Below are 225,044 nucleotides of genomic sequence, written 5' to 3'. Positions count from 1 at the left end.
GGGCCGGCACTGGGACTGATGACATAACCATTAAAGTCAAATAAAACTAAAGGGCTTTCAGCAACCCGTGCCCGGAAGTTTTCATTTATGCTTTATATTTATTCATTTTGAATGGGACCAAGTATACTATTATCATACTATGTCAGTGTATATATGTCGTGCAAAAGATCTGATTTTGATCATAAAGTTTGTGCATTTCTAAAGTTAACGACACAGACATGGCATGCTGGTTAAACCAAGGTTTTATCTTATATTCAAGGTTCAGGGTCATTTTTTGGTCATTATACAACACAGGGCTGACAAAATACAAATGTTAACAATTCCGTATATCAATAAATAACCCAACATGAGTGTGACTGTGAATATATATGTGCAGATTTGATTGACATTTTAATGATATAATGATATACAATATGCTTTTTAATGAGAACATACTGTATTTACTCTGGCACTGTCTGAACCGGTTACACAAAACATTTTTGATAGGAAGCGTAGACTAGTAAGTTTATGAGCTTCACATTGCTAGTTAAGAAAACAACCCAGTTAGACATTAACACTATGAAGCACATCATTTTAGTTGTTGTTAAGACCGTGCTGCTTCTGTCTCATAGCCACCCAGCTACATAAAGCGCATGAGTATGAGGGATCTCAGCAGTCTAAATTCCTACAAACCAACAATAGGTTGTAAACCAAGTTTACACTTCAGACCTTCAACTAGGTTCAGGATCGTAATACTTTATTGATACTGTAGTATATTTGAACATACAGGGACATTTAGCCTGGTGGTTGCGTGTTTTATTACAGACAGAAAGGATGAAACACCATGTTAAACCCATACAGATTCTTGGAAAGATACAATTACACAATTTGTAAATAGCTGATCAGTAATTTTTTTTTCTGCAGCATCTACTCACCCTGTTTTTTGTTTCCTGTGCAATTTAGTACAATATTCTCCTGTTCTTGTTGAAGCATTTATGAAGCACTTACAGTGCCTATAAAACATATTCACCCCCTTGGATGTTTTCCACTTTTATTGCTTTTATAAATGGAATCATGGTCAATATAAAATAGGTAGTAGTAATGTGAATTAGCTATAAATATATAATGTAAAATAAGTCACTGCATATTCACCCCTTTCAAATCAGTATTTAGTAGATGCAGCACTGAGTCTGTGTGGATAGGTCTCAATCAGGCTTCACTTGAGTCACATTCGCTGTTGTTAGGTAATCACCATTTCACGAATTGTGAGACTACTAGCACCAATTGGCTGGACCTCTGCTGAATTTACACAATCACTTATTTTACATTGTATATTTTTAATTAATTCACATTAATTTGTAGAAATCTGTTTGTCTGTACAAAATAATATTCAAGTGTCTGGATACCCCAGTGAGTACTGTTGGATCAACACCCAAGCACTGAATGCTGTCGAGCCCTCAAAACTCAGTGTATGAGCTTGAAGGAGACTCGTAAAGGAAGCCACCAATAATCCAACAAAAACTTTGAAGGAGCTAGAGAGTTCAGTAACTGAGACTGGAGTGAAGGTGCACCAGTCAGCCTAAGGAGGCTTAAAAAAATATGGCATTAATCAAGAAAAAACACATCAGAGCACATCTGGAGTTAGAAAACGAGCCAGATAAGACAGAGCCCAACAAATGCTGCAATGCTGTTTTGCTGTGAAGCTCCAGAAATGTTTGGTGGACAACCTTGTCTGACATTCCGTCAGCATGGGAGTGAGTTGATAATGACTTTTCATTTTTGGATGAACTTGTCCTTTAAAGGAAGAATGGATGAGGCGTAGTACAAGGAGATACTGCAATGCAAGAGAACCGGCTTCAGCCAGCTAAAAAACTGAAACTTTGTCTTTCAGAAATTTTACCTCCGCAAGAAAACAAAGTGTTCCATATCTGACATCAACAGAGTTGTAGACGTGTCTGATGGTTTATTCTTGAAATATTCACGATGAATTTGCTTCAAACAAGGCATCAATCATCACGTACTGTATATCAGTGCTCCCAACCTAAGGGTCAGGGGTCATGTGAGGTCCAGAGAGAAGTCTGAGGAGAAAAATAGATTTGTTTCACACAATAGTTTTGAACGATTCCTCTTAAGTTTTTTTTCCTAAAGTACAGGAAATTTGTTTTAATTGTCTGTTAACTGTCAATTACACAGATTTTTAGATATTTTGAGACAGTTTTTTATTAACAGTACATGAGAATACAATTAATCCTATTATAAATTGATCCCTTGATGAATTCAGTTAACTACATGGACCCTTTCTCATCTCTCCTGTATGCCACACTTTGTATTACATTTGTATTTGCACTTATCCGTTTGGTAGACACAGTCCAAGCCACCAAATATTTTAAAGCCTTAGTGCTCGAGCTTTGTTAATTTATATAATTTTTGTTTCAATCACAAAAATGACATGTTGGTTGAAATTTTTCAAAACACATGGCTCTGTGAAAACCTCTTCAACCTAAGAATTCATCATTTTTATAAGAGCTTAATGCCTGGTTTTATATTGTCAGATATGTTGTACCCAACACAAAGCAGATTTAATTTACAAGCAGCAGAACTGAGATATTTTGATACAATTTACACATTTGTGATGACAATGATTTGAGAAAAATATTTCCATCCCTGATGAAACAGCTATTAAATTGACATACATTTGCAGGCAAGGACTCCAGAGGAATACCTGAATAACATTGAATGATTGGCTCAGTAAGAAACAATATAACATCAGTGGATATTGTTTAAACCTGTGGTGGTCTTTCCAAAAGCAACACAATGTAAGACAAGGAAAAAAGACATGGCTAATTTTTTGATTTGAGTTTCTAAGGAACATTGTAGAATTCTAACAGCCCGCTCTAGTTGCACTTTTCTTTCAAAATGTGATTTGATTTATGAAAGCCTTTTGATCCAGATAGTGACAGCTGGTGAGACAGAAAAGGCAGTAACCTTTTGGATACAAGGAGGTATCACTTCATCACATTAGATGTGTTAAGTTTTGTCATATTAAGCATATCAATTATTGGATATGGGCAGGTTTTTAAGGTGAGTGCTTAATTTATTCAGTTTATCTTTTGAGTCCAGGTGGACATTTGCACCAATTTGAAGAAATTTCCTCCAGGCCACAGCTGTATCTTGTACAGAGGGATTAAAAAAAAAAAAAAAAAAAATTTTTACAGACATGCTTATCATACCAGTAAGTGGTGTAAATGGATACTCCCGCTACTGGTTTGGGATTAACATGTGCTGAACAGGGACCCGATGACCACTTATAAATCAGCAAAAGCAAAGAAGAACAGACCATGTGGATTTTGTAGTTTAGAAAACTTTAATTAAGCAACAAATTAGTCTTTCTTGGCAGCGGCCTTTCTCATGGCGGCCAGAACGTTGCTCAGCTCCTCTCTCTTTCTCTTGGCCCTGATGTGAGTTCCAATCTGGGGAAGAAACATAGCAACATTAGACTGAATCCTTTCACCACCTTGTGAACTGAGGTTTCCATCTGCAGAGTTGTGGGGTATGTGGAAAGCATATCCACTAATGGGGGACAATGCTTTATACCTGCTACAGTCTCAGACAGTGACAGTACTCACTGCATCAGTAGGGCCAGATGAATAAAACTATAGATACGAGAGTACAACTCTGTACACACAAGCTGCAAAATCAATTATGATATTATCAAAATAGCAATATGGTTAACTAAAGTATCAAAAACACAAAATTCAACTGTGGGAGAACAGTATTGTAATGAAGCACTGTTGAGCTGCAGAGATGCCCAGGTCTACAACTCTCCGGATGTGAGAATGATAAACATGTCACATCATGAGGATAGTTTTTTTTGGTGAAAATGAGGATTGTGCAGCAGGAACAATAATTCCACACAGACTTGTGTGCAAGTCTGTTTTCCACATATTTATCACAGATAACAGCCATTAAGTGGAAAATGCAACTGTGGCCATTTATAAATTTACATTCACGCTAGCATGCATTTTTAAGAGCTGAGAGAGAAATCCCAACTTACCCTCTTCTTGATAAACTTGAGGGCCCTCTTGTCCTTTGACACCTTCAGCAGCTCCATGGCTCTCCTCTCATATGGAGCAAAACCGCACACTTCACGGATCATGTCCCGCACAAACTTGCTGTGCTTGGTCAGACGCTGCAATGGAAGAACGAGATATGGTAAGACAAAAAAAAAAAAAAAAGGTATATTCTCCAAAGTTTTTATAATTAGATAATAAACCAGACAAAAAAATAAAAGACTGTACATTTACCACTATCTTGGTTTCCCCCCTACATAGCCAACACTAAAGCTCAGCCCTCAGAGCCACAACATTGATAGTTTTACCACAATGCTTTATAATTTGTTGACATTTCACCAACACTGGTGTAGAACATTTGAGTTCAACAGGAAAACATGTCTGATCTATGGATTAAGGCAAAGTTTCTTTTTTTCACATCAAGGTACACGACTGTTGGCATTGTACATTTATCAACAAATCTCATGACAAGACCAAAACAGGCAGTTTCTGCTTTTATATATCAGGCTTTGAACACAACACACTTGTTTTTTCTCATCTGTTCATGGGAGTTATCGGCAAAAATAATGAGCATCACCAAACCTGCCCTTATAAATATACTTGTGCCAAAAAGTAGTGTCACCACTCTACTAGCTTGGCAATTGAGAATCACAATTTACCTAAAATGATGAAGTGGTTTACAGCTGTGAGACTGGCTAGATGTTTTTAAAGCAGCTAGCAGGAAAAAAGAAAAAACAGTAACATTCTGGCTCAAGATGACTCAGACTGACGACCTGTGGTTGCCCTTTTATCTGCCCATCACTACAGTCAGTTAACAGCAGGTACTCACCCCGCGACGACGGCTGTGTTTGGGAGCAGTCACATTCTTGGTGACTGGGTGGCCTTTGTTAAGGCCAACGGCCATGGGGTAGCGGATTCCCATTTCTGTAAAAGAACATAAAATCATAAATTCAAGTGCAAACGACAACACTTTTAAATAAGCCACACAAGTCCTAGTCCACAAATATTTTTGGAATACATATTTTTTCTACTTTATTGAATATTGACATCAGACAGACAGTCAAAAAGGCACATCATGAGCAGGTTTTCTGACACTAAGCAGCCATTTTTGTCAACCTTTTCCATATCATCAGTGCTTGTTTATGTATCTATATTAACATCTATTCAGGACAGTATACCAACTCACTAATACTCCAATTTGATTACACAAACTTCAGGTTGACATTTGCCAATAATGATACATACACTGATGAATGTTGCCGTCTGTGTGATAATTTCCAAACAAATCTCTGTTTCTGCCCTTCCTAACAAACACTGACAGAAGACTTTCCGAGTATGAAAGGAGTTTACCAATAGGGCCATTTTCAGCTTAATAAAATACTTTTTACAGGTCAACAAGGGACCAAAACGCTTAGACAGGGCTCTGTTTAAAGAAAAAACCTGTGTACACGTGAACATGGCCTAAATGGGGACATCACATCCCCTTTCAAACTATCAGAGGCATATTCACTATTGGTGCTTCACGCTACATCTCCAGATGTTCACATCTTCTCCTGGCTCAGTGCTGTGTGGAGACTCAGCCGTCAGGCACTGGACAGCCACTGTTACAGTGTCACTGTAAATAAATGCAATAACGCACTGTACATTTGATCAATCATCTATGAACTATGACTGATGCAGCCATTTTGTTCTCACAAGAAAGTGAGTCCTGTGAGCATAACAGTAGGAAACCTTCAGCTCAACAGTAATCAGACTGCACTTTAATAAAGCACTTGGTTATCTACCATTACCAGAGTTGATTTCCCTCTGATATAAGCTTGTCTCTGAACACACCAGCGGGTTAAAGCATTTATAAACACGTGTAATCCGTATGTTGTGTTTCCGTCATAGCCACTTGCCGATAATTTGCTACCTTCAGACAGGTTGCGTGCTAAAACTGCCTCCTAACAAACTCCTAACGCGACTGAACTTGCTCGTTTCTAATTATTATACAGAATAACACGCGGTCTTTGGTTGTAAGCAACAACTCGTGTGTATTTCAGGAGGTTAGTAGTTGCTGCAGTATGTTGAATGAACACAGACAGAGACACTGGCTAGCCACCGACGCGGCTACAAATGTCTAGTTTATAATTTATCGTATCGTTACAATATTGGGCATAGATGTTAGGTGAAGTCAATAACCTTGATTCAAGTCAGTTTATTCGGTAGAAATCGATGGATGGCGGAGATAATAAGTGGATTTATTTGGATAGTTGTCAGCATCAATGTCTTACCTGCTGCTGTCTCTAATGGCGGTCAAGCCGGAAGGACTGTTTTCAGACCCGGAAGCGATATATATATTTTTGATACTTGAGCTGTGACGCCAGCTGAACAGCGCCCCTGGCGGCCTGGAGATGTTCTGCTGTTTAATTATTTGCTGAGAATCGCTTGTTCTTCCACGTTTTTACAGACAGACGCATCCTTCCAGTCATCACATAGAGAAAGTGTGTTTCATGACAACATCACTTTTCTTTTTGATATCTGTTACAGTTATTGAGTAATAGTTAGAATGAGTTATGGATATTTTACTGTATTGTTTTAATGGCCGCATGTACTCATCAAAATCTCAAATAGTAAAAATGCTGAATATAATCATGCAGTTCCTTCAAAATGCCAAACACAAATAACCAGTTGTTTCACTCACTTCTTACCTGTTCAAACTCAACTGGAAAATCTGTTTAATCACCTGTCAGACCATAAAAGAGGCCTCAGGCGACCTCTAGTGTGTCAGGGAAAAATTGGAGCAGTTTGGAAAACTAGGAGGAAGAGTGAGAGCAAGAGGACGAAGATGACAAAGAGATACAATCATTATGTCAGTGTAATACAATATGATATAATCACAGTATTATAATTCTGTATTGAACAATACTGCATCAGTCTTTATACTATGTGTACCATAAAACTGCAACCTATTTTGGGACAAAAAAACAACCCTAAATTATACAATAAAAAAGAAGAAAAGAGAAATTATTTATATTTCTACACAGTTTTATACGTCTGAATATGTAGCATAGCCTCTTGAAGCTAAATAAGTATATTTATTGTAGTGTTTAAAGTCACCACACACCAGTGTTTAAATTGATGCTGTGTAAGAGATATATTCATATGATAGGCAAGGGCAAGACACATTTTTGACAAGAGAGAACATGGTTTTGAGTGCAAGTGTTTCATTTTGCAAGACATTTGTAGAGATTTGACAAAAATGGCTAACTCTTCAGAGTTTTGCAGACTGTAATATAGCTGTAACTAATGGCTTTATTTGGATGTATTGGATTTATTATTTATGAGTTGACGTGGATTATTATTTTTAAGAAGGTGAGATTCATTTTATAAACCCCACCGGGTTTTCTGATCTCACCTGCACAATCTGCTTATTTGAGATGTTAATTATATTTGTTGTTTAGTGCAAATAAAATAAAAATAAAATAAAAAAATAAAATAAAGATGTAATCCAGATGTTCCAGATCAGACTGTTATCATAATTATCACAATCACACTGAAACAAACTTAGCCATATTGCATTGACCTAATGTTATTTTCTCAATGTAAAATGCATCTATGTTACATTGATAGAATGTGATTTTGCAAGACATATTCATATTACACAAAAACAATGTAATTTTCTGGCAGGTGTAAAAATAACTATATCATATTCATCTAATTTTATTTTTCCTTGAGTAAAATAAACCACGTTAACATTGTCCAAATGCATTTTTCCTTTAATCTGTACTGCACTAATACTATACTGTGCTGATTTTATCATTGTTTGCATTCATGTCTTTCAAATTGTTGCATACATTAACATACCTTCACAAATACGTAATCACTCAATGTGCACCAATAAGCAAACAAATTGAAATTGCTTTTGCATTTATTAATTTCATTAATTAACCCAAGAGCACAATGGCAATAAAAACAATTATATACAAGATAAGTTACATGTTATACAGTAAACACTATAAGGATATGATATTTCCACATTTCAGTATCTGCTCCCTGATATCGCTCAGCCATCCTTTGTCCTTTAAAAACAAGACCTCTCCAAGCACTGCCAGTTGTTCAACTCAAAATTCGACCAAGCATCAGACAAGTGTTTAATATGCAGAATGTGTTTACTTGTAACAACACAATAGCCATCAATTCACATCATATGTTTAGACTAAAAGCACCTGTAGACGTTAGGAGAATAAAATGGTGTATGCACAGATCAGTTTCAGTTCAGTTTCAGTTTACTTTATTAATACCCGTAGGTAGATTTGTTGTGCAGTAGCAGGAGAGGGTGTCACACAAACGTTGATGACAGGACATACAGAAGACGCGTTAACACACAGCGCGAAACAGACATGGGTACTTCCGAGGTTCACTGAGCAGGATTAAAGGCATTTTCAGATTTCTCACCCTTTTCTTTTGTTTGCTTATGCTGCCTAATTTGACACTGACTGAGTTGTCATGCAATGAACAAAACACTTTTAGACAGTGTGATTGAGATTTTTTAGTAGAGCATAATTAACATGGTAAAATCAATTGTTGACAATAAAATCATAAAGAATTATTCTGAAAAAGTTCTGAAATTTTTAACGAAAAAATGTAAATTATTTTAAAGGCTGCTAATATCAGAAAACATCAATTTACAGAGAAATTAACCAAAACATATTATATATATATATATATATATATATATATATATATAACAATATATACATGAGTGGATATTTACCAACTGTACCACCTGAACACTAACCATTTCCCTTGCATACACAGCCTTTTTCAAGATAATTAACGATATATGTGGCTTAAGCACTTTCAAACTAGCAAATTATTCTGAAGATTTTCAGAAAACTAGTAGAAGGTTCATTTCTCTTGCAAAAAGTTATCTGAGAAAATCAACACAGCTCTTTAGTCTGTATCATGAATCTGTGCAAGAAAGAAAGCACATATCCTAAATGCCAATCTATTTGTTTTAAGAGCCTCATAAAATAAAGGCCTGGCCTGGAGTTTAACCGTATGAGATGCTGGTATTTCCATTTATTTAAACCTTAAGGGGTCATCAACAAAACTGCTTCAGTGTTGAAATGTTGGAATTTTATTACAGATTATTTTTTAATCAATACATTCAGAACACAGAATTTTCATATCACAATATTTCCTGGTCAAATTACACCTGTTATTACTGTTGATTCTTTTAGTTTTTAACTGTTTATTCATGAAAAATCACTTAAAAAACATTTATTAGCAAACGTTAGGTCCTCTTTTTCTCTTCATGTTATCTTTGGAAGAAAATCATGTCATGTCATGAAATACATTAATTTTGCAGTTGTAATGTAAAGACACATATTGTATTTACCCCACAAATTTGAACTGAAGTACATAAATGTCACAGATTGTGTACAAATTTCAAAATAAAAAGTAATGGTAAATGAAAACAATGTTAGCTGTGGCTTTGATAAGTAATTAAATGTTAAGTGGTTATCAAATCAATTGAAATGCTTTTTAAAGACATCTTAAAGGCAAACTATGTAGGATTTGTCAGTTCTGTTTGTAAACACACCTGTCAACGTAAATTGTTGAGTCTCATTAGCAGGTTAAATACAGATGCTTATGGGTGATGACTTCCCGACTCGAAATGTCGGCATTTACTGTAACAACCTGGTAATGGGACTCAACAATCACCTATCTTTCTCCAGGTGAAGACACCGTCACACACTGTGCTGATCGAAAGAGTCTGCACATTGTTTTTTTAAAAAAGAAAGTCCTGCATAGTATACTGTAAATATATGATGCCGTCACTTTTTGGTACATTCCAACCATGTAAACACAATCCTGCAATTACCCGAGTAAATCATCCATCCAGCTGCTGCTTGTGACAGTATTTTCTGCTGGTTGCTCTGTGCTGTCTGCAAAGAAATTCACATCACTTGGCTCAGACACTGGCAGCAACTGTGGCTCTGATGCAAAGATATCACTGGCAAAAAGATCTGTCTGAGCTGAAGGAGCAGCAGCAGAGGACATATCTGAACCAAACAGATCATCCAGTGAGTTAGAAGTGCCTGAGGTGGATGAAAGCAACACATCTGTACCGTTTGAGATGTCACTAAGTCCAAAGAAGTCATCGGGAAAGGCAGATGGTTGGTTTGTTGTTTGATCAGACACATTAACAGTAGGCAACTGAGTGAACAGAACGTCGTTTGAGCTGAATATGTCGAAGTCAGTGCCTGAGGTTTGATCCTCAATGTGGTTTACGGAAGCTGTCTCAGGGACAATAAGCTGATCAGTCATGCTGAGCACTACATTCTCAGTCGGTATTGACTGAGAGTCAAGCAGACTAAAAGTATCAGCAGGAGCAGATGACAAAGCTGCGCTACTCAAAGAAGACGAAAATATATCAACAGGGGTGTTCACAGAAATCTCCTGAGAGTCAGACAGAGCAAAAAGGCTAGAGGAATCTTGAGGAAGTTCTTGATCGAGATCAAGAAGTCCTCCGCTGCCTCTTTCCTCTACGTCTGATGCATCGAGCAACTCATTTGGCTTCTGAGCAGATTCATCAGTATTTATCTGAATGGCCAAAGGCTCAACAGAGGCTAAGCTGACACTGTCCCCAAAAATGTCATCATTAACTGGAGCACTCAAAACTTCACCTCCACTCGACTCCTCAGACACTGAGCTCACTGACTGCACAGTAATGGGAGAATCAGTCACAGATGGGCCTGTAGCCTCACTGCTTTGCAAATTTGATTCCTGATCATCTGTCAGATTCACATCAGTTTGTTCTAGAGCTCTTAAGTCATCTTGTGTTTCACTTGGAGCATTGAGCAGGTCGGATGGCTCTGAGGGTGTGCTTACAGACTCACTTTTGTTACCATCCAGTGTGTTGGGCTCAGCAGAAAGTGACTTATCCTGTGTTTGCTCCCCGGCCTCTTGTTCCTGAAGTGGAACTTGAGACATGTCGCCTTCTTTTTGCAACTCTTTCATAACGGCCTCCTTTACCTCCTCTGTCTTTTTGTCATCAGCGTGTGCTTTCTCAGCAGATTCATCAGTATTTATCTGAATGGCCAAAGGCTCAACAGAGGCTAAACTGACACTGTCCCCAAAAATGTCATCATTAATTGGAGCACTCAAAACTTCACCTCCACTCGACTCCTCAGACACTGAGCTCACTGATTGCACAATAATGGGAGAATCAGTCACAGATGGGCCTGTAGCCTCACTGCTTTGCAAATTTGATTCCTGATCATCTGTCAGATTCACATCAGTTTGTTCTAGAGCTCTTAAGTCATCTTGTGTTTCACTTGGAGCATTGAGCAGGTCGGATGGCTCTGAGGGTGTGCTTACAGACTCACTTTTGTTACCATCCAGTGTGTTGGGTTCAGCAGAAAGTGACTTATCCTGTGTTTGCTCCCCAGCCTCTTGTTCCTGAAGTGGAACTTGAGACATGTCGCCTTCTTTTTGCAACTCTTTCGTAACGGCCTCCTTTACCTCCTCTGTCTTTTTGTCATCAGTGTGTGCTTTTGTTGTGTCCTCTACCTTCTCCGAGGATGACTGAAACAGTCTTCCTAAGAGTCCACCACCAGGTTTGACATCTGTTTTCTTGGCATCTTTTGGTTCAGTTTTGTTTGTTTTGTCATTTCCACCTGATGTGAAGAGCTTTGACAAAGGACTCTTCCCTTTGGACCAGGACCCCAGTTTGGCCTTTGTCTTTTCAGGCTGTTTTGCAGAACCCTTCAGAGAATTTGTTCTTGCAACCGGCTTCTTCTGACTACCACCGTTTTCTTGGTCACTGGATGATTCAGTCTGTTCATGATTTGTGTTACTTTCGAGGCTGGCCACCTCTCTGCTCATATGTTCTGCAGGACTGTGTGCGGTACTTGGATTTTCTGATTCATACGGGTTGACAGAGTCTTTGGGGATGACTTGGGGTATCTCAGGTAGCTCTTGTTTCACAACTCTTTCAGTTTCAGTCAAACTCTGACTATCAAGTGATTCCTCAACCTTGTCTACGCCTCCATTCAAAACTGTAATATCAGTCTGTGGGATCTCTTGACTGCTCTCCACTTTAACATCAGACTCCTGGTTCAACATATTACTCTTATCTGCATGGCATTTATTTTCAGGGATTTCAAGGTACGCCTCACTTTGACTCTGTTCTGTGCTGAACTCAGAGTTATTTTTGTCACTGACATCTTTTGGATCCTTGGATCTATTTACTTGGTTCTGTTCAGTTTGATCTGAAAACTGCATACAGTGCTGTTCATCTTTGGCTCCTGGGGTCAGTTGAGAGGATATGTCATACCGAGTAACATCAACATTTGAAGCAAACCGTACAGACTTCTTAGCTTTGTTTGGATCAGCACCCAGCCTGTTAGATGTTGGACTGTAGTTTGTTCTTGAGGTGGGTGCCACATTTTTCTGCCCTGTTTTTAGGATTGTGGCAGTGATGCTCTTTTCTTGGGAGAGCAAAGAAAAGTTACGCACTGTCGGAGAGATGTTGTCTCGGAAATGCCCTGCTTTGGTTAGATCACCCCTGGATTTTGCTTCCTCTGAGGGAAACTTTTCAGATGAGTTATTACGTGTTGTCTTAAATCGTTCCTTGACCCCTGAAGCGAAGGAGCTTGACAGTGTTTTCACTTCATCTTTCATTTCTCCACCATGTTTGATCTTTAATTGGTTGTTGTCTGAAAAGCTCATCCTATGAGTAGATGCTTTGCCAATGTCAGATATCTTATTTTTCACATATGTGCGCTCTGGATTAACCCCTGTACTCTTCTTCTCTGGCGGCCAGCTTATTTTTAGTTTGCCCTTAACATCGGCACCACTCTTACATGCTGGCTCCTTTGCAGACGACTTTGGAACAAACACACCATCAGAGGACTCTCTGGGGCCGTCAGACGTGTTTAAGTTGCTTTTTATAATTTTGGGAGAAGACATGGCATCTGGCTCATCTGTGCCTTTATCTTTCTGAAGCCACTGGTCTTTATGCTGCTTGTGTCCAAATCCTTCATCATAATTTCCTTTTCTTTTAAAAAGCTGCTGGTAGTGAGACATGCAGTAGAACTCTCCATAAAGAGATGAGTAGTTGTGTAGGCTGCAATAAAGTAACACATAAACAAGTAAACAAATATTGTATGTATTAAATAAATTGTTTCATTTGTCATTTATTGTTTTATTTGTGCTAGATCAGCTGCTGTGAATGATTTCAGTGCATTAATGATTTGGAATAATCACAACGTATCATCTCTGATCATGTTTTTGCTCAGCTATTCCAATATAAAAATTTCAGTATGATGAATTATACTATTGATTAGTATGAATATCTTTTTTATTGTATAATAGTTGATTTGACTTGTTCTATCACGCTGTGAAACATATCTCACCTGAGCTTCTTCTCACAGTGTTTACAGCAGAAACAGTTCCTGTGCAGGATAAGTTTATTGGCAACCATTTTTTCCATCGGATAGACCGGTGTCAAACAGGCAGAACACATTTCCTTGGAGGGTGACTGGAACTATGATGATAAAATAGATAAAGTTTAACATAACTAGGATTTTGTGTCAAAACATGTGCATCTGGGCATTCAGGTCATTAACAGTAGGAGGTGTAAAGAGATGACTTTTGAAATAACATTAGCTAGGAAGCTGGTAGCCTGGAGGTCAGAGCAGCAGCTACATGGTTAAGTCGAGACCAAAAACCGCACATAAAGTAAAGAAATGTGGAGACATTTCAGGTAAGAATGTGAATTCATTACAGTTACTCATTACCATGTTGAACTTCTGACTTGTCAAGTGTCAGCATTTTGCTAGCATGTTGTGATACAAACAATTTTGTTATTTTGTTAAACCAACAAGATATAATGTGTAAATTATTGTGCTTTAGAGGCACTGGTAGGTGGATTTTGTTATCTTCAGATTGATCCAGGCAACCTGCTTTATCTTGTTACCAGTCTTTGCTCTAAGGTAAGCTTGGCTAAGTGCCTGATGGCTTATATCTAATGGGCAGACAAAACTTTGATGTATAACACTAAATTTGAACACCAAGAAGTGAATAAATATATTTCCCTTTTAAGTTACTTACTGCTTTTTCCAGAATAATGTGGAAAATGTCTGTAAGTAGTTTAAAAATTCTTTGACTGTGAGCTAACCTGCTGGTTGTTGTTGCTGATGTGGTATGGTGAACATTAAGCTAACTTCAGGTTTTAAAAGTTGTGATATAATAATGAGGAACCAGTTTAAAGAATAGAAATCAGTTTTCCCAATCACATATTTTTGAACTGTTATTTATTTGACAATTTAAACAATAAGAACAGAAAGTATCAACTTTATGCTTCGCTTTAATAAAAGAACTTAACACTTTATCATTTGGTTACAGTATAAAATCTATAAGACAATTTTTTTTCAATTATAAGTCAACATTTTCATGATTTCATAAGATCAATTTTGTGACTAACAAAATCTTTTCATGAAAACATAATGTAATAAATACACAAAATAAAAGAGTGGGAAATGCACTTTGTGTCGTCTTTAGTGCTTTTCCTTTGGTTGGCTAAATGTTACAAACACTGTTCCTTCCTCTTTGCCGTTTCTCGGCACTTTATCTTCAAAAGGGCGACCAGCTCTTCGAATTAATGGGGATGTCATAACTTCATATCTGGGTGGACTCCCAACTACTTCAAACAGTGCGGCTGATTTACTGTCAGACTGTTTGGTGACAAATGTCGAAGTCACAGAAGAAACAAATACATTGCCAAAGCCGTCAGTCTCTTCATATGTTTCGCTGACAGTCTTTGTGCCGATTATTCCTGCGGGCTGCTCTGGCACACTTTTAACCTCCAGCACACTGACTTTGCGTTGTGGAAGGCTGTTACAAGACTCCTGTCCCAGATCACTATTTGCATCAAGGCAGCTTTGAGAATTGCCTTCTGTTTTTGGTTTAAATGTTGACATGGGGGACTTTGGTTGTTCTGCAGGCCTCCTGGCAGCTGAGTGAATGGAGATAAATGATGGGGAAGACTGGGAAGAGGACTGTCTGATGAGTGGCTTTGTCTGCACTTGCCTGGGCACTTCTTGTTTAGATGGACTTGAATCCGAAACTGTCTGCTTATTCACATCAGATGGCTCCCTAATAAGACCTGATTTGGCCTTGCTTGACCCAATACTTATTTTCCTGATGTTGTTGGTAGGTTGGAAGTTTTGCTCAGACTTTAAAGACTCATCAAACAGTCCTGACAACCCTGCGATGTCAGACTCAGATTTCAGATTAGAGACGGAATACAAAGCTTTTTTAATAGTCTCTTCAATGTCAAGAAGTTTTGCTAACGTCTGTTCCTTCAGATCCATTATTTCTTTGCTTGCCCTTTCAAGATCTTCAAACGCAGTCTCGACCGAGGAGATGCTTTCTAGATCATCATCCTGTGCCACTACTTCAACTTTCTTTTCCTCCGTTTTACGTTGCTTTGCATTTCTACTTGGTGTGACCATCCAAGCAGGGACATTGTCATACAATGTCTTCAAAGAGCTAACATCTGCACTGCTGGTCTCTCCCTCTATCTCTTGCACTTGAGAAAGGATTCCTTTGAGTTCCTCTCGTTTTCTCAAATTTTCAAAGATTTCCATTGCCGCCGTCACATTTCCTGCCATGATCTCCTCCTTGTGAACAGAAAGCCTTTGTCGTCTTTCATCTTCTGTCTCCTTCACTTTCTTCTCTCTTAAAACAACTTTATCCTCAGGTTTGGGTTGCTTTTCATTGCAATCATTTTGCTGTACATGGCATGCATCAACCAGACTTTTGGTCTTTGACATTTGCTGTGTGTCATCAGTGTTGTGTTGTTTCGTGGGATGGGGTTTGTGTTGTTGAGCAGTGGTTTTGTTGGTTTCTTTATGTTCACTAACATTATCATTTATTACTTTTACCTTCTTGGACAACAAAGGGGCTTTTTTGTCTCGAGTCTCACTGTCCTTTCTTTCAAAGTTCTGTAGAGCAGCCCGCAAGCTCATGTTCATTTCATGTTTACCCTCTTCTGCGTATTTCTCCATGCACATTTGTATCTCCTCAGCTGCATTGATTTTCTGTATTACATTTTTCTCCATTTCTACTTCAGTGCTGTGTGATGTCATTACTTGGCAGTCTGATTTGCCACCAGTAAATGCTGCTGTTTTCTTTGTCATCTTTTCCAGAGCCTTTGAGTTCATTGGTGGACGTTCAGTTGATTGATTTGAGTCGTGAACTGATTCATCAACACAGTTTTGGTGGTATGTTTTATGAACGGTCTGTGTTTTTTTGTTGTCTTTAATGGGACAAGCGACTTCGGGAGCAGGGGCTGGTAGAATATTTTGTTCCTCCACAACTACTGATTTTGTCCATTGTGGCTTTGGCAGTAAAGCTGGCTTCTGTGGTCTTTCACTTGTCTTTTGAGGGAGTGGAGGTGGCGTTACACTCTCAGACGTGGAGGATTTAGAGTTTCCATTTGCTACAGGGTTGGGTGTTGAATTCTGTGTTGTTATGGATGGTTGTCCTTCACAGGTTACTGAAATTGAAGGAGACAATTTTGTGTCAGATGGAGGCATAGACACCACAACACACTGCTTGTGAACAGTCTTGCTCCTCCCTGAACATGCCCTCCCTGAATTTCTGTATATCATTGCAGCCTTATAGTCTCCTTTAGATACATTTACACTAGACTTCTCAAGAGACTGCAGAGCCATTTGGACATTCCCTTTTACAATATCTTCTTTATCTAAGAGCTTCTGCTCTGTTGCTGCACTCTGCAGAGACCTAATAGCTGCCTTCACATCTCCTCTGATAACTTCTTCTGTCTCATCTTCTGTTGTCTGACCATTACACTCACAACTTACAAAAGGTGGCAGTGATTCTGGTGCACAATTACTGACTATAACTGCACTTTGTTGACAAGCCTCAAAGGAAACATGGCTTTCCTGATCTCTCTCTGCATCACTGACCTTTGGATTAGTCTTGGTTTGCTGGCATCTGGAGGAAGACGAACATGTAGATTGCATCACTGCTGAGGAGCTTTCCTCTTGTGCTGTGACATTCAGGTTGTATATTTTTCCAGGGACAATGACTTCACGCTCCACATGCATACTTTGCTGCTTTGCCATTTCAAGGGACTTTTTAGCTGCTTTCACATCTCCAGATATAATGACCTCTTTTTGTAATTGGCCTACTTCCACCTCAGGACCTTGAACTGTCAAGTCCATGTCATAGATAGTTCCAGGTTTAATGATCTCCCGCTCCACACACATGCTCTGTTGCTTAGCACGTTCTAATGACTGCAGTGTTGCCTTGATGTCTCCTGCCACAATGTCCTCTTTTTCTACCATGATTGGTGGCTGCACTGAAAGTTGTTGCTTTGCTGTAAAGACATCGCCAGGGATTATTTCTTCTTTTGGAGCACTGTCAACACTGAAAGTGCACTCAGACGAAAACACTTTTTTGGTGTTCTTTACATCCCCTGGCAAAACATCTGAAATGGTTCGCTCAACCTGCTCTTTTTGCTGAGAGAGACTTCTCTTTGCTCCCTTCACATCCCCCTGAACTATATCACTTTGCTCCTCAGCCGGAAGGCCGTGATCCACTTCATCTCCTGATGCCTCAGTGTGAAGAGTTTTCAGATAGTGCAGATCTCCTTTCTCAATGCAGCTTTTGTACAAATTCACATTTCCCTTTTCATTTTCATCCACTCTACACGATGCTGCAGTCCTCTGACTATTGGCAGTAGCTAACAGATTTCCAATCGTAGACTTCACGTCTCCCCTCTCTGTAACGTGACTCTCAGTTCTGGTTTCACTGCAGATGAGTGAATAAACCGTCATCTCAGCTTGTCCCCCTGCAGTCTCTTGCATTATGATTCCTTTTTTCAAATCCTTATCTTGAACGAGCAAGTCATCGATGATCTGGACAATGTTCTGTATTCTTTGATCGCTTTCGAGGTTGATAGTTGTGGCTGACTGGTAGACGGGAAGCTCTACTATTGTGGTATTCACTTTATCCTTCTCCACTTCTCTAAGGAGACTAACTTGGGGCTTTAGGGTTGGTTTGAGTAGCAGTTGTAACATGATGTTCTTGATGTTACCCCCAACTGACTCTTCTTTCTGGATTTGCACACCTTTGTTGCTTTCAAGCAGATATTTTGCCATATTAACATTTTTACTCTCATTTGCTTCTATTATGATGCCACTTGAGTGAACAAAATTCATTTGGTACAGATAGGACAGGGTGTCAGCAACACTGTTGGCAGTGATTTTGTCCAGTGGAGTGGTCTCAAAGAGCCAGGTAGTGCACTTCACATCAGCTTTCGGTATCTCCTCTTCAGGACCATGCACTGACGTATCTCCAGACTCCTTGATTTTGTCCAATGGCTGCGACTCAAACAGCCAAGTGCAGCGTTTGACATCTCCTTTCTGGTTATCTTCTCTGTGGACTGTTTTTAACGGGCCTTGCTCCTGAGGTTCCCCTTTCAGACTGTCAATGGTTTGATTCTCAAAGAGCCAGGTGGAGGTCCTGACATCACCTTGCTGGACATCAGTGACACTAACCATGCGCACAAACTTGTTGCCTGACTGCTCAGATTCAAATATCTGTTTATTGAGCTGCATATTACTACTTCCGAAGTCTTCCATGACCTTGACAGAGGGCTCATCTCGGCTGGTAAGGGAGTCCAAAGGTTGAGTCTCAAACTTCCATCTGGCAGATTTGACATCTCCTTTCTTGACGTCTTCTTGAGTGACAGCTCGGATCACATAAACTTCATTCTCTGCCTTGATGGCGTCAAGGGGTTTTGTCTCAAACATCCACCTCGCTCCTCTTACATCAGCACTCATGACCTCCTCTTTCTTCAAAGTTGTGACTTCGTGAAACTGGCCCTCCTTGTCCCTGATGGCATACAGTGGCAGGGACTCAAACATCATTGTGCTTGACTTAACGTCAACATTGCTCACAGGCTGTTCCACAGAGTCTGCTTTCTGTTCGAGGGGTTGGTCATGGATTTTGTCCAGAGAGGAGGTTTCAAATATAAACTTTTTGTTCTGTACATCACCACTCTTGGCATCAGTGCATCTCTGAATGTCTGCATCATTTTTGTCCTTATTGATCAGGTTCATGGGGCAGTTCTCAAACATCCAGGTAAATGTGTGTACCGACCCTTTTTCGATGTGTTCATCTTGGTTCTGCTCATCAGATGCTGTTATCGCCATTTCTGATCCTATTTCATCAAGGGACTGGGATTCAAAAAGTTCTCTGACTCGTGAAACATCTCCAGACTGAAAGTTGACCTGGCTGACACATCTCACATCGTGTTCAGAATTTGCATCTTTTCTTATCTTGTCCAAGGTTTCTGTTTCAAAGAGGTGTTTGACTGTTTGAACACCAACCTCCGATTTCACAGAATCCTGTATGGTGCTGCACAGCTTCAAATTGTACTCTTCGCCATCCTTGATGCTGTCCAGAGGCTGTGATTCAAAAAGCCAAGTAATGGACTTGACATTGGTATTGTCAATGGCCTCTTTATCATTTGCTTTATCTGCTTTGTCATACAAAATGTCCATTGGCTGTGTCTCAAATAACCATTTACAGGTCTTGACGTCGCCTTTGTGGGGCTCCTCTTCTACAGAGGAGTTGTGTTCTGTCTGGTTGAACTTGGAATGGATCCCATCGATTGTCTGGGTTTCAAAAAGCCACTTTGCCGTCTTGACATCGCCCATTTTATCCTCCTGTCTGGTGATGCCTTTGATTACCTCAACATTTCCTTTGCCCTCTGCAAGCTCATCTAAAGGCTTGGTCTCGAACATCCACTTATAGTTTTGGACCTTCCCTTTGATTAATTCCTCTCGGCTGACTGTTGTGACCTTATGGAGGTTTCCAGTGCTGTCCTTAATAGCATATAAAGGAGTTGTCTCAAACATTGCTTTATTTCCTTTTACATTTCCTGATGCAACAGCCTTTTCCTTCTCAACAATCTCCTCATCAGACTGAGCAATTTTGCTCAGAGGAATTGTTTCAAAAAGATGTTTGAATCCTTTAACGTCGCCCTTTTCGATCTCTTGTTCCTTGATTGAGATGTTCTTTTGAACACTGCAGCTCTCAAATATTTGTTTTTTGCCTTTTACTTCTCCTTGTTCGTCAGCCGAAAGGGTAACTTTCTTCAGATGCCCAACTTCATAGCTATCATTAAGGGTCTCCATGGGTTGAGTTTCAAACAGCCACAGAGAAGTCTTGACATCTCCTCCAATAATGTCTTCCTTTTCCAAAGACTTTTCTTCAGAGTCTCCTTTTAGTGCTGCCAAGGGTTGCATCTCAAAGAGCTTCCTCTTGTTGATGACATCTGCCTCTCCTGCACATTCAGCCACCGTTCCTTCAAACTTGTCCACTCCCACCACCTCTTGTATTGTGTCAATTGGCTGAGTTTCAAACATCCACCTCTTCTGGTCAACTCCTCCTCTGTGTCCCTCTTCCAGTGATATACCCCGAATTATTTTCACCCCTTCAGTTCCCTTATTAATCAGGTCCAAGGGTTGGGTTTCAAAAAGCCAGCGAGCAGTACTGATGTTGCTGCCGTTGATCTCCTCCCTGCAGATGGATTTAATCTCATGCATATTGCCACTGTTGTCCCTGATGGCACAGCAGGGTTCTGGCTGGAAGAGTTTCACAGTCTTCTGGATGTCTCCTTTCTGCTCCTGCAGCTCAGATCTCAGTTTGAGGAAGCTATGATCTTCTATAGAGTTGCAGCGCCCCAAGTCACTCAGTGTTTTTGACTCAAAAAGCAGCCGAGTCCCTCTCACGTCTCCTGGCTGGATGGGTTCTCTCAGCACTGCTTCGACCAGTTCCCCTTCTTCTCTTTTTGATTGACTTAGGGAATCTAAGGGCTGGGTCTCAAACAGCCACATCGATGTTCTCACATCTCCTGCGACGGAAGTCTGTCTTCTAGCAGACATTTGTTGGGTGCTGTCAATATGCTCAAACATAGAGGAGGTGCCTCTGACATCTCCTCCTTTCAACTCCTCCTCATACAGCAGCTTCTTGGTTGCATGAGGATCCCCAATATTGTCCAGAGTCCAGTTCTCAAAGATCCACTTCATGGACTGCACTTCCCCCTGATAAGCTGCGTCCGCTGCCTGAGTGTTTTCTGGCTGCACTGCCTTTAGTATATCATCATCCACAGCATCATCGAGACTTGCCCGTAGGTCTGGGTGGATGTGTTTAAAGAGCCTCTTCAGCTCACTTTTCTGCCGTTGCTGGTAGAACGTGGTGAAGGTTTCTTTAGGTGGAGGGAGAGGGAGGCTACCTAATTCAGAAGGCCCTTCATAGTCAAGGGGTCTAGGTGGTACAGGAGGAGGTGGTGGGGGAGGCAGGTAGTCTTCATCATGAGATTGTGAAACTGTGACTTTCCTAGCTGCTTCGGCCATCTTTAAATGAAAGAAAGATGGGAGTAATATTGTCAGGTTTCAGTAATCAAAAACAGTATTAGTCAAGGTAAGTGCAAATATTAGAATGACATGCATGTTAGCAAGTGAAGCCATACTTTACCTTTCTCTATGCTCTCTTGATGTTTTTCACAGCAAACCATCCTTTGTCACACCAGGGTTAACAAAACACTTAACAGCTGTTAGTAAGCAGACATAGTCTATACTGTAAGTGCACTAAGTTGTGTTACTACTATTACATTTGTGCCTCAATTTTCTTTACAGAAACACCTGTAAATATGAATCTGCATTAAACCAGCATTCAATTCGCAAACTGTAAATATGACACTGATATATTATCACCTGTTAAAGATGGCTAAACTAAAATAAACTAAACTAAATGGCAACATTATTATCGAATTGAAATTTGATGACCTGACAAATGTACAACTAACTTTTAGTTCTGTTTTTGTTCTCCACCAGCTCCTGAGATAAATATCTGGCTCTTTAGTTGTTCAATGCTACATTATGTTCACCACAGTGGGTATATTTTCTTTTAGAAACGGTTGCCTGTGGTTGAAAACAACACCGACTTGAATGGTGCAGTTCAATCATAATACCAACGACGGAAAAGCAAAACAATGAGCTCAAAGACACTGAAACACTCCACAGAGCCGAGGGAAACTTCAGTTGGTTGATAGCTTTCTATACGTTTGTCACAAGAGCAGCATATTTCATATAGACAGTGATAGTCATTTGATCCATTGTTATTGTATGAACAATGTAGGGATTTCAGCTCTGTTACTGTTCTGGTGCACAAGAATTCAGTGAGTGTGTATAAAAAGGCCTTTAACCCAAAAAGGATGGGAACAAACTCAGCACTTAATTACATATAAAAATAACACTGATGGTCTGTCAGTATATGACAGATAGTAGTAATTTTTTTTGTCACAGAGTCAATAATTTACAGTTCATGCTAACATTTTTACATAGTTACAAGATATTCAGGTTATTTAGAGAAATGTGTAGTTCGTCTGCTCTGAGTGTAACTCTGATCCTTTCCTGTTGATGGCACTGTCCCTAACTTAATCAAGCAATTCTTGACCTGATTATGCATAAAATATAATATGACATGAAATACATATTATAATACATCAATATGTAGTATCTGTTGGCCATGGGAAAAGCATATGGCATTGTGCTTAAAGCAGTTAAGTCGTTCTGATGGAGCTGCAACATTGACCGATTACTTGTCAGCTATTTTATTAATCATCATCTGTTTTGATAATTGATTAATTGTTTGAGTAGTTTTGTTAATGATCACTTTGGGTCCTGGCCAAACAATATATAGATATTTAAGAACGTCATCTTGGACTTTGGAAGGTGCATATCCTATATTTTTCATAATTTTCTGAAATTTTCTCGGCCAAACAACAAACTGATTAATCGAGAAAATAATTGAGTTATCGACAATGAAAATAATCATTGATATAATTTAAATGTCTTATGTCATATTGTGTTGCTTCTTAAGTACTGGGTCAAAGTTTAACTGTGTCTTTGGTCATACAAGCAAAATAAAAGTCAGTTCCACAGCAAATGTACAAACAGCACCCACACACTGCAGTAAAGCATAGGAAGATAACTATACAGTACCTTGCTGATTTTAGCTGTTGTTCGTGGAGTACTAATGAATTCCTGTTGAAAAACAGAAACACAAAGTGTGATTTAGATCAGCTTGGATCATGCGTTTTGTACATTTTTTCTGTAACAGTATATATCAGCACATGTGCTATTCATTTAAAGTATACAATGGATTTATTGTAAAATGTTGAGTCGCTCCAATTGTGACAGAGCATAGTGGTCATTCCCTATTGAAGCCCTTGACCTCGGTGTGTAGGGAGGAATGAGAGGCATGTCAGGAACTCACTGGCTGTGTCGAGCCTCCTGTGGAGTCGATAGCTGCTGCTCTTGACAGATAGAGAGCTGATCTGTCTCTCACTGAGGAGGAGGTAGATATCCTGTCTCTGGATTGTCTTGCTGGGGTGCCCCCCTTAGTCAGTGCTGGACTACGTTTGTCATCTGCAATAGAAAAGACAAAATCAATCCAATATCTTCAGTCATATCTGAAATAATTATAAATTAAATGCACAATAAGATAACAATAACTGAAGTAAAATAAAATGTTAGTTTAGATTTGTTGACATGCACTTGTAAAAGTAGGACTCAGATGTATATAAATAAGCACAGCAGAGTGTGTCCAGTGTCAGCAACAAGTTTACTGATAACACTGTGCGTGTATGTTCATAGTGTGTGTATTTTTAGTGATGTTGGAAACTGTTATCACCGTTGTAGCTTCCTGTTAACTTGTGGAAACTATTTAATCTCCACCCAGGCCTAAAGTATGGCCTCCTAACCGTGATTTCAGGTATTATTTAAATGAACCTCTATGATTCTTTTGTGCCAAAAACAAACATTGTAACAAATATATCATTTTACGAAGGCTTTGATCCCTGACAAAACAAATAGGCCCACACAGACTGCCTGCTGCCTGGGACCCTCACCAAACTGCATGCCATGGTCTGACCGTGACGCCCAAGAAGAAAAAAAAAAAACAGCAACTGCTAGCTCAGCTGGAGTGACACAGATTGTTTGCACATTGTTTGTGTGAGCTCTTTGCCATCAAACCATCAACACCTGACCAAAGGAATGTGACTGCCTGCCCTCATGAAAAACATGGAAATGTTCTCAGCTCGGCTTGGCATTAATTCACCTGAAGCTGTTTCACCCTGCAGTAATACACCTCGTTTGTCAATCAAGTAAAGAAAAGTCCTCAGTATGTATCAGCTGAAACAAGTTGAACAGTTTGAGTTATCAGCTGTAGATGTGATAAGTTCAGGAAATATTTCAACAACAACAGCACCGTGAACAATATGGCCAGAGGTCAACAGCCCAGTGTGTTGCCATCCAGCTGTAACTAATGACCAGATTCGGACACACCTCCTCTTTTCACACACTAAGCCCTCGCAGCACAAAAGGATGGACCAGCAAGCTGGCGCCTCTCACGAGCCCGGACTTAAAGCATTTTCATAGATGGGTGAGCAGACAGAATGAGGCGACCGAGCGCCATGCGCGTCCTGTTGAAGTCCTCACCCACTAAACTGAGAGGTCAACTTCCATCACTTATCAGCACCCGTACACTCACACACACTGGTATTAATAGCTGGTTTGAAAAGTGACTCAAACACATAAGGCTCCATGGATACCTGTCTCTGTGGTTCCCACACATCTAAAGTATTTCTGCTGACATCTCTTTGATCTGGGCTCATTCTCCAGGAATGAAGAGGAGCTATTAGCGGCACAGTAATGTGGGGGGCGCTTTGGGCTGCTGGCAGCTGTACAAATGGTGGTGAAATGCAATTGGTATTTGTTCTTCACCACCACCACCACCACCTTCGCCACCATCAGCTGTCGGCAATTGTGGCCACATTCACAGACTGTAATGAAAACCAGCGTGCCAAAAGGCTGCTTGTACTGGAGCACATCACGCCACTGTGTGTTACACCAATCAATTAAAGTTATATTGGATTTTCCTTTCATGCAGATATTCTGCTTCTCAGTTGTTCATCATCATTCTTTAGATGATTGATTGGAGGAAAGCTAACGATTGAGTGTCCCTGTTGTCTGACCTCCCATTCCAGACATCTCGAGGGATAAAGGGCTGAAAATTGATAGCTACTTAAGACTTAATGAAGATGCCAACAGCATAGTCACAACACTTTGTGACCTTGTTTGGCTCTGATATCACTTACAAAGAAATAGTCATAAGAGGAGAGTAATGGAAAGCCTTGAGATCATCATGGTTTCTTTTTTCTTTTTCATTTTTTTGTTTGGTCTGTAATTTAGTTTAAGTTTTTTTTTTACAAGTACTAAGTAACTAATTCATAAGTTTACTTAAAATTTTAAAAACTGTTTTCCTTAGATAAAGCTATAGCACATCCACTCCACTCCAGTCTGTTCATTCTGCTTATCATATAAATTAGTATAACATCCAACTTAATAAAGTGCTATAATATGAAACAGTCTATACATTTAGGTAGCCTTCTCACTCACTATTATACAGCAGCACTTCTATTTTTTTTTCTTTTTTTTTTTGCATTAGTTACACATTTGCGTCAATTTCTACCATTTCAATAAAGTCAATACTCACTAAAATACTATCCGGCGTCGCTCTCTGTCACTTCCTCCGAGTATCTCCCCTGTGCTGGATAACTTAAGGCCCCTGTGATGTGGTGATACAGCCTGTCTCCTCTCTCAGTGCTCCTCTCTGACTGAACTCTTTCTAGTCCTGTGGTCTCAGTGACAGCTGATTTTTATCAGAGTCCGCTGCCCCAGTGGAAGACTTTGGCTATTTTGGGAGGGTGGGCTGGCGGCGGCTGCTGCTGTTCGGCTGAGTCAATCACCTCTGTTAGTCACTGAGAGACTGGGGCACCCCTCCACCTCTCATTCCCATAGCTACATTGTCACCCACTATAACGGGCACTGGGTGGGACCTGCAGTATGTGTGGTGTGGGTGCTTGGTGTGCAACATAATTAAAAAAACATCAACGGAAGGTCCTATTTTTTTAAAATGCCACACTGATAAGGCTGCTAAAGTGACTATTTCATATAATTGTCACACATATTCTGATAAATTATGCTCTTAGAGCGTAACATGATTTTCTTGCAGTTGAACAATAATTTGTGGCTGACGTTTTAAAATGTTTGTGTCAGCTATCCTCAACATAGATGTCCTGTGTCTTACACACACAAGACACATCACAGGGTCAAAGCGTGAGCTACGATACGTTGGAGTGATATCAGTTCCAGGACACAGAGGGGCATAGCTCACAAGGCCAAAGTCTGCGTCATGGTCAGAGCCGTCAGCGACAGCCTCACTCCTTAAGCATGTGTGCCAAACACATAGTTATGTATTTACACTGCCACATCCTTGTCTTTATTTAGCTGTTTCCCTGCGATTCCCAGGGCCAAAGGACACAGAGGTCAATGCTTACCAACTCTGCCAGGATTATCATTGTGACACTTTAAATCCCAGAAACCTTGATCCTGTCGTTTTTACTCTGTGGGAACTTAAGCTAGATTGATTGGATGTACTGGGTGTGTGGGGATACTCCAGCATACATATTTCAAAGAACCGACAGGAACACAACCATTATTTGCTCAAAGATCAGGGACAGAGGTCTTCTTTTTCGAAAGGTTTTCAATAGTTCTATGAAGTGAGGACAACAGATTGTGAACTGGGGCACCAAAATACAAGTGATCTCATGCCTTTGAGGGAACCCTGGCACCGATCCTGTCTATCCTATCAGATCTCAGTGACTATAAACATGAAATTCAGCACCACTGCTCACCGTGTGAGTATCTGGACGCTCTGTCGTAAGACTCTGGCAACCCATTCGTGGCCTTTCCTCTTTCTACCTGGGCGGTTCTCTGTGGATAAACAACACAGTGTTGTTACAACTGACACAACAATATCACTGTTTGGAGCATTTCTAGTGTCACTGTACACAATATTTCCTTTTGATTGCCATGTTTGGGAAAGTGGACAACTACTGAGAGCTTAGGGGCACTATGTAGTTTTGGAGAATAAATTCATGTATATACAATATTAATGAGGTAATAATACAAACTCAAGTATAAGTTTTTTCCATAACTGAATAAACAAGCTGTTCTCAAAGGACAATTAGGTCCCAATAACACTGCCTGTAGCTGCAGAGGTGGCAGGTCCACCAAATATAAACAGTAAAGTAAAACAGTATGCAGTTGTGTTGTCCTTTAAGGTCAGTTTGTTTATTCAGTTGATTCAGTCATGAAGACAGTTTGTTTAAGCATAAATAAACAGTCAATGAAGATCTTTCTCTTCTCACTAGAATTTCTTCTCTAAATCTACATAGTGCACCTTTAAAGGAATAGTTTGACATTTTGCGAAATAAGTTTTTCAGCTTTCTTTCCAAGAGTCAGATGAGAAGATTGACACCACTCTCATGCCTGTACGATAAATATAAACTGCAGCCAACAGCTGGTGAGCTTAGCTTAGCACAAAGCCTGGAAATGGAGGGAAACAGCTAGCATGGCTCTGTCCAAACTCTCCCTGCCAGTAACCATTAAAGCATGCAACTCTCTCTTTCACAAAAATATAAATAGTTGTTTTTACATTTCATTGTATGTACAGATTATATAAATGACATTAGTGAGCTTTAAAGGTGTTGTTAGGTGGATTATGTTCCCTTTGGAGAGAGCCTGGCTGGCTATTTCCTCAGGTCTCTAGTCCTTTATGCTAAGCAAAGCTGAATACCTGCTGGCTCTAAGTTTGGTATTTACTTTACAGACACCAAATTACAATTGAGCATCACATTTCACTCTCGCCAAGAGGGTGAATAAATCAATTTCCCAAAATGTTGAACTGTTCCTTTAAATACATGTGTGTCTGCACTTGGTTTTGTCCAGAGGTAAAGCATCTGTTTGGTTGTTTATGTTCATTGTCTGCTTCTATGAACTAAACAAATTGCTACCTGATATGTTTGGGACCTGGGCTGTCGGGTGTGTAAACACTTTGTACATCTGGTCCCTTAATGCTTGAAAGCACCTGGATGAGCATTATGTTATGTCATGATGTTACTATTATGTGTAGGTGATTTGCCTTCCTTGGTTGCTTGATGACTTTGACTCTATGACTCTACGATGTAAAGAACCGAGGAATGCATCACTGAGCACAGCCAATGTAGTAAAATCTGGTAGGTGCACACACGTACTAAACTCACACACCTGATTTGTTGCGTCCTTTAAAGGAGTGCTGTGACTTCTCCAGTCCTGCAGAGGGCAGTCTCTCCCTGTCTTACAGCCAGTAGCAGCTGCTGAGTTAAGCCGAGGGCTGCTGTTGTAGCCTTGCTGCAGGTTGGCCTTGGACTCAAACAGGGCACGCAGAGCTCTGGTGCCTGTAGCCGCCCTCTGAGGGAGGAAGTCCATGGAGCGACTCCTGGACAGACTCGAGCTTCTTCCAGATTCCCAGAGAGCCACATTATCAAACTTGATTTGATTCTCCCTGCTCTCCAGCTTTCTCCGTCGACTGTCCGCAACACTTTCGGACATCTGAAAATAAAGATAGATTCCTATATAATTTGTTTTCGGAAACTTTCGTTGTTTTAAAGGTGCAATTTCTTACATGTAGGACCTTTAAAGTCTGTAAAGTTAAATAATGATGATAACAAAAAGAAAAAGATGCACTACCTGATGTTTCTGCTCCACTTTTTCAATACTCCTTAGGTCATCAGAGCTTTGGTAACTGTTTGAACAGATTTATTGACACATTTACTGACAATGACCCCCTTAAATTCAACAATCAACTGGGAATTTGTGAGCCATAAAAGTGAATGAAATTGCCCACATGCCCTTGGGTAAAACTTTTATTCCTCATTGGCTACCTGAAGAGGACTGTACTGGCAAACTTCCAATGTGTGTAAAAGTGTAAACATAAGTATGAAAACTCAAGCATGCTCAGATAACTTTATTTTAACAGTATTCATAGCTGTATGTGAGTGTGCATTGACAGTATATTGTGCAGAACTTACCGTTGCACCAGCTGAGACACAGACTTCCTCTCCCATCGGGTGGGAACTGGCATGGCCCATGACCTCTCCTGAACCCCAGAGAGACTCCTCAGGGACTGGGTCCTCCTCAGGCCAAAGGACTCCATAGCAGTCCCTCTAACAGCAGCTAAGATAATGAAACATTAAAGAAACAGTACTTTATTTTTTTTTACCTTAAAATAACAGCCTCAAAATCATGTTGATGGTACAGTGTCTTGTAATAGAGTGAGTGGTGTCTCTGTCTCAGCCACTCTGCCCCCATCACTTGTTTCTGCACTATGTAACTTCAGTGAAAGGGTAGGATCACAGCGTTACATACAATTCACCCTCAGCACTTAAAAAACAGTTTTAAATGTATGACTTATCCAACCGAGACAAGTCAGAATCCAACCTGATGTCAGGCATAAAGAATAACTTATATTCAGAAAAAGTCAATCTTCTCACTGATGGTCGCTAATGCTTATTTATGTCATAAAGAGGGAACAGTATTGAATTGAGACAGTTTCGTAACCAGTTAAAAGATCCTTGTGGTAAGTTTAATTGTGTAACTTGTCCAGTGTGAGCACACAACAGACTCACAAGCTGCTAATAATTAGTATGGAACAACAACCTTTAATGGTCTTATTCACAAACAGCATCTTGTGTGTTGATCAAATGATTTGTAACTGATACTTTATGACTCGTTAAGGCTAAATCACTTCATCACAAACATGTTTCTTTTCACTGATCGTCACATTTCAAGCGGAGAAAGAATCAATTTATTTTCTTCTCAATTCAACATTCTGATGAGAGTTAAAGCACACAGCTGAGGTTTGACTTCATGTGAGTTATTAGCTAACAGATTGTCACACTGACAGTCATATGACTCTGTTAATGTTTATGAGCTCCAACTCAGACAGCAAACCCAACTTTACACCTTAGTATGACTGTATGCTGCTGTACAATCGATCCATTATTATTTTGCTGCTAAAAGACATGCTCGAGTCTCAAAGACATTTGTTCAAATTTTTGAACAGAGCAATTTGAAAAAAATAAATATTATCCCAACTCAATAAGCTACTTAATCACACAGCACAGTAATAATACTCTAAATGCTAATAAAGTTATGCTGCTCTGTCTGCAGATTTGAAAGAATATTCGATCCCATACCTGAAGAGAAGAAGCAGCAGTCACCTGTGCATCTCTGTCTCTGTGGCTCACTTGTGTTTTAGGAGCATCTCTCACAAGACACAGCAATTTCTAGTGGCCAAAGTCCTTTGACACCTTGTGATTCGAGGCTTCCGGACATGAGATGTATGACCATAACGTCACCTGATAAAATTCTCTGTCAGACCAAGTGTTTTTATTGTTTAAAGCAGATCACAATAATAAAACCCATCTCTTGCTCCATAAATGTTTGGTATTCAAATACCAGTGACAGTGATGAGTGTGATGCATTAAAAAACACTGAGAAAGCAGAGAGCAGACCTGTGCGTACTGTGACAGCTGCTCCAGTCAGATGTCAGTGTTAAAATGCCTGGCATAGCTGCTCTGTTACTGTATCTCATGCCAAAACTCAGAGCAGCAGCATTTTATCTCCACCTCACATGCTCATCATAGCCACTGTATTACTGCAGCAGCAGTCACATTCATTCATCTCACACACCATTATTCCTCGGTGTGCTTAAACAGATGATAATGTGTCAAGTTGCTACTGCTATTCTGTACAGGATGTGTCCAGAGCAGAGAAAATGCTGACGCTGCACGTAAATCTATGTAGGGCTCATTCCTGTTGATGATTACATCGACAGTCTGCCAGTGCTCAAAGGGTGGAGTTATAATTCTACCAAACTGTTGGCACGCAAATTATATACACCAATAAACCAGAGAGGAACCGGTTTACAACTATTCTTTGACACAGGCAACATGAAGTAATCATTAACTGTCATCAAGAGTTGCTACTGTACATTTTACAGTGCACATATAACACTTAGAGTAACTCAAACTATGATAATAAGAATTCAAGAATTCTCAAGAACAGTTTTTTATGTTTCATCCCAAAATGTTGATGCACCAGCCCCGTTAACTACGCCCCAAAATAGTATTGTGTTATTTTACTTTGCAGTGGTGTACCGTGTGTTTTACTCCACTATATTTATTTGACAACTTTAATTACTATGTTACTTTGCAGATTACCCGGCAGGTAAATTATATATAGTAGTTAAACAACGTATACCAGTATCAACATTAGTGATAAACACATCAATGCATTAATAATTATAATCCGATAATATAATATATTTGACATAATTCTCAAATGGGCCATTCTGCACAAGTAATTTTACTTTTCTACGTTTATTTTGATGCAAATACTTTTGTACTTTTTCTTTGGTAAAAAAATTAAATGCATGACTTTTACTTCTAACAGTATTTCTACAGTGTGGTACTGCTATTTTTACTTTTTTATTTTTACTTCTTTCCGCTGTGACAGTTTGGTCCCGCAAAAATGGGTCCTGTTAAAAATATACTTTGGTAAAAGTGAAAGTAAGCAATAAAAATAGTATAGATATTTTTATAGTACTTAAAATATCTGATATTAAATGTAGGCTACTTAAGTATCAAAAGTACATTTCTGGCGATAATTGTAATAATTGTAGTTAAAAATAAAAAGTACAGGTAAATGTAAATTATAAATATGTGTATGTACATAAGTTATACTATGGGTCAACAATTGTCAGATCTGACATTCAACATTTTTCTAAGTCAGAGTTCAGTTTGCTTTGTTTTATCTGATACCTATAAAACCATTTAATTTAAAAATGTGATTCTTTGGCTCTGATGCAGAATGCAATATGCAAAGTAACTAGTAACTGAAGTTTGACTTGTAACTAAAGTTATCAAATGTAGTGAGTAAGAAGTAAAATAGTTACTTCCAAAATAAGTGGAAGTAAAATATAGCAGAAAATGGAAATACTTAAGTAAAGTGCAAATAAATACTTCAAATTTGTACTTAAGAACCCTTTGAGTAAATGTACTTAGTTACATACCATCACTGCTCTCACCTGAAGCAGTTGTTTTTGTGTTCAGCAGGTTATTTATAAGAAAATGAGGTAGCTAATTTAAGCTAACTAGCTACTTTCCTGGGCTAGCTTACAATGCTAGCTTTGTTGCTTTTTATGTGTTGTTCTTTTGTAATAAGGTTAAAACTGCTATAATCAATGTCTATATTAACAATAGTATTAATGACTACACGAATGTGAAACATGTCACTCATACTGACTAACCTACAGATAATTATCAGCTGATTTACCACCAATCTACATAGCTCTTTGGCATATTTTTAGCTCTGTGTTGTGGTCTTCCTGTGGGAAACCTCACTGTTTTTGGTTCACTCTTGTCTCCATCATCAGTGTTTCACAGTAGACAGCTGTTTTCAATGTTAAACAACTTTAATCTACCTGCTCAGTTTCAAGCAGCAGACTGACAAAGTTAGCGACTAGCTAGTGGACATAGCTGAGCATTCAGCAGCTAAAATGGCGGCTAGATAGACCAGGTTGTTGTCCACTTATTGCATGATTGGTGGTTCAATCTATATCTCCTCCTGCCATCTGTGTATAGGAGTGTGTGTGTGTGTGTGTGTGTGTGTGTGTGTGAATGCGCAAATTGTAAATATAATGCAGCCATTCAGCATTTAAAGAGACAGATACTTCCTTTTAGAGCAAAATACGGCAAAAAGGAGTGAAAATTAGACTGACATTTCTCACGGTGACAGAAACACAACTCCAAATGAATGTTAATGTTTCTCTGTAACTGATAATAGGCAATGTGTGTTTCTGCTGCCCCCCAGAGGCCAAAAAGGGCATTATTGCGGGTTTTGCTTTTAGTTATTTTGTTGACATGCAAGGTGTTATTGGAAGGATATAGACTGTATTTTTGTTAGTGTTTGGCTGCCGGTTTTACGTTTTGTATTCTCACAAGTCCTGTAGTCATATAAGGTTAATAATATTTCTCTCACCTGACCACATGCTTATCATGAGCACTTACCATGTCAACCTCCAGTGGAGAAAATGGTTCATTCATTCCCTCGCTGAGAGTTGATGGTTTCTCACCTCACTATCATTCAACAGCCAGGAGATGGCATCAGAGCAACACCCTCTCCAGTCCATAACAAATGTGGTTAAAGGGCATGATAAGTACTTGTTGACAGAGCATTTGTTGTTATGCATATCAGTTAGCCAGGTGAGTGCACGTGCATCTGTAATGCTTGGTACAAACACATGAATGCACGACAACTAACAGTGGAGTCAGACATCAGTGAGAGGAGGACTGTTGTGTTGTCAGCTTTTAATGCATGTGTTTTGCCAGCTGCAGTGGAAGAAGGGAGAGGCAATCAGTGAGTGACTGAACATGTAGGGGAGGGAGGGGGGAAGTCAGACAGTCTCACCCACACAGAACAGTCAGTACTGGGCTGAACAGCTGAGAACAGAGCAGGTCTCCTTCCTTCTGCTGCTGCTGCTGTGTGCTCCTGCAAAAGCCTCACATGGAGCCACATGTGACAGCCAACACCAACAGCAGAGTACACTTTGCTGGAACTCGGAGAGCACAGGAGCTCCCGCTGCAGGGCTGACAACAAGCTGCAATCATTATCAGGAGAACGGGACACACACGTCCTCTATACACACTCACTCACAATGAAACAACAGAAACGTAAAGAGAAATACATATTTACTGCATTCCTTAAAGGAAAACGCCTTTTGTGTCCACATTGCCTCAAACAGGCCGGTTTGTAAGTTTGTAAGAAAGGTCACCGCAGCTCTCTGGCTAATGTTGACAAGAGGTTCATTGTTGAAGGGGGAATGTCAAACCCAATCACACAGCTGCTTGGCTGTTACAGCGTGCACTGCTCACATGCAGTGACAGATAAGATCACTTCTGGTGAAAATCGTAGTTGTGTAACCTACTTTGCACTCTGGGCTGCAGCTTGTCTTGCTTTTGCAAAAATTGCATTGAGGTTGTTTTTTGGGAACACAATGAGCGAACTTGCCCTCATAGAATAAATACAAATATTAAAAAAGTCAAACTGATTGGAGATTAAATAAAAATGATGTTAATCACATTAGTTTAAAGTAAATACTGCACATTGCCTTTGATACTACAATAGCATAGCAGAGTTGAGCCTGACTGGTCTTAGCAATGACAAGGCTGTTAAGGCAATGCATTTGAATTATACATGCAGTTCATCTCAGTCCATGTTCATGCAGGTTACTCTCCATCATAGCATAAGTCTCTTTCATATCAATTTTTCAGCCTACATGTTGCGCAGAGAGCACTTGGGCTCCAGGATATCGTCGCCCGAGTGACTATTCTACAGAGATACGATATCACTCCTGGACCGGCCCCAGGATTAGGCAGCAGTACGCTTGGCACACGGCCAGCACCTGCCATTAGGGTGTCACAGGAAGTTCTCTGGTGTCACCCCCTGAACTGATCCCACTGCAAAGACAAAAGGATGGCAGTTGACACATCACTTAAGTCGCCACTGTTGTGAAACTTTACCCACAGTCTTTATCTGATGACATTTTCCGAGTGGAGAAAGTGAGATTGGCATCTTGTTGATAGAAGTTTGTCTCACAGTTTAGTGTAAAGGTCCCGGAAATAAATGTGCTCATCAGCTTCTTGCTAAGAAGTAGATCCAATGCAAAAAAAACAACTTTTATGCCAAAGTTTGAACAGTTTTTGTTATTTCACATGACAATTTATGTCCTTTATGCTTTCTTATCTGTGCTCTTCACATTCATTTGAAGCAGGTAGAGCCCAGTGGAGTTATCAAATATGTTATTTTACCTTGAACTATGGCCCAACGTCCCTCCAGATTTCTACTATCCATCATCTTTTTTCAGTTGCGGATCAATCAGGAAGGGGTAAAATGATAACAATTTCTCAGATTCCCTACATTTATACCCAGACACAGCAGCGTAAAATTATCCCAGCATTCAAGCTTCTAACCATTAGGTAGGTAGGTACAGTGAGAAAAAAGGAAAAAAATGTGTTTCTTTTCATCAGGGTGATGCAGTTGAATGTGCATTAACATGTTTCATGTGTTGACGTTCACATACCCTACAATGGCGGAGCGACGCTGGTACACATCCTTGTCTTACCTAGAGCTCTCTCTCCATTGCTGTTCCCAAACAACCGCTTTAAAGGTTTGTTTTTCATTGTAATGAGCTTTGTTTCCATCAAAAATATACAGTAATATGTAAAAATTCTGCAATACATTTACTAAAAACAACGTTACATTGAAGGTTACCTTTTCTGCGACCCTTTGTGCCTGAGTCACATCAGATAGATTTTCATCAGCAATGGTGGTTGCGGTTGTGGTCACCAACAGTGAAGCAAGTTTGACCATCGTTTGGTCACTTGTGTTTATTCTTGTTGCTCTGCAAGTCTTTATTCCCAAAACAGTCATATTACTTACACATCAAGGATGTGTATGTATGTTTGAATTCAACTCTCTCAATTCAGCACTCACCAGAGACTGTGGTACTCTCTCTTCTTATCCCCCTCTGACCTATGTAATTTCATTCATTTAGTATATTTACCCTCCAGCTCCAGTTGGTAGTCAGCCTTACATAATGGAAAGACTCGACAGTATAAGTCCACAGATCGGTTGCAGTCCGGTTGATAATGGAAGTCAAGATAAATCCACTTTTAATCACAAAAGTTAAAAAGTAATCTCTGAGCTCTCGTCCTGTCAGTAAATGGCTCCAGATCAGAGCAGAATCCTATGTGACTCGGGTTGTTTATTCCTCCAGAAGCTCTGGCTCTGCAAACGACTCTGTCCTCCAGAGCTAGTCGGCTCTGAGCAGCTGTAGCGGCTCAGCCCTCCACTCTGCCTTGCCATCCCCACACAACACTCGGCAAACCTCTTTTGTTTTGTTTAGACGGAGACCCCTAGCGGCAGAATACATGTTGTGCGTTTAACATTTTTTTAGGTGTTTTATTGCATCTCATTCGAACAGTTGATGGAAACAGCATATTTTTAAAAAGACATCTCAATTTTGCTCAACAGATTTTTTGCTCCCTTGAGGCTTGCTTTTTTTTTGAAAAAGTGGAAACACTTTTCCAGAATAAGTTCTGATGAAGCAAACATTTAACAATTTTCATCAAGATTAGCTGGTTCTGCTCTGAAATTAGAAGAAGAAGATTATCTCCCACAGTCCCTTGTAGATGGCCAAGACAACTGGTTTTCTGTCTTCCCTCTAACGAAACTACAATTTGCTTAGCTTAGTTTATCCGCTCCAAAGCATTTAACGGAAATGCTCTTGTGCTAACCTCAACTCAAGTTTCCCACGGTTTAAATTTTGGTTCTGCATTACATGCAACAATTTACATACAGTGGAGTCTGCGTGTGGCTGTGTGCATCGAATCGTGCCCTACAGCCTAATAATAAGTGTTTGTTTTTTTTCTCCAAACCTCAACTTTGCTTGTTACGCTTTTTGGACATGAATATTTAAAGTTAGAGAGAAATGCTTTAGCTCTGAGGCCACGCTTTCCGGGGCTTTAATGCTAAACTCTGAACACTCTTTGCAAGTCTGCATTTAAAACAAGCAAACTGTTGTCACCGCTTCAGACATAAGTAAGAAGAGTAAACCTGAAGTCAGAATAAAAGGATCATGTATGAAGTGAAGAACATCACTAAAGTAAAAATGATGACAATAATGACTCCAAAGATATTGGCAGTGTTGATCATAACGGCAGTCATGGAGCTGATGGTGATGACGATGAAGGCAATCATGATTCACCGCCTTTCCAGCCTCTAAAATAGAAACGACTGGGCTATATTTGCCCTTGCGACCATGGTGACGAATGTTAAAAATATGACATCAGAGGCTATGTAAAAAGGAGCCAACTCATGTGTACATGTGACATTTCAACCAGAGGAGCTCTGGTATCAACAATAGGAGAGAGAGAGAGAATGTGGGAGTATAGTCTCCATTTCTCAATATCATGAGGGAGTTGATCCTGTTCGGTTTTCTGCACTGAGCCAAGTTACTTCACTGCCTTTTTATTTCATTCTGTTGTCAAGGAAGTATTTCTCAGCAACACTGTCCGTGCAGCGCGAGGCTTCATTTGGCACCTTCCATTGATACCTGACTGGAAAGCAATAACACACCGTCCAAAACTACACCTGATACTTCCTGTTATGCCCAGAAAAACTGAGAGTGATCTTTAAAAGGAGAGGGAGATAGTACCCAGTGAATAGTGATAGTATCCACAGAATGGAAGGAGGAACTGGGGCATAGTTTCACATGCCTGAAGCTTTGTCAAACTCTGTCAGTATATCGCTGTATGTGGGCCATCGCTGGCACAGCTTGACTGAGAAAACAGGGCCACAAGAGCCAGTGGCAGCAACCTGAGAGGCTGCCAGAATGTAGGTTAACTATAAGTTATGTAATGTGGACTCTGGACCGCAGCGCAGTTATGGTTTACTCTCGCTGTTCTTGGTAAGAGCAGAAATTAGAATTTATCAGACACAGAGTTTGTAAACAGGTCTATAGTAATGATTTTTGGCAGTGGTGCAATATATTACTGCTTTATTGGCATTCACGTAGTAAAGAGAGCAGGTTAGGAGTCTGGGTCAGATCGACCAGACCAGGTCAGATGACTTCATTGATAAATTGGAAAAGTGAAGTAGATTGGGACAGAATGACTATGTGTTTACTGCAAGTTAAAGTAGAAATATTAATTTTCCTCCATGACTCATCTCCTTCTGTGTTCGTGCTGCATCAGTGTGGTCTGAGAAGATCCGGATCCACCTCCTGACTAATTTAAGCATACGACAGAGTCACACTGTGCGTGGTAACAGCCTGCAAAAGGAACAGGAAACTCCAACCGTATTGCACAAATTGTATTTTTGGACAGGCAGTGTGATTGTACTATAAATAGCCATGTAGCCTCATGTAGCACTTTGATCATGTGTTATTAGTAAGTCAGAGCGATATCTCAGAGAGGATACATAGAACTGGACCTGCAGAGCATCAAATATTTTAAAAAGATTATTACACTTTAAATATTAAATAAAAGACAATTCTTGCTTCTCTGCTTCACTACTACTAATTCCATCCATTCCCTCTGCACTGTCTCCCTGGTGTTTACTCCACATGCAGGTCAGTGGAATAGAAATGCACACATGCACGAGAGCGATCCCATCCAAAGTGGGTCACTCTCTCATAACACACTTGGGTGCTGAGTTCTGGACGAGCAGTCCTTACTTCGGCCACAATACTTCAGCGAACAGGTATTTAGGTGTTCTGTCTTCAGACTGAAGCACTGATATGTATCAACATTGGGTCAAAGCTCTGGAGTATTTTGGGCTTGTATGTCCTTCCGTTCATCTGTCTGTCCATCTGTTAATCTGTCGCTCTGTTTGTCTGTCTGAGCTTCATTTTCCGCCCAGTCGGGGACACAGAGTAGCCTATGATTATCTTTAAAAGCAGAGACACTGGAATGTTAATCCAGACGCTTTACTTTTTCGCACTCAGGATTTTCCCAACCGACCCTGAGTTAACAGTTTGGACAGTTCACAATGAGCACATAGGCCAACTTCAATTTCTACCCAATGCCAATAACAGGAAACTGAATAACAGGAATGCAGGGATGTTACACCCAAATCCATAATCCTGCCCATCCACATCTTCTCCGCACTGCAGGGAGGTTCCTGGAGTTTGGGAGTGTCTGACTTAAAACGCCATCACAGAGACGCACCAGTGAGTCATATTACAGTGTCGTCAGATGAATACCTGGAAGTAAGTGTCACCTTTAACAGGAATCTCATCGTCACTTTTACAAGGCGTCTGAAGACAAGTTACAGACACAAAAGACCAAACAATGGAAGGCCAAATTATGATATGAAACCATGACTGAATACTTAAAGTAATGTTGAGAATTAAATAGCAATAACTTTGTAGATCAACTAAAACAACATGAATTCAGATAGATGGTTTTCAATGTTAAAGATTTCAACCATATCTATTTAGTTTTGCTGATTTAACTTTCTACATTAAGATTATGATATAAAAAGAAAAGAAAAAAGTTTTGTGTTAAAACACTTGACACATGTCAACAATTAGGTAACAATACTACAGTGTCCACTATAAAAGTGTTAACAAAAGCTGAAAAAGATTAGCTTCACCTGTCCTACTGTACGGTTTTCCCACTATTTTGCCCACCCTCAAAATATCAGTGAGCTACTTTGTTTCATTGGATACCAAAATAATAAACTCAATCTTCTAAGCAGCATTTTACACATGAACACGTGTTTCTAACTCGTTTATGATGCTGGCTGATTGCCCTCTGATAATCACCAGGTGGACGTTATTATTAAGGTTATTTATTTACCACCATATCACTGCTTGTCACAGTGCAGTGTGAACACAACAGACAGAGATCTGTGGGCAGTAGTGACAGCTCAGAGCGTCTCCTGCCTCTGCATGTGTCACTGTCTGCGTCAAGAGAAGTCAGGGGAGCCACGGAGAGGACTTACGTGAGGCGAGATGGTTCCGCTCCCGTCCGCTTCCGGCTTCGTTGGGCAGAAGCGCTCGTGTTAGCCTGATAACTATGATGATGAAGAGCAACCATTGGCACATATTAGCTAGACATGTTGAGAATGAGGTATGAAGCTGAAAGTGGCTTTATTTTCAAGCTGGTGTGCATCAAAATTGGTTGGTTTGATCTTAAGAAGCTAACTCAACTGATTTAAGGACGAACGCCGTGATTACAGTCTCAAGCTAGGTTTAATAAGAGGGCGAATCACTAAAAAGCATTGTTACTCTTTCATGAAGTGGACTATCATGCACCTGTTAAACTGCTAATTGCTTATTTTTTACTTTTCCTACGGAATTGCTAGCCATCCTGACAGCTGTGCGCATGCGCGGTGGCTGAGTAGGCTGCACTATCTTGCTGCTGGCTGTCGTGTCTCTGGGAGCTCCCAGCCAGTCCTCTCATGTTCTCACTGGTACTACTGTGAAGCTTTACATAAACAGAGGGACACACACAGCTGGCTGGACCGCGGACAAGAGCCACAACTTCGTGTCAGTTTCAGCCTTCGTTTGTTATTATGCTGCCTTTTACTTCTTGGTGAGTAACTACCGGGAAACCACTGTATTATTACTCCCACAGGGTTTCTGTTCGTATTTACTGTGGTTCATATATTGACCTTATCGTATTTATATTTATCACTTCGAATTACGTTTATCTAGAATCACGTAGTTTATAATTCTGTGTCATGTAGGCAATAACCCGAGCGTGACTGTTAATTTTACTGTAAATGTTCAGTTTCCCGAAGCTCCAGAGAGCCTCAAAATGAGTACTAATGTTTAAACAAACTTCCCATCACAAAGATAAGGACTCCACTCAGTGTCTGAAGCAGCGGAGGAAGTTTGCTCTGGTTTAAGTGGGACTGTCAGTGTGTCCGCCGCACTGTTGTCATTGTAGCCGACATGATCACCGTGCGTCTCCGCCAGGGGTGAAGAGGTCAGCAGCCTAATGACTGTTGTTAGTCCGAACAGGAAACGACTCGTGCACTCCCTCCAGTGAAAACCTGCCGTGACATCCGTGCGACATTCCTGGAGGGATGCAAAGTGTGTTTGGACGCAGTGGGGAAGTGATTGTGAACTTATTCTGCGTCATGGCAGTTTGTTTTCCACGATGCCGTCACTATAAAAATGCCCTGCAGTCTATTCTTGTCTACTGTAGTATATTAATACAGTATACCCCCCCCCCCCTTCTTGTTTCACGTGAACGCGCACGTGGACTGTGTGCCTCTGCTGCTTTGAACCTTTAAATTATTGATGTGCTCTCAGTGGACACCCACATGTACAGTAAGCTCTGTGCACACTGTCAGCTATTAAGTGTAATAAATATGACATAACTGGGAGGAGAGCTAAAATACTACAACTGCAATGCAGCATTAATTAGTTCCTTTGAGTTTGGGAATGTTAAACACCATGCAGATGATTTCCAGCTGAGATAAATCCCTTCCTATGCAGCAGAGGGTTGTACAGTGTAAACAGTGTGATGGCACAAGGATCTGTCTCTTGTTTCACCTCTTATTTTCTGACGGATCCAGGAAGTTCCTCACTCTGAGTGCATGCACCCACACACACACACACACACAGATTGTTTCTCACTGTTTGCTTGCCACAGACAATCAGAAACCTCTTTTCTTGTGGATCCAGCACAAGTGTGGATAACTGCAGGGCAGGTTTATATCGCGTTTTCTGACTTGAAGGAATGTCACTGTTTGGCCTGTGTGCTCTGTCTTTTAGAAAGCACACATGCTGTACTGTTTTCCGTGGCTCGTGTGAGGTTGAACGTTCCCTACCCTCCTCTCTGGGATTTGAGGGGAGGTCAGTCTAAATCCTGGTCAGCTGCTTGTATTACTGTCACTTATTATTATTATTGAACCGTGATGGATCTTGAGGTCAAACAGGTCTGATTTTGTTTGGAGCCAGAAAGAAGAGTAGAGGTTTTATGTGTGTATACTCAGTTTGCAGACTTTAAAGATTTAAACCTGAGTGATCTGATGACTTTCTGTCAGTCTTACTGCCGGTAAAAAAAAAAAAAACTTAACCGAACCAGAGCTGTAACAATTAAATCGTTTAGATGATCTGCTGAAATTTAACCAGCAAAAATTATGATATTTGATTTTTTAGGTCATTGCTTGAAGAAAAAAAAATCCAAAACGCTGTGATTCCAGCTTCCCAAATGTGAATATTTAATGTTTTCTTTGACTTTCATGGTATTCATTTTTTTTCCGTGTATAACAGACTATGTTGGACTAGATTAATAACAACACAGCAACACCACTCTCGATTATTTCTCTCTTCCACTCAGTAGCTTCAAACAGCCCTGCTAAGGGTTTGTTACCCTGAAATTACTCATGTTTGGATTTCTTTTCCATGTTCACATCCAAAAATAGCAGCCACTTGAACCGATACACCCCCCGGTCCTCAGCAGGCAGCCATTGGACGGTCCGTTTCCACGTATTCTTCACAAAAAACTTGAGGAATCGTTGGAATGTTAATTACTCTGTGGGGAAAAGAAAAAAGAGCTGTTGATTTTTTTTAACTCTCTCAAGTGCTCAGCTGGTTGTGAGCAAATGTAGTGCTTCAGTTCATATCTGTACTCTTGTGAAACATCAGTTTGCTGGATAATCACTATCAAGATGTAATTAGACTAAGCAAACTTGTGCCCTGAAACCGGCTCGACCGGCAGAGCTGCAGCTTCCTACAGGAAAGACCTCTCGTTCCTCCAGATGTCATTGTCAAAAGATGTTTATGTTTGCAAGGAAACGCATCATTGTTGTTAGACAATTGTCATCTCATTATTAAATCATTACATAATGTCTCATTTCATGTTCCTGGGTTAGGAATGCTGCTGTGTGGACAAAACCACACGTTGCATGACATGTTTTCTGCCTCTTCCTGTACTGAACTGTGCATTTATCGCCCCGGTATGCTAAATATTTAAACCAAGGTCCCTCATTTCTTGTGTTCATGCAGAATGTATGTCAACCACCACAGCCAAACAATGAGAGGCATCCTGAAGAGAAAGTTTACGGAGGTAGATGACTCCTCCTCCTCCTCCTCTCCTCCGTCCTCCCTCTCCTCCCCTGCCTCCTCAGAGTGGGAGTCCGACGGGGAGAGCAGCCCCTCTGACAACCAGGACTTCACACCTCACAGCCCGTCTTCACCCACCAGTTTACCCAGTAAGCTCAAACCCACAGCCAAATGTGTCCTCCTCTCTTTCAAATAATGCAAGCCTCCTCTTTATCTGGCCGTTTTCCCATCAGTGTTTTATAGGAGTGTCTTATCAGCCTGCAGCAGCGCCGGCATGAGGACGCTAACTTTAGGGCGGTACTTGATATTACACATTGAACGACTCGCCTCTGGACTGTCTGTGTGGTTGTGTGGAAGATGATTTGCCTGGGTAATAGGATGTTGTGGAATCAATTTGAATAGCAAGGTCTCTTTAAACAAGTCCTATCAAATGGCCTTATTAAGATAACACAAAGCTGCAGAAAGGCCACGCAGTGACAAAGTATCTTCAGTTGTTGTTGCTGTTGTTGTTATACAGTCTAAAACCTAATGTGTAACAGCTTCAGGCTTGTTATTCTGAGCCCGTTACCAAGTCCCAATAGAGTCACGGTGCAAACAGTGCCCCAGTGTGGAGCTTTATAGACACACAGAGCAGCTGAGATGAGCTTAGTCAGCTGGTCTCAGTTGTTTACTGACTGTAGGAACAAGACTTCAGCCTCGGTTCTGTGTGAAGGTTGGATCATTTGGTGAAACTGTCAAACCAAACAGTAAACTGATGGATACTAAAGACTAAACCAGCAGAATGAGTCTATAGACTGTATGTTTTGGTAAACCTTCAAAGGACATTTGTCAAACCGGGTTTACTTCATTGCTCTTTGTACTGTTGTTGTGTTCACTGTTGCCATGGACCTATTACTTGGTATTTCCTGTCCACATGTACGTTAAACTCCTGACCCAAGTGACTGCAGCGAAGCACCTGTAGTGTGTCACCTAGTGGCCGCTCAGAGAGCTACAGCAGACAAAGCAGACAAAGAGTTCAGGGCCTGTATTTATTGGTATGCCAGACAAAAGGTTTAGTGTGTCCCCAACACATAGTATGTCAAATGCAGTATGACAAAAATACCAGGATGTTGTACTGCATCTGGTCACATTTTGCAGTATGCAAGCCAGCATGCTTTTCTGACCCAGAATCCTCAGTGCAGCAGAAGATATATCACAGTAACTGAGCCGCTGACAGAGCACAGACTGATGAGTCATCAGTAAAGCTAAAAATAAAAAGTATGCAATTTGGAACGAAGCATAAGAATACTATAACTTAAATTACAAAAGTACATTAGTTATATGTGATACTCGTTTCAGTCGAGTATTTGCTCAAGCCTGTTATTTGTCACCTTCATCATCTTGTCAAGTGTGCTGATGAAATTACTTTTTTTTTTAGACTCATACATAAATTTGGGCTTAGAACTGTACTGCTCTCACAGATATACCCATGTTTTCACAGTACATTGTTAAGGTCCTACTTGTTAAAGCAGAATATGGTCACTGTAAAACTGGACCTAACAGTGCCTCACTTCTTCTGATGTTCTTGTTGTGTCTTTCTTTAACACAACCAGCTTGCTCCATCCTGAAGAGGCCCAAGCTTGCAGGCACACAGAGCACTGTGCGCTTTGACCAGGTGATGGTGTTCAGTTTCCCACGCTGCCAAGGCTTCACCAGTGTGCCCAGCCATGGAGGCGCCACCCTGGGCATGACCCGGAGGCACAGCACCCTCCAAAGCTACACAGTGGCTGAGCATGCATTGGAGCGACGGCACAGGCGCAGGGAGAGGCTCAGACAGAGACTGAGACAAGAGAAGCTCGAGGCACTGAAACACAAAGTGAGTGCACTTCATTTCTACATTAGTCCGCATTGCTCGTCTACACAGCAGACGTTTTACTTTACTGTTGTGTTGATTCCAGTTGATCACCAGTGGGGCCATTGACCAGAGAGAAGCAGACCGGCTCACGGTGGATCAGATCCCAGGTGGAGACACTGAAGTCCACATCAGTGATGCTGAGCTGGAGGATGGATGTTTCCTTCAGCCGTACTCCTCAAGGCAGCGGCAGGCTCTCCTGCAGGCAGTGGGGGTGAAGCGTGTAGACCGGGAGGAGAAGAGGCAGCTTCACGCCCTGCGTCTGTCCAGAGCGGCCTGTGGATGTGACTGCCAAGGCTTTTGTGAGCCAGAGACCTGCGCATGCAGTCTGGCAGGCATCAAGTGCCAGGTAAGACACTTATACTAAAAACTATTATGTGGGAATCTTGCAGATAACATTCTGATTTATTTTGGCGGCACTCGTTTCTTAATGATTATCAATACTAGTGTCAGTACTCTATATATGAGTTCCCACAGCACTGATTTTGACTTTCTTCTATCTTTTACACACAGGTGGACCGCTTAAACTTCCCATGCGGCTGCAGTAAGGACGGCTGTGGAAACACTCAGGGGCGCATTGAGTTCAACTCCAGACGTGTGCAGACTCATTACATCCACACTGCCATGAGACTCGACCTGGAGAGGCAACTGCAAGATGAAACACTGAGCCAAGAGGACCAATCAGGACTTCCAGAGGACCTTCAAGAGTACGTGGACCAGGATGAGGCGGATGCAGTGCAGAGTGCACAAGACAAAAGCTGCCCCTTTGGGTTCACCATGGAGGAAGATGGTCTTCCTCTCACCATGCCCGCCACACCTGTCTTTCACTTCACGCCAGAGCGGCTGGTAGTGGAGGAGAACAGCTGCAGCAGCGACATGACCGAGTCCTCTTGCTCCTCCTCGGACTCTGACGCAGGAGGATGCCTTAATGCCAGTCAGAGTCTTCCTGAAGTTGATGGAGGTTTGTCACGTGCCCTCAACATCTGTGACAATGATAACTACTCAGCGTGCAGCCAGCTGCGGCACACAGGAGAACCACTGACGCAGCACAGCAACAGCACATCTACTGACAGTATGGGACCACTGACAGCCAACACATTCACAGACAATATGAGCAGGACCTCACTGACAGATTACCTCGACGAGAACGCAAACCAAGCCAGAGACTTCTTTGAGGACGACTCTCTTGAGGGATTCCCCAACACCCCTTCCCCCACTGTGGACTACTCCTCAGGCAGGTACATGGACTTGAGTCTCTCTTCGGACTCCGACCTCGAGTTCTTCGACAGCGACTACCCCTCTGGACCTCTGCACAGCTCTTTCAAACTACACAGACACCCGGACAGCTTTTTCCACCTGCAGCTGTTCAGCACTGTTAATCTGCCACAGTACGAGTCGAGCACCTACCTCCTGGAGTCTCTGATCGGCCTGACTGAATCGAGCCCAGAGAAGGGTTACGCAGTCAACGATACCCAGCTTTTATAGCTGATTAAAGACAATCTATTGACATAACAAGAAACTGTATAAGAGAATTTAATGTATAAAGCACTGCTTTTATGTATTTCTAAGATTATTTCAATGTATATAGAATGATTGGTAAAATATTTTCTTAGCTGTATATTTTTCTATTGCCTCAAAATAATTTTGCCTTTGTTTCAGAGAAACTACACTTGAGTAATTAATATATGTCTTGTTTTTTTATTTCCTGAACCTATATAATGATCTCTGACATGTTATTTAATGTCTTATACCATGGCCACAGAGAGTATTTGGATTGGTTGGAGGGCACATATTAGTTACATTGCTCTTTGCAAGATAAAACTAATGGCTGTAAAAACTGTCTAACTACAATTTCTCCTAATTTTGGAGTAGTTGTTTGAGGTCATTTTTATTTTAAAGGTCACAAATTTCCTATTTTAAAGCTGGCCATGGTATAAGCGGGATAATCCACTTTGACACATGCGGTAATGGAAAAAATAACACTCCTTCATTTTAAACCTCCGGGTTGTGTTATTTATTTTTTTTTAGAACTGCCCAGTTAATCATGGATTATCCTGTGTAGGAAAAATATGGTTAGAATATTTCTGTACTGGAGTAATGAAAATAAACATTTTTATTTATTTATTTACCAGTTTCAAATGAATTCAATGAGTGGTACTTTTCTATTCATCCCCAGTGTCACATTATAGGAGCAACAATGATAATGACATTCATCAGAGATACATTTCAGTGTTTTGTCTTGTCTTAATATCATGGTGTAATGACTGTGGTTTGTGATTCTTATAGTGCAGAGCCAAAAAGAGGACATACTAAAATGTACTTTTCCGTTGGCTTCTGTTATCATACACTAAAATGATTAAGTCATTCAGTACAGTCTCCACTATCTCACTCAGTCCAGTTGTTTGCTGCAAAGTCATTTTGACTCTTCATTGGAGGAAAAGCACACTGAGCCAGCATGCACAATACCAAGACCCCTGAACTGGTGCACTGTAAATGAAATGTAGTCATGTCAAAGTGTCTGCTGGTAAAACATTCAGATCCTGGTTGATATGAATCTTCTGCCACTACTGAACCCATCGTACAGAATATTATCACGTTTAAGGGCTTTGCATCACCATTATATCGTTACACTACATACATATCATAAAATAATATGTTTTACCATAAAGGTAATGTTACTAGTAGTGGCTCAGTAGCACAACCTCATTATCCAGGGGTGGAAGAAGATCTTTTACTTATTTACTTTTATTTAATTACAAGTAAGCACAGTAAAACATACACAATTAATATTGGCAATATGTACTTTCACAGAAGCAAAAGTACGCTTTATACTCTTTCAAAGTTAAAAGAAAGTGATGGGATGTAACTAAGTATATTTAAGTACTGTACTTAAATATGATTTTACAATACTTGTACTTATACATGTTTTGGGCAAATATTGTAATTTTCACGCCACTACATTTATTTGATAACTTTAGTTGCTAGTTACTTTTCAGATTGGGTTTCAGTAGTGCATTTTTAAAATAATGTTTTTAAAAAAACATTATTTTACATGCAAACAGATTTTAAAAAGATGGATTTCGACACCTGGAAAAATGCAGAAACTCCGATCCAATAATCTGTGGATAAGTGGTCGACCCATTGTATAAAGTATGTACATACATGAAAATATATGTTTAATTTACTTTAACTTGTACTTTTGTTACTTGAGTACATTTATCGCCAGAAAAAATACATTTGGTAATAGTCCATTCTAAGGACAAAACACCCAGGCATAAGTAGTAGAGTAATGTAGTTGATGCTGTTCAATGCAGCCAGGACTGCACAGATTTGTACATTGGGGAGACGAAATGATCTCTCCATCGATGAATGGCACAACACAGGAGGGCCAACTCCTCAGGTCAAGACTCTGCTGTCCACTGACATCTGAAGGAGAAAAATCATTCCTTTGAGGACAACAATGTAAACATCTTGGCCAGAGAAGACAGATGGCTTGAAAGAGGAGTAAAAGAATCCATCCATATCAGACTGGAACAACTGTCTTTGAACAGAGGAGGTGGCCTAAGACATCACTTATCACCCACCTACAATGCAGTACTGAGTTCCCTCCCCAGACAGTTTAACAACCATTCACTCCTGGGCTCACCTAGCCTTAGAAACCCACATGAAGGTCTGTTTGACTAAGGACCCACAAGTGGCCCTAACGACTCTGAAACTCAGAACTCACGTGTCTTTAATGAACTGTAAGGACACTCCCATACATAGTTAAAAAGCCTGCAACTCAACTGAAGAAGCCTCTTGGATGAGCGGTGAAACTTCTTCAAGACACTGAAACACGTCCAGTAGCCTACGATACAGCACCTAGATTTGTTACTAAAGTACATTTACTATCAGATACTTTAAGACTTTAATTCAAGGACTATTTGTATGGGTGACTTTTACCAAAGAAAATGTAACACAATATTTTTACTTTTACCAAAGTGTTACCTTTCAGTGTTTTTTGCACAGAATATTATGCTATTCTGTTGTTGTTATTAATTAACGTACTTAAAACCATTTGTTTGCTAATGTGGAGCAAATGTAGGTACAAACTAGGAAGTAACATAAATTAGAAACAGCCAAGTAAAGTACAAATATGTTCAAATTATTCACGAGAACAGATGAAGCAGCTCTACCAGCACTTGTATGTGCGCATGCGTGTTCGCGTTCGATACCAGCGATGATCGATTGTATTGGACTGCAAACAAGATGGCCGCGGACTGTCAACTGTGATAATTCTCACACTCTTGTTATTTTCTAATAATATTAGCTAATATTTGAAAGCTCCTGGCAGAAATGGGTTTATCACAGAGCGCAGAAGTGTCCGAAGGAGGAAGCTATGGATACCACGTGCACGGCGTAAGAGATGATTCAGCTCTTTTTGTATGTGGAACAGCGTGTACTGCAGCTTACACTGAGGTGTTACTGTGTGCTAACACACACAGCTAGCTAAGCAGTTGATGCAAACCCACCGGCGGCAAAAAAAAAAAAAGCTGATGAGGTGGCACTGTTTACCTTTTACTCAAATATGACACATGCAAGGGAAACTGTATTCGTTCATTTAAAAAATACGCTTGAATTCAAGCGTGTAACTTTTCGCAAACAAAATCTTACAACAGTCCTGAATCCACTGAGCTGTTATTGTTTTATTTGGCAGTTTAGTTTTTTAACCAAAGTCGTTTAATGCAAGATGAGTGCCTGTAACTGTTCATGTTAATGTAGAGGTGTTCAGCATGCGGACAGATGAACGATGAGAGAATATAAATAGATGACTCGCTTAACTGCAACATGTTCATTGTGTTGCAACAATTAGAATGACTGTACATTGAATTATGTCAGAGCAGAAATTATTAATCGATTATCTGATTAATCGATCGAGTGCGTTCAAGGGAAAATGCCAAAAACATTTTAGGTTCAAGATTCTCAAATGGGAAGATTTGTTTGTTGTATTTAAATGATTGTAACTGAATACTTTTAGTAGTTTTGGACCGTTGCTCAAACTAAAGAAGCATTTTTAAGTGAATAATCATTAATCTGTAATAATAACAATAACCCATAGTTGAAGCTGATTACTGTACTGATGCCACTGGTAAAAGGCTATGATTTAATGCTTCAAAAACTATACTAGTTGTTCATTCATTGTAAAGTTTTGAACATGTAACTCTATTAAAGATGAAGCTCCACAAGTAATTGAAATACTGGTGTTGTTTTTGACAGGTGCAGCCGAGTTCCCCTGCAGAAGAGGCCGGACTGCAGCCCTTCTTTGACTTTATTCTGTCTCTGGACAACAAAAGACTTGTAAGTTTATCGGTTGTCTATTATAAGTAGAGTAAGAGAGTAGAGTTGCATACTGTTTTGACTCCTTTCATTACTGTCCACCAGAACGAGGAGAATGACCTGCTCAAGGAGCTTCTGAAAGCCAACATGGAGAGAGCGGTGAAGATGGAGGTGTACAGCACGAAAACCACCAGAGTTCGTGAGCTGGAGGTGGTTCCCAGTAACATGTGGGGAGGACAGGGCCTGCTCGGTGCCAGTGTTCGCTTCTGCAGCTACCAAGGAGCCAATGAGAATGTCTGGCATGTTCTGGTGAGCTTCTTCATCAGTAACCAGGAAAACCAAAGCAGCTGACCTAACTCTGATTTGAACTTGTCATCACTCCACTATAGCTTTGCTTTTTGTTTGCTAACAATTCCATTCCTGTAGGACGTGGAAGCCAGTTCACCTGCTGCACTGGCAGGGCTTCAGCCACACAGCGACTACATTGTTGGAGCAGATCAAGTGCTGCAAGATGTAAGATGCTTTATTGTCAGCGTTTGGCTCTGATATTTTCAGCTACAAATCCTGTCTCTGAATTAAGTGCGTTTAAAGATGAGTTGTAGTTACATCCCGAGTTGTTCGTTTTCAGTCAGAAGACTTCTTCTCGCTGATTGAGGCCCATGAAGGGAAGCCCCTGAAGCTGCTGGTGTACAACACACAAACAGACGCCTGCAGGGAGGTGGTGGTCACACCAAATGGAGCGTGGGGTGGAGAGGGCAGGTACGTGACAATACAGAAAGTATTCAGGGTGAATTGCTGGAGAAAACCTGTGCATTTCACCTTTTAATATGTTAATTGTTTTGCCTTTGGGCTGTTTGGGCTATTCAAGATAACATTCACTCCTTTCCATTTCAATAAAGAACAAAACAGTTGGCCCATAACGCCTGTGTTTGGTGTCAGTGGAGGTAAATGCTAAATAAAGAGAAAGGTGCATGCAGGTCAATTCTCTTCTGTTCTGTTGTTCGGATTATTCAAATAAGTCAACCATTGAAATTAATTTACAATAAAGCTTTTTTACATTACACAGCATTAATCATTTATTAAAAGAATGAATTGTTTAATAATGGTGTTATAAATGGTCTATAAGCATTCCAAAATGTTTGCTCTTAGTTTGGGCTGTGGCATTGGTTACGGCTACTTGCACCGGATCCCAGCACTTCCTGAAGCATCGACCGCAAAGCCTCCCACCCCTGTTCCTGAGGAGGAACCGTCTCCAGAGCTGCCAACAGAGCTGCCAACACATGGATTCACGGAGGTAAACCTGAATCCACATGAACTACAATAACTGCTGCAACTGATGATTAATTTCACTGATAGTGTAATCCACTACAAGAAGCTTGAGAAGCTGAAAACAATTATTCAGGATGTTTGTTAGATAAATTGTTTAAAATAACTGTTAAATGTTTGTTTTTAATTAACTCGTTCTTCCAGTATTATCATTTGCCTGTTTTGCTGCTGTAGCTATTTACTAACTTAGTGTACTGTGGCATGAGATCAAATTATTGGTAGTAGCAGCTTTTTTTCTGTTTATGTTCCAGGCACCTTTGATGGCACCTTCAAGCCAAAGTGAAGAAGTGTTGGACCTGGAGCAGGTCGCCCTGCAGGAAGCTCCTCTACCTCCACCCATCCAGAGAGTCATGGACCCAGGTCAGTTCACACACACATACAGCTTTAGAGGATGTTGATGTACATGTGTGTCTCTTTGGTAGGGATGGACATCAATAGTATATCACTATCATCATTTGAGACTATATATCATCTTAGATATTAGATATCGTTGTATCATCATACAGCATAAAGGCTGCATTACAGTAAAGTGATGTAATTTTCTGAACTTACCAGACTGTTCTACTTGTTCTAATTTATTTGAGGACCATATTGCTCAGCCCTGCTCTTTTGCATCTCACTGTATGTATAAAAGTCTTCTTGTCCTGCGTTTGCTTTTCCAGGTTTCTCAGACTCTGAAGTGGCGGTGATGACCCCTGATGCTGCAGATTTGGTGGACAGACTGGATCTGTCCATGTCGTCCATCGACATGACCAACACCGCACTGGCTATGCACGAGGAGAAGGAAGGTGAAATCTCCGGTGTTGGTAAGTTAGACCAGCAGCAGTTCATAACAGTTACTTGGCGCTTTTTTTTTTGGGAAAAAACATTGACTATGCTTGTATTTCCTGTCGTACAGAGGAGCTCGAGGACAGTGTGCTGCTGTCATCGTCGACGGAAAACCAGACTGACCCACAAGAGCTGAGCTCTCAGGCAGCCATGGACCTCACGTCTGCTCTGGATTCCAATGACACTTTGTCAGATTCAGGCATCCCACCAGCTGAACCATTTCACCTGCTCACAGAGTCTACAGACGAACCTGTCTCTCTCTGTGAGTCTAACAACAGCCCAAGCCCATCGATGGGTGCATTGTCTCCCCTTGTAGAGTCCCCCGAATCCCCGGAGTCCCCCGAGTCCCCCGAGCCTCCTGCTGAACCCTCTGTCCCAGCTGAAGACCCTCCCTGCCCATCTCCCGTCGATCTCCTCCAATCCGCCGCTGTGAGTGAGGCGACAGTGGATGATTCGCCAGCTCCAGACGTCGAGGACGAAACAGCGCCAGTGGAGGAGTCTGAGGAGCCTCTAGATGTGGCTGATGCTCATCACTGCAGCCATGAGAGTGATGAGGAGGAACCAGAAGAGACGCCTCTTGAGTAAGCTTCAATCAGGCCATAGAAATGCAAAGTGAAGTTGACAATCACTGGGGCTTTTTTTTAAAGAAATAGTCAATAGGAATTACACGCTGTCTGATTAGTTACACTACAGAAACCAGCTAAAGTATAGAAGTAAAAAAACACTTTCAGGCACTGTCTGTAGGAACATCCTTTTTGTTTTATGTGTAAATTTAAAGTTACTACTCATTTGTACGCCAAGGTTTTAATGTGATGCTTCCTCGCTTGGTGCAAAATTAGATTTTACGGGTGACGAGACTTTGGAACACAAAAGTGAAGAATACTTGAACACTTCCAAAGATAAACACTTGCATTTACTACAGGAAAGCACAGCCGCACCTTTATATCCAGAAACACTATCAGAGTTTTTAAAGCTACCAGACTGCTGGCAGCAAATGATGATTCACACAATACAGCTTTTAAAAACAGAGGACTTTTACTGTAGTACATGGCCCGTGTGTTGGATTTTTAACTGTTTTTAATGGTATGAGGGAAATATTTGTCCACTTGTGCTGTGTGAAACCAGTCAGTACAAGTTTTTACATCAGTTTTGAAATGGTCAGTATGTTTTAAAGGTGCACTATGTAGTTTTGGGGAAGACATTTTAATCAGAAGAGAAAGATCTTTATTGACTGACTTAATTTTATACCTAAACTGAATACATTAAAGAACAACACAGTTTCGTACTGTTTTACTTTGTTTATATTTGGCGGACCCCGACACAGTTCTTGCTTCAACAGTATTCTGGGGACCATATTTTCCTCTGAGAACAGCCTGTTTATTCAGTTAATGAAAAAGAATATTTCTGAGTTTGTTTGATTTCCTCATCAATATTGTAAATACTAAAATCCTGAGTTTGAATTTCTTCTCCAAAACTAGTGTCTCTTTAAACACTTGTATGTATTCAGCCATGCAGTTTGTGATCTTTTTGAAAAGAGTTTTACTGCCTGTATTGTTGGAATTATGTCCCCATGTCTCCTTTAACACTCTTATTTTGTAATTTTGGTGATCTATGCAACAGTAGACAAGTACTGTGTACACCCAGTAGATGACAGACCTTTCATATAGAGTATGTAAGAAGTCTGAGAACAGTGATGCTGCTGTTGAGTTAATTGTTTTCTGTTTTTCTAGGGGGCTTCTTAATGTTTTTCACAGTCAAAGTAGGTGCTAGTATGTAAAATAAGGAAAAGTATTTTTGCAGATATTTTATCAAGTAATTGTATGTTTTATTAGGAATGAGTGGAGAGTCTTTTGATGAATGTGAAACGGGTGAATCTTCGATGGTTAAACAATCATATCACTTGACTTAAAAAAAAAAAAGAAGTTGTCCCTTGTTTTTCTTATTTCACACTCATCAGCTGAACACGTTACAACTCAACAAACATCCACTTATAATCCTCATATTTGTCATTGTTAAACCATTCCAATTTATTTCTTCCAATGCCTAAAATATACATATTTCACAAATTATTACAACAAGGGATATTGCAGTGTTATGGCCCAATTTTGGTACCCATCGTGTTTTTTGGCCAATTAGAGCTCACTCGATGCATCCCCACTATGGCGTTAAACACACTCATCATGGCAAAAATTAACGGCAGAAAATTTACAATGAGAGGATCTGTTGTTCTGCTTGGAGACACCAAGAGAGAAATGGGTATTTCCATTTATTTCACTTTGGTGAATTTCCCACAGTGGTTGAATATTTATATGTTCTCTTGGATGAGATTCCCCTTCAAGTTATATTCATGTTTAATTGAACTCCTATAGAATCTAAAATGAAATATACATTTTGAACAGCCCTCACTGTCATCAAAGTCACTGCTCATGACCCAAGCACAGAGCGAGTAAGCACGAGTTATTGTTAAAGATACATACCTTATAATATATAATTTCCCGATTGCTAAGATGACTTGGACGACTACTAACATTCTTAAACTGCAAGATTCTGGGTTGTAGTGAATACAACAGATGCAATTTTTAACATCCAAGTCAAATTACCTTCATGATCATGAATGTGTGCTCTAGGGATTTGGAAAATATAACAGTTTGTTTTCAGTAAGCTGTACAACAACACAATAAAACTGCTGCAAAACCAAAAGTCACTTAAATCAAAAAATGTTGTACATATATTTACAAAAAAAATAACATTCAGTCCATTGAGAACAGCACAGCTAAAAAGAAATGACAAAGACAAGTGTTTCTGTCAATGAGGTTCAAGCTCTGCGGTAATTAGATGTCTAAGCCGAGGTTAAGTTCAAGTTAAGATGACGACAGAACAGAGGAGGACTGTGACGCTACCCAGAGACCGAGTGTACTCCTAAACTGGTGATACAGCTGAGACAGGTGTGGAGTGTTTGTAGAACAAGGACAGTTTCTGGAATGTACTAGAACAAACAAACAGTCTACTACATCCATGTGCACACACACACTCTTGGACACAAACATGTACTGTAACTTCAGTCGCTTCAAAATAAAGATGCCAATCAAAAGGAAAGAATAAACATAGCAGTCAAAGAAAGAAAACAAAAAGAAATTGGTGAGCGCTGGAGGAAACGGTCCGTTCTCTTAATTCTTGTCAAACTGTAAAAAAGAAAAAAAAAAAAAAAAAAAGAAGGAAAGAAAGAAAACACTACGGACCACTCTTCTCGCAGGTGTCTCTTGGCTGCTCCGGCCTGTTCTGGTCAGTTCCCTATGATACACCGTGAGCCACGTCCTCACAAATTTTACTGGATTCTCATTGATGCTGCGACTCTGGACCACACAATGGGGTTTTAGGGTACTACATGTCAGAGGTGGGTGGTGATTGGCAAATGACGAAAGTTCCCGTTTTAAAAATTGTGACTTTCACGTGGACTTCTGCCTATAGTGAAGCGTCAAGTCCCCTCCGCTCTTCCAGATAAAATGTTTAACTGTTCGCAGGTCCATGTTGGGATCTAGAACCTGGTCAAAAGATAAAGAGTAAAAGGTTAATTCAATAAACAATGACTGAGAATACACAAACTTTACTCAAAGTGAACACACAAAGACACCATGCTCACCTGGTCTTGACACATTAGTTCGATCTTCTCCTCGGCCAGCATTGCCATGTCCTCCTCCTTCTCCTGCTCCCCGGGCTTATCGTTGGCTGACGAGCTGGTGGTCTGAGACTCGTTGTCCAGGTTGATGATCTTCTCGTAGACGTGCTCCATCACCTTCCTCACCTGGAGCATGTCACTGGCCGAGAGGCGGTCCCTGCAGAACACACAGCAGGTAAAATCAGCTCTCAATAGGCAGGCAGCAACACAGATCTGCAGCATCCATGTCAGTGTAGATGTACTCTGCTTATGTCATCACATAATCAAAGGAAATACAATTCAAGAGTAGACATGGAACTCACTTCTTTAGAGTTTTTGCACCAGAGGAAGAATGGGGCTGGAGGTAGAACGGGATTTTGTTGAACTTGGGCATATTTTTCTGGAATAGAAGAGGAAAGATAACACATGTGAATCAAAAAATAATAATGGGAGGATCAAACTGTGAGTGCACATAATGTATCACAGAGATGCTAAAGAATTTAAAAATACAGTGACATAGCCCTTTAAATCTTAACTATGATTTTGTGTAGGAAAAAAGCACAGGTGTAAATAATAATAATAATAATAACGATAATAATGATAATAATAATGGCTGAATTCCATTTAGCTGCTCTGGTTTAAAGATTGTGGTATTATTCATGCTGGCCCACTTGAATAGAACATAACCATCATTAATGTTCTTAGTAACAACTGTGCTTTACCTACTTTGGCTATGAAGCTAAATGTCTTCTGTTATAAGGTCTATTAAAGTACTTCAGAAGTACCTGGATTGAGTTCTTACAGTGAAAAAGCACCATCTTTTACCCCCTATAAAGTCCCTGCTCGGTTAGAGTGGCAGTGCTTTCCAGAAGTACAGGAACCTTGTGGGTGGGGCTTGCAGCGGTGACCATTTCTGATTGGTCGAGTACTTGCAGCACTGTATTTCCACATTAAAGAATCTGCAGCTGCAGACCAGTTTGTTTTTGTTCATTGTGCTTTGACACATCAACGTGGAGTTCACAGATTAAAGCATACGGCAGATGGGCTGACAGTCATCATTGTTGTAAAGCTGCGCACAAAAATAATGTGCCGTCACTTTTTCATTTATCAGCAGATTAATTTGCCTCATCTTCACAGGTTTTAAGACTTCAGTGGAAATAAAGCAATGGGCTGAAGTAATCTTTAAGTTCATTGGAAAGTAGTTCCTGGGACAAAAAAACTAGGTGCTTTAGGTAGATTAATTATAGAGGCTCAACTGACTCAATAATTAATGTCATCTTTAACAACAGGAAAGAGCAGACTCTTTTGTAATGCTTAGCAACAAAAGCATTCATGATTGAAAATGGCAGACTGGTGGTTTGGTAAAGGTCAGTGAGAATGGGTTTGAAACCACCAATGTCACATTGACAAAAATGTATTTTGTTTGCTTCTCGGAGTAAAAAAGCTTAAATATACACAAAGAGTAACACATATAGGTGTTCACAAACACTCTCACATGATCCTCCAAATTGGAAATTATAGTCCATTTCAGATGTGATCAATTTGACTTCATCTTAATCGATTTATTGTAAAATTAAGGTAAAAACTTAATTGTACTCACATCTACAGTTATATCAATAACCCACTGTGGGACTGTCTCATTCAGCAGCATGGACTCAGTCTCTCCACCTGAATCTCTACAAAGCAACCTGCAACACAAAACACAGGAGCAATTCAGAGGTGCAATAAATCAGTCAACTATTAACATGCATGTTTATTTCAATCATAAATTGCATAACAAGGCCCACTGCAGCACTCTGAATTTACATTAAACCTGCATTCATAGGGATGTTAGTGAATCATTACCTGAATAGAGTTCTGCCTCCTGCTTCCCCAAAGATGACTGGCGTGTGTGGTGGCACTTGGAAATATCCATTTCCCTTCTGGACCCTGTTCTCCTGCTCCCCGTTCACTGAGGGCACAAGAACACAATCCAATTGTAAGACACCGAAAACACAATGAATGGCGCTTTAGACACCAGGCGCTCATTTACACCAGTAGGAAATGATGTCAAGTGGAGCGATGAATACAAACTTTGAAGTTCCCAGAGCATCACTGCAGAGGTTTGCTTAATTTAGTTTTATAAAAGTCTTGCATAGCCAGACCTATCTCCCAGCACTGTGTCAGCGCTGGAGAAAGGTCTGGCTGCACCAAATATCATTCTGGGATGAAAAACATGCTCATCCCATACCAATCACGTTGTGCTGAGCAGCTCTTAACCCCGGGTGCAGCAATGATGCCCCTTCAAAACAGTGTCGGGGAAAACTTAGTTTGCACGTGCAGAGGCAGTTAGCTAACAGGTAAGTTTGAGGTATAAGGTATGTTTGAGTAAGTTGCCATTTTCAGTGTGTCAGCTAATAACTTGGAGGTTGTCGTTCCATTTTCACATAGCGATGGGAATTTTGAAAACAATACACACAGACAGCGGAAGGAAGGGTGGGAACAGGCAACCAACAATGGGCTTTATCCCAACAGTCGTGACCGGTAAGTCAGACTGGTTTCATAAGGACATAGCAGTGGCTGGTCCTCACCGTGGTTCACCTCGTTCTCTTCCTCATCCATTGGGTTGATGCGAGTTCTGGGCCAGAACTCCAGCAGAGCCTGGAGCAGCAGTCCACCTAGGTTTACTGCAGAGATGAAGTTAACAAGTTAGCGGTTGTGAAATATACAGTTTGCTAGTTTTTTTTCCTTTAATATGAAATGGGTCAGATATCTTACATTTTGGGTCGGATCCATCAGAGCTTGAAAACCCAGCGTCCTTTGCAGACACCCAGGCAGCAAAGCAGTCACTCTCATCCAATGTGATGGTGAGCATCTATTCAAAGAGAAGAAGAACGATGAGACTACTAACCAGACTGGAAGGACTTCTGAGTTTAAAAAAAGTCGCAGCAGCTGTTCTCGTGTTTTCCAGGTTTGGACTCACCCCAGTTTTCAGATCTACAGAGAACCAGTTTGGCACATAGACCATCTTGAAGCGCTTTTTAATCTCTTCGTCAAACTCCACTTTCCCCAAGTCTTCACCCTTGCAAGCCTGAAGGTAAAATACACATTAAGTGAGTTTAAGCAGGGTTCCCCACCTTCTTAAACATTCATCCCCCTTAAATTCAAGGACCCAACACAGCATCGTTTGAGACGCAGATCAAGGTTAATTACTGTACACAACACCGAGAATTTTCTCACAGACAACAACTTCCAACAACAGAACAAAACGTGAATTTATTCATTCAGTTATCCATTCAGTCTAAAATGGAGATGTGAAAGCAGACAATAGCATTGTGAAAGTGAGATTTAGAAGCGATGATATCATTTTCTACAGCAATTACAGTGTGGCTTCAACATTTACTTCATAATGATCTGTTGAATAAAAAAAACTTGTCTATTGCCAGTCTAAGCAAAAAAAAAAAATTCTGAAAAAATTCTATTCTTGCACAGAATATATAAATTTGAGCACTTTCAATCAGGCATATCTATTTGTCTATTTCAAAAACCTTCAAGGCCTGGCACTTGTTTTTTTCAGCTCACATTCACAGACTTTGAAGGATTTTCGAGTGTCTATGGGAACCATGATTTAAACCACAAGTATCACCAGGAGTAAACACTGATGATCATCTTCTACAATCGCTGTGGTGTGACTTGTTAGAGCATAATTTGAACTAAAAGAATCAATATAGCTTTTACATAAAAAATGCCAGATGCAATCACACTGTAACATACCTAGAAATAAGTACAATTCTGGGTTTACCTTCAGGACGTCCCAAAAAGCCACATTGTTGTTGGTGTCTTTGGTGAGTATGTGTCTCTTGTCATTCAGAATGTGGCACTGGATGATACTGGCACCTCCTGCAAACACAACACAGAATTATATTTTATAAAATGCCAGAGAGGACGAAACAGAAGATAATGTTTTCGATAAATGTACACATTTACCCTTGATGACTTGCTCTGGCTGAGTGCACAGTGGTGTCAGAGGGGTCGTGCAGTCGTTGTCATACTCCCCTGATGATCTGAAGTTGTGCATTCCCTTTAGAGACTGCACACAGGAAATAATAGTCATTGCAGATTATGCTGGATTTTAATAATCACGTCCTCACTCTTCCTTGCAGCAACAGCTGTGATTAATGTAATACAATTATCTTTTGTGTATCACCCACACCATCACAAAGCTGCTTTAAATTCTTACACAAATTACAGGAGGATTACTGCAGAATAGCATTAGGCGTGGCCACATGCACAAGTCTCCATCAACACTGTATCCCAGAGTCATTATGTTGACAGTCGAGCAGTGATCTCAGAGGTGTCACGCATGCTTACCCATTTATTAACGGATGACTTGGTGGTGGAGACCCAGATTGCTGGAGGTGGGTCAGCAGATCTGTCCAGTTCCATCTGAGCAAAAGAGAAAGATTGCAAAAGGTTGAATGAATGCAAATGGTTTTGCTATAAGCACTGAAATCACTGAAGAGAGTAAAGGGTCATTATTTTGAACCAATTTTTTTTTTTTTAGAAATATAATAAAGTACAACTTTTCTTATAATAAGCACCGTCACTGCTCAAAGGAAACAAAACAAAAGAATCGTGCGTGTGAAATGAAAGAATGAGTTAAACATCAATAAGTACACCCAGTACTGACATCAACACCGTAAAGAGACACCAGTTAAAATCAATGGTCAATGTACAGACTACCAAATGCAGAGAAATTATTTATTTTTAAACTTGTTCATTATATTCTATAAACAAAACAGTAAATGTATTCCAGGTTGGAGTGTGCTAGCTTCTTACTTTGAGCACCGGGGCCTTCTCCTCGCAGATGAGCACACGGATGTCTGGGTTACGCAGGTCAGTGCAGTAGATCTTCTTGTCTCTGCCTCCAGAATAGACGTGTGTGAAGGCCTCATTGACCTGCAGGGCCCAAACCCCTTCGTCGTGCACCCGGTAGGTGGCGATACACCTCTGCTGGCCGAGTGACCACAGGCGGATGGTCCCGTCTGAGCTGCCTGACAGACACTGGAGATGGACAGCAGGTTCAGTTTTTAAAAATCCTCAGTTTAGCAGTGGCCACCGCTCTATATTTCAGATTTGTAAACTCACCTGAGTGCCATCTCGATTCAGCAGCAACGACTTGACATTGTCTGTGTGACCCTTTAGCTTCATCAGTTTTGCACATGTCCGAGGATCCCACACTCGCAGAACCTGAAGAAGTAATAAAAAGGGAGGACATGAAAATTGGCACTTCTTTACTAAATTCACATGCACACTAGAACCAGATTACAGAGACTAAACAAGGCAAGGTAATATTTCAAGCAAAGCATTTATATGGTTTCAAAGGGACTGAACACCGCTTGTAACCCCAGTTCACATTATTTGTTATGTCATCTAATTATTGTTCTCGCAGCATCCAGGAAGCATCTTACGAACATCTCAGAGAGGAGGGGAAAATGGAGAAACTTGTAGAGCTGGGTATCGTTCGAAAAAAGTTTGATACTGGTACCGACACCGATACCCTGACTTCAACACCAGTTCTTGAATGTTTCTTTTTCAATACCAATTATATGAAATCTTTTTTAACAAAAGAATACATTACACAGTGGTGAGCCCCATCTCTGGGTGTTACCTATTTCCTAGTATTGAGGCAATTTGGTTGGTGCCATTAAAGGATTAAAGTTCGATACCCAACCATAGCAACTTGTATGTGTCATTTCTCACTCTGGCGAATCTAAGGAGCACTTTAACATCCCAAATTCTTCCCAAAACTGGCGTAACACTTGCACCATCTCATTATAATCTGTAATCTTTGACTCTTCAGATCCTGCAATACTGCAGTAAAGAAGACCCGTCAATATGCCGGCTTTGCTTTTATACAATGAACCTAACAACGTTCGTATAGCGCTGCCCCAGTGTGTGATTTGAAATAGCATGCTGGCACATGTAACAGTTTGTGCCAGTCCTGTTGGCTCACCTTTTTTGTACAGACGTCAATTTGTCTTTGTTACTACCTCCACTGTCGGCTTAAAGGGGGAACAACAATGTCCAGCCATCGCATGTTTTTACGTTTTATCCAGAAGGGCGAAGCAGAATAACAGGGCAACATTCCCGTCTTGAACAGGCTGTTAAAGGGACTTTTGTGGAATCCAGATAGACATAAAGGCTCCACAATAATTCAAGAGATGTTTGAGTAATTTCCTGTATATCGATTATCTGAGGACATTCTCAATCAAGCTGCAAGATGAATAAACAGCCCAGATAAAGTGTCAATATGACATGTGTCATTTTTATCTAGCGCACTTGAACTAATAGTGTGCATATATGCGTGTGTGCTACCCAAACCTTTTCTGTGGATCCAGATACAATGACTGTGCCCATCTGGTTCATAGCCAGACTGTAGATAGAGTCCTTGTTACCACTCAGTGACGAGGCTGTTAGGGGAGACAAATCATATTGAGTCTACAGGTGCAGAATATATCCCGGAGAAACATATCGGCTATTACAGAACAATAGTCAGTATAAATGTACAATAATCAGAACCACACTATACATGGACTAGAAATGGGCAAACAGAAACAAACAATACTTACTGGTGACAGTGTTGTTGGAAGCAGTGAGTGCCGTTAGTGTGTTCACATCCCAAAGAAAGATCTGCCGGTCCAGACCTGCGGATGCCACAAGCTCCTTGTCCTTAGCATAGGCCAGAGCTTTCACGTAGTCCTTGTGTGTTCGTAACGTCGACATACAAAATCCTTTGTGTGCATTCCATACTTTGACTGTTGTATCTGATGAGGCAGAGATCACTGAAACGGGAAAAGTGTATCAGATCAATCTGTTGGCCAGAACAGTAGAGATGCTAAACAATGCCTTAATCCTAAATTTAAAAAAAGCTGTCAGTAATTAAACTCACATGTTTTTCCATTGCAACAGAGAACTATGTCATTAACCCAGTCTGTGTGATGCTCCATCGAGGCAATGTATGGGTCCTGCTGCAATCACAGAGGAGAGAAATTAAGACACTTCAAATGCTGAATATAATAGAAAATGATGCATATGACAACACAGCTGCACAACCATATTGGGAGTGTAATATTTCAATACAGGTGAAGAATTTAAGAAGCTCTACTTTGTGCTGGTAGACGCTCCATATCCGGATGATGGAGTCCCGTCCAGCAGTGAAGAGCCGGTTCAGCGCAGGGTCTAGCTGGAGAGCATTCACCCCGTTTCGATTGTACTTCTCCACCTCATCTCTAATGACATAGGACACCTGAAACACAGAGGGGAGAGTGAGCAGTGAGGTCAGGCTTATCGAGAACACATCTGGTTTTTCCCACAACACACCCACTTTCCTACGGCACATTTCGCAGCTAACGATTAAGTTTCATGCACTTACGTTGAAAGGACACGCAGAGTCGGTTGATAAAACTACCTAACTAAATGACACATATTTTGGGAAATAATTTCCCGTAGGTTCATATTAACTATGGTCAAATTCAGTACTTCTATCATGCTGTCATTTGGTAGTAATGAATATCTGGCAGACTGCACTACAGAACCAACGAGACACGTACGTTTTCCCAGCAAATAGACCGAGCCCAAATCCAGTGTAGCTTAGCTACCATCAACGCCGTACTAGCATGAAAATGCTTCTAAGACAGCACATGAAATATTTGTGCTAATATACGAGCTGGGTAGTTGTGTTATAACGTTTGCAACACGTACTTATATGATAACTGTTTAGAAAAACATGTTATGATTTTGACGCCAGCGTTAGCAGAAGACGCTAACAAGTAGCTAACGTGAGCTTAGCTAGCTAGATTAGCCGGCTTGAGTCATGACTCATAACAGCAACTCTGCCGTCTGCGGACGGTTATTACTGTCCGTCAAATATCCGTGAAGCACTTTTTAAAGCTGAGGACCCTGACGTGACAGCTGACAGACACTTAGCAATAATGCAACTACTGTAATTTACCTGTACTTTTCTCCGCCCAGCAGCATTTTGCCTGTGATGCGTGGCCATCTTGCATGTTGACAGTCAATTCATGTGATGCTACATCCGGAAAAAAAGGCAACATATGCACCAGGGCTTTATGGGTAATGTGGTTTTCACAGTGTCCTCTAGTTTCATTGTGCAAAGGACTGTTTCTCAGAGGATTTGACCATTTTCAGTAACAAGAGGGAGAGCATGGGAGACCAGAGAAATGAAAGAATGAAATGAAATGAAAAAATGAAAGAAGGCATCCCAGTTTAAACATTTAAATAATTAAAGTGGAGTTTGCCTTTAGTGGGCAACTGCCTGCCAACAGTTGCTGTATGATGTTTAGGTACAATACATATTAACATATATTTAGACACTGTCAGATCACTTACAAAATACCATCAAGGCACTTCTTATATCGCACACAGCAGGTCTTCAATACTTTGGCATTGGTGCCCAATGTGCGGGCCCGCCATCACATTTGATTCTGCCAGATGTTTCAAGAAATAATAATAATCTAAAAAATATATGTAGGCCTAAAATGAATAGCTAATATGTATTATCCCCAATTATTAATTATTTTTCATCATCCCAACATGGCTGACACTTTGCACAGGTGGTCAGTCAGTTGAGGGTTCTTAGGATCTTAATACCATTTTGCATATCAGCAATACAAAACAATACAATAAGTGTTTGTGTTTTTGCTGAATACAATTTAAAGAGCCCCAGTGGAACAATCCTGAGTCTAAAAGCACTAGAAACAGATTTAATTGTGTAACTGTAACAACTTCGTCCAACATGACTACAGGCTGGATTATTATGAGATATGTTGCAGCTCTTTCATTCAGCAAAAATCAACTCCCATCCCAGCCTTTTCTTACAAGTCTATTATTGGCCACTGGGGGGCGCAATATCACACCAACACTGTGCGTAGACTTGACCGCTAAGTAATCCAAACCCACCGTCCCTCAGTCCATTGGAAACACTCAATAAAATTGCTGACAGCTTGTGTTAAACCGTGTCCTTTCAGGGCTCATTTAAGTGCAACAGGTTTGGAGGCCACGGGGGACTTCAGGGGTTCCTCTCCATGGATGAAATGAATACAGATGTTGCTCAGCACATGGTTACCTGTCTGTAAACTGCAAGTGTGAGTCCAATGTGGTGTAACTCCATCATTAAAAGTCCTATTCGGTCATTAAACTCCAAACAAGTTTATATAGTAGTTCATCCTCAGACACTTCATGGTCATGCCAACATAATTAAGAAGAGTACAAGCAGCCTACTTTCCGCCACTTCACAGCCTAATTTAGGGTCAAGTCTTCCCGCACAGAATGCTGGGTAAACACCAGGTTCAAGTCCCCTCCTCACTGTGTCCTGTCCTGTGTGTAAACTGTCATACTGTGTCATATGTGAGTGTGACACAGGGCAGCTATAGGAGGGGTAATCCTCTGTGCTCCAGCAGCATCCTCCCTCCCTCGTCCTCTTGCTCAAGGGCAAACCGAGGCGCGCCTCTCCCGCCGCGGCTGAAGACAGCGCAGCATCCTCTCCGCAGCTCGGCGGCTGCTCCGGGACCTGTCCTCTGTGGGATGACTACGGAAGAGCCAGTCGGATGGAAGGACAGAGGACAACTTGTGACATCGTCCAAAATGTCCAATGTAAGGCGATGAGACGACAGGCAGCTTGTGCAGAAGTCACTTTTGAGCGCTAAACTTTGGATTGTGGTGAAGACGCACTTGTTCTGTCCTGCGCGCTGGACTGGAGTTCTCGGTCCACCATGAAGACTGAACCTTGAGAGGAAGACATGGATTTTGCACGGAGAGTTTGGCTGCTCCTTCTTCTAAAACCCGAAGAACTCAACTCTGGAAATTATGCTGTAAATCTCAGAGTTTCATATGTAAGTACCCCTGCGAGGATCTTTACACTTTTACTTTAAAGAGGAAATGCTCGACGTTATTTGTTATTTGTTTACTGTTTGGTTCTTTGCCTTTCTTTGTTTTCACGTTGAGTAAGGGCAGGCAGGTGGAGAACGTCTCCATACATTAAAACAAGAAAAGAAAAACAAATTACAATTTCAAAAAAGTCATGGTTTTACTGTCAATATCATGGCCTGTGTTACACAGTATGCACAAAAGACTAATCTACAATAAAGTGCATAAAGCAAGAATATCCTTTTAATGTTTTATTTTTGATTGCTGAGCATTAAAAGATTACTCTTACTGAGGTAATTCACTTGCATCATCTGTATCTGCCGATTTTGAGCAGTGACATACTTCTCCAGTGCACAGTTTAGTGTTTCATGACGTCCCCAACTTATTGAGATGTGTTGAGTTGCCCATTACATAATGATATGTGAGCCAGTGGTTACACATTTGAGATGAGTTTTTCCTCTTTTCATCCGAAAACCTTCATCATCTTCTTGTCTAATGTGGCTGATGTAACTCGTGATTAGTTTTAAGATTTCCCAGTTTCTGGAGCAGGATTTGAAGAAGCATCAGCATGTGGACGTGAAGTCACACAACAGAGCTCATAAGAATCAGCTTTCATCAATTCTTCACCCGAGTCGTGGTAGAAACCGCACCAAGGTGTCACTGTGGAGGGACATACCTTCTGCAGCCTATGCATTTAAGCTATCTGATGCAATTACATTGAAAGGTTTTTGCAAAAGAAGTAGGTCATCAGTTCAGTCTGTGCAGGTTGGATCACAGCGTGCAGCTCTGAGAGGGAACAGAGACGTAACACGGCCCTGTAAGAACAGACGTGATGTACATTAAGACTGCTAGTTTGTGGTGGAGCTTTGCTTACTTAAGCTTTAATGTGTTTTTGTCATATCAAAGTCTGTCTGATCATACAAGTGAGCAGTTTGTTTCAATTGATGGCAATCATTTGCACAACAGATAACAGACCTAATGAACAATTAAAACATATGAAGACTTTGAATCTGGTTCATTTGCACCTCAGAGACCGTTGCAACATAAACCAAATAAATGAAACCACTCATTTGAGATTATTTAGTCAATCCCCATGAGTGAATAAAGTAATGCTTGTTATGTTTTATCCCGAAATAACCTTCTTAAGGACTCAGTCCCATCAAAATCCAGGGAAACACAAACCTCAATGTGAGAGTACAGAAAAGCACAACATTCAAGATACTATTTCTAACACATCCCCGATTCCAACACAGTTGTGCATTAAAAACTGAATGCAATCAGTGTTCCAGTGCCCGTGTAGTAATATCTTTATATAATCATGTGTTTCAAAACTAATGAACATCGCCCCGCCCTTGCCTGCAAATTATTGAGCATCCCACAACTTTCCTGGTCTTTTGTTGCCCCTGTCCCAACTTTGTTTGAAACATGTTGCTGGCATCAAATTCATATTTACTAAAATCAATTGTTGATGAGGTAAAACATTAAATATACTGCCTCTGTACCAAAAAAGTAGATGTCCAAAAAAGATTAACAAATGACCACATTCTGTTTTATTTATGTTTAACACAGCGTCCAATTGTTTCACTGTTGTACATAAACCTTCATTTAATTGTTTGTTTGCATAATCCTTTATTACATTAGGCAAACGTTTTAATACATATTACATAACGACCATAATGACAGCGAGCTGATTACACATGTTCTGTTTTGAAAACACAAGCTGTAATTTTTGAATCTCCAAATATTAAGAAAAGAGAATTCGGCAAAAACTCAAATAAGAAAACACAATAACAGCAAATCGGACATTTTCCGCAATATTTGTTTCCAAGTATCCTCAAATATGAGTTTATAGAAGAAAATATGGAGACAAGTCTTTAGGGTAGATTATCAAATCATAATCTCTTTTTGTGCCAGAATAGTTAAAGGAGGATAATGGACGTAAGACAAATGTGAGATTGACCCTCTCACACCAAAATGACAAAATCTCACAAAGCTGAAATGAGTTGAATTGACGCAACACGACACTGTGATGTGACGTCATGTGGGACTGTGGCCTCTTCTAAACTAGTTCAGACCTGGAGTCACAGATTTCATATGTATTTCCTGACAGCTTTCAAACTGCGTCATATGTCATATGCAGATTCCTCTGTAAAATCATTGATGACCAGTGGCTGTATTTGTTTTGTTTTCATTTTGACAGGAGAAAGTTTTCAAAGCTACAGCAGCGAGCGATATCAAAGGCTAAATGCCAAAACTAATGAAGCCCTTTACAGTAAAGATATTCCCTTTTCTGTCAATGACGTCTCGATAACACATCTTGCTCTACACACAGCATGTTTTCTGATGATTTCTGATTTCTTAATAGTGTTTTAGGGACATTAGTAGTCAGCTCAAGTTTTGAAAACTAGACCATGGTTTAATAATTTTAAAATGTTGCACTTCAATGAGAGAGGAAATGAACAGAATAGAGAGAGAACAGGTCAGTGAGGAGGATTTAATTACCTAAACACCTCCAGGACCCTGCAATTTTCAACCATTTCTCCTTCATCACACAGGATTTACTAAATGTTGTGATTTGCGAGTGTGACTGAAACTTATAGTTTACATCATTCACATGGAGCAGATGAGTATGTGTTGCAGACTTTAACGAAAACTTGACATTTTACTGAGCAGCAAATGTCTCATATTTAATGTTTGAATTGACATGTTCAGTAAATCTTCAGGTTAGGATCTGTGACTTTTAATTCACTAGAAAAAGTTGTGTTACCTTTTGCAAGCACTGACAGAGCCACCAGATGAGGACTGTTGTATGCGCCTACTTATGCAATAAATGTGTGGTAATCACAAAGTGAACTGCTGGATAATGCTACCCTCCACTTCCACTGCTCATATGTGTGTAGCTAATGATTATTTGTATTATCTATTAATCTGCTGATTATTTCACAATTAATCAAGTGTTACGTCTATAAAATGTCAAAAAAATGCAAAAGAAAAAGTCTTATAATCTCAATTTTTCAGAGCTCAAAGTCTTCACTGTCTTCAAATTGCTTCAGTCCAGAAATCTTAAATAAATGACACGAAAAAGCAGCAAATCTTCACATTTAAGAAGCAGGAACCAGCAAATGTTTCACATTTTTGCTGGAAAAATTATTGAAACGATTAGTTTGCGATTCTTTTTCTTTTAATCTGCTTCATTAACTATTAGTTTCAGTTCTAAACATTACATCACCTGTCTCTCAGCCTTTTCAGTCCTATCACAGTATCTTAAAGGCAGCGCTACTGTCCTGCAGAGAAAGAGTTAGCACTTGGTCCTTTTAACCTTTTATGCATTGATGATAAGTGTATTGTTAAATTAAATAATCATGTCACTTTTTTAATTAACTGTCCAGTCCAGATGGTAGACACTCATGGGACACATTGGAGGCAGCTGATCAGAGAAAAAAGTATTATTCAACGTTCAAGCACTTAAAGCAGTCAGAATCAGTCAGGTTGATACATCAGCTGATATTATTTGATTGCAGATTATCGTGTCCTGTATATGTCGGTAGAGAAGTAACAAAATAAAATTACATAACATGAATACCAAATTAGGTTTGAGGTCACCACCAGAGACAGGGACAAGTGGTAACATATAAAGATTGTTTTTTTCAACCCCCAAATATACCAGATACCAGTATTTCCCTCAGTATAAGACAGGCTATAGTTCAAACCAGCAACACTTGCTGCTGAAGTCTTAACACAATTACATTTTATCATCTGACTTCCTGTTCAGAGAATTTAAAACAGTAGTATTACAGAACACATGCTGCCAAGATGAGTCTGTGTGTGTGTTTGTTTGTGCGTGCGAGTCCATGGCTCCGCTCTACTTTCAGTCTAATTATGATAATTATTTGCAGTGATGATGACCATATCACATCTGGCGATTACGGGAATTAAATTTCATTCAACTAAATACTTTTTTTCTCTCTCTGGTTTCTAATTCTTTACCACCATTTCCTAGCATGCAAATCAGTGCACAGTGGCAGATATTCAGTCCGTGCTTCTGACGATAAATTAATATAATTGATATATGCTTTGACTGCTTTGATTATTGCCATAGCTTCTGCCTGTTCTGTATGGAGGGAATGCTGTGACGATTCATCTCATCCTGTCAGATCCTGTCACATCCTGACAGAAATTTCATTGCTTTGAACCTGTTTATCAGCTTTATGACGTTGCAAATGGACCTTAACCTATTTATTTTGATAGCAAATGGGAAAGCGCTGGATTCAGTGTGAGAGACGAGCTGATCTGAGATCAACCTGGGCCAAATAAGCAGATCAAGTGAAAGCAGATAACTAGCGTCTGGCTGGACGTGTGAAGGGATCAATGCATTTCAGGACAGGAGGAGATGGAGAACTCACAGAGCTTAGTCAATATGAAAAGGATACAATGGTATTTCTCTGTCAAAAGGGGAACATAGAAATGTAATCCTCTCTTTGGAAAGCTTTTTCAGTTATTAAAATATCAGACCCGGTCACTGGCTAAAATGAGGGGGTGAACTTTTACCTTTACCAAAGGCCTCTGGTATTGTCTTTATTTAGACAGTGGATTTGATCTCGGATCAGATTACATAAAGACAGATTTTCTTTATGCGTTATTATAGTCCAGGAAAATAGCTTGCCAATAAAAAAAGCAAATGTGTGAATCCGTCCTTTTGATGAGTTCACTTAAACACTCAACACTCAAAATTGGTTATAGCCATTTTTAACATTATTAACATGGTAGTAAACCAGAATATTCCACATATTCTTTCCTTTCTGTGAAGTTTTTGTCTGATTACACGTTTGATCAGCTGAGTGTGACTTGTATCTCTTTGTAGGGTTTGTATTTTATTTAACGCTGCAGGAGTAAAACATTTTAATCAATGGATCAAATGACTGTGTTATTTGAAATGGGTCCCTTATCGTGCTGAGTTGCAGTCCCCCTCAGCTTTATGAGAGTTTTTGCATCTTTCAGCTAATAATTTTGTTTTTGTGGCCCACAATTTAAAGATCCCCTCCAGACATTTTTTAAAGATGTATTTAAAATACTTAAGTTTGAATAATAATTTATGTCTAATACATTTTTTCCACAAAAAGTTAAATTACGTTGTTAAAATCTTTTAAATGACATCTACTCCCTCTGCCTCATTTAAGGCAACAATACGTAGAAATTGGCATTTTGTGCATTATGTGTTGAAAACTTGTATGTTGTAACGCTGTGATCCTACCCTCTCACTGAAGTTACATAGTGCAGAAACAAGTGATGGGGGGACCGAGTGGCTGAGACAGAGACACTGTGCACACTATCAGAAAGTTACATAATGTTATTTTAAAATTCCAGAATCAATGACTATGTTATTGTTTTTTCATTTCCAAAGTTTAACTGTTTGACACAAGATGTCTCCTGCTTCACTGTAGACTCTGCACACACGTCATTCTACACAGTGAAAATCAACAACTCATTTTTGATTGGAGGGACAGCTCTCATTTCCAGCAGCAGCAGGCAACAATTTTCACTTAAAAGAAGCTAACGCAGCTAACAGACAATCCTAGTACATCTTTAAGGTTGTTGGCAGGTTGGTGTCCAGGCCCTGCAGTTTACTTCAGGTCCGCAGAGACAAACAAGTGACCGCCATTCTAAATGAGTGCTGGTGAAAACCCCCTGGTCATGGCTTCAGACCGTGGACTTAATCCCTATGACTCAGAACTATGGCTGCCCTAGTTTGACAGAGGTCGTTGGATAACAGGAAGCTGTGGTCAGTGGTAAGGGTAAAACATTTATATCGTGGCTCTGGACTTTCCTCAGTGCTGTCTTCCAATCAGAAAATCAGAGGCGTAAGCCTCTCCACAGTGTTTGTAGAAGAGAGAGCTTTAGTGATAAAGACGTCCTTGTGTCCTTGGTAAATACAGTGTACTCCAGTGTACTTATTTCATTGTAAAAGATAATATTTATTTATATTTCCTGTTGCTTGATGTGGTAGTGATAAGTTATAGTTTTTTCCATGAATTTTACCTATTTGAACATTGGAAGATCCACTTTATAGACGTTTTTACAGAACCACTTGTATATTGTAAGTATGGGTTAAAGCCACTGTGTGTGGAATTTAATCATTCTGATAAGTTTCTATTTGTAGAAAAATTATACAATCCTAGTAAAAACTGGTGCGGTTCATATATTACTTTCCCCTTGGTCTTTCCCCCAGTCTTTTTTTATACCAGCACTGGGAGTGCCAGAGTCAGAAACTTCAAAATTGCTCAACAGAGGCTTTAAACCTGCAGTGTTTGTAAAAAAAAATAAATAACAGGCTGTAAAAGTGGTTCTAGTTACACATCAAGCAGACATGGAGCAACATTTGTATTCATTTAGAGTTGTCTTCGTGTCGACCTGATGACCAGAAGTCATGTATTCACTCTAGCTAGCTACCTCTGTTTTGGTCTCCACCTTCTCCTGAGGGCTCTTTAGCTGCTAAATACTCCATCATGTTCTCCAGATAGCTGCTTACTGTGTCTGTCTGCTCTTTGGTGCTGGTGTTTCCTGAGCTTTTTCACTCAAAAAATAATCATCCACTATGGTTGGACTGTGCTAATGAGAGCAGCGAAACTTACTGTAAACAATGAGCAGTGGATTGGATTGAAAGTTGAAAGTTTACAATACTAGCAAGATATTCTTCACAAATAAATAGCACTTGTATGATTTTTTAAGTGTAAATGCGATCACCAGAGGAAAAAAAAGCTAAGGTTAGTCTATAAACAAACTACATCACAATCACATGACTTCAATGAAGCCACCACTAAGTGTCTTCCTACACAATAATTATACATGCTTTATTATAAATTGATCAAACTACCAGTTGTGAAGTTAGAGTTACAAGTTAGTAATAGTAAAGACTGACTAATGAGTATATTGTTGTATATTGTTTGGTGTGATGACGTTTAAAGTCCCCAACATTTAGCCACTTATTAGCAAGTAAACGCTTTGAAATTCACAAGTGGGGCATTTACTGACATATTTCATGTTGTAGAACAAAACTTGAAATATTTTAACTTGTGTTAACCAAAGACCTTGTATCAGGTATCTAATCGAAAACCCATTCAAAAAACCCATTGACTTTGAGATAAGGGAAACAGAAATGCAAAAATGCGAACTGATTTCTGGATGACACTATCTGATGCTTTGACCAGAAGTTTGGACTCATTTTCATTGCGACAACATGATTTTATATTTGGGCTTCCTTCAGCTGTTAATACACTGAACACCCAGTACACCAATCTCAACCCAGTACTGGTGCTATGGATCAAATGCTTCACAGGCCACAAAATGTTGTGGTTAACAGTTCAAAATTTGAAAGGACAACTTTGAGAGAAGTGTGACATCCAGGACGCACTCTTGTTGAATTACATTACTTATTCTCTCTCACTTTCTTCCATTTCTGTCTTCACTCCCCTCTTCCCTGCCTGTAGCTGTAAGTAAATTCTAGTACAGGAGAATCAGGATGAAAAGATGGCAGCCATGCTGTTACCAACGGGTCCTGAGGGCTTGCGGCGGTTCACTCGCGAATCCTTGGCTGCAATGGAGCAGCGGATTGCGGAGGAGCAGGCAAAGAAAGCCAAGGGTTGCCATGACAGTCACAGGAACGTCGAGCCACCCAAACCCAGGATCGACCTGGAGGCAGGCAAGCAGCTGCCTCGCATCTTCGGTGACATCCCTCCAGAACTTATTGGGATGCCACTGGAGGACATCGATCCATTTTACTACAAGAACCAGAGGGTGAGAGCTTCTGTGTGGGTGTGTGTTGTGTGTATGTCTGTGCAACAAGTTTTTTGTCTATTTAAAGCTTGGGTAGTAAAATTGGAGAAACCAGCAAGAATAAACTAGATATTAAAAGTATGTGAATGCCTGTTGAACGACTACGCCGACTGCCCCGTAGCTCTTACTGGCCAGCTGGGAGATATGTGTTAGTGGCTAGTTTGCTAAGTTCAACAAGTCTCTTAGCTTTTTTAGTCTAATAAATAGGCCTACATAAGTCAACAACGCTGGTAAATACCACTATCATATAAACACAAGTAGAATAGATGTCACTTACGTAAATCAGCTAGCTACCCAGCACGGCAGTTACTTCTCACTGATGTGAGTGTGTGCTTTAGGCTACCGTTACTGGGTTAGCTAACAAACGACTACAGTGACTGCTACAGTGACTTGTTCTTTGGTTCAGGGGCTGTGTATTGAATGCCGTGCATCGCTGTCATCACTAGCTGTACCAAACTACCATATGTCTCATTCACATGTAAGAAAAATCCTAACATTATCATAATGAACATGACTTACAAACATGGCTCTTATTAGCACTCGTCATTTTCAAGTTAGCGCGTTAGCATTTGAAAATTTTGGCTGCACTTTCTCTGCCGTTCTTGTGTGACTCACTCACTAATACTTTTGGCGGTATATCCACCGAGTCATGTGCAATGAGCGCAATGATTGATTGGGCGTATTAGAGGCATGCGACAACCACACCGGACAGCAGATTATTTTCCTTTGATTTTCTTTTTATTAGAGCATTTGATTTATTAATTGCTATCGGGATGTTAACAGATTGAGAGAACTGTGCCTGTGGTGTCTTTTTATCAGAGCTAATCACTTCGACTAAAAGATGATAGGAGGATTGTTCACTGGCAGAAAACATATTCAAACATGCTTTGCACTCAGACAAATTGGTCAAAGTTAGACACCAAGTACGAAGAAGAAACTGTCACACAGTGGGTCAGCTTTAAGATAGAAACAGTTTTTTCTTGCTGTAATAATTCCTCCTGTTGGCCATTAAAAGCTGGTTCCATTTGAAGTGATGGGGGATGAAATCCACAGTCGTCAGCATATCATGTTGGTATCCTTTAAAATTAGTCTTTTTTATCAGGAACTTTGCTCTTCTTTTCATCACAGTGTTTCCTTTATGAGCGACCACTGTAGAGGGATGAAGATCGCAAAAAGGAAATTTGGTACTAAAAAGACTTTGGGAAATACCAGTTTTATTAGTCTAACTCAGACAGTTGAAGCCCAATTTAATCTTCAGATAAACTTTGAAAAACATTTTTGTTAATTTGAGAATGAGGACTGCAGATTTTGTCCCCCATCACGTACATTTAGTAGCAGGATTTAGAAGAAATATTTGAATGTCCAGTATGAGCAGGAAAAATCATTATAGCAAGTAAAACATGTTTTAATTCACCTGATTAAGACAGACTTGAAATATTATGAACTTTTTTCTTCATTACTAAAACTGAATGGTTTCCATTTTCCAGAAACAGCTTCCACGTAATTTAAGTTTCAGCATCTTTAAATGTAGACGTGATTTCTTCTGAAGAAATAGTTTAATGGTGGTAAAGATGGTTCAGCCATCAACACATGAGCAGTGTCTGTGACGCTGTTGTACTATTTTACGAATTCATGTTAATTTATCAACAAAACTCTCATGTGGAACTGGTGAACATGATATGTCAGTGATACTCCCGATCAGGCAAGCCAGGGTTTTCACTGAATTCACCAAGTGGTGTTTTAGAGCAGCAAGCTGAGGCGAGAGGTGAGCGACCGCATCTCTTTAGATCTCTTTTGGATGCAGAAATAGGATTAGCAAGTTTTGATTTGCAGAGTAGATCAGGCTGCTGCCCCTTAATGGGCCGCTTATGGAGAGATGAAAAAGGACGTGGCAGTCATTCTCAGGGTCTCTTTGTTTTGGCATGTGATGCGCTGTTGGATGGGAGGATTATCCAAAGACGAAAAAATATTTAAATAAATGCCACATCTGTTGGGGAAAGGTTCAGCCCGCTTTGGAGTTGTCTCCATTATCTCGACTGGCCTCGCCCGTTGCGTGTATGTGCACTCACTGCTTTCTTGGAGGCAGAAGTGCTTATGGTGGGAGTTAACACAGATGGTAAACAGAGTGGTAGACTCAACAACGCAGCTATATAATCGGTCCTGCAGGGTAAAGAAAACAGCTGACCCGAGCTGCTGTCGAGTGTTTGGGAAATGCGTCTATGCTGTGATGACCTGTGATGATTTGTTTCATTTACAGAATGTAGATGATTATATTTGCTTTTTCTCACTGTGATTTCTGTTTTTCTTTCTGTTTCCTTTGCAGACTTTTATAGTACTTAACAAAGGGAAGGCCATCTTCAGATTCAGTGCCACATCTGCACTTTACATACTTAGTCCATTTCACTTCCTCAGATCAATCGCCATTAAAGTTTTAGTCCATTCATATCCTTTTTGAAATACTCTTGTGGTTGTTTGATGGAGAATCTATTCCTGTCTGCTTGTTGAAGGGTGATATTAATGAGGGGAAATCCCTTTAAAAAAACACAGAACTGTTATGAAGATATTCTTATATTTAATAATCTGGATTAGGTCTGAGGGTGACAAAACCACTTTGAGATATTACTGTGTTTGACAACCACTGCAGAAAGTGCTTCTCTAAAAGTAAAAGATATTAATGTCAGTGTCCTGACATTTGTGATGACATGAAGATTAGACCGTGAATCAGGCAGCCTGCTGAGGACAAAACCCTAGTGAAAAGTTTCCACCAGAATAATAATTCGATGCTGTAAAAAGTCTGGATCTCATACTGGCAGATAAGCCAATTTCTAATATTTACTGATTTCCCCCCGTAGGTTTCTATTGGATTTTTTTTTCATAGTCCCATTTTTGAAACAGCTTTGTAATGGTCCTCTCTGGCATCGCAAACCAAATCCCCTCATATCCCTCTTTTAATCTCTGAAATGAAATAAGAGCAAGGAGATTTCACATCATGTGACGGCTGCCTATTAGTTCTCAGACAGCCGATTTGTACTTTACATGCAGGGGGGAATCTTTCCTCTGGAGCTCCTCTATGTTGTAGATGACAAAACATGTATTGATCAAATGACCTGTTAAATAACACCAATCGGCTGTTATTGGTTCTCTGCAACTGAGAAATCAGACAAATAACTGTAACAGACAACACTGATGATTATTCTGATGCTTTTCTAATGTTTTTCACTGAAATTTCAAATAAGTTCATGTTTCCAAGTTAGCAGCTGACGGATCATTTGTTATAGCTTAATTTATCCATGAGGGAGAATGATATCACTCCCCTGATTTACTTATGTTTGTATAATCTGCATTTACTGTACATGTAATGCCGATGGCACGCACAGTGATGGTTTATACTAATGGGTAGACCTATATTTTATGGGATTACAAGAAACATTGTGTCATTGTGTAATATGTTGTTGGCATATCACAATATCTTGTTTGACTGTAAAACTGTAAATAACTATTCCGCAGTGTATTTTCCTTAACTTCCTCCCCACATTGTTTAGCCTGTTCATAATGTTCACTATATTGACCAACTGTTTCTTCATGGCCATGTCTGATCCGGCACCATGGACCAAGCACCTGGAGTAAGTACACACAGTATTTAAGCTGTTACCTCACCTTAAACTACGTGTCTTGGACAGAAATTGAAACCGGAACTACATGTGGTCTAATTTGGGGCTGTGCTGGGGTTTGTTGTTTTGTCAGTGATGGTTGATGAATCAGCTGACTTGTAAGTACGTGATGCATGTTATATTTACTGCAGTCAGAGCGCCACATTGGCATGCTAGAAGAAAGCATGCAAGTAATTGGGAATGAAAATTGTTATTGAAAAGTCTTCAGAATTTATTGTGTTGTGCCTGATGTGGAGGATGTTTTCGTCATCAGTGGGTCAAAGACATTTTTTAGCATGCAGCATGCTATCTGCATCGACAACAACTTTTTTATTTGTTCATTTTCTTTTGCAACTTTAGAAATTAATTTATAATAAATGTGAAAAGAGAACTATGTGCCAATAGTTAGATGAAAAGACCCTATGTTTAATATGAAGATACAGCTGATAGCCAATTAGCTTAGCTTAAAGACTGGCTAGCCTGGCACTGCCTGAAGGTAAAAGAAATCTCTGAATTCCTCTCATGAATGTGAGGTTGTTTGTCAGCTTTTGTATGGAGTAGATATATATTGTGTGTATATTGTTTTAGATGTATTAGAATGCCAGACTCTTTCCTTGTTTCCAGTCTTTATGCTAAGCTAAGCTAACCTGCTGCTGACTATAGCTTTGCTGTTCAAAGGAGTAGATTGTGCTCTTTCTGAATTTACAAACAGGTCAACAGTCCGGAAATAGTTGAAACATAAACGTCCCTATTAATAAAATACAAATGTAGCACCTCTTGTGGAAGAGCTTGTCCACAGTTAGGTGGCCATCCATATAAGAGATGATGAGACAAACTACTGTAACAATATGTCAATGAAAATAAGTTTTAGAAATGCAGGCTACTAGCTAGCAGTTAGCCAGATAATTTATGAACCTGTTTTTTGTTTTATTTTTTGTTTTATTTTTTGAATGTATATTTTATCTGTTGTGCACTGCTCAGGCATAATATCTTGTAGCATGGGACATTTATTTATGTTGACCAGAATAATACATGTTCTTAGTCCTGTCCACTGCCCTGCATGTTTTAGATGTTTCCCTGCACCAACACACCTGATTCAAATGACCAGCTCGTCATTAAACTATGCTGAAGCCTGATAACGAGCCGTTCATTTGAATCAGGTGTGTTGGAGCAGGGAGCCATCTAAAACACAAAGAATTTAGCTGTTTGCACATTATTCATTATTTTTCATGCACTTCTTTCAGTCCTCATTATTACTGCTTGTGGTTTATTTGAATGCATAAAATCCATTCAGAGCCTGTAGATTTTGTAACGCACTAGATTCAGAGATAACCACATTTTCTTCTATTTTTCAGGTATACTTTCACTGCCATTTACACTTTCGAGTCGGCGATAAAGATATTTGCGAGAGGATTCTGTGTAGTGCCATTCACCTTCTTGAGAGATCCATGGAACTGGCTGGACTTCAGCGTCATTGTCATGGCGTATGTAACAATATCATTTACATTCCACTCATATCAGCAATCAACCTTACCTGACATCCACTTTACATCGGCAGTGGCTACACCTGCCAGAGAAACTTCCAAAGAAAAAGGTCCACATTAATTGAGTTCTCCCGCTCTGTCCTGACGGACAGTTTTGACTGTGATGACGTGCAGATTCAGTCATTTTCAGGAATGTCAAAGTGACCGTAGTCAGTCAGTCATCCTGAGTGGTGATTTGAAACACTATGAACATAAGCCTATTGTCGAGGTCAGAGATCTGTGTGCCATGACTGACTACCCATGATGCAGGTGGCAGATTAGACCTAGGTGACCTCCTGATGCATTGATGCAGCATTGCCTGAGACCAATCATCTTGATAGGACATTTGCTTTGTTTGATAACAGCGAGACAAAATCCCTTTCACTGGGTGTATACACACTGAAAGCTGCCATTACCTTCAGCGATTAATTTGTTTTTGACCAATTCCCGTTCAGTCAGCTAATTCTGACTAGCTCTGTAATTCATCTGCTGTAATCATTACTTTAGTGACAAGACTTACTTGCATGTAAAAGGAGTTGCATGTAGTGATGAACCCACACCGAATTATCATCATTATCATCGAAGGTTTTAGCATCTTTCTGGTCATTGTTTTGGTTTTTCAGGCTGCAACTTTACAGTTTTGGTTGATTATTATTACTCTCATAACATTGCTTTTGGCAGCTATTTCAGCAAAAATGCTTTGTTTGAACGTGCACTGCCTGACTGCACCTACACTGCCCTGTAGCTCTCATTGGCCAGCTGGGGGATGTGTGTTAGCTGCTAGTTCGCTACGTTAATAAGCTATCTTTGCTTTTGTAGTTGAACCATAGAAACACAAGCAGCCATCACGAACGTACCTCTGTCTAAAAAGGCTACCCAGTGTGAAATTATATATATTATTATAGACATATTAGATATTAATTATCTTTATTCAGTAATTGTTGTGTGCTTTGTGCTAACGTTAGCTGCTGAACAAGTTTGTTGCTGCTGCAGTGGCTCTGTTCTTTGGCTCAGAGGCTGTCGTTTTTGTGCTACTTAGTTAGCTAGCTGCTGAACGACAGGCTCAGCAGCTGTGTACTGTGAGTGCAGCACATTGTTATCGTAGCTTACCGTATCCAACTTCCTCATGTCTCATTCACATGTAAGAAAACACCTAACATTATCTTAATGATCAAAGAACAGGCATGGTTATCAAGCTAGTATGTTAGTATTGAAAACCTTTGGCTGAACTTTCTCTGGTTCACTAATAGCTTTAGTAATACATGTGCCTAGCCTTGTGAAAGACTCACAGGCAATGAGTGCAAGAGCAGAGTGCCCACAGGAAGGCTGGTAAATAGGTAGATAGACAGGCATCCTGTCCAGTGATTTCTACTTGCTTAATGAAACAATTGGATGCGTAAATAAGAGGCCTGCAACAGCCTCAGATACTCGATATTTTTCTTTTATCTGTCAAAGCATTTGACAAACTTCCTCAGCGCTGTGTCTGCTGATAACTGCTAACAAGTGAGCCCCATCAACGTATGTGTCAGTGTTATGTTTGTTTCTGTTACCCCCGAATTGGCAAAAAAAATCAGTTTGTGTAGGTTCAAGTAAAGCCACTGACACATTCTAAAGGAACTACATTTATTTATACATTGTTCAATGCAAGTCTACATACTATTTGACTGAAATGTATATTTAAAGACATGATAAACAAACCGTTAAGTATGTCTGAGCATTGACCCGGGTCATCTGTAATACTTTCTTAATTCTCCCTGCAGACATTCATAAATCCCCTTATGTCTAATTCCAGATATGTGACAGAGTTTGTAGACCTCGGGAACGTCTCAGCATTAAGAACCTTCAGAGTACTACGAGCACTGAAAACCATCTCAGTAATCCCAGGTAAGACTACTATCAGCTCAAACCTCAGTGTCTACGTCTCTACTCTTGTTCCCAGTCATGTTTGAATCTACTTTTCCCACATCAACAGATGTTACCCAAAAATTCAAATATTGTTTCCCCGCCTCTGTCAAGGTCTGAAGACCATTGTCGGTGCTTTGATCCAGTCTGTGAAGAAGCTGGCCGACGTGATGATCCTGACCGTCTTCTGTCTCAGCGTGTTCGCCCTCATCGGCCTGCAGCTTTTCATGGGGCTGCTGCGACAAAAGTGCGTCCGCAGCCTCGCGCACTGCATCAACTCCTCCTACAGCTCCAACGCTTCCTTCTTCTGCAATAACAAAACGTGGAGCTCCAGGATGGACTTCCTCAGCAGCGAAGGTCAGCTGAAGAAAAAAAAAAAAAAAGACTGGTTGAGAAACACATGTACAATTCATTCAGAGAAGTTCTTTAACTTCATTTTCCTCTTTCCTTAGATAATTTTTACAAAGTTGAAGGAGCAAAGGATGCCTTAATATGTGGATATGGAAATGATGCAGGGTGAGTATTTGTCCTGCTTACTGCTTGTTAATCATCTGCAGGCTGTTACATAATATCAAAGCATCGAATGGCTTTTGATCCCATGCATGTCATGTGTGTAATTGGATACAGTAGCTTGAGCATCAGCCTCGGTGCACATAGTTTTTGCAGAACAAGACAAAACAAATCGAACAATGGATGATGATATTCTTGAGGCTTCATAATTTAATCTGTGACTTAGAGTATATGTATATATGTAATGTATAGATCCTATCAGAGGGAGGGTTGTGGCGTGAGACGGGCTGTGCACAAGACGACATGTGGTGTGGATAATCACCCCCTGCTCCACTGGAGCCCTTTACTGAGAAACATGGAGTTGGCAGCTGGAGAGAGGGGGGGTCTTTGGAGATTTCATCATCTCAAAAGCTCTATGACATGATCAGGTTAACGGAAGTGGAGCGGATCACCTCGGATTGATATTCCGTTATTGTTGAGAGGGGATGCTGTACTGTACAAAGTTCTTTGCAATAGAAGCACTTTTGATTTCATTTCTAACCTCAATATAAATGCAGACATGCATCGATGATGTTTTATCTGTAGAGTGATGGACTTTGTTCCCAATCAAAGGCACAGTGTGAAACCATCCAAATATTGCTACTCAGCCTGTGCACCGAATAATCCTATAAATCCAAATGCTTTTGAAACAAGCACAACAGGATGACTCTGCCAATGCCAGGCCCAGTTCAAGGGTTATAGTGAACTAAATACCCATCTGTGTGAATCTGAAATCCTGCAGCTTCAACAAATGGCTTCCATTAGGTGCTCTTGTTAATGATACAAGATAATGGATGATAGCAAATAGCAAAAAATGGTGATATTAAGCTCTGGTACAGATATTGTTTTTTCTTACCATACGTTCATGAAAGAAGTGTATTTATATTGAACCTTTATAGGTTCTATAGCTTGGTGTATATCTTTCTATATATATATGTATATATATATACATATACTGTATATATACATATATATATGGTATCCTTAAAAATGTGTCCCCTGCCCCTTCACATCAGTCCTACACTCCTGTCCTGTCTGTCATGAGAAATGGTTTTAAGATCGTGTTGATGGGCTCCTTTAGACAGCAGTAAGAGATGTTGCATATTTGAAATGTCATCGTCTTACTGCGACATGTTTCAGAACTTTGTGTTTAAAGTGAAATGGCTGAATAGGCTACACAGGAGCTTTGTCTTCTCTCTTACCAAAAATGGTGGTTGTAGAAGAAGTGTAGCGTTCCTCTGGTAATATTTGAATCACTGTCACAAAGAAAAAGGCCTCAAAACTAAAACTGAACCACATTTATAAACAGAAAAGTTACAGCTTGTCAGCCTCTGACTACATATCATGTTAAGATGTTTATACTGTAGGCTAGAATGTCACAAGTTGTATGTTTTTAAGCAGTGTTAACAGAGCAGAGAGCAGGACCCTCCTGTTCTTGTGCCTACAATGGCAGTGGCGGAGCAGGGAGAGCTACCAATGCCAGCGCTCCCAGTGACGGCTTACACTACCACATAGGCGAAGTGATGAAAAACACTTGAAGAAAAGAAAGAGGCAAAGAGAGCTTCCTCAAAAAACAAACAAACTGTGTTAACAGCTATTACAGAGTGTCACAGCGCTGTAGCTTTCCTTTTCACTAACCAGCAAGTCAAAGAGCATCATTAAAGGTTATTGTGTTTCATAGTGAGCCTTTTCATGACATAAAGTTCTCTCTTTGGACAGACCCTGAGGCTCCTCATTGAAATTTTCATGATGAGATGAGTTAATAGAAAAAGTTTATAGAAAAGCATGGACACAGTGGAGGTAGCTGCACATTTATATTTATTAATATTGGCATCAGAGCACGGCCAAACCTTTTTAATTTTTAATCTCCCTCTGTAACCTCTCCTCCAAAATCACAGGAACTTAATCTCCCAAGAAGTAAAATCTGATTCAGTGATTTGTGTTCAAGTCAGAGCGAAACGAGGATACATTTGAGGACATTCGGTAGGAAATGACATCATTAAACTCCTAAAAATAGTAGGTCAGTAAGGTCAGACAGCTGATGGTACCAATGTGACCGATCCAGCTGTCCTGGAGTTTACCTGCAAGGGGATTTTTCTAGATCTGTTGCCTGTTGTTTGTGTTATTGCCACAGCGCACTGTGAGGGCATTGAGTCTTATTCAGTTTAATCTTTTGTTTCTGGGTGTATTAACGGCTCTTTGGACAATAAGAGAACATGGAGGATTAAACTTTTTGTGTCCCTTTAATTTAAACTCTGCTTTGTCATCACTTTGTCAAGTATATGATCATTTCTTTTTCATTTTTTTAAAATTTCTTTGTGGCTAGATTGATGTTAAATCAAACAGAAGGGCACAGGTTTATGACAGACTTGCCAGGTTATAGGTTATAGTAACCATAAGGTAGTTCATGTGTCTGCTGGCAGAATGATTGAGACAGCCTTTTAACTTCTGTGACATTTTAGATGCAACTTTCTGAGGCTGGCTGTGGAGACTGGCAAGATATTAAGCAGGTCAGGATGGGGGACGTAAAACATAGAGGATGCTTAATCTTTTGAGTGTATTCCAACAAGTAATCCCTGAGTAGATTTCCAAATTAAAGCTTTGGATACGTTATGATGACACACACAGTCACACACACATGGATACACACACACAGACATAAGTGGGCACATATGCACACACACACAAACACGCACACACATACACACACACACATATTCAAATTATATTTTCAGCCTAGATGGCTGACAAGTTTGTGATAAATGATTTGCTCAAAGGTCCAAGTTGCTTCTCATGACGCCCACGGCAGAGTTCAGGCAAATGCTTATCCCCTTACATCTTAAAGCCACTGTGCATCAAGGATTATGACTTTCAACTTTTGTGGACGGATGTGGCCGTGGAAGCCCACCGCCCCAGCGCCGCCCACCATAGAGGGAAAACACTTTGCTGCGATTGACAGATGTTCCCCTGCTGTTCTGTTACAAACACTGCAGGAAGTTGATGGTACACTCTCAAGGATACTACTTATAAATAATGTAAAGAGCTTTCAGAGAGCTCTTACCCACCCTACACTTCGTTGTATTGTTTAAAGGACCATACCATAGTATTTGACCCTTTTTTTTTCTCCTTAACTGCAGATTATTTATACTTTAAAATCTATGTTGACTGTTTTCAAATGGATTTTTATGTATTTTGCTTGTAATTCCAGGAAGCCATTGATGTCATGCCATTCATTTCTGTACAGTATGAAAACAATTAGCAGACTCTTGAAACTTGCTTCAGCTGTGGATTCCACCGCAGTGAACAGAGTTTGCATTTTTGTTAGTGTTACAATCGATTTCCACAGAGCTTTGGTGGTTCTCTTCTAGAACATTTTTTAATAGAGTAGATGTCATTTCATGTGTTCTGGTGCCTTTTAACAGGTGGTTTGATAACTTATCTGACTTTATTAGCATTAGAAAATTATCAGCAGGAATCCATTTTGCAATTACATCCATAGGAAGGGCCCCAGAACGTGTTTTTGATTATGTTAAAAAGCTACAACTTGTAAATGGATTCATTGCCTTATGTATAGCTTTGTGGCACAGGCTTTTATGGGTAGGAATGATGTAGAGTACATTTGCTTTGTTACTCAATTTGTAAATGGTGACTGAGAACCTTCTTCAACATATGATTTGTAGTTTTTTTATATTCTATTTTTTTACTTCTGGAGGAGGACTGTTTCTGATTGTGCCTCTGAAGGCACAACACATCTAATCAATACTTATGAGTAACACACTGTAGACTGTGTTACTAATGAGGAGAAAGTTATACACAGAAAAGATAAACACTGGTACTGTTTGACAGGGTGTGTGTGCACACCAGTGCACACACACCCTGTCAAACAGTACCACTACCAGTGCTTCATGCTGGCTGTGGATGTTGTGGATGTATGGAGGCACATCAGATCCCACAGCCACTACATGTGGCATAGCAGTTCTCCTTGAGGAGCGTTCACCTCGACTGCCCTAGTCTCCTGGGCAGTTACTATAGAAACCTCAGGGGCATTAGCCTGACAGGCGCCTTGTTTTTAGTCTACAGAAGCACCTAATTACAAGCCTCACATTGACAGGGTTGTTTAAGTGACAGCATTGGCCAGCAGTGTGGAAATAAGATTAGCAACCACAACATTAGATGTAGGGGTCCATTTGTGTGCATCGCATGTTCAGCACCACACGAAAGCACTGAGGTTACCTTCATCACTGACTGTTGGAAATAGCAGAACGTTTGTATGTAGAAAGCTGCTCGGACCAGTTTTATTTGAGAAAATTAAATCCAACATGACTTTCTCAACAAACAAACAAACAAACAAAATAGGAATTACTGTGCTGTGTGACTTATTTGTTGAGAAAGTGATTTTGAGTTCAATTTTTTGGTTAAATTTAGACCGATTTCATACATGTTGTTTCCCATGAATTTGATTTTAGTATGGAAATAGTTGCAGTTATTTCAAATCAAATTAGTTAGTTTTATTTCTTTGTTTATTTGACAGTGTGCACAGCTACTTAGCTTCATGAGTCTGACAAACAGTCAGAGATCTGTTATCTAAATTAGCACTTTAATATAAAAACACAGTTACAAGACAATACACATAAACTATACAGCGATGAATCTGCAGATTATTTTCCCAACAAATTAATTAAAGTTTATCTGAAAATGCCCATCACCATACCAGCATTGTTGAACCTATGTACGAAGGGAAAAGCAGCAAATACTCACAACTAAAGACCAAAGAATGTTTAGCATTTTTACTGAAATGATTAATTGATTATCAAAATAGTTGTCCATGCTATTCTGTTGATTAGAAAACAATTGGATTAAACTCACTATCCGTGTTGAGAAATCATATAAATGTTGTTATTCTTGTAACATTAAAAAGGCTTAAATTTAAGAGGAATGGTGCTTTATAGTGTTTCCAGACCCACTCACAGAAATGTCTGGGCCCTTGAAAAGATCGGGGTCCTCCCCAAAACTGTGAAAAATGTTGGTCATTACAATATTATTTTTGTCAAAAGCCTTCGCTGGCTTCCTCTTTTCTTTTTCCTTTCTTTTCTGGCATCATGATGTATGTGCAGGTCCTGGCACAGCAAGGAAATTCACTTTAGCAAGTAGTTAGGTTAGATCATAAATTGATGTGGCAGGTAATGTGGCCGCCCGCCAATGGTGCACTTTTGAAGTTGTGTACAAAAAACGACTTGTACTATTTTCAGAGATGGGGCAACAATATGATCCAACAATAAATAAATGTTTATTTTTGTTATTTTAATTAGGAACGGTGAGTTATTCGTTTCAAAATAAAATGTGGTTACACTGGGATGAAGACAGTGATCGCTGGCCTCTATGGTCCCCCATTGTGGCTTGGCCCCAGATAACTTTCCCTTTTCCCCCCTTATGGGCAATCATGACAGTGTCCCTGCTTGCAATTTAAGAATTAAAAAAAAAAAACTTATAGGACATAAACCATAATAATGGTTATGGTCAACACCAATGCAATGTAGTCACAAAAGATATACTGTGGTTAATGGGCTAAAATAGGCAAAACCCCTGTACAGTCCTTAGAGGCAACACTTGCAGTCTGTTGTGTGTGCATGTTTTGTCATATAAAAGAGATGAACCGGTTGAGCAGTGCAGCAGAGGGGAGGAATCTGACAGGAAGATGTCGCTGGCCTCACGCAGCCTCCTCCGTCCTCACCGCTGGATATTAGTGAGCATTCCTGCTCAGATGGCTGGTTGGTGAGATCTACAGCTGTTGTCACAGCAGCGCTCTGCCGCCCAGCTGTTTCCCAGCCATTACGAAATTATTCTGCACTCAGATTGACATGACAGTCCAGCTTGTTCTCAGCTGCTGGACTTAAATATTTGCTGTAATGCCACTATGCTGACAATGACGATCAGAGATGGAGGCATGAAGCAGAAAAAAAAATTTTGAACTGCAATTTGATATCCATCTGGCTCAGCATAATCCCTTTTGCTCCAGTGCATTTTAGTGCTGGAACAAATTTCAAGAGGCCTCTTCAGTTGAAATAATGGTGTTGATAGCAGTGTGTGTACTTACTGACTCATCCGCTTCTCTACCCTGTAGAGTCAAAGGCCACGGGGCTACATGTAGATACTGGAGATGTTTTTAACTCTGGTAAAACAGCCTGCACGCTAACACGGCTATATCCATCCCAGCTGCCTTTGATTTAATTGTGCACAGCCTTTGTTTATCAGTGTCGTCCCATAATCATTTTGTCTTCTTCTTTTCAATTGTTTGTCCATTACAGGAAGTGTCCAGATGGATTTGACTGCCTAAAAGTAGGAAGGAATCCAAACTATGGCTACACCAGTTTTGATACCTTTGGCTGGGCTTTTCTGGCCCTCTTCCGACTCATGACACAAGACTACTGGGAAAAACTGTTTCACCAGGTGCAATATGCTGCTCACCTTGAATTATAATCCATATTTGTAAACCCTTATTAATTTAAATGGTTGTTTCGTGAGATATGAAGATACTGGGTCTCAACATAACTTGACAACATGTTGCATAAGGGCAATAAACACAAGCATTAGGGCACGACATGAACTTGTGCTTTTAATAAAAAGGATTAAACTCAGGATTGGTGTACCTCTATCTATCATCAGCCTGTCTGTTGATCTGTCTCCATATTTCAGAAATGTTCTTCAACATGTGAATTTGGTTGTACTGACTTCATGTCTGCTCTCCCAGACTCTCCGCTCAGCAGGGAAGACCTACATGGTTTTCTTTGTGCTCGTTATCTTCCTGGGCTCCTTCTACCTGGTCAACCTCATCCTGGCTGTAGTGGCCATGGCTTATGAGGAGCAGAATCAGGCAACCATCGCTGAGGCCTGGCAGAAGGAGAGGGAGTTTCAGCTGGCTATGGAGCACCTTCGCAGAGAGCAAAGAGTAAGTGCAGCAGTCAGCAAGGACTTCGTATTTTCATCTGTGCCTTCAACCTCAGACTAAAAATGATATCCTGTAACATCATTCCTTTCTGTGTCAAGTTGGCAGCAAGAAGACAAGCACAGGAGACGGACTCAGTGTTGTCCCCAGAGTTGTCTCCGTTTTGTCTGAAGGCAGGCAGCATACGTCGAAGCAGCAGCAGACGAAGAAGATCGCACAGGACGCTGTCAGAGGAAACAGGAGAGGAAGCTGCTGAAGAGAAGTTTGACCCACTGGATGAGCCAATGGTACATCACCCAACAATCACTGTCTGCACGTTTCGTCCAGTCTTTGATGTTCTCGTTACAAACCACAAGCGCTAATACATCCTCTTTGTTTCCGCAGCCTCCTCTGTCTCCCCTTCCAGCCCACCCCCTGCTAGCCACACTCTCCGCTCACCCCCTCAGCACCCGAAGAGGAAGCCAGGTCAGCATCTTCAGCGCTTTCCGGGCCCGCAACAACTCGGAGGCTGACTTCGGGGATGACGAGTACAGCGTTCATGGGGACGTCTTCAGGAGTCGTGCTAATTCCACAGCAACGCCCTGGAAGAGAAGGACAGGCAGTGTGCGGAGCCACTGCTCTCAGATCTTCACCCCCAGCCTCAATGTCAACGGCCGGCTCAACATCTCCCTAGACCAGAATGGAGTCACCACCCTGGGCCTGCATACTCCCACCTCTATGCCTGCCTACAGCATGGAGAGGGTCAGGGAAGACACAGTGAGTGATACAAGCCTGTGTGTCTTTTTTCCCGTCGCATTTCCTGTGACATTGGATGTGACTCATGAGAACGAAACAGAGAGGCAAACCCGTCCACTGGCAGAGGGAAAGAAGTCAATCACTTATAAATGCGGGTTACTCACATAAAAGAACATGCATGTATGTGCTAACTTTGGTATAATAATAATAATAATAATAATAATAATAATAATTACATTGCAATGCCATGTTTTGCAGTAGCACAGAGGGGACATACCAATACCTTTTGCAGTTTTTACAAGGGATATTCAGTTGGTTGCAATCTGCATCCTCACCCCTAGATGCCACTAAATCCTACACACTACACCTTTAACTGATCAATCTCCATTAATAACTCACCAAATCAAAAGAGAAAAAAACGTTGTACTTAATTTTTGGGTGTTTTCTGTTTACCAGAAGCCCACCAATGCAGAGGACACCGTTCCCAGGCATCTCCTCCAGCCTTCTCCAACAGTGACGGAGCCTCCTCCTGTGCAGAGGAAAAGAGGACTGAGCTCTGTCAGCTTCCTCAGTGACGCCATGGATGGTGAGTCCTTTTGAAATTGTTACCTTCTGACAGAGCCCGGCATGCTGTTCTCCGTGTGTCCAGTCCAGCTAATTTAACTGGCTGCTGGCTGTAGCTTTATATCTATCGTACAGGCAGGAGAGTGGTATTAATCTTCTCATCTAGCCCAGCCTGAAAGCAAACAAGCAAATTACCCCAAATGTCAAACTTTTATTTCAAAGATTGCTGGATTAGCTCTCACTATGTTGAGCCTCAGAGACCAATTGCAGATTGAAGCTAGCATAAAACTCAAGGCTGGGCTTCAGATTATGTCTACCGGTGTTTGAAATGAAAATAAAAGCTACCACAGTTTCACATTTCAAACTGGAATTTGACGAAAAGCCTGCAGATGAGTGGTTCACTTGGGTGTGTCTTTGCAGAGTTGGAGGAGTCGAGGCAAAAGTGCCATCCCTGCTGGTACACATTCGCCAAGAAGTACCTGATATGGGACTGCTGCCCCTGGTGGCTGCAGCTGAAGGAGTGGGTGAAGTGCATGGTGATGGATCCTTTCCTGGATCTGGGTATCACTATATGCATCGTGCTGAACACCCTCTTCATGGCCCTGGAGCACTACCCCATGACTGACGAGTTCAACACCATGCTTTCAGTGGGCAATCTGGTAAGGGCTTTTTAACGATAGGGGTGGGCAGGTTTCCAGCGTGGCACACATTTTCTCTTAAGTGCTGCTGGGTTAGCAGTGGAGAGGACTGAAAGCCTAAGTGAGAAGACAGCAAAGAGGAAAAAGGAAGAGCATTCATTCAGATAATGTATTTCTATATCAGGCAGCTGGGTTTTTTATAGCCAGTGCTGTGTGGGACTTAGGGTCAAACAGGGCCATGTTGATCCCTTTTCAACGGTTCTGCTTTAGACTATTTGTGATTATCCTTGGCAAGAGGAAGTATTTTTAGCAGGACGTGGGACTGATTCCCTGATTTGTATTTTGTCATCTCCCCCTACTGGTAAATTATAGACTCTGCCAGTGTCTTTAAGTTTGAAAGCTTACTTAAAAGAAGACAAATGGAAGTAAAACTTCACCAGGTTGCTTATGTTTTCAGTCCTGTTTGTTTGTGTTTTGTTAGTTGGATCTTAAAAGCCTTAAAATACTTCTAATGAACAGGTGATTAGTTTCCTGTGCTGCTCCACCAAAAGTTTGTTTCAACATTGTAAGAGGACATTTTAAAGTATTCTTGATATTTTTTTATTTATTTGATTCTATTATTTTTGCTGGGTTTGGGACGTTGATAGGCATCAGTGATTCTGGAGAAAGAGAGTTGATTGTTGAGTCTGATTCCCAGCTTGTCTTTGTAACGCTTTGGGTTGATGGCTTGTCAACTCACAGCATCAGTATTTGACGACCGGGGAATTAGTCTCAGTAATCAACTTTGAATGGTGTTTACAAACAACAACAACTTAAAGCTGCAGTATTTTATATTTTTGCCCACTTCAAGGCAGCAGAACAACCTGTAAAGACATCACATATTATCATCTAACAAAGTTGTTACAGGGAAACTGTTAGCAAACAATTGCCTGGTCACACATCCAGCAAATACAGAGCAACATTAGCATTTGTTTGTTCACCTGATGAATGGAAATCACCAACCCCTTGGGGAAATATCTCTTTAGCTGTTAAGTGCTTCACTATGTTCACAGGTGGTTATTATCTGTGAGTCAAGTGGCACCATTCATATTACAAATGGGTCAACTGACCCATGTTCATATGAATATTGTGCAGTTTGAATTAAATATTTATTAAGAAATACAATAAGCAATTTTCTATTTGAAGATTAAACTTTGGTACTTTATCTACCTCTTAGGTGTTCACGGGGATCTTTACAGCTGAGATGGTGCTGAAGCTGATTGCCATGGATCCCTACTACTACTTCCAACAGGGCTGGAATATCTTTGACGGCGTCATTGTCTGCCTCAGTCTGATGGAGTTGGGTCTCTCCAATGTAGAGGGGCTGTCTGTCCTGCGATCTTTCAGACTGGTAACAGAAGTCTTTAACTTTCATTACTTTTTTGACATTGCTTGCCTTTGTATGCCTTTAACAGATGCAACAAATCAAGGGTGATTGACATATATGGCTTATGATGCATGTTTTATTATAGCAGGCACAGATATTACCAAAAAATCAATTTCTGAAGTCTAGAACATCTTACAATCTAACACCAAACTTAAACACATGGTTTCTTGTAACCATGCATCATTATTTGATTTCTTCACCTTATTCTCTTCATCAGTTACGAGTCTTCAAACTGGCAAAATCCTGGCCGACCCTCAACACTCTCATCAAGATCATCGGCAACTCAGTGGGCGCCCTGGGAAACCTGACGCTGGTGTTGGCCATCATCGTATTCATCTTCGCCGTGGTGGGCATGCAGCTGTTTGGCAAGAACTACCAGGACTGTGTGTGTAAGATCTCCAATGACTGTCAGCTGCCGCGCTGGCACATGAAGGACTTCTTCCACTCCTTCCTGATTGTGTTCCGGGTGCTGTGCGGCGAATGGATCGAGACCATGTGGGATTGTATGGAAGTGGCCGGGCAGCCCCTCTGTATCTTGGTGTTCATGTTGGTCATGGTCATTGGGAACTTGGTGGTGAGTATTACATTTATATGACTTAAATGTCTGTTAATTGAGTCGATTATAATATATCAATCAAGCCTAATCCAATATCAAATAAAACATATTTAAATCCACTACATCCAGATTTTTGTTTAGATCCGCATCAAATTGTACTCCAGCCACCTACATACAGTTGATTTATTTCAACAAGATCCATGCTTACTCCCTGCCAAATGAACAAAAATGTGGAAAAATGCCTTATTTCACATTGTTAAAGAAAGTGAGAAAAATCCTGGATCAGTCCATTTATCTGGATCTGCCCCAAAAGTTAAGCGGGTATATTCTGGGTATGGACCCATCCTCCATCCAATTTTCATGAAAGTCTGTTAAATAGTCTTTGTGTGATGGTGCTGAAAAACCAACCAACCAACAAACGGACACAGGTTAAATCATAACCTCCTTGGCAGAGTTAAAAAGACAGAATATCAGCAGCCTTATCCTTTAACAGCACATACTAACAGGAAGTCGTCTAGAGAGAAATTCAATGGAACCAAGTTGAACTGCTGTCAAATCCAAAGGATGATGTCATGAGTAATCAGGGATTATGTTGAACCAATCAGGATTGGTGATTCCATATAATGACGATGGGACATCCTTTCACAGTTGTTGGTGGCTCGTTGATACATTTTTCAAACTGAGATATCTGTGTAGCTGCAGTGGTTTGTGTTTCTCCCTTAGGTGCTTTTGCAAACGTACTAGTTACTGAGAAAGTGGTTGTGTCACAGAGTCATGCTAACTATTTTACAGATTAGCATTTGCAGACTTCAAAACCGATCATGTCTGGACAACATATAAACCATGTGTTGTCCCCCCTAAGTAATATATGTATTATCTGTATGTGCTGTCGTGCAAGCAGCAGACACACTCTGCACTAGGAGCGGCTTTCCCGCAGCCTCATGACCAACAGGGCTGAATGTTTTATCCGCTGCTAATGAACTAAGCCTTATGGGTGAAATTGTGACCAAAGGACTGTACAAAGGATCAGCCAAGGCCACAGTGTGGTCTCGCTGTCAGTCCAGTCATTTCAGCTTCAGACTTTCACACAGGATCAAACACAGTTTGCACATCATTGCATGCAGCTGTTTCTATAGAATATGTTTCATCTGTGTGACAACTCTGTTTGTAAACAACTGCTGTCACTCAGAGTCATAGCAAGGCTACGTATATTCGTTAGTCCGCCCATATGGTGATTTGCTTCCCAGCTGTGTCCTGTAAGCAAACGTTAATGAGAGCAGATTAAAAAAAATCCAGAAGCGCCGGCAGTCACAGCATTTATTCATGATCAGTGTAGCGTATTATTGAAATATAATAATATGTCCACTTGTTGTAGTCTGTTTCTGTAGCACTAATGACTGAAACATTTTGTATTTTTTATTATTATTATCATTATTATACAGACGTTTTGCCCGAATGCATTTTCAGTTGTTGTTTTTTTTTTTTAATTCTATTTTTACTAAAGCCATGTTTACTCCTGACCTGACCATAACATAAATTAGCTGGGGATATGTGTTATGTAAGTCCAAATAAGAAACAAATATGCCACTAGTGGCTTTTGCATCTTATGCTAAGCACAAATTAGAATAGTATTATACACTGAAATATGAGCATCATCTGCACTACAGTCAATTCAGCTCTGCCACATAACTGTTTTAAAAGCCTTTCAGGCTTTTAAAAAAAAATGGAGCAAGGCTTTGAGTGTGGACTTCCTGTTGGATATGGTTCAAACACCTGTTCCCAGCATGCCCTCTGTTCTCTTGGCCATTAAATGCTAGTTTGTGCCACATTTAATCCTATGCTCTGAAATGTATCCGTCAGAAGTCTTTTGAAAACCATTTTGGTTAACTCTTTGATATTTGTCAGTCTTGCCAGGATCTGTGCTACTGAAATGAGTCCTAAAATTCACCAGTGAGTTAGCATTTTTGCACTTACTGTTCCTTTGTCAATGGGTTTTTGAATGGGTTTTTGTTATGCCTGAAAAAAAGAGCAGCATGTGCCTGCAGTAGAAGTGGCTGCAGTTTCAGGATTGCAATTTAGGGAACCTAGTCTTTGGCGATTTTGACCCGAGTGCAGTATTTGACCCAACCAAGGAGTAAATAGTCAGTTGAAATAATAGGATAATTTAAACTTAATTAAAATGGTAAAATACTTAGTATGAAACAAGCATTTACACTGACGACAGCAGGCTACTACTGATTTAATGTCACACTAACAGACAACAGATCAAACACATACATGCTTTTATCATCTTTTGAAGTTCAGTTATTTTACTGGCTAGAATGAACTATCATGGTCTTTAAGTCAACAATTTGCTAGCCAAAATCGCACTACGGTCTCATTAACACTAAACAAATACACTAATAGGCTAACAATTCATTTTGCAGCAAGGTATCTGAGCAAACAGATTAACATTAGTGCCTTTCAGACTATTCCGGTGAGCCAACATTACTTACACTTTAGCCAGCTAACGTCAGCTTTTGAATGAATTCAAATTGATGTTTGTAAGTCCAATCTGATGCTTGGCGCTAATGGACCATGGCTGTTCAAAGAAGTGGAGCGTGCTCTTTCTGTATCAATTAATGAAGGGGTCATTTGAGGTGTATGTTATGTTTAACAGTTAACATCAACAACGTTGGCTGCTAACGCATTATTTACCACAAAATGTTCCCGTTTATATCTGTAACGTTAACCTACAACTCAACTCAACAAGTAACATCAGCTAAATATGTCTGCTTGTCAATGGTAACGTTAGCTAAATAACTTTAACTTTTCAGCACAACAATGACTAATACCTCGAAGCTAACTTCAGAAAAACAAAACCTCTTTGATTCGTGTCAAAGCATGAAATTTATAGCGGTTGAATTCACCCATCAGTCCACAGTTACTTTTAACTAGGATTGCTTCTTCAGCTGTTCACAAAATCCTGACTGTCCTTGGCTTTCTGCTGCTCTGATACAATACAAAAAAGGTTGTTGGGGACATTACACCAAAGTGCTTTTAGGCAAGTCTGGCCAACCAGCAGCCATCTTAGCAATGCCCAAGCCCCTATCTGGTAATGGTTAGAGAGCCATAACTTCACTCTCAATGGTCGACAGGACATAAAAACTATGTTTATAGAATCAATGCTGAAAATGTTTGGTGACTTTGCCCCTAAAAAGTTTAAAACACTTCTAAAGCTTATCTAGGGGCTGAATTAAGAACAATTAATTCAGCGTAGGCTAACAGCTAGCATTAGCCTACGCGAGCTAGCTAGAGCTGATAAAATCAGACTTTTTAGGCAACAATCCATTGTCAAGAAGTAAAAATGAAGAAATGAAGAGCCTGTTTTTGTTTCCCTTTGTGTAAAATTGAAGACCCATTGTTTCGAAAATTAGGAAGAATTTTGAGTGTTAAATCTCCCATGGTTATTTGTTAACTGTCATGCTAGAATGCAAAGTTTGGCAGGGGTGGCAAAAGTAACTACAGCACCAGGCTTAGCTAATGGTCAATTGCATTCCATTATATCCTTTTTAACCTGGTGGTTTCACTCCATTTCACACCTTCTTACCTCTTAATACAGCTTTAAATGATCCTAATTTCAGTAGCACTGACAAAAGGTATGAATGTTGAAATGACTTACAGAACGCATAGCCATTGTCCTGTTTTACAATAGCTAGATAAAGGCACCCCCAGTGACTCTGTTACCTTGTCAGGGCAAAGACCATCTCAACAGTGTTCCTTATACAGTTTAATGGACAGAAACCTCCTCCTCCCTGCGCATGAATCGTGGAAAAGCTGTTTATCCAAGGGATTATCCAGGATGCTTAGGGGCGAGAAGGTCGGAGGGCATTCATCACTAATCATCTGCTCATGCTCCCCATCTCTGACTGGCTCAGTGGCTAAAGATGATCCTTACCAACTGTGCACATCACACATGCACAGGCAGTACGCACACGTACACACATACGCTGCTTTGCAGAGATGTGCTTGATGCCACTGCTCTCTAAGCTAGTAGACAGATTACTTGGGAGTTGGATGTTTGGAAACTTGAGTTCAGTGTAGCTGAAAGCACCCAAAGCCATATGTGTCTGAGTATATCTGGGCAGAATATCCTCCTGAATTTACAATGCAGGATTTTCCAGTGTTGACAAAATATGTGGGATATCATGTTGTGCATTAGGTGCGTGATCCTTTAGCTTAGACTAGAGACTGACTGAAGAAAGACAAATGTTGACATATGCACAACGTAAATACAGCATTTTCTGCCATTTTCAGGCTGAATGGCTATAAGATGAAAGCAATACACTGATAATTTCTCCAGAACAAATGTCATGTAACGTAACATTTGTATTTCAACAGGTGTTGAATCTTTTTCTGGCCCTGCTGCTCAGCTCCTTCAGCTCAGACAACCTGTCTGCCCCGGATGAAGACGGCGATTTGAACAACATCCAGATCGCCATCGCCCGCATCAACGCCGGTGTCTCCTGGTTTGTCACGCATATCGTAGACCTCTTCAACCGCGGCTTTAGATGTCGTCGAAAGCAGCAGACCAAAGAACCCATTCAGGGGGTTAAGCTGGTTGGAAATCACGTTGAAAGCAATGGGGGAATTTTCGGACGCTATGGAGAGAAATACATCGTACCAGAGGAGGACAGCTACATGACAAACCCCAACTTGACTGTCATTGTTCCAATCGCACCTGGAGAGTCGGATGTGGAGTTTCTCGAGGAGGAGGAGATTTCTGAATCATCAGAGGATGAAGACAACAAAGTGAGTTTTTCACATCCAGATGTGATGGTTTAGGGTTTCATTTATTTAGTAAGTTTATCCTTATGTGTCATATTCAGTTTTACACTTCCTGTCGTTGTGCTGTTTCCTGCCTTTAGTGTCACCTGTCGCTTATTAGTCTTCCCCCCCTTGTGTATTCCAGTCTTTGTTTTTCCCTCTGTCAGTTTGTCTGTGTTTTGTATGTCAGTTTCCCAGTTCTGCGTTTTCAAATCTGTTCCCCAGTCCTGTTTGCTTTGTGCTTTCTGATTTTCAGCCTGCCTGCTTTGGTGTCTTGCATTTAGGCAAGCTTTAATGACACAAAGCCAAAGTCCAAAAAACAATGGCAGGTAGCAAAAAGGCAAGCAACAAAGCGAAGAAACCAAGAGCAAAAACTAACCAAAGTACAAACCAGCATAATACAAAGAACGCAGGTAAGACACGAGGAGCAAACAGGACAGGGGAACAGATGTGGCAACGCAGGACTGGGAAAATGACATAGAAACACAGACAAACTGACAAAGACAGACACAGAGTTAAATACACAAGGAAAGACTTATAATGAACAGGTGAAACTAATAGGGCAAACAAAAAAGGCGAGGAAAAAACACAGGAAGTGTAAAAGAAAACATAACAAAAAATAATAAACCTACAAAATAAAACAGGAAACACTTGACCTTAACCCTCATGATTTACTGTTGTAGAGGTCGTTGGACATTAATAGCTACCAAAATAGTTTTCGTAAACCATATTTCCTGAACTTAAATGGTAAAATAATACTTTGTCACATGCAGCTCTGCTCTGTATGAGCTCTGTACAATCCAGAGGTGCACTTCAGTATGACAGGTGTTTGCCTTTGACTCCTGAAACTACCACAACTGCCTCACTTCACTTACTTGGGTGAAGCCAGAAGCATCATTGCCCAAGTAACAATAATTATGTTAAAACATTATGGCTATTGCTTGATTTAATGATTCTGTAATTTCCTAACAATTTCAGGAAGTTTCTAGTAAATAAATAGGTATAGTGATTTGGTTCATGTCATAGGATAAATAAGCTTTTCCTTGAAGCAACAGCTCCATTCTACAACATTTGTTCATAAATACTGTTAGGTAACGCCGGAAATTAATTAGAATGAATAAACTGGAATTATACAAAACAAACTACCATCTGTTTTCCCAATAAGAAGAAAATTACATAATATTTTTCAGGAAATTTCTAGGAAACTATGGGCACATAAAAGAAAGTGTTAAATGATGTAATATGACTTGTCTGAGTGGCTCAGTTCAATCACACCTGCTACCGTTGATTTTTAAAGCTTTACACAGTATTTTGTTCTCATTTACACTGTTGTCATTTGAAAGTTCTTTCAAAGAATTCACCAATTCAGCACAGTGTTTGTTTTGACTCCTAGTCTTAAGAGGAAAAACATTCACCAAGTTGAAGAATCTAATCAGTTTTCCAATCCCCCGATTCTAAGAGCACGGTGACGGGTGTGGGACATAATAGGCAGAATAGAGGTGGGGGTGGGCTATGAAGAGGACGGCGATGCGGAGGCTTTCCGGAGACGTAAGCTGTTAATCTGTCAAGCAGACAAGGTGAACTCTGATGGACACTAGTGGTCTGGTGAAACAAATATAATTTGGGAATCCAGATGTTAAATTTAAGTCTGAACAACTGTGTTATTGAGAGTTAACATCATGCAATAAACATCTGGCAAAAAACCTAAGTTAAACTGAAAAAAGTATTTTTTAACATAGTCATCGCTGTTATTTGTTATCATTAGCAATTAGTTAGTTTCAGTGTCTTTTACCGCAGCTATTGTGCCATTATTATCATGTTACTGACCTTTCTGTTTGCCACAGTAGGGTGCCGCTTAGCTGACTCAGCCCCTTGCTGTGAACACTAATCTCAAACAGTTAGTCAGCTGAGTATCTGGATCGGTTTTCAAAAATGTGCATTCAACATGACAAGGTCTTGTGATAAGCCTTTTCACAGAAGGCATTTGAAGAAGGAAGAGCACAGGTGGAGATAATACAATTAATAATGGCTGAATTCAATTTCCTGGTATTGTGCATGATGATGACTCACTGTCACACTGGTATGGCTCAAAACAGAGCCATTGTTAATGTTGTTTGTATCACCTTTTTTTCCTGCTATGACGCATCAAAATGTCTGCTGTGAAAAAGGCCTATAATCGTAGGGACAATATTAAAAGGCCTGACACATAGTTGATTGCACTTATTCTGGTTTATTAGTCTTCTGTTCGAGTTGAAGGTGGGCAGAACTATGCTAAAATCCACATACTAATAACTATACTGTAAATTAAATGTGTAATTTCTCCCAGCCCTAACACCAGAGTGAGGGAGAGGATTCCCTAAGGTCTAATTGGGTATAATAATTAATAACACCTGTGTGTTTGACATTTACAGAACTATTGTTATTGTCTTTTATTTTTCTGGACAAAAGTAAGATAAAAAGATCCATACAACTGTCAGCTTAGCTTATTTTAGCACAAAGAAGGGCAACAGTAGGAAACAGCTAGTCTGACTCTGTCATCAGGAAACATAATCCGCACCTCTGAAGCTCGCTAATAAACATTTTATAGCCTATGTCGTTTGTTTAATCTGTACAAAAACTGAAGAAGAAAAAGATTTGAGTGCTTAAATTGGGGGTTATGTGCTGGACTATTTCTTGGCTGGAAACATATACAATTTGCCAATGAAGATCTTTTCTCTTCTGATTAGAATTTCTTCCCCAAAACTACATAGTGCACCTTTAAGTCTTGCCATGACTGTGAGGTTACACTGTGAGGATTTGGAGATATATCGTGTTCGTTGCTGAGATTAAGAGGTGCTGGTAGGTGGACTTTCTAGTTCTCAGCAAGAAACTGCATAACCGTATTCCCTAAAATGTCCAAAACTCTTCCTTTAAATTCCTCCTATTTAAATAACAGAGAAGTGGTGTGATTGGCTGAGAGAATCAATATCATCGTCACCGTCCTATTGCCTTACTCTAATTCGCCTTTCCTGTTTCTCCTGGATTCCTCTTGTCTCTCCCTGTCCTGTGGGTATTTGTTGAGGTGGAGGGTGTGTCGCCCCCGTCCTCTCTGGCAGGCAGACAGCAGCAGGCCAGATGTGGAGCCAGGCCCTGCAGAGCAGATTATACTGACACAGCTGAGGAGAGCCAGGCAGGGCCAGGCTGATCTGAGCGGGCTGCAGTCTGGCGCGCTCACTCTCTTCCTCTTTCCCTGCCGTGCTCCGCTCCACAACAAACCAGAATTAGGCTTCAGGGAAAATGGAAATGAAAAAAAAAAAAAACCTCCTCCAGCCCTCCATCAGCTTAACTGGGCATCAGCAGCTGCTCAGCAATAAAGAAGGATGCATTTTACATGTGTAAAGCTTTAAATACACAGGAAAATGGCAAGATTGTGGGCATTAGGAAGTTAGTTGTGAATTAATTGTCACCCATTTTACATTTTTTTTTTTTTTTAAAGTAGATCACTTTAAAGCGTAACACAGCCTTTGTGCACATGTATCTCAGCTTCATACTCAGAATTATCACTAGGCTTGCTGTTAGATACAAGGTTGAGTTACCAAAATGCCTTCAGTGCACATTCTCTCCGCTCTGTCTTCGGGCACTGAGACTGGTAGCGTGGTAATCTGGTCTCCAGGTCCTGTGGATGCTCTTTAATGCTGGATTAGACTTCGCACTGGTTTATAGGATTGAAGCTGCACCTCTGTCCTATAAATCATGTGAAATATGTTGCTGTTACAACACACGAAAATCTCATCAAAATTGTATTACGGCCCTGAAGAGATTGAAAGGAAAGGCAGTACATCTAGGTGAGCCAGCTTTGATGGGATCAATCCAGACTGAATACAGGGCAGGAAAATGCTGCTGCGCTTCTTGGAAACTTTTAAGCATATTGCACGTATGGCCACGCCCCAATCAGTGATGTCACTGCAGATGTTTAGCCTTTGACAGCTGATGGATAACAACTGCAAAACCCACCGATACAACCAACTGTTGGTTACGTAATGGAGGTCTATTCTCTGTGCTTTACATGTGTTCAAGTGACCAGTTAAGTACATAATGGATCTGAGATTATAATAAGACATTGGCTGGTAACATTGATACTTTGCACTACGCAGGAGAAGGTCAGCCTATCAGAGGGCAGCACGGTGGATCTGAGGAAGCCTGGAGAGGAGATGGAGAACTTATCAGTGCTGGATGAAGAGAGTATGGAGCCGGATGAATGCTTCCCAGAATGTGAGAATCAAGAGTCGTCGACATTCATTTAAAAGTTATTTTTACTCCACAGTTGGTCCATGTGGTATAATCTATGCTGGTTTGTCTTTGCCTTCCGACTCAGTCTGCTCGAGGCACTGTCAGTGTTGTGAGATCGATACCAGCCGCGGTCTGGGTCAGGCCTGGTGGAGGCTGAGGAAGACCTGCTACCAGATCGTAGAGCACAGCTGGTTCGAGACTTTCATCATCTTCATGATCCTGCTCAGCAGTGGGGCTCTGGTACGGCTTCTAGATACTTTAAGATGAACAATGATACACTTTGAAAAAAAAAAGAAAAAGGGAACATTGTTAAAATGTTTAATCCTTAAGAGTTTAGTTATGGTTGATGTGGCGTCACCTGTTGTTCCTGGTGCTGAGAGCACGTGTGGTTAAATACTACATTTGTCAGAAGTAGAAACACAAACAGAAGAGCGACTGGTGTGTCATTTTCTCACAGTGTTACACACGTTTACAACACATTTTCAACACATTACATTGTTATGATGAGTTTTGTTTGTAGTCAGCACCTACGTCTGACAAATTGTTATAGACCTGAGATTTGTATTTAAAGAGAGGAGAAGAGAAGACAAGACATGCTGTATTAATCCATTTACAGAGAAATTCATTGAAGATTCAGTTCAGTTACAACAGTGGCGTCCACTCAGACACTGTGGGGGCGCCAAATCACACAACGTGGCAATTTCCACATATTGTTGCTTTAACAATTAAATCCAATTAAAGCGGCAGCAGCAGGAAATGTTTGGTCGTGCATTAGCAGGTACATAATGCCCCTCAGATACAGCTGTAGGAGAGTGAACAGTTGATAGTGAGATTAATAACAATGTGGTAGACAATTTAAATTCAAAACAGGAATGGCCGCCACTAACAAATCAGCTTCTACAGGAGGTCCTTACTGAATGTGAATTTAAAAAATAGGCTGCAAATAATAAAACATTTCTAGAAGTTGGATCGGAATTTCTGCTTTCTTCCCTTCAGTGTCTGGTACCTGGTCTGTGACTGAATACAGTGTCTGCAGTGTTTGCCAGCAGCTTGTTTATAAGATGGAGAACTTATTTCAATACAGCCAATTAAATCTTTGCATTAAGCAGCATTGTATCATATCAGAGCAGACTGTCACCCTGTCACAGCCAGACAGCAGCCTGCTGTACGAGCCACAGACTTTTAACAACAACCACATCACCAACTTGAACACGTCTTGACCTTAACTTGTCCACTGGGGAAAAAAATGCACTGCTAACATCAGTTTGCATGCTAGATTATTACTAATTGCGGTGATGTTTTCACAAACTGCTGTCGCTACTCTGCTGCAGGCATTTGAAGATATCTACATAGAGAAGAGGAAAGTGGTAAAGGTGGTGTTGGAGTCTGCCGACAAGGTCTTCTCCTACATCTTCGTGCTGGAGATGTTCCTCAAGTGGATTGCGTACGGCTTCAAGAAATATTTCACCAACTACTGGTGCTGGCTTGACTTTCTCATCGTGGATGTAAGTGAACATTTAGCTGTAACTCACATGTTATGTCGCACTACATGAGAGGATGCTGGCAATTAAAAATCACATGTTGGGAATTCAGATTCAGTCGTAATCCCTCTCACTGTATCTGAACGTAGCGTTTTATGATTGTGGGATTTACAGCTTGAAAAGTGTCATATTATTCACAGGAAAGCACTTGACAATTCATTTATGCTTTGCAATAACTGGCTAATTTCTGGACCAAAATTTGTGTTAAAATGACCCCAATTTAAAATCAATTAACTGGAAACATACAGATTGCTTAATCACACTCTAAACTGTTGTTTCACTGTAGAATTTACATTTGCTTTCATGCCAGGATTTTGCCAGACAAATACAAAGAAGTGCTCCATCGACTGGAGTCATGTTACACTTTGTGAGCGTCTTCATGCAAACTGTTGGGTAAATTAGATGTGGCTCTGTAGTGTGTAGTCGCTCGAAGTGCCCGAGGCGTGCAGCCCGAGGCCTGACTTGACCTCTGATCTCACCTGCTGTTACACAGATCGCCACAGACCGCTCTATTGTTAGGGTAAGTTGTAGTTAGCAGGTCCCGGGTGAGTATGGGCTCTGAGACTGGAAAACGTGCATCTGCATCACAAATGCTTCTGTGTTTCTTCACTCGTAAGTGCTTTCTGTTGTGATATCAAAAGCCACTGTCTTGTTTCTAAACAATTGCACTTCTTAGAAATGTGCTAAAATTTTTGTGGTGCTATAAACAGTCATTCTTTGAATCGCTTACTTCAGGACCTTGGCTTTTATATCAAGAACAACTGCAGTGCCATGTACTTTTAGGTTTATCTACAGAAGATCCGGTGTTTATTATCCAGCTTTTTAAACCTATAAATATGTTGCCTAACAGACATTATACTTATTGTTAATTAAGAAATGCGCCGGTTGAGTTTATGTCTAAACTGTGTGTTATTTGTCAGACCTGCTCTGTTTCTCTCTATGAAAAGTGCCACCTTACTTTCTTTTACTATGATTTTTTATTTCTCCGTCTGTACTTTCTTTGAGCCAAAAACTTCTCTTGTCCCAAAAATAAATTTTTTTGAGTATCTTCTTTAGATATATTGGACAAACACATGTGTAAATAGACTTTTATAAAGAAATACAGACCATTGGGGCCTTATTGGTCCTAAATTGTTTTTAATGAACTTATTGGATCAATTGGATGCAAATTGGCAAACAAATTTGGCAAAGACAGATATAAATTCTTTATAAAACTCACTCTATTTGATATATATACATATTGAATATGCATATATAGCTGAGTATGCATGCATGGACACTATTTGCCTATATGTGCATACTTGTCTGTGTTTTGTCATCATCAATCATGACATGAATTTTCTTTCATTTTTTTATCATGCCATTGTCATTCATAGCTGTCATCCACGGGCCATTCAACAGCGGAATACCATTTTGTTTTGTTCTGGATGTAGAATAGAGTGGAAGTCTAAATTTGCTAAAAGATGATACAACAACCAAAACTAAATCTTAAACCTCGAAAATTAAGTCATCGTGTTCCTAACTGTGGAATGTCCCAAATTACACAAAAACTCTTGGCTCTTCAAATGTTTTCTACCTGTCTTTTATTATCTTTTTTATACTTTTTCTTTAAAAGTTATATAATTGCTCAAACAATATATGCAGTTCCTTGACAAATGTGTTGATAGGACTATGTGATATTGCTTTATTCAGTGCATTTTACAATATTTTTGAATCTTAAAAAATATATATTGCCACTTTTCTCCCCAAATGATTAAACATGAAGAAGAATCGACTTACACTTTTAAATTTATACATGTCTTCCTGTACTTCATATAGGTGTCCTTGATAAGCCTGGTAGCAAATTCACTTGGATATTCTGACTTTGCTGCGATCAAGTCACTGAGGACCCTGCGGGCTTTGAGACCTCTCAGAGCTCTGTCCAGATTTGAGGGCATGCGGGTGAGAAAAAAACGTTTTCTGAGCTGATGTCACATATCCCTGTTACATCAGTAATAATGCAGAGGTTCTGAGCAAAGTGTATCAACAACTGTTGGATGGTTTGCCATAAAATTTGGGTCAGCCATTATAATCACCTTGGTGATCCCCTGACTTTTCCTCTAGCGCTAGCATCAGATAAAAAAAATACTCCACTTGGTGTTAAGTACTGATGAGCACATGTTAGCATAAACTACGCTTAACAAATATGGCTAATATGGGAACATTCAGCCTGCTCGTATTTTTGTCACTGTCAGCATGTTAGCATGTAAACATGAGCAGTTAGCTTAATGTATTGTTGTGCCTAAGTACAGAATCACACAGCTGCTAGCCCCAGAACATTGGCCGTAGCTCCCTCAGGCTAAGGCTGCGTTAGTAAATATAATTTACATCATACACTTAAATGAAAGTGTTGAAGTAGAACCTGGTCTTTCTGTATGAATTAGCAAACGTGCCTTTTGTAATGTAGGTCAATGTTTAACAGTTCAAATCAACAACTTAGCCAGTAATGCCATATTTACCAAAACGTTTGTATGTTAACTGACGGTTCCCACATCAAGCTAGGATTGCTATTTCAGCTGTACATAAAACACTGACTTTGTCTCCTCAGACAGACAGAGTGCCCTGAGTGGGCTCTGCCACTCTGAGAAAGTGATGCTCTGAATAACCCAATGGTTCATTCCAACAGTGCTCTGGTCCAGTTTGTGCAAGATTGCGCTCTGCTGCTAGTAGTGACTATGTACAAACACACCCTCAATCACTGTCAGATGATAGCATTGCATTTAAAGCATTTAAAGGCACTCTGTTTAGTTAACATCTAAATTATTAGCTCGATCATGAGCTAAAATAAGAACTAGCCTCATAATCAGACTAAAATGTAATTCATTTTTAAAAAACATCAAATATGTGGGCATGGATTCAGAGATCTGAAGCCAGGCTAGTAGACAATGTCAGTGCTTTAGGACTAACCTGTATCTTTTCCATTGCTCATCAGGTGGTGGTGAACGCTCTTATAGGAGCCATCCCCTCCATTATGAATGTGCTGCTCGTGTGTCTCATCTTCTGGCTCATCTTCAGCATCATGGGGGTCAACCTGTTCGCCGGCAAGTTCGGGAAGTGTGTGAACAGAACAGGCTTCATCCACAGCGTCTCTTTAGTCAACAACAAGTCAGAGTGCCTCTCTATGAATGACACACAGTTCTACTGGACAAAAGTGAAGGTCAACTTTGACAATGTTGGACTCGGCTACCTTTCTCTTCTGCAAGTGGTGAGTTTCTCTGCTGCACTGTTTGGAGTTTGTCAGATCTGTCAAACACACTTTTAGGAATGTGGAATATAATAATGCCAGCTTTGTTAACTCATCTTATATTGAATTATAGGCTACATTCAAAGGATGGATGGAAATAATGCATGCAGCCGTAGATTCAAGAGGAGTAAGTATATCTTTTCTACTTCCAGAACCTACATCCTAAACATGTCGCAGTAACCAGCTGACTTATAAAACTGTTTGGTTTCAGGTGGAGGAACAACCCATCAGAGAAATCAACCTCTACATGTACCTATACTTTGTCGTCTTCATCATATTCGGCTCCTTCTTCACCCTCAATCTCTTCATCGGTGTCATTATTGACAATTTCAATCAGCAGAAGAGAAAGATGAGTATTGACAAACACTGATTTCAGGCCTATTTACTCTGTATTTGCAAGTTATTCTGTGACTGTACAAGATGGATGCAACTTACTAGCCAATCAAGTAATTACACAGTCATGGATTTCAGATATTTTACATTTTTCAATCTTCAGGGAAAACCAAAAACGAGTATTTCTGTGAAAAAACTAACTGACCCAGATTTGAGGGAACCTGCTTGTATTCACCACGTTCTGTTGATCACTGATCGATTCTTTCTTCCATTTTTTCTGTAAAAATAATGTTAGTCTTTCTTTGCCTTTACTTAGGTGGACAGGATATCTTTATGACTGAAGAACAGAAGAAGTACTATAATGCTATGAAGAAATTAGGATCAAAAAAGCCTCAAAAACCAATACCAAGGCCTGGGGTAAAATAATCACACCAGAAAAACATATTTACAACATCTGCTAACATTCTCAATAATATCGTACTGATAGTGTTACATTCACTGACTGATTTGCTGTTTGTTTTTCATAGAACGCGCTCCAAGCCTTCTTCTTCGATCTCGTCTCAAAGCAAGCCTTTGACATCATGATCATGATGCTCATCATCATCAACATGGTGACCATGATGGTGGAAACCGATGAGCAGTCGGACCGCATGGAGACCATCCTCAACAAGATCAACCTGGTCTTCATCGTGGTCTTCACCACCGAATGCCTCATCAAGATCATCGCCCTCCGCTGTTATTTCTTCACAGTTGCGTGGAACATCTTTGATTTCGTGGTGATAATTCTCTCCATCGTGGGTAAGTAGAGACGCACTGCCAGAAAGAGATACCTCAGTACCTATTACCTCTGCCAAGGGGATTATTTATTTAGGTTGTTGTGTTTTTGTTAGTACCAGTGGTTTATTGTTGTTTGTTTGCAGAATATCTTTTTTAAAATATGGCTGGAGAGGGGATTTTTTAAATTTTGTTTCTACTTTCTCATGGACTTTTTTATATTAACAAAAACAAAACATAAACATAAACACTCCAACCTGAGTCACCCTGACCACACCCCAACTTGGACTTGTTTCGCTCTTCCCGCTCTAGTAATACACTAAAGGGGCGCCTCCAGAAATGATGCTAGAGGAGAAACTACAGCGTCATGCTAGGGACCACTGACCAGGGTCGTACTTAACGCATTGGGAGTGAGAACAAGCTCTTATTAACGTATAAAATGCCTATTACTAACAGAGCTGCGGGTAACTGCATAGTCGAGTAAAAGTGTTTTCTATCCCTGTCATGTTACACATGTGGTCATTTGATTGTTAATATAAAAATGTTACTAATCGTCATCATTATTGTGCAGTGAGATAACCCATCCTCACCTTGTCTTTCTCTGTCTTTTCAGGAATCGTTCTTGCAGACATCATTGAGAAGTACTTTGTATCTCCAACCCTGTTTCGAGTCATCAGACTGGCGAGGATAGGACGTGTTCTTCGACTTATACGTGCAGCCAAAGGAATAAGGACTTTACTGTTTGCCTTAATGATGTCCATGCCAGCTCTGTTCAACATTGGCCTCCTGCTTTTCCTCGTCATGTTCATCTATGCTATCTTCGGTATGGCGAACTTTGCCTACGTGAAAAAACAAGACGGGGTTGACGACATGTTTAACTTTGAGACCTTTGGGAATAGTATGATCTGCCTTTTTCAGATCAGCACCTCGGCAGGTTGGGACAACCTCCTGAGTCCCATCATGTCCAGCTCCCCCGACGAGTGTGACGTTAACTTTGTCAATACTGGCACTAACACCCGTGGAAACTGTGGCAGCCCCTCAGTGGGCATAGCTTTCTTTGTCAGTTACATAATCATCTCTTTCCTCATTGTGGTAAATATGTATATAGCTATCATTCTGGAGAACTTCAGCGTTGCCACAGAGGAGAGTACAGAGCCGCTGAGCGAGGATGACTTTGAAATGTTCTATGAGGTTTGGGAGAAGTTTGATTCTGAGGCCACACAGTTCATTGAGTTTTCCATGCTGTCGATATTCGCTGACACTTTGTCGGAGCCACTGCGCATAGCCAAGCCCAACATGGTCAAGCTGATCTCCATGGACCTTCCCATGGTCAGCGGGGATAGGATCCACTGTCTGGACATCCTGTTTGCCTTCACAAAGCGTGTCCTGGGAGAGTCGGGTGAGATGGACGCTCTCAAGCAGCAAATGGAGGAGAAGTTCATGCTGACCAACCCTTCCAAGGTTTCCCACGAACCCATCACGTCCACACTCCGCCGCAAACTGGAGGAGGTGTCGGCGATCATCATCCAGAGGTGTTACAGGAGGCATTTGGTGCGCCGGCAGATGAAGCAGGCATCCTACCTCTACAGACAGATAAACTACGAGACTGTAGTGGATGTGGAGAGCGCTCCAGAAACAGAGGGCCTGATAGCCTCCATGATACAGCACTTTGGACCTGTGGGGTTGGAGGTTGAAGAGACAACAGAGGACATTCGATTGTCCTCACCACCATCGTATGAAAGTGTGACCAGGGCAGTCAGTGACCTCACTGGGGTCGTCCGATCCATATCCAGAGACTCTGAACTCGGGGAGCCTGGTGAAAACTACGAGGAAACCTTTCTTTGAGACTCGACCGTGTGGAGAGTGTTTGTGTGGTTTTTGTCTGTTTTGTTTACAGCAGAGAATATAGATCAAAATAACTCATGGTCAAAGAGATGAACTTTTTTTTTTACATATATATTAGCAGATGCCGAGGAAATATGCTATATTTTTATGTAGATCGCAGCCTCTGTTTAAATTGAAGAAACCAGAAGTAAGTTTTGATACACAGTCACAGCCTACATGAGAGGAGGAAAAACTTAAACTTGTCCTCACACCATCTTAATAATGGACACTTGGCAGATAGAAGATGTTGTTATGTACTGGTATACCTATATCAAACATGAACAACAAGTAGGTTAAACGTGTTACCTATATTCACTCAAAACACCACAAGATCTGCAGTTTGTTTAACATGAACAGCTTTACCACAGGAAACCTTTGTGAATGTTCAATTATTATCTAAATTCTCATTAAAGGTGCAATATGTAAGAATTGGCCACCTGTCAATGGTCAAATTGTCAAATAGGGAGCGGTACATAACCAGAGTAACCGCTGACTGCTGCTAACTGTAGCTGTCGTTAGCGAGCTCACTCAGTTACTTTAGTAAGCTGTGCAGCTAGCAGTCTTGACTGGGAGCTTGGAGTGGTATGACAGGCGGAGGCTAGTTGGTTAGCAAGCTAACTTCACCAGATATCTCTAACACAATACTAGATGTCTTTGGAATAATGTCACATTCTGTTGATAATTTCAGTCCATTTAAAAAAAAAAACAAATTTCTTATGCATTGCACGTAAGCTTGCTGTCAGGAATGTTGTTCAGACATTGTACAACTGTACAGTAAACACTCGCAAAGTGTTTCACAGGACAATGACACAAGTCGTCCTCTTGGACCTGTGGTATTTGTACAAGTTCAGTCATTTTGCCACTCCGAGAAATGCTAGCTTGCTAACAGGCTAACTAATTAGCTACGTTCACTGAATATTCTTTCTTACAGTTGACATACTTTAATATGTTTTGGTTGCAAAAACTCCTTGTACTTGTACAGTGAAATTCATACAAAAAATCCGTAGTGAGGCCACCTCAAGGTCACCTAAAGGCCGAAGATGAGAGAAATGCTAAAGGGACAAATACAGCCTGGTTCACCAAATAGACCTGATTCACACAGCGGCCATTTTCCTCTGACATCAGGCTCGTACTGCTGTGCTTTCAGACTGAAAAGACAATGGATAGTGAAAATCTGGAGGGATATCAGGCCACATTTCAAGATAAAACAACATATAACATATAGCCTTCGTCAGACAACAGCTAACATTAGCATTCAACCACTTCCTAGCTAACATTATTGTTTGATGGAGTTACACCATACAAAAGGGAAAGCATACTTTTTTAAAAAAAAAATATCAACGCACATCTTTAACATATTTATTTAAGCCTGGAAGTGAAATGCACTGAATGTATTAGCTAAACAGTAGCTAGGAAGTGATTGAACATTAACGTTGTTTTACCCTGAAATATGACCCAATGTCCATCATCTTTTCTGTTGCTGATTAACCAGAAGGGGGTGAAATTATAACGTTTGGCAGATTCTCTACATTTATATTAATACTTACAACCTGGAAGGCAGCAGTGCAACGTTATCCCAGCGTTCGAGCTCGGAGCTTCCCACCTTGAAAGTGACGTTAGAAGAAAATGGCCGCCGTGTGAATGCAGTCTATTGACAAAGACAACAGAAGGGGACACGATACATACATGATAGCCTGCAAAACAAAATAAAGTTATACAAGATGCCTCGAAAATAATTATCTTCATTAGCGAAAAAAAGCTTAAGAGGTAGCTAATAAAACAAATTCAGCATGTGATTGAGAATTGTAATTGAGAACAGATTCAAGTAGTTGTAAATACTTATCTGTGTTTGTAACAAAAAATATTTATCAAAGAAATATATTCATGTTCAATTTTCACATTTTCTACAAACACAAATTGATTTGTAGAAATTTCCAAATATTTTAATATAGAAACAAACTCCACTCTACAAGTGCTCAGAGGTTTTGAAGCACTTTTACATCTGTGTGACTGTTTTGTTCAGCAACAAATTGTAGCCTTGCAGCTCATAAACCAGCAAACGGGCCAATTAAAGGTAGAAGAATATTGACCAGCAAACAGTTTCTACCAAATGTTATCAGCCAGCAACTATTCTGCAGCTAGCTGGCTATATTGCCAACTAATGACGACATAAGGGCCGCTATGAAGCTATTTAAATGCTTTCAACCAAAGCCAACGTTAATTCTTAGAATTTAAATTTTAACATTTTACTATTTGTAAAAAACAAATAACTAATTGTAAAAAGATTGTGAAGAAATTGTTTCTAATGTTTGGAGTTTTTTTATGTATGAGGCGCGCTCAATAAAATGTTTCCTTCATACGCACATTGATTGAATGAAGTTGCTTTATATTACATGTGTTTATAGAGATTTGTCCTCTTAATATTCAGTCTTCACTTTTACTAATATGGAAAGATATACTGTAATGTTTCTTATGTGAAAACTACACAATCTAATTATTTTGTCAAACATAGCACATTGCGAGTTTAACTTGTATCGATGTAACGATTACAAAGAAGGGCTGTGTGTACTGATAATCCCTGAATTATGTGCCTGATTTTGACTATTGTCCGCACACAATCTCTTGAGACCATTAAATTTGATCTGATGGATGTGGATTGGGAGAGCATGAATGCACTGAAAGCTCATTTTGTATTTAACTGTGTAAAGAACTTTGAGGCTGTGTGATGTATGTAAAGCCAATTTTTACCTATTTTTTGTAACGTATTTATATTGAAAGACCATTTCAGTGACTCTCATGTTGGCCATAACAAGATATGATCAAATTATAGAAATATACTGTGTTCATTTTTATATAAAAGACTTTCCTTGAGAACCTGATTGTCTGTATTGCATTTAGGTTGATCATTTCATGGATTGTTTTATTAAATGGGAATAAAACTCTTCCATATTTGTGAGTTTTGCAACTCTCAGTACAGTTTAAATAGATGAATGACACATGTTTTTTTTGTCAATACATTTACTTATTTTTAACATTAATAAATATGGTTTTGAATACGCGTTGCTGTACTGAAAAACAGAACTAAAATTCAAAACTGAGCAGTGTCTCTCCATTTTCACATGAGGAACCAGTTAGCTGATTTGACCTCATTACAAGGCAGTGCGCTGTTAAATCTCTCTCTGAGTCCATGTGTATCAAAAAAAATGGGACAGATGTGCAAACCTCTGCATCTCTACGGCTGTCTGTCCCTGTGAGTGTATTGCCCTTTAAAGCTTGAATTTGTTTATAATGCCTCCACAAATGCAGTACAATCACATAAAACCCCTCAACAATGTAGCCAAAATGGTGTGTTCTGATTAATGATTTCATCTCGGTGAAAAATGCTGGGGAGTAGAGGATCATGCACAGAAAAAAAAAATATTCAAGGTTAATGCTGCTGCATGATTAACAATCATAAAATCTAGTGTGGTCATGGAAAAAGTCAATGATTAATAGCGCAGAGCCATAAAAAATAATCAAACCAAAGAAACTGGAATTTTTGGCATCTGTGCATCTTTTCCATCTCTAGCACACAACTCTTCCTTCTTCAAGACATCAATGAGTTGTGTCACAAAAAAAGGTCTAGATACGTTTAGATTTCAGCAACCAATTCAAGTTAATAGTTGAGCACTGCCACATTTTCAGTTTGGAAAAAAATCATCAAGGGTGCCAATTTGGACTTAGCCCCAAAGAGATTTCCTCTCTCTTGTCGGGGTGGTCAAATCCAACTCTGACCAGCTGGGATAGAGGGATAATCTGTGTGGAAAAAAAAAATCACTTGTTTTAATTACACACTCACAGACACACAAATGCACGCTCTCTCTCTCCCTCTCTCTCTCTCTCGCTCTCGCTCTCTCTTTCACACACATACATACATACAGTACACATGTGGACATACATGCATTAACACAACAACCACAAACACACGCACACACACTATTGCCATTCATCCTCATAATAGACAGATGCTTACTTTGAATTTAATTTTGGCTTGTGCGTGAAGTGCCAGAAAAATGTGACTTGACTGAATGTGACTTGGTAATTGATCTGATTTTTAAGCGTTTGGACATGTGGCGGAGATTAAAGCTTCATCAGAGAGAGCAAACATTTTTAAAAAGATTAAAAAGGCACTATGTCTAATTACAAAATGCACCGGCACACAGTAAAACACGGCAATGTCAACGTAATGCATTACAAAATGTCTACATATAATGTGGACATGCTAAACTCTTACACAAAAGACATTTGATGAATTGCATGTTGTATGTGTGCCATTTATTCAGATGACATTTAGTTAAACGAAGGTCATGAGTCACATCATCGTCTAGTTGTCATCGGTCAAAGGGGTCAGTGGGAATGTAATTAATTTTCCAACATGATAGTCTACGTGTATTTAAATCTGTCTGTTGAGAGAGTGAAACATGAACGAACCACTCAGTTATTATTATTTTTTGTATTGTGATATTTGTGGTTGTGGTTTTTATGGAAGCCCATTCCTGCCAAGAAAGGAAACTAAAAGACCTCAAAAAATGTGTTGAATTAAAAAAAAAAAAAAAGTTATTTAAGAAGAGGAGACATGACGCAGATCTTATCATCTCTTTTTTTCAAAACTGCATTTTTTAGAGATAAAAAGGTCAAACTTGGCAAACAGTTACTCATTCACTTTCAGCAGATAAAGAGCAATATCAGCGTTCATGTGTAGTAGTTTTTGGCCACTTGGAAAAAGTCAGTCCAATATTAATTTTCCTTTTCTGTCTTTTTTTTTTGGTCTCCGCTAACTCCTGAGGGAAATGTCTCTCTTTTGCTGTTAAATGCTCCACTATGATCAGTAGTTCACAAGTCTGCCATGTACAGATTTTGAAATATTATTAATAATTAGGGAACCTACATATTTAAAGAGCATTTTCACTTCACAAATGAAAACATCTACACAGCCATTTATATGTTAATTATTATTTTTTGCTGAATGATACAATCAAGTTCTGTAGCGTTGAAGGGAACTGAGGTGTCGGGTAAAAATGATCTGTGCTTTCATCACCTCGAGCAACATTTGATCTATTGTAATTTTCAGGACAAAAAAGTCCCCCACACTGTCCTCTTCACTTGCAATCAGGGAAATGTGATAACAATTGAAGGTCTGTGTACTGAAACGTTATTAAAGTGAAGAGGACATTGTGCAGGACTTTTTTGTTCTGCTGTTTTCGACCATAAGCACCTGTTAATCCACAGTTGTGCAAAGGTTTTGCTCTGTGTATCCATTATTATAAAAAATATATTTTAGTTGCTTTAAAGCTGCTGTAAGCGTCATTGTTGTTTTAGCTAACTTCCTGTCCGTTTTGCAGTTACCTTCCCCTCCTCTCTACGTCACCACATGAGCGCCCAGTGCCAATCTTCAGACATAGCAGCAAACAGGGGGATCCTGCTCTCTGCACGTTGATGAGCAGGCAGGACCGCCTCTTTGGAGTTCTCTGTCCTGATTGGATAAAGTGGGCAGGGATACCAGAAAAAGTCTTTTCTCTTTTACTGCATGAGCAGGAGGAGGAGAGACATGGGTTACTGACCAAACACTATATAAGTGATACAGTGATTACTGTTGGAATACAGAGCTATTTAATACTTATTTTAATAAAAAATATATCACTTACAACAGCTCTAAGTCCAAATCTTTACCAACTCAGTGAGTCAAATCTTTTTGGCTTATGTTTATAATTTACAAGATTATTATTTTTTAATGAATGAATCAATCAATTTATTTATTTATTTATTCATGTATTTACTTTACTTTTCCTGTCAGGAATGGGCTTCCATAGGTGTTTCTGTTATGGTACGTACTGTGATAAAGCTGCAACAAAACTACTTCTCTTTACCATGTTTACCATGTTTTCACTATGTAATGAGAGGTCATAATGGCATATCACAGTGCTACCACACCCCAGTAAAAAAATACTTTGATATTACACCAAAACAGTTAATTCCTATTAATATGTATTTTAACTGAAGTATCTTTCTTGGCCAAAAAGTAAAGTCCTCAGAATTTTAAGAGCCATACAAAAATATGATGAAAAAAAATACTTTGTTATCTCACCAGTTTCCCCTCCGTTGTACAAAATGCTATGTGTCTCGTGATGGAAGTGCAATAAATTCAAACTTGCTATCAAGTGACTGGGCCACTACAGAAAGATAACAAGCTTTTACTAAAATTTGATTCAGATACATGTAGCCTATCTATTAGCTATGGTTTCGAATGATTATCCCAGTGCTGCTGGTTGGCTGTTGGTGGTGACCAAGTAAAAATCTAGGTTGGCCTCACTAAAAGGGCTGCAAATCCCCCCCCCCCCCAAAAAAAAAGAAAAAAGGAAAGAGAGAATAGTGGAGGAAATAGCCTTTTTAGGTACAAGCGGGCCCTTCTGTCAGTAACCATGCACTGCAGGGATTTAGCTAGAGTCATGGTGGCTAACACAGCCCAGATGGTCTGATGAAGCACCATCTAATTACTTTTCCCATAGTTCCTCTTTTTCTGATGAAAACTTACAGTGCCCTCCCTGTTTAGAAAAAGCCTTCACTGCCACCACGAGGGGATTCATGCATGTACAGATCAGTCTGAAGGCTGTCTAGATTTAGTTTGTTGGCACCTACTCTGGCTCCAGGTGACATTCTGACTGGTGTGTGAATGTGACAGACGATGCTGTAAGGGACAACAGAGAGGATAACTGGAGAACATGTCATAGAGATTTCGCAGGTCGGCACAAGCTGATAAGAATACAGTAAAACTGACATATTGATGCACTCCATATTTACTAAAAATAATTTTCAAAAGAGTATCATACAGATATTTATGCATATTTGCTGCTGATTGTATTCTGTATGCAATTTTCAGGTTTTACATCAATCTCGCAGATAACAGGTAGGCAGTAGTGAACTATCGTTTGTGCACAAGTATAGTTCAGAAATTCATAGAGAGGCTGGGAAAGAGAGATTTAACATTGTATACATAGTGCTACATTAGGCCCACATTATGCCTTCAAAGATGCTAGTTTTATTTTATTTTTTATTTTACTTTCATGCTGAGCAAATTGTTTTACTTTGAGTCAGATTTGTTGAGAGAAAATATTAAAATTACGACATGACATGGAAATTGTGCATCTTGAAATATGACAGGTGTGTTTGTTTGCTTTGAGTGAACTGCTCTGTAGCAGACGTTGGGTGGCGCTACAGCTGCCGGATGTTGACGGAAATACACCAAACGAAGAAGAAGAGTCAGGAAGTTGTGTTCAGCTGTATTTGACAGCGACAAGCACGAAGCGAGGAGTTGGATTAAAGCTCATTTTTCACAGTAGACAGTGCAGAAGGATCAATACTTTTATTAAGAAACCTTCATCCGTGCCCATTCAACTGTTAAAGCTCTTCGGGGGAGTAAAATGGGTAACGTTTTGTAGTTTGCTTTGCTCTTGTCGGTTTGTTTTGATGTTGTTAGCTTGACTGCTGACAACAACTTCTTAGCTTCTTTGAGTTGTAAAAGAGATAATTTTATAATAATAATTTAAATTCCTGGGAGTGTTTTAGAAAGACACAACGCCGGGGGGAGAATAGATTATTGCTTATGCTATATTTGTCTTAATTAGACCATATAATGAATAGAAGCGTGAAGTCTCTCACTTCGTTGAGAAACTGTTGTTGTGCGTCTCCAGCCTCAGTCTAGCCCAGAATATTATAACTAATAAAGATACATAATAGTGGGCTAACGCACGACAAACTGTGAAACGGTGCCTCTCAAAATAAGTGGACGAAGAAACAACAAGAAGGAAATTAATAAACCTTAAACCTCACTTTTTGTTCGTTTAATAGTTGAGCTTCTTCTCTTCTTTAAATTTTATGAACCAAGTAAAAATCACACTGTGGATAAAGTCTCTTGCTCTTCTCTGCTGTGCTTTTTATGACACAACTAAGTAAAAAGTGCAACTTTCTGCCAGTGATGTGGAGACTGTACTATATGCTATAAAGGCTTTATGTTTCTGGTCACCTCCCCCCCTGCAGAGGGTCCCCTGCCCCTGTCCTCACTGAGGCTCCTGGTTCCTCCTCTGCGGGTGATGTCAGCTGTGATGTGGAAGGTGGTTTGTCTGAGGAACACAGAGCATTATGGGAAAGTAGGGGAGTTTGTGTCCTTGGTCACTGAAGCCATCCCCAACATCTTTACAGACAGTCAGACGAGACTGCTCACCTTGGGATTAAGAGCAAAGGTAAGCGTTGTGTAGCAGCAAACTGTTTCATTATCAGCAAGTATTAGCTTTAAAAAGTCGTTTTTGTATCATGTCAAAATTACTTTGTATTACTTATATTTGTCTTATTATGGGATTGCTGTTTTCACAATCTTTGTTAGTGAATAATGTTTTTGTTTTTTAGCCTTAATTTCACAGTATGTGCAAGACAAAATACATATATAGATTTTGGTTTTGTCTGAAGAAAAAAATCAATGCAATCAATACTTTTGCTTTGTCCATGTAAGGTATTATCCATCATGTATTTGCCTTGGAAATGCATCAAATGTTGCAAAAATGAAAGCAAAGATGATGGAGCATTTAGTGTCATATTTGTAGATAGTACCCAAAAGGGAGAAAGTAATATGAAAAGGGACGAGCTGGCAGTTGGATTTTATTGTTTGCAGTTCTTCACTGTGGTTGGGATTCTTGAGTTTTCTCACTTGTCAGTGACTCTTGCTTAATGGCTTTTCCAGATGATGTTGCAGATGTTAAGCTCTGACCAGTCAGAGGATCTCAGAGGAGTTAAAACATACTTGAACAACTTCCTGCCATTTAGCTCAAAACAGGTGTGTGACTTTTCCGATCATGGATAAATAAATGTTGTCTGTTTATGAATTGTTCTGCTTATTTTAAATGTGTATATTTCATTTGACAGGTTCATTCAGGAAATGAAGCTCTTGAAGCCAACTTTGTCCAGTTCGTGGAAAGACTCCTGGAGGACCCAAAAGAGAGAGAGCACTTCCTCGAGGTGTGTCTGCTTTTTCCCCCATTGTCAGTTTTGACATGAAAAGGACCAGCTTGTTTGATATTCAAGTGATGCAGTAACATGAGGTCTTACACCCATGCCTGGGGTTGAAACTTTCCACTTCACATTTCACAGAATGTGTTTCCTGTGGAGTATGGGCCTGACTTTGATACAGCTCTGGAGACCGTAATTTGTGAGTTCTTCACCCGACTGGAAGAATTTCTGCTTATACCAGACTTCAAGCAGGTGAACAGAACAACCTACGCCATAACATTTACAGTTTACTCTTAATTTCCATACATAGAATTACTGATTCAAGTCCATCTAAATAAAAGTTTTGTTTGTTTGATAAAGACTGCAGTGTGGATCAGCGATGCACCGTCTGTGCTAGAAGAATACATGAAGCGTGAATCAGAAGCAGATGAACTCAAAGTACTGCTCAGAAGAAAAGCCCACTGTGGTAAAATAGCCAGGGTGGATACCAGTGGTAAGTCTGTCTGCTTAGGATACCAGCCAGGTTAAATGAGTATATTAATGCTGAAACAATCAGTCAAATAACCAATGAATCAATTAATCGTAGAGTGGTTTATCATGGTGGTAGCCTTGACAGCCTTGATAGTCTCTTCAGCCTATCTGGTTATAGCCTGTTAAAGGGGAAGTTCCCCAAAAATGAAAATTCTGTCATTGACTACTCACCCCCATATGAATGGAAAGTCAGGTGAAGTTTCGTAGTCAACAAAACATTTCTGGTGCGTCACAGCAAAACAGTGTTGGCATTCTCCTGAACAACTGAAGTAAATGGGGACTCATAAAGCTTGTCCAGCGTTACCCAAGTAATGGAAGCCCAGAGATCCCAAGTTGATTTGAAATGATATAGTATATAATATGAATAGATTTGGTCAGACAAAATAAAGAATTTAAAAATTTGTGATTGACATTGTTCAGCCCCAGAGCAGAGATATCACAACCACTTTCCAAAGTAACACCTTTTAAATGGACAGAATGTAAAGTAATTCTTTTTATTTTTTTTATTTCTCTTACCCAACAGTGCATTCTCCCTCAGAGCAGCGCCTCTTCTCGTCATTATCCATCGCTCCTTCACTGCAAGGGACCAACGCCAAAGATGTGGAATCTAATGCACAAACATTTGAAAACCAAGTAGAACCCGAGGAGATTTTTCCTCACGAGGCAGAAGACATAGAGATACAGGATGCACAATGGCCATCTGAGGAGGAAACAAACATTCTGGACAGCAGCAACACAGAACAAACAGGAGGGGAGAATCGCAGTAACAGCATCTCTGATGTTCACATTGTGGAGGATGACCAAGCTTCAGCCACCTGCCGAGCCCCCTCAACATGTACTCAGAATCCTGTGTTGTCCAGCTCAATAAATGGTCTTCCACGGCAGAGAGTTGCACACAAATGCACTCAGTGTGGAAAGTGCTTCATTTACCGCTATGAACTCCTGGAGCATCAGAGACTGCACACTGGAGAAAACCCTTACAAGTGCTCTCAGTGTGGAAAGGCCTTCAGGAGGAGCTCTGACATGTCAAGTCACAGGCGCACACAGTGCAAAAAAGCAGCCTATATTTGTATCAAATGTGGGAATAGCTTCCAATCTATGCAGGACAAACTTAGACACAGGTGTGTTCGAAACGTCCAGAAATTTGAGTGCTCTCAGTGCGGAAAAAGCTTTAAGAATATGCACGTGCTGGGTAAGCATGAGATGACTCACACCCAGAATCGTATCTTAAAGTGCAGACAGTGTGGGGAAGTGTACCCTAGCATGAGCGAGCTGAGATCCCACCAGAAGATCCATCCTCTTGAGCTGTCCAATCAGTGCATGCAGTGCGGGAAGTTTTTCAGCTCTGCTGCCAGTTTGACATCCCATGAGCTGCGTCACAGGCAACCAAAATCACAGATTTGTGTGCATTGTGGCAAAGCTTTCAAGAACAAACACGATCTGAAGCTTCACATGCGCAGTCACACAGGCGAGAGGCCATTTCAGTGCACATACTGTGGGAAACGTTTCTCGGTGTCAGGAAACCTGAACATACACATAAGGATCCACACCGGAGAGAAACCGTATCTGTGCTCAGACTGTGGCAAGAGTTTCGTTTCAGCTGGAGAGCTGCAGATACACAGACGTACCCACACAGGGGAAAGGCCATACAAGTGCACTATATGTGAGAGAGGATTCACCATGGCGAGCAAATTGACACTTCACATGCGCGTTCACACCGGGGAGCGACCTTATGTCTGCTCTGAATGTGGGAAGGGTTTTTCCCGTAGCAGCGAACTGAAGAAACATACCATGAACCATACAGGGGTTCGACCCTTTGCTTGTCAGCTGTGTGCAAAGACTTACACATGTCACAATCACCTCAAGAGACACATGAAAACTCACAGTATAGTTCAAAGCCAGTCTGTCTAAATTCATTGACTACCATATGATTATAGTCTTGGTTTCATGTAATGGATAACAGATTTCTCACTCATCCTCTCTTGTGAGGACTATGTTGAAAACATGTTTGGTTTACTGACTGATTCCTCATCCTGCGTTGACTGTTCTGTTCTGATTTTATCCTCTAAAATTCTCTGAGTACAGCTTTTGGGACTGTCATGTAAGTGTATTACTTTTATTCTCTGGAGTCATAAAACATGTTAAAAGGGGTTCTAAGAAAACAACAAGCACACAATAAATCCCAACTGGGGCATGGAAGCAGCCTATTTGTTTGTTCCCGACACCAGCAGAACTTGTACTTGAAGCCAACATGAAACATTACATAACTGAGAACAAATGAATAAAGCTCTTGTAATCCTGATGTTTTTTTCCTAGATTTTATTCAAAGTATAAATTATAATATATGCAATATATGTTTTATGCATCCCTGTCAGGTGCCAGGGAGAATATAGAGCAGCATGCACAAGGTTAAAAACAAAAATATAACTTAAAATAGTCATATAAATAACTAAATGAATGAGTTAATAAAAGGTTACAGGACATACTGCCGCTCAACATGTCGCAGAATATAGCAAATATGTATTCAGAAGGTTTTCTCTTAAAAGTATCTGAACGCTGTTGACACATTAGAAATACGAGTTATATTAGAAAATACAGTTTATCAAGTTTAAAACGTTGATTTAAGATTTAGTCATTTGATTGCACCGGAGAGGCGGTGCAGCTCATTGTGAGAGACGAGTGAATAGAAATCGCCTCATCCGGGCTGCCCCGTAAAGCAAAACGAACCTCGCTGTTCGAAGCTGACAACGACTGGGCCAACGCTCCCCAGAATGAACAGCGTGTTTCAGGAAGAAGTTGGCGCCTGCGGCCCCGTATACGGTTAGCTAGCACGCTAACCGAAAGTATGAAAGATATGCCACAGTAATGATTGTTCTGTCTATCGTTATTAAAGAATCCCACAATGAACGACATGGGTACGTATTAGCTCGCGAGGCTCGGACAAAACTGTATTTTTCGCTTCTTGTGCGTCTCCTCGAATAGCTAAAGCGAAGGATTAGCCGAGGCTCAACAGGCCTCGACTAATCCCTGGAACAAGAATTGTTTTCCCAAATAATAAGCCGGTTTTTACCAGGCTACACCAGCGGCCTTTTGGCTAACGGCTAACGCTTCGCATTGTGCATGAACAGAAACGATACCTCGTGTTTAAAAATGTTTTTTTCTGCAGTCGAAGATGTTTTATAAACACTGTTGGGTTTGAATAAGACCCTGGTTCATTCTAAAGTGACTAACGTTAGCTTGCAGGTTAGCTGTTTGCGAACGTAAACTGTCCATTAGTTAGTGCATGGCTACTCACTACAGCGTTATCTTCTTTGCCATTTGGCGCCGTGTAAAAACACTGATTGTGTTTTAGCATTTCAGGACAATCCCATTTTATTTTACAGCTATTTACATGTAATGAGCTTTCGGAGCTAGACCTAAGTTATGTCCACTAGCCCGCCCGGTGCTTTAGATTATGGCACCCTACAGGGCTGTATTTCAAACTGTAGGTTAACTAGTGCATCACAGGGATGGATAGATACTAGAGGAGAGTCAACCGTCCATGCTGACTTCAGTGACTGTACTGATTATAAAGTGAGATGCTGTAAGTTATTGAAAATGTAAGGCTTTTCTAATGTCCAGTTAGCACTGGAGTGTATTTCACCTCTTCCTAAAAATAAGTTATGCTGATAAAGATCTAGCATGAATGACTTTCCAGATGGCATAAATCCAATTTCACCTCAACTTCCTCCTCAGTGTTGTCAACATGTTTGACATAAAACGTGAACTGTGAGCATGTGTAACAGATGTTACATTACACACGATTCCCATTTTGTATTTAAGTGTGTTTGTCCCAATCTAATTTCACTTTGTAGAATTCAGCGTCCCCCTGTCCTCGCTGGCTCTCCTGGTCCCACCACTTCGGCTGATGTCAGCAGTGATGTGGGAAGTTGTCCGCCAGCGTAACATAAAGCACTATGGGAAACTGGAGGAGTTTGTGTCCATGGTAACAGATGCAGTTCCTGAACTGATGAGTAAAAGAGAGGGGAGACTTCTCTCACTGGGCCTGAGAGCAAGGGTAAGTGTTTTTAAATGTGTAGATCCACCATATATATACATATATATATATATATATATATATATATATGTATATATATGTATATATATAGACCTGAGAAAATGGCATCATGAAAACATTCAAATCATGAATTTAATTTCTCCTAGACAACTCTTGAACTGTTGCGTTCAGAACATCCAGAGGATCTCAAGGCCGTCGAGACCCACCTCAACCGAATCCGATCTTCTTGCATTGAGGAGGTGAGTGTGTTCATTCTCATTTCACTATTTTCTGACATTTGTTGACAAAACATTTAATTTAATAATTAGCAGGATAAATCAATAATTAAAATAATCGTTTGTTGCAGTCCTAATTGGCTGATTCATGTTTGCTTCATATTTGATTTCCTAAAAATCATCTGACTGCTGTGTTGTAATGTTTTCGAACCTAGACAAACGATCCTGTAATTGAAGCACCAGAGGCAAACTTTATGAAGCTGGTGCAGGGCCTCATTGAAGACACTGATGGCAGAGAACACTTTCTCAAGGTAAAATACATGTTACATTTCATTTATATGGAACCGTAAATAATATGATCTGGCAAAAATGTTCCAAATCCATTTCCTAATCTAAAGAAAATTAACTGTATAAGGATAATGCCATGTGCTAAAGGTGTCTGGTTGTTTCTTGTTTTTTTTTCCCCACCTGACAGAACGTATTTCCAGTCGAGTACGGCCCTGACTTTGACACAGCACTGGAGACTCTGGTTTGTGAATTCTTCACCAGGCTGGAAGAGCTGCTGCCGATACCAGATTTTAAACAGGTGCAAAGAGGATTTCTGAAGGATTAGAAAATAAAGTAAATTAATATAACCACTATCAATTTGTTTTTTAAAATGTCTAATTTTTGTGCTGCTCTTGTATAGACTGCATCCTGGATCAGTGCTGCCCCTTCTGTCCTAGAGGAATACATGCAGTGTGTCTCAAACGGAGATGATCTTAAATTTCTTCTCCAAAGCAAACAGTGCCACGGGAAATTAGCTAAGAGTAGCGTCGGTATGTACACCGTTTACATTTACTATGAACTCATCAACATGAACTGTATTAGTTAAGAGGAGAGAGACTGTTGCATTAATAATTTTGTCCTTGTATTTTCCCTGCAGCGCCGTTTCAGTCGGATGATCTTCTCATTCCCTCTCTGTGTCTCCCTCCATCGCTGGAAGTGGCCATCGCTTCCCACCCGAGTGCTTGTGATGATGAAAATAATGACGTTCCTCAGATTGTCATGTTCGATGAAGAATTGTCTACGAACCCTTCAACATCCGCTGACTTTCCAGAGTCTCCAAAAAGAACTGATATCTCATCATCTCCTCGCAGGAGGCAGCATTCAGGGATGCATAAATGCCCCGATTGTGACAAATGCTTCAAGCATCACTCAGTGCTCATCGAACACCAGAGAGTCCACACTGGGCTGCAGCCATACAACTGCTCTGAGTGTGGGAGAGCTTTCAGAACTGCCACTCTGTTGGCCGGTCACAGGCTAAGGAAATGCAAAAATGCTGCATACCTGTGCATTAAATGTGGGAACAGTTTTCCAACCTCACTGGAGAAATTCAGACACCACTGCCCAAAACGTGGCCGTAACTACGATTGCGGGCACTGCGGAAAGAGCTTTCAAAAGTCTAGCAGCTTAAAGGAACACCTGTTGACTCACGCCCAGAGCCGCCTGTTCAAGTGCAGTCATTGTGGGGTGGGTTTTTCAGGAATTGGTGACCTGAAGTATCATCAGCAGGTAGATCATGATAAGCCTTATCAGTGTAAGCAATGTGGAAAGAGCTTTATCTCCTCCAAGTGTCTGATCAAGCATCAACAGCGGCATGAAGAGGTCGGTGAAATGGAGACAGCCAAATTAATGAGTGGAGGTAAACATAGGAAGAGTGGCTCAGCTCATCGGATTTCTTCCACATCTATGTCCTCGAGGAAAACTTCTGTCAAGACCATCTACCCACGAGGACGAGTCACACATAACTGTCCACTGTGTGGAAGGAGCTTTAAGTATCGTTTTGAATTTCTTGAACACCAGAGGTTCCACACTGCAGTGAAGCCTTACAAATGCTCTCAGTGTGGTAAAGCCTTCCGCACAGAAGCTCACCTGTCGGGCCACAGGAAGAGAAAATGTAAGAATGCCGCCCACATTTGCACCAAGTGTGGGTGTAATTTCAGGTCTCTACACGAGCGGGTCAGACATCAGTGCGTGCAGCTACTGACAAAATACGAGTGTTCTCATTGTGGAAAGACCTTCAAGATGGCCCACCTGCTGAGGAACCATCAGATGAGTGAACACCAGCTCCCCTACAGCCCCAACCATCGCTTCAGGTGCAGATATTGCGATGAGACCTTCCCTGGCATCAGCGAGCTGAAGTACCATCAGAGAGTCGACCACGAGAAACCTTATCAATGTCAGGAATGTGGCAAGTGTTTCCTGTCAGAAAAATGCCTGGCAAACCATGAGCTTCGCCATAACGACGACCGACCAGAGAGCTGCCTCGTGTGTGGCCGCGGCTTCAGGAACCGCTACGACTTGAAGCAGCACATGCGCACTCACACAGGAGAGCGGCCATATCAGTGTACTCACTGTTCACAGTGTTTCTCCACAGCAGGAGGACTGAGGAGCCACACCAGAGTTCACACCGGCGAGAAGCCGCACGTTTGCCCAGACTGCGGCAAGGCTTTCTCCCAGATGGGTGCGATGCGCACACACAGGCTCACTCACACAGGAGAGAGGCCGTTCAAGTGCACAGTGTGCGGCAAAGGCTTTACAATGGCACACAAGGTAACTGTTCACATGCGTGTGCATACAGGAGAGCGGCCGTACGTGTGCTCTCAGTGCGGGAAAGCCTTCTCAGATGGAAGTGTGCTGAAGCAGCATACGCTAAACCACTCAGGGGTGAGACCGTACCACTGCCAAATCTGTCCCAAGACCTACACCTGTCTGAACCACCTGAGGAGGCACCTGAAAAGCCACTCTAACATGAACTGAGTCAGGCTGGAAGCCAAACTGTAGAGACCTGGATAACATTTTCCACACATACAGAGACACTGAATCTGGCAGTTAGGCTACTAAAATTGCAACGGACCAACTAAACCAAGCAATACATGAAGGATTATACAATGATGCTGTACAGTTGCTGTTGAAATTGAAGTGAAAAGTTCAATTTCCTCTTCACTGTAAAGTATATATAGGCACATTAGCCAGTTGGAGTTGGTTGACATTTTGGGGATTGCACTTAATCACTTTGTTGCTGAGTATTAGAAAGGATTGATACTGCTGTAATTTTTGTTTGTTCATAAGCTGGAACCAGGAGGTGTTGCTCAACCCAAAGACTAAAAGCAGGAGGGGGCAGCTGGCCTGGCTCTGTCGAAAGGTTTTAGAAATCTGCCCAAAGAAGAAATTATCTGGCACATATTAAACCAGTCTTTTTTTACATTTTAGATGTTGTATTTTATAGAACAAACAAGATATCGTGCTAATTATTGACCTTTAGGGGTGCTGTGAACAGTCGAGTTTAGCCGTTTCTCTGGGTCCAGTCTTTATGCTAAGCTAATCAGTTGTTAGCTGTAGTTTCATATTGAAAAGACAGTGTTGAGAGGGGTATCAAGCTTCTCTTCTAACTCTGAGCAAGAAAGTGAATAAGTGCATTTCACAAAATGTGGAACCATTCCTTTAATTTAAGCACAATCAAATGGTCCATTCTTTTCTGTTTTTTTTTTTCTTCTTCCATCACTTTCTTATGCATGAATATGTTTGGATGTTGACCTGGATATTATTTGGCTGAGGTATGTTCAGAAGCTGTATGTAATATTGGTGAAAATATATTTTTTGGAAAGGCCTCAGAAGTAATAGCAATGAACATGTTGGCTCTGTAAATATGCTGAAAGACAAACTTGTGAGAGTGCAAAGTTAAAAATCACGACACCATTTATTTCAACACGACATAAATGTATTCCTGTAGGCCTTCTATATCCTATGGTTTGACAACTTTGTGGATTTCAAATTAAATGACCTTGGTTATACTCTGTGCATGTTGACTGAATTTATTTAACAGGAAAGCATTTGTAAGAGTTACATTTGCTATCAGAATCTAAGGTTTCACTAGAGGGCAGTAGGGGACCATTAACCATTTTCCCCCCAGGCAGTACTGGTCATTACCATTAGGTATTGAAATCAATGTGAGGATCAGTCAGATGTTCTCCAGCAACTGGAGATTATTTATATGTTGTCTGAGGAGAATGGAGATTGACGAGGGACTATTGCAGCGGAAGTTAGTCAGGCCCATTTCCTGTCATTAACTTTATTTGGCGTGGTTCAGAATCTTAATTAGCCTGCAATTTCCTGATGTTTTGACCGCTGCCTCGCAGTATCTCAAGTTATTTAAACCTTGGCGAAGAGAATTCCTCACTTTCTTCTCTCTTTGCAAGGCGCTTCTTTATCCTAGTTCAGCTAACAGTAAAGTTTGATCTGGCCCACCACTGTTCCCAGTGCCTTGTAAGCTAACTTGGACCTCAGGCAGATGAAGTAACACAGTATCGTAACAGCCACATTGAGATTAATCTCTTCCATCTGTGCTGCGCTGACTTTCATGTTTTCACTGGAGGAGAGAAGCTATTTTTTCCCCTTAGTTCCTCCGTTGTTCCATGCTTGTGTTTCATCTCATCTGTGGCCACTTATGCATAGTAGCTTTTAGTCATAGTTTCTCAAACAAACCAAAATTCTTGCTGTTCACAGGGAGATCAACCCAAAAGATGAATCGTCATGGTGTGTTAAATGCTGCAAGACATTAAACCACAAAAAAAGTCAGGCTGGAGACACTGGTTGTACTCAGCACTATTCCTTCTTTCTCTGACTCACAAATGCTACTAATCTTCTCCAATGAGCGTCAGGATCCTGTGGAAACTCGTGCTACATCCTGCCTGCCAACAGGCTGCCGTGCCCAAGACATTGTGCAGAACCTCTCCGCTTTAGGATGCATGCAGGTTCTTTCAACATGTGGAGCTTGATCCTGACCTTCTGAGGCCTGAGGGAACATAATGACTTCTCAGTGAGATAATTCAGTGATCTCAATCCCACCTGCCAGCTTCAGTACTGTAAAAAGACAACAAAAAAAGGTGCTGTCTTCAGAACAAAGCAATTTTAGAAACCGAAAACAACCCCAACTGCTCGGCTAATGAGTCTTGAATTTAATGGAGTAATGTATTCCTGATGAAGGCTGCTATTGAGACATCTCGAAATGCATGCATCACAATTTATACACTTCCCACAGCTGCCAAAAATCCAGCAGATTTACTATGAGAGCTTGCTAATAAACACAGATCATTACCAGATGTCCCCCCCCCTCTCTCCTCATCCCTTCCTTTCTCCCTTCTTTCCTTTCCTTCCCTCCCTGCTTCTCCACAGAACTTTTTCTCTGAAACTGTGATCTCAGTGGAAACTCTGAGTCCAGGCCAGACCTTCCCGGCGCGCGCACACACACACACGCACACAAATGTATGTCCACCCCCATCAACACCTTGCCAAATGAACACTCCACGCCCACACCTCTGTGCCTCCTTCCATGGAAGTGCCTCACTGCACCCCGAAACTCTTTCCAGACTCCCCTCCAGGATCTGCCGGTGAACGGCACTAGATGGCACTGTGTCTCTTCCTGCTTCCGAGGAAAAAGGGAGTAAAATCCCCCCCTCCTCCTCCTTCTCCTGAATTTATGTTCAGGTCAGGTCTGGACGCCGAAGTGAACCAGATGTATGAACCCCACCCACCCCCATCTTCCACGGAAAGCAGAGACTTTTTACAGAGAAAGAATACAAAATGCTTCCAAGATGTGCGCCAGCTGCTTTTCATTAAGTTTGATGAAACGACTCCAGCGCGCATCTAAAAACTCATTGCTGCATTTCTTGATTTTCCACATTAAACGAGTCAGGAGGGGTTCTCAACCTGCATGAGTGGCACAAGAAAGCTGCAATACTTCTCCTACTTGTCATTATACATGTGTTGAAATTATTCTAACATAACCCAACATCAGTTTCTAACATGCACTCTCTTTCCTGAGAAGACACGGCCCGTGCATGTTGGACCTCCTCCGCAGTCAGCAGCTTTCTTGTTTATTTCAGTGGATCCAGGTCCCCTGCGGACCCCTTTTAAGGAAGCATGCATATCTGGATTTTGTGTAAACTTTCGGCCGGTGCGCGTTCTCGTCTCGTCTAACTTATCGTTCTCAAGACAAAGCGCGTGAACTCCTCCTCCTCCTTCTCATCCTCCTCCCTCGCCGTGCGCTCCGGTCCTCCTCTGCGCGCTCTGGGTCTCGCCTCGGACAAATTGCGTCGGAGCGCTGGATCGCCGAAAGTTTGCCGAATCGGTGTAGAGGAAGCCAAACGGGCTCGGGGCAAGGAGTGGTTCGGTGTTTGCCTTTCTGGGGATCGGGGTGTTGTATTTGTAAGAATCTGGTTGTTTTTTTTGTTTTGTTTTTTGCGGTTCAACCATGGAGACTCTCCGAGGTCTCCTTGCGCTGCTGTGCGCTGTCATGGCTGGAGCGCAAACGCAGGATGTATTAGTCAAGTTTAAGGGTAAGTTTGCCTGAAAATATGTTGCACCTTTCAAGAATGTGCTCCAGTTTTTTTTCTCTCTTTTTTTTCTTGCATTATGTTGCTTGTAAAGTGGTCTTTGTGTTTGAATGTCATACACTGAAGAGATGTTCGCTGCTAGAGCCAGTCCAGATGTTCGTTGTCTTTGGGTTACGTACTTCCAGAGGTCTTAGACGCCTTGAGAATGCATCAACAACTGATGTGAGATCAGAGGGTGACTGTAGCTTAGCACAGCCTGAGCAGGGCCTGGTCCCTGGGTAGTAAGCATTGAGTGTGATGCAGACTAACATCTACCAGTTCTGTAGGGGCAAGAACCAAAGCAGGTGATGGTAGGTGCTATAGTACAGGTGTTTATACAAACAGCCATGTTATGGGTCAGGCCTGCACCTGTCATAAACTTGTATAGAGATCAGGTCAGATCACACCCAGTGTGACGCACCCTGTGGTGCTCCAAGCAGCATCATGTTGGCCTCCAGAGCTGCGGCAGTGATACCTGTGCTGACATCACCTGACTTTATGAATGGATGGTTGATCATCAATGCATTTTAAATGTACACATATATCACTTTGAAGGAGCCATTTAGCAGTTTTATGGTTGTTCAATGGATGATGTTTACTGACAGCTATCTTTTGTTTGTTTGTTTGTTTGTTTGTTTGTTTGTTTGTTTTGTGAGCAGATTGTCCGGCCGACCTGTTCTTTGTGCTGGATACATCTGAGAGTGTCGCCCTCAGACAGAAAATTCCAGACTATTATATTGACCAGATCAAAACATTCACCAACCAATTCATAGACGAACTCAGGGACTAGTAAGACTTGCACACACACACACACACACACACACACACACACACACACACACACACACACACACACACTTTACTAACAACGATGGAAAGATACTCTATTACAAATAATAGTCTTGCATTTAAAATCTTCCTTAAAGAGTAACTCAGCACCCCCAGTGGTTTAACACTTCACCTTGCTGCAGTGATGCACAGGTGTACTCTGGGACACTGTGACATCACTGTTGGGTGGTGGTACATGTGCGATACAGCACACTTCTTACCACCCCCAACAACTGTTTTCAGGCTGCTGTTAAGTTGCTCTTTAAGTGAAAGTATTTTCAGCAAAATGTTGACAGTGAATGTATCAAATGTGTCAGCGTCATGATATTGTGACACATTAGTATTATATGGTTTGAACTGCTTATATAATGTTGGTTAGTGTAGTCTGTAGCTACAAATAGGTCATAACTCAACCTGTTTGACACATTTACAGAAGTTTAAAGTAGAAGAAACATGGAAGTTCTAAGTATGGTGACATCAAAACTGTACTTAAGTGCAGTACTTACTTAGTTACATTCTACAACTGCCTGGCTGTACCACCTTGCATATTAAAGGTGCACTATGTAGTTTTGGGGGAAGACATTTTAAGATTTTCCCTGACTGCTTTTTTATGCCGATACAAACTAAATGATAAAACTATCTTTGTTTCATGACTTAATAAACAAACTGACCCCAAAGGACGACACAATTTCATACTGTTTTACTTTAAAACAGTTTATATGTGGCGGACCCTGCCACCTTTCTAGCTTCCAACAGTGTTCTGGGGACCTTATTTTCCCTTGAGAACAGCTTGTTTATTCACTTATGGGAAAACAAATATTTTTGAGTTTGTATTATGACCTCATTAATATTGTTAATATTAAAATTCCAAGTTTGAATTTCTTCTCCAAAACGACATAGTGCCCCTTTAATGTTGTGTTGTCTTGATGGTTGCTGTTACTCTACTTAGCACCTCTATTTATGCAGCAACCACGATTGTGACCGCACCCTGACGTGGAACTCAGGAGCGCTGCACTACAGTGACGAAGTCATCCTTGTGCGACAGCTGAGTGACCTGGCCACTCAACGCGAGGCCCTGAAGAGTGACATCAAAGGCATCAAGTACATCGGCAAGGGCACATATACTGACTGTGCCATTAAGCAGGGTCTAGCTGAGCTGCTCTCTGGGTAATTATCACACACACGCACACACACACACACACACACACACACACACACACACACATACACCTGATCAGATTAAGTATAGAAAGAGTGACTTGATTTCACGGTGTGTGTTTGTGTGTCTGCATACATACAGGGGCTCCCGCTACGTCGAGAACAAGTACATCGTTGTAGTGACTGATGGCCATCCTATCACTGGTTACAAAGAGCCATGTGGAGGCGTGCAGGAGGCTGCCAACGAAGCCAGGCAACACGGAGTCAAAGTGTTCGCTGTGGCCATCTCACCTGACCAGGAGGTACAAAACACACACACACACGTTTGCACACTAGACCGGTGAGGACCCTCAGTGGGGTAAAATATATTCCCTAGCCCCTAACCCAAACTTTTATCATAACTAAATACAAAACCCCAAACCATATCCCGGTATTAAAAGAATAAAGGTTAAAGGCCCTTAGAACCTTTTACTCAATCAGCTTCTTACTATTAGTCATAGGATCCTACATGACAGCACTATTTTCTGCCAAAATTCCTACAGTTGACACTATTTTTCATGAGAAATTTCTGTATTTGTTTTTTTCTTCTTTGCTTGTAACACTGGTTTAAGAGGTGATGTCACAATTGTCTGTGGACCAGTCAGCAACAAATTTAACAACACTTGAATCACAGTCTGATAAAATCTTATTTATTTATTATTTATGTTTACTAGAGAAGTATTTGAGATTAGCTTTAAGAGTTTTTCATTATATCTGAATACAGTAATTGCATACCCATTTGTACATTGATAGGGTTGTTGGTCTCTAGCTGTGGAATTATAGCCTCTTAGTGAGACTGAAGCTTGAGAGATTGGAAACAGAATCCCAAGTTTTTGTGTCCAGTGCACAGGTTAGGAACACAAAGAATGACTTCCCCACTAAAGGTAACACCTCTCAGCTAAAATACCTGCTTGATTTAGCAAACTCAGACTTCTGATCCCTAATATTAGCTACAGCTGGAATCTGGAATGCATTTTTTCACACTGACACTGTGAACTGAGCCTTGTTACCATGCTGTACTAGAAACAGAAAACTAAGAAAACTCCACTAAGTTAAGTGAAACGTAAGTAAAATGAAGAGAAGTGAAGTTAAGAGAATTTAAATTAAATGGAAGTGCAGTTAAGAGAAGAGAAGTGAATTCACTTCAAGTGCAGTGAAATGAAGTGAACTAAAGTAAAGCCAAATTAAGTCCAGTGAAGAAAAGTAACGTACACTAAAGTAATGAAATGAGGGGAAGTAAAGTGCAGTAAAGGAATATAAAATCAAGTAAATTAAAGTAAAGAGTAGAGAGTTATAAAGAGAAGTTAAGAAACTTTGTGTAAAGTGAAGTGAAGTGAAGTAATGAAATGTCCAAAGTCGTCATTACTCTTGAGATCTAAAACTCAAACTAAAGCATGTGTCATCAGGAGACAACTTTCTGCAGGATGAACAGTATTTTAAAACATGTATTGTCAGGTGTTTGTGTGGATTTCTGCCAATAAATAAGAGTCATTTATCACACTGTATGAACTTTGTGGCTCAATGACTGAAGTCGATGTATTGTACTGACGTACTGAGCCTCATGTGGGAATAAATGAGGGTGTTCTTGATGGAGGCTCTATGGAGATCTTACTATATAATCAGTTTCTAAAATATGAAAGACTAATGACAACCTTGGCATAAGCTAATAGGGACCTCACCAGAGAGTGTATTGTACTGTAGGTCCTTCTCTCAGGCATGTGATGGTGATGATGTTTGTATTTGGTGTCTCACCAGGAAGCCAGACTGCAGCTCATTGCCACAGACCAGCACTACAGACAGAACTTCACTGCTGCTGACGATTTCAGATCCACCCAGACGGGAACCATTGAAACCATCATTAATATAATCGTAAGTCTTCTCTCCTCTCCTCTCCTCTCCTCTCCTCTCCTCTCCTCCTGTACGGAATTAAATATTTGGATTTTGAACTAACATCTGTTTTCTTTCCATCTTTTCAGAAAAACGAGACGAGGGATACGGTACGTCTCCATAAGAAATCTTTGAAAGGACATTGCTCTTTTTCTATTTGTTTGCTTACTGCATTTACATTGGAATGAGTAGGTACTTTGTAATAGTGTATATATTGTAACTGTATTACAAATCCAAAAGATTAGATTTGCTCTCATTTAGACCAACATGGCCTCAAAATGTTTTTATATCGTATGTTTATCGTGATCTTTTTAATTCTTGCTAACTTAAAGTGAAGTAAAGTAACTCAAAGTTCATTAACATGAAGAGAAGTAACTTAAAGAACAGTAAAAGTAACTTAAATTACAATAACGTAAAGAGAAGTAACTTAAAGTGAAGTAAAGTGAATTGAAAAGAATAGAAGTGAAGTGAACTTACTTAAAGTGAAGTGAAGTAACTTAAAGTGAATTGAAGTAACTTAAAGTAAAGGAAAGTGAAATTAAGTAAAGTGAAATGAAACGAAACAAGGGGTAGTGAAGTAACTTAAAGTACAGTGAAGTGAAGTAACTTAAAGTGAATTGAAGTAACTTAAAGTGAAGGAAAATTAAATTAAGTAAAGTGAAGTGAAATGAAACAAGGGGAAGTGAAGTAACTTAAAGTAAATTTTAGTGAAGGAACTTAAAGTGAAGTAACTTAAAGTACAGTGAAGTGAAGTAACTTAAAGTGAAGTGAAGTGAAGTAACTTAAAGTGAATTGAAGAACGTTAAAGTGAAGTGAAGTAACTTAAGGCGAAGTGAAGTAACGTAAAGTGAAGTGAAGCAACTTAAAGTGAATTGAAGAAAGTTAAAGTGAAGTGAAGTAAAGTTAAGTAAAAAGAAGGAAAGTGAAGTAACTTAAAGGGCAGTGAAATTAAATAAAGTAACTTAAAGTGAATTGAAGTAATTTAAAGTACAGTGAAGTGAAATTAAGTAAAGTAAGGTGAAGTGAAATGAGGGAAAGTGAAGTAACTTAAAGTACAGTTACGTGAAGTAACCTAAAGTACAGTTAAGTGAAGTAACTTAAAGTACAGTTAAGCGAAGTAACTAAAAGTGTTTAATTCTTCCTGAATTGTCTTAACTGAGATATTTATGACCATTTTTAACTGAAACATCCCCACAGTAGAATTGTTATTGAGACAAACTGTCATATCTTTTTTATTTAGAGGAATATATCTTACTAGAATGTAGTCAGGATGTTTAGAGAGTGTGTTTTGTTGTTTTTTTAACCTCTTGTTAGTCTGAGCTGCTGGCTTAGTCTTCTTACCGTTGGTCTCCACTGCCATGTAGACTCAGCTAAACTCTCTCACTCTCAGGAAACAAGGAGGGGTCAGGCTGGGCAGCTACAGGAAGTTGATATGAAGACATGAATGCCAACTGAGATTGCAGTGATATTCATGATCTTGCCTACTTTTGTATTACCTAAAGAATTACTGCAGTTATATCTTAAATATTGGACATGTGTCCCAGCCCTGCTGTTACCTGACAGTCTAACATGGGGTTTTTAAATTCAGTTGACACCAACTAACATTATTATTGAAGTATTTTACATGGGATCAGTCCAGAATACATAGGGTCATACCATGTTTCTAAACTTAAACTAAAACAATGCTTTAATGCTTTGTTCATAATCTCTTTTCTGTTCTTTTTTCCCCAGTGTTGCTCTTACGACTGCCATGTAAGTAAACCATTTATTATTTTTCTGTCACCACAAAGTCTTTGTCAACCTCATGTTTTAAACAATTATTTGACTGTTTGTGCTTTATTTTTTGTTTGTCTGCAGGCTCCAGGAGGGCCTAAAGGACCAGATGGAGACTCTGGCAATAAGGTGTGATGATATAATATGAAAACATTTGTCAGAAAACCGTGCAGCCAAATGCACAAATGTACACAACTTTCTACATCTTTTTTTTGTGCCTCTCTGCAGGGAGAATCAGGCAGACCAGGGATGCCAGGAGAAAAAGGAGATATCGGTGACGTGGTAGGTCACTTCCGTCATCATCCTGCACCGCCACCACCAACACCGTTGGAAATCGCATATGAACACGCATGCAATCGTGACATCTCTTTGGATTGATGGAGGCTTGATGGAGGTGTCATCCAGGTGATCTAATATTTCTCTCTGTGTTACAGGGTAGCGTTGGAGATCCTGGTCCTCCTGGTTACAGTGGAATGAAGGTAGAGTGCACTTAACTAAACATAAGTGATGTTCTTCATACTGGAACTAAACTAGACTCAAAGTTACAAGAGAGATTTTTGGATGTGAATGAGTGGTTTTTAAAGAGATTTCGCAGTAGCAGCATTGATGCAGTAATAAAGGATACAACACAATCACATTGATTAATGTTTAATCAATTAATGTTGTCATTAAGAATCTTTTAAGATCTCCAACAAAAAGTTGTATCAGCCACTGACCAGTTTTGTTTGACCCAGAAACAGACTGACGTAAGCAATTTGCAAATGTGAGGAAGTATTTATCGTTTTTCATGTTTTTTATGATGACGCCTTCTCATTCATCACTTCACTGCTTGTGATGATGATCGTTCTGATGTGTGTGTTTCTGTTTCCAGGGAGACCGTGGCGGCAGAGGAGAAAAGGTAGGATCAGAAGTGCAAATATAAAAAGTACACTTAAACAAGATTCAGCATTTGCTGTATAACTTATCTGCATGACCGACTCATGCTGTGTGTTTTCTCTGCAGGGTGATAGAGGACACAAAGGCTATAAGGTGAGTTCACCAAACATTTGTGTTCAGAGGGATGTCCTATCCATGATTGCTCTGAAAGCTAATGTGCTTAATTCACTCACTCGTTCTATCCTCTTTATCTTCTCAGGGAGACAAAGGTCAAAGGGGAAGGGATGGAGTCGATGGACGCAAGGTGAGTTTCAGACCCAAACATCCGAACAACACAGCTCTGGCTATCTGTCTGTTATATTGCTGAGTTCATCAAGTTGTTTGAAGACACGTCTCTCTGGTTTTCTTCATTAGGGTGACTCTGGTTACGCTGGACTTCCCGGCTGTAAAGGATCTCCCGGACCAGACGTGAGTTGTTTCTCTCAATCTTAGAATAATCCCACTGCAATGGTTCTGCATCATCTGGAGGTGCACTCACATGAACCTCACACATTTTAGACAGTCTATCTATCTATCTATCTATCTATCTATCTATCTATCTATCTATCTATCTATTCTGGTGTCTTAAACTGTCTTTTACAGACACACACACACTCAGATAGGCCACTTCCGTTTGTGCCTGAGGCTCAGCCACATTGTTTACAGATCAGCCATTAGCCACAGTTGCATGTTTAGGAACGTTGCTGTCGGCGCTGCACTGATCAACATCACGCCCTCAGTCTGGATCCATGGGGGCAGGCAGACCGAGGCCCTTGGCTCTAAATCACTGATTCGTTTACATTCTCCGCTGTCAGACTGTTTAAATGAAGCCATATAGTCATACTATAAACAAACACACACGCACACACACACACTCATACCTATGCACAGTGTCCTCCAAGACTGAGCTTTGCGGCTTCAGCTGCTTTTGATCATACACTAAAACTGTGTCTGTGTTTTCTGCTTCCAGGGCCAGCAGGGAGATGGTGGACCAAAGGGAGACCCAGGTCCTTATGGAGTGAAAGGAGCAAAAGTATGAAAAAAATATACTCGGGCAAGTGAAGATTTCAGATAACCTTTCCTTGGTCTGTAATGAGATGTCGTGTGCCTATTTCAGGGAGATCCTGGAAGAGACGGTGAACCGGGAAGGCCCGGAAACAACGGCCAACTGGGACCTCAGGTGAATCAAAGAGATTGAAAGACGGATGACAAAACACAGATCTGTGCTAAGTGTATGTCACGAAACAGGAAATAGGACACATGTCTAAATATTTGTGTTGTGACAGGGTGAACGTGGCCCTCCTGGAAACAACGGGGACAAAGGAGAGCGCGGTGATGATGTAAGTGACGAAGCTGCCGACATCGCCAAAGTGATCTACTTTGTGATCTTTAACGGCTTGTCTCATATCCTTCTGTCCTGTGTGTTTCAGGGCTTACCGGGACCGGATGGAGGTCGCGGCGACAGAGTAAGTGGAATTAATATTACGTGAGAGCGTTTGTGTGTGACAGCTGCCAAAATATGTGTTAACATTTGCAAAATCCCTTGTAGGGCGCAGTTGGAGAGAAGGGCGAGCAAGGTTCCCGTGGAAACAGAGGTCCAAGAGGAGAGCCAGTAAGTGATGAATCTGATAAGGATGAGGAGGAGGGAGGGAGGGAGGAAGAGGAGCTGGCTGATTTCAGCGCTTCCGCCGTAGAAATTCATGGGAAATGCAGTTTGGCTTATTGAGTCAACTGCAACCACACTGACCTTAATGGAACTTCTACTGTATTTAAATCATCCCCATGCGCTCCTACTGTTCTAACTTTGTTTAAAACTTGGCTCTGTCTGCTGTACTTGTCTATTGTCTCTAGGTTGCTTTTATACATTTGTTCTTTTTCCTTGCCAGGGGGAGCCAGGACCCCGTGGAGAACAGGGGAGGGAGGGCTCAGCTGGCCCCAACGGAGACCCTGTAAGACGCACTCAAATATAATCACACACTTACACAGACACACACACACACACACAGGAGCAGTAGTACATACAGTACAACTGTTCCTTAGCCTGTTGCGGAGTTTCAGGAGGCGGCACAAGGACGAACCACCCACTTCTCTCTCTGGCAGCATCCTTTTTTCCAGAGGACTTGTGCCAGAGTGCGCTTGCACGTGTGAGAATCCATACTCCATGTTGAGTGGTGGGGTATATTGTGCAGAGGTTTGAACAGAGGCGAAGTTGGCTGCAGCCCCAGAGCGCTGCCCACTCCCGCATGCTCCGTCTCCCCTCACTCGTTCTCAGTTTTTACTCCTCCCGGGAACATCGACACTCACTCTTTCCCCTCTGACTCAGTTCTTCTCTCCGTCCGCTCCAGCCAAAGCCTCAGTATGGTTTTCTTAATAAGGCACCAGGCAGTGTAATAATAATAATACGTTACAAGCGTTAGTTGTGGTAACCTCCGTGATGTCAGAACTTTGAATGGTTCTTTTGTGCTGCCTGAGCTGAATGAATAGTAACTGAAGTGAAGAGTACAGAAAACATGGAATAACTGACTTGTTAGACCTACCTCATACACTGAGGGAAAAAACTGTATCCTCACACGCAGTAATGTTCTCAACATCATAAAACACTTTGTATCTACAGTATGCTGTATTACATGTGTACATCTTTTTTTCTCAACTTTAACTTGAAATTAAGATTTTGGCAAATATTGTTATCTTCTGTCTAACCTAGAGTTACAATTTCCACTCTGTGCATTCAGCGCACAGATTGATTTAGCCTAGCTTAGCACACACTGGAAACAGGGGAGACATCCATTAATGCAACTAGTGCTTTGTTCCATTTCAGTCATCGCTGACTTCATGACTTCATTATGAGGACAGGACTGCATTCAGCAGCTGGACCCAGCTGTTGTTCGCCAGGAAATGGTGCAAATCCAAAAGCTAATTCCTTCTATAAACTACAATGCCGTGTTTTCTATATCTACAAATGATGTGTCAAATGCACAATAAATCAGACAGCTTTAGAGATTTGGAAGGATTATTTTTTCACATTTGTCCGAGCTAACGTTTTAACATATGCCTGGTTTTTCATGCGTCCAGTCTTTAAGCCAAGCTAGGTTTAAATGTCTAAGTCTCTCTTGATCTGATTCCAGACAAGTGTTTCTCCTTAGATGTTGGAGAGTTGCGTAAACATATTCAATATTCACTGTGGTGACACTTCAGCTTCAAAACAGGCTACCGGGAGGCTACACCGCACGATGCCAGCAGCAGATCTGGACATTGCTCTCCGGAAATTTAACTCACTGAATTGACTCATAGTGACATTCTGCGATCTTATTCTGATAGTGGCCATTTTGAATCTACCCAGCCTGTGACACAGCAGAAATGATTTCCAATACACCAATAAAAAAGAGTTGCGTCAATGCATAATGCAGAAACTTCACACTGTTGAGTTATCAAATCAACTAGTAACGCATGCTTCATTTTAATAATTATATTAATATTAACAATGTTAATAAAATCAATAAAAACTTTTTAATTTGTCTTTAGAGTCCCGTAGCACGGGCTGAAAAAAAAAGTTTTGGGGGAATTCCAGAGGTTTAACTTCTGACATTGCTGCAGTGATGTAGAAATGTACTCTCAGACACTGTGACGTCACTGTTGGGTGTGGTTTCCGGTCTGTTGGACCTCTGGTGAGATCCTAGGCTGAGATTTTTTCATCCAAGCTTCTGTTTCGCTAAGCCATCAAATTTTAACAGTTTGCTGATGTCAAAGACTCATGGGAGCTGTAGTGTAGAGTGTAAACTGAATGAAAATAGCCTGAATGTTAGGTGGGTTGGTTGGTGTCAAAGGTTTTTTGCCAGTTTTTTTTTTTTTTTTTCTTCAGCTGAGGTTGTTTTATGTGACCGTTTCTGCTGAAGTGTTTTAACAGTGTCTCATTAACGGTGGTGTTGTTTTCCAGGGCGAGAATGGCAGGGCTGGGGCACCTGGCTACAGAGGAGATGAAGGCCCCCCTGGACCAGAAGTGAGTCACTGGACACACATATACATATATACATCAACTCACATATGCATACATAAGGGCCTGAAAACCCTTTTACTGTTACTGACAGGATCCTACTAGAAAACACAATTCCTTTAAATGAATAAGTGTTTTTGTCTGACCTTGTCCCACGTGTTTCACGTGGGCAAAGCTCAGTTGGAAAATCGTTTTCATGAGCTTCCATGCACCAATCAGGATTAAGCAACATTTAAATGAGAATTTGATTACTGTCTGGTCATTACTGTTTGGTTTCTGTAAATCAAACCAGTGTGGGGGTGTGGTTTTATTTTTCTTTCTAGTTTTTTATCGTCTTATTTAGTCATGAATGTTTTTTGTAGAAGAAATTCAAACTCAGAATTTTAATATTTACAATATTAATGAGGTAATAATACAAACTCAGAACTTTTTTTCCATTACTGAATAAACAAGCTGTTTTCAGAGGAAAATAAGGTCCCAGAACACTGTTTGAAGCTAGGAAAGGTGGCCGGGTCCACCACATATAAAAAAAGTAAAGCAGTATGAAATGAGTTTGTTTAGGCATAAAAAGTCAGCCAGTGAAGATATTTCTCTTCTGATTAGAACTACTTCCCCAAAAGTGACATAGTGCACCTTTAATTTTTGAGAGGACTTTTAAAAACAAGGTTTTTCTGTGTTGGACTCAAAGGAAATAAAAGGGAAAAATATGAAGGATTGGTGCATATTTCATCATAAACATTAATTGTTGTTGAGACATACTACATACTAAGATTTTAAAGCCTCAAGCTTAAGAGCTCCAACTGTAACAGCGCTCCAAAAATCCATAAAAATGTGCAGTTTTCTGTATCGACCATAATCAACAAGCTGTTCTAATCATCAGTCATTTCCTATTAGAACTATTACCAACCATTACTTCAGACCTTAAAAAAAAACTAGACATTCATAATCACACAGTTGAGGCAAGCAGCTTGTAATAACCTGTAACAGATTGTAGTAACTGCTTGTTATGTAACAGTTAAAAGACGTGTTCATACACACACACACACGCACAATGAGATCCAAATGTTTTTCACCAAACATTATGCCCTGTCACATTTCATATGTTTCTAATCTCATCATTTCTTTCAACTCCCAGGGACCCAAAGGACCACGAGGAATCAAGGGAGCTCCGGGAGACAGAGGCCCAATGGGGGAGAGGGTAAGTGTGTGAGGGAGAGAGAGAGGAGAGACAGATGTGTGCCATCCATCATATTCCCTGGTTTGTTGGTGTGTGTGTGTGTGTGTGTGTGTGTGTGTGTGTGTGTGTGTGTGTGTGTGTATGCAGATAGATCTGTAATTGTTTCTTTTTCTGAATTTCAGGGAGGAGATGGTGCCCCAGGAAATGGTACTTCAGGTTGTCATGGTTTCCAGGTATGAGTTAACACCAGTTAATTAATGTACACATCGTGGTGGCTCCATGTAAATTTGTATACTCTGAACATTTATGTCTTTTTTTAGGGTTATCCTGGGCCCCGCGGAGACCCTGGTGAGCCTGTAAGTGTTCTTTCAAAGTTCTGTTTGAACTTTTCTTTTTACATTTACACATCAACACTGAATATGAGTATCTATGTTTGAAGTTCACTGCAGACAATGTAAAATCAATTGTCATGCCCATATGCCCTCTTGACCTCTTACATTTGCTGCGTGACCTTCAGGGCGGCAAGGGAACCCCTGGACCCAAAGGAGATGACGGAGAACCCGGAGATCCAGGCCCCGATGTGAGTCTGCCTCAGACTTGTCTCCTTTTTGGAGAAGGTCCTCGTTCTTGATCTCATTTTATCTTTCCTCTAGCCTCTCTTGGCAGAACTCTGACAGGATGTGACTCACATGTGTCGATTTATGGGAACATTTACATATTTCTTTTTTATTGCTCTCTTTTAACACATAATAGTATATAATGATACATCTCTTCTCCTAATTTCTGTCTTTCATTTTGTTTTTCTGTGTTACCCCCCTCGCATACTTTACTTCCCTTATTTTTCTCAGTCCATTGCTCTCACACTCTCCTTCTGTTCTGCAGCTGGAAATGCTTTCTTAAGCAGATCTGAACACTTTTTATGTGTGTGTGTGTATGTGCGCGTGTCTTTGGGGAAGAGGGCTCTGAGCTGCTGCAGCTGTGTATATGTCGTTGTCAAGGATACCAGGAAATGAACAGAAACGATGAAGGGACAGCATTACTCTTTTGGCGTATGCGTGAGTGAGTGTGCATGTGTGCCAATGGTGCATGTGTGTGATCACCCGTGTCCATATAGCGTGCCAGTATTAACACTTTAACCCCTGGTTCAACTTGGTCGTGTTTACATTGAAATTATCGCATTTCCAAGGTCTGTGTTTCACGACATAAACATTTCTGCACATGTTTGTACTTTTCTCGCATCCGAACATCAGTGAAACCTGACCTCGGTCTCGCAGTGAGCAGTCTCACTTTGTAAGCTTCAGATTTACAGTGTCGGATCAGTTTACCACTAATCAAGACTTTGTGTTACTGTAGCATAGGGAGGGATTAGATACAGAAGTGTAATTTAGCCAGTAACCCCATTGTTTACCTTCTCCATTTTTTGCTTGTCATGAGTAGTAACAGCAACATGCAGGAAACATCTCATAAAGTCTGTAACTGGTTCTACAGCTGTAATAAAGGACCATAATCCTCAGCTTTATAACATAGTGTCAAATCACTCTGACTCTAAACATGTATGATGTCATGATTCAGCTCAGAGGAAACAGTCTTGGATCCTTCACAAAAACTTCTCAGTGGCTCCATTGACTTTTTTTAGACACATTCTCTTACTGAAATAGAAACACTCGATGTGTATGCCTTAAAGGTCATATTGACAACATTTTTATGTAGACGAATCATTTTTAAAAGTCATGTAAAAGTCCTAGCGTTATTGAGGTAAATGTAAGCAAGTGTTAGTGATGTTAGCCAGCTAGCGTTAGCGATATTAATGTTAGCTAGCACTTGCAACGTTAGCTAGCGCTTGCGACGTTAGCTATCTAGCGTGATAGATGTTGGCTGCAACAAACTGTCAACTGCTTGAGGGGGCTGATAATTCAAACCACAGCAGTGTTTACGTGTGATGTTTATGCAATGGTAGCTAAAACATACAAAATCACCCATATGGTCCTCTAACCGGCTCCACTTTTTCGTCCTCCTGCAATGTACTTTTATTGCAATATACTCTATGTTGCTTTGTTAGCAGTGTCTTTATTGTAGGAAATTTGCTTAGTCATTTTCTTGCCGAGAGTTAGTTGAGAAGATTGATACCACCATCATATTGTAGATATGCAGCTACGGCCAGCAACAGGCTAGTTTACGGGTGCATTCATAAATTCAAAATTAACATCATGGCTGTCACAAGGCATCATACAAGAGGCTTAAAATTATCATATTCAATATCCATATTTTGCGATCATGATTGTGTCAGAAAAATGAATTAAAAGAAGACAGCGCAGACCGACTACCAACGTAATTATTGTACATTATGGCATTTTTGGTATTATTGATTGTGCATCGTACAGACAGCAAAATTATCAAGTAGTGTATGACTGTATGTATTAATGAACCAGTCAACACTCAGGAAAATGGAGGGAAAAAAACTTTCCTATCAATATGTAGACTACTATTATACAAATGTAGCGCCTCTTGTGCAGGGGCTTGTCAACAGGGCTGGCATATAGTTCCTGCTAGATCCTGCACAGTGGACCTCTAACAGACAGATACGAGAGTGATAGCAATCTGATTATTTAACTCTCAGCAAGAAAGTGAATAAGCGCTTATCCCAAAATATTGATCGCCTCAAACAACAATATCATCAATCTTCCCTCTGCTGCCGTCCCATCAGTCAGTCCTTTATTAAAATACATAATAAGATGCCATATTTAGTCTATTTTGTCTTTTATAAAAGAGCCATTCACCAGTTTCTTTTTTCTCTTTTTAATAGGCTGTTTCTCTGAACAATCACTTGTTTGTTCCCACATGTTTTACATTCGGGCGCTCACTGTTTTGGACAGGACAGCGGAAGAAACATTTTCCACTTTAACTCAAAATCATGAGACATCAGACTGGCTAACAATGTTGTCGCCACTGGCTTCACTGTGATTTTTGACCAACTGGATTTCAAATGTAAATTGTAGGAATGTTTTCACACTGCACAGGCATGCACTCTTTGTTGTTGCCTGCACTTTCTCTGGCCAGAGGGGACAGGAGGTTACAGACCGGGTTGTGTCAGGGAAGATAAAGTTGGAGACTGACTTTTTGACTTTTTACACCTCTTTAACTTTTGGCTAACACACTTTGGAATGATAATATACACATATCCAACAAGGTTTGACACACAGTCACATCTGGCTGTGTCGTCAAGTATGACGCCATAAAATCAAGGTCAGGATGTGTGCGTGATTGTGTGGATGATATGGTCCATGTTCTTTACATCAGAGTGTTTGAAGTTGAGAATGCAGTAATTGGATCTGTGTGTGTGTGTGTGTGTGTGTGTGTGTGTGTGTGTGTGTGTGTGTGTGTGTTCTCATTCAAGACTAACTTTGCATGTGTGTGTATGTGTGCATTTGTGTGTGTGTGTGTTAAAAGCCAGGTGGTTGACATTACCTTCTCTCTCTCTCCGTCTCGTTCTCCTTCTTATCTGTCCACTGTAGGTACATGGTTGTATCGCAGCAGTGTAGTTCAGCTTGTCAAAGTCGGCTTCCAACTTACATCAAAGAGCAAAAACTTTTATTTGGATGATTTGTGACTTTACAGTACCAGCCTGCCCTCTTGCTGCTGTAAAAACATCTATCGGCATCTTATTTGTCTTTTTTTATGTCTATCTCTTTTTTTTTAAGAATACAAGCAGCTCTTTCTTTTAAAAAAAGAAAAAAATAGACTTTTTTTTAAATGGTTTGATATTGCACATGAGTCAATACAATACGTACTTTTAAACAGCCTCTGCTTTTGATTCCGCAACATGTGTTTTGCCGTTTTGAAAGCTGTCTCTGGAGCATAACTTTAGTCTGCCTGGCATCTTCTCCCAATGTGCAAATATGCATTAATTTGTAATTCTCTGCAGCTGTCTGCAGTCTTCCTCAGACCAGAATGCAGATATTTCTTTGCAGTGTGTGTATTAGTAGTCTGTGGGAACATGAAACTTACAGATGGGACAATTTTCCTAAATTGATTTACTGTGTAACCTTGTTATTCTCCACACTTCTACCGTCAGGGTCATAATTTTCATATCAATCAGCAGCAGGTCAGAGTGCAGCAGCTGCAGGGACTTTGGCTGCTCTCTCCACGCCAGCTCATACTTGAAATTATTTTTGAGACTTTTCTCAGACTGACTGCATCATTTGAAACTGTTTTGATATACTGACTCCATTTCTAAAGTGTGATAAATAAAGATAAAATGAAAGAAGAAATTAAATACAGAAGAAATGGAATAAAGGAAGAAGCAAGGACATAAAGAAGGAAAGGAGGAAATTAGAAAGGAATGGGAAATAATATAGAAGGCAAGAAGAGAGTGATAACATGAACTTTTCATGTTCAATCAAAACATTTTGATCTACAAAGTCACTTGGTAACTACAATCACTAGATAAATTACATCTTCAATTTCACTCTAAAATGTAGTGTATATTTGTATAAAGTCTCCAATGCAATCGGATGATAGAAATACTAAAGTACCAATACTTAAAATTTGTACACAGCACAGTACCCTATTGTTGTCTTTGTAGTGACTCTTTGCTACTCTTAAAAAGCCACTGAGGTGCTGCTGTTGTGAGATTTATTAGACACACGCTTGAATTTCCAAAAAATTTACTAAATTTACAAAATATATTGCTATTATGATATAAATTGTATATACTTTGATAGAAAAATGTAACTATATCATACAGCCCTAGTTAACACACTGTAATCTTAACACTTCCTATCATTTTCTTTGGGGTATCCCAAGGCTGTATATTAGGACCCTTACTTTTCTCACTGCAAATGCTCCTATTTGGTAGCCTAGCATCGCCAGACCCAATTCGCAAATGGTATTAATCTGAAACCTTTCCAAGTGCAGTTATCAACCGGCACAGACCAAAATTCCTCTAGACACAACTGCATAGACTTACAACCAATTAGAGCAACAAAACCTGTGCTGTGGTGCTTAGCCACACATGCAAGTTAGGGCGGTGCTTGCTCCGTTGTCAAGCAAAATAAATGGCAGCCTTTTCAGAAACTTTCTTGAATTACAGCAACTAAAACATGTTCCCTAAAATATCTGAGACACAAAAAAGGCACCACAGTAACATAATCTTGATTCATTTTTAACCAGCACTGCCTAGTTTTGACAGTTTGATCTGACTGTTATGAGCCTGGCAGACCTTAAAGCTGATCGGCCTGTCACAAACCAGTACACAGAAAAATCTGTCTGAATGGGGGGCTGGGTAGAGGGTTGGTAACATCCTCCATGAATTTCAAGTGAATATCTGTTTTTATGCTGATGACACTCAGATGTATATTACTATCTCATCAGAGTCTGTTTTTCCAGTTGAGCTTTGTTGCGGTGTCACCTGTTATACCAATTTAGTTTTCACTTCAGAAATAAATTGCTGCTTCATACTTACAGTGCAACACTCTTTGTGGATTAGCGTTGCCTTATTTGGCAGAAGTCCCCAGTATTTATATTCATTTATGTTCGGATCACAGATTTTGTTTGCCCAAAGATAAATAAGCAAGCAATCTGTAAGGAGCAGCAAGTTTTCCTACCATTCTTCACTTCTATGGAATAAACTACCATGCTTAATAACAGAAAACATTATATTCCTTTTCTTCATGTTCACTGTTTTTACACACCTGGAAGACTCAAACAAATCAAATACATTTTATGTTTTTAATTATATTTGTCAATCCAGTATTTAAAATTTCAATTTTAAGCACCAAGCCATATTTAATTGAAAGGACTAACCAAACCCAATCAAGTTGCATTACAGATTACTAATGGCTAACATTGTATGTAATGACAGTGGAAAGATTTTAGCTGAAACAGCACATGCACATAACATACGGTCGCATGAAGTTTCGTAAATTCGTAAAACGCACCTACAGGACACAAAGCTGTCAACTTGTCATGAAAATTATTACACATCACTGCCAGACAGTGATTGATGTTTACAGCACTACATGTTGAACATGGATACTATATAAAACATTGTAATTGTATGTTTAACTATAACATGTGTTTCCATCCTGTAGTTTGAAAGAATACATCTATAGAAACTCTATACAGGTCTGTACAGGTTTGGGCCTCTCTCTTATTCTCCATTATTTCTCTTTTTTCACAGAACAAGGAACTGGGGCCTCCAGGACATAAAGGAGCCAAAGGTCACAGAGGACCCGAGGGCAGACCGGTAAGAATACCATGGAGCCATGGCATGAGCAGTGGGTTTGTCTGCATGTGTATGCAAGTTTAAACACTGAAGGGACTGCTGTCCATACATGCATAGCAGACCCCCACCTCCAAACCTCTAACCTAATCTTGCATTCAAACATAGTTTTGGGGTCGTTTGACCTTTTTTTCGTAAAATATCTTCTGTGGAAAGTGGCCCTGGTTTTGAGTAATGTTGAATTTAATATTAGTCTGTCTTAGTTCAACTGAAATTCCCATTTTAATTGACAAATTTGCCACAGATTTTACCCCTCAGCGCATAAATGTATAATTGGAGGCCTGAGTCAAGCAATAAGCTGTACCAGGCTTTGGCTTCACAGGAACTACTTGATATTAGAACCAATTCATCATTGGTTTTGGATTTGTTGACACTAAATCGATAGAAATATAGTATATCTATCACCAGACATTTGATAAATTGGGCCAACAAGAACAAAGTGAACATCCAGTGCTGTGCCCACCTGTGGGCAGAAGTTGCTACTGATCCCATAGACATCCAGTAACTGAGTTAAAGTTACAACACTCAACAAAACACCAAACCGCATGTTAAGACTTAAAAAATGGCATCATTTAGTTTGGTTCGCACTTTGTAGGAAAGATAGGGTAATTTCCTTTCACAAACTGGCAGCTAAAAGTTTGTGGTACTGTATCATGTGAAGAGATGAACAAAGATCGGATCTAAAAATAACACTGTGCATGAAGACATGTTCTCAAACTCTACCCTTTTACACTTTCCTTACTTTCTGTCTCTCCTCCTCCTCTTCCTCCCTTTCCTCCTCTCCTCTGGCCTGTGTCTCTGCCGCATACTTCAGTATAAAAAGTTTGCGTCATGTGTTTTCGAGACAGTTCCTCTCGTCTGCAATTAACAGTTCTCTCTCTCTCTCTCTCTTTCTCTCTCTCGCGCGCATGTGTGTGCGTTTTCCTGTGTGCACACATGCAAGCTACGCTGGCGTCTTTGTAGCAGAGAAGAATGCTCTTAAACTGATTTTAATGTCTGTTAAAACAAAACAGATGGTTTTCCTGCAGCCGAGCGAAAAAACAAAACGCTGTGGCAACGAACTTTTGGAAGATTCACATGTTGTTGCAGAAAGATAGCAGTGCACACAAATGTGTGGGTGTGGATGTGGGTTGAGTGACTGAGGGATTCTGGTTTGCAGTCAAAGAAGTCGTGGTTTTCCAAAGAATCACCACATTTTTTAGTTTTTTGTTTTTTTTCCCCAGTTAAAATGAAAAGTCATCCAGCTCTAGCTCATCTTGGACTCAGAGCAGATCAGCTTTTGCCTGGCCAGTTTTTATTTAAACAGATAAACACACCTATCAGGGCGATGAATCGCTCATCCTCTAATCTTCTCTTCTCGCTCATTCTCCCTTTCTCTTCAGGGACCTCCTGGGCCTCCTGGACCACACGGAACTGATGTGAGTATAAAATAAAATTCAATCAGTCCATTTAATCTGGACCCTCGCCCTCTTTTTCAGTACAGGACACCACGGCTAAACACCACAGTTTTAATTCCCCTTTGAGGCTGCACTGGTTCTGACTCAGAAACTGATACTGTATGTTCAGTCCAAAGCCGCACATCCAATTTCCTGAACACAAAAACCTGTAGCCTTTCACCGACCAGACCTCTAAGTGAAAATATTGCCATTTTCATGTTTTCTTTCTCATGTTGGAGCAGCTTGAAACCGTCTGTGGCCTGGTTGTGTGTTGTGTTTGAGAGTTATGTAATGAGATTTAACTGTGCGTTGCCGTACTGTAACATGTCCTCCACTTCTCTCTTCAGGAATGTGAAATTTTAGATATCATCATGAAGCTCTGCTGTAAGTTCCACACTAAACTTACACACTTAAACGCATACTCACAAAAATGAAGCCACATGTGCTCTGTATTAAACCCTCTGCCCTTTTCAACTCAGTGCCTGATTAGCCAATCATGTCATCGAGACCTGAGCTATGTGAGGGTTGATTAACGTTATTTGTGTTTTTTTACTTCACCTTTTTCATCTCCTCCTGATCACCTCACAGCTTGTTGTGGTAAGTTTGTACTAAATCTGAAACACGGTCATAATTTTCTCTTGTTCTATGGCTGTCATGAGCGTTTGTGATTTTGTTCATGTGTGTGTTTCGTGTGTCTCCAGAGTGTAAGTGTGCACCTGTGGACCTGGCATTCATCGTGGACAGCTCGGAGAGTATTGGTTCCACAAACTTCGCTCTTGCCAAAGACTTTATCATCACAGTCATAGACAGACTGGCCAAAGACCAGAAAGTCAAGGTAAAGTCCTCTGAATTCATCCTTAGTTTTGACGTTGAATACTAGATTTCATATTCATCTCTGGCTCTGCAGGATAACCCACATTTAACCTCTGTGGTTTGTGTTGTTTACTCAAAATGATACCAAAATGTTGCGAAAAAACTGTTTTCAGAGCTGTTAGGAAATGCTCAAAAATAGAAAGTGTGAATGAAAGATATTGTCTCCGGTTTTGGAACTTGCTTTCATGTTTCTCCAATGACTCTCCTCTTTTCAGTTTGGATATAATTAGTCAGGATGGGTGGGACGCAGAAATGTTGACAGAGGAAAACATATCCTCGTAGACACAACATACACAGACCAAAACACACGGTCACTATGCGATGCTTTTCTTTCCAGTTTGCAGCTAATGAGTCCAGGGTGAGTGTCGTCCAGTACAGTGGACCTCAAGCCCAAGAGGTTGTCCAACTGGGAGGCAACATCGTCGGGCTCACCAACTTTAAACAGTGAGTTCACATGCATGAAACCTGAGACCTGCCTTGCTTTTCCCCTGGCTTGCTCTTTGACTGTGTACTGTAATAGTCATTCAGTAATGACTCAGTATCACCGCTGCTGCAGAGGTTTGTGAGTACATCCCTCCCCCAAATCTCAACTTTTCATCAGTCACACTGTATTTGGAAGGAAGTCTGCACTGTTTCAGAAAAGCAATAAGCTCATAATCCTCTCCAAGAACAAACTGTACAATTGCTAATTTAATAACTCAATATTGTTGTTTCCTGTTTGCTGTCTTATTGAGGGTGAGGAGATGAATTACGATATCATCCCAAAAGAAATGGCCCAACATGATCAGCCTAGCTTGCAAAAAAAGACAGCGAGCAAGTAGATACCTTTAGCTCAATCAAACGTGATCGCCAGAGTTGTTTATTTACACATTTGTTTATTTATGTTTATGCTAAACAAAAAATGCCACTAAAGGATAGTCTCACATTTGTGAATATTCCCTTTCTCTACTAGAGTGACATGATAAGAAAATCATGTCATCGAACAAAACAGCTAGCCTGACTCTCTCAGATAGCATCTTATTTGTTCAATCTGTGCACAAACAGAAATGTTAAAACAAAATTGTATTTTCCGTTATGTGTATGGACGGATTTAAGAAATGAGCTCTGGAGGTACTTTTACTTTGCTTCGAAAAGAGCCAAGCTAGCTGTTTCCCTGTTTTTGCTATGCTAGGCTAATCACCTCCCAGCTCTAGCCCTGTATGTTGCACGGGAGACACGGGAAATGTATTAAACTACTTATCTTACTCTTGGGAAGGAAGCAAATACACATTTACTGTATAAATGTTGTGCCATGTCTTTGAGGAGCTTTTTGTGAAGCAAAATTCTGAATATGCCTTCTTCTCAATGGGCGAGCAAACAACAGAGTGAAGTAAGAGTTTTGAAACTGTATGCATATTTTATATATTTTGACAAAGGCATCTGTGCTTAGAAAGGCTAAAACACAAGATAGGCTACAAAAAATAAGTATCCTCTCATTTCATTCTTGGCAGAGCAGCAAATAATTGTTGTTCAATTGTTTTTTTTTTAATTGTTTTTTTAATATAATTAATTTTCTTTATCTATAACAGATTTTCATGTCCTCAATTTCTGTGTTTGTGTGTGTGTACAGGGCAGTGAGAGACATGCGCTGGCTGGCTGAGGCCACGTACACAGGCGAGGCTCTTGATTACGCTCTGAAAACCACAATCCAGCGTATGCAGAAAGAGAACCGAGTTGTTCTCGTTCTCACCGATGGACGTTCAGATATTATCAGGGACAAGGTTCCCCTCGACGTCCTCTGCGGCAACAACCTCCAGGTCAGTGCAATACAGTACAATACACCTCATTAACCACACTCACAGGCCTTTAACTGAAATACGAAAAGTAGCTGCTTATCTCAAACCTCTTTCCCTAACCCTAACCCTGTCTCCAGGTGGTTGGCCTGGGAGTGAAGGACTACTCAGGCCGTCAGCCCAACCAGGAACAGCTGCAAAACATTGTCTGTGGTAATGACCCCAAACCAGGTATCCCCATTGTCCTGGATAACTATGCTGCGCTGCTGGAAGACGCCTTCTTACAGAATCTCACAGCCACAATCTGTCAAAGTAAATATACACACCTAATTGGACATTTCCATCAATTGAATATATTGTATCTCCAAATAAACTGACTTAACCCTTGTTGTTCTCTCACCCAGAGAAGAGGTGCCCAGACTACAAATGTCCCAGTAAGTCTGCTTTCACATTCTGTCCAAATTAGTTTGAAGTTCATTGAAATTACAATAATGCAACTGCTCAGATACAACACAGACCTAGGATGCACAGTAAATGAGAGTTGAAATAAAACATGAAACTACCAACAATTTAAACGGTAAAATGTGCAAATTAATTGAAAATGTGTTGAAGCTATTTGACTGTCTTGCACATTGCTTTCTTGTGTGGAAACAGCTATTGATCTTTGACCTGTGTGTGTGTGTGTGTGTGTGTGTGTTACAGTCTCTTTCACCGAAAGCGCCGATATTTTGGTGATGATGGACAGCTCGGCCAGTGTGGGCCAGAAGAACTTCGAGACAAGCAAGACCTTTGTCCGTCGATTGGCCGAGCGTTTCTTCGCTGCAGAGAAATCGAGGGGTGCAACCGTCAGAGTGGGTATGGGTCAGTACAGCCGAAACGCCCGCATCGAGCAGGCGCCAACTACCAATCTGACCGTGCTGTCCCATCAAGTTGAAGAGGCAGTCTTCCAGAATGATGGCACTAATGTGTCTAGGGCCTTGGAAGTTGCCGTTAGGGCTTTACGTGGCCGTGGGGACGCGGCAGGAGGCAAAAAGAAGCTGGTGTTGTTTTCTGACGGCAGGTCTCAGGCAGTCACCCCGGATGTGCTGGAGCAGCGCGCTCGCGAGGTGGCAGATGCTGGGGTGGAGATCTTTGTCATTGCTGTTGGCAGCCAAGTGAATGAGGCCAACCTACGCACCCTGGTGAGCAGGGGCAGGCCGACTGACGTCAACTTCGCCCAGCGTCACCTGTTCCATGTGTCAGACTACTCCTCTCTGCTCCGCGGGGTCTTCCACCAAACCGTCTCCCGCAGGGTGTCCCTGCCCTGAATGCAGGGCCCTGAACAACAGGACCAACACGCTTAGATTTTTAGTCCCATTATGAATATTCAGTCTCACGCATTTACAATACACTGTGTTCGAGTTCTGTAAAAAAAAAAATAAACACAAAAAAAAACTAATGTCACCAAAGGACAGATGATTGTGTGGCAGACAAGTGGAAATGTCTTCATGAGATTCAGAGGCTTTTTTACCCTGAGTTAGGCCTCAAAGGCACACCATCTCAGGCCGTGTACAATTTCCACCTCCTATGCTGGGACCATTAGACTATAACCCAAGTGATGGTGCTAACCTAAACTATTAACAACCAGGAGGCACTGCTGCCTTGTAGGCACAGTTCAGGGTAAAAAAGTCCCTTGTAAAAAGGAATTGCTTTGGTCCTGGAGAGCCGTCAGTGATTGCCACAACTAAAGTACATTTCTAGCTTTTAAATGCATTGTGCTGATTTCTACTCAGGTATTTTACATCCCTGCATCATTTTCAGCTAGTCTGGACCCATGCTCTGACTTACGTCATCTAACTAGCACGGGTTGATAATGGCTCATCAAGGCTACACTCTCCTTCCTCTCTAGGACCAGAGCTCCTGCCTTTTGAAGGATTTGTGTTAAGGGTTCAATGTGGACTCGTTTTTTTAAGCTCTTACCACTCTTTCAAGTAGTGTCGGATTCATGAAGTCAAAATTTTACATAACCTTTAATGATTTTTTGACCTGGAAGGCTGGCACGTTTGGCCGATCAACTTCATTTTAAGTTTTGAAAAAGTCAGTTGCAAAGGCCAAGGCATAATCCCAACTTGGTGAAAACTCTCATCCGACATCACTTGAAAGCTCTTTTAGATCACCAAACACATACAAGGAAAGCAGGACATGACACCCAGCACTTCAACCTGGTACTAATAGGGACACATCTGGACTCAACGTGTGTGATTCTGTCCGTGTGTGTATCTGTATGTGTGTCTGTGTAAGCACCTCTGTGTGTACATCAATTACATGTTCATGTGTGTGGGGTGATTTTTCATGTGTAGCCTTGAGCGATCGTTCCACAAACAGTTGTGCTGGGGTCACTGGTTCAGATGACCGAATGACTGAAACCTGTTCTTTATTTTCTGTGCAGAGAGAGAGACGCCTCTCTCAAACACACACACACACACACACACACACACACACACACACACACACACCTTTTTACTTCATCAGTGAAGAGGGAAAACATCTGTCATGGTTGAAGGCTGGAAAAGTGACCTAATGGGACTCATGCTGTGAGCTCCTCACACCTAAACTCAGACAGAAAAAGACACACACACCTTCTACATTCCTTCAACTGTAACTTCCACACCTTCAGTTTTGTAGTCAGCAGTGACCCAGAGTCACTGTACTGTTGTTATCTGTGGTGCTATTAGACTTAGTGTATCAGCCTCTACCCATGTTGTTAAAGAAGATATTTTTACCTGAGGATACAAAACCTCAGTAGTGTTGTAAAAGCTCCTTCAATAAAGGTTGCTACACCAAAGTGTTTCCGCTCACTTTTGTCCAAACACACACCGACTATACAAAGCCACTATACAAATTTGTGTTTTCATATGTTCATGTATAGATGTACCTCTAAAGAGCCTCCTTTGCCATAGATTCATTCTCTGTGAAATTTAAACTCTGGATGATTGCCCATGACTCTTACCTCGTGACCTCTTACCACTTAGCCAGTGTGTAATTTGTAGATTTCTAACACGGAGAATGGCACAAACCCTAAGACTTAACACTTACCCTAACCCCATTGGTGGACTCAAGATGTTTGAGGGGCTGGGGCAAAAAAATGAAGAAAAAGGGCACCAAATGTATGCAGTGGGGCACCAGCGCACAAAAAGTGTTGATATAGTTATAGTGAAGAGAGGTCACTTCACCACGTTTTGTCCACTGCAAGGGCAACAAAGTGTACAGGGCACTTCATCGTGTTTTATCTACTATAGGGGCATCCAAGAAGGCACTTGGGGGGGGGGGGGGGTCGGACTATATCTGTAAAAACTATATCTGTAGTCATGTCTCACCCAACATATTTTGGTAAGGGGGTGGTTTGCTCTTGGGTGTATTTTTAGCCGCACAGACACTACTGAATGAACATTGAAATATTATAAGAATATTATAAGAATACTTCAGGCAGCAGTGTGTCTCTATGGTCCTCTCACACTTTTTGACTACTTGGTACTAACTCTATAGAGTATAGATACAATACAGCATATAATTGAGTCTAATGGAGAATATTATAGATCCAAGATGAAACAGGCAGAAGGACGGGAATGAGAGAAAAAGGGCGCAATCACAAATTCATCTGTTATTTCAGCACCACTGAAAATGCCATGGATTTATCATTACTGATATTCAGAGCCGTGGTCCGGACAATAGACTCTTACTTGTACAAACCTCGGTCAGATAAAGGACCAATGAGTCAGACTGACTACACAAACATAATCATCTCAACAGTCCCTCTGCTCCTGCACTCTCTCTGATAGAGGGGGATGGAGACTGGTCATTTTGCTCACAGGGGGATGAGATCCCCTCTCATATCGCCTTCTGATTTAAGAGCCTTATAGTGATATGGGGCTGGGGATCACAACCCTCTAAAACTCCCCTGACTTCTGATCTAGCACCATAATCAAGTTAAAATTCTATTTTTTCCAGTACTTTGCTTTATGACTGCACTTTGTATTTAGTGGTAATAAGCAAACGTAAGCATGCTTACACACTGAACTAAGATGGCGAAACAGCATGAACAGAACTGTATCTCCTGAACATCAGTCTTTTAGCATTATTATTGTGAGCATGTAAGCATGCTGATGTGAGCATTTAGCTCAAAGCTTAGCAGAGGGTTAGGGTTATACGACACAATACAATACGATACGATATTATACGACACGATACGATACGATACGATACGATATGATATGATACGATATGATACGATAAGTACAATACAAAATACTTTATTAATCCACCAAGGGGTAAAAGGAGTGTCACCATACATATAAGACAAACAAGTAGGACAATAATAAGGAAGACATACACATCTCGAGAACACAGCACTATGGATAATAAATAGTATAAACCTCATCATGACCGTACCCTAACATATTCAACATTTTCATGGCTGGCATCATTCCACAGTACTCAGTTTGGTCACAGTTCAAGTTGTCAACACCATACTGTCATCAAACTTCACCACTAAACACTATGGGTCAGGTTTAGGGGTTAGGGGGTTAGAGTTAGACTCCTAAAGCTGGGGATGTAAGTCCAGAGCAACCAGCAGGAGCAAGCAAAAATTTTAAAGTGTCTACCTCTTCCCTTTAGGCATCCATCCAGAGCCAATGGACAACATGTTTTAGTTGTTACCTGCTCTTCACCACCGGATGTACAGAAAATATACAGTACATGGTCACATACACCGATCAGCTACAACATTGAAACCACTGACAGGTGCAAATCAAATCAAATCAAATCAAATCAAATCAAATTTTATTTGTATAGCCCAAATTCACAAATCACAGTTTGCCTCAGAGGGCTTTACAATCTGTACAGAGACGACACCCTCTGTCCTTCGACCCTCGATTCGAGTGAGGAAAAACTTGCCCCCAAAAAAAGCCCTTTTAACAGGGAAAAAATGCGGAAGAAACCTCAGGAAGAGCCACAGAGGAGGGATCCCTCTCCCAGGACGGACAGACGTGCAATAGATGTCGCATGTACAGAGCAGATCAACGAGATCACAATGTATACAATTGTAATAGATGGTTGACAGGAATGAAAGTACATAAAGAGGTATTACAGCAATAAAAATGAAATGCACATAATGGAAATGTGACTACTAGTAATAACAGTAGTAGTGGTTAACGGTAAGGACAGTATGTAGTAATGCATTACAATAATAGTAGTGAAACGTATGTAACAGAGATATGACTAATATTAGCAACAGTAGTGGTGGGTGTCAGGCAGGGCCATGGCAGTAGGCGCATCCACGATCCACGACCCGGGCGCGGCCAGGATCCATGAGAGCCTGTAGGACTAGAAAGCATAAGGACTCCGGGGAAGAAGTGAAATCAGTGACATGCAGAGATGGGGCATGTATACAGGCATAATATATAATAATAACAATATAATAATATAATAATATAATATATACAGGCATCTGTATATATACAGATGAAGTGCAGTGAATAGCATTGATCATCTCATCACAATGCGAAGTTCTGCTGGGAAACCTTGGGTGCTGTCATTCATGTGAATGCCACTTGACACGCACCATCCATTCAAACACTGTTGTGGACCAAGTACACCCTCTCATCACCACATCACTACCCAATGGCAGTGGCCCCCCAGCAGGACAATGTGCCCTGACACACCGCAAACACTGCTCAGGAACAGCTCAAGGAACACAATAAAGGGCCCAAGGTGTTGACCGGGCCTCCAAATTCCCCAGATCCCAATCTGATCGAACATCTGTAAGACGTGCTGGAGCAGGTCTGATCCATGGAGGCCCCACCCCCCAACATACAGGAACCAGAGGATCCACTATAAAACGCCCTGGTGCCAGACACCACAGGACACCCTCAGAGGTCTTAAGTCCATGTCTTGACAGGTCAGAGCTGTTTTAGCTGCACAAGGGGAACCTTCACAATATTAGGCAGGTGGTCATAATGTTATGCCTGATCGGTGTATATGTGCTGTATGTGTTTGGACTGTCTGATACATCTCCTCCTGTATCAAAGTCATTTTTAATGGTTTGAAGCCAAAACTGCACATATCACATCAGTGCACAGAGCCCATGTGCATGTATATGTGTGTGATTTGTGTGAATATGGCTGTGTGTTTGTGTGTCAGGGGGGCTGTTCCTCAGAAATTTGTCTTGGCTCCTCTGTAGTTCTTTTGAAATCAAATTTCCTCCTTTCTCCTGTTTTTCTTTTTACTAAGCCAGAGCAATCAGACCTCTCACTAGCATCTGACAGACCTCAGCGCAACCTTTTTCCACTGAAATTCCCTGGTAGTGACATTAGTTTTCACACTTGGATTTGACCACACGCGTTCATGATGTCTGCGCAATCATGTGCGTGTTCATGATGTACTGATGTAGCAACTCCATGCGCGTGCTGGTGAGCAGGAGGCGGCTACATGACATCATCTGTGCAGAGCACCGCCTGCTCCACTTCTCAGACTAGGGGGGGAAGGCACTTCATCACGTTACCTACCATAGGGGCATCCAAGAGGGCAGATTCTCAGTGGTCTCACCATACCGACACCTGTAGTCAAGCGAAAGCGGTTTCATAAGCTAACCATCATGTAGGACCTTGTGGCATGGGTTTTGGTGAGCATTAAACAAATGTACTCACTGTAAATATATCACAACTTTCACACACTGGTGCCCCACCGCATTCAGCCGGTGCCCTTTTAATTTTTTTTGCCCCTGCCCCTCAAACATCCTGAGTCCACCACTGGTCCCATGGTGGTCCACCGGAAAGGGGAAGGGATTTTCTCTCCACGTTCCCCAAAGGATGAGTCATACTGGTCCCATGACTTTTCCACAAGCACCACTGTGAAGTTGACAATATAAGATTGCAGTTAAATGTCTGTTCAACTGTTGGACTGGTACAAAGATGGTGACCACGGACAAGATTACACGTACACACACACACACACACAAAAGTATGACAGTACATCATTTTCTTTTCGACTTTAACTGAACACTAATTCTGTGTCATTATGATGCAGCAGTTTGACAGTGTGATCTAAAGTGACCTTAACACAAGTCCCAAGTCGACCCCTCTATGTCAGCATGTACCTGCCTGCGGAGGTGCCCTCCAGCAACACAGAGCCTGACCTCTGACCTCCCTTTTGAAAAGGGACCAAGAAAAAAATGAATTCCTCCATCAGAGGTCAGAAGTGTATCACTACACACATGTTTTTGTTGTTACCTGATCTTCACTGCTGGAAGTGCAGAAAATATACAGTTCATAGTCACACAAATGTTAAAATGTCTTCCTGTCTGTGGCTCAAACAGAGACACGTGTTATACAATAAATATTCACAGTCAGACTGCAGAAGAAATTTCAGTGGAACTGTCTCGGTTTGAGTTATTTTGCTCATTTTGAGCCACTGTTTTGATCTCCAGTGTGTGCCTTCTTGTGTGTGTGTGTGTGTGCACGTCCATGCGCTGTAAGTCTCTGGACTGTTACATCTCAAGCCATTTTTGATAATTTGGAGCCACAACTGGACTAATCACAACATTCCACAGGGCTCTTGCCTGCATGTGTTTGTGTGTTTATCTGTGTGCATATGCATGGGTGTGCCCACATGCATAGTGATGCACACATATGATTTACAGCATGTGTGCATGTATATGTGTGTGATTTGTGTGTGGTAGTGACTGTTCCTCAGAAATTTGTCTTGGCTCCTCTGTAGTCCTCCTGAAACTCAATTTCCTTCTTCCTCCTCCTTTTTTTTCCTGAAGCCTGAGCGATCTGAACTCTCGCTGCCATCTTACAAACCTGAGCACAACCATTTTTCCACCGAAATTCACTGGTAGTGACACAAGTTTTGCACATGGACTTGGTCCATGGACGATCCGCGTGGATGATGTGCGCGCAACCTTGTGTGCGTGTTCATGATGCACCGAGGTAACGACTCCCAGCTGCCTTGTCTGAACAGCGAGCACATCTGGAGAGAAGGAGGGGAAAAGATTGCAAAAAGAAGCAAAGGAAAAGAGGAGTGAATGTAAGCTTATCGTAGGTTTAATGTAATATCCTGTTCATTTGTTCTTAAATATAGCATTTCAGATTCAGGAGCTGCACTGGAAAACATCTGGAGGGACAGTGTCACTCCCATACATAAACACGGACACACAGTCCGAGAGATTAGACAAGCTTTAGAGCTGACATTTCGCTGCAGATACCATGAGCATGTATCTGCTCTCTAACCATGCAGATTTGTGTGTTTGCATATGTATGCACATGCTTGATTTGCTTTCATGTTCCTATTGTGGCCTCGTCTCTGAGTCGTTTCTTGTGTTTTCTGCGGCTCAGCGAGAGAAAAGTCGCAGCGATGTCGGGAGACTTGAGCTGTTTGTGATTCTGGAACTGATTATGCAGAAATCCCCCCAGACTGAAATGCTCTTTTAGTCCATGTGAAAGAAATAAAAAGAAAAAAAGAGTGAGAGAGTGTGTGAGACAGAGAGAGAGAGAGAGAGAGAGAGAGACTGGTTTACTCTGATTCGGGAGGGAGGTCATTCCTATTCTATGAGTCACACTTTTAAGAGGGAACAGAACCCCCCCACCTCCACATCTCTCCATCACATGTACACACACACACACACATACACACACACACACACACACAAAGAGAGAGAGAGCGAGAGCTCCACTCCTCTCTTCCTCTCTTTTTAAGGGAAAAACTCTTCCCTGGCCAAGACAGAGAAGAGCTTCAGTGAGTAATAACTCTGGTCAGCAGCTGCCCTCCTCCTCCTCCTCCTCTTCTTCTTATTCTTCTTTCTCATCTGCACTTGGTCGCCATGGCAAAATGCTGACATCTGTTTCACCTCCAGCCACCTCTAAAGTAATCACAGCCCACTTCAGATGAAGTCAATCAAAAAAGCACAAGGCACTCAAACTTTGAGTGTGTGAATTGTGTGTAAAAATACATTTTTATACGTGAATATATGTATCAGATCAGATCCACGTTCCCTACGTCAGTGGGGAAACATCTACCTTGATATCATGTCACATATACTCCATACTCAACCTGACCCCTCATCTCCCTCTCCCAGCTGATAGCATATCATGTAAGGGATGCAAAAGCCTGTTCCTGACGTCGCCTCCTGTGTTCCAGCCTGGATAACACATTAGTGGCAGTGTTGCTGCTAAATGCATTGGCAGCTCTGCAGGCCACACCAGAGGAATCAAGCTAATTAGACGCTGTGACATGTGATGCACATGTCACAGCTTCTCAGCAACAATGAAATGACAACGAAATATGCTTTACATCGACTTTATGTCTGTGCAGATGTGTGCACATTGTAAATCCTCTAAAGTGGAGACCTCCCACCCTGTTCACAAACACACACACACACAAATAGGCAAACGGGGCAGCTGAATCACCTATGGTTATAAACCTGGTGAGCAGACTCATGGACGGTCTGTCACTGTTTACACCGAATGTAAACTCCTCTCACTCGGCCTACTAATTGCAACCAGACCACCACACACAAACTAGAGCCGTTTGTGTGTGTGTTTAGGAGTATGGGGGGCTCAAGTCTGCTTTTTATCCTGCTCTATTTCGTTATGACTCACCACGTGGATGAGATCAACTGTAAAAGCCGCCTAAATGATCTATCTGAGGGACATGAAAGCTCAGTGTGTCCCCAGGGTTGCGCCATGTGTTCCGCTGAGGGCCACAGCTATAAAATTGTCATATCTCCTGATGCTAAACGCGCATTATAGTCTGTTTGTGGGGTTTAAGGCATATTTGATGGGTGGGGGGTGTTCAACACTCCAGCTGCGCTTTCTCATCTTCTTTTACTGGTGCACGGCAGTAATACTGGTACAATAGGCCGCGCGTACACGCGCGCATGCACGTGCCAGTTCCTGCAGAGCCATGGCGCCTCCAAGTGGACAGCAGGAACCACCGCTGGGGTGCGCCGTGCGCGTACAGGAGGAGGGATCAGAGCTTGTCGCTGGGGCTGGACCGGGACAGGAGAGCGAACGGACGGCTCTTCTGCGGGAAGTAAACGCGCATCCAGGGCTTTACTTGCCATTTTTCTCTTTCCGTATCCCCCTTTTCTTTCTCGGCTTCCCCTTCTGCTGAGATGAGGACATAATCAACAGAGGATCAGCTGCGCACCAAGTTTTCAAGTTGTTGGAAAGAGTTCGGGTAAGCAGCACTTTTACGCACAGCAATGTTCCAGTGTTTCTTTCCCCTCTCTATCTCCCTCTTTCCTCTTGTGTGTCTCTGCTTCTCTCTCTCTCTCTCTTTGCCTTCCCGCATCTCTTAAAACTCCTTCTTATCAGCAGAAATGAGCGCCTTCTCTTGGCAAATCCAAACTCCTGCGCGAACACACTTTTAATCAGCAACACCCACAAACTATTGCTCAAGAAAATCAGTTGTTATCTCTATAGATTTTTTTTTTCCTCATGATATTCACCTTTGCATTGATGGGAAACTGTGAGGACTCCCACTCATTCCCCTGGCGCGGACAGAGGCAGAGCAGTGGGAACATCTGCAGGAGCGACTCCTCCGCAGCTCACAGCTGTGTGTGCGCTAGAGGGAGCCACAGCAGAGCGCGCGGCTCAGTCTGTTGGTTGGTGTGCACTTCAGATGTGTTTGAGAAGGCTTGGAAATGAAGACTTTGAAAACATTGTTTTCCCTCAGTGCAGCTGGATAAGGAAGCTGGAGGGAAGGTGTGAGATGACTTCACACTGAATTACATGTCATTTGTTTTGCCGATGCTAGATTTTAGGAGCTGATGTCGATATTAGGGTGTAAAAAAAAATCCTGCTAAGGATATATCAGCTGATATTCTAACACATACACAACATATACATAACACACTGTTTGCTATGATCCCTCATATGTGGTTATCAAACATTTGTGAGAAAGAAACATACAGGATATTTTACAGTTTGACGACTGCACTGAAAACGGTAAACTTCACTGGGAATTTAATAATCATAACCTACTCCGAGCATCTTGTCTGTTTTATATTCCATCAATGAAAATAATGAATATCGGCACATACTGGACAACATTTTCGCAGATACAGATATATCTGTGACAGGCCAAATTGGCCAACCAGTATATTGACTGGGCTCTAGTTCTCTCCTGTTTTTCCACTGGTGAGGGTACAGATTTGTACAGTGTGATCATGCAGTATGAAGGAGTGGACAGGTGCTGGCAGGTCCAGTGGTGGACACTTGTTGGATTGAGCTCTTTGGAGTTGATGTAGACTGATGGATAGACACAGACCCAGAGAGGGCAGCTGTGGGCTTTGTTGACATGTTGCTACCAGCGTCAAACAGAGTTTACTGGGTGTGAGGGCAGTCGTCTTCCAGGTGTCCCCCCTTCGCTCACAGGCAACAGAGCTGGAATATTAACTGAGCAGTCAGGGGCCCTGAAGGCCTCATATCATGTGTGTGTCACACTGTCGATTGGTTAGCTTGTAATCCTTTAAGAATTTGCAAACATTAGATGATAAGGACATTTAGGCAGCTCCTGTGTTGTCACCTGTCTTGTCCAAATTTACATGCTGCATATTCCTATATACATTTGTTTTAAACCAAATTACAAATGAGGGTCTGTATGCCCGAGTCCAACACACCCTAACGGTTTAATCCAGCCATGACAGTCAGTCAACCCAGGGTCACTGTGAGGTAAGGAGAAGCCTCTGGAGGGCAGCAAATTGCGGCCTTTTAAAATCTTGTGGTTTCAAAGCAACATGTGATCCCTGCTCTATTCAATCAGCAGCCTGCTCTCTGCTGCCAGAGTCTGTTCGTTCCCTGTCAACACCACAGTTATGTTGTTATAGAATTCTTTACTTGACTTAAAAGGGTGATGCGCTCTGTTTAGATAACTAGGTCCATTTTTTGAGACTTGGACCGAACAAGTTTTAGTTGATCAAACTGAGTCTCTTGACAACTCTGGGCTGTGTAGACCAAGTGGATCCGACTGAACTCACATTGATTATTGCTGTAATTTGGCTGTTTCTAGGTAACTACATGAGTGATGTATAACCAGGCACATGTCAGCTTATGTTGAGATCAGTCACTTCTTCTACCCTTCCTTGTTTCCACTACCACTATTAAACACAAGAAAGACGAGCCATGTTCAACTAATGTCACAGCTTTCAAACCTATTACATAACTCTGTGGCAGCCATTTTGTTCCCCAAGCATTGATACCAGGTGCAGAATCTAGATGGAGTTATTACTTCTTTGGCCATCAACTAACACTACCTGGCAACAGTCACACAGCATGTGGAATAATAAGACAATTCTGTATTATTAGACCACATCAAAGTAAAAGACTATTACAATGCTGTTCATTTTAAAATAATTGCATAGTTTCTTGATTTAGGCCTTAAATTGTCTTTCCAGGTTCAGTGTTTTTCCTGTATTTCATGTCTTATATGTGAATTCCGTTTCTTTACTGATTTTGAGAGATAAAGTGAGAAATAAACAAGGAGATAGTTAGCTCAGTTGTGTGTGACTCGTGCTTGTATGTGTCAGACAGGAGAAGAGGAAGATGCTGGGGTTAGAGGTCTTCGTGATCTGTCTTCTTTTTGGAGCCCTGACTCACGGCCAGACGACAGAGTGCTCGAGTAAGTGCCTTGAGACTGAAACCCAACGTGCTAATATGTCAAGTTGTAGTGATATAACGTGGGACATTTCACACTGCTGATTTATATGCATTGAAACTGTCCTGAGTCTTTTTTGCGTGTCCCCTCCAGAGAAGAATGAGTGTCCCATAGACGTGTACTTTACCATCGATACATCCGAGACCATCGCCCTGCAGGAGCCTCCGCCTGGATCCCTGGTGGAGAGCATCAAGGTTCCTTGTTTATCTGCAATTTTATTACTAAAAACTTCAACACACTTCCTTAATGACGGTCGACCAAGTCAGATGTATTAGCCATGTCGTATGATGTGTTACGTCTTGTTCTTGTAGAAATTCACAGTGCAGTTTGTCAACGAATTAAGAGATGAAGAAATCAGAGGTGCTGTGCGGATCAACTGGAACATCGGTGGACTGCACTTCTCCCAGGAACAGAGGGTGTTCAGTGCCATCGCACCCAGGGCTGATTTCATTGCTGTGAGTCCCACAAATACACATATACATACATGTCACATATTACCACCAAGTTAAAGAAAAATACTTTGCTCAGCTTGCATGTTGGTACCTGGTCAATATAAGTTTATTATAACAAATAATGAGTCACAAGTATTTGATAATTTAATCTATGGAGATTAGAAAGTTGTAGCCCTTGGCGAACATTGCTACTCAAATGACTACTGACATCATGGGTGTGTTTTTGCTTACCACACTTGTTAAAGCTCCAGTGTGTAGGATTAAGGAGGATCTATTGGCAGAAATGAAATGTAATATTCATAATTACAGTTTTATTTAGTATAATCACCTGAAACTAAAAATGGTTGGGTTTCCGTTACCTTAGAATACATTTTATATCAACAGGAGGCGTGGCTCCTCTTCCACAGAGTCCGCCATGTTGCACCACCATGTTTCTATCAAACACTGGCTCCAGAGAGGGACTTTTACGTTTTTCATGTTTTCAGCAGCCACCATAAGGGAGGGTGCGGCGAAGGGGTATTTTGTGAGTTGCAATTTGCAACCTCACCACTAGATGCCACTAGGTCCAACACACTGGACCTTTAAACAACAAGCAGACTAGGTCAATCTCATTTGGGGCCGTAGGGCAAAAATCACGTGTAAGGACACCCTGCGCCCTAGAAATGTAAAAATAGTTAAGAAAATAAACAAGCAAAAAATGCTGGTTAATGCAAGATGGGTGTATAGTCTTGTCTAAAGCTACTGCTTCGCTTCCGACCAAGACCTTTGTTGCATGTTTCCATCTACTTTTTGTGTCTTTTTGTCTTGTCAAATAAAGCCAAAATGCCTAAAAAGCATCATCTGATTGAAAGATGAACACACATTCAGGAGAAATAAACTACAAGTTGTTGTAGTATTTGTGCACTTAGCCCAGAGCTAAATGTGTTGCTTTAGTGTTAATAGCAACTTGTTTATCATTTACTCTAATGAGCAAGAATGTTTTTAAATGAATTATATTTAAGGTGCAATTTTCAAAAAAAATTAAATTTAAAAACAATAAAAAAAAATATCCATAATTATCAACAGAATGTGAAGACAGAACCTTTGAGACCTTTTTGTCTAAGGCTGTCTATGTGGTGTGTTGCAGAGATATCTACTGAATTAGCATGCTAACCAGCTAGCCCTGTGCCTGAAAACCTAAGTAGCTCCTGCGCAAGCAGTGTAAATGCCATCTTGGATGTCCAGCTAGCTGTACTGCCAACATAATACAATTAGCAGCAGTTAGCAGTTACTCTGGTGATATGGCAGTTTGAATTCAACAAGTAGCCATTTTTTACATATTGCTTAACATAAAATAAGTTATTTAAAGTAGTTTTTTGTTTATTTAATGAATAGTCTGCTAGTTAAGGAGTTACACAGAGTCAGATGAGAAGATCAGTAACGCTCACATACAAGGCTACAGTCAGCAGCCAGCTAGCTTAGCTCAGCGCAAAGACTGGAAACAGAGGGAAACAGCTAGCCTAAACAAAATCCGTCTGCACATCTAAAGCTAGTTGGTTAACATGTTATCTTGTTTGTTTAATCTGTACAAAAACTAAAGTATATAAAATGAAACAAATCAAAGTGTTTTACACTATTTCTGACTGGCGGCAGTAACTTCCTGGAGTCTCCACTTGGCAACTGATCCCAGCCACGATGCACGTAACCTCTGTAAAGCAGGAAGTTTTCTTTTTTACACTTCTGGTTATGTATGGCGTAAATATTAGTGAGCTTTAAAGGTTATGATCAATACATCAAATTACCACTAACTGATTACAAGAAAGTGAACTTGATCCTTTCAGGGGCCCTTGAATTTCCCTTTCCCGATTGATGATCCAGCTTTAACCAGTCATGTTCTGTTTACTCTGTTTCCAGCGTGTCAATGGAATCCGTTACCTGGGTAAGGGCACCTACATCGACTGCGCCCTCACCAACATGACCCACGAGATGTTGCGCTCAGCCTCACACCCGAAGGCCCTCCGATTTGCTGTGGTCATCACTGACGGCCACGTGACTGGAAACCCGTGCGGGGGCATCAAAGTAGCAGCGGAGAAGGCTCGCGACGAGGGCATCCGGATGTTTGTCGTGGCCGCATCGAAAAACGTTGAAGAGACAGGGCTGAGGGAGATCGCCAACTCTCCAGCAACAGTCTACAGGCGGGACTTCATGGCTGTGGACCTGAGCCAGGGCAGAGCCATCATACACGATGAGACCATTAAACGCATCATCAAGACGATGGTAACACACAGACACACCCACAGAGACACATGAAACATGATCAGTGCCTGTCCTGCTCACACCTTGTCTCTTTTGTCTTCACAGAAACATTTGGCATATACAGAGGTAAGAATGACCACAGGACCAATAATCAGAGACAACATAAAGATTGATGTTTCAGACTGTCATCACTGACTGTTCTTCATTTCCTGTGTAACGCAGTGTTACAGTGTGTCCTGTCTGGAGACACCAGGGCCTCCCGGTCCTAAAGGCCACAGAGGACAAAAAGTGAGCTTCAAACACACACACAAACACACACACACACAGTTGTCATCCTGGTCACTGTCATCTTCACTGATATTTCCCCCTTTAACTCGTTGACTGCAGGGAGCTAAAGGAGACAACGGCGATCCAGGTCTCAAAGGAGATAGAGGTCGCCCAGGAGACCCTGGTATTGAGGGTCCCATCGGTCAGCCCGGTATCAAAGTAAGACACTGAACATCCACCTACCTATCATTCACGATTCTCTAAAGTAGGACGGATGTGAATTTTGTTTGTGTTAACATTGCTCTAAATCATTCGTCTTTCCCCTTTCTCCTCTCTCCAGGGAGAACCAGGTCTTAAAGGCGAGAAGGTGAGGCATCATGTTCCTTTTGTGTGGATCAAGTTCATCAATGCAGGAATTAAAACTTACTGAAAGGGTGAAATATTCAAGAAATTACTGGGTATGTAGAGGAATGATAATATTGATTGTGCATAAAATGACTGCCAATCTTCTGTCTGCCCACAGGGAGAGATTGGAGCTCAGGGGAAAAAGGTAAGACTTGTTTCTAATTATGATTTAATACCGAATCTGTTAATTATCATTCATTTAATAAAGTCATTGCTCTTTCTCATCTGATTGTCTCCTCTCTTTGTCGTTAGGGAGTGGCTGGCATCCCAGGACGCAATGGAACAGATGGACAGAAGGTTGGTGCTGCATACGGCTGAATTTTGAGAATTAGGGGACAAAATGCCACATACAATCAAACCTGTGGCTGTGGCTGATTTTAAAGCGATCTCAGATTTTGGCCTCTTTTGTAATGCAATTTTTCTTTCTTTGTCTTCTTCTCCCTAGGGTAAAATTGGACGGATCGGCGCTCCCGGCTGCAAAGGAGACCCAGGCGACAGAGTATGACATTCAGTATAATTTAAAGGTCCCATATTTTCCTCATTTTTAAGGTTCATACTTTTATTTGGGGTGCCTACTGGAAAATGTTAAATGTTTTAATGTGCCATAAAACTTTTTTTTTTTCTCATACTGTCCATTGCTGCAACACTTTTAGTCACCCTCTGTCTGAACCCTCCGTTTTAGCTCCTGTCTCTTTAAGTCACCCCCCCCCCCCCCCGAAAAAGCCCAGTCTGCTCTGATTGGTCAGCTCTTACATGCCTGAGCAGGCATCGCCCACTGTGTTTCTGCATCAGCTCTGCCTGTGTTTTTGTAACCATAGCTGTGCTGGGGTCATGGCTGAGGGCGGTGATTACCACCTTAGGGAAGTCTTTACGGTTCGTTGAAGGCACAGTTTCTCAATTGGTGCCGCGTTATTTTCTCCATGGATTGAAATTTAAACCTGCTTTATGATCAAAAAAGAAATGGGGATCTTACTTTCTAATATATGGGACCTTTAAAAAAATGTGTACATCTTTGTGTTTGTGTTATTGCCTATTTACAATGTGTGTAATGCTTTTTAGGGTCCTGATGGTCACACCGGAGATGTCGGTGAACGTGGTCCTCCTGGAACTGATGGAGAGAAGGTGCGGTCTCGCTTTCACTTACAACAAAATCCATCAGCAATCCAACTCTGCCTAATTGTATGTGTGCACGTGTGCTTGTGTCCTGTCTCTAGGGTGATGCAGGCCGCCCTGGAAGAGCTGGTCCTTCTGGCCCATCTGGAGAGCTTGGACCCAAGGTAAACTGCACCACATGGACAGGGGTAGCTGCACTTTCCAAGGGCAGATATTAGGTCTAAGGTCATGTTAAATCGTTTGAGGATCATTGGAGGGGAAATGCTAACCTCTGGTGCTTCTTCCACAGGGAGAGAGAGGAAGTCCTGGATCACCTGGCGTCCCCGGACAGAAAGGAAACCCAGTAAGACTCATCACCACAGACAGAACATTCAACACACAATCATTTCATGCGTCATGTAGCTCACCTGTGTGTTGTGTTTCTTAGGGAACCGCTGGATCTCCAGGAGGCAGAGGAGAGCTGGTAAGATTCATTTACAATCTAATGTTTTCATTCCCGCACGCATTTGCCTCGTGTCGGTTTTCTAATTGTTCTTGTGTTCTAGGGGAGAAGAGGAGACTATGGGCCAAAAGGTGGTCAAGGGCCGGATGGACCTAAGGGAGACAAGGTATGAGTTAATCAGCACATTGTTAAATATTGATTTTTGCCTCAGCTCAAATTATTTGTTCTATTGAGATGTATTACTCCACCACTAAGGGGGTCATATCACTGGTTTTATGTTTCAGGGTGAAATGGGGCCAGAGGGCTTGAGAGGACTTGCAGGAGAATCAGGAAACAAAGGAACGAAAGTGGGGAAGAGACGTATTATCAGTCATATCCTTTGTGTTATCGTACAAACACTATACACCATTGAACTCTTTAATCTGTCTCCTTTGTTGCACTTTAAGTCAACTTTCTCTTCTCTGAACAGGGAGACAACGGCCTGCCAGGCCCCAGGGGACCTCCAGGGGTACCAGGAGAGTCTGGGAGAAATGTAGGTTAAATGTCACATTTGGACATCATGTAAAAAGTGTATCAGAGATACCTCATGTCGCTTACATTAACTCTGCTTGTACTAAAGGGAACCAGAGGTGACCCCGGTGATGCTGGACCAAGAGGAGAATCTGGAGCGGTTGGACCAAAGGTATGTATCACTGTGTGTGTGTGTGTGTGTGTGTGTGTGTGTGTGTGTGTGTGTGTGTGTGTGTGTGTGTGGGTGTTAGCATTGGACTGTGGACTGGACTGTTTTCAGGTATCAAGCTGCAGTTCTTTGTCTTGACTGTTTCTTTCATCGCCATCCAGGGAGACCCCGGAAGACCTGGCTTTAGCTATCCTGGGCCAAGAGGACCATCGGTAACGTACACTCCATCTCTTTACATTTGCGAGTCGATGTGACACACTCGACCGACAAAGCTTTCTTGGTTGTACAGGGTGAGAGAGGAGAGAAGGGCAACCGTGGACCTCGTGGCAGCAGAGGAGACTGTGGTCAAAAGGGTGGTCCTGGAGATAAAGGAACTCCGGGAGATGCAGTGAGTAACTCGTCATAGTTGGATGCATGCTGTCTCTGGAGCAAAAGATGTCTGTACACTACAGTAACACAATGCCTATGTTTCTGCTTGTAACAGGGCGAGCCAGGACCTCAGGGTGAATCTGGCCTAAGAGGGCCAAGAGGAGAGCTTGGGCGTGATGTAAGTACAAAAGACCTGCACTGTAAATAAGGAAAACCCACAAACAGGTGTTTTCTTGGTCACTGACATAGTGCAAACATTGGCACTATCTGGTAGCAGGCCCAAACCGGACAAAAGCTGATAGGCAGGATGTGATATCGTGTGTTCTCTTCCCCTACAGGGAGATTCTGGACCTGAGGGAGACCCCGGCCTGACTGTAAGAACATCTAAACACTCTTTGTCGCAGGAATATCAGCAGAAACACACAGAGGATGTGATGGATTTAATGATATAATTTTTCTTCCGTCAGGAATGTGATGTCATGAACTACATCAGGGAAACGTGTGGCTGCTGTGGTGAGTTTGGTTATCGCTGTGTTGCCATTCAGGATCTGACCCAGCTCTTGCAGGCTGTCAGGTTCTCACCGTTTGTGTTTTTGTCTGCAGACTGTGAGAAACGCTGTGGACCCCTGGACATTGTGTTTGTGATCGACAGCTCAGAGTCTGTGGGTCTGACTAACTTCACCCTGGAGAAGAATTTTGTCATCAACACCATCAACAGACTAGGATCCCTTGCCAAAGACCCCCAGGCAGATACAGGTAGACATGCATTTGTTCTTGCACATGTTCCCTTGCTTCCTAATGGACCATATTCACATGGGGGCCATTTTCTTCTGATGTTGCACTCAGGGGGAGGGCTCAAATGTCATAGTACAGTGTTCAGGTTGTCCTATAAATGTTGAAAATATGACAAATTGTTATCATTTCGCTGCTTACTAATTAATCAGCAACTGAAAAGATAATGGATAGTGAAAATCTGGAGGGACATAAGGCCATATTTCAAGGTAAAACAACATATTTGATGACCTATTAGCTAACATTAGCATTCAGCCACTTCTGAGCTTACATAATGTTTTGATAGTGTTATGCGATACGATAGGAAAGCAGTAAATTCATTCTAAAATATCAGCACATACCTTGGATACATTCATTTAAGCCTGAAAGTGAAACACACTCGATGTAGTCCAACAGTATGTTAGCTAGGACGTGGTTAAACGCTAACGGAAGCTAATAGTTTATCAAAGATGTCGTTTAATCCTGAAATATGCCCCAACGTCCCTCCAGATCTTCACTATCCACTATGATTTTCTGCATTTCATAGGACTTCTAAAATGGATCACAGCAGCAGTAACATTATCTTAGCATTATAGCTTCCCACCCGGAGCGAATTGTTGAGCAAAATGGCCGCCATGTGAATATGGTCCACAATTATTTTTTTTGTATTCATGCTCTGATCAATTTTAGGACTTTGGGCTCTTGTGCTTCCATAACATGTGTTTTGGTGTTTAATTTAGTTCAAGTTTTTGTTCAGGAATGTATGCAAGTTTACAAATATTTGGATAAGAAATTTTGATAATGCCTCACTAAAATTTTCGAGAACTTGCAATATCTATTAGTTGAAACTTTTACCTTGGTCACAATTTTTTGTATAAATGACATTACACATTTTTAAAGGCAGTATTTTCATACTCTGAGCGAGAAATCTCCGCTTCAGTGGCGCAGATATTATATTATCTACATCCTGGAGGTATTTATAAAGGCTCATAGGCTGTTGTGTATAACATTTTATTCCTAACAACATGGCAAAAATTTTAAACAGTATTTTCTGATTCATGGAGTGCTAAAAAAATCCCTCTGTTAAAACCTTTGACTCTAATATGTCAACAAAATGAACCAAAAATTTTCTACCTGGCCTTTTTCAATGTTCTGGATATTTATGTAAATTACCACATACTTCTCAGTCCCCTCGTAGATACCAGCCACCTCAATATACCTGATTTTTCATCAAGGTCCATGCATTATTCTCTGAGAAATTAACATAGATGTCAAAAAATGCCCTATCTCACGATGTTAAAGATAGTGAGAAAGATTTCCTGAATCCATCCCTTTTTCCGGATCTGCACTAAAAGTTATGTCAACAAAACTTGACAAGACGGTTGCCAACTTGGTGTAAACACAGTTGTTTATGTTCCCAGGCACCAGAGTGGGAGTTGTTCAGTACAGTCACAGTGGAACGTTCCAGGCCATCCGACTTGACGACCCCAAGATTGACTCGCTGTCTGCTTTCAAGGTCTCACTTGACACATCTGCATATAGCTTTGAAGTGTATTTTTAGGGTGCAACACAGACTGTCTGTTCTTTTGTCTCTTTTGTCCAGATGTTTCTTAATGAGTCCAGGCTAGTGTTTTGATCTGGTGTCAGATCAAAGGTGTTGCATGCACGAGGCAGACAGGAGCCAGCACAGTTACATATGTGTACATGTCTCTGTGACTATATTGACTTTTACAAATTGTTGTCAAAAAAATCCCATAAAAAGACAACACCAACGATAAAATGATCCTGTTCAAAAAAACACCTCCATTATTCTCCGTTATTCAGGATGCAGTGAAGCGATTGGAGTGGATCGCTGGTGGAACATGGACTCCATCAGCTCTGAAGTATGCCTACGACAACCTGATTAGGGACAGCCGCAGAGCCAAAGCCAACGTCACTGTAGTTGTCATCACCGACGGACGCTTCGACCCCAGAGATGACGACTCACTGCTCACCTACCTCTGCACGTGCGTGACCCCGCAACTGTATTATTTGATTCACAATTAGCATTTGCGGAAAAGGAAAAAGTTGTGTCTAATTGCTTGTGTTTGTACATTTGAGCAGTGATCCCAGTGTTGACGTGAGCGCCATCGGTATCGGAGACATGTTCGACCAGATCGAGGAGAATGAGAGTCTGAAGAGCATCGCCTGCCAGAGGGACGGCAGGGTGCTGGGAATGAGGCGCTTTGCAGACCTGGTGGCTGAGGAGTTCATCGACAAGATTGAGACCGTGCTCTGCCCAGGTACACTCATCACAGAAACATGCAATATGTAAAATAGGTTAATCTGGCAGCATATTAGAAACAGTTTTTTTGTCCTTTCTCCCTGACATTCTGTCTTTTTCTTGCTTTAGATCCAGTCGTCATATGCCCAGAATTACCTTGTAAATCAGGTAAGATTTTTTAATTGAATGTGTCTCTCAGTGTCCTCTTCTAAGATTATGCTGTTTGAGCTTTTAGGCCTGAGTAACCAGTATTATTAAAGGGACAATTTGTAAGATGTGGCCAGATTTTAAGTTTAAAACATTCAAAAAATGAACATGATGAACATGAACACCAGAATGATAAAAACAACAGTTTTGACATTATGTCAAAGACATGTATTTGCTGTGTTGCAAAGATATCTACTGAATTTAACATGCTAACCAGCTAGCCCCCGCCTGTCCTGTCTCTTATTACCACTTTGAACCTCAAGAAAGTCTAACAGAAGTTTCAGCTGGGAGATGTATGTGAGAGATTGCCTTCATTTTCATTTTACAAGTTCTCTTAACGTAAAGTATAATAAATTAACAAAATGTGAAGAGAAGAAAAAATACAACTATACACCGTCTGAATTCAGGTTTCCATCGAACCAAACTGAGGCTTGCTTAATTGCCTCTGTAACTCATCATAAAACACTCTTCATTCAAACTCAACATAAACAAAATATAACGGACCACAACAGTCTTGGTTTTTCTTCTCTCTCTTGGTCCTCTGCCGGTTCATGCCTCTCCTGTCTCCGCCTGCTGCACATATTTCCTCCCGGGAGTCATGGTCCTGGCCAGAGCCGCTGTAAATCACCTCTGTACTGTATCCTCTGTCGTCAAACTGACCTCAGTCGGTTTTGGAGGCTGTGCCTGTTGCTCACAAACAGGCAAACTCCACTCAGCTAATAGGGCCACTATCTCCACTGCTACCTAAGCTAATTGTAGCTAACAACATCCAAGGATGTAGTTAAGAGCAGCGACTGTCCGTTACTCTGGTGATATGCTGCCACCTATACTTTTGGAGCTACGTTTGAATTCTGGCCATATTTTACAAATTACACCTTTAAGGCGTCATATGCTCCAAAGGAACTGCTTGTCAGATTGACAAACAGTGTCAGATTTGAGGGGGATGTGTTAAATTTTGTATCGTTCCAATACAGACAATTCAATTTAGTCCAGTAGTCTTTACAAAATTTCGTCCCTCAGTTTTCATGCGTAAAACTCCACGAATGCCTCCGAGGAGAGACTGTCAGAAAGTGTGCACCATTATCCCCACTGTATGACTCAACAAACCCCACACTTCTCTATGACAGCAGGCTCCTTTGCCCTGCCTTTAAGTGTCTCCACTCAGATCAGGTATAAACACTTTCACCTTAAGACACGTTCGGACAACATTCTGTACCAGCTAGTTCACTTGAAGCATACTGACGCCTTTGAGCTATACCAAGGATTAGATGCGTTTCGGCTTGAACTGAAGGCAATTTGTCTTTTTGAAACAGTTGTATCATTTCACCTCCTTTGCCATGATGCAGTTAATTAATGGTTCTGTAAACACTACACTTGCAATTTAGTGAGACTCGGTGTACCGTCGTCATCTTTGTTGGCTGTTATGATGCGCCGTGTCTGTGGGACCCCGCCCACAATGTTATTCCGCCCACTTGTTTCAGGAGGGGGCGTCACTGTGGGGCAAACCGCTTCCCCCTGGAAGCCACTGGCTGAGGAAGGCAGCCCCTCATTGGTCCCCACCTCTTTGGAGGGTGTGGCCAGCCTGCTGAACGGCCTGAGCGAGCAGCAGTACGGGGTTGGCGTTGCAACCATGGCGTACACCGCCCAGAGAGCCAAAATCGCCCAGGGAGCGGACAGGCAGCAGTGGACCCAGCTGTTCATCGACTCCTTCAGATATGTCTATGGAGACATTATGGGAGACCCCGAGAAAGCCTTAGGACTCTGCTAATGCTAATATGCTACCCATGCTACCTCGCCATTATGGACGCCAACAACTAATAAGCTTACTGCTGGACATAAAATAGGTTTTATTAAAACTGTGGGCATTTTTTAAAACTCTACAGTGCAATATACACCTGGGCTGATGCAAAAGAACCGCATGATATGAAGCTGGTCCTGTGCTAATATTTCAGAGCAGCCTTATGAACAGTTACTATGTTGGGCCAAAATTCAATGGTGGTTTCATGTTGCTCTCTCTCGACAAAGATTATTTCTGATTAAATTGTACATGGAGCTGTTTCATAAGTATGTCTGTTATAAATATGATACATATCATTTCTTCCACCTTAGTGGAGGATCGTTTTCCATTCCCATGGAAAGCGGATGTCATCCATTTGTTGGAGGCTGACTGGTCTGTAGAGCCATTCATGTTGCTCCTGTATGGTGTACAGTGGCTCTTTGATGAGTCCTCATTTCCACTGTGAATCACGAGCTCACTGAATCACTCTGATGACATTTATCTAGCTGTTTTGCACATTTCCATGGTTACGGCCGTTATTGTGCCCTGTGAATTACTCATGTCGGTGAAAAGGCCATGACATGTGGAAAATATCTGGTTTTATACATGCCACAGTATACTGTATATGAGTCAGAAGTTTGGTGTATGTGGATGTTTGGTTTATTGACTTGGCACTGACAATGAAGGAACTATTCCCATATTGGTGCATGTTTTTTTTTTTTGCATGTGGCTTGGCTTGTGAAGTAGGATGACTAGAGGAAAATGACTACAGAGCCGCAGATGTTATGGTATCATGTAAGCTCTGTGACTGCAACTTTCTGATGTGAAGTATGTTTTTTTAAATGAAATGTATTCGTGTTTTTTTGAAGTCATCTCAAAAGAATAAAATTGTAGAGCACACCAAAAAAGTGATTTCTTGATAAGGCACTACTGATCTCAGAAGGTTTTGAATGACATCACACAGCTGGATTGCAACTAGCATGTATGGAAGCAAACCTTTTCAAAGTATGTCTTCTGCTGGCTTTGACCTCTAAGCATCTGTGTTCCAGCTGTAGCTCACTGACCACCAGGCTTGATTTAAAACATTATATCTGTGTGTCTTTTCCAGAGCCTGCTGTGGCTAGCTGTGTTCAGCGGCCAGTGGATGTGGTGTTCATGTTGGATGGTTCTGAGAGGATGGGACTGGAGAACCACCGCAGAGCCAAAGAGTTCATCGACAACATAGCTCGCCGCCTCACCCTGGCCGGCAGCCAGTCAGACGAAAGGAATGCCCGCTTTGCTCTGGTGCAGTACGGCAGCCCTACAGAACAGAGGGTGGAGTTCCCACTTACACACAATCTCACAGTGATCTCGGATTCGCTGGCGGCGGTGAACTACATGGACTCCTCCTCTGCTCTGGGCAGCGCCATCATCCACGCTGTCAACAATGTGGTGATTTCAGGGGTACATAAAAACACAAACACTAGTATTGGATTTGTAGGCATGTATCCAGCTGAGGAATAGTTTGGCATTTTTGGAATTTGCATTCTTGAGCAAGATGAGAAGACAGATACCACTCTCATCTCATGAAATATGTGGCTAGAGCCAGCAGGCGATTAGCTTAACTTTGCATGAAGACTGGAGACAAGAGGAAAAAGTGGCGTTAAAAGCTAACGTTAGCATATAACATCCCTCAAAACCAAAAGTTGTTAATTTTACACTCTGTTTTAAATACATATTAATAAAACCCGAGTATATAACGTATTGAGTAGCTAGCTAGAGGATGTTTTAGCTTTTGTCCGATTCAGGCTTGCCGTTTCCTCCTGTTTGCCGTCTTTATGCTAAGCTAAGTTGATTGCCTGCTGGCTGCAGCTTCATATCTTCTGTACAGACATAAGTGGTGTCAATCTTAAAAATCTAACTCTCAGCAAGAAAGCGGATGAACGTGTGTCCCAGGATGTCAAACTATTCCTTTACGCACAAAACTGAAGCCATTAGCTTGGTTTAGCATAAATATTGTAAGCAGCGGAAAACAGCTAGCCTGGTTCTTAAAAATCGGCCTCTATAATAACACCTCTAATTAACATATTGTACTAGTTGTTTCATCTGTACACAAACAAAAATAACAGTGACAATTTGGTGTTTCATTCACTGTTTTGTCCTGCTTGTTGTCTTTATGCTATGCTAAGCTATTTCCCGCATGGTTCAACACACAGATCAATCCTCTTACCTAAAAATAAGTGTATGCCCTTAACATTGCATTTTGTGTTTCTGGCAGGGAGCACGCTTGGCCCGTCGCAACGCTGAGCTGGCCTTTGTGTTCATCACTGACGGCATCACATCCAGCGAGCAGCTGGAGGAGGGCGTGAGCGCCATGAGGCGAGCAGAAGGTGTTCCCACGGTGATCGCCATAGGAACAGACACGGATGAAGAGGTGCTGCGGAAGGTGGCGCTAGGGGACATGTCGGCCATCTTTAGAGGAGCTGACTACGCCATGCTGAATAAGGCCGCATTCTTTGAGCGCTTTGTCCGCTGGATATGCTAGTGAGGAACTCTCTACACCATAGAATTAGAATCCACAGAATGCAGGAAGGGCCAGCTCCTTCACTGCACACGTAAACACACACAGACGCATCAACAAGCCTCTGTGATCATTATCATTACTGGATGTAAGGCACTGAGACGGCTACTTACCCAGTTGCTGTAGGTGAAGATTTATTTACAAAAGCAAAAAACAATCCACGTAGGACCAACTGACACACACATAGAAACACATAGGAATGCAATATGATTCGTAACTTGGTTGTTCTATTCATTCTAAATCTATGGTCGGCACTTCCAACCAAAGACACTCAGTAGTATCCCAGAGGAGAGGTGTATGATTATTGAATGTGTATGGAAAAAATTGTAGGCTTTATTTTGTTTTTATTTTGTACTGGTTCTCAGTTTGCAGAAAAAAATTCTCTCTCTCTCTCTCTCTCTCTCTCCCTCTCTTTCTCCTGCTCTCTCTCTCTTTCTCTCTCTCGCTCTCTCTCGCTCTCTTCACAAAGTCAGTATTTACATTAAAGGTGCTAAAGTAGAAATAAAGAACAAAGCCATCTGAGTGGTGCTGAAGACTTTTCTTACATCATGTTATGCTGTAATTACTGTAGTTTGTTCAGGGGATAAAAACATGTAGACATATCTTCTCCAAGGAGGGAAAAAACATCACACATAGATGCCCCACACACAGCCACACTAGTCTCACACGCACGAGCACATGCAAATGCAAATGCAATTGCCACAGTTTTATACATTGACAGACAAAAATAAAAGAGACAAATCTGTAAACATGAAGTCCAAATAAAACCTGATGTGGTGACCCCAACACTGTCTTTTGTTTTTGCAAGATATATCAATGTGTTATTATGTTTTTGAGTGTGTCATTAAATCACTGTGACTCTCAACTTTGATTTTTGCAAAGAAAACACATTGATTATCCACCTACTGGAGATTTCAAGTTTCCAGATCACACTGTATGCTGAATATTGGACCAGGATTGGCTTCCAAGTTCTTTGTGATGTCACAAATCATGCTCGCAAGCCCGCCTCTTAAAACAGATTTTCAGTGAGCACAGAGAAAATTTTAAACTTTCAGCAATTAATGTCAAAAACAGCCTTCTAGTGTCAAACTCTGCACAGACACCATTCTACACAGTGAAGCTCAAACATTCAACTGTAGGAAGAAAAAAAAAGAAAAACATTTTAATGTTTAATGGAGAGGGGCTTTAATATTTAAACATTCCCCATGATAAAAGAAATTTGCCCCCAAATGATTTTAATCCTGTAAAAGACTCTATCTATAACAGATGTTTTTTTGTGCATCTGGCTCCCTCTGCTGTACAGAGAAATACAGAGCAGCAAATTCAACAGTGTATTCAGACTAATCTGTGACAGTATATGATGTTTTTGTTTTGTACTTTTTGTTCCACTAAATTTATTTGACATCTTTAGTTACTTGTTAATAAGCAGAATCAGATTACGAATACAAAATAAAATAAATGATGTTAAAAATCAACTGAGAAATACATTATCATATATTAAAGATCAAGATACCCAACAGTAAAAAAAAAAAAAAAAGAAAGAAAAAGTTTTTGAATTTATCCGACCTTTACCAGCTGCAGAAGGATGTACTTCTGTTTCATTTTTGTAAATTATTCTATTATTGTTTTTTGGCAACCCTGTTGTGTTAGCTTATCCTGGGTTTATCCATCCCTGATCATCAAAAACTGCCCTGTCTATGTGGGGAGAAACATCTATGTGCAAAGTTGCAGAAAACGAGGTTTGGCCATTCGAGGACACCGTAACAGTAACGTGACAACAACATCCGCCAGACTGCGAGAATCACTGCCCAACGGTAAGTTATCTAAAATGATATAAATATTATCTGCATAGATAGTCTACGATCAATATACATGTGATATATTGAGGAAGTAATCAAGTGTATTGTAACGGAGCAGGTGACTCGTCTCTTGAGGGTATTGCTATAAAAAATACAGCCTATTAAAACGTGTATTTATGAACTCGTTTGTAGCCTTGGTTTAGTCGTATTTTAGGGTGGCGCCACCCTAAAATACGACTAAATACATTGGTTAATCGTTTGGTTAATACATTTGTGTTTATTTGTTGGTATAATTTAAGGTCGAAAAGTATTCAGTTGAACATGAGGGCTGGTTAACTCGGTCCAAAGGTCTCTAAATGATCAAACCAGAGGCTGTGACACCGGGGACAACAACAAACCCGAAGTACTCCATTACAAGTACTGCGTTACAAATGTAAGGCTGTTGAATAAGTTAAGTGTGTAAGTAAAATCAGAGAAAATGTACTGAAAGTGTTTAAGTAGGCTATTACTATACTGTTTTAGTTGGTTAAGGTGGAGCTGGTTTTGAACTCTTCTGTACGGTAGTTGAACAATACTAAACTATACTTTTTTAATGCAAAGATTTCATTTTCAAAATAACTAGTAACTAAAGCTGTCATAAATAAATGTGAAATAAAAAGTACAATATTTCCCTTTTGATTACAGTGGGGTAGAAGTACAATGTAACAGAAAATGAAATATAAGTATTGTAAAATTGTAGGTACAAAGTTAAGTACAGTACTCGAGTAACTGTGAGTGACTTCATTACATTCCAACACTTGGCATTGCAAAACTACATGAACTGGAAAAAGTACTAGTATGTGTGCTGATGTGCTGGTATAGGTTTTATATAACAAATATCATGTTTGCATGTTTGCTGTAGACAATAGGGTCACTATGTGACATTAAAGCAGTCATGCACAAGAATTTAATTGGACGATAAGTATCTGGTGTGTGCGTGTGTGTCTGTGTATACGTGTGCATGCTCCAGTGTTTGCATTATGGAGGGGGAGGCCATCTCCGTCCTGTGTACCCCTGCTCTGGTGGTGGATGTGGACAAAGTGAAGAGGAATGCCCAGAGGATGATCGAGCGCTGTCAGAAGCTGGGGGTCCAGCTCCGGCCACACATGAAGACCCACAAAACTGTGTATGAAAACACACATACGCACACACATAAATATACAATACATTAATAAAGGTCAGTCATATGTAAGGAGTACTGATATGGTCTGTGTGTGTGCATTTGTGTTCATGTTTATAGTGAGTGTGCTGACATAATGACAGGCGGATCACGGAGATGCATCGTGGTTTCCACTCTGGCCGAAGCTTGTTTCTACGCTGACCACGGATTTGATGACATCCTCTATGCTTACTCGATTCCCTTTGATAAGGTCGTTTCAACTCACACACCAAGAAGATTCATTTTATATGTGCATGTTTTGGTTATGTAGCGCTGTCATACTGGAAAAGTGGCAAAATCAAGCTAAAAACTCAATATGCATCCTAAAATCCTCTTGATTTTTGAGTGTGATTTAAATGTACAATATTGTCCCACACTGGGCGTTTTTCACAGAAGATATTATGACATGTCACATTCGAATAACACAGGCGTAAATGATGAAACTGAATGAATTTCCCTGAGATGCTTTCAGTTTCAGGGTCCTGGTATTGTGCATGCTGGATCACTGCAAACAAAGCCACCATTAATGCTATTAGTTACACCTTTTCCTACTGCTTTACAGTTTCGATCCATTTCCATTTCTGGAACTTTCCGCATGGACTTGGAACCTTTTTTTGTTCAATGTGCTTCGACACGTCAACATGGAGTTGTGGAAGAAAGTAAACATTAGTTCCATGTACTTGGGGTGAAGGCATGGCTTATGACAAATTATGTCTGCTGTGAAAAAAACATATGAACAAAGGTACTAAAGGTGCTGCTCACAGCTGCATATCATTCAAATAGCAGTTCATTAATTTTCCGCCCATTAAGTACTATTTTATTATTATGAATATCAACTTGCAGGTCAATACAATTAATATTTTTTGACAAAATTTCCTGTAACTTTATTCACTCTTAACTCATTTGTTAGGTTGTTATCTCCCAACAATACTCCAAATATTAATTGCACTAACATCTGTGTGTGTGTGTGTGTGTGTGTGTGTGTGTGTGTGTGTGTGTGTGTGTGTGTGTTCATAGGTGGAGCGCTGTGCAGCCCTGTCAGAGAGGCTGGATCTCTTCCAAGTTTTATTGGATCATCCTCAGGCTCTGGAGCAACTCAAGAAGAGACCGCTGAGAGACAGTCGGCTGTGGCACGTCTGGCTCAAACTTGACTGTGGCAACGGGAGAGGTAAATAGGACAAAGATCATCAGCTACTGAGCGGTGGAAGCGCCTGCTGATCCTCTGTTCTTTGCTGTAGCTGGTGTCCTGCACTCAGAACCTGAGGCGCTCACACTGGCTCAGGCCATCACTGAGACAGAGGGTGTGGAGCTAACAGGGGTGTACGCTCACTGTGGGAACACCTATAACTGCAGAGGAGTGGAGCAAATACAGGCTGTCGCCCAGGAAACCACCAGCTTTACTCTGCAGTTCATGGAGAAGTATGACAAAAGTGAAAATAAAGTAATGTTACATGTTACCTGCCACATAGATGGTTAAAACATGTTTTCTCCGATACATTTTAAAATACGTTTGACTGGTCTGTAACAGTTTGGGTTTAAGGAAGTCCATTTTTTTCCCTCCTGACCATTACACGTTTCTGCCCTTCACAAAAATCGTGTTTTTTAAAAGAGGGGAGAGTAAAGTTAAGTGACTACTTAAATTGATCTTAATTGCACTTTCCTTTTATATATTTAGCTTTAATACATTACAGCTGTTCTAATTAAAGGTGCAATATAATAAATAAGCAATCGGATTTATTTCTGATGAATGTCTTGATAAAATCATTCTATAACCTTCTCTTCTTTACTTTTGGGCAGACTGAAGGCTGTTGGCATCACCTGTAAGTCCAGCATCGGCTCCACCCCGTCCTGTAGTCACCCAGTCAAAGACATGGCCCAGCTGAGCGAGGTGCATCCTGGAAACTATGGCTTCTATGGTGCGTGTATGGATGGATAGATGTAGTTGTTTCAATTGAAATGGGCTTCAAAAAGAATAATAAATTCAGCAGTGATGATGTTGCTGATGGATTTTAGACGTGCAGCAGTCTGTGATTGGCTCGTGCAGTCTGGAGGATGTGGCTGTGAGGGTTTTGACGAGAGTCATTGGACACTGTCCTCACAGGAACCAGCTCCTGATTGACTGTGGATGGACTGGACTCAGGTACCTTCATCAATATTGTTTACACCATTTATAATTTGCAGAATTGATTTTCTTGGTGACCATTTCTAAGTTGTCATAATCCTTACTTATTAATTCAGCACTACCTACGTGACTCTTTTGTATCACCATGGCTATCAGTTGCTCCCACATTTGCTTCAAACCCTTTTTTGCTCTCAGTCTAGACGGAGCTGGCAAACTTCCCACAGGATATGCTGTGATTGAAGGCCACCCAGACCTCAAGTAATGCCATCTACTCTTGTCTCTAGTCTGAATACTACAGTTAAGTGTGACTGAAGTTCTGATGAAAGATATTTCCCTCCAGGTTGTTGTCTATGACTCAGGAGCACGGCAGAGTGGAGCCGATTTCAGGACCGCTGGACTACAGCAAATACCCCCTGGGCTCTCTGCTCACACTGATCCCCTACCATGTTAGTGCTGTTCTATAAGGACAGAAGCTTAACAGAGTCAGTTTTATTGTGGCGCTCTGCTTTTGTGTGACCCTCTCTCTGTTGTTTTTTTATAGTCCTGTGCAACTGCGATGATGCATCCCGTGTACCATGTGCACTCTGAAGGTCGTCTGCTGGGGAAGTGGACACCGACACGCGGGTGGTGAACAGTGTGCTAATACAACACCCTGACAGCTCAATGAACACTAGAGGATGGACTTCCTGGAGCAACTCATGTCACCTGTAGTTGATTTAATAAGTAGAGGATGACTATGGTTGAATATTCACCTTCAGCTAAGTGTAAGAGTCCTCCAAACATGATTGATTAAATAACATGAAGTACTTTATGTAGACCTGTTCCCCAAATGTTTTTTTGTGATATGATGTGGGAAAAGAAATTAAGAAAGAAATACATACCTTTATACTTTTAACTGATTAAATTCAAGTTGTAGGACTACAGTGTGTTGTCTCATCATTTAAATGATATAATCTTACAATGTTTTCAAATGAGTCTGTGTGTGAATGCAAACAAATCAATTTGCTAGAACCAAGACAGCAGCAAAACAAATGCTGCCAAAGGCTGTCAGTATGTGGGTGCTGACTGGAGGTTGAAAACAGTCACATAATATGATGCCAAAGTAAAACAGTTAACTATGTGTGCCAGTTTGATGATTAAACACAAATGATGATGATGCAGAAGCCTGTGTGATGCTATGAAGAGCATGGGTAACGACTCCATACAATATAATATGAAAAAGACTCCATTTAAACTTCTTGCAATGTATTTCACCTACAGACATTGTTTTAACATATGTCTTTCAGAAGTGTTCACATATTTAAGTGTGTGCACTGGTAGTATAGATTTGCAGATACATTTCTTTCACATTTAAAAAAAGATACGTGTTATAAGTATAATGCAACTGTTAGACGTATAATTTAATGTTGCTATTATTTTTTATAACTGATAATCATGAAACTTTTTTTTTTTTAGAAATATAAAAATATACAAATGATTCAGGTAAAGAAAATGGCAGCACAGATCATATAAGTAAAACATGTATATGGAACTTATAGATATCGAAAGATAAATACATGGGGGAAAAACAGAAGTACAAAAAATATAAACAAAATCACACAGAGGACTCAGGGGAAAGGCTTTCATAGATATTCAGAAGTTCTGTTTACTAAACTGAGGGATTTAAGTTGCAATATCAGCTCTGAAGGATAATCATCAAACTTTCATTGAAGTCTCTCTCTGGTTGCGAACGACAGAGCGAGGTGCATCATGGGAAATGTGGTTTTAACTGAGCTAGCGTTCTGATTCGCTATCATATGACCTTTCACTTGTCACGTGGTTTAAAAACTTCAGGAGGATGGCGCGGAAAGTTGTCACACCGCACAGTGTAGGTTTCAGTTCATGAAAGTTTTGTTTACATTTTTCTCCGGCGATACAGACATTATCAGGTGAGTCCCCGCAGTTCAGATACAGCTGCCTGCTGTTCCTGTTGTGTTTCTGGACTTTCAGTGTGCAGCCGCGGTCTCTTATAGCTGAATGTCCTCAGGGCTTCTCCTCTTTACACCACACTGTCGGCTAACATGTCTTAGTTAAATGACTTCACAGGGACTGGCAGAGAAAAATTACATTAAAAGTCCCGGTAAAGCACGTAACGCAACATTTAAGAGCTGTATGTGTTTGTAAAACCCTGCTGAGTATTTAGCTTTTAGCTAGCTACTGTCACTCTGTGACGTTATGATATATTTCCCTTTAGCCATGAGTGTGTTGGAGGTGAAGTTCGTCGGTGATGGAGATGCTCTGGAGCACATCGTGGACAAACAGGAGGGTAAGGACAACAGACACTTTACTTCTCCTGCTTAGATATTTCTGTTAATGAGCATGTAGCTAACTAACTGTCTGTCTGTGTGTGTGTAACTACAAGGTGTGCAGAGCAGCAGTGGGTCTGTTCAGAAGATGGTGACGTTCAAGAGCCCAGCAGGACGACGGGCCAGAGAGGAGGCAGAACATGATGGGGATGAAAATGGACTCCTCGATGAGCAGAACTATATCCAAGCTCTGGGAACAGATTACACAGAAGGTGACTGAGACAGTGGTCATTTTTGAATACCTGTTTTGGGTGGTAAACTATGCATGTAGACTCCCTACCAGCTTTTGGTCCAGCTCTCTTTTGTATTTGAAAGTTTTTTTCTAAAAAACCTTTATTTGTTCTGTTGGAAAATAATGCAAAACAATACCAAGTGACCTCTTAGAACACGATCACACGGTTACCAGTTTATTAGGTACACGTGGGATAAATTAATACAGTCTAACACAACAGAACTGCAATAGATTCAGTTTGTGAAGGTTATACTGCTGGTTCTTGTTGTTTTAGAAAACTGTTAATTTAACTTTATTATTGTTTTGGAGGAAGTGGCTGCTGGTGTTGATTTGTATTGCTTTAAACTGAGAGGTGCCCCTCATTGGTTATATAGTTCACTCCATTTACATCACTGAGAGTATTTTGAGTGTATATTAACATATCATATTGTCACGATTAAGCAGTGCTGTAAAAAGTACCCAGAAGACACACTTGAGTAAAAGTAAGATATCCTGTTAACCCATACAAATAGTACTTGATGAAGTCTTTAAGTATCTGATATACAGTAAAGTAAATTATACTTGTATTTACATGTATGTAAATCAGTGGGTTTTTTTAATCTGATTGCTGATAAAAATGTGTTACTCTGCTCTGATGCATCCTGCCATTGTTCTTAGTACTGCTAAGCATATAGAAATGATCATTTGATGTGGTTGCACCTCAGTTACAGCTTTTGTTTTGGTTCTACAGAAGATGAGGAGGGTATGTCCAGAGTGGCTGGATCCTCCATTTTCACCTTTCAGAAAGTCAAACGTGGACACAGCATGGCTCAGACTGGTGAGAGCCTCCATTTATCTTTGACACACACACATGGCTGTCGTGACACCGGCTGCATTTGTCAGATGATCTATTAACATTTACTTATCAGGATATAAGACACTTTGTTTTTGTGTTTTTATAAATAGCAAGTGAGTTGGCTCATACTCCTGGAAAAAGTGTGACCTTCAGCACGACCCCCAACGCTGAACCCTCCACTCCCACCCGAACAGGCCGCAGTGAGTTCAACACACCTTCCTCATATTTTTGTCACCATTTACTTTGAACTAAGTCACCTTTTTCTCTCTGTCTCTCTCCGACTAGATAACAGAGGTGAAAGCAGGACACCACAGAGGGTAAGAATAGAAGGAATTTGTTTGACTTCCGATGTTTTTTTGTGAACCTGTAGTTGTCTTCTCGGTATAACCTCTACTTTTTGTACGACAGAGGAAGAAGGTTCAGTTTGTCTCCACAACACCTCACAGGCTCAGGAAGAGAATGACGAGTGAGTTGAACATGTTACAGTGAAAGTAGACTCTCTTGCAGTAGTCCAGGTATATAAAGTTAGACTTCAGGTCTGATCTAAAGCTGTGTGATACTTTCAGCTCCGAGCATCCGGTCAGACAGCGATAGTGAGCTGTCGCCCTCTGACTCTGGCGAGGACGAGGATGAGGATGGAGAGGAGGAGGAGCAGAATGTCAAGAAAGAAGACAAGGAGAACTCAAAGACTCAGAGAACACCCAGTAAAGGCTTATCTGCCGCTCTCTACAAGACTCCTGCCAAGAAGAGCAAGAACACCTCTGAAGCGCTCAGTCAGCCCAGTGTGATCGAGGAGTATTTTGAAGCTCATGGCAGCTCAAAGGTCTTGACGTCAGACCGCACCCTGGAGCGTTTGAACATCCCTAAACTTGACAGGGTCAGTATCCAACAACCAGTGTTCTAAATGTATTCAACGAGCTGTGTTCCTGTGCATTGAAGATCCTGATTTTGTGTTTGCAGGAGACGTTGGTCCAGCTTTTAGAAGGAAAGCCGTCATGCTACTCAAAAGAGATCCAGCAGCTCCACAACAAACACAGAAAGCACTTTAGCAAATGGATGTTACAGTTACAGTGAGTGTGCTTTTTTCTTTATCTTTTTCCCATGCTTTTTTTGTAATGTTTTAAAGTTAGTACAAGACATAAAGTGTCTTTTTGTTTGTGTAGGTTGGGATTCAGTGTGATGGTCTACGGTTTGGGCAGCAAGAAAGCTCTGCTGGAGGACTTCCGTGTGTCTCACTTGGGGCAAGAGATCCACCTCGTGGTCAATGGATTCTTCCCTTCCATCACTCTTAAATCAGTCAGTATACACAAAAAACAAACACAAATGCAACTGTTCTTTCAATTCAAATTTCATAAGAAACAAACATCAATCCTACTATCAAATGTTTTGTGTTTGTGTGTGTGTGTATAGCTCCATTGTTGCTCAACACTGTTGCACTGGGTGGTATGGTGAACACAGGCACTGTCAATTGTTTTGAGTCAATCCCAAATACAATGTCCTGTTGAAGAAAACACTCATCACAGTGTATATAATCCACAGCTGAAAATAGTTCCCAACAAATGCAATATATTTAGCCGTTTGAGTAACATTTTCCATAAACTGGTATCCGGCAATTTAAGGTGATTACTTGGCCTCAATTAAAAAAATAAAAACATATTTATGACCCAGTTTAAAGGTTTAAGTCTTATAGGAAGCAGTGGGCTTGGAGCTGAGAGCCACAGACAGGGTGTGGAAGTTGAAATGGTTTTAAGAGTCAGACTCACACGTTGGTTTTGGTCTTTTCATGAGATTCATTGACTTGTGGTTTAAAAAAAGAAACGCTTTTTCAATATTGATGGAGGAAGATTTTCCTTTTTTTAAACTTGTATCTCTACCATACTGTGCTTTCATTACAGATCTTAAACGCTCTGACATGTGAGGTTCTGGAGCATCAGGGAAGCTTCCGCACACCCTCAGACCAGATCCAGCACATCACTCAGACCCTTAAAGACAGTGAGTATGTTTGTCAGTTCATTTTGTTTTAAGCTTGTGCTTGATTTCCTGTGTTTTAAAATGAAAGCCTGTCCCTGAAGGCCCAGATCTCCATGTGTACCTGCTGATACATAACATCGATGGACTAATGCTGCGAGGAGAGAAGACCCAGAGTGCACTGGGGCAGCTGGCCTCCCTGCCCAACCTGCACTTGGTGGCTTCTATAGACCACATAAACGGTCCACTGGGTGGGTGTTTGTAAGTGTGTGTACTGCCTTATTAACTATATTGAAATGTGTCCTTGTAGCTAAATCTTTTCCATGTATTTCCCAGTGTGGGACCAGTTTCAGCAGAGCCAGTTTAACTGGCTGTGGTGGGAGTGTGTGACGTTCCAGCACTACGCGGAGGAGACGTCGTATGAAAACTCTCTCCTGGTGCAGCAGACTGGCGCTCTCGCTCTGTCCTCCCTTACACACGTGTTACGCAGCTTGACACCCAATGCAAGGTACCGCATACAGGGGAGCTGTGGGTCCTTAGAATGTCTCAAATCCAACAATCAGAATTTTAATAATGTCTTAAATAAGTTAGACAGGTCTTAAAAACCGATTGGATTATAAAGTTAATGCTGCTTTTATAAAGTTGCATTAACTTCAGTCTCTCTTTTAAATGTGTTTTTGGGAAAAAGTTGTATTGGTCACACTGTAGCAAAACTAGAAAGCCAACATGGAACCATTAGTCACTAATGCAAACTGTGCAGCCCAGTCAGAATTAATTACAACATACCCAGCCAGTGAGTGCAATGTGGTGTGTGGGCTAACATGACGTCTCCTCTAATAAATAAATAGCTACTCCTAAAAGTAATAAGGTAAAATGTATTGTCATTGTTAATTGCAAGTTCAAACAGACCTGGCTTGAGCACATTTAGTGTTTGGTGGAATCCTGTTGCAAATAACAAATTTGAAGCCTCTTGTGCAAAAAGCTATGAACTTTGGGCATAGAGTATCATGTGAAATCAGACAAACAAAAGCCGTCGTAAAAAGCCACCAGCAAACGCCTGCCATTACTATTGTTCTGTATTCACATCAGGAGTGATTTGGAGTGGCAGATTTCACTAAGAGAGACTTCACCTCAAAAGTTAAGGTCCCATTGGTGCTGATGCTGAACAAAAGTCTAATTTTTCTCTATATACTTTGTCGTCTTTTTTTTGCCCATATGAAGATGAAATTGGTCCTAAATTGAATTCATGATCGTCTTAAATTTAGTTTGCTGAAACCTGCAGAAACCTTGCACATACATCTCCATATTATTTGTTAGAGCTGTTGAGTGGCTGATGAATTGTGTCCTTTCTTTTCGCAGAGGAATTTTCAAACTGCTGGTGAAATTTCAGCTGGAAAACAAAGATAACCCTTCATACACAGGTACACACACACACACGCACTCAAAACATCTAAATCCAGTAAGGATTATCTCCTGAATGTACGACTTGTTTTACTTAATGATTGTAATGTTTTCTCATCACTGTGCGAAGGATTGTCGTTCCAAGATTTCTACCAGCGTTGTCGAGAGGCGTTCCTGGTGAATTCTGACCTCACACTGAGGACTCAGCTGACTGAGTTCAGAGACCACAAACTGATCCGGACACGCAAGGTGAAGTCTTGTTTCACTTTTAAAAACTCTCCCTGCCATAATTCTCTACAGCCTCTGTCTCTCTTACTTTTACTCTCTCTCTCTCTCTCTTACTACTTACATTTATTTCCATGATTCTCCAGGGTGCAGATGGAGTGGAGTACTTGCTGGTTGCCGTGGAAGCTAACACGCTGATGGATTTCCTGGAGAATGAGGAGGGTGACTGAGAAGTGAAGGCTTTGGACTTACATCACTTACACTTCACTGACTTTACCAGAAAATAGATAGGCCCAGTTACATCTGAATGACATAAGACGTGAACCCAGCTTACAGGCTCTGCACAGTTTAACTTAATGGTTTAAATCTAAGTACTGGTGAAATGTTGACTTGTCATAAATGCCCCATTGTAGCACTGTGCACATTCACATCTTGAGTTTTGTATACATGTTTTCAACCAACATCTGTAAATTAAAATCGACACTTGCAGTTAATGTATTGCAATTTCATCTCTTTACTTACAGAAATAGATTTAAATTTAGCAAAACATACATTCTGTTGTTCTTACAAGGCAGGTAGGCATGCTGCTATAAAAAAAGAAAGAAAGCCAAGGATATTATTCAGTACTGCTGCACATGTGAAACCTCTGACAAAAACAAGACAGGTCAGTGAGATCACATCACACATTATAATGCATATTGCAAAAAGAAGGTGACGGGTAGAAAAGGGATGTGCTGGGAAAGTGTTTCTGATTCCCAAAGAACGAGGTTTGGGTTAAATATGTACAAAGTATGAAGGGAGGTGAGGTTTGGCCTGGAGTGCATGCTGGGAAATGTTTCAGTGTTGGATGTCAGCTGTCTTCTGTGTCTGCAATGAATCGTTAAACATCTCTGAGTCCATTGTGTAAATCTGGAGTCTGTTCTGAGTAGCTGTGTGCACAACGCGAAGCTCCTCTTCATCCAAATCCCTCAGCAGAAGCAGAACTGCATCAAGAGTGTGTGTCTGGAAAATACAATTCAGCTGATCAGTTTCTAGGAGAGATGAACAGAAATAGTGCAAGTTTTAAAGTTTATTGCAACATTTAGAATTTTAGAGATGAGACGGCACCTTTTTGAATGATGGTTTGTTTTCTCTGGTCGATGGAGAAGAAAGAGACGGGAACTTGTCTCTGGAGAGAGGCTTCATCCCCAACTCCTCCCTGATTTTGCTGGAACAATAAAAGAGAAATGTCTTGTTTTTAATGTTTCCATCAGTTTTACGGATTATTTTCAGCCAGTGCATTTTCTGCTTTGTGTAAATGTTGGTGTCAATCCACAAGGCTTACTTGGTTTCCTCCATGTTGTAGTTCAGCGGGTCATTCTCTGTCTCTGCATCTGGAAGTCCGTTGGTGGAGAGCTGGTTTTGGTGGCTACCTGGGGGGGTGGTGACCACTTCGCCCTCCATGAGAGCTAAAGCAATCTCATCCTCTGTCACAGCTGCAAACACACACATGTGCCTCATTACAATAATTTCCAATCTCATCACAGAAATATTATCTTTGCAGAGTTTTACTCCCCCTCAACACAATCATTTGAATGCTTTTGTTCTGTTTGTGGGTGGAAAAAACTTCATTCCCAAAAACACTGCCCACTCACCTTGGTTGTCCAGCTTCTGCAGGCGAGGGAGGCATCGCAGCACAGTGAGGCGATACTGGCTGGAGTCACTTCCACAACAGGGGTTCTCAGCCAACCAGAGCACTCTGAGACGTGTCAACGGACGCAGATGAGAGAGCTCAGAGAGTGAGGGAACCAGGTTCTTCCTTAGGTAGAGCTCACACAGAGACAGACAGCCAGCCAGAGGAGAGAGAGACATGATGCTGTTGACACTGCAGAGAGAGAAAAGGAAGGATTCATCGCCAGCTCAAATGAATCAGTGCAAGTGTAACATTATCATGTCGGTGTTAACAGTCAAATGGCTCTGTGTGTGAATGTGTCAAAGAATTAAGTAGACCAACCTCAGTGTGAGCACCTCAATGTTGGCCATTTGAGAGAAGATGGATATCTGAAAAGACAGAGCATAAGAGAACACTGATATCAGTGCATACACATGTAAAACAATTAAAAGAAGAGTAACAGAGTACATTTGTGCATGAATAGTAAATTCAGTGTCGGGCCAAATATGACTACTTACATCAGTCAGGTTGCATCCCCTGCAGAAATGAAAGGGAACGTAACGTTACCACAATAGAAGATACACAAAATAAGTAGTGCCAGTCATTATCCAGCGACGACCATCAGCGTTTAAACACAAAACCAACATCCGTACTTGGGACTGTTGTGGTCATTTTATACACTTACCAGCAGTTCAATTTCTTCACGCTTTCCAAGTCGGAGGCCTTAGCCTTAGCGAGAACCTGTTTCCGTGTTAGCTTCATAGCATATCATCTAACTCAGCTGTCAAGAAAGACTATTTTCAATGCACTATATGCTCACAAACAACAAAGACCGCATTATGACAGGCGGAACGGACAAACATTTCAACTCAGCAGTGGGGATGTTGTCGTCCGCTACATAAACGCGCATGCGCGTATCCACGAAGCGTCCTTAGTTACAGTCATTTCCTGTATAATGATTTTGTACGTGAAGATTTTTTTGTTTGTTTAAAAATATTAAACAGCAACGCTACTACTTCGCAAAAGCGCTTAATATTTTATACTATTATTACTTATTATTAATGATAGTTGTATTTGTATATAGTTGTACCCGTACTCAAAGTCCCACAATGCAGTGCAACGCGACTGGGTAAATCGCGCCTGCGCGGTAAGCAATCCCTCTTTGGACCTACGTCTCCACTGAAATCATGGTGAGACCTGAATGTCCCCTTCCTAATCCGTGTCAATCTGACATTTTCTGTGCTATAAATGATATAATCACATGTTTGGAGGCTTAGAGGTGTCCTTTACTGTCACACATGAGTGTTATTTGTATTAGTTTTGAGAGTGTGATAGCAGCAAAAACGATGTTTTAATGTCCTATTGAGACAGTAATGGCTGCCACCATTGCTATACCCAGTCCCAGTACCGGGCGGGCTAGCTAACATTAGCTTGCTGTCGGTCGTTACATTCTGAGTTCCGTGTAAGTGTATAGGACCCACCGTTATTAGAGTAATGTAAAGTGGCATGCTTCTCTCAAACCCGTCCGGGGTTGTTGTAATTGGTAAAGTTAGGTTGGTGGCTATCTTGTTAAGAAGAAGCTAGTGCAGGCTAGCTGGTTATACTTGAGATGACAGCTCATTCGCCCTGATTCTACGGGTTTTGCAACTGATTAGAATAAAACGTGAGTTAAATACTTGTAGTGAGGTGACACGGTGTGTTCCCTAGTACATTCGGGTGTTAGCATCTTGTCCCCAGAACCTCTTTGGCACTGTGTGGGTTATCCTGAGTGTCTGGACATCCTCAGAACTGTACTGAAGAGACATTGGTTAGCCCCGGTAGCAACAGTACTGGTTTGAAGTGAAGTGGCAGACGTTCCGGTAGTATTACATCTGTATATCCTGTATCTCTGTATATCAACAGTCGTTACTGCTGGTTAACCTGCATCAACGCAGCAGATTGTGTCATTGTGTCTCACTGTGTGTTCATATTGTCCACAGGCCAAGCGCACCAAGAAGGTGGGGATCGTTGGTAAATATGGCACGCGTTATGGCGCGTCGCTGAGGAAGATGGTAAAGAAAATTGAAATCTCCCAGCATGCCAAATATACCTGCTCTTTCTGTGGCAAGGTGAGTACTACTCTGGGAATGACCAGAAGTCTATGCTCTAACTAATTCATAATTTTGTGCAGACAGTGGTCTATCTATTCAGTGTTTATACATATTGTATCAATAAGTGTGCATATTTCAATGTTTTGAATACACCCCTGAGGTGTGTACACCATCTTGACTAATGCAGTTTTTAATTGTTGTTAATGTGCTATTTATATTTACAGACCAAGATGAAGAGGAGGGCTGTTGGTATCTGGCACTGTGGGTCCTGCAAGAAGACAGTGGCCGGAGGTGCTTGGACATACAAGTAAGTTTCTGTTTCTGAACTTGTTGCAAGGATATTATTTATCATAAAAGTCAGCTTGGATTGAGGGCTGTCTCCTGTCGTCATTAAATCTGATGACTCCACTACCAACAATTGGATTTCTGCCACCAGCATAGTGTAGTTTTACCGGCTGCTAGGGCCCTGTCGAGATTTGTGTTCTTATAGTAAATGGTCAGAACTCAGAAGGTATTGTACCTACAAAAGCAGCCAGTGTTTCCACTTAAGCTGGATGTCATTTGTTTCAATATTGCGTAGTACAGCACCGTTCATTACACAAACACGTCAATCTCATAGCAAGACTGCAGTGCGTAAACTGATTTACTATACATCTACCAATTACTCAAGAATTGATTCCACCCACCCAGATTTCCTCATTCAGTGTACATTTACAACATACCTACTCCCCAGGCACTAGAGACGAACCTCTGAACTATACAGGCTAGGTTGTGTAAATATGAAATGTGATCTCTGACATGGTCTACAAAGTACTTTATTTGCTATTTGGGGGGCTAATGATTTTCCTATAGCAGCTGCCACAATTGTCAATTTAGAAACTCGAATTTAACAGACAGCCGAGGCAGACATAAGAAGGGTTCATGTCTGCCATGAACTGTAAATTATCCAGTTTTTAATTGATATAAAATGGCATTGCCAGACCACAGTATGAAAAATGATTAGATGGTTTTCCCAATCTACCACAAATTAATATACTTCATTAAACTGTCAGTGTGACCACAAAGCACCTCTGTAATGCTTTCAAATGAAGTCAGCTACTGACCTGCATGAATGGTAATAAATCTGTTTACGTGACTAAGTAAAGTAACACTTAAGTTGTCCTTAACAGTTGATTCAGTTTGAGGAAAGATGGTTTTTGTTGCAAATCTTTCTGGGGTTGTTTAAATGCGTTTGCTTGAAATCTCAGGCTGTTGCAGTATTTATTAAAGAACACAAGTCATAACTAATTTTTTTGTTTTGTCTTTTTTACAGCACAACTTCCGCTGTCACAGTCAAGTCTGCAATCAGGAGACTGAAGGAATTGAAGGACCAGTAAACCAAGTGCGATGATCACTGGTGGATTTGGGACTTTTTTTTCTATAATTTAACCGATCTGGATATGGCCTCAACATCCAAAAATAAAGCGGTCTGGAGCGGAAGTTCTTTGTTTGTGTCTTTGTTCATCTGGTTTATAATGTATCAGTAAAATCTAAACTTGTGGCCTACAACAAGAAGATGCTTCACCAAACCTGCATTAACGAGTTGCACCATCAAAAGCAGTTCTGTCCTGATAAATCAGTGCATGTCACGATGTCTCAACATAAAAGGTTCTCCTGGCCTATATTTAATTTAATTTTTTTTTTAGCAGAAAAAAAACCTGCACTGATTTCTTATAGCAAAATGGGTGAATAACCTTCATATCAATGGATGATCTTACTCTGATAATGGAGTTTGTTCGCAATTAAGTGAAAGCCTTTGAGTTTGAAATCCTATGCCTAAATTAAAGAACACTGGTTGGTTCAAAACCCCGGCTCCCCTGGGCGGAACTGAGCTACAGGCCGAAGTATCCTTGAGCAAGATACTGAACCCCAACATTGCTCCTGGAGTGCAGTTGGCACCCTGTGGGGCAGCCTCTGACGCCAGAAAGGCCCTGCGATGAGCCGGCGACCATGAAAATGAGATGAGATGAGACTTGAGCAGTGTTCTCATTTCACTGAGAAGATCAAAAAGTTGTGCATACTAACGAAAGTTATAAATTGGCATACCTAAATGTCACTCAGCTATTCATACCTGTATATTAGGCACAATGCTTTGAAAATGGTCCGTTACAGGTAGGTGGTTGGTGTTTAATAGTATACTATGTCTTTTTTAAAACGGTGGGTTTTCAATCCTGTCATTTCGATGGACTGGAGACCAGGACCTAATATGTAGTAAATCAAGTTACAGTTGAGTTTGTCACTGGTGCTTACGGTGTCAATAGTATTGCATCAAAGTACAGAGGAAAGGTGTAAGTAACACTTTTACAAGTTGCAAACAATTTAAAATTACAGTAAAATAGAAGAACTTGGAAACCATGGGGGGTATTATACAAATCAAGTACATTACATATTAGATTTGTTTATTTTCAATAGAAATGAGGAGGGTTTTTCAGCTTCATAGTTGTACCAAAATGTTTAATTCTTGAAAAAGCCCTGAAAACTTAGAAAACTTAGAATCTTAACTATTTTTACATTTAATAACCATAAAGCTGACAGAAACACGTTAAATTGACAACTTTTGAATAAGATATATTGTATTAACAACTACAGTCTTCTGTATGTATCGAGATAAAGGGACCTTGTAGAGAAACAGGCTACCTCCTGAGAAGAGCAGCGCAGATAATCGACTGCCGTAAAACGTCCAGCAGGGGGCGCAGTGTCGCGCTTCTCCCTCACCTGGGTCAAGAAACAAGTATGGCGGCATCCAGTGTTTTCAGACCAGGCTTGTTCAACCATAAAGTTGCAATAGTGACGGGTGGAGGGACGGGTATCGGTAAAGCTATCTCTGCGGAGCTGCTGGAGCTGGGTGAGTTGACTGCTGTTTTGGATCAAGATACGTGTGTTTGTCACAGTGCGGACAGTCTGAAGTGAACCGCAGCTGACTGACAACAAGAGCCAAGTGAACTTCGACACAGATAGAAGTGCTGTCGGACCAGCTACTATAGTACAGTGGTAGCGCAATGTGTGGTAACTGCTAACAAAAAAATAGAATAAAAAAACTGCGTGACATTATAGCAGATGAATCGTAATGATGTCACAGAATCTGATGGGTAACATAATTTGGTGTAACACCTGAGCCCAGTGGTCTGTTTCCCCTGGATTTCGGTAACTTAGACTTATTTCGCCCACTGTTTGTGTCATGGCTGAATAAATAAGAAAGAAAAATTGTTTCATTTATTGACCTGACGTGACTTTAAAAACTGCCGATGCTATCAAATGTTTCCTCACACTGATATTCAGTGGAAGCCTTCAGTTGTTTCTTCATTCAGAGAGCCCTGTCATCCATGTGAAGACCACACAGGAGCAAACATTGAGTGACATAATTCCCAATAGTCACATCAAAAGACTAAATAATGACTATTCACCAGCCATCTCTCTTTTGCTGGCTGCTATGTCATGGCTAACTATTTTGTTCTCAGGTTGCAGTGTGGTGATCTCCAGCAGAAAGGCAGAGAGGTTGGAGGCAGCAGCTCAGGAGATGAGACAAAAAATCCCTCCCTCCAGCCCTGCGCGTGTCACTCCTCTACCATGTAACATCCGAAATGAGGATGAGGTAGGCCTGTACGCACCTTCATCCTCTGAAACTGCTTCATGTTGTCAGTGCATGTTTGCAAGATGTCATTGTGGCCTGTTGTTTTGACCCCCCTTTGTGGCAGGTGAAGGCTCTTGTATCATCGGTGCTGAAGCAGCACGGCAGAATAGACTTCCTGGTGAACAATGGAGGAGGTCAGTTCAGCAGCCCGGCAGAGCACATGACATCTAAAGGCTGGAAAGCTGTGATAGACACCAACCTGACTGGAACCTTTCACTGCTGCAAGGAGGGTAAGAAGCAGACTGCTAACACTGGTTCACTTTGTGTTTTTGAAAGCTCTCAGTTTGATTGTTTGCTGGTCTATCCACACAGTCTACAGCGCGTGGATGAAACAGCACGGAGGTGTGATCGTCAACATCATCGCTGACATGTGGAAAGGCTTCCCAGGCATGGCGTAAGCGCCACCGCCTTGAATTTACACTCGCACACACTCTCTTCCAGTTTGTCCAAACACTGTATGTCTCTCCCTGACAGCCACACAGGAGCAGCGAGGTCAGCAGTCGACAACTTGACAAAGAGTCTGGCCATCGAGTGGGCTTCCTCAGGAGTCCGAGTCAACTCTGTTGCACCTGTAAGTACAAGTTATAAATTCATGCAGAATCAATGTTTTGGGTCCTAAATTATGTAGTCAAGTGTGTGCATTTGTTTTGTTGCAGGGCACAATATTTTCCAAAACTGCGATGGAGAACTACAAGGAGTTCGGGCCAAAGCTCTTCAAGATGTCTGTTCCATTCAGCCCTGCAAAGAGGCTGGGAGTACCAGAAGAGGTGTGTAACCATGTCATGACACACACAAGTCCTTGAGGAAAGGAAAAGAAAAGGCACTCATGAAACTCAGCAGCTTTGTCAGATTTAAAAAGTCTTTTAAGGAGTAACTCAACCGATTTTACACATTTAAGTGTGTTTACAGGTCTTGGGGAGTGCTGCTGCATATGTGAAAAAAGTAGTGTAAAGCCTTTTGTGGCTCCTGAGGAAGTTGCATGTAATCTCCCCAAGACCTGTAAACACATGTTAATGTGTAAAATTGGTGGAGTTACCCTTTATCCATGCAGCATTCTTTGAAGTAATACATGCAAAATAATGTGTATTTTCAAGTACTTAACAAAGTCCCTCATCATGTATCTGAAGTCGTGGCTATACCTTGCTAAAATACACACACAAGCATACAGTTTGTTATCAAAATCGCAGTATCTGCTTATTTTAGATAAATCCCCAATTAAATGGTCTAATTGATATCTATCATGTTCAGTTGCATGATAATAAGAAGTCAAACTGAAGTGTTATTCTGAGTATTTAAGGAAAACATCCTCTTATATAACATACTAATGTTGATTTTAGACAGCATGGTTATGTATCATGTTTCACAGAGCTGATGAAAACCACACTGTATCAAGTGTGAGATGATATTAAGAGGTGGTTTTGTTGGGTTGTGGTATGACGGGATGACTAGTGGGCATCAAGAGGGGGCCAGTCAAGCAGTTTAAATACTTCTAGAGCGATCGATACACGGTATTTTCTGTTCTGTTTGTAGTGTGTAGGACTGTAGACTGTAGGGATTTTTATCTGTTTTTATTCTCTTGTGTTTCTTTGTTCAGATCTCATCAGCAGTGTGTTTCCTGCTCTCCCCTGCTGCCTCCTACATTTCTGGAGACACTCTGAGAGTTGATGCAGGACAGAGTCTGTACCACTCCATATGGGAGATACCCGGTACATACATCTTGCTAATGCATCCAAATAGTGCTTGGCAATATATCCATATTACATTGTGATATGGCAGAAGTGTTGTCCTTAGTTATGTAATTTTCTGAACTTACCAGACTGTTCTACTTGTCATTTTTGTCTTTACCCGTTTTATCATCATATCCACATTACTGATGATTATTATCAAAAATTACACTGTTGACATTTTGTGAAAATACCAATAGTCACCCCCACAGTATTGTTACAATATTTATATCAAGATATTTGGAAAAAAATATATTGTGATCTTTGATTTTGTCGGCCAATCCCAGCATTTATCAAGATACTTTAAAATATTCAAACATATATTCTGTATCAAGAATAAAGGTCTTTACAGGTTATACTATATACCATACAGTATACCTTGTAGTATATTTCATTCATGTGGGGATTTATTGTTTATTTCAGATCACAATGCGTGGCCTGAAGCTCCAGAGGGGGAGAACCTGGACGCTCTGAAGGAACTGCTCAAACCAAAGAGCAAACTCTGATTCCCTTTCCTGGAACAGTCTGAGCCCAATGCATAAACACACACATGCTGTGCCAACAAGAATCATGGACGTTGAACTGCACGGGCACCACAAGGGATCATCACACCGTGTTGGCCTTTTTGTAAGATGATGTGATTAATTATGTAAACAATGTACATAACTGTATGTAATTAATAGCAACATGAATGTCTGATTAGTGTCATAGATAAAGAGTAGCAAGATAAAGCTTTTCCAATGCATTTTGTAATTTTGATTAAAAAAGAGGTGAAGTGCCTTTAAACACAGCTGCTACAAAGACCTTTACAAGTTGAGGCTGAAGTCAGAAACGACACCAAATAACAAACAGAACAACAATTATAAATTATTCCAGGAATGTGGCAGTAATTTTGTTTTTATCACCGTTAGTGTCTCTGAGACTGTTTCAAAGTCAGCAGCTACAATGTCAAAAGCAAGATAACCTTTAGTTTTTCAACTTGGACCTTGGAAAAGTCTACTACAGTGATAAGATGGGACAAGAACTGTTTTGTGTCCTACTGTGGCCTGGAGCAGATAAATTATGTCTGCTCTGTTTTTGAAATAATAAATAAATAACACACAACCATGGGTAAAAGTTTTTATTCATGCACACAGTGACAGAGCTCCAATAGACATGAAAATATAGCAAAATGTACTGTGTTTGAGTTGTGTCTCTCCCTCAGAAATTCCCCATCCTTTTAATAATGAGTGAAAAACATTTCACACACCAACTTTGACCATCATATGATTTGGACACAATCCCAACCTTAATAACTGGTGTTACATGGGTGTTGCTTACACACTTGTAGGCTTTGCTATCTATGCAGCACAAGATGAAGAAACTATCCATTCTCATGCTTCTCAGAGCAGTCAGTTAAGAGTCATAGTTACCATTAACAAATTAATTAAACATGTTGTCATAGTTACCATTAACATCTTAATTAAACATGTTGCAAAACATATCTTCATATAATATATCATGGAATGTGTTTTCTTTCTTTTTCTTTATATTAAACATTGAAAGGAAAACATACAAATTCCTTTTAAAATGTAAGAAACGAAATGAAAGTAACAAAACGAAAATAAAATACTTAGATATTAAAGGTATATCTGTAGTAAGTAGTCAACCAGAAGGTTGACAGTTGAATAAATATCTACATGAAGGTAACAATTAGTGATCCTCATGATCCTCAACAGTTACATGTATGGACTAATAGGAATTGTACTAATATTGCTGAAATAGCTTCTGTTTTACAGGTTATCCAATGAACAAACGAATAGAACAAAATAAATATTTTTGGTCCTCAAGTGAAATGTCAAAACGCACGCTTTGGTATTTTGTCCCGAATGCTTTTCCGTAACTTAGCGTAAAACAACGTCAACTGTCGCAAACTTAAGTCCAGCAGCAGAGGTCACAACAAACCGCTCAGGTACAGTGATTGTTTGTAATAACATCATACATTTCTGACGATAATTGTTGCTCTTTCCACTGGGTGACAACACAATCTTTACAAATATGAATGTGTAGCAAATGCGTCCTAGAACAAATGCTTTATTTATCTAGCGAGAGAACGTAAGCTCGTTAGCTAACGTAATGCTAGCCCAGGAAACGCTGTGTACGTTTTTGTCTTCTTTCACTCAACAATTGGATTCATTTTATATGAAGGGCTTATTTATTTTAGGTAGACAAGCTAGTTAAGTAATCAACGACAATGACTGGATTACGATAGACAGTCAGTGATAACTCAAGGCAAGTGTCAAATGTTCAAAACGTTTCACACCGGTGAGCATTAGCAGGCTAATGTCATGAAGGCAGACACAAGTTTGATTCTTTGGGTATTTTAGTAGGAAAAAGTACACATTTAACACACTGTCATAATAACATCAGTATTACTGATCAGTTAGTTTGGACCTGTGGTTTAATCGAAAACAAAACAAATAAAACATTACAAATTGTAATGTGGCATTCATTAAAATATAAAACGTAAACTTTATTCCCGAAATTGTCGCTTACCCTTTTTGTATACAAGGTACAAAGATTAAGGACTGTTTTAAATCAACTAGTGTAATGTGGGCCCATGTATCCTGGCCAGCACATTGACTCCCATAAGGTCAGGTGCCAAACACCCCCACCTCACTGTATAAGACATCTTTTTATTAATGCTGATACAATGAGCAATAAAATGTATTAGGAAGAAAATGAAGTTGTGTATCTTTGCATTGGGGTTGGAGCTTTATTATGTAGTGCGTACTTGATAAAATGGTAATCTTATATAATCATCATATTAATGTGTCAGCCTTTTGCACAGATGGCATTTACAGTCAGCGTTTGTACTAAGTCTTAATAGTTAATAATAGAAAAGGCTTCATTTGAACCATTGTGTTGTCAAGGTTAGGAATATGTTTGAATCCGAATATATCCCTTGAATGAAAAATGCTTGATTTTCAACATAATCTGGTGTTTAGTCTACACAGCCACTCATGTTAACCAAAAATAGTGTTAAGGGGCTCTGTGGAACAAAGAAATCCACAGTCCAGCAGCATTAAACAGCTTAAACACATCATCCACAGGCTTGTATAGGCAACTGAGAGGGACGGGGGAAGGTCTCATTTTTCACATTATGTTACAGTCCGCTCACATGTGGCCAATGAAAAGTGTATAATATATGTAAATTGCTCAAAACGGTTACATAGAGCCCCTTTAATATTTACATTGAAGCGTTCCTGTCTGCATATTGTTTGTCTCCTGGTATTGCAATCAGAAAGCATAAAATAATCATGTTCATAACACACAACATCGTAGTTAATATAAATTTAATGCCAATATACATTCATTGTTGTGGGTATAAAGAAATTCTGTAAACTTTATTTTCACTATTGCAACGATTTAGATGTGATGATAAAGGCTTTGAGAGTGTCGAAATGTTAGAGCTACCTTGAAGGTGCTTGAAAAGTAAATTTTTTAAACTCTTATTAAGCTGTGCATTACATTTAGATGACAGAAACAAGCTGCAGCTTTGATAAAAATGGAATTGAAGTAGCGCTGCAGATACTCAGCACTTTGATCACCAAAGCTGAGTTTGTTTGCCTTCACAGTAAAATGATTTTGACCCAATTTTCAAGCTGTCTTTATTATCTGGACTCAACAAAGAGGAAAACCAAAGAGCGAGCAGTTGTAACTAGGGTTCAGTCTGTGTTGTGGTTCAGGTCTGGAAATGCAGCTTATGAAACAATAGAACTTTCCTTCACTGTTAATTGGAGGAAATATGTTTGGGCCAGGATCCAAGAGCCTTTGTGGATTACAGACAAGTATTATTCTGTGTCTCATATTTCCATTTTGCCTGAAACATTGCTGCTTATGTCTGAGTCTAATCACAGATGTATCTCATATTTTATAAAGTAAAATGATAATCAGAGAGACACAGATTGAGGCTTCTACCAGTAAACTAAGTGGTAATTACCATTTAAAATGACTGTCAACTTGCATATATCTGTATCTGCTCTCAGCATGGGAGGTGACCACGGCCACAGCAAGATGTCCATGCCAGACTGGCGGCAGTGGAAGACAGACGGAACACCACTGGAGTTCACACAGCAGAGGCTGGCAGCCAGGGGCCTCAAGGACCCCTGGGCACGGTCAGTAATTATATCCACACATGATGTATAAATTACATGTTTGTTATTCTTCTTCCTGACCTCTCCTGCTTCTGTTCTTCTGTCTGCAGGAACGAGGCTTGGAGATACTCAGGCGGCTTCGCTCGTGCTGTCACTTTCTCCGAGGTGCTGCTGAGAGGCTTCAAGTGGGGCTTTGCTGCTTTTACTGTTGCTCTGGCTGTAGAGTACGTCATGTTCCCACCCAAGAAGGGTGGCCATCACTAATGTTAATCACTCTCAATGCCAGTTGATAACGGAGTCTAATAATATTCTGTATTTTCTGTTCAATAAATGTTTTTTTGATCACACCACAGCTTTTCTTATTCTTCTTACACGTTTAAACCATAACCACATTTACTCTGCACAAATGTTTGAATTATAACGATTTGTTTTTAAGCTCCCTTAAAAAGACATTTCAAAAATCAGAAATACACATTTTCCTGTTACCTGTAGTGATATTTATCATCTAGACTGTTGGTGTGAGTTGCCAAGTTTTGGAGATATTGACTGTCGAAAGGTTTTCTTCTCTCCAATATAATGAAACTAGCTGGCTACTTTTAATAACTCAAAAGCAACGTCTCTCCAGAATTCATGACGCGGTCAGTTTCATGTAGGACCTATTTTCTTTCTACCAAACTACATCCGCCAACCACATCACTATGCAGAAGCGTGCATCTACTCATGGGCAAGAGGCTAGCTAACAAAGCTAACTAACATTACAGCTCAGCTGTGGAGGATGCCACTGATGTTTACATCCTGCCCTGTCAAGAGCATGAGTTCAGTAGATAGAAAATAGTTCCTACATGAAACTGCTCACAAAAAGGTCTGTCGATTATCTTGAAGATGGTGGGTTATGATTTCTGGAAAGATTTGTTGCTGTTGAGCTTTTCAAATGTATTTCTTTGGAGTGTCATCTCTAGTTCCATTATATATTAAAAACAAACAGACATCTCTATGGCCAATATCTCCAAAACTCAGCAAGAGTAGCACTACAAGAGGAAAAAAGTGTTTTTGATTTTGGGGTGAACTGTCCCTTTTAAAATACAGTATTACTGCTGAGATGTACAGTAGGTAAACATGTGGCACCAGATTAGTCCTGCTTCCTCTTCCTGCCCAGTTTCCAGAGGCAAAGCTTTAAGCATTTTACTGTCAGTATCACAAAAACCAGGACTACAGTAGTCAGCAGCGCTATCACATCCAGGCAGAAGTACTGGATCCAGTTGAGGTCGTGGACAGCAGATCTGAGATGTTTTGCTCCTTTGTGCCGCATCACAAACTCTGTCCAGTACGCAGAAAGCTCAAGTGGGTCAACTTCTCGGTCGTTATGGAGAGCTGACAGCTTCTGAATGTTCTCTTTGTACCTGGACATAAATTGAAAAATACAACATGGGAGTTAAATTCCAAAACTTGTTTGATATTTTGATCATCACGAGCAACATGATTTAAGGAGCTTCTTTTTAACAGAACCAACACTGAGCGACCTCTGACCCCCTCACCTGGTGTCACTGATGACATCGTTCAGTGCCTGAAGAAGGCTCTCTGTAGTGATGGTAACAATGTCCAACACCACTCCCACGCCTTTGCTCGCCATCTTCTGCGCATTGTCCGGCTGGTCCCCTGAGATTGGCACCATCACCATGGGAACAGCGTGACACAGTCCCTCAAAGAGACCGTGTGAGCCAGCATGGGTGATGAAAGCCCGAGCTCCAGGATGTGCTAACACACACAACACAACACAATACAACACAACACAAAGATGTCAGACGTTATTGTATGTGACACGTGGTCGGAGTGTCCTTCACTTCACTGGGAGGATGTTTACAGACCTAGCAGGTCGTTCTGAGGCACCCATTCCATTATCTTCACATTTTCTGGGACACTGCCTGGAACCTGTCTGGTGTACCTCCATATTACCTGCAAAAAACGACTGTCAGCTATTGCTTTTTGACTATCGCATCGATGTATGATTTGAAATGGTGAAATTTATCATTCCTGAACCTTCTGTGGAATCTGTCTGAAGGCTTCTAGAAAGGCAGAGGTCGTTTCTTCAGGCATTTCTGACAGCATGGTGCCCAGAGTGAACACTATGAACCCATGCTCTCCCGACACCCAGGACTCTAAATCCTGCAAACACACACACACACAAACACACATGATGGGCCTGGCATTCATTTCTGTTTTGTTCTATTGATCTCCTTCAATTGAAAGCAGTGAGACAAAGTGAGTAGAAGGAAGTAAAAGAAACTAATTGTTTTCCATAAAAATCAGAATCACACGGGCCTTACTTTAGAAAGAGGATTTCTCACGTTGCAGTTGATTCCACCAACAAGCACCATATTGGGCATGAGAGGGCGTGGGAACTCCAATATGGCGTCAGTCCTGTTTAAACACAATATCACGATATCAATCTGAATATGAGACAAAGAGTCTGACATCTTTTTTTCTCTCAATGTGATTAGTGGCATGAAACAATAACAACAATAAAACTTACCTTTTCACTTTACTTTTCGCTATCGGTGTAATAGTGTGTGTGTGTGTGTGTGAACTTCAGAACAGGACAGTCTAGGTTGATGTGTATTCTTCCCCCAAATATCACTCAACAGTATAACCTTTGTACATGTTACCTCATCAGCCAAATGGCAGACTCTGACAGCACTTCAGCTATGCCCACCTCCTCTCCCAGGAACCGATAGGCTATGTTGTCAAAGTGCCAGTACAGCAGTCGGCACATCAGTGGCTCCAGTAAAGCCACCTGTAGGTCAGAGGCATCACAGAACAATATATTTTAATGGTGCTCAAACTGAAGCCAAAGTTTAACAAGGACAACATGACCTACGTGGTTAAGTGTGGAGCACTTAGGGCTTCTGTTGTGTCAATGCATAATGCATAATACTAAAGGGGGACCATGTACATTTTGGAGAGGAAATTCAAACTCAGAATTGTATTTTTTACAATATAAATGAGGTAATAATACAAACTCAAAAGTATTTATTTTTATCATAACTGAATAAACAAGCTGTTCTCAGAGGAAAATAAGGTCCCCAGAACACTGTTTGAAGCTAGAAAAATGGCAGGGTCCGCCAAATGTAAACAAAGTAAAACAGTATGAAACTGTGTCGTCCTTTAAGGTCAGTTTGTTTATTCAGTCATGAAAACAAAGAGAGTTTGTTTATTTATTTCTTTAGGCATAAAAAATCATTCAATGAAGATCGTTCTCTTCTGATTGAAGTTCTTCCCGAAAACTACATAGTGCACCTTTAGAGTGGAGTAAAGTTTGATTTTTCGGAATAAAAGAAACACAGCCACAGCCACCCCTCATGCATATGTGGCTATGAGTACTCACCAAAGTGTTAACAGTCCTCTCCTTGAAGTTCATTTTATCCGTGTATCCGGTGAAGAAGCGAGGCACATACGAGGGCGGCGAGGGGCAGCCTGCAGACTTCATATCCAGAGAACAAGGAATTCCCCTCAGCAGATTAATAGTGGGGAGACCTGAAAATGTTTAATGATGACCGGTGAGTAAATGTGCAGAAGTGTAAGAACAGAGACAAGCCATGTGTGGCGGGGCTCACCTAATTTCCGAGCTATTAATGAGCCTGTGGGCACCATGGGGTCTGTTAGGACGGCGTCAAAGCCCTGCAGAGTGAAAAGGTACAACAGGAGAGTAGGAGAAAGGGGTGAATCTTAAGAGGAGATACTAAAACAGCACTTATGGGATCAACATTCACATACACAGTAAATGCAGTACATATACAATTCCCTACACTACACTTTTTTGAACAAATGTTGTACTTTTTACTCCACTTCATTTATGCTTAAAATTAAAATGATTAATACAAAATATTTACATTGTCTGAAACCAAAATCTGGCATGTTATCGCAGATAAAGTAGTTACGCTCCATCTAAACCAGCTACAACATTATAATGCTTACACATTGTTGCATCAGTATTACCAATCTCATAATGCCTGAGATAATAATATGATCAATCACAGGGTACTTTCTTTCTCATAAGTAAAGAATAATTGCTTCTGTAGATATAGGGGGTTGTACACAGTAACATGAAGAGGTCACAGAATAATGCAGTCCAATATGGCAACAGCCCCAAAGAGTAAGAGTAGTAAACACAGTCTGATACTGATGTGCCTCATAAATTCAGTATAAAGTTCAAGGCTATTGTATTGGATTTTATTGGCTTTTACACATTATCCTGATCTTGTGTTCAAATCTGTTTTTGTAGGACTCACCTGCTGTGCCAGATGTGAGATGAGACTGTCATTGAACAGTAGGCTTTCGGCACCAGTGTGGATTAAGCCTGTTACTTTTTGGATTTGCGAGAATCGCTTCTTTATCTTCTCTGTGAAAGACAGTGTTGATTTTTTGATCACATCCATGTGTGAGGCCATGACAGAATCAATATAAGCCTTGTCGTACGGAACAGGATAGGTCACAGTCTCGTAGTGTTTCCCTGGACCCATCCGTATGCTGACCTCCGGTATCACAACCGTGACCCGGTGTCCACGTCGACCCATTTCTTGTGCAAGGGCTTTCACACCCACCCAGTGACTCCCATCCATGGGTACCACCAGCAAGTTACCCAAGAAGTTGGAAGACGCAGTGCCACTTGCAGGAACGGTGTTGGAGCCTTCACCCTCTTCTGTCTTCACATTCTTCTCTGGCCCGGAGTTTTCTGCCGTGGACCTCCTCTTCTTATCCACAGCACCATTCAGCTGCATAAACGTGTTTAGCAGCAGGAACACAAACACTGCTGCTTTCCACATTGTTCTCTTTCCTCTGTGTCAACAGCTCACTGAATCCAACAGAGAGAAAGGTAGGGTACAGTGAGGAAGAAATACTGGACTATGACCATATGGAGGACTGACACTGACAAAATCAAAGGAACTAAAGAATTAAAAATACTCACTAACTAAATTAACATAAATACACCAAAAAAACTAGAATGTCACTCAGTAGAGCGCATACCTCCCCCAAGGCCCAACAGTGCCCTTTAATTCAATCAACCCTCATTCAGTATCAAACTCGATAGCCCCGTCACTTTAACCATAACCATATTTTAAAGTCACCAGATAGGATCTGCATTAGATTGTACTCACTCATAGATACCAGCCAACTAAATATATATGATTTGTATTAATCAGGATGCATGCATTTCCCAAAAAAATTAATGAAAATGTCGACAAATTCCTTATCTCGCCATGTTAAAGCATCCATTTCTTTATCTGGATCTGCACCAAACATTAATGGGGTCTATTGGCAAGACCCATCCTTGATCCAGGTTTCATGGAAATCCATTCAGTGGTTCTCGTGTAATCTTGTTGAAAAACCAACCAACAAAAAAACAGACACAAGTGAAAACCTAATATTAGAGTTATTATTAGAAATAAATCTAGGCATTTATTAATTTGCAATTAATACAATTACAATAATTAATACAAATACAATTAGTACAATTAATTAATTTGGATTTTTACTTCTAAATGCTAATGAGAGGGCTGACATTAAATGTGTGTTATAATCTCAACTTCTGCCCATAGGTTGGTTGAGTGCCAATGTTGCAATATGCATCAATATATATATATTTTTGGTGCATTCATTGGTATATTAATGTATTTGTTGAGTCATTTGTTTATTTGTTTATATATATATATATATATATATATATATATATTACGGAAGGGCCATGCATTCATACATTTTATTTCTGTGATAACGAGTTAATTTCATTTGTTTTCTCGAGATCTCGAGTTATTATCTCGAAAGAACAACTGCCATTTTCCTGAGATAATGGGATAATTTTCTTGAGATCTCGAGATAATGAAACTTTGTTTTCCCGAGATAACAATATAATTAATTCGAGATCTCGAGATAATGACTGTGATATGATATGACTGAGATTATGGAGGTGCCCGGGACCTTGTGGCTGGTCAGCTATGTTGTTAACGACGACATCAGGCTCACTTGGATTGCGCCGCCGACATAGCTGAAGCCTTGCTAACCGTCTTTTTAGCTTATGCGCACTAATGTGTATATTATCTGTAATAGCAAAGCATAATGCTATTTCAGCCTGTGTCAGGCCTTGATTGAAAAGATATGTGACGCGGTGATCATATGCTCCTGCTCCTCTGACATTGCTACACTGAATGATGTTTCCTGCAATGATTTAATATACTACACTATCGTTTTGTTTTCTCAATATCTCAAATTAATTATATTGTTATCTCAGGAAAACAAAGTTTTTTTATCTCGAGATGTCGAGGAAATTATCCAGTTATCTCGGGAAAACGTCAGTTGTTATTTCGAGATAATAACTCGAGATCTCGAGAAAACAAATGAAATTAACTCGTTATCACGGGAAAACGGAGGAAATAAAATGTATGAATGCATGTCCCTTTAGGGCTTCCATAATATATATATATATATATATATATATATATATATATAATTTTTTCTTTTTTTTTTGTAGCTTTGGTCCTCCGTAAGAATGCGCCCTCTTTTTTTGTCCTTTACAATACTGCTGTAAACCACTCCCACCTCCCAACCCCGTTCAGCCTCCTCTGTTTGACTTGGAATTCCTCTGTGAATTAGCAGAGTTGGTGCGTTCAAAGTCCTCACTTAAATACAAGTGACAATAGCAGTCCTAGATTGCAGGCTAGAGGTTGGACATTACTGATATGGGACTTTTAATGATACTGTTACTGTGTAATTTAATTTATTGCTATCCATACATAAAAGAAAGCACAATCACAGTTGCTACTGCATTTGGGGGAGAGTTCATCTAGGGAACTGGCTGTGTTTTGTCGGAGAGAAGAGATTTCTGGCTAAACTTGTTTTCTGGACACCCACAGATACAGTTGAGCCGGGTAACAAGCTGTAACAAGACATAGGTCTGGCTAATTTGTTGGTTATTGTTGTTGGAGTTTTCCCCTCTTAAAACATCAGTGTTTGAGACCATCCCTAAATGTATGGATTAATGTCCAAATTAAATATTAGTTGTGTTAAATAACATCAGACCAATGGAACCACTATTACTTTACACCATATTCATTACACATGGAGATATACATTTGAACTGAAAAGGGCAATCCTGTTTACTGTCAGTAATGCAATTGGCTGCAAAACTCCATTTTTACTTGCACGAAATATTAGATACCATATTACCATGAGAAAGTATATCAAGTTCTTTAGAGTTCAAACCTCCTCAATTGGGTCCTGCATTCCCCTTTTCACAGCAGGTATATTGAGTTAGTTAGTAATCTGTTTTATTGAAGTGACTCAGTGAGCAACAGCAGTATATCAGCATACACAATACCAGGATCCTGAAACTCAAGCAACTCAATGGAATGAATCATTTTATTATTTTCACCTGTGTTTTTTCAACTGTGATAAGACAAAATGTGTGTGTTTCACAAAATTACCACAACTGACATATAGAAACCTGGTGCCTGGTAGTATCCGTGTCTGTCTATGACAGATTATTACAGTTTTAACATATGTAGTGGTGGTATGTGATTTACATGAGGATGAAGATGTCATTAGAATTTCCTTTTTTGAGAGTAGCCACAACAATTTGACAGTTACACAAAAAGTGGAGGGAAAATGATCTAGTTGTTAAGAGTTATGTTTTTGTAATTATGACTTAACCTTTATGTAACCAGCAAGTCTCTTCTGTAGTTAAAGGGGCACTATGTTGTTTTGAAGAAGAAACGCAAACTCAGAATTGTAACATTTACAATATCAATGAGGTAATAATACAAGTCCGCCACATATAAACAAAGTAAAACAGTATGAAATTGTGTTGTCCTTTAAGGTCAGTTTGTTTATTCAGCTTATGGAGTCATGAAAACAAAGACATTTTGTTTGTTTAGGCATAAAATCAGTGAAGATCTTTCTCTTCAGATTAAAACTTCTTCCTGAAAACATTTATTTTAATGCATCAAAATGAATTTACAACAGTCACATAAAGGAGACAGACGAGTCAAAACATTCTTCATCAAACATGTTTTGAGGCTGGTGTTTGGATGTGGTGTCTTCTATCATTCAAACGTTTTGTCCACTTGGTGGCGTTATCACCAACTATTTTTAAATAAAAACAGTAGAAGAAGAATCCACGAGCTTCCCTCCCTTCCGGTCCCTTCCGCCCATGTCCCCCCCGCGCGCGCATCTTCAAGCAAGTTATCCTCGAGTTCAACAAGGCAGCCCGAGGTCCGCGAGCTCACTGCGGCACCAGCGAGTTTACTAACAAGTAAGCGCGTCTCTGTCTGCTGGTTTTGGCCAGATGTCAGTAAAAACAGTTAACAGGAATGTCATGTCACGGTAACGGTGAACGATATGAGACGAAGTAAGTTTTAAAGTCTTAGCCTAACGTTCGCTTAAATGAGGAAAACTATCTCCGCGTTAATGTTGATCAACAGCCTTCCGTCTGTTGTTTCATTTAGTCCTGCTAGCTTAGCCGGGGCGCTAAAACCCGCTAAACTACAACAATAGTTAACGGTTAACGACATTTTCGAGTCGGGTGTGCTGAAGTTATTGTTAGATAACCAATGTCAGGGTTTCAAAACAACACGGACCGATGGCCCGCAGGTTCATCGTCGTGTATCAGCTGTTTTGCGACTGATTTTAAGCTAGTTTGGAAATATTCACCATTAAATTGTTGGCTAACTAGCTAAATCGTCAAGTATTGTGAGGGATCTGCGTCATTAGCTGTTCTTCTGGAGAGGCCCTGTGTAGAAAACCTAGCTTAGTTGAAGAAATGTTATGATATCAGTTGATATTATTCTCAAATAATGCTGAATCCTCGTAAGTGAAACTGCGGTTTAATGAACATTTACTGACACACAGCAAACCTGTGGGGAAAGTGGTGTTTCAGCATAGTACTGCTTGGTTTCTGTGTCTCATGGCAAAATACAGCTGTGTGCACTGCTATCACAATACATGCAGAGTTTACAGAGAGTGATGTACAAGGAAGGAGCCTGTCCCAGACATATTGGTATATCGCCATAGGTTGACTGATATGAAAATGTCTTTTATTTAGAGAATACAATGCAGAAAGAATGCTTGGAGTCATTTATAATATTATATTTCCACGTAAGTTTACATTTCAGTCAGTTTAGACAAAGTTTATTGTTAAGTTGTTTATTATCTCGCCCTGTCACAAATATTTGTCGCAAGAGTTTAATAGCCACATTTCAGTGATCAATGCAAAAACTCTGTGTACATCGACCAATGTATCAGCACCTACATTTTTTACTCCCTAAAATCAGGAGTGGCATTGGCCCCAAAAATGAGTCTTGGTCGGTCTCTAATTAAGATCCATTGCAGAAAAGGGAACAAGATAATTTTTCTAATACTTTGCTGTATTTAGTATTTTTCACTGTTTTTATAACCTGTCATTAAATTGTATTTTCTTGTCTTTTGACTTCCAGGCCTGCGACTGATGGCTGGTACGAGTCAGATGGCTTGGAGTCTTTCATTCTTACATCGTCTTTAAGAGTAAAGTATTATAGGCAAGTCAGTATTAGATATTTCTAAAATGTTTTCAGATTGTGATTTCACTTTAATGGTGAAATAAAATTAAGCCAGGCGTCTTAGTGATTGCACCCACATAATGTATATTACAGGTATTCATTGTTTCTCTCTATCACAGGTCATTTGAGTATTGTCTCAAGTGGGAACTACCCATGTCTCCCAGGCGCTCCTCCAGAGGATCAAAGGCCCCCAAGAAGAGCTCCCAGAAAAGCGCCAGCCCTGTTACAGAGGTTCAGCCGCAGAGGTTGAAGGGTAAAAGGCCAAAGAGAGGGCTGAAGAAGGCCAAAGTCGATGACAGCGTAGCTAATCCAGATGAAGGGAGTGGCCGTGATATCCTCGACATCATCAACAGTACAAATGCTGCTAAACATGTTGCCAAGGAGGCGGAGGAGAGGTTTGTAAATGTGACTGATGAAGGAGTGGATGAGTCCGATGAAGACAGGTACTCTGTTGCCAGCAGTGTAGCTTCTGGTCCTTCTCTCCTACACAACACCACTGCCAAGAATTGGAGGCCCTCGAAGGGAGAGTGCTCAGCCTGCCGGAAGCTCTATCAGAAGGCTAAGAGGATGAAAGTGCCAATTAAAAATAAACTCTTAGACAATGGTGAGTGCACCAACAATGTAACGTCTGTGTGGGGAAATTGGGTCGTTGCTAATTCAGTACAGAGGAAAACCTCAATGTTTTTTTCCAAGGCCTGTGTCAGTATCGATTTCACACTGGTGTTTTGAGGCTGAATAACTTCCACATTCACATGGTCTGCGCTCATCAATGGGTAGAGATGACTGCTAGCTGCGATCCAGCGTGTTAGTCTGCTGTCACTGCTCAGATGCATCCTAACAAGTCCAACCTCTCTTTCTGGTTTGTTCTTCAGATCCCAAGTCCCTGACATGTGACCAGTGGGTGCTGATCAAGACCTGGAGACCAAGGACGCTGCCAAATGCAAGAGGGTAAGCCTGCATCTGTGTGTGGTTACTAGCTTTAAAGGGACAATTCACCCCAAAATCAAAAACACATATGTTCCCTCTTATCTGTCCTGTAGTGCTATTTGTCCATATTGATTGTTCTGGTGTGAGTAGTCTGCCTTTTCTCAAACATAATCGAACAAGACAACGCTTGGTTTGTGGTGATCAAAGCACCATAAAACATGCATATGAAAATCTCAACAGCAGTGTCTTTTTCTAGAAGATCATGACCCGGTTACTAAAACCAGGAGGATGGCAAATTCACATGCTGTCAGCAGATTTTAACAACACCTATCTTTTTATCAGGAAGCTTATGGCCCATCTAAAACTGGTTGAGAAAAGACTCAAGGTCAAGAATGGTGCAAAGCAAACTAACCAACGTGCTGGGGAGGGCAAACCATCAGTCTGCTCGAGGGCGCACACTTTCCTTCAGAGGTAATGTTCATCTTTACGCATAACGCACATTCCCTGCAGTATCAAAGCAGATACTGTAAATAGACTTGTTTACAACAAACACATCTTAAACATGCTGTGTTTTTTGTTTTAGGAACCTTCGACAGTGTGTCAGAGTTCCAGTGAAGAAAGAGAGGAAGAAGAACAGGAGGAAGAGGACAAGAGATGATTCTGAGGGTCCTCGCGTCGCCAAGCAGCAGCGCCTCCACGGCAGCAATCACCGCCAGTACATCAGTAGTGACGACACCGATGACAACAGTCTTCACCTAGCCAGGGGTAGCAGTAGCAGTGCTGGTTTTGAGGGATTTAGTGATCAAGACATGGAGATTGGACATCAGATTCCCTCCAAAGTCCCCCTGGAAAAAACCACCAAGCCCAGAGAGGTCCCAACCAATAAGAAAGCACCAAAGAGGGGTGGGTTCAGAGATTTGCTTGCCCAGTTGCGCGGCAACAGCAGCATGGTCGTCAGAGAAACACGTTAGCGAGTTGACTCCCGACTTTTGTTTTTTAAGCCGCCAGGCTTTTACTTGTGATGTTCTCATTGATGTTTGGTGTTCTGAATACCAGTCTGTAAATACTTGTTGCCATTCATGTAGAGTTGTATATAACTTTTTACAGAAGTGAACGACGTGTAACTCTATTTGAGTTTGTTGGCAAAGTTCTGCTGCAGTTTGCTGCATGCTGTACTTGCATGCTATTTATTTTTTCTTAAATTTCAAAATGCCGTTTATTTAAAGTTTCATACAACAGCATAACTGAATAAATGTGTGTTTCTTTTACATTGACGTTGTTTTTAGCCATATTAGGGATGCACAATAATATCGGCATGTAGTGGTGTCACGATTTTGATTCTGAATAGAAAAGTAGTCAAAATGAGCTTTCAATTTTGATCATCAATTTCAAACGCAGTACCAATGATCCCAGATCCTGTGTACAGCCGAAGGTAAACAAGAACCCTCACTTCAGTCAGTCAGTCTTTATTTGTATAGTGCCAATTCACAACAGAAGTCTTCTCATGTCACTTTCCAAACTGAGCAGGTCTAGATGTAGGTCTCATGCTCTTCAAAAAGTGGGAAATGCAGTGACCATCAACAGGTTACTTGTTGTCTGTTTCAGCAGGGGTGGATGGGAGTTTAGGAGCTGAACAGCCTTGGGAACAAAGGTTGCTCTCCTCCTCTGTGTTCTTCAGCCCGGGCAGCGGAGCCGGTGTCCCGAGGGGACCCACTCAGCTGCTGGGAACAGAGCGTGGGAGGGTTCCTGAAGGATCTTGCACGCTGTCCCACAATGCACTGAAAAAATTTATTTTGTTCTCGCATGCAAAAAGTAAAGACAAGTTTAGGTGGCAGCAACGGTCTAATAGCAAATGATTGTATCATTTCCTCTTAGTATAACTATTAAGGCGTGTTGGAAAAACTACAACAACCATAAAGATTAGCATAGTATATACATTTTGTCCTCGGTTTTGTGACACTGTATCTCTGTTCCTTCTTTATAAATAGAAACCTCTGTTTACCAAGGATATAAAAGGATAAGTTTAATCAAAGATGAAAATTCAGGCAGTATCTCCTCACTCCAGTGCTGATGGAATGTATGTGAAGTCCACGAAACATTTGTGGAGCTTTATAACAAAAAGGCATCGCAACATTCTGAAGTAAATGGAGACTTGTTATTTAAAAAACAAAAAGCCAGAAGCCCTGAGATCCCAAGTTTGATTTGAAAAGATGTTATTTTCATCTTTAAGGCATGGTCAAGCTTGTGCACCTACTTCAGATGGTGTGCATGCTAACGCTTTAAGCTTAGCACCTATAGTGAAGATCTCTGCTTAACATCTCCTCAAATCAATTTTGGGATCTCAGGGCTTCCGGAGACATGAATTACGCCAGATGCTGTATGGTGTTATTTTATTTTATTTATTTAGTTGTTTGGTCCCCCATCTACAGTTGTTTAGGAGAACACGGCTGTTTTGCCGTGAAGCTTCAGAAATGTTTTGTGGACTACATTTTGCCCTTTCAATGAATGAATAATTCCAGGTGGTGACTTGTTGAGAGGAGTTCTGTTAACATGGTAAAGAGATTAGATAGTTTAGTTTCTGAAGTATTCTCAAAGGGTGTGTGGATCCTTTCTCAAAAAGCCCACATGGTGGCGCCACTTAACAGAGGAATCAGCACCCCTGTTACAGTATATCAACCCTGTGCCATTCAGTGTACCTTCATACAGAACACAGTTTGACTTGCCCTATCAGGGAGAACTGCAGGTGTAATAAGTAACATTAATGATCATGAAGTGTCCCAGTGAAGGAGTACGTGCAATAAGTAGAGCCGTGGTACCAGTGCACCTAAATGGAATTCGTCCTTTAACGAATGTGATGAGTTACACCTGTGTTTTGTGCTCAGTGTCAGCTTTGAAAAAAAAAGAACTGTCAGCAGCACAATCTATATTATTACTGTCAGTTCAGATGTCTGTTCCAAGAAGCATGTTTACCATTTTATCTGGATAACTTTTGTGAGGTTAAACCAGGAATAGGTTGTTTTCTTTTTCCACATTTGAAGAGCTTTACACAGCAGTGTATTTTTGAGATGTCTGTGCTGATACCAGTGAATGTGGAGGAAGGGTGAGCAAAATGAGAAAGAGATAAGGAACTGAGGGTGTAGTCTTGGAGGTTTGACTGTGGTTTTTTGGGGGCTGCTACTGTTTACTTATGGGATTAATGTATCGGGAGAGGATGGGGACTTCCAGCCAGTGCCAAGCCAGGAAAAGTGTCTGCTGACAGGCATCACACACGTGGATGTGGTCTGTGGAGTTTAATTACAAGTTAACACACTGATTTCATTGAAATGTCATTCAAGTTAAATCGACAAATTAATACTTGAATTAAAAAATTTGAATCACAGAATTTAATATTTAACGTTGACGTTACTGGTTCCGATTAATGATGAGTTCAATTAAAAGACTAACCCGTGTGCCACTCCTGTCAACACAGCATCTGGCCAATCAGAGCCCCAGCTGTCGCTCTGTGCTGCTGATACATTTTAAACCAAAAATGAAATGGAAACTATGAGTGTTAAAGCAGGAAGCAAATGAATTGTGAGAGGGTACTTGATTTAAAGAAACATTATGTAACATTTCGGCATTAATTGTCTTAACACAACTAGACTAGAGTTGTGTACTAGCATTATCCCAAATGTTCCCGACATGTCCAAACTCAGAGAGATCCATTATTTTGTTCAAGGTAACAATGTGTTTAATATGGTCACATGTAGCTTTAACTTCCAGGAGAGAGTCAGAGGAGGGATGTTGGCAAACGTGTCTAAACGTAACCTGATTAAAACTTTCATATATTACTAACCAGTGAACATTTCTGCCTGAGTCACGTCAGATGGATTTTCATCAGCAATGGTGATTGTTTAACAATGAGAACAACTCCCATGATCCCTCACTACATACATTTTTTGAGGTTTTTTTGTTTTGATTGAGACTCAAAAAGGCAGAAATTACATACTGTGTGTTTAAAAGTCTTAAAATGAATTTGCTACTTCATTTTTAAAATTCAATTATTAATTATTTTAAAGACAATAAGGAAACAGAATTCTGAATTTGCTAATTGAATTCCCTCTTTATATGCATCCTTTAAATTCAGTTTTGATTCGTTAAAGGGGCACTATGTAGTTTTGGAGAAGAAATTCTATCAAACTGTGTTAAAATCACATTCCACAATCGGGGAGTCCAGAGGGATGTGCTCCTGCTCGTACTGGTGTCGAAACATTGCTGTTATTCTGCCCTCAGAAAGGCGCCACACCAACATCACACACACACACTCATGGTTCATTGGCAGTGAGAGATAAGAGGGAGTGCTACAGCTTTACCTTAGCTGATAATCATCTCCCATTCACTCACAGAACACCACGTTCACATTCTGCGTCCCCCCTCTCTTATACATGTTCATACGCATGCATCACATAAGACAGTGACGCAGATACAACAAGTCTGTTCACACTGCGGTTGGAGTTGAAACTCCTGCTACTTGTCCTGATTCAACAGAGCGTGGAGTCCGCAGACAGATACGGTCACACATTACACATTGTCTGATTCTCATAGGTCGGTGGTCTTTCCTATTGCCAATAGATCCTGATTATCACAAACCAGAGGTCTCAGGGGCAAAACACTTCAAGCAGTGCATGCACACACACAGCACAGCATCCTGTGATAGAACCACTATCAGCACCTGACACCTCGAAAACAGGAAAAACGTATCAGCAGGAACACAGATGTGTTGGAGTGTTTGGAGGAGGAGCGTGGACGCAGCTATATAAGCGCTGTCGGCAGAAACCTCAACTTCACTCCGCTGAGGAAGCAGAGGGACTGCCTCCGTCATGTCATACTATGAGGTAAGCATGTTCAAAATGTGTTTTGGCTGTTTATGTCTTTCCTTCCTCACTCTGTGCCCCTCAGTCACCATCCTCTAACATCTGTCTACAGCATATCGTCCTGGACTATGACCTCAATGACACGGGCTCTGGCTCTGGCTCTGGTTCTGGGGACCTGGGGGCAGATTTCGAGGAGCCCTGTGATGTGGAGCACATAATGACGGCTGACCTCCAGCAGGTCTTCTTGCCTGCCAACGCAGGTGAGAGATGAGTGGAGGGTTTTCGGTTGGTAAGCTTCCAGTGAATCTCTTTGCGTCCTTGATAAGAAGCAAAATGACTTGATTTGCTCTCCTGTGTTTGTGTGCAGGTCAAAGTGCAGCCTCACAGACCGGTATCGCCTCCACCTCTCAGCTGCTGATCTCCTCTTTGTTCTGGCGCTTCCCTTCTGGGCCGTGGACGCAGCCATGACTGACTGGCGCTTCGGAGCAGCGACCTGCGTCGGCGTGCACGTTATCTACACCGTCAACCTGTACGGCAGCGTGCTCATCCTGGCCTTCATCAGCCTGGACCGCTACCTGGCAGTGGTCCGAGCCACGGACACCAACACTGGTGGACTGAGGCAGCTGCTGGCTCACAGACTGGTTTATGTGGGTGAGTGTCAGAGGGCCTTATGAAGATCGACAGCTTTTTCTCTCTTCTTCTTCCCTCCCACAGGCCCTTACTGTTCTTTATCTTCTCTCCCTGCAGGTGCCTGGCTCCCTGCTGGCCTCCTGGCGGTGCCCGACTTGATATTCGCCCGGACTCAGGAGGGAGGAGAAGGGGCCACTCTGTGCGGGAGAGTCTACCCAGCAGACAATGCTCCTCTCTGGGTTGCAATCTTCCACCTGCAGCTGGTCCTGGTGGGTCTGGTGATCCCAGGTCTGGTCCTCCTGGTTTGCTACTGCGTCATCGTCACCAGGCTGACCCGAGGCCCTCTGGGGGGCCAGAGGCAGAAGCGGCGGGCCGTCAGGACCACCATCGCGTTGGTTCTCTGCTTCTTCGTGTGCTGGCTGCCATACGGAGCAGGCATCTCCGTGGACGCTCTGCTGCGTCTAGAGGTCCTGCCACGCGGCTGCGGCCTGGAGGCCATCCTGGGCGTGTGGCTGGCGGTGGCCGAGCCCATGGCATTTGCACACTGCTGCCTGAACCCTCTGCTGTACGCCTTCCTGGGGGCCGGGTTCAAGAGCTCAGCCCGCAGAGCACTCACACTGAGCCGAGCCTCCAGTTTGAAGATTTTACCACGGAGACGTCCGGGGGCCTCCACGACCACAGAGTCCGAGTCCTCCAGTTTACATTCCAGCTAGTGTTGGCTTGAGCTGTATATATGTGTATATACTGTAAATACATGTGTGTGTGTGTGTGTGTGTGTGTGTGTTTGAGGATGTTTACACAAAGTATCTGAGAGAGTAAGGAGCAGTCTGCTGGCCCACGACTTGTCTTCTCATTTCCTGGTTTCTTTGTAAATACTTATTAGGTTTGTTTTCAGTTCTGCTGTGTTTGTTGTCTACTGTTGCAGATGTTTGTAATAAAATATACCAAATAACCACATCAGTGAAAATGTTTTCTTTTCTCGTTTCTTGCTTCCTGGGTGAAACCACAGCTAATGCCACCATGATCACGTCTCCTCCTCAGTGGGAGACGCAGACGTCATTTAGGCCCAAACTACACAAATAATTCTACCAAGTCTGCTAATGAGGTGTTAAATGAAGATGAAGGCATTTCAGCTTTATCACAGAAAGCACATGTAAAAGGGACAGGAAAGGTGGAAAAGGAAAAACAATGAGCCAGAATCAAATCTATTTTTTATTCAACAGCTGCCAACTATTGTCCAAGGCTGCTTTTTGCAAATACTAGCATTTTCCCTGTTGTTTGGTGTGAGATGGTGGTTTACAGATAAAGGCTGTTTGACAAAAGTGTGAAAATCAGTTGGTATTGTGAGGCGTGTTCTCCTAATCTTTACCATCAGCCTTTCTCCCTCTGCACTGATTCAGAGTCACTCAGCCGCCCGCCATCTGAATCCACTGGTCCGCAGCATTTCATGGTTCTGTTGAGAAATGAAACTGTGCTTTTTGCAACGTGATGTGTGATGGCCAGGTGTGTCTGAGTCACACGCTCCAGTGTGTGCGTGAGTGGACGTGTGTGTGTCAGTGTTTTGGGGGCAGCAGGTGAGATTTATGTTGATGATATAAACAGTGTGCTTCTTCTACGTAGAGAGATGGGAGCACGGGGGGGTCAGGAGGTCTATTTTTCCAGCGCTTTAATGCACTCGCACACACACACAAAGTGCTTCCCACATACGCTACTTCCACTTGGAAGTGGAAGAAACAGAAGCTGGAAGTTTGTTGCGTGTCCTGTTTCCTGGAGGATGAAGAGGAGAGTTGTGAGAGAGGCTTAAAGGAAGAATACAGTAAGACGGATTGGCTGTGCGTGAGTAACTGTGTGCATCAGTGTGACTCAATCCTGCCGTGTGTATGTGCGGCTTTATAGATACAGACGTGTGTGTGCGAAATCAATATATTCAGTCAATGTTGGAAAAAACATTCTTATATATTTGGCCCTCTCTCTCCCTGTCTCTCTCCGTCCTTCACACACACACACACACAGACACAGACACACACACACACGTACACACCGTCACACACTTCTCTTCTATTCATAGTGTATTCAAAACAGGAAAGACTTCCTGCAGCTCATTTTAGGAAAAACAAGCAGCTAAAACAATCAAACAGCCAGAGCAGCTCTGCACTCAGCAACACAGAGAGCTGCGACAAAATAAATCAGTTTAACAACATGAGGAGCCTGTAGTGTGATGGTGATGTGTAAACAGACAGTAGATCTGTTAAGTGTTCAAAGTCACGATTGTTGTGAGCTCTTGCAAATGACACAAATAAATTCATGACCCAATTATAGATTTTCCCATATTTTCATTCAAGTTTTGAGTCAGTTTCATGTTTTATCAAACCATACACCAAACTTAGAAGCACCGAAAACCAGTGTTGTAAAAAAAGTACCCAAAAGTCGTACTTGAGTAAAAGTAAAGATATCCTGATAAAATAGTACTTTGGTTCAAGTGTAAAGTCACCTGTACTGATAGTATTTAAGTAAAAGTCTCGACAAATGTACTCAAGTATCAAAAATACAAGTAGAAGCAAATTCAGCATTTATTTCCATTGATTTATATATTGTATTGGATGGGTCCATTGATTATCAGATGTGATAATCGCAGTAATCAGGCTCAGTGTTTATTTTATCTGATTGTCGATAAAATAAACTAATTCAAAAATGTGCTACTTTGGCTCTGATGCAGTATGTAATCTGCAAAGTAAAAAGTAACTGAAGTTATCATTTACAGTCAATATAGTGACGTAAAAAATACTATAAAATACTAAAAGTAAAATAAAAGACCTCAAAGTAGTAAAAAATGAGTGTGCATGTGCGTCCTTGTGTGTGCGTGGATGTTTTCTTCCCATGCTCAGTACAATGCATGTGTGTTCTCAAACCCATCCCATGCCACTGTGTAAATGTCACTCAAGTGTGTGTGTGTGTGTGTGTGTGTGTGTGTGTGTGTGTGTGTGTGTGTTTGTGTTTGGTTTGTAGTATATATTTACTCTTGGTAATTTTCTCATTATTTTTATCCTACATAGGATACATCTACTGTTGAGGTAAAGAGTGTTGGTTAGATTCCGTTTTTTTTTTTTTCCACTTGTGTTACTTGTCACCTTCATGCTAAACACTTCAACGGCCATCTGGTAGGAATCAAAGACCGACAAATGGTTGATCACTCACACCTCTATGTGTCTCCAGCATTGTCATAGTATGCTAACCTATGGTCGGTGTTGTGAGCCAGTGAGCCTCATTGTTTTACACTTTGTTGTTAGCCTGAATCATCTGCCCAAAATCCCTATTTACATGCTATAACACTTTGACAGCTACATGGCCCCTAAGCATGGGTAGTTTTACCACCTCTGCAGACGCTCTGTCTTCTTGTAAGTGAATGTTCCCTATGCAAAGACTGACAATATACTTTTGAGTGATATTTTAGGGAGGCTTTTAGTGTTTCTTTGTTTTGTCCAACATAAGACACATATACTGCAGCATTATAATTGTGTGTGCATGTTAGCATTGACATTAGCATATAGCTCAAAGCAGTACAGTGCCTAAAAACAGCTTCATAGAGCTGCTAGCTGTTAGCTGATTTGTACGTGGTGTCCATCAATATCAGTTCTGCATTTAAACACAGGTTATAATTATTACAGTTATTGGCACAGTGACATGTTCTTGTTGTTTTGCTTTGTACTCCAGATTTTCAATAGCATTTGAAATGCAAATGCTAAAATGCTAATGCTAAGCTGACACTTTTGGCTGAGCAGCTACACTGAAGATTTCTGCTTTAAAAAGGGTGTAAATAACATCTTTTCAGATCAATTTAGGATCTCTGTATGGAGACACTTTGTTTTTTTTGTTTTGTTTTTTAAACGTTTTTAAACAAGTCCCCATCTACTTTTGCAGTTTAGGAGAATGCTGTTTTGCTTTGAAGCTCCAGAAATGTTTTGTGGACTACACAACTTCACCTGACTCTGTATCAGCATGAGGGTGAGTAGATAATGACTGAATTTTCATTTTCAGGTGAACTTTTCCTTTAATTTGGGGCCTTTAATGCTCACATTAATGGGTCCCCATCTTCTCTATGTGGGTTCTATATTTTCCAATTAATACTGTCTGAAATCTATGATCTGCAGACATCAGCAGACACTCTGTGTCTTTGTGGGCTTTTTGACTTCAGTCTGGTTCACCCATGAACTTGAGCACCAGCACTAAAACCTCAGTCACTGTTTCGTGTCAAGTCCAGTGTGCTGGAGTAACCCAGAAAAACAATGAGAATGTGTCACCATGTGAATACAAATACACAAGGAAATGACCCTATTTAAAACATAGTTTCCCTCTTCTCTTTCATATCCTGCAGCTTGTAAGAGCATATAGTTGCAACAAATCTGACACCAGTGTTCATCTTTAACTTCTGTAATGTCACAACCAGTGGTGAAACGTTGCTGCATAAATGTATTGTTGAGGCACTTCTACGCCGCTTCTGCCTCAGAAGTGAATATGTAATGTAATATAATAAATATATTTACAGATGTAAATATATAAATAAACCCCTCCTCACCAACATAGATGGCACTGATGCTCTGGGGGTGCATATGTGTGAGTGTTAGGCATTTTAGTGTGTGTATGTGTGCGTGTGTGCGTGTTTGCCTACAGATGGTCAGGTTCATTCATATTCAGACAGGCTGAGTTTCCTGCTGCTGAACAATCGTGGGAAAAGCAGAGGTCAAGACAAAAGGAGAAATAAAGACGGAGAGAAAGACTGGGCTGCATCCAAATGGCCAGCGATAACTTCCTGCTTTGTTCCTGGTGGATTAATACAATGTGACAGGTGAAACCAATAGCCTGCCGGGAGTGTTTGTATTGACCTCAGCAGGTGGAGACGTGAGAATGATGTGGGAACAGAAATAGAAACTAATGGAATAATAGAGTAGGAATCAGTGTTGGTCACAGATGGTCCTGTGACTGCAGACTTGTTGTGTAAGTCTGGATGTCCCCTCAATGCTCTCTCCTTCCTCCAAACTAAAAGACAGACATGTTAAAAATCCTCCTGCCCATCCATCCATCCCATATAAACCCTAATGATTTTTGATACATTATTAATAACACACTATAATATAGTTTTGAGCAGAAATAAGAGTATTTTCAAGTGTTTATTTGCGTGTTTATCAACAATAAAGCATCTACAACTAATGTTAATAAAATAATGATACAGATATACAGTGTATAGTAGCTGTAACCATATTTAAAGTTGCAATATGTAAGAATTTTAGTTGAAAACATCCCAAAATTAACTAAAGTTATCAGCAGGATGCGAAGAAACAAGAGTTTTGATGTAACAATGTCTATGTATTGTTGCAGAGATATCTACTGAAGTTAGCATGCTAACCAGCTAGCCCTGGACTGTCATAGCCCAACATTCCCCTGCTGCTCTGCGCTCCCAGTCTGGACTAAGCTAACTAGCTAATGGCAACTACAGTTAGCAGCAGTCAATGGTTACTGTAGTGATATGCTGCCTCCTATTGGTTTGGAGTATGAGTTCGACAGGTGGCCACTTCTTACATATTGCACCTTTAATGATATGAACAAACACACATAAATAAATGGTGGTTATCAACTGTTTATAGACATGTGCTAACATGAACATTGTGGGCAAGTTCTTTATAAATGTTTTCAAAATGTTGTGTTTGAAAGCACATACAATAGCAGTTTCACACAAAAAATCTTGATCAAAGGTCCACTTACTAGATTTCTCACAAAGCTTTCGGCTGCATCTCATGCCCTTCATCAGCTGGTATTTGCTCAGTTGTCACTGAGAAAGAAAAAGTGTTTAGAAATAAGCAAATCATTTCTAAATCAACAAAGATTTAATATTTCACTATAAGAAAAATTATAAGATATTGTTCAAATATTTGATATAAAATGAAATAAATGAGTATTGGGATGTACATATGACTCTGATGACAGTGGACTGGTTCTACTTTTCCCCAGCCATTATAACCACTAGTATATTACTATGATGATAATGTTAGGGTCTGTTCAATGAACAGCCTCCTCCAGTGGTCATGCAAACTCACTACACTACGTTGTCAGTGGTTTTGGATCCAGTTGTGATACACAGTGAAGGTGGTGCAGAATACCA

General features: G+C 40.8%; 18 protein-coding genes and 1 pseudogene across 26 annotated transcripts; 14 read left to right on the top strand and 5 right to left on the bottom strand.

Annotated features, from left to right (window-relative positions):
- Positions 1 to 3,320: 3,320 nt before the first annotated feature.
- On the bottom strand, positions 3,321 to 6,427 carry rpl36 (ribosomal protein L36). The gene is made up of 4 exons (XM_084368519.1): positions 6,323 to 6,427; positions 4,879 to 4,973; positions 4,034 to 4,168; positions 3,321 to 3,449 (listed from the first exon to the last, which is right to left on the bottom strand). Exons 2-4 carry the CDS (start codon positions 4,969 to 4,971, stop codon positions 3,360 to 3,362), a joined length of 318 nt encoding a protein of 105 aa, XP_084224645.1. The 5' UTR covers positions 4,972 to 4,973; positions 6,323 to 6,427; the 3' UTR covers positions 3,321 to 3,359.
- Positions 6,428 to 14,359: 7,932 nt separating this feature from the next.
- Positions 14,360 to 28,344, bottom strand: xirp1 (xin actin binding repeat containing 1). 3 transcript variants are annotated; one of them, XM_084369044.1, is made up of 5 exons: positions 28,316 to 28,344; positions 26,902 to 26,980; positions 23,421 to 23,572; positions 23,147 to 23,188; positions 14,360 to 21,496 (listed from the first exon to the last, which is right to left on the bottom strand). In XM_084369044.1, exon 5 carries the CDS (start codon positions 21,494 to 21,496, stop codon positions 14,600 to 14,602), a length of 6,897 nt encoding a protein of 2,298 aa, XP_084225170.1. In that variant the 5' UTR covers positions 23,147 to 23,188; positions 23,421 to 23,572; positions 26,902 to 26,980; positions 28,316 to 28,344; the 3' UTR covers positions 14,360 to 14,599. The 3 variants fall into 3 exon arrangements, with proteins under 3 accessions (XP_084225170.1, XP_084225169.1, XP_084225171.1); XM_084369045.1 differs by lacking the exons at positions 26,902 to 26,980; positions 28,316 to 28,344 and adding an exon at positions 25,701 to 25,807 and having other exon boundaries at positions 16,466 to 16,602; positions 17,036 to 21,496; XM_084369043.1 differs by lacking the exons at positions 26,902 to 26,980; positions 28,316 to 28,344 and adding an exon at positions 25,701 to 25,807.
- Positions 28,345 to 40,148: 11,804 nt separating this feature from the next.
- LOC311266292 (cysteine/serine-rich nuclear protein 1-like) lies at positions 40,149 to 46,714 on the top strand. Its single transcript, XM_084368582.1, has 5 exons — positions 40,149 to 40,251; positions 42,678 to 42,883; positions 44,327 to 44,589; positions 44,672 to 44,974; positions 45,139 to 46,714. Exons 2-5 carry the CDS (start codon positions 42,679 to 42,681, stop codon positions 46,108 to 46,110), a joined length of 1,743 nt encoding a protein of 580 aa, XP_084224708.1. The 5' UTR covers positions 40,149 to 40,251; position 42,678; the 3' UTR covers positions 46,111 to 46,714.
- A 2,154-nt stretch (positions 46,715 to 48,868) lies between these two features.
- Positions 48,869 to 55,310, top strand: gorasp1a (golgi reassembly stacking protein 1a). Its single transcript, XM_084369355.1, has 9 exons — positions 48,869 to 49,023; positions 49,882 to 49,962; positions 50,047 to 50,250; positions 50,368 to 50,454; positions 50,570 to 50,700; positions 51,091 to 51,235; positions 51,519 to 51,627; positions 51,930 to 52,073; positions 52,166 to 55,310. Exons 1-9 carry the CDS (start codon positions 48,961 to 48,963, stop codon positions 52,678 to 52,680), a joined length of 1,479 nt encoding a protein of 492 aa, XP_084225481.1. The 5' UTR covers positions 48,869 to 48,960; the 3' UTR covers positions 52,681 to 55,310.
- Positions 54,317 to 63,816, bottom strand: LOC311266806 (WD repeat-containing protein 48). 2 transcript variants are annotated; one of them, XM_084369353.1, is made up of 18 exons: positions 63,744 to 63,816; positions 62,898 to 63,038; positions 62,682 to 62,760; positions 62,362 to 62,574; positions 62,114 to 62,202; positions 60,878 to 60,979; positions 60,569 to 60,793; positions 60,101 to 60,175; positions 59,717 to 59,819; positions 59,532 to 59,629; positions 58,713 to 58,820; positions 58,508 to 58,604; positions 58,321 to 58,416; positions 57,596 to 57,701; positions 57,351 to 57,438; positions 56,074 to 56,150; positions 55,736 to 55,928; positions 54,317 to 55,637 (listed from the first exon to the last, which is right to left on the bottom strand). In XM_084369353.1, exons 1-18 carry the CDS (start codon positions 63,789 to 63,791, stop codon positions 55,542 to 55,544), a joined length of 2,034 nt encoding a protein of 677 aa, XP_084225479.1. In that variant the 5' UTR covers positions 63,792 to 63,816; the 3' UTR covers positions 54,317 to 55,541. The 2 variants fall into 2 exon arrangements, with proteins under 2 accessions (XP_084225479.1, XP_084225480.1); XM_084369354.1 differs by having other exon boundaries at positions 62,682 to 62,757.
- LOC311266805 (sodium channel protein type 2 subunit alpha-like) lies at positions 62,995 to 109,327 on the top strand. Its single transcript, XM_084369352.1, has 28 exons — positions 62,995 to 63,069; positions 73,162 to 73,468; positions 75,831 to 75,941; positions 77,033 to 77,130; positions 78,513 to 78,641; positions 80,473 to 80,564; positions 80,697 to 80,939; positions 81,035 to 81,098; positions 87,437 to 87,578; positions 87,880 to 88,077; positions 88,176 to 88,361; positions 88,459 to 88,830; positions 89,266 to 89,395; positions 89,794 to 90,032; positions 91,228 to 91,401; positions 91,655 to 92,011; positions 96,374 to 96,784; positions 100,933 to 101,050; positions 101,154 to 101,308; positions 102,400 to 102,573; positions 103,103 to 103,129; positions 104,428 to 104,550; positions 105,581 to 105,853; positions 105,966 to 106,019; positions 106,104 to 106,245; positions 106,542 to 106,642; positions 106,753 to 107,023; positions 107,613 to 109,327. The coding sequence occupies exons 2-28, from the start codon at positions 73,202 to 73,204 to the stop codon at positions 108,842 to 108,844; spliced, it is 5,883 nt and encodes a 1,960-aa protein (XP_084225478.1). The 5' UTR covers positions 62,995 to 63,069; positions 73,162 to 73,201; the 3' UTR covers positions 108,845 to 109,327.
- Positions 109,328 to 116,202: 6,875 nt separating this feature from the next.
- LOC311266555 (uncharacterized protein) lies at positions 116,203 to 120,732 on the top strand. Its single transcript, XM_084368970.1, has 7 exons — positions 116,203 to 116,344; positions 116,957 to 117,159; positions 117,654 to 117,746; positions 117,836 to 117,928; positions 118,061 to 118,171; positions 118,280 to 118,412; positions 118,974 to 120,732. Exons 1-7 carry the CDS (start codon positions 116,341 to 116,343, stop codon positions 120,359 to 120,361), a joined length of 2,025 nt encoding a protein of 674 aa, XP_084225096.1. The 5' UTR covers positions 116,203 to 116,340; the 3' UTR covers positions 120,362 to 120,732.
- A 449-nt stretch (positions 120,733 to 121,181) lies between these two features.
- On the top strand, positions 121,182 to 126,558 carry LOC311266688 (uncharacterized protein). 2 transcript variants are annotated; one of them, XM_084369186.1, is made up of 7 exons: positions 121,182 to 121,365; positions 122,305 to 122,507; positions 122,654 to 122,746; positions 122,938 to 123,033; positions 123,198 to 123,308; positions 123,411 to 123,540; positions 123,648 to 126,558. In XM_084369186.1, exons 1-7 carry the CDS (start codon positions 121,353 to 121,355, stop codon positions 125,522 to 125,524), a joined length of 2,523 nt encoding a protein of 840 aa, XP_084225312.1. In that variant the 5' UTR covers positions 121,182 to 121,352; the 3' UTR covers positions 125,525 to 126,558. The 2 variants fall into 2 exon arrangements, with proteins under 2 accessions (XP_084225312.1, XP_084225313.1); XM_084369187.1 differs by lacking the exon at positions 121,182 to 121,365 and adding an exon at positions 121,909 to 122,033.
- A 2,247-nt stretch (positions 126,559 to 128,805) lies between these two features.
- On the top strand, positions 128,806 to 154,091 carry col6a1 (collagen, type VI, alpha 1). The gene is made up of 35 exons (XM_084368891.1): positions 128,806 to 129,102; positions 129,798 to 129,927; positions 130,933 to 131,133; positions 131,267 to 131,426; positions 132,919 to 133,032; positions 133,140 to 133,160; positions 134,782 to 134,802; positions 134,908 to 134,952; positions 135,052 to 135,105; positions 135,258 to 135,302; positions 135,695 to 135,721; positions 135,826 to 135,852; positions 135,959 to 136,003; positions 136,114 to 136,167; positions 136,709 to 136,771; positions 136,856 to 136,918; positions 137,025 to 137,078; positions 137,169 to 137,204; positions 137,288 to 137,350; positions 137,625 to 137,687; positions 139,673 to 139,735; positions 140,865 to 140,927; positions 141,089 to 141,139; positions 141,227 to 141,262; positions 141,424 to 141,486; positions 147,085 to 147,150; positions 148,569 to 148,604; positions 148,970 to 149,006; positions 149,211 to 149,219; positions 149,324 to 149,457; positions 149,833 to 149,939; positions 151,105 to 151,291; positions 151,408 to 151,579; positions 151,672 to 151,701; positions 151,970 to 154,091. The coding sequence occupies exons 1-35, from the start codon at positions 129,018 to 129,020 to the stop codon at positions 152,572 to 152,574; spliced, it is 3,030 nt and encodes a 1,009-aa protein (XP_084225017.1). The 5' UTR covers positions 128,806 to 129,017; the 3' UTR covers positions 152,575 to 154,091.
- A 7,191-nt stretch (positions 154,092 to 161,282) lies between these two features.
- col6a2 (collagen, type VI, alpha 2) lies at positions 161,283 to 178,286 on the top strand. Of its 2 annotated transcripts, XM_084369030.1 has the most exons (32): positions 161,285 to 161,482; positions 163,833 to 163,924; positions 164,054 to 164,154; positions 164,272 to 164,415; positions 166,306 to 166,668; positions 166,753 to 166,773; positions 166,870 to 166,935; positions 167,035 to 167,133; positions 167,255 to 167,281; positions 167,438 to 167,464; positions 167,572 to 167,616; positions 167,765 to 167,818; positions 168,379 to 168,441; positions 168,534 to 168,596; positions 168,722 to 168,775; positions 168,860 to 168,895; positions 168,978 to 169,040; positions 169,159 to 169,221; positions 169,344 to 169,406; positions 169,494 to 169,556; positions 169,715 to 169,765; positions 169,843 to 169,941; positions 170,038 to 170,100; positions 170,261 to 170,296; positions 170,390 to 170,435; positions 170,526 to 170,678; positions 172,115 to 172,209; positions 172,518 to 172,699; positions 172,797 to 172,975; positions 173,086 to 173,124; positions 176,049 to 176,383; positions 177,198 to 178,286. In XM_084369030.1, the coding sequence occupies exons 2-32, from the start codon at positions 163,849 to 163,851 to the stop codon at positions 177,462 to 177,464; spliced, it is 3,036 nt and encodes a 1,011-aa protein (XP_084225156.1). In that variant the 5' UTR covers positions 161,285 to 161,482; positions 163,833 to 163,848; the 3' UTR covers positions 177,465 to 178,286. The 2 variants fall into 2 exon arrangements, with proteins under 2 accessions (XP_084225157.1, XP_084225156.1); XM_084369031.1 differs by lacking the exons at positions 176,049 to 176,383; positions 177,198 to 178,286 and adding an exon at positions 174,645 to 176,005 and having other exon boundaries at positions 161,283 to 161,482.
- A 973-nt stretch (positions 178,287 to 179,259) lies between these two features.
- LOC311266554 (D-serine dehydratase) lies at positions 179,260 to 183,542 on the top strand. Of its 3 annotated transcripts, none has more exons than XR_014623726.1 (11): positions 179,275 to 179,314; positions 179,599 to 179,732; positions 180,309 to 180,464; positions 180,579 to 180,708; positions 181,515 to 181,665; positions 181,736 to 181,916; positions 182,295 to 182,413; positions 182,511 to 182,637; positions 182,820 to 182,877; positions 182,960 to 183,065; positions 183,161 to 183,179. XR_014623726.1 is itself a non-coding variant. In XM_084368968.1 (11 exons), exons 2-11 carry the CDS (start codon positions 179,656 to 179,658, stop codon positions 183,248 to 183,250), a joined length of 1,200 nt encoding a protein of 399 aa, XP_084225094.1. In that variant the 5' UTR covers positions 179,275 to 179,314; positions 179,599 to 179,655; the 3' UTR covers positions 183,251 to 183,542. The 3 variants fall into 3 exon arrangements, 2 of the variants coding, with proteins under 2 accessions (XP_084225095.1, XP_084225094.1); XM_084368968.1 differs by having other exon boundaries at positions 182,815 to 182,877; positions 183,161 to 183,542; XM_084368969.1 differs by lacking the exon at positions 179,599 to 179,732 and having other exon boundaries at positions 179,260 to 179,314; positions 182,815 to 182,877; positions 183,161 to 183,542.
- A 905-nt stretch (positions 183,543 to 184,447) lies between these two features.
- On the top strand, positions 184,448 to 190,119 carry orc2 (origin recognition complex, subunit 2). Its single transcript, XM_084368892.1, has 16 exons — positions 184,448 to 184,547; positions 184,853 to 184,924; positions 185,021 to 185,176; positions 185,927 to 186,013; positions 186,142 to 186,231; positions 186,317 to 186,348; positions 186,440 to 186,497; positions 186,598 to 186,908; positions 186,992 to 187,101; positions 187,195 to 187,327; positions 187,927 to 188,023; positions 188,104 to 188,250; positions 188,336 to 188,507; positions 189,359 to 189,420; positions 189,531 to 189,649; positions 189,772 to 190,119. Exons 2-16 carry the CDS (start codon positions 184,855 to 184,857, stop codon positions 189,853 to 189,855), a joined length of 1,728 nt encoding a protein of 575 aa, XP_084225018.1. The 5' UTR covers positions 184,448 to 184,547; positions 184,853 to 184,854; the 3' UTR covers positions 189,856 to 190,119.
- cfap410 (cilia and flagella associated protein 410) lies at positions 190,116 to 192,185 on the bottom strand. Its single transcript, XM_084368893.1, has 7 exons — positions 191,962 to 192,185; positions 191,795 to 191,813; positions 191,619 to 191,665; positions 191,260 to 191,489; positions 190,950 to 191,100; positions 190,733 to 190,832; positions 190,116 to 190,627 (listed from the first exon to the last, which is right to left on the bottom strand). The coding sequence occupies exons 1-7, from the start codon at positions 192,036 to 192,038 to the stop codon at positions 190,463 to 190,465; spliced, it is 789 nt and encodes a 262-aa protein (XP_084225019.1). The 5' UTR covers positions 192,039 to 192,185; the 3' UTR covers positions 190,116 to 190,462.
- A 172-nt stretch (positions 192,186 to 192,357) lies between these two features.
- Positions 192,358 to 194,845, top strand: rpl37a (ribosomal protein L37a). Its single transcript, XM_084368894.1, has 4 exons — positions 192,358 to 192,466; positions 193,256 to 193,384; positions 193,591 to 193,673; positions 194,679 to 194,845. Exons 1-4 carry the CDS (start codon positions 192,464 to 192,466, stop codon positions 194,740 to 194,742), a joined length of 279 nt encoding a protein of 92 aa, XP_084225020.1. The 5' UTR covers positions 192,358 to 192,463; the 3' UTR covers positions 194,743 to 194,845.
- Positions 194,846 to 196,099: 1,254 nt separating this feature from the next.
- pecr (peroxisomal trans-2-enoyl-CoA reductase) lies at positions 196,100 to 199,864 on the top strand. The gene is made up of 8 exons (XM_084368342.1): positions 196,100 to 196,250; positions 196,864 to 196,997; positions 197,101 to 197,266; positions 197,349 to 197,430; positions 197,511 to 197,607; positions 197,693 to 197,803; positions 198,631 to 198,742; positions 199,184 to 199,864. Exons 1-8 carry the CDS (start codon positions 196,139 to 196,141, stop codon positions 199,264 to 199,266), a joined length of 897 nt encoding a protein of 298 aa, XP_084224468.1. The 5' UTR covers positions 196,100 to 196,138; the 3' UTR covers positions 199,267 to 199,864.
- Positions 199,865 to 200,615: 751 nt separating this feature from the next.
- Positions 200,616 to 203,243, top strand: ndufb3 (NADH:ubiquinone oxidoreductase subunit B3). Its single transcript, XM_084369922.1, has 3 exons — positions 200,616 to 200,711; positions 202,789 to 202,917; positions 203,007 to 203,243. Exons 2-3 carry the CDS (start codon positions 202,790 to 202,792, stop codon positions 203,158 to 203,160), a joined length of 282 nt encoding a protein of 93 aa, XP_084226048.1. The 5' UTR covers positions 200,616 to 200,711; position 202,789; the 3' UTR covers positions 203,161 to 203,243.
- A 93-nt stretch (positions 203,244 to 203,336) lies between these two features.
- LOC311267078 (UDP-glucuronosyltransferase 1A1-like) lies at positions 203,337 to 207,718 on the bottom strand. The gene is made up of 9 exons (XM_084369921.1): positions 207,183 to 207,718; positions 206,508 to 206,571; positions 206,279 to 206,427; positions 205,560 to 205,687; positions 205,221 to 205,314; positions 204,934 to 205,059; positions 204,762 to 204,849; positions 204,432 to 204,651; positions 203,337 to 204,296 (listed from the first exon to the last, which is right to left on the bottom strand). The coding sequence occupies exons 1-9, from the start codon at positions 207,714 to 207,716 to the stop codon at positions 204,026 to 204,028; spliced, it is 1,674 nt and encodes a 557-aa protein (XP_084226047.1). The 5' UTR covers positions 207,717 to 207,718; the 3' UTR covers positions 203,337 to 204,025.
- Positions 207,719 to 211,070: 3,352 nt separating this feature from the next.
- LOC311266156 (uncharacterized protein) lies at positions 211,071 to 214,675 on the top strand. The gene is made up of 6 exons (XM_084368359.1): positions 211,071 to 211,198; positions 212,379 to 212,459; positions 212,600 to 213,084; positions 213,353 to 213,428; positions 213,750 to 213,878; positions 213,991 to 214,675. Exons 3-6 carry the CDS (start codon positions 212,634 to 212,636, stop codon positions 214,376 to 214,378), a joined length of 1,044 nt encoding a protein of 347 aa, XP_084224485.1. The 5' UTR covers positions 211,071 to 211,198; positions 212,379 to 212,459; positions 212,600 to 212,633; the 3' UTR covers positions 214,379 to 214,675.
- Positions 214,676 to 216,368: 1,693 nt separating this feature from the next.
- LOC311266580 (C-X-C chemokine receptor type 4-like) lies at positions 216,369 to 219,845 on the top strand (annotated as a pseudogene). Its single transcript, XR_014624906.1, has 5 exons — positions 216,369 to 216,507; positions 218,019 to 218,281; positions 218,373 to 218,520; positions 218,562 to 218,911; positions 219,008 to 219,845. The product of XR_014624906.1 is annotated as a C-X-C chemokine receptor type 4-like (transcript).
- The last annotated feature ends 5,199 nt before the right edge of the window (positions 219,846 to 225,044 follow it).

This window comes from Pagrus pagrus, assembly GCF_965226575.1.
Source record: "Pagrus pagrus genome assembly, chromosome: 12".
Taxonomy (NCBI): domain Eukaryota; kingdom Metazoa; phylum Chordata; class Actinopteri; order Spariformes; family Sparidae; genus Pagrus; species Pagrus pagrus.
This window is presented reverse-complemented; position numbering and strand designations above follow the sequence as displayed.

What these genes read in the sequence shown, in the direction of transcription:
- LOC311266806 (XM_084369353.1), bottom strand. Translation starts at nt 63,791, where the DNA reads ATGGCCACGCATCACAGGCAAAATGCTGCTGGGCGGAGAAAAGTACAG. An exon ending in GGAGCGTCTACCAGCACAAA is followed by an intron (nt 62,761 to 62,897) that starts GTAGAGCTTCTT and finishes CTGTGATTGCAG; the next exon opens with CAGGACCCATACATTGCCTC. An exon ending in GGAGGCAGAACTCTATTCAG is followed by an intron (nt 57,439 to 57,595) that starts GTAATGATTCAC and finishes TTTGTGTTGCAG; the next exon opens with GTTGCTTTGTAGAGATTCAG.
- rpl36 (XM_084368519.1), bottom strand. Translation starts at nt 4,971, where the DNA reads ATGGGAATCCGCTACCCCATGGCCGTTGGCCTTAACAAAGGCCACCCA. An exon ending in AACACAGCCGTCGTCGCGGG is followed by an intron (nt 4,169 to 4,878) that starts GTGAGTACCTGC and finishes CTTCCATTGCAG; the next exon opens with CGTCTGACCAAGCACAGCAA. An exon ending in TCAAGTTTATCAAGAAGAGG is followed by an intron (nt 3,450 to 4,033) that starts GTAAGTTGGGAT and finishes TTTCTTCCCCAG; the next exon opens with ATTGGAACTCACATCAGGGC.
- xirp1 (XM_084369044.1), bottom strand. Translation starts at nt 21,496, where the DNA reads ATGGCCGAAGCAGCTAGGAAAGTCACAGTTTCACAATCTCATGATGAA.
- gorasp1a (XM_084369355.1), top strand. Translation starts at nt 48,961, where the DNA reads ATGGGTTTATCACAGAGCGCAGAAGTGTCCGAAGGAGGAAGCTATGGA. An exon ending in CCAGAGAGTCATGGACCCAG is followed by an intron (nt 51,628 to 51,929) that starts GTCAGTTCACAC and finishes TTGCTTTTCCAG; the next exon opens with GTTTCTCAGACTCTGAAGTG. An exon ending in AGGTGAAATCTCCGGTGTTG is followed by an intron (nt 52,074 to 52,165) that starts GTAAGTTAGACC and finishes CCTGTCGTACAG; the next exon opens with AGGAGCTCGAGGACAGTGTG.
- LOC311266555 (XM_084368970.1), top strand. An exon ending in CCTTGGGATTAAGAGCAAAG is followed by an intron (nt 117,160 to 117,653) that starts GTAAGCGTTGTG and finishes TGGCTTTTCCAG; the next exon opens with ATGATGTTGCAGATGTTAAG. An exon ending in TTATACCAGACTTCAAGCAG is followed by an intron (nt 118,172 to 118,279) that starts GTGAACAGAACA and finishes TGTTTGATAAAG; the next exon opens with ACTGCAGTGTGGATCAGCGA.
- LOC311266688 (XM_084369186.1), top strand. An exon ending in GATCTTCTTGCATTGAGGAG is followed by an intron (nt 122,747 to 122,937) that starts GTGAGTGTGTTC and finishes TTTCGAACCTAG; the next exon opens with ACAAACGATCCTGTAATTGA. An exon ending in GCAGAGAACACTTTCTCAAG is followed by an intron (nt 123,034 to 123,197) that starts GTAAAATACATG and finishes CCCACCTGACAG; the next exon opens with AACGTATTTCCAGTCGAGTA.
- LOC311267078 (XM_084369921.1), bottom strand. Translation starts at nt 207,716, where the DNA reads ATGTGGAAAGCAGCAGTGTTTGTGTTCCTGCTGCTAAACACGTTTATG. An exon ending in AGAGGACTGTTAACACTTTG is followed by an intron (nt 205,688 to 206,278) that starts GTGAGTACTCAT and finishes TCTGACCTACAG; the next exon opens with GTGGCTTTACTGGAGCCACT. An exon ending in TGAGAAATCCTCTTTCTAAA is followed by an intron (nt 205,060 to 205,220) that starts GTAAGGCCCGTG and finishes GTGTGTTTGCAG; the next exon opens with GATTTAGAGTCCTGGGTGTC.
- LOC311266554 (XM_084368968.1), top strand. Translation starts at nt 179,656, where the DNA reads ATGATCAAACCAGAGGCTGTGACACCGGGGACAACAACAAACCCGAAG. An exon ending in ACTCGATTCCCTTTGATAAG is followed by an intron (nt 180,709 to 181,514) that starts GTCGTTTCAACT and finishes GTGTGTTCATAG; the next exon opens with GTGGAGCGCTGTGCAGCCCT. An exon ending in TGTGGATGGACTGGACTCAG is followed by an intron (nt 182,638 to 182,814) that starts GTACCTTCATCA and finishes TTTTGCTCTCAG; the next exon opens with TCTAGACGGAGCTGGCAAAC.
- ndufb3 (XM_084369922.1), top strand. Translation starts at nt 202,790, where the DNA reads ATGGGAGGTGACCACGGCCACAGCAAGATGTCCATGCCAGACTGGCGG. An exon ending in CTCAAGGACCCCTGGGCACG is followed by an intron (nt 202,918 to 203,006) that starts GTCAGTAATTAT and finishes TTCTGTCTGCAG; the next exon opens with GAACGAGGCTTGGAGATACT.
- LOC311266156 (XM_084368359.1), top strand. Translation starts at nt 212,634, where the DNA reads ATGTCTCCCAGGCGCTCCTCCAGAGGATCAAAGGCCCCCAAGAAGAGC. An exon ending in AAATAAACTCTTAGACAATG is followed by an intron (nt 213,085 to 213,352) that starts GTGAGTGCACCA and finishes TTTGTTCTTCAG; the next exon opens with ATCCCAAGTCCCTGACATGT. An exon ending in ACGCTGCCAAATGCAAGAGG is followed by an intron (nt 213,429 to 213,749) that starts GTAAGCCTGCAT and finishes TCTTTTTATCAG; the next exon opens with GAAGCTTATGGCCCATCTAA.
- rpl37a (XM_084368894.1), top strand. An exon ending in CCTGCTCTTTCTGTGGCAAG is followed by an intron (nt 193,385 to 193,590) that starts GTGAGTACTACT and finishes TTATATTTACAG; the next exon opens with ACCAAGATGAAGAGGAGGGC. An exon ending in GGAGGTGCTTGGACATACAA is followed by an intron (nt 193,674 to 194,678) that starts GTAAGTTTCTGT and finishes TCTTTTTTACAG; the next exon opens with CACAACTTCCGCTGTCACAG.
- orc2 (XM_084368892.1), top strand. Translation starts at nt 184,855, where the DNA reads ATGAGTGTGTTGGAGGTGAAGTTCGTCGGTGATGGAGATGCTCTGGAG. An exon ending in GCTCAGGAAGAGAATGACGA is followed by an intron (nt 186,498 to 186,597) that starts GTGAGTTGAACA and finishes TGATACTTTCAG; the next exon opens with CTCCGAGCATCCGGTCAGAC. An exon ending in CCACATAAACGGTCCACTGG is followed by an intron (nt 188,251 to 188,335) that starts GTGGGTGTTTGT and finishes TGTATTTCCCAG; the next exon opens with TGTGGGACCAGTTTCAGCAG.
- col6a2 (XM_084369030.1), top strand. Translation starts at nt 163,849, where the DNA reads ATGCTGGGGTTAGAGGTCTTCGTGATCTGTCTTCTTTTTGGAGCCCTG. An exon ending in AAGGCCACAGAGGACAAAAA is followed by an intron (nt 166,936 to 167,034) that starts GTGAGCTTCAAA and finishes CGTTGACTGCAG; the next exon opens with GGAGCTAAAGGAGACAACGG. An exon ending in GAGGAGAGCTTGGGCGTGAT is followed by an intron (nt 170,101 to 170,260) that starts GTAAGTACAAAA and finishes CTTCCCCTACAG; the next exon opens with GGAGATTCTGGACCTGAGGG.
- LOC311266805 (XM_084369352.1), top strand. Translation starts at nt 73,202, where the DNA reads ATGGCAGCCATGCTGTTACCAACGGGTCCTGAGGGCTTGCGGCGGTTC. An exon ending in AACCATCTCAGTAATCCCAG is followed by an intron (nt 80,565 to 80,696) that starts GTAAGACTACTA and finishes GCCTCTGTCAAG; the next exon opens with GTCTGAAGACCATTGTCGGT. An exon ending in AGAGGGTCAGGGAAGACACA is followed by an intron (nt 88,831 to 89,265) that starts GTGAGTGATACA and finishes TCTGTTTACCAG; the next exon opens with AAGCCCACCAATGCAGAGGA.
- pecr (XM_084368342.1), top strand. Translation starts at nt 196,139, where the DNA reads ATGGCGGCATCCAGTGTTTTCAGACCAGGCTTGTTCAACCATAAAGTT. An exon ending in AAAGGCTTCCCAGGCATGGC is followed by an intron (nt 197,431 to 197,510) that starts GTAAGCGCCACC and finishes TCTCCCTGACAG; the next exon opens with CCACACAGGAGCAGCGAGGT. An exon ending in CTCCATATGGGAGATACCCG is followed by an intron (nt 198,743 to 199,183) that starts GTACATACATCT and finishes TGTTTATTTCAG; the next exon opens with ATCACAATGCGTGGCCTGAA.
- col6a1 (XM_084368891.1), top strand. Translation starts at nt 129,018, where the DNA reads ATGGAGACTCTCCGAGGTCTCCTTGCGCTGCTGTGCGCTGTCATGGCT. An exon ending in TCTGCGGCAACAACCTCCAG is followed by an intron (nt 151,292 to 151,407) that starts GTCAGTGCAATA and finishes CCCTGTCTCCAG; the next exon opens with GTGGTTGGCCTGGGAGTGAA. An exon ending in CCCAGACTACAAATGTCCCA is followed by an intron (nt 151,702 to 151,969) that starts GTAAGTCTGCTT and finishes TGTGTGTTACAG; the next exon opens with TCTCTTTCACCGAAAGCGCC.
- LOC311266292 (XM_084368582.1), top strand. Translation starts at nt 42,679, where the DNA reads ATGTATGTCAACCACCACAGCCAAACAATGAGAGGCATCCTGAAGAGA. An exon ending in TTCACCCACCAGTTTACCCA is followed by an intron (nt 42,884 to 44,326) that starts GTAAGCTCAAAC and finishes TAACACAACCAG; the next exon opens with CTTGCTCCATCCTGAAGAGG. An exon ending in TCGAGGCACTGAAACACAAA is followed by an intron (nt 44,590 to 44,671) that starts GTGAGTGCACTT and finishes TGTTGATTCCAG; the next exon opens with TTGATCACCAGTGGGGCCAT.
- cfap410 (XM_084368893.1), bottom strand. Translation starts at nt 192,038, where the DNA reads ATGAAGCTAACACGGAAACAGGTTCTCGCTAAGGCTAAGGCCTCCGAC. An exon ending in GCAGAAGCTGGACAACCAAG is followed by an intron (nt 191,101 to 191,259) that starts GTGAGTGGGCAG and finishes GTGTGTTTGCAG; the next exon opens with CTGTGACAGAGGATGAGATT. An exon ending in TACAACATGGAGGAAACCAA is followed by an intron (nt 190,833 to 190,949) that starts GTAAGCCTTGTG and finishes TTATTGTTCCAG; the next exon opens with CAAAATCAGGGAGGAGTTGG.